Below are 286,481 nucleotides of genomic sequence, written 5' to 3'. Positions count from 1 at the left end.
ACATTCACTTGAGTGTCTCCTTTGTGTGTAGGGGGATTGGGATAGGGAGCCTTCCCTTCTCTTCCACTTCTGTTTCTTCCAGCCTAGAGTCCTTTCTTCTTTTGGCATTAATGGCAAGATCTAATGTTTAATAAGGGCCATCAGTGATGTCCAGAGATCAAGTGGCCAGGTCATTCAATAGTGATCTGCCGTTTAGTCCTCCAAAAGTGAATTCAGGGCTTGAGTTCAAGCACGTGCTCCTATCCCCACCCACAGAGTACTGAGCTGTCACGTGGCCAAAGTTCTCTGAATGCTTTTATTTGGATATTTTTTTCCAGAAGAAACATGTTTCTTGTGCAGCAGTCTTAATAAATGCAACTGGGCTCTATTTCTTGGCTTTGAGGTAATGAAAAATTAATTACCATACTTTACAAGTAATAGTTTCCACTCACAGTACTCCCTTAGAAGTAAATATATCATAAATAGTTACTATTATACAATGGCTGGTGGATTGGGCAGCCTGTCGTCCATAATCGTTTTTCAACAGACATGTTATTTCTTCTGGGGAACAAACAGATTTGTTTTAGATCAGAGAGTCAACTGACAGATGGCCTTGGTGAAAACACACCATTTGTATAAATAAATTATAGTTTTACTATGGTATTCTGCTTTTGTAGATTTGGAAAATCAATACCCCTATTCTCTGGAATTGATCTAAATTGTAAAGAGCAATTTTGTTTAGGTGTGAGGCTACACTGCACAGATCCCCCAACACAGATGCTAGGTCCGAACTCCTAGACGCATGCTGCCACTTCCCATCACAGTTGTTGCAAACAGCTCTGCCTAGGGGTTGATCTCCCAGAGAGCTCTGGCACCAAACAGACCAAGACACCAACTGGCACACTCCCCTCAGCTCTGGGTTCTGCTTCCATTAAATTTAATGACACCATGTGCCTTATTTTCCTAACCACAACTTTGTATAATTGGGGCTGACAATATATTTCTCTTAAAAATCTGAAACATTTCATTTTCCTTTACACAACAGTTATCGGTTAAACACTAAACATTTGGTAGATTCCTTTAAAATCCAAATCAGCCTTAACTCTGAGCCTACTAAAGTCTGAATCACTACCCATCTTATAATGTACACACATGTAACACACACCAAATATTTATTTATCCATATACAAATGCATATACACAGATATGCATCTATACACACACATTCCCACTCATTTAAATTCCTTTTTCCAGAGCCAAAAGGTCTGGACTTAGTATCCAAAGGGACATATTTTGTTGTTGTTGTTGTTGTTGTTTTTAAGAACCAAGACTAGTAAAGAGTTTCTTTTGTTAGAGATGTTTATTTTAGCCAGAGATACTAAGAATGGGCTTTCTTAGCATAATGGCTGCCTATGTGTCCTTTCTTTAAGGGCATTATTCCTTTCCACTAATGATTCAGATCCTAAAGCCACCAGTTCTGATCAAGGAAATAAATGTTTAACATTGATCATGCTCACTATTTAAAATATAACAGCAGGAGCCCTGGCCTGTGCGGCTCAGCTGGTTAGAGCATTGCCCGGTGCACCAAAGGGCTACAGGCTCCATTCCTGGTCAGACGTTCAGGGCACATACCCAGGTTTCCAGTTCAGTTCCTGGGTGGGGCCTGTGTGGGAAGCATGTGGGATCGATGTTTCACTCTCTATGTCCCTCTCCCTCTCCCTCTAAAATCATTAAAAAAGCATATCCTAGGGTTAATATAATATATACGTATATAAACAACAGGAAAGACTTTGCATATTTCTAGCTAATAAAAAATTTTAAAGTAAGATTGCCTAGTACTTGGTACATTTGAAGCTGTATTTCTTTATAGAATAAAGGGCACCATTTAGCTTAGTGCTTTGTTTGCATTCATAACCTCAGGTCCCCAACTCGCTGTTTAGAGTTAAGCCAGTTGGTGCCTTGATGGAATTAATACAGCATCTAGAATGGCCTAACGTACATTCAAAGAAGAGCTTAAACCAATGATTTCCATCTGCTTTTATAATACTTCAGGGAATCTCCGGTTACTTCAAAGAAGATCAGAAATCTCAAATAAAATTAATCTGGATATATAAATCTTATATACATATGTCATATATAAATACATACCTACATGACACAGTCTTTCCGGAAGAGCAAAGGGTCAGGAAATTAATAGGGTAATTGCATACCAAGATTTCAAAAGGATAAAATGATCACAAATTATAATAGGTGTCATAAACTAGATTAGAACTAATGGAAAATAAAAACCCACTCAATTCACGCATCATCATAAATTTGGATCATGAGAAAGTAAAATTAAGCTATTTTTAAAATAGATGATTTGGGGGATGAATTACTAGTAGACTTAATAGAATATGAATCTAGTTGCATGGTTAATTACTTTTTTTCATATCTAAATCATGCTACATGTCTGTCTCTAAGTGGAGAAGCAGTTAATCCTGCATCCCAATGAAATGTTTACCAGACATCCTTGTCACTAACGGAGTCAACACACGATCAATACATTTATTCATAATATTATGCACACATACAGGTCAAAGGTTAAGAAAATATTTCCAGTGCAATGGTAATCAACCAAACCTCCTGTAATTAGGCTTTTCACTGACTCCTTGAGGATATGTATCGGGAATGGTCCAAGGGACTTTCAATAATGTGACTAATCACAAAGTTCCTTTGTTTCAATAGAACAGACACATCCATCCCACCAGACTAAGGCAGGGATTAAGAGCATGAACCTGCTACTCCTAACTTTGTAACTCTGAACAAGTTTCTCATCCATTCTCTGCCTGTTTCTCCATCCGTAAAAGGAAGAAAACGTGCCCACCTCACAGAGTTGTTTTAAGGATTAAATGAGTTAGTAAAGGGAAAGCTTAGTGCACAAGTAAGTATTCGATATGTGCAAATTCCTATCATCATTATTCTTCACCTTGTCAGAGGTTCCCTGAGCTGGAAGCCACTACAGAACTCAAGGTTACTGATAAACTGATAGTCATGTTGACTATTTTTAATGTGTTTTAACTACATAATATTATCTGTGTTAAATGTTGTTCATGTGTTAAATGTTCAATATTAAAAAGCTATAATTTAACTACAACTGCATCTTAGGTTGCATATTTGCCCCCATACATCCTGGGAAGTTTGGAGCTGGTGGAAACTACATTAGGCTGCGTATAAGGAAATTCACCAGCGTCTCTGCCACTAATTACCCACGTGGCCTTGGGTGAGTCACGTCACCCACCTGAACACCAGATTTCTTTCTATAACATAAAGTGTTTGAACTCTGTGATCCCTTCAAAGAACAAGAGTATCATGAAGCTGACATTCTCCTTGATTCTCTGAGCTGCGACTATATCATCGATTTGAAGAAACCGGCCTGTAGGACATAGGAGAATCCTAACAGGTTACTTAGATCCAGCTTTTCTCAGAATAGTACGTAACTAAATGCTAGGATGAAACAATATACAAAACATGCACATAAAAATGACCACACCTACCATTTTTATTGAGAAGTTACAGGGAGAGTGTGAATCTGATATATATTAATAAATTACTAAACTATATCTCAGTCACTGGATCACAAGATGGGAATATTTTTCAGGCACTCCCAGGAGGCTTCTGAACCCCGCTGAATGTTGGCCTGGAGGCTAACGCCGATCAAGAATGGACACCAGAAATCTCTATAAGAAGGGAGATAGGCACTTCCTATAGGAAGAGGAAACTGAAGCCATTATGAGACGCCACAGGGGATCATTTGAAACCCTTTAAATATGTGTCTTGGGAAAAGAGGACTTTATCCTGACTAGATTTCTGGCCTGGAGAGTACATTCAAAGACAAAGAACAGTGAGGTCATAAGTGTAGGAAGAAGAGTGAAGGAAGCCTCAACAAACTGAGGCCATGGAGTCCAGGAGAGTTTGAGAAACCATATGATTTAAACAGAAAGGTTTATTTATACCTCTGTGATACAACCATGATCTTTTGGGAAGTCGGCTGACTTCCCAAACACTTGTTTAAAATGCACATGGTCTAAAGCATTATCTACTAAATACATCAACAGCCCTGATTAAGTATAAATCCAGAAGGCAGTGGGCACTTGGGTTCTTCCCATTCAAGCAACTGGAGGCTCTTGGTCACCCCAAGATTCCCATTGCCTAAACATTTATAAATGTATAGGAGCAAATATACACAATACTACCAAATGGGAGAAGCTTTGAAACACACACATTTGGCCAACACAGGAGAATTGTGGGTTTCTCTTTTGTGGAAACATCAAAATTTTGCCTCTCACAATCCTTTGGGTCATCAGGAAGAAATCAGAGGAAGCATGGTTAGCCCATAGCAAGGTAGCACTTTCCACTGAAATTTAAACAAATTCCTTTGACTCACCCCCCAGCCATAGAGCCCTGGCCAGCATCTCTGGTTACAAAGAACAGATCCAGTAGGAACACACCAACTACTAACCCCATTGTCACACCTGATATTGTCCACCACACTGCTGTAAAAATATTTTTTCTAGAAACTAATAAAATTGATCCTGAGGACAATAGCCTCGTGTTAATCTTAGTAAGAGCTGAGATATTACAAATTAGCATACCTAAAGCAACTGAATTAAAAATTATGTCCAGGCACAGTCTTAACCACCTTAAAACATACATCTGCTACTCCAAATATTACGCAACGCTGGATTCTAAGTCGGTCTTATTTGATAAAAAGCCCACAGGCATGGATGTAAACGCTCAGTTCTTGTGGCTGTGGCCATCCTATGCTATGGTCCCAGTGGTGGACAAAAACGTGAATGTATTTATTATTATTTAAGGACACGAGAGCATCGAAAGGGCCATTTTTCGCTTTCGCCTGCTAAGGCTTTCCCCAGGACTGCCCCGTGATCGCCCACGCCTTCTGCCACCCAAGGTGGATCCTGCAGCCTCTGGATCACGACCACAGTCCCTCGGTGCCCAGCTCTGGGGAACGCCTGATCCTAGCAAGTGGCCCTCAGAGCATCCAGCAGATCCGCCAGCGACGCGGAGGCCGCGCGGTTTCATCATTAATGCTCCTGAAGGACAATAGCTCATCAAGCCCCACGCAAAGCCCTGGACCCGCGGCGGAGCCTGGGCTGGCGGGGGATGAGGCTGAGCAACTCCTCCTAGAGGTGGTTATGTGGAGAAGGAGCAATCCCTTCCCTCCTCCTCCTCCCCCCGCTACTATCCGCGGCCCGGAGAACTGCTGCTTGCCGCCATTGACACGCACAGATAGAACCTAAAGAAAGGCGAAGAGTCCTGCCCCGCACCGGCGCCGCGCCGGCCGAAGCTGCGCGCGGGGAGCGGCGCGCACAGGGCACCGGCGCCCGGAGCAGGCGGCGCAGCACCAGGTGAGCCCGCCATGGCGGTGGCATTATTGTTCGGGGGTCTCCGGGGTCCGGGAACAAAACCGGCCGCGGGAACAGCGCAGGGGCCGGAGGGAACCCCCTGCCTCTCCCCGCCGCCCAGCCCCTGCGGGTGCACCCGCAAAAAGCAAAAAGCGAAATTAATCAATCAAGCTGCCCAACTTGCTTCCTCGGGAAATCGAAAAGGGGGGCTGGTAAAGAAGCGGTAAAATTCCTGCGGCCGGTGAGGAGCCGGGGGCATCTTGGCGAAGAGGGAGGGAGGAGAAGGGATGCGGGGTCCGGCGGTGGGCCCCGGGCGAGGCTCGACTCGGAGGGAGCGGAGGGCTCCTGGGGATGCGGAGTTTGGGGCGCAGGAGGAGGAGGGAGGCGCCCCGCCGCCGAGGGGACCGGCACGGGGGCAGCGGGCTGCGCAGGGGCCGGGGGCGCCCGGCAGGGCCGCTCGGGGGCCTCCGAGGGCGCCTGGGCTGGGCGCCGGCCGCTCCGGCTGACAATGGAAGGGGCGCGGGGGCGGAGGGAAGGGCGCGGGGCCCCGGCGCGAGGACGCGGGAGCCGGGAGCCCGGGCGGGCGCGGAGGAGGGCTCGGGGCCGGGCACTCCCCTCCGGTTCCCTTTCCGGGGCGCCCGGTGCCGACGCGCGACGCGCTTTCCCCGGGAAATGGCGGCCCCTGCGCCGCTCGCTTGGGCAGCCCCGGGTTCCGGCTTTGCGCGGGAAAAAATAATAATAATAAGGAAAGGCGGGTTCAAAGTGAAGCGGCTGCGGCGCGGGGAAGGGCTGCGCCGGGCGCCGGCGGCGGGGCGCGTCGCGTGCGGGGCGCGGCGGGCGGGACCGGCCCTGCCTCCCCGGGCTCCCGGCCGCTCCCCAGGAGCACCCTAGTTACCGCCTCGCCCGCCTCCGAAATCGCGCCCCTGGGTGTCTTTTCCCGCCTTTCCTCGTGGGGGCGCCCTCCGCTCCTGCCCTCTTTTGTTCCACACAACAATGGCCAAAAGGGCACTGAGCCCCCCAAAAGCCGAATGCACCTCCTCCGGGAGTTTCCAGTCGCCGACATGGGCCACCACGTGCTTGGCTTGGGCCCCTTCCCTGCTGGGATTTATGGAGAGAGCTGGTGAAAAGTGCGAGAAGAAACGGGCCGAGGAACCAGAGCGCGGGCCCCTGCGTTTGAGGGGTGCAGCGCAGCCCCCGTGCCCCAGCCGCCCGGGGACCGAGGCACCTGGCGCCCAGCCCGCGCCGGGCCCGGGGCGTTGCGAGCGGGGCCAGGCGCAGGCGCCCCGACCCCGGGAGCCCGGCCCCTGGGGCAGCGACGCCCCCCGGCGCAAGGTGTCCTCGCTCCTCAGCTGCGTTATATCAAAATGTAGTTGGACCCTCACGGGGCTGCACAGTTGGTGAGAGAAAAAGAAACATTCTTAAGAGCGGAAATGCGTCTTCACTTCGGTTGTTTCTTATCTAGAACCAGGTCCTTTGTGAAACACAAACTGAGCTACTCATAATTCTCAGTTCGTTCAGATTTCACTGAAAGTTAAACCTCTTAGCCTTCTGGAAAACTCTTACTTTCAAATAATGTTCAGAGTGCCGTGATTTGGAACCACGCTCTTGAATTTTTAGAAATACTTTAACCCAAGATTCTCATATAAATAAATAAATAAATAAATAAATAAAGGCACTTCCTGGAGGAAAATTATCTTGAATCCTGTAATTCACATCTTTAAAGACCTCTCTCTAAACTTCCTTTAAAAATATGCTCAATTCTCCACTCCAGTTTTTCCTACCGTCACAGTTCCGCCTCACCTGCATCCATTTGTTACCATGCTTTAAACATTATTAATAGTTTCCTCTATTTCAAAACCCTATAACAGAATTTATTTCCTTGGATCTAGAATGTTTCAGAGATTCTGGCCTTGCTCCCTCATTCTATCTTCTGTCTGATTCCCAGGAATTCTAAGGCGCCTTTAGTCTGCTCTTTCCCAACGGGTGGCACACCCTGCCAGCTATTGTCTGAGCCAACCAAGTCTGTTTTCACTGCCCCCCGCCAGCAAAGCAGGAGGGAATCCTGTCTCAGGCAACTTTAACTGAGAGAGATCCGTAACTTGTTCAGGGGAGGGATGTGCAAAAATCCAACCAACTTTCTTAAGAATGTTTTTCATTCTTAAGAAACCTCAAAGTTAGATGCAATCTTGGTAAATGCTTTTGGAAAAGTGTGTATTGTGCAGAGATGATCAGAAAACTTACGGTCAGAGATCCTTTGACAATCATTTATTGAACACCAATTTTTAAACACCCCTGAATGAGGGAAGATATGCAGATCTGAGGTAGTAGTCATGGATCTGCTCTCAGAGAGCTTTCAACTCCAAGCCTAGGAGATAAAATATATATGCAGGTAAAACAAAGTAAAAAGTTACTAATATTGGCAAGCTAGTGGGAAAACGGATTCTTTCATGTACTGCTAACAGGTGTGTGAATTGATGTAGCTAATTTGGAGGGCAGTTTGGCACTATGAAAATTAATGTGCACATTCTGTGACCCAGCAATTCCATTTCTTGTTATGTATCCTAGAGAAGCAGGCACACACATGCAAAGATTATGTAATTCCCTTCCATTGCAGAGTTTTGGTAATTCTGAAATTGAAAACATCTAAGGGCTAAGTAAACTGGTACATCTATCTTCTGGAAAGTTAGGCAGCAGTTAAAAAGAATGCAGTAAGCCTATTTATATTAAGACAGAAAGGTCACCAAGACATGCAGTATTAATGAAAAAAGCACATTGCAGAACCATACATACTATATGGTACCATTTTAAAAACAAAACTATGCATTTCTATAAGTAAAACTGCATATATAAATGGATAAGGGAGTGTGGAAAACAGACACCCACTAAGAGACAAAAATTGGAGGAATTGTGAAGGAGGCGTTTAGTCATATCATTATTCATATCCATCCATAACCATGGTTATAATATTTGAAATTTGCATTAATTTATAAGTTGATTGGATAGCAAAATGCAATTAAAAAGTTAAGAGTGATTAATAACGTGTAATAAAAGTCACAAGTAAAATGCTTCAACAATTTTTGAAGGGAGAAGACAATTCTGGGCTGCTCTAGCTTCATAGAGAATGCAGTGGGTTTGAGGGAGAAGGGGAAGGGGGCAAGGCAGGTAAAAGGGAGCCTGATGCAGACTCAGAGCTCTCGCTTGTTCCTCCACTTTCTCCAGTGGGTTTATGTAAATTCCCTTGCAAGGCTGATTGCTGCCCTGCCAAGGTTCAGATTGAGGAGTGAACTAAATGAACAGTTCACAATTTCTTTCATTGCTATGAATCTATGAATATCTTAAATTAGCTTTAGAAGAAACAACGAGCCCATAGAGAATGTGAATTCTAACAATGGTATTGGAAGGTGATGATTTTTAAAAGGAATATAGTGAAAACTTGAGGATGGGGAATTGTTTTTCTCCAGGATGCACACTGGGATGTGTATCAGAAATTAGGCTGGAGAGAAAGATAAGTGTTGAGAAGATAATTCCATTTTCCTAAACAAAAAAATCTCAAAAGGAACCCAAAACTGCTTTGAAACAAAACTTAAAGCTGGTTTCATTTATTCATTCACTCGCTTAAGGGATAGTTATTGAATGTTGATTGTGTACGGAACACTGCTAGGTGCCACGGGGGAGTGACACCTGCATCAGGGTCCAGGAAAAACAGCCCCAGACGGAGTGTGCTGGCTCTAGATCTGATCTCACACAGACTGTGTGGCCACTGGCAAGTCCTTTAATGACCACTGCCCCTCCCTTGCCTCACCTTCTATTGTGGCCAAAATTAGGATGGAGAACCAACTGATCACTCAAGTCCCTTTCATTATTAGATTATGATTTTATGAAATCCTAGGATTCTAACATTGCAATGATGGTGAAGTCTCAGGCAGATGGAATTTGGGGAACATAGGATTAAATGAGGAAGGGCCCAAAAGTGCCCAGCCTTGGGAAGAACCAAAATACTCGCTGTCATGAAGGTTCTCAGTGGATTATGTGTCTCTCGGAGTTTATCCAGGGTTCAAGCTTCATTATCACCCCTTCACACCAGTTCCTAAGATCAATGAAGTAGAAAGATGTTGCTGAGTTTTAAATCTCATGTTGTCATAATACACACAACGTCAGGCACTATAGTATTATAGTACAGTTGACATTTGAACAACACTGGTTTGAACTGCGGGGATCCACTTATACATGGATTTGTTTTCAATAAATACTGTAAATGTATTTTCTCTTCTGTTGACATAAGAACATCCAAAGCTGCAGAGAGTTTTTATAAGAGTTTATTCGAGCCAAACAGAGGACATGCCTGGAAGCAAGATCTTAACAGACTGAGAAAATGCTCTGATTACACTTCCTTATGATTTTCTTAATAACATTATCTTTTCTCTAGCTTTCTTTATTATAAGAATATAGTGTGTATTACATATGACATACAAAACGTGTTAATCAACTTCTTAGGTTATCAGTAAGACTTTCGGTCAACGGTCAGCTATTAGTAGTTAAGTTTTGGGGGAGTAAAAGTTATACTCGATTTTCTACTGTGCTGAGGAGGTCAGCAACCCTAACCCTGGAATTCAAGGGTCTACTGTAGTGGCTTTTGAAATGGAGGGACAATGTTAGCATTCCATTAAAATAATTCTCTAAAACTTTCTTTTGTGGGAATAAGTCATAATAGCCAATGTTTATTAAAGGCCTGCTACCTGCCAGGTACTGTTCCAAGCACTTTATATGTATTAACCTATTTAATTCTTATTAAATATATTAAATAAGATACTTATTAAATAATACCTAGTCCAATAAGCATATACTGTTATACCCATTTTACAGAAAAAAGGTTAAGAACGTGCCCAAGGTCACCCACCACACACCTGGTGGGTGGTAGAGTTGGGACTCCAGCCCAGGCACCCTTACTTCTCAGCCCTGTACCCTTATGTCCACATGGTGAGGACAAGCTGCCAGCATTCCAGTGACTCTCAAATTCTCTTCATGTTAATATTATGCAGACTTCTGGTTTAAAATTCCTTACTTGCGTCACTGTCTTACCTATGTCAAATGAAAGACAAAGAGCATCAGACTGAGCCACATCGCGCTTACTTTAAGCGGTCTTGTCACAAAGTATTAAATAAGATAAATTTGGTGGTTTCTCTGAAGCCTTTAATGTTCACTTATCCATTTCACCATCCGTCATTCTTTGCCCTATTTATTTGACTGACATTGCCAATTTGGACTTGGAACAGAGAAAGTAATTCAAGTCAGAATTCTCACGCTTTGACAGAAGTGTGTGCGCAGATACGGGTAGGGCCACCAGGCTCAGTACAGGGGCGTTTGCTTGAGCTGGTTCTGTGATGTCAGAAGAATTAGCTACAGCGACCATATTGTTTAGCCCAAAATCGCAACACATGGCCTGACCAAAGACTTCGGGGTTGTTTCTGGATGAGAGGCAGTCCTGATGGTATAGTTTAGATGCCTAGATTTGGGGTGTTTCCATGACTACAGGACAAAAATATAACAAAGTAAAATCAAATGTACCCTGAAAACCCAGGCCCTATGTTTACTGGCCTGGCACGGCAAATGGTATATACACAGAATTATGTAACTGGGATTTTGTGCTGCCTTCGTTGTTCAATAAAACCATTAAAGTTAAATAGTGGTGGTAGACTACAAAAAGGTGAATTCCAGCAGCTTATAAAATACACACGTAAACTTTTAGATCAGATGATAATTCACTGGGTTCCCCACCAGAGTGCTAACCTTCCAAATTGATCAATCTTCCAGAAACTCATTGAACTCAAGCATTGTCCACAGCAGTGGGTTTTCACCCCAGTGGTTCTGTAGTAAACAATGAAGATTATTGTCTCAGGTGGTGAAGAGGCAGTCCCGTAAACAAAATAAAGCAGAGTTTTCAGGCCCAATTTTTCCTTTCTGGGGTTATCATGGGTGATGAAATAGTGACTTCAAAGGAAAGCTCACCTGGATGTGACTTAATTCACCTGTGTGTTCCATCTCTATGAATGTAAGTAACAGATAGGGGGTCAGAAGGAGTCACATTTTGAGCGTCTTTGTAGAAAAGCATCATTTTCAGGTTGGAAAGGCTCTCAGAGGTCAGCTGGTGCAGTAGCTGTCAGGTGCAGCTCCACAGAGCTCAGTTCCTCAGAGGCCCAAGGCAGGAAAGGGGGGGGGTAAGCCACTGAGGTTCCCAGGCACCTCCTGACTCCAACCAGCACAGCTCCCCTTTCTTCCATCTGTTTTATATATTAAAGCTCCTAAAAGATTTGGTCTGAGCAAAAAGGAAGTTCTAAAAAATCAGCTGATTTGCTGGTCAATGCCCAACTGGACCCCTTCCCGTTCCCCCCCACGCGCACACCCTCTGGTCCAGGGCACCTTCCATTCTACCACCATGATGCCCCCAGATGTCTAAGCAGTTCCACCCGCAGGTGACATGACGTGGTGTAGCTACTGCTTGCTTGGTGCCGCTGATACAGTGCGCCAGGGCCCAGGGCCGACGGGACACCCACACAGCCACTGGCAGGGAGCAACACTGCCTGTCACTAGCATAAAACAGTGCACCCGAAGCCACAGTCCCCCAGCCACTTGTCTCCACAGGGCAGCCACTGCCTGAGGACTGAAGGTGGGGAACCGGGAGGAAGGAGAGGCAGGGGGAGGGCGGAGAAAGGGGCAGCTGCCTCTGCTTAGAGCGCAGTGTGTTCTAGCGTTGAGAGCCCACAACTGGTCCCCGCTGTGTCCTCGCTGCCCAGCAGTCATGGGTGTCTGGACTGCAGCCCACCTGCTCCTGACACTGTTGCTCTCACTCCCATCCCCAAAGGGAGCTCGCGGATCCGCTCACTCCCACCTGAGATGCTCCTCTTGGCTCAGACAAAGCCGGCCCCCGGCTCAGAGAAGCAAGACAGGCCACCGTTTATAACAATAAACCACACTGCTCATGTGAAAGTCTGATTTTTGAAGAAACAAGATAGTTCGCTCACTGTTCCTATTTGCCAATTCCCAAAAAGCAAAAAGACAAGGATTTTGTTTGTTTGTTTGTTTGTTTTCCATGAATAAAAGGATTCAGGAAGGCAAACCAGTTCCTTTTCTTCTGGGATGCATTACTATAACTCAGATTCAAGGACTAAAGTTAATCATTCATTTATATTCATTTCCCATCCAGCCAGTACCACAAGTGGCCAAATATATTTATATTAGAAAATACTATATAAGGCTAATAAAAAGGAAACACAGTATATATCAACAACTTGTACTTTTTAAAAAAAAAACACACTTTAGCTCGGGTTCAAGGAAGACAAAACGTGTTAAAGACACTGCGTGCCGCAGGAGCCCAGGGGGCCTGCATCCGGCCCACATCTGCTGCCCTCCAGAATGCCCATCCCCGAGACAGCCACACATTCTCTGCCTCCATATTAGAAAAAGTGTGCTGGCAGTTGAGCTTCCTGCTAGATTATTCCAAGACATGACTTGAAATACTTTTTAAAAAGGGAATGATTTGTAATCCAATGGTATAATTTAAATAAATTGGGTTAATGCTTGGTTCTAACGTTCATGGATGGTTAATTTGGTTCATTTGATCCGCATGTCATTTTGATGAAGTTGCATTTGATAGAGCTCTTTACATTATAAATTGTTAATGTGCTTTAACAGATATGACGATAAAATTATTGACTGTTCTCATTCACTTAAAGGTGGCCTTGGAAGAAAATGGTTTGGAAAGTATTACTTGTGCAATAATGATTTGCCCTTGGAGTTCATAAATGGAAGTGTAATAGAGCAAGTGATTTAGCTGGTATTACTGAAAGTGGTTTTTACAGCTACAAAATAATACTAACAAACTGTTATTTTAATACAGCACTTAGGGTAACACACCAAAATATACTAGAATTCTATTAGGTGTGAGGCTAAGAGATTTTTCGTACCCTATATTTCTACATATAGTCAATGTATTTATATTGAATTCCCTTATGTCCTACCTAGTTTTATTTCATCTCATTTTACTCTCCCCAAGGATAATTTTCAACTGACAGAGTAAAGATGCTTCGTTGCAGTGTCTACTTCATTTTTTCATAAATATTTACAATATAAAATATTCCGAAACACAGTACTGTACAGATTAGGGAAATGTCATGGGGACTAAAAATAAATAAATTGAATAAATTTCAACAATTTTAAAACAGTACACGAATCCACTAGGGGATGACACTACGAATTTCGTGTTCATATACATTTCAGAAAGCAGTATAGTTCTTTTTAAATTCATTACATTATTAAAAAGCTATAAGACCTGTTATTTCTAGATTTAAGATAATGTATACCTGTAGATGAAAGCCTTTTGATTCATATCCTTCTAAAGAAAATGATCCCAAAGAGTGCTTTAAAATAAGCCATCCTGTAATTCCAGATCCTTTGTCAAGGTGCACCATCAGCCCAACTAAACCTCACCGGTGACTCCCTGGCCTATAATCATGACTCCCAGTCTCAAATCACTGGCTGCTCTCTCGTTTTTTTAAAGCCACTTTTCAGAAGCTTGACAGCAGAAAAATGGTCATTTAAATCGAGATTGCTGGTAGCCCCGGCTGGTGTGGCTCAGTGGTTGGAGCGTCGGCCTGAGCGCCAAGGGGTCGTGTATTCGATTCCCAGTCAAGGGCACAAACCTGAGTTGCAGTTTTGATCCCCAGCCCAAGTGGGGGCACTTTTGGGAGGCAACTAATCTATGTGTCTCTCTCACATCAGTGTTCCTCTCTCTTCTCCTTCCACCTTTCTAAAAATCAATGGAAAATATATCCTCGGGTGAAGCTTAACAGCAACAAAATCAAGTTTGCTAGTGGCTTCTAACAAACCATCTTGCTGATTGGCTAGAGTTTGTCAAGTTTCTTATCAGTTAACATAGAATAAAAATTTCCAGAAGTTGTTTGAGGCATAAAAAATGGTTTATTTACTCTTTATCAGCTCTTTATGCTTGAGAAAGAATTTATTTAAATTAAAAGAAAATATTGGTCTAAAGAAACTATTCTGTCTTTTCATGCTGTTTCCCACAAACAGCAATTCATTCAATCATGGCAAATGCTTAAGTTTTTTTTTCTTTCTTTTCTCTCCTCCCTTCTGGGATTACAGTATAATTTTAAATATTGTTTACAGGAATACCATCCGCTATAATCATATAAATACAAAGACACTGAATTTGATTCTATTATATTAATGAGTCTTATACAATGTCTTGATACAAAATTTTATATTCCTCAATTATCTCAAGACCAATTAGTTTCCAATGACTCACCTGGTAATGAAAGTGATCTAAATTTTTTAATATGACATTATTACTCAATTATAAAACAGTTGAGCATTTTCTCTTTGCCAGCATACTCATTTCCAGGCTAATTCCCAAATGATGTTTGTTAAGATGTTAAATTAAAATGACACTTTCCGTTTCCAGTTCAAAATGATGGACTGAACACGTGTGCTTTCCATCTCTACAGCCCCCTCAAAAAAAGAGTAACGGTGAAGAAGCCCAAGAAAAGAAATGCTTACAAAAGAGTTAGGTGCTGGGGTTGGTCAGCAGCAGATGGGAGATTTTTACAAATTTCTGGAAGACTGAAAGTGCACAGAACCATGGAGACACTGTCACAGGGAAGCCATAACTAAGAATAAAGGCAAGAGGGAGCTGCACTGAGGGTGGGCAGGGTGGGAAATGGGGAGTCACTGAAGGTCTGCCTGCAGGACAGCTCAGTAAATTGGCTTCTCTCCCCCCCTACTCCTAGCAGAGTTTCTGACAATCTGGCATGTCTGGCATTTATTCCCCAAACTAACAATCTGAGGTTTCCTCTCTAAAGAAATCGAACAACTATAGAATTTCTATGGTGGATAAGGGCTCACAAAGTAAAGCTCCCCCATTCTGGCATTTGGGGGCTCTTGGTTCCTAATGGGGCACTCTAAGGCGACAACCTTATTCGCATGTCCTACACAAGCACCCAGGCGTCCCAGACAGGAACCGTGCCTGCCCAACAACAGCTGAGGGAATGACCTTGTCATTCATTCTTAAATATGCGTGCATGACCAGGGATCACCAGACATTTAAGGAAAGCCAACATGAAAGAGAAAGATGAGAATAAATACATAGGACAATTGACTCGATAAAATCATTGCAAGAACAGAAGATAGCATAAACATCTTAACTAGTTTGAGAGATTGGAAGATACAGTACATTCATAGAACAGAGTGCTATGAAAATGGAACAAAGAACAACAGAGTTCTTGGAAATTAATAATATGATTACCAGAATTAGATATTCAAAGGACTGAAAAAATAGATGGAAAAGTATGAGACTTCGAGGAACAATCCAGAAGATCTAACACGTGGTTTACAGGCATCCCAGTAAGAGACAAGTAAAGGGAGAAGCGAGAGAAATAAAGAGATGAGGGGAAATAAATACAAAAACACAGTCCCTGGAGTTATGAAAGAAGTGAATCTTCAGATTGAACAGGCTTGTTGCCAAGTGCTGAGCAGGATGGATGGGGTGGGGAGGACCCACCCCTAGACATATCCTTGTGAAATTATAAACATAAAGAGAAAATCTGAAAGCTTGGGGGGTGGGGGCACCAAACTTGTCTGTAAATCAGGCTGCTGAAAATAATGGATCAATGGCTTAATAATGTTGAAGCAATATGATTTTGGTGCTAAAAATTATATAGCCCACCAAATTATAATCCAAAGATCATTCAATAAAGACAGTTCCATTTTGTAAAAAAAAAAACACAAAGTTTCCTTCTCTGGACTGTCTCATGAAGTGGATACCAAGAAAACAATGGAGAAAACCAAGAAAGAGGAAGTCGTGGGGTCAGGGATGAGCAGGGAAGACAGTCCCAGGATGACCGCAGGGTAGAGGAGCCATCCCACAGCCCAGCCGGAGGTCAGAGGGCACACGCCCGGGTCTCGGGCTCCGTACCCAGCAGGGGACATGCAGGAGGCAGCCGATCATTGACTCTCTGATCATTGATGTTCTCTCTCTCCCTCTTCCTTCCTCTCTCTGAAATCAATAAAAATATATTTGAAAAAAAACCCAAAAACATATGATCCTCATGATTCACAGATTCCATATTCGTGAATTCACCTACTCGCTAAAATTTATTCGTAAACCCCCAAATCAATACATCACCCAGGTGCTTTTACTGTCGTTCAGTGATATGCACAGAAGCAAAAAACCTGAGCAGTCCATCGCACACCTTCCCAGCGGAGGCTGAACAAGGCCTCTCTCTCTGCCTTGTTTCATCTCTCACACTGTAAACTAGTGTCCTGTTCATGGTTTACTTAGTGTCACATTTTTCACATTTTTGTGCTTTCTGTTGGTGATCTCACTGTTTAAAATGGCCCCCAAGTGTAGTGCTGAAGTGCTGTCTCGTGTCCTGAGCACACGAAGGCAGTGATGTGCCTTCTGGAGAAAATACAACTGTTAGCTAAGGTTTGCTCAGGCCTAAGTGATAGTGCTATTTTCCGTGAGTTCAGTGTTAATAAGTCAATAATACATATTAAATAAGGTGTCTTTAAAGAGAAACACACATAAAACAAGTTTATGTATTGATCCATTGATGAAAAAGTTGTGACCAGAGACTTACAGCGACCTAACCCCGTCTCCCCCAGGAGCAGTAGTTCACTGTTCACTGATCCAGTGTTTCTGGATAATTTGTAAACAGAACTACAGCCATCCTCACTTATCAACAGGAGATAGATTTTAAGGCCTGGTGGATGCATGAAACCACAGATAGTACTGACCCCTGTATATACAATAAATCCCACGTAACGCTGTCGATAGGTTCTTGAAAACTGCAACTTTAAGGGCACTGACGTATAATGCAACCGGTTTCACCACAGGCTACTTGATACAAACAAGAGTGAAGTTCCTACAGCATCTTTCTGGTCACAAAAACATCACCAGACTTCTAAATAAAGACCAGAACACTTGAAATAATGTGAGCTCTAGATACATTTCAGAAAAAATAATGAAAAGAAGTGAGATAATTTACCACCTCGCTTATTCCAGTTCAAGGTCACAGGTGGCAGAGCCTGTCCCAGCAGCTCAGGGACACAAGGCAGGCAGGCACCTTCTGTCACACCCACCCACACTCATACTGGGACAACGTAGACACGCCAGTTCACCCCATGTGCACACCTCTGGGATGTGGGAAGAGACCAGAGCCCCCTGAGAAAATCCGCACAGATAGTGGCCTGGGGCTGGGAATTTTTTCTCATCAACTTGAACAACGAAACGCTGTCGAATGAAACACCATATTCAAGGGCTGCTGTGTTTTTCCTCCCCGTGAACACCCTTGCCGAGGTCTTCGTATAAGCTCAGTGCTTTCTCACGCAACATGTTGTCAGTTGGGACCTGTTTTCTGTTCACGTCTTCCCCCCACAGATTTAATGCCTTTTCCATCTTAACTAAGCGCTTGCCACGCACTGTGGCCATAACTTTTGCAGTTTGAGGTGCAACAGCAAAATTGGCACGAATTTCTTTTTCCTTCACGATTTCACAGATGTGAGATTCATTCTTACCAAAGATGTTAGCAACCTTAACATACGATTTTTTTTTTCTTTCCTTAAATTGAGAACTTTCACCTTTTCATTTAAAAGAAGCACTTCAGCCCTGGCCAGTGTGGCTCAGTTGGTTAAGTGTCATCCCAGGCCCCAAGAGGTCACTGGTTTGATTCCAGGTCCGGACACATGCCCAGATTGTGGGCTCTGTCCCCAGTAGGGTGTCGTGGGAGGCAGCCGATCAATGTTTCTCTCTCCCTCTTCCTTCCTCTCTCTCTAAAATCAATAAAAACTTAAAAAAAAAAAAAAAAGCACCTTACAGCTTCTCTCTGGTGTATCTGACTTGCCAGTAACAGTATCTCTACTCTTGCACGTAGATTTACTTATTAAGTAAAATAAGCGGTGCTTGACCACAAGCACTGTGGCAGTGGACCTGATAACCCAGGTGGCGGCCACTAGGAAGCTAACAGACGGGGAGCCGTGTGTCGCCGTGGAGACGCTGACAGAAGGGTCGTTGGCGTCCCAGGCAGGAAGGCAGGACGCCACACGAGACTTCACCACACTGCTCGCAACAGCGCACAATTTAAAACCTGTGAATTGTGGTTTTTTAAATCTTCACCCGAGGATATTTTTCCCATTGAGTTTTAGAGAGAGTGGGAGGGAGGGAGAGAAACATCCACATAGAGAGACACGTCAGTTGGTTGCCTCCCGCATGAGCCTAGACCAGGCCCGGGAGTGAGCCTGCCGCCGAGGGGCATGCCCTTGACCGGGAATCGAACCCGAGACCCTTCGTGCTGCAGGCGTAGGCTCTAGCCACTGAGCCAAACCGGCCAGGGCCCTGTGAAGTGTTTATTTCTGGAATTTTCCATTTAATATTTTTGGACTGAAGCTGACCATGGGTAACTGAAACTGCAGAAAGAGAAACGGAAGGAGGAGGGCTACTGTATCACACATAACGTGAGTCAGCTGCAATTAGTAACTCGGAGGTGGAGTGCTATACAAGGAAGACATGAAGCCAAGTAAAATGTGGATTGACTTTAAGCAATATGTTTTCAGAACAAGCTTCTTGATACTAAGACACAGAGATCCTGGCGTTGGACCACAGAGGAAGAAATGTGAGGCTAGCACCCCACTCAGTTCTGAAGAGACCAGTATTTACAAAGTCCTAATCATCTAAGTGCTGCTTATGGGCATTTAACTTCCAAAATAAACCTAGAGACAGAAATGAAGATTTCATTGTGATTACAGGACAAAATATAAATGTTATGAATTGGGACAATCTAAAGTATAGAAGACAGAGGTAGAAGTAAGGAGATAGAGAGGAGTGGGCCAGGGAAAGATGACACACACATCCACATCTCATGTAACAGTGGCTGGAGACAATACCTAAAGTTGGTAGAGTGAGAAATAGAGATTGAAGTGTATTAACAAGGTAATCAATGGAGGAAATAAAAATGAAAACACACAGTCAACAGTTGAAAAAGGGAGGAGAAAAGTGAGTTAAGTTCTCATCTTTGATAGACACTCAAAAAAGTGAAACTAAATCAAGAAGAAGAGGTATAAACATTAGAGTTTGGGAGGTAACCACCAGAACTAAAATTAAAAATTGTTACATGAAATGGCCTCTGGAAGTAAAGTTGGAGGAAGAAAGAGTGAAGTGAGAAACTTGCTTTTCATTTTATGCATTTCTTTACCTTTTTGATTCACTTTGTTATATGCAAGTATTACTTACATTTAAAAATAAAATATACTCAAGTTTTTAAATAACTTCTTAACTTGTTTTCCTTGCTTCACGGTGACCTTAAGCAAGTCATAATTATATGTTTTAGTTTGATGGTGGTGGACACTAACAAAGAAGTTTCCCAGCTTTCTCAGTCCACAGAGAACTAAGTGTCTGAGTCATTTTTTCTGGGAGCTCCTAGGCCAGAAGAAATGCCTATTAGTTTTGTTTATTAAGTGATTAGGTCCAAACAAGTTAATAAGTTTATATGTCCTAACAATTTAGTAGCTGTTCAAAAAAATATTAACACATCAATTAGAAAAAAAAGAATATTTATAGCCCATTCTTAAATAACCACAATGAATTACAGTAGGATATGCACACCTGTTGGACACTGCACAGCTTCTCAAACCTGCGGCTCAGATTGGACACTGCCACTCTCATGTTCTGTTCCTCATTGATTTTCACCTGACACTTGCCTTTAATCAGAGCGACAGCCAAAACCTCAGCATTGCCAAGACATGGCATCATCCAAAGGAAGGTCGTGCAAACTACCATGAACCACTGATAAAACCACTAGGAGCTGGTAGTTGTGAGGTCCAGCAGAGGCAAAGTATCACTGTGTTTTATTTGAAAGCTTCAACACTTGCCGACGTGTCCCAGGGTGCCTTGGCACACACTTTAGGAACCATGTCTCTCGCATCAATTTGAAATTGTATTATGTTCTGTCATGAAACTTTATTGGAAAACATTTGTGGACAAGGGTCATGTATATTCTACAATACCTAATGTAGTTACTTGTTCAATAATAAATGCTCCATAAATACTTTCATGGAATCTATGATGTCATAGATTACAAGATGCACACTGATTTCTAGAAATAGTAAAATGTAAAAAAAAAAAGAGCATCATAAAATCAATAAAATACAGTAGTTATTTGAATAGACTGGTGTGAGTTTATTGACCATGTCTGAGTCAGTGCTGTAGTTTAACATTTACCCTTGTGATAGCTGTAAAATCAAATTCATCGGTGTCTTTATGGGCTTAAAACCAGATCATAGAAATAAATCCTAAAAGAACGGAGTTCGAGTATGTCTTCTGCCCCAGCACACACAAACCGGCCTTCCCACTGCTCCACTCCTGGAGGTGGGAGGGAATGAGCAGTCAGCACTGCCTTCTCCCCCTTTCTTCCCTGAATTTTGAGTTTTATTTTCCTTTCCCCCACTGTTAACAGCTTAAAACTCTCCCACTCGCTTTGCAAGTAATTATGAGACTTTATACCTTAGTATTCTCGGTCTCTCAGATATGAAAGGACAGCTAGGTTGCAGATCTAGGTTGTATTTTTCTGGTCTTGTTCCCTATTCCTCCTAAGAACCCCAAAGCAGCCTGGAGAATGGGGCCACCCAAGCATGGCCACTCGGCCTCGGGGGGGCGCCCATATAGTGCCTATAACCACTCTCAAACACCCTGTTTTTCAAATATGTAAACCAACATAATGAACTAGAGTCCTTAAGCTTTGCTTAATTAGAGTAAAATCTGTCTCAGAGCAGAAGGTAAATAAATGCAAACATTTAAATATCACTGTTTGGAATGAAAGAAACGTCTGATGGAAAGAAATTTCACATTGCAGTAGTCTTCTCTTTAGATGAGTGGCCCTACACAGATTCAAATTCACAGGAAGTAAATAAATACCCATTCAAGTTTTTATCACATGGCTCCTCAAGAACAGATAGAGTCAAGGGGAAGGGTGGCCTGGAAAAGAAGTCAGAGGTTCTAATTTCTTCAACGCCAGGCAGAGTCCAGCACAGGCTGGGGGGCTGGGGGGCTGGGGGGCTGGGGGGCTGGGGTGGTCTTTAGAAAGCAGGGTCTTCTCTCGAGGGGCTCCAGGAGGTAAGGAGGCACAGCACTTCCTTCCATCTGTGGGTTCCAGTGGGTGGCGGGACATGTAAGCTCCCCCCAGCCTCCTCCCCGCTTCCCTAGGGAAGCCTTGATAGGTCCAGCTCTTAGTGTCCAGGGACCTCGCAGCCCTTGGAGCCCAGGAGTTAAGCTCCTGGCTCCTTAAACTCAGCGCAATGTCTGAATAGGTGGGATCCCCAGGTATTAAAGCACATACAAGTTAGTGCCACACTTGGACTTCAAATGGAGCTGCATCTTCAGCTCTGTCTTAAGGCCCTAACATAGAGGGAAGTCCGGGAGCCAAAAAAAGTCTTGTTACAAATGCTGTGTTTGGGGTGATCCTTACATTTTGCAATATTCAGCTGATACGTTTGTTTGATCTAAGCCTGGTTTTCCTTACTTGACTATTTAATCTTCAGAGTGTTTTAGGCATAACCCCCTGAAGCCACCTATTTTTCTTCTACTGCTGGTCCTAACTTCCAGTTTTTTGGGAAATTTGTGACACCTCCTGACCGGCATTGGGAAGCCCCTAGGTAGCTTCATCCTGCACACCTACTCATTCTCTGGCTATTTTCATTTGAGAAAAATGGAGGGGAAAGGAAGGGTCCTGCCCTTGCGGCCTTTGTTCTCTGTGCATGGTTCTCTCTGTTGGTAGGAGAGACGTGACCATGCAGCCTGCATGTATCCACAGGGCATGTCCACCCTGAGATGGGCTTTTTAGGTGGTTTCCTTGGCAACCAAGCCTACTAATCCTCCCCCTCCCTCCACTTCCCAGTAACTGAAAAGAGCACATAATTGGCTTAGTGGAGTCACCAATACTAATACATTTTTTATGAACATGCACAGGCTCTTTGCACTCCAGAACTCATTTCTTAAAAGGACTAAGCTTCTTTTCCAGGACCATTTGAAAGTTGAAAAAAAAATAGCAATGTTTAAGACCAGAAGGACCTTCAAGATCTTCACTGTCCAGTTTTACAGATGAGGCCCCCACCAGCGACACCCAGAGCTCACACATAGCTGGCTATAGAGAAGTGGGACCATGCCCTGGGGTTCCTGTTCCCAGTCCGGGGCTGTTTCCACTATACCAGGAGCCACTTCCAACTGGAACAGCGCCGCCGGCTAGCAAACATGTGCCGTGTAGCTCTCTCTGCGCACAAGGACCATTTCACATTGCTTTATGTGTCCCTGGCCCCTGGGACAATGATGACCAGCAACAGGTACTCGGAACATTTACTGATGCCTGATCTGAATTTCCTTAACATAAATCAGTGGTTATAATCCTAATATGCAGGTGCTTGCTTCCTCTGAGATGGAACATCTGTAAGTCTATGAGAGTTAGCAGCCTTGGGCATCAGAAGCACGGGAAATATAGAAGTTCTGAAAACAGTGATATTGTTTTATCCCTGCGCCTTACTGTGAAAGAGATAATATTCTAAGGCCATTTGCTTGTCTTTGTTTCTACTTAACTTTGATGAATACCTACATCTTTTGGTGACAGAATGACACATAAAATGGGAGCATAGTAAGTGCGTATAAGCATTTAAAATTAATGTATCTGAGGTATATAATAAAATGCCTCAAACTCGCATCCTTCACCTCGGGGGTAGAAGGCTGTTGAAAATGGGGTTTGCTGCTAATTCCATAGTTTTGTATAAAACTCCTCAGTCATAATAGAGTAATCAGATACTTTAGAAAATTGAACTCTCTGTTCATTCTTCCACCCGGATTAAATAAATCCCACTTTTGTGTCTTTCCCAGTAGCCGTGCATTCATTTAGCACTTTCTTCCATCCTATTTTTAGCCACTTTCTGAGGCCTTTTCATTGCCGTCTTGGCTGTTGGTAAGCTGACCTCGCCAAAATTTGAAATGGCTGCCTCAACAGGTAGAACCAGTTTCAGATTATTTTTTACTTTTTCATTTCTATCCCCCCAAAAATGGCCACTGAGAATGACATTGCCTTTGGGGCAGAGAACTTTGATTCATTAACACATTTCCTAGAAGTTTTCTGGTTCCTTTTCTTTGGTCCTGCTTGCTTGTCCTTTGCAATTTGCTCTTATTTATTCTGAATTATATTCCATTTTTTGGTCACAGTACTCCCCCAACCAACAAGTTAAGCTCTGTTACAATTCTCTGAATTAGTTTTAGCCTTACAGAGACTCTTTCAGAAGCACAGAATTATTTTATCTTCACACAAAAGATAGCTTCCTGAAATACACGTCTCTCGGTCATTGTATCGAAGCCGCCTCTTCGTGCTGATTCTGGAGTTTCTCCCCCAGATTACCCTGGATTCCCCATCCCAAGGAGCATTCTGACTTTTAATTTGCTGTTTAGTTACTGTGCATTAGCATACTCAACAAAACTGCCTCTTCTGGCATGTTTCTGTGTTTAAGAATTATTGGAAGTTTAGAAGAGTGTTTCCGTCTGAGAAATTAACTGTAGGTCAAAGCCAATAATGAAGCACCATGGATTACAACAGGCAGAAGCAAATCAGAGAAAAGCAGAATCGTGGTAGTTTTCTTATTGCTGCTGTAACAAATTACCCCCAAATTTAGTGGCTTAAAACAAGACAGACTTACACTCACAGTCTGGAGGTCAGAAGTCCAAAATCAGTGACACTGGGCTAAAATGAAGGCCTCGGCAGGCCTGGTTCTCTCTGGAGGCTCTGAGGGGAGAGTTCATGTCCTTCGGTCACATGGCTACTCACGCTGATCTCCTGCCTCCCTCTTGAAGGCCTTTGGCAATGACATTAGACCTGCCCAGATAATCCAGGATAACCTCCCCATCTCAGGATCCTCGGTTTAATCACATCTGCAAAGTCCCTTTTGCCATATAAGGTTACACACTCACAGTGGTTCTGGGGGTGATGGAGCGGACCCCTTGGGAAGCCATTCTCCAGCTGGCTAAAGACCGCGGCTTCTCTCTCTATGGCAGTTTCTTTGGCCTGGCCTGTTGAGGTAGGGCTGGGGGAGGCTTGTGGGTGGGCCTGCTGATGGCCTGCAAAGACTCCGTGCCCAGCTTCCTGCCTGCAGCACCCCGCGCTGGCTGCCAGGCCTCAGCCGTCCCCCCGGGACTCTCAGGCATGTCACAGCGCTGTTCCCAAGATGCTCGCCAGCCGCCCCTCCTCACCCTGTTTCTTTCCTTTTCAGCATTGTGCTAGGGCCGGGAGACAGACCACTGTGACTGCAAGCTGAGAGGGAAACTGAGGCAAGATGTCGGGCCGGAGCGGGAAGAAGAAAATGTCCAAGCTGTCCCGTTCGGCCAGGGCCGGTGTCATCTTCCCCGTGGGGAGACTGATGCGTTACCTGAAGAAAGGGACGTTCAAGTACCGGATCAGCGTGGGGGCTCCCGTGTACATGGCAGCAGTCATCGAGTACCTGGCAGGTAATGTGACCCCGAGGCGCAGGTCACCCCCCCAGATTGCAGCCTCCGCTGGGCCCCCTCTCGCAGGCCGGGAGGGGTGCTGTCTCCAGGCCGCTGTGGGTGGTACCGGGTCGCCACTTGCCTGCTTGGCCAAAACCAGGTTCTGCAGGCTTTAGGGGAGAGAAGAGGGCTTAAGACGGACAGATGATCAGCACGGAGGAAGAGAGCCCGCGATGAAGTGGCTTTTCCGTTTCCAGACCAGCCTGAAAAATGTGTGCCTTGTTTAAGCAAAGCAATGTGTAAAAATCTAGGTTCCCCAAACGGAACTACCAAGCAAAACAGAGACAGACTCATAGACAGGGAGCAGGCAGGCAGCTGGGGGGGGGGGGTATTGGGGGGATTGACAGAAAAAAAGAGAGAACTCATGGCCGTGGACAACAGTGTGGTGACTGCAGGCTGGAGGGCGGGGTGGAGGTGGTAGAGTGCAGAGAGGGGATAAAAGGTGATGGAAAAAATAAAATTAATTTTTAAAAAAATCTAGGTTCCCAAAGAAGAGAAACTACAGGGAGAATGGGGGGTTGCTGTTCATTTTGTGAAATACGTAAAGTCCTCATTAAACATCGGTTCTCCTGGTGTATGAAACTAGGACTCAGTGTCCATAAATAACATTGACCAGAGCGTCAAAAGCATCTTCAGCTGGTTCCGTGAAGCCAATAATGTTCTGGTTTTGCTCCTTTACAGAGGTGGCTCTCTGTCTACACTGGGTACATAGGAAATAGTTCCCTATGTTGGTTGATGTGAGTTTTGCTGTGTGTGTTCTTTACATAGTTGAGTAACTTTCTGTTTCGTTTTTTTTGTTGTTGTACTCTTACGTTGTAGTTAAACAGAAACCACGCTTCACGATTTCAAGGATGCTTTAAAAATATATAAGTATATAAAATATATAAAAATAAAAATACTTTCAATAATAAAGATAAAAATAAATTAATAATAAAACCAAAATAAAAATAAAAATCTATATAAATAAGTGTGATTAGTTCATTGAAGGGGTCCTTTTAGCCATTGGCAACAATGTCTCTCTGACTCTGCCCATGGTTAACAAATTCCCCAGGAACCTCCCCAAACCGTCTACCCAGAAGCTGAGCCCCTTGCAGACACAACGTGAAAACCCCCAGGCGGGCAGGGCTGGACCCAGTTTCTGTCCCAGGTCCCTCTTCCCCTCCTGTTTCTCCCTCAAGATCAATCTCTTCCTCTTTAAATACACGGTCCTATTCTTGGTCCCCATCACTCACCGAACAGTGTTACTAACAAAAAGTTTGCCTTGATCCACCCGTGGGAACCTCCCCCTGGGCCTTCATTCAGGCAGACAGACCTCGGCATCATGAGCTTGTTCCTTATCGTGAAATGAAAGGCTTATTTCTGGGGTAAAAGATTTTCAGGAGGATCCTTAGGAGATTGGAGAGGGGCTGGAGGGCTCTGAAGTTCGACCACATCAAGTGTGATAGAGCAGTGCTTTTCAAAGTGGGATCACCCCCCAGGATCTTGTTGACAAGGTCTGGGGAAGGGCCTGAGACTCTGCATTTCTAAGGAGCTCCAGGTGATACTGATGCTACTGCATCCACGACTACTCAGAGGAGCAGAATGGTAGCCAGTCTTTCAGCAGCAGGCCTAAAGGCCTGGAGAATGCTTGTTTAAAATGCAAGTTCCTGGCTGTACTGCTCCCCAGTGGTATTTACTGGGTCTGGGGTAAAACCCAGAAATCTGATTGAAAAATCTGCTGGTTCCGGGATGGAGAGGAGAGACTTTGAGAAAGATGAATGAAACTTAGAAACAACCTATTAGGCCTGTATCACCCACTAAGACGAAACCACTTGGGTAACCCAGAGATCCTCATCCTCCAAGCCAGGAGCTGGGGTTCCCTGTGTCCCTTCGACCCCCAAGCTGTGCACTTTCCAATATACTAACTGCCCCATTATATTATAATGTTTGTATAATCAAGGCAATTAAGAAGTACTTCCTGTGTCTCCACTTGGCAAAAGTCTAAACTTCGTGCATAATAAAACAAAATTTGGCCTTTTGAATCACTGGCACCTCTGTTAGTTTTTAGTTCGGATAAAAGATTACATTTTCCTATTTATTCAACAAATATCTGTTAAGCATCTACATGTCAGTCCACACACTAAGTCTTCAGACTTCTCTCTGGTAATAGAATTGGACATTTGATATGATTTTTAATTTGGCTTGGATGAGAGCCCCCAGCCTCCCTAGCAATCACACTCTGACTTTGAGCCAGCAGGTCTTTAAGGATTTATAGTATCTCCCAAAGTAGAGAGTTCTCCTATTTCTCAGTGGAATTCTCAGAATCCTCCGTTCACTCAACAGACAGTTACTGAACACCTACCACATGCCAAGTGTTCTAGATGCTGAGGATAGAGCGCAGGCCAAGACAGACAGGAATCCCTGCCCTCGGGCAGAATGCATTCTGGAGGGTGTGTGCTGCGTCAGGTGGTGCTGAGTGCCGGGGCCATTAAAGCCCATAGGATGATCCCCAAAGGGGAGGGGGGAGAGTTGTAAATAGAGCTGGTCCAGGAAGGCCCTACTGAGGGGGTGGCATCTGTAGGAGGCCAGGGAGTGGGACTGCAGATATGGGGGGGCACCCCAGCCTGAGGGAAGGCAGGTGCTGGGAGTGTTGGGGGAACAGCAGTGGAGCCAGAGGGCTGGAGCTGACTGAGGGGCTTGGACTGTAAATGAGGCCCAAGGGAGAAGGGGCTGGGGGGGGGGGGGGCAGGAGCCAGCAGTGGGGGCTCTGCAGGGTTCTGAGCAGAGGCGGAAGTGATCTGATCCTGGGGGGGTATACAAGGGTGGTGGCAGGGAAAGCAGCTGAAGGCTATTGCAGAGATCCAGTGAGTGGGCAGTGAGTGGGCAGTGAAGGCACCGAGAAGTGATCAGAGCACTGATACGTTTTGAAGGCAAAGCCAAGAGGATTTGCTAATGGGCTACACAGAAATAGAAGAGAGGATGAGCACCGGGAAGGATGCTGTAGCCATTAATATCCCCACCCTCCTCCCCAGCCAGTCCCAGCGTCCAGCACCTTCCTCAGTCAAGTGGAGAAGGTGAAGTTGGTTCTTCTCAGGCCCAGGCCCGTTTTCTCTGTGCCCCTTCCCTTTCTTTTGTGCATTTCCCCCTCTGAACTGGAGTTGAGAGAGCACAGGCTTAGTTAGATGTCAGTTTAAGTCTGGTTCATCAGGTTACCAGCTTTGTTACTTTGGGCTAATTCCTGAATCTCTCTGAGCTTCAGGGATGTGGAAATGCCTGGTGCACAGGATGCACTCAGTAAATGGTAATTCTCTCCCTTCCATTAAGAGCTGATGAAATCATTCAGGACAAAATATAACAACTAATTCTATTAAGGTGTTGTATTTTGGGGCTCTGTTTGCATTTTAATTAGACAAGGAGTTTTAAGCCAAAGAAATGAATCATTAGTGGAATTGTAGGCTGTTGTTGAATAAGAAAAAGGGGGGGGTTTGTTAGCTGGGTTTGTTGTTGTTGTTTTGGAGGAGGTGTCAATCGATTTTGTTTAGGAAAAGACATTCACAACGTGAAAACCTCCTGTCCTTGAAATGACCTTCAACATTCATGACACAAATATTGACTGAGATTCTCCTTTGGATTAGGCTTTGAAGATACAACAGAAAACAGACAGACTTGGTCTTGCCTTCGCTGGGCTTTCATTCTAGCGGGGCAGGTAGGCATTGAACACAGCACGAGACACCATGCATGTTAGGCAGAGAAGTTAGAGCTTTGGGAAGGAAGGCTGGCACAGGGGAGGCTTCCTAATGTAAAGCAAGGGTTTTAAGACCTAAATCTTGATTTTTCTCAGATTGATTGATTTAAAATCCTGATGCCTGGGTCTCACCCCCAGAGATTCTGTGGTATGTTCCAGGCATCAGTGTTTTTCAAACCTCCCCCAAATGATTCTGATGGGCAGCAGAGTGGGGAATTACTAGGAATTACCAGATTCAGATGGGGGGTTGAGCTACAGGAGAGGAGGAACAAGGGTGAAGACCCAAAGTTTAGAGGGAGTATGTAGCCCTTCCAGAAACCAGAGGAAGTTCTGTGTACCTGGAAAGAGCTGGGAAGTGGCAGGGCCAGGGTTGGAGGTGGGAATGCGATGGGGTGAAGCCCTTGAGGACCACAGTGAGAATGTGCATGTTTTGAACACACACCAGGGGAAGGCTTCGAAGAGAGGAGGTGGCATTCTAGGGACATCATTGGGGCTTTAGGTGGAGAAGGGTTGGCAGGGAGAACGGTAAGATCCGTGTCCAGGAAAACCAGTGGGGCTGTTTTAGTGTCATTTTTGAGAATTGACAATGGCCAGGACTAGGGGTGCATAGTGGGGACGATGGGAAGAAATGGACAAACTTGGGAGATACCTGGAGGGTAGAGTGAGCTCCCCTCAGCAATGGATTCGATAAGGGGGAAGGGGCGTCAAGGTCGGCACAGGTCTTTCAGCCTTGTGTGGCTGCTTCCCTTCAAGCCAAGCTGGGTGCATTGAGATGTGGCCTGGGGGACAAGAGGATGGAGAATTTGTATAAGGAGCCTGGCCAAGAGGAATGGAAGAAAGGCAAGTAGCTGGTGCGTGGAGAATGCTGCCTGTAGCCGAAGTAGGAAACAGTGGAGGAGCAGCAGGAGGCAGGGTAAGGGGCTCAGTGTGGGAGCCGTAGGGTTTTGGTGTCTACAAGATGCCCAGGAAGACAGAGTGGTTAGGGACGCTGGATTCTGGCTCTGTCCCTTAACAGCCAAGAACCGTTAGGCATGTCACTTTTACTCTCAGTGTCGTTGTGAGGATTATGTAAGATCATATATGAAAAGTGCTTAGCACCTCTCCAGGCGCATGGTAGCAACTTAGCCTATGCAGCTGCAATTGAGTGAAGACCTACTAAGCGTATGCGGGACTCAGGAGGGAGCTGTAGGCTGGAGCTGTAGATGGGGCATCTTGGGCAGACTGCAGTAAAGGCCGTGGGAGTGAGTGAGGTCACCCAGAATGCGCAACAAGAAGACTGGAGAGCCCAGGATCAACTGAGTGGCACCAGCGTGCCTGGGCGTATGGGCCAGGTGGAGGGGAATGGGTGTCGAAGGAGCTGAGAGGGCAACCAGGGGTTAGGGTGAGAGGCAGTGCCCTACAGATCAAGGGAAGGAGAAGGAGTCGGTAACCCTCAGGGGTCACGCCGATGAAACCAGGCAAGGACAAGAGATCTAGCCACCTCAAGGTCATGGCTACCATGGCAAGGACAGTGTGGATGGTGAAATCCAAATCGCATTGGATTGAGAAGTGGGAGGTGTGGGAGGGAGAGTAAAGGGGTGGGGAGTCTTCTAGGGAGGTTGGCCCAGAAGAAGGGAAATGAGAGGGGACAACAGCTGGTGGGCTGGAGGTGGGAGGGGATATGACACAAGAGAGGCTTGAGCCTGGTGTCCTCAGATTCTATCTTTAGTTTCACTAACCGGACCTGAAATTTAGCATTTCCCTCCTTTATGAGCGTGCACAGCAAACCATAGTAGCATCAGCAACACCTGGGGCTTCCTCGCCAATTGAAACCACTGACGTTTTCTTATTTCCATTGTTACAGCTATGCAGAATATCATTTACACTCCTCATGACTTCAGAAGCACAGTTTATTAGACCTCCCGCTAGATCTTATTACTTAATGTTAATAAAGAAGCATGTAGCCTGCTGTAGCCCAGACATTTGAATACTTTGAAAACTATGTTTCAGTGTAATCAGTTTTTTTGTCATCCTGTGTATTTTAGAACCTTACTCTGTGGCCGTGGCCGGTGTTGCTCAGTGGTTAGAGCATCGCCCCACGCCCTGGAGGGTTGCAGGTTCAGTTTTGATCATGGACACATACCTGAGTGGCAGGTTCGATCCCCGGCCCCAGTTGGGGCGCGTGCAGGCTGCAACCAATTGATGAGTCTCTTTCACATTGATGGTTCTCCCTCTTCCTCCTTCCCTTCCTTCCACTTGCTCTAAAAATCAATGAAAAAAATATCCTCAGGTGAGAATTAACAAAAAACAAAAAACCTTGCTCTGTGTTGGTGAGGATGTAAAGAAGTTGGAACCCTGTGCGTTGCTGGTAGGAATGAAAAATGGTATAATGGCTGCAGAAAACAGTTGGACGGTTCCTCGGAAAGTTATAAAAATTGTCATATGACCCTGCAATTCCACTCCTAAGTACATTCCCCAAAAGAATTTAAATCAGAGACTGAAACAGATACTTACACACAAATGTTCATACAGCATTATACATAATAGCCAGAAAATGGGGACAGCCCAAATGTTTAACCCAGTTCACATCGCCAACATAAGTGAAGGAAAATGGACTGAAAATCAAGCCCCAAATTTTGGAAAGGAATTTTGTATTCATCAGCAATAGATTTAGCGTAAATTTGAGATGTTGAGAATGAATACTTTACCCTTTTTATGGTGAGAGAATGTCTTGTAATATGTTTGTTTTGTTTTTTTGGTTTTTTTAATAAACATATTTATTTACTTTTTTAATATATCTTTATTGATTTCAGAGAGGAAGGGAGAGGGGGAGAGAGAGAGAGAGAGAGAAACATCAATGATGAGAGAGTTATTGATCGAGCCCACAACCTGGGCATGTGCCCTGACAGGGAATCGAACCCCGATCGCCTGGATCCTAGGTCGATGCTCAACCGCTGAGCCACACTCGGCCGGGCTTGTAATATGTTTTTAATTGAAAGGACAAATGGGTCTTAAAACAGGGTTGAATTTCAAGGTACCTCATGAAATCATTATGTAACTTAGAAACCCATCATTTACGCATCATTTCCAGACAATTGGATCTATCCATTTAACACCAAGTGTTTTTTTATCTAATGATTTTCATTTATTACATTTGTGTTTTGAAAATATCACTTTGGCATCCAGGGCCACATGTGTGATTGTGCGGGTTACACACTACACAAGGACACACATTCAGGAGAGTACCATTCACACAGTGGACCTTGAAGAACTGTAGATTTATTATGAGCATTTCCAGCAGATGGCAGTAAAGAGTCTTGTCCTAATGAAATCAGGATATTAAAGTGCCTTGAGGAAGGGGCATCTTTTTCTAATTTGCACAAAGGCACGTAGGGTCTAGCGGTGGCCTTGTTGGCATGGATCTGGAGAACAAAGCAGGGGACAGGGAAGCCATTCAGGCAGCCATTACAATTTTCTGGGCTAGAAGAGGAGAGCCTTAAGTCAGACAATGGCAACAAGCACGGAGAAGACGGTGATGAGGCTGAGAGGAGGGAGGGAGGGCGAGGAGGGAACGACTCCTAGGTCTGTGTGGGTGGAGCTGCCAGTCCCAAGGGTGCTGGGAGGAGCAGGTTTGGGAGGGGAGTGATTTGGATTTGGGGGGTTTGATTTACCTGTGGAACGCCCAGGTGAGGAGTCCCAGGTGACATCACAGCAGAGCTGGAGGTGCAGATCTCACCACGTGGGCAGGCAGGTGGAAGCTGGAGCCACGAATGGATGGGGTTCCCCCAAAAGGGCCTGAGCAGAGTAAAGGGCCCAGACAGAGCCCCGGGGGCACCGTCACCTAGTGAGCAAGGGTACAGGCAAGAAGGTGCAAGAGAAGGAGACAGTCTTGAAGGGGTGGCCACTCCTTGCCCTCTGTTCCAACCCTCCCTTTAATGTGGTATTTTCCATCTCTTGCGGGCTGGGATATCCCGTGTTGGTTCGCTTTGTATACGAAATAAGAGGATACAGGCTCTTCCAAAATAATGTGCATGGTGAGCTTTCCAACATCCCTTTGGCTACAGAAATCTTTTTTTTTAAATATACCTTTATTGATCTCAGAGAGAGGAAGGGAGAGGGAGAGAGAGAGAGATAGAAGCATCAGTGATGAGAGAGTCATTGGTGGGCCGCCTCCTCACCCTCGACTGGGGATCGAGCCCACAACCCGGGCATGTGCAGTGACCAGGAATCGAACCGAGATCTCCTGGATCCTAGGTCGATGCTCAACTACTGAGCCACGTCCGGCTGGGCCAGAAATCATTTTTTTTACTACCAGATACTCAGCTGCATTCCAGATGGTTACCATTGCTGGAAGTGAGACTTGCAAGAAGTGAGAGGTTTGCTATGGAAGTCTATAAACTGCTATAGGCGTCTCCACCACTTAACGGAATAATGATCTCCCCACAGAATTTCCAGTGAAACAAATGAGTGCTATATAAACCCAGTTTTCCTACTGATTGCCAATGGAAAGGTACTTATGTTCCCAAGATCAATAAAATCACTCAAGAATGTAGCAACTATAACGTGGAAAAGATGTGAGAATGAATTTGCAGTGACGTAGCCCTTTTCATTATGGAAATGCCATATAAATATTTAATTCTAATGTTTATTTTATAGTTCACATGAATGCATTTGTCGGAACGGCATTTGAAAATATTAAGAATGATTAATGTTATTTCACACACTTAAATGGTGAAGTCCCTGTCCCAAGGCATGTTCAGATGAAACAGTCACAGGGGAAAGAACTCCTTGGTCTAGATTTTCTTCTGTGTATCATTAAGAAGTTTCCCTCTTTAAAGAAAAAGAAAGCTCCACCTCTGCTTTTGCACTAGAGCACATGATCGAGGTTTTCTTTCTTATAACTGATTTTGGAAGGGCTAGTCCGGGAGCTCAGTCGCACGCAAGCCTCACCTTGTGCCCTGCTTTGTGCCATCTGCCGAATCGCTGCCTTTACTCCCCTTCTGTGCTGCATTAGATTCCGGCAGATTTCCCATCTGTGAGTCTCATGTCTGCGCATCTGTCTCTCAAGCTGAAAATAACCTGACCTTCAGGGGCTTTTTGAAGGCTCCAAGCATGTAGGTCTTCCCATTAGCCCTGCTTCTCATGCTGACGGCTAAGTTAATGAATTTGGGAGGATGCTTAACTTTTTCCTCTAAATGCAGGTGACAGAGGCAGGAGAGTGATGGTCCAAGATGCTAAATTAAATTTGATTGCTCAGAAGCTTAAAATTGGGAGGCCCCTTGGCCTTTACACCCATCTAGAAAAAAAAGGGTGAGTGAAGCTCGCCTTCCTTCCAGGCATGGGGCCCCTGAGATGACCAAGTGCAGGAAACTCCCTTTTATTGCAAACCGTGGGGAGCTGCACATTTTAACCAAGAACCTATTCGTGAAAGCTTTATGACTACATTTATTTTGGATGGGTACACTTTTTAAGATAAAGGGTTGGGGAGCAGTCTGAATGCAGCAAATCAGATGACCTAATATGGCATTAATTTCAAATACTCTGTCCCATTGTCCCAACAAATATACTTCTCAAACTATAGTGCCCCCCCAATCTTTGATTCAGAAAACATGACCACTGTATAAATGGATTGTTGGTAAACACAATATTCATTGCTTAATAACCTGGAAAGGATGTTGCAAGATGAATTTGCAGTGATTTAGTACTTTTCATTATGGAAATGCCATATGAATATTTAACTCTAATGCTTATTTTATTCTAATTTTTTGTTAATTACATTTGCTTAGTTAATATGGCATACTTATGCCAAGTTTTTATTTTATTGCCATAGATTTTATAAATGATGGCAATTTCATGTGCTATTTTATTTGAAATTAGGTTGATTGCAAAGATGTACAGAAACACCTATTAATTTCAGAGTTTAGTATTTATGCCATTGTGCCAGCAAATCCCCACCACACACACGCCTGTACAAACACATCACACAACAAAAGTACGCACATTTGCACATACATACACTCCCCCCCACACACACACATTAGTGAAACAACTCATTGGCACATTGCCTTTAGCTTTCAAGGGAAGGAATTTTTCTTCATAGGCTCATTCATACTTTTGCAGGCAGACAAGTTTGATTTAGCAGAACGGCCTTCTAAAATTGAGGAAGAAAGAAAAATAATAAAAGGAGGAAGGAGAAAGCATACAGATGGTATAAAACAATTCTGTAGATGTCAAAATCTTGACTCAGAAAGTCTGATAGCATGTGAAGCAGTTTTAGGAAAATTCCTTTCTATCAATTCTTCCTCATTTACCAAACTCAGAGCCGTGCTTAGGTTCTGGGGGTATGTGGGAAACCCCTGGACCCCAGCACACCCCCTTTGCAGATCTCAGGCATCTCATAGGAATTCACTTCTTGGGTTAAGCATTGCCTCATCCCGCAGTGTAAGTCAGTCCTTCCCACCCACATTCCTTTAGGACAGAAGGGACTTGAGGCACCAAGTGGAGAGGGAAAGGAGCTTCTGAAAGGGGTCCCAGTGGGTACCAAAGGCAGGCATCACCTACATCACTATTCCCTTCAGTGATGTCCTGTTGTCTGTAGGCTGAAAGAAGCTCAGGTCCTATGTTAGGGTTTTGTTTTGGTCAGAATTAACTTCTGCCAACAGTGATTTAAACAAGAGTTTATTTCTCTCATACAAAGATCTATAGAACACATCCCTTGGTCAAAGATGGTTGCTAAACTCCAGCCATAGGTCCTTGGTCCACCTGCAGAAAAGGAAGGCGTAACATACAACACGACTGCTTGCTTCTCATTGGCAAGAGCTTCGTCACACGACCACACTTATCGACAAGGGAGGTTGGGAAAAACTTTCTTCATTCCTTCCTATGGATATGGGCTCAGCAAAAAAAAAAATCAGAGGTGAATATACTAAAAAGGATAGGGAAGAATGAATGTCAAGGGAAGACTAGAAGACGTTGTTCCAGGATCTTATATCAGGTCTTGCTAAAATATCTTGTCTGACCTGAATTCTCTTCAGCTTCCTAGATTTCTTTCCAGGCCCAGATATAAAAATCACGAATTAATGTGATCAAACTCAAAGACCATTCCCAAAGAAAAGCTTTAGAAAGCTCAGAGCCCGTTCTGTGACGGCCTATTAACTCCCCCTTGTAATTTCAGCGGAAATTCTAGAATTGGCTGGGAATGCCGCGAGGGACAACAAGAAGGCCCGGATAGCCCCAAGACACATCCTGCTGGCCGTGGCCAATGATGAGGAGCTCAATCAGGTACCTCCGCCGCCCAGGCACCTGCCGTCGAATGGTTTGCCAAGCAAGCTACTGCACGTGAACGCGGCTGCTGCAAATCATTCCTCTACACCGCCCAGGCACATTCATGCCAAAAAACTTAGATCATACCATTGAAGAACCAATTCGGCTAGCCACATCATTCAGCTTCAGAATCAAATTGCATCTGGACTAGATCCTGTTATATATTCTGACCAGAGCTTTTCCTCAAAGGAATGTGGAGACCGCTGGTCTGCTCTTTACTGGGTCTCGCCCCAGCCTTGACCTTTGAACTTCACTTTGTCAAGCTGCTCTCTGCTGGCCTGAGGCTCTTTATCTTCTGGAATTCCAGAGCCCTGGGCAGCATTGCTGGTTTCAACCTCTACGCCCTTTCATTTCACTTTGCTTGTTTTGTTTTCTGCGCAAGATCACGGGAGGCCTTGATACCTGCAGAGACACACTCTGCAAGCGAGACAGGGACAGCCAGTCAGACTGTGTATTCAGTTTTGAGGGGAAAGCGAAGGCCAGAGTTAGCCCTTGTTTTGACAGCAGTTAGAACTGTATTAAATCCAGGATCAGCAAGCTCAGAACTGATGCATTTCTCTCCTCAGCTGTTAAAAGGAGTGACCATTGCGAGCGGAGGCGTCCTGCCCAGAATCCACCCTGAACTGCTGGCCAAAAAGCGAGGGACCAAAGGCAAATCGGAAACTATCCTCTCCCCTCCTCCAGAGAAGAGAGGAAGGAAGGCCACGTCGGGCAAGAAAGGGGGCAAGAAATCCAAGGCTGCCAAACCACGGGCGTCCAAAAAGGTGAGCCAGGTTGCATCTGTGAGCCGGGGACTCTCAAAACAGGAGGAAGGTTGAACGACCAAAAGTTGAAGGTGTAGCTGCATCTCCAAATAACTGAGGACTCTCCACAGCTTGGTGCTGGGAGAAAATGACAAGAATGAACTCAGATCGTCAGGCAGGGTCTACTAGACCTTTCCAAACCCAAAGCGTAGGTGTTTTTCATGCTTCCTAATCCCTTCCATTGCCCCCACTGAAATCTTACATGACAGCTAATAGCCTGGAACTCTGGGTTTCATTTCCCCGGCGCTCCATGGTGCCCACTAAAATATCTCCAGTCTCCCCTAGATAATCACGTAAGCCCAACCACCAGGATTTCAGGTATTTCAGATAACCCGATACGCTAAGCAGCTACAGCTCAGAGATGCCATTTACTGAGTAAAACTTTCATAGGCTGCCCAGCACAGTAACCGCTCGCCACATGCGGCTATTTCCATTTGAATTTAATTTAATTAAAACTAAGTCAAATTTTAAAAATTCTTCCTCCGTTGCACCAGCTGAGTGCTCAGTCGCACTGAGCAGCACATTGCCATGATCACAGGGAGTTCTGTTGGGCAGCGAAGTGCAGCTTCAGAGGGTGTCAGCTCCACTCCACGACCCCGTGACAGCACATAAGAGCTCGCTGCGCTGCCTCGGGGCCCCCGGAAATCCCGGGGAGCGTGGGGGGCGAGCAGTGTGCCAGAGTCACCCCACTTGGCTCTGATGCTTGTCATCATAAGCTGCAGGCGTTGAAAAGAGCAAGGATAACGTGTCCGCATCCAGGCTTGAGTGAGGGCCGCAGGTGCCCGCGAAGGCTTTAACGGTGTTCCTAGGAGCGCCCTCTCCTTTCCCTGGTATTGTCCTTTGCTTCCCTCCGTGGAGACGAGCAGAACACAGCGCATAGCCACTGCCTTTCACATCCGCGGCGGCGGCAGCCGCGGGAAGAGCTTTATCGAGCCACTTTCGCCTTTTTCTAGATGATTTCCCACCTGTCCCTCTGATTTCTCTCCACAGTCCAAACCAAAAGACAGTGATAAAGAAGGAACTTCAAATTCCACCTCTGAGGATGGGCCGGGGGACGGATTCACCATCTTGTCTTCCAAGAGCCTTGTTCTAGGGCAGAAGGTAATACAGAAAATTAACTGCACTGTGCTGTAGGAAAGCATGATTGCATTGTTTTAGTCCTTCCCTGAAGATATGTTTATTGACTTTTCGAGAGAGGAAGGGAGGGAGAGAGAGAGAGAGAGACAAACATCGATGTGAGAGAGAAACATCTCTCGGTTGCCTCCTGTACGTGCTCCAACCGGGGCTCGAACCTGCAACCACGGTGTGCGCCCTGACGCGGAATCGAACACGAAACCTGCTGGTGTGTGGGGTGATGCTCCAAGCAACTGAGCCACCAGGCCAAGGCCGTGGTTACATTTTTATAACCCGCTGTTTACAAGCAGCGAGGCCTCCTTCATCCCTGACTCCCCTAATCTGACTTTTACTCAGGTCTTGAATTAGTCAGTTTTAAACTAAAGCCTAAACAAGCTCTTCAGTGCTAGGAATTCTTCATGCTGATGTTAGTCAGCCAGAGGTAAGCATGGAGAATCCCTCTGGGCAGTAGACAGAGTGGCATTACTGGTTTCGCTGGAAATGCCCATGCCCCAGTTATTTCTGTGCTCCCGAACTTATAGCCAACTTCCTCAGACAGGCTCTGGGAGGCCCACCCTCCGTGGCTCAGTGTAATTTATCAAAGAAAGGAAATAGAGATATGTTTCCTGAAAACCCCTGGTGTAAGATGAATTATTTGCCAGTAATTTAGTCTGCCTGCCTTTCTCGACTGCAGGAAGAAATAAACAGGGCTAGACATTTGAACGGTCTCCAGCAGCACAAGGGCGGCCCAGGCAGACATGCAACTAATTCATTCCCACAGCATCAGAGTTTACCAAGCAGGTGATTTATCTGTCAACTCAACTGGGGCTGAGATAAGATCCACAAGGAAACAGCTAATCGTATCTCCGGTGGAGGAATGTTTGCAGCCTGACAGTATAGTGTGGACCTCTATGAAGCAGTGGGGACGAGCGTGTCACAGGAAGAGTGTGAATTGGCAGGTTCCCAATTCACCACTGATGGAAGCCGGGAAGCAAAGAGGCGGGCTGGGGACCATCCGTACTTCCATGGTGATGAGCTTCCTCTCACTTCCTGAGGGGACCGCCAAGTTCTTGCTCACATGGGGAGACAATGGATTATGCCTCCATCCCACTAAGTGTGAGCATAATAGGGCAGCATTTCACAAGTGTAGCCCCAGGAATGGGGTTCCCTAAAGGCAAGGGGGCCCGACAGAGGCAGGTCAGAGTCCTGGAGCCCGTCCCTGCTCTCAGGCAAGGTCATCAGCTTTGCATCCTTGCCCCAGAGGCCTGTGCTGCTCTGGGGAGAAGGCAGAGGAGAGAGCAAGCCCTGGGTTTCCCTTGCAAGAGCTACTCAGAAAATAAGTCACCGAACAGCAAGGCTGCCAGGATTGGGAAATGCAGGCATAGGGTGTAGGAAAAGGGAAAAGGGAGGTCCCGTTTCTGCTTCTGGAGGAAGAGATTTGTTGCTTGCTGCTAACAGAGCGAAAATCAAATCCACTGAGCACAAAAGAGCCTGTTGAAAACCAAACACCTGGGAAACGTGGGACGGTGGCTCCGTGTACAGCCCTTTGTATTGACATTCAGTATTAATAATTGAATTAACAGACATGCTGTAAAATATGGAGATGTTTAATAGGATTTCATCTTTTCCACACTCTCGATCTTTCTTCCTAATGCAGCTGTCCCTGACCCAGAGTGACATCAGCCATATTGGCTCCATGAGAGTGGAGGGCATTGTCCACCCAACCACAGCCGAAATTGACCTCAAAGAAGATATAGGTAAGGTCCTGAGACTTTGGCAGAGGTGCCATAGAATAGCCCACTATTTGGGCAAGTTCTCATGAGGTGGGTCATTGTCAACTGGATATCCCCTGCTTGGGGTGCTGTGCCAGACTCTGCCTTTGTGCGTAGCTGAGCAGTATTACTAGAGAGTAGCTAATTTTGTTTTAAATCTGCATATATTTTTGAAGCTTTTATTGAAGTGTTATGTAAAAACAGATCATTAGTGCAAAGCTCAGGGAATTTTTCTCAAAGTGAGTACATCTCTGTAACCAGCACCTTGACTATGCAGCAGAACCTTCCAGCAGCTCAGAAACCCCCTCCTCCCTGGTCCCGGTCACCATTCCCTCTGCGGGTGAACACCGTCTTGTCTCCTAACAGCAGAAATGCTGTCATCTGTCTTGGAGCTTATAAAAATGAAACCATGCAGTATGTCTTTTGTGTCTGGCTCCTTTTGTTCAACTTTATGTTTGTGAAATCCATTCATATTGTTGAGTGTGTTTGTAGTCTGTCCATTTTTATCTGCTGGATAGTATTCCGCTGTAGGAATATACCACAATTGGTTGATCCGCTCTACCTTGGTGGCATTTGGGTAGTTTCCAGTTTAGATGGTAATGAGTAAGACTGCTATAAACATTGCTGTTCATGTGTGGGGTAAAACTCTACATATATTTCAAGCTTAAGTATTGAGAACACCATTGGTAAAAAGGAAATGGACATCTAGGAAAAGTTAATTGTCGTTAAGGCGGGAGATGTTACCAGGCTAGGCAGAAGGTAAGCTGTCAAGGGCACAAGAAGTAATAGCATACTAAATGGTCACCATCTTAGCCCTGGCCGGTGTGGTTCAGTTGTTGGACATTGTCCTGTGCACCAAAGGTTGCCAGTTTGATTCCCAGTCAGGGCACATGTCCAGGTTGCGGGCTCAATCCCCAGTAGGCGGCAGTGTCCTATTTTACCATTTCTATAGTTTGCATTTTTGTATTAGGAAAACAATAAAGATATTCCAATTTTTTAAGTGGCAGGGTTGGTGGTAGAATAGAAAGAGCACTGGTATTGGAAGAAATACCAGCATCATAAGTCGATGCTCAACTGCTGAGCCATACCGGCTGAGCCAGGTTTCTTAACACTCTGAACCCTCAGTTCCCTCACCTGTCAGTGAGGGTAACAGTAGTTTGTGGCTCATGGGGGTGCTGTGAAGATCAGATAACATAACACATGGATGGGGCTTAGCACAGTACGGGGCTTAAAAGCATTTGATGAATGAGTCTTCTTATTGTTGCTGTGTCGTTGGAAGGGGTCCCTCTCATCGTGTTCCATTCTCCATTAGCATCACCCAAACCAATAACCCAGTGCAAATAAAACCCTGATTTATCCTTTTTAAAACAGTGTCTGCTATTGCAGAAAAGTCAAGCATACACAAAAATAGCAGAACGTAGAGTCCTGCCATCTCCCGGGGGTTCCACTTGGCTTGTCATAGAAGCACAACCCTGAAATATTGAGTAGGGAATTGTCCTAACATCAAAGACTTGAAGGATCTCCCAGCAGAAACCTGCATTTTTCCATTGAAAATCAAGGCCCACATTGGGGAGTAACATTCCAGGCTGTCTGGGCCTGTCTGTCCTTTGATGCCAAGGACTTACAGCACACTGATGGAGGTGAGAGGGGAACAAGACCCCAGTACTCCACCCAGAGGTTTCTGCTGCACCATCGGTCACTTCAGGCCTGGGCTGGCCATTGTGACTATATCCCCAAGGGTGGCTCTGGGACCAGGCTTAGAAGCTGGTGACAAGAGGGTCAGTGAGATGCCCCCGGTACAGGGTGCTGCCATCAAATCAAGGCATCAAATTAAATCAACACAACAGGTACTGAGCCCAAAGAACAGAACACTGGAACCTCAATTTAAAAAAACCCAAAAGCACCACCTTCAGGATTCATGTCATGAGACACTTTATGGCCACATCACCTCCTCAGAAAAGGTCCTTTAAGTGTTTGTTAGAATCTAAGTCCTGATGGACAGAAGCCAGAGACGCCTGTCATGGGTGACCACTGGCAAACCAGGATTTCAGTTGCAGAGTTTTATTCTGACTTTCTGGGTATGGTTCGTTTGTTTGTTTTTTCTGGCCTAGTAAAAGTATGTCAAGCAGTGTAATTAATGACATTGAAAAGAGCAACTGTGGTGGCTTCCGCTTGTTCTCCTTCACAGGTAAAGCCTTGGAAAAGGCTGGGGGGAAAGAGTTCTTGGAAACGGTAAAGGAGCTCCGCAAATCCCAAGGCCCTTTGGAAGTCGCTGAAGGTAAGTGTGGAACTGGGCCCATATTCCCAGTACAGCCTCGCCACCCCCCTCTCCAGCATTACATGCTTCCCACATACTCTGTGCAAAGCAAAAGATGCCATGCCTGATTAGAAAGCTAGTTTTTAGTTTGAGCGGCCCAGATCCTAAACTAGGTAGATCATTTCATGTGCTTTGGGGGCTATAAAGTATCTGGATAGTTCAAGTGAATTTGCATCAGATCACCCAAAAATGGCCTGGAGCTACTGGGTAACTTTAAGTCATTCTCTTCCCTCAGTCCCTGGTAACCACTGTGCCTATGGATTTGCCTCTTCTGGACTTGTCATATAAATGGAGTCCTACAATATGTGACCTTTTGCGTCTGACTTCTTTCACATAATAGTTTCTTCATGGTTCATCATGTAGCATATATCAGAACTTCATTCCTTTTGATGGCTGAATAATATTCCATTTTGTTTATCCATTCATCACTGGGTTGTTTCCACCTTTAGCTATTGTGGACAGAGCTGCTAGAAACATTTGTGCACAAGTTTTTGTTTGAACACCTGTTTTTGAGACTACTGGGTAATTTTTTTGATGGGTGTGTCCAACTTCAGATCTGTGTCCCCACCCACGCCACCGCAGTGATCATCTGTCTAGTCAGTGCCAGGTGCTGCCCCGATGCTCAGGCTCTAAAGACAATAAATCCCACTCCTGCCCTCAAGCACTGGACAGCCTAGGAGGAAAGACAGCCACAAGAGTGGGGCACAGAGAGATGGGAACAGGACTGCAGCGCTCGCCCTCTGCTTGAGGGAGAAGGGGAGGCCCCGTGAGGGTATAAGACCCACTTGAGGGCAGGTCATCATGGCCTTAAGGGCGTTGTGCGTAGGAAGGCTTGGTCATGAGCCAACAGGGAGCAGCAGGTAGAAGGAGACCCTGGTAGATGAGAGGGGCTCCTTTGAAAGTTAAAGCCGGGGACTGTCACGATCAGATTAGATCGCTGGAAAAGTAATGGAGGTTTCAAGTCAAGAAAGAACATGAATCCACACTGTACAGTCTGCACATACCATTCCCCATACATATAGCAATGATAGAATTTCTTTTTTTAAATTTTAAGACAGAACCGCACTGAAATATAAGACAAATATTCATGTGGGCAGGGATAGGAGAGTTTGCAGAAATTAAACTGGTGACCTCTTGGTTCATGGGTTGATGCTCAACCACTGGGCAAGAAGCAGGATTTTTAAAGATCATGGCTGAGACATTTCCAGAATGAAACCCATGAGTCCTCAGGTTGAAAACGTTGAGTATAATCAATGAAAATCGTGGTGACACTTCAGAAGTTCAAAACTGAAGAGAAACCTGAAAAGCAACCCAAGAGGAAAGGCAGATGGTTTGTAGACAGTTCTCCTGAGAGCGGATTTTTCTCGGAAACAAAGGATGCTGGAGATGGGAAAGAAATATCTTCCAAGCCCTGAGGGGGAAATCTGTTGATGGAGAATTCCACAGGTTACTTTGTTATTATTCAAAAGGGAAGGCGAAGGATGCACAATGTCAGACATTCAGGAGTTGTTAGAAATCCGCAGCTGCTCCCTGAAAGAACTGCTGGAGGCCTCACTGTGAGAAACGAGTGAACCCAGGAGAGGGCTGCAGAGCACAGTCCTGAGCTCAGAAACCAGTACAGATCTGTTAGGTCCAAGTCTCTATGGCCTGGGATGGGATTTCCCTGAGAAGAAGGGACTGGCGAGGGTGAGTCTGGAATGGGGAGGCAGTTCATCAAGTTCTAACATCGTATTTCATTTAGTTTAAAAACACCACCACTTGTAATATATGCCCTGTTCTATATTCCACTAAGAAAGAATAGATTTCCAAGATGGGTATCTAGTAGGAGACCCCATGTAAAGCCAGGACACCTTCAGTTTAAGGGCAAGCAAGGCATGGACCCACTGAGCACCGAGGGCAGTAGGTGTGTGCCTTGACCTTGGCATTGTGTTGACCAAGAGGGAAAAGCCTCACTAGAGAATCTGAACCATAAGCCGGTACTGCCGCAGACTTGCAGCCAAGTCCAGGGTGGCCCAATCACCTCAGGCCGGGAAGTTAGTGGGACATGACCTTGGTTTGGTAGTGTCCCCAGGTGACACAGAAGCAAATGCACCTTCTCTCTGAAAGCTCAGCTCAGTCCGGGCTGACAGTGATTGTGAGTCCTAATCAGCCTGAAGGCTGGATGGGATGAGTGGGAGGTGGCGGTGGAGATGAGGAAGATGGTCCTGGAATGAGACAAGTCTCAGAAAACTGACCGGTGTTCCAAGGACAGAGGGAGAAAGGAATCTGGTTTCCAGGATGAGTGATTTTGTTGAGCACATGTTGGGCCTGGGGCACATGTCACAAACAGTGTGAACGCCTGCTCCCTGCGCCCTGCAGGCTCCTCAGCGATGATCAGAAAGACAGTCACTATCTGGGGGAGTGTATGGCCAAGTGCAGTGGCTCTCACAGCAGACCTGCTGAGTCAGGATCTCGGGGTGGGGGGTAGGCACATCTGCTTGTTAAAAGTCTAAAAGCCATTGTATTAGCTTCCTATCACTGCTGTAACAAAGTACCACAAATTTTGTGACTTCAAACAACACAGATTTATTCTCATGAGTTCGGGAGGTCAGAAGTTCACAAGCAGTGTTTAAAAAACTAAACTTAAGATGATGGCAGGGCTGGTTCCTTCCCAGGGGGGCTGTTCCTTGCCTCTGCCAATCCTCGGCTGCAATGTTCCTTGGCTCCGGGACGCCTCTCTCCCATCTCTGCTTTGTCACATCATCATCTCCCACCTTGACCTTCTTGCCTCCCTCTTAAAAGGACTATGTCCCCATCTCAAAATCGCTCACTGAATCACATCTGCAGAGCCCCTTATGCCATGCAAGGCAATACTCACAGGGTCCAGGAGTTAGGGCGTGGACACGTGGGGAGGCCATTCCTCAGCCTCCTACAGCCTCCCAGATGATTCTGGTGTGTACCTCCGATCAGGAACCATGGTAAGTAGGCAGCCTCACCTCGTGACTAGTTGGCAGACCACATGAAAGTCACATGCTGTCACATCAGCCTTGAAAAAAGCTTGTGCCGACTATCCAGAGCAATTCCAGCACAGCGCCTGCTCTGTAAATGTAGTCCCCATCAAAAGCATGGAATGAATGCTTTCTGGCCAACTTCTCTGTCACCTCCTTGTCCCCCACACATCTCATAGGGACATGTGGGGTTCAGCCTAACGCCCTGGTTAAAGGTAGAGACTAGGACATAACCTGCAGCGTTTCTCTCCCATGTCCCAGCCGCTGTCAGCCAAACCAGCGGACTTGCAGCCAAATTTGTCATCCACTGTCACATCCCTCAGTGGGGATCCGACAAATGTGAAGAGCAGCTTGAAGAGACCATCAAAAACTGCCTGTCGGCGGCAGAGGACAAGAAGCTAAAGTCTGTGGCCTTCCCACCCTTCCCCAGTGGCAGGTGAGAGGCGCTCTCCAGGCGGGCGGGCAGGGGAGGTTGGAGGCCAGCCTTCTCCCTGGGACCCAGTGCTCCTCCACTCTGGCAGTTCCAGATGACATGACCAAAGGCTGCCAGCACAGCCAAGCATGCTGACTGGGCAATAGGGCAAGAAACCCAGTTTCCATCCAGAACACTCGGAGGGGGCAGCGGGGAGTATCGAGAGGCAGACTTCTTTTTTGAGAGTTCGAAGGCCAGGTTCCCACCAGCTGTCCCTGTCTAGGACACGTGATCAGAAAACACCAGGCTTTGAAGGCCCTGCTACTCATAGTGTGGTCCACAGCTCAGCAGCAGCAACCCCACTGTGTTAGAATTCAGAACCTCAGACCCGCTCCAGGCCTACTGCCTCAGAATCCCCAGGGGACTCCTGGGCTCTGGGAAGCAGGAGGCCCAGAAGGCTGAGGCTCTGACATGCACACCCAGAGAACTGAGAGGCTGTCACCTAGGGTTTGCTTTTGGTGGGTTGGAGAACAGACTGTTCTAATTGTCAGAGACCCCAGCTGGGGGGGAGAACAGTATTTTGGGTAAATAACAAGGATATCTGTCCTCACATGCAGCATGTCCCCTCTCTTCACGCTTAGAGCCAAAGCAAGTTATTGCCTTAATTTTGAACTCGTCTCTTGGGAGATGCCCTGATGACACAGATATGACTTACACTCTAAAGACATTCTGTTAATCTGGGTTCTGGGAAGGCTAAGAGGGAAATAAGAGGCCTAGCTTCCTGCTGCTGTAATCCTATCCCAACCTAAGCAAGAGGCGCTGGTCTCCAAAGCCCAGCCCAGCCCAGAGGCTGCAGGCTGAATTCTTTGCATAGCGGACCACATGCCATGATGTTCTGGACAGACACTACATATAAGTCAGAATTCATTAGACAGGCCTATCCTGGGATCACCCAGGGGGGCTTGGTGACCCACATGCCCACAATGGCTTAGGCCCTAGAGGCTGGTGCCATGGCTCGCCCTGGCAGACAGTGCTGTCTCAGCTTCCTGGTGCTTGGGGCCCAGCCCAGAGTCACTGCTGCTGAAATGACACAGCACATCTATATGGGCTGATGAGAGGAACATTAAGTGCATGAAAAGGAATCATGAAGACAAGCTTTTAAGCATGTATTTTCCCTTTAATAAACAATTTACCATGTAAACCAGTTTTGAGGCAGCTAAAAAAAGAAAACTAGATGTGCTTTTCTAAAGACCAGGTATTTGAAATGCTGAATTGGTAGTTTTTAAAGCCAAGTTTGGCTTAAGTCAGGCTACATATTCAAGCACAGGGCGCCACCCGCTGGCCAGCCCTATGACCCTGGCTAAAACCACTGTGCCTCTGAGCCAGTGTGGCACCTGTAATGTGAGGATGCCAGTCCCCTGCTTGTTGCCCCCCATCCCCCAGGCTGTCCCTCTGACTAGCATCAAAGGAGATCCTATGTGGGCCAGCCTGCACATGGTGAGACCCCATGCCATAGAAACCAGGGCCCAGCGCCAAGATAAGAAGGGCCCGCATTGCCCTCACCCCGGGCTGTTATTCCATGGTCCTGGGGACCAAAGTGACATGAGTTTTTTTCCCTTTGGCACAGAAACTGCTTCCCCAAACAGACGGCCGCTCAGGTGACCCTCAAAGCCATCTCGGCCCACTTCGACGACTCGAGCGCGTCCTCACTGAAGAACGTCTACTTCCTGCTGTTCGACAGCGAGAGCATCGGCATCTACGTGCAGGAGATGGCCAAGCTCGACACCAAGTAGCCGCCGCTGCCGGCCTGGAGTTGCGGGAGGATCGTCCCAGGAGCGGGTTTTATTTTTCAAAAGGAGAGAGGAAGGGGGACCAGGGGAGTGTTGGGCGGCCTCGGGAGCAGGTCCCGCCCGTGGAAGGAGCCCTCTGCATTTTATATTCTCCTTAAAAAGAGCCTCAGTCCCAAAAACCAGGTCTCCGCGAGGGGTTCTTTCCTTGTGTTTTCTTCCTGTTGTTTTAGAACTTTTTAAAAAAAACAGACTTCATTTTAGATTTATAGCATTGACTTTTACACACACAAAGAAAATCCTTTCAAAATTCTTAAGTCTTCTGTTTCTCCTTTTGCAAGGAAGGATGGCAACCGAATGACCCGGGCTTTGCTGGCTGGCTGTGTTCAGTGCCGGAGAGGAGAAACTTAGGCATCTCACCGGTGCTTTCTCTTGTTTTAGTGCCCCCGCCGCACCCCTATATCTCTACTCCTAAAAAGGTTTTGCTTCAGGCTTTTTTCTGTTTTGTTTTGTTTTTTAAAGAAAAAGAAAATGAAAGAAAAAAATAAAAGATCCAGTGTCTTTCTTACAACATATTCTTTTATTGCAACATTTTCCTGTTTGGAAAACCGTCCCCGTGGGTGTGGTGGACACGTCTAGAATGTTATAAATGGAACAAGTCCTGTCTCTAATGGGCTTTGACTCCTGCCATGCTAGGCCCAGGTCAGATAGCACAACTGGCCTGTGTTTCTCAGGCATCAGGTCCTGCTTCCAGAAGGGGGACCTAGTTGGCCTTGGTCCCCAAGAACGCAGCCTGGGGCAAAGCTCCAGTGGGGAGGCCATGCTTTGGGAGAGAGGCATATTTCATTAGGCCCAGGCCACAACCCAGACATGATGGAGTGACAGCCCCAGGGAGGCTGGTGTCCAGGGATTCTGGCCAAGTATCCAGAAGCCACCATCCAAAGTAAGCAGGGAGGGACAGGGTGGGCAGGGGCAGAACCTGAGTTTATTCAGATGAATTCATCAACCACTTCTGCTGTAGAGAGTTAACTTACATGGTCCAATATTGGCTCCTCCAGATTGAAGTTCTCTCCCAAGTAGGGGAGTCATGTATGTACCTTAATCCAGCTGCTTGCAGGCATTATTGCCACATGGCTGGGTCTCCAGGTAAGTGACATTAGGATTGGCCAAGAAACCAGAAGCACAAAACCTCAAAGGGTCCCCTAGCATCAGTTTTGTCACTTAAAAATTTGCCCCTGACAGCAACCTGGAAGCACACGGGTTCGCCTGCTGACCCCCGTCTGCTCCTTGAATGTTCACCAGCCAGTGACCCATCCAAAGGTCACATAGCTCGGCTGCCTGTCCTTAAACTCCTCCAGCGGCTGGCAGCCCTGGTTTCGGTCTTCACTTCTGTTAGCTTTGTAAAAACTCACTGTTAGAATGGACTAACCAACAGGGATATTTTTATCTTTTCTTAAATGTAACCTATGATATATAATCAGGGTCTAAAAATGGAAATATAGAAAGTTTCATTAAGATTAAAGGCTGTAGGGACTAACAGTTTAAAATCAGGCTCCTATTAACAACCACAGTATTACAGGATGCGTGTGCTTCCCCCTCTCTGAACGACGGGTAAGACGGGTACAGATCCCCTTCCTTTGCTGGTCTCACTTTGCAGGCCCTCCTTCCTGCCCTTACAGACAGGGTACCAGCCATCAGGAGACCCAGCTCCCCGCCGCCATTCCGAGAGCTCTGAATGCCACACCCCAGGTGCTCATGGTCACACATCCAAGAGGAGTCTACGGCAGAGAAGGCCACTTTGCCTTCCCCAGGACCAAGCGAAGCATTTGGCCAGCACATGGCAAGCAGGCCTTGCCAAACCCAGAAGGAACCCTCTGGGGAGGTGTCTTTTTAATGTATATCTCTCTCTCTTTTTCTCTCTCTCTAACTTCCTCTCCTCTCACTCTCCCTCTCTCCTCTCCTCTCTCACTCTCCCTCTCCTCTCACTCTCCCTTTGTCCTCTCTCACTTTCCCTCTCTCCTCTCCTCTCCATTTTTGATTTTCTGTAAGTTGTGTCTCTGGTGAGTACATCACTGGCATCTTACTCCAGAAAGAATGCCCTTTGGCATTTGTCAGGCAGGTACCACTTGTCAAGCAATCCATTCACCAGGCGATGGTGGTACCTCGTCTCCCGCCCAGTCTCCTCATCAGGGTGGAGACTGCCGCATGGTTTTCCAGCTTGTGGAGACAAAGAGGTCCCGGCTCTTGGCCAGCCGGACCATGAACCGCCCCACGTAGAAGCCACTGATCTGGCCCACACCATCATTTCTCCCCATGGCCAAGAGGAACGTCAGTGCACCTGTGGAGCAGAGGCACAAACTAGAATCCTGCTCGCCATCTGTGGGCCTGCAATTCTCAGATTTATTTATTAATTCCCAATTATTAAAGCAATCTAGGGAGTGTGTCTATAGCCAGCTTTGAAAGCTTGTCCTGGCCCTGGCTGCTACAGCTCAGTTGGCTGGGCATCGTCCTGTGCACCGAAAGGTTGCTGGTTCGATTTCCAGTCAGGGCGCATGCCCAGATTACAGGCTAAATTCCCAGTAGGGGGATTGCAGAGGCAGCTGATTGATGTTTTGCTCTCACATCAATGTTTCTCTCCCTCTCCCAAAATCAATAAAAATACGTGTTTTTTAAAAAAAGAAAATTTGTGCTAATGGATCAGTCACCTCAAAGGCTTCACCATGTCTAACCCCAATTCTTAAAACTGTGAAGCATGTGAGGCTCCCTTACCTGGTTTATAGGCTTTGAGGGGTCTTTGTTTCATAGAGTTGATGATGTTGGCCACAGCAATGTTGGCATGGAGGCCGGCGTGATAGGCCATCTTGGGCTCCTTCACATCAGCACAGTCGCCGATGGCATAGATGTGGCTGCAGCCCTCCACCTGGAGGTACTCGTTCACCCTCAGGGCACCATTGCTGGCCAGTCGACTATCTGCCAGGCAAAACCAAGATGCTAAGCTGACATGTTAAGTGGCCTCCAGAACAGTGCTGGGTGGCTCTGGTGCTGATCAAGCCACCCTGCAAAGGCACATCCTCCAGAGGCAAGCCTCCCACCTAATTTCTGCTTGAAGTCCCTGCTTTAGAATTCTTCCTGCAAAGGCAAGGTTACTATTCCAGGGTGGAAAGTGGTTAGAAAGACAGCAAGTGTCATGGTATGTAATGTGCATAACTCGATACGTTACCATGACTGACTGACAGTGCTTAAGTTCACAACTTGCGAAGTCTTGGATCTTCTTTTGACTGTGGATCAGATTTTTAAAATAAATGCAGGGCTTTAATAAATGATAATTTTTTCACTTTAAGGGACTTAAAAGAGTTTATCTTTGAAATATAACATTAGAACAATTAGGTGTTAAATTTTTGGGATCTCTGTCCATTGTATGCCCTTGATTCCACCCCCATGCCTGGCCTGGACTAGCCTCCTTCCTCTGGGATCAGATAAGTCTTTCCTGCAGGGCACAAAGTAGGAGCTCCCTATGCAGGAATGGTACTCAAGAATAAATGATGGGGACCTGGGGACACAGCAACCACAGGGATGACAAGGAGCCACTGAGTCTCCAGTTCACACATGGAGGTCATCAGTCCACCTGCTCCACGTTTCAGTTAGCTAGACAGTTCAATATTGAGCTTTAAGAACATGAAGCCACAATACTGCTCCCACTCCCCAAATGGTCATTCCAAGCTCCAGTGGCTAAACATCTGGATCATGGTTTGGGGAGCAGCACACCTGTGAATAGAGAAAGGCTTGACCCCAGAATTTCCTCTGCATCTGTGACCCAAGGAAAGGAACAGAAAATAGATCTTTTTTGGCTCTCTGAAAACTGTTCTCATCTCTCACCCCTTGGGGGCAGCCCCAATTTTGGAAGATTCTCGTCATTTTGGACATCTTGGGCTAAGTCGTCATCATCACAGCTGAGGAAAGGACAGCAAAAGTGAGCCTGAACCTGAATTTAAAGTTTGAAGTCATCATTCAGAAGACACAAATGAGCTGCTGGGATGGAGGAAAAAGGTAGGGTGGTGCTGATTCCTGGGGAAAAGGCCTGAGGGGCCTTTTGGACACAATCTGGGGAAAGGACAATGGCTCCACCTCCTGCTTACCAAATGCACTGTGGTAGGCAAAGCTGTTGATCTTGATACCGTTGCAGACAATCACCAGGTTGGTGGCCACCTCGGTGCCTTTGTCAGTCTGTACACTGATGCACTCTCGATACTGGTTGAAAGGCAACTCCGCCAGGTTGCTCACCCGCTCACCTGTCAAGGGAGGTCTGTGACCAGGAGGCTGGCAGAGGGTCATCAAGGCCAAGGTCTGGGCCAAGGCTGAACTGGGGAAATCTGGAAATCTATAAAGGCCCCAGGAAAGGCCTGGACACTGTGGCTCAAGTAGGCAATGACTCCACTCCCCACTTACCTCCCTGCTCTTCTCCCAGTCCATTCGCTGCCCCAAGAAGTATAACCTGGATATCGGGCCCCAAGGGATACAATGGAAGGGAAGTTCCAAGATGCAGTTTGGAGCTGAGTTTTTCAAGTTGTGGGGAAAGCTATTTGAGGAGGACCTCCAACATGCCTCCCTGACTGTCAGCTATGCCAACCTGACCAGGCAGGATGAGCCCTCCAGACACACCAACAAAGGTGAAGCAAGAACAGTCAAGGAGCCAGCCTACTGTCCCCTCTGCCTAAAAGTAAAGATGACCACAGTACTGGAAGGCAGGTACAAGAAGACCAAGAGCCAAGGTGGGCTTTCACAGAGCAGATGCCTCATGCCTCCCTGAAAAAAACAAAGAGGCTGAGCCCTGTGTAGTATGTAGGACACCACTGGGGTTAGAGCCCCACTGTCTAGCTGGGGGGTTCTCTTCTCTCTTGCTCTGGACAAAACTCACACTCCTCACCACCCTCAAAACAGAAACCAAACAACCCTATTCTCTCCACCACAGAGACATCATAATTCAGGTCAAATCCTTTAGGTGATTTTTTTAAATCATTCAACAAATAAGTACCATGTGCACTTTATCCAAACCCATAGCCAGGACAGTGCCACCTCTGTCACATGGAAATCCCGTAAGTACTAGGGCCTCTGCCCTGCCCGAGGACAGACACAACCTCCAACTGGACAGCAGGCCTCAAATGGGCTTTGATGCTCAACCCAAGCCTCAGAGCATGGCCACCCTAGAGCTGGGGGCAGTGACCAAGTCTCTGAGCCCAATCTCACCAGGCCAGGGAGAGGGGCAGGGCAGAGGGGAACTGGCACATACTCAGAAGCAGCTGCACCCCTTTCTGGAGCAGGATCTCCTTCGCTTCCTGCCGGACGCAGGGCAGGAGCTCCTTGTCAGCCAGGGCCATTTGTGAGTGAATAAGAGTGACCTGGGGACAAACAACCATAGGACATAGAAGGAGCCACTGAGGCTTCTGCTCACAAGAAGAGGCTTAAGACACACCAGTCTGTCTCCCCCACCTCCTCCCCTACCTCCAGTTTACAGGTTTGGGAACTGAGGCCCAAGTAAAGCAATTTGCCCAACACTGGAACCAGTTAACAGCAAGCTGGGCTGGAATGCACGTCTCCTAATCTAGGACGCTCAGGATGTGCCAGCGCGCCATCACCACACGGAGCACCACGTGGAAAATTATTTTCAAGCATCCTCAGGCACTTATGGTTGTACAGTCTATATATGTAACTCATTGACATTCTAACTGTAAATCAACCTCACATTTACATTAAAGCTGGTTCTAAAATTGGAGCTTCCAGGCATGTCTACTTGCTGCCTGGGTCAGCACAGGAAAGTGGGAGGCAGCCTGGAGTGATGTTTAAAGCTTGGACTTTGAAATCAGACAGCCTGGGTTGAAATCCCATCTCGGATACTCACTCGGACACTGCCTGACAACTCAGTAAGATGGGATACAGTCCCACTCAGAGAAATGTTGTAATGATGAAGTGAGCACATGTGTATAAAGCACATGACTCAGCACGGTGGCTACTATTACTCTTATTTGTCTATTAATCATAAACATACGGAAGTTATACTGAGTCATTTCCTACTTCAGACTGGTCTTTACCCCATAAATCAAAATTAATGAACTTTTACGTCAGTTACTCATAATAATTTCCAACAATTTGTCAGAGAACAACCGTATAATTAAATTAGCCCATATCGATCTCACTTTTCAAAACCTACGTGCCTTTCCCAAGGGAAAAAGAACCAGCCACAGGCTCCATGTGGCTCTCAGAGGCTGATCTGGCATCAGCTGCAAACATGCTCTTGCCTCCGTAATTACCAATCATCACTCAGCCCTCAGCTGAGCCCTCGCAGCTGCCAGGATGTGTTTGTTCTCTCCAGGGTGCCAGGCAGATGCTCTATCCCTCCATCATTAAAAGGGAACAGGGACACCCTCCCGTGGGCAGAAGGCAGTGCCAGCCAGTCCTTAATGAGAGGCTGCACTGCCGGCTCCCCATGGGGCTGTCCAGGGCAAGGGCTACCTCTCTTAAAGACCAAAAAAGCCACAGCTTGCCCCAGACAGAAAACCAACCAAGGGTGCCTTTGACCAAGTTAGGTGTCAGCAAAAAGAGGCAATCAAAGTCTCGGCTTAGATCACAAAGCTGGGACGCTTTGTGTTAGGACACAGTAGTTCATCTTTTGTAAGGTGTCTCCCCTAGGCTTAATCTTCCTGGTTGGACCAGAAGACAGGACCCCTCACTGAACTAGGACACACCCTGGTTCTCCAGAAAAATTCCCAGCAGAAAGGGACTTTAGGGGACCCCTCAGTGCAGAGAGCCCCCAGGCTCCCACTTTATGTTAAGGGAGCTCTGCCACCCAGGACCTGAACAGATTCCTGATTATCCTTAGACAACACAGAAAGAAGCCAGCCACTGAGAGCTCAAAGCCAAGGCCGTTTGCCCACCTCCTTCTCGGGGTATTCTGTTTTAATCTCCGCTGCCATCTCCACTCCTGCAGAGCCTCCGCCCACCACCACGATGGACTGGGAGCGCTGGACCTAGAGCAGAAGCAAATGTGAAAGCGCGCCCTCAAATTCACCCTGCCTCATTGGGCAGCACTGGGGGGAGGGCTTGCCAAAAAAGTAGAGAACTCTCCAAATTTGGGGTCCAAATGTGCTTCCTTGGGGCATGGCACTTGCTGGGTGTCTTCCTGCCTTTTCTCATTTGATTCTCACAACAGCCCCAAAAGGCAGGTATCATACCTGCCCACCCTTCAGATGACTAAAGCCCAGATCTGTCTGAGTTCAAAGCCGGGCTCCTAACCTATACACTAATGTCTGTTCTCCCTGGCTTCTCAGAAGCTTTGCAGAGAAGGAAAGGACTGGCTGAACCATGGAGCAGCACTCACCTAACAATCTTCCTCTGATCTCCACTCCTCATCAGTTCAAAGTGGACTGACCCAATCCCACCCATCTCTCAGGGTCTCTGGGAAAGCTGGCTGAGGTCATGGATCCAAGCCTGCTCTATAAATCACAAGGCCCTGTGCAGCCAGGAGCCCTGAGAGAGGAGCTGGGTACTCACCAACCACTACATGAGCAGGTCTGGGTGCTCATGTCCAGACTTTGATGACAGATCCAAAGGTCCCCTCCCAAAAGTCTCTCTAATAACTCTCCATCTTTGTAGCCACTGTCACAGCCAAGCACCTCCTAGGATCTCCTTACTGCAGCCCCAACTGTCCCCACAGCTGTTCCGCTCTCCCGGGGCCACCCAGTCTGCTCTCATTGCCCGGCCCCTGGCCAGGGGGTGGCTCACCTGCTTCACCATGTCCTCATAGGCCTGAATGGCATCCTGCTGGCTGGAAATCTGGTTCAACTTGCCGGGGAAGAACCCAGTGCTACCCGTGGCCAGGATAAGATGTGAGAAGGACAGTGCCTGTGAGGGGCAAGGAAAAGAAGGGTGAGGACAGGCTTGGGTTCTTCATCCAACTCTAGGCCCACAGGGCAAGGAGCACCTGGTAGTGAGGCCCTCTGGTCTTTCTGAGGGAGCCCTCCTTGGAGGGGAGCAAAACCATCACATGGTTAGGCCAAGGGGCAGCACTAGAATCCAGCACTAGAATACCTAAGGAAGCAGATTTACTTCCTCCCAGAGCCACCCAACATGGAAATGAGAGGGGTGAGCTCCCTGCAGTGGGAGGCAGGTAAGCAGGAAACAGGAAACTACTTGTGGGAAATAAGCAGGATTCCAGCTTCTGACATGGAACTAGCTCAGGCTCTCCTAGGCATTTTAGACAAAACTACCCCCTGTGCCCACAAAGACAGAAAGGAAAGAAGGGAGAGGACAGGTCCTGTTTGCAGCCTACATATATCAAGTTGACAAAATCAGTGCTGCTCTGATGGGAGGAAGACCGGGAGCGGGAGGTCTGTGTCCCACTCAGTCCCCACTTCCTGTGGAGGCCTGAGATGCCCACATGGACCCTTCCAGGGCTCTGAAAAGTTTGGCCCAAAACCACAGAACAAGGAGACTCTCAGCAATCTTTCCAACTGAGAGATTCCCAGCCTTAAAATCAATTCAAGGAGGACTGATCCACACTAAATCACATACTCATTGAGAACAGAAAATTATGTCCCCTTTTTCTAATCCCCCTTTAACTTTGAATACAGCAGAGGGGAAGGCTGGAGGTAACTCTCAACATGACGAGTGGGCTAGTGGCTGCTCATGGGTGGAGCTCGTGTCACTGCAGGTGTGTACCAGGTACCGCGCTACACACCGGGCTGAGGAACTCGAGGAATGAAGAAAACCTCTGCCCCCATGACCTCCCAATCCAGAGACATGGGTCCTGGACGTGCCTAAGCCTTTCATTCTAGCAGGTGAGGAGGCCCTCTTGGCTGGCCAGGCCTGGGGCTGGTCCAGGACAGTGGCTTTCAGAGCATGGGCTCTGGGGTGAAACTGCCTGAGGTCAAGTCCCAGCTGAATCTCTTCCCAGCTGTGGGATCCTGGGCAAGCCACTTATCCTCTGTAAAATGAGGCTACACCACCTCCCTCAGAGTCATGGTGGGAGTTAAATGAGACTATGGAGGGCTGAAGACAATGCCCGGCATACAGGGAAGGCTCATGAAATGTCTGCCACCACTCTTGTGGCTGCTGTAGTCAGGCCTCTGCTTATGAGAAAGCTGCTATCAGCACCAGGCAGGGCTTGGGGGCCAGAGGCGGTGCTCCACTCTTGAGGCAACCTGCCCAGGTCTCCCCCCAAGGGCATCCTGGCAGCCCTTGCTCACCTCACCATGCTCCAGCAGCACCTTCTGATGCTTTAGATCGATCTCAACCACCCGACCCTGCCGGAAGCTATCCTTGAAGCTCTTCGAGTAGGAAATGAATGTCTTTTTGGCAAACCCTGGGGAACGGACACAGAGATCACAGTGTAAAACTGGGTGCCCCACAGGAAGCCAGAATAATTCAGAACCTCTCCTGAGCTACATACCAACAGGGGTACCTCTGCCCAAACAGCTGGGCCAGTGGTATACCCGAGGTACCCACTACCCCCTAAGGTGCCAGTCTGGGCCTCGGGTGTTCAAGGAAGCTCAGGCTCTTCTGGGGCCTTGATATGGTAGCTGCTTAAGGCCAGTAACCTTAAGATTCTCCAGAATTTGTCTAGTGGTAGAATTTAGGCACCTCACCCTAAGCTGAGAAGACCACCCCCACCCCCACAGCATGAAAAGCCCACTCCCACCAAGAAAGTCCCAGAAAGGAGCCTGTTACCACTCTCCACGGAGGCCCGGAGGGCTGCCACGTTGTGATGGAAGGAGTCCTTCATGTCCACCAGCGTGAAGGAGACATTCAGTGCCTGCAACTGGCTGGCGGCTGCAATCCCACCAAAGCCCCCACCTACGATCACCACATGCACACCTCTCACTTCCATGGAGACCTGGGACCCCATCTCAAACCAGGCACTGCAGGAATAGAGGAGAGACCATATCAGAGTTAGAGGCGGCTCAAGGCTGGGAGGACAGAGATGAGCCCACAGCAAGAAAGGTCTCAAATGCCAAGACTTGATCTTTTACATTAATGTCATCATTATTAAGATTTTAATTGTAAAACCTGAATTCCAAAGAACAGGGGTATCATGATTCCAACCCATCGCCCAACCACCCAGTTCCATTCTCCACCGCATCACTGTTACCAAGCTTATATGAATCCTTCAGAGATATTCTGTGCACCTACGATCGTAACTGTTTTTGCGCACATTAAACTGTTCTGCACTTTTTTCCCACTCAGTGTATTTGCTTACTCATCAACATAACTTAAATGAACACTTGCTCTTCAGAGCGCCCTGTGCCATGGATCCTGGGGTCAAAGACAGACAGACAGACAGACAGACAGATACAGCCCCTGCCCTTGTAAAGGAGAGGCTGACAAACTGAAAGGGCCAGCCGGAGGACACGGGCATGTACATGGGAAGCTGGTCAGATGCATAGTAACAGGAATGGTGGGCACACCTGCGGGGAACTGTGAACATCAGAGGAACTAAAGAAAATTCTTTAAGCCCCACACTAAGCAAACACTATGACCAGATTCTGCCCACTCACAGGTCATCAGCTTGAGCCCCAAGTCTAAGGAGATAAATGGACAGGTTATCACGATCAACCTGCAAAACAGGAGGCAGTGTGACCGAGGCCATGACAGTGGGGTGGGGAGGAGAGGCCTGCAGTGGGCAGGTCATTCCCCTGAGCATTCCTGGGCCAGTGGATATACACTGGAACTGCTGGGCGACATCCTCCAGGAGGCATGGGGCAAGAAGAAACGTCTGCTGTGCGGAGAAAGAGTGCTGGTTAAAGATGGAGAAGGAATGCTCGCTGGTAAGAAAGACGGTGGGGAGCAGTGCTGATCATGCAGGCTCCGGGGGGGCGGGGAGCAAGGTCTCGCTTGACCCCACGGACAGGGGAGCTGCCACCGATGACAGTGTCTGCAGAGAGTGGAGGGCCAGGACTGCAGGCCAAGTGTGCCCCAGGCTCAGGCTCACACATGGACTGGTACAGCTGGACAGGTGCCCAGCAAACTGAACAAACTTTGGTTGAGTTCCTGAGGAGCTGAAATTCAAAACCCTTGGCCCTGAGCTGGACACTGGCGGACATCTGAGGCAGAGGACAGCATTGGGCTGGGTCACTAGAGTGGGACTGCCGAGCACAGAGGGAAAAGGAAGACGAGGCAGCTTCCTGGGCTCCTCCAGCCAGCCTGGGAAGCTACCTGCCAGGCTAGCCCTCCAAGGAGCCCAGGTCATCTGGTGCATCCCAGTCTGTCCCTTTCGAGGGCTGAGAGGCTGGCCCGGGCCTGCAGTCAGAGGCCTGCCCCAGCCCAGCTTAACCCCAGAGGATGCTCACGGTGCAGGGCCTCAGGGTCTCCAGCGTGGAGCCCAGCTATGTGAGGAGCAATCTCGACTACTGCTGAGACCCTGGGAGCAGGGAGGGGTTGTTGGGAACGTGGGCTAGAGGCAACTGGTGACTGAACTTCTTCCTTGCCTGTGCCCGGCTCTGAGAGGCAGAAATAAACCAGGCTGCCAAGGAGAGACGCTGAAGGACGACACAAAGCTTACACTGCACAGAAAACAGCAAGAGAGGCCCAGCAGCGGCTGTGGGCTTCAGGGACGGGCAGTTCACGGGGGGGACAGGGGGTGGTGAGGAAGGAGGAAGTGGGCTCAGGTCAACCTTGAAGGACGGACAGCAAGCTGCCCAAAGGCTTGAGGAGGAAGCGTGTTCCAGCCCATCGGGGACCCTCTCAGGCAGCGGCACCGCAGCAGCTAGAAGACCACCACTCTGTCCTGCACCCTGTGTGGCCTACTGCACAACCCCTCTCCTCTTTAGGCCTCCACTTATCCCCTATAATGGGTACCCTAAGATGTCCTTGCACACAAAGGTTTCCAAGACATGGTGGCCCCCAAGATGGTCCCCATACGTATGGGGGCAGCTTATGGTTGGACCTTCAAGCACCGTTCTCATTGGTATTCAGATGCCCACTGCCTAATTTCTCCCCTGGAGGAGGGAAAATGTAGTGAGGGAGGGAGGATCTGCTGAGGGAGGGAGAACATGGTGGGGGTGGGAGAACACGGTGGGGGAGGAAGATCTGGCAGAGAAGGTTGGAGGGGGTTTAACTTTGTTTCTCAGTGGCTAAATGGTCCCCACCTCCTTGAGGCTTGTGCATTCTACCCATTTACAGATGAGGAAACAGCCCTCAGCAGGGCTGGAACAAGGACGAGTCCCCAGCAGGCAGTGCCACCTTCACGGCTCCAGGCGCTCAGAAAGGTTGTCCAGAGGCGCTCCCCGCCCCCGCCCCCCAGTGTCAGGCTGAATCTGCCAACTGGGCCAGAAGGAGAATGTCTCCTGGGGGCTAAAACCTGAGAGGGCACAGGGGCCCAGCCAGAGGTCAGGAGTAAACACCAGGAGCTCAACAGAGGCTGGGAATGTGTCAGGCAGTGAGGCAGGCTATGGAAGGGGTATGTTTCACCTGCTGCTCTCAGCAGGGCTCCCTCTGTGCCAACCTGCTTTTGGGTCCAGCAGCCAGCAAGGAGGTCAGGGAAAAACCCAGAGCTCCACTTCCAAGCTGGCTGGGCACACGCCCAGAGAAGCTACACAGCTTGTTGGAGAGAGGGAGTCCACATGGGTCAGGTCACACTGGACCACCCAAGGAAGCTTAAGGAGGAGCCTTAGGAAATACCTGGGGCCAAGGACCTTCTCCACAGAGGACCTAGCTTGGGCCAAGAAGTCCAGTGGCAGAAAGGAGGGCTTAAGACATGTTCAGGGAACAAGGTGGGTTGGCTAGGAGGGCAGGTGACAGGGGCCAGCACACACAGGGTAGAGTGCCTGTCACACCAGGGCAGTGTTCTGGTCCACATGCTCATCAGTTCTAACCACTAGGGAAGGAAAGTTAGCCCAGTAAGGCCTGGGGGCAGTGAACTGACCCAGGATCAGCGGGCTTCCCCAAAGGGCAAACCCTGGCCTACTCAACCAGGCACACCCTCAATGAAGGCAAAGTCCTTCTCTGGAGTTCCAGTGGGGGACCTGGGGCCTGAGGGCACACCCAGGCCAATGAGGGGCTGACTGAGGGGAGGGCCTGAAGCCTCTCCTAGAATCTGTTCTTCTCTCTCCTCTACTGACCTCTAACACTCCCACTTGGGGAATGGTGGGCAGGCGGCTCTCCAGCCAATTCCACCCTTCCTCCTCAGCAGCCTCCCTTACCCAATACTCTTGCACATGCCTACTCTTCCTTGGCTTTTCCAGTGCCAATTCTTTATTTTTTCTTTATCCTCTCCTGAGGGTATGTTTACTGATTTTAGAGAGAGAGGAAGGGGGAGAGACACATCAATGTGAGAGAGAAATATTGATCTCTTGCCTCCCATACTCGCCCCAACCGAGGATCGAATCCGCAACCTAGGTATGTGCCCTGACCAGAAATCAAACCCACAACCTTTTGGTGTACAGCGTAACGCTCCAACGAACCGACCCACCCGGCCAGGGCCCAGTGCCAATTCTTGCTTGACCCGTGAGGACAGCTGAACTCCCCTCTGCTCGGCGGTTACCCACTTTGCCAGTTACCTAAACCACGGACTTAAGCCATAGACCTGCTTCCCAGCCACATACCCTGCAGGTGCTCAAAAAGCACATGCGCAATTGACGATGTTGAATTATATGTTCTAATGCAGCCTCATCAATGGAAGACTCCATCAGTGGAAGACTACAGGATACACTGTTATACACCCATACAATGCGTGATATTCTGGAGCCATTCATTTTTGGAGTGGATAATTTTTACATGAAAAGTCTGTCCATGATTTGTCCCCACCCATAGAATGTACAAGACCAAGAGTGAATCTTAATGTAAATTATGGTCTTTGGGTGATTGTGTCAATGCATGTTCATCATCTGTAGCAGGTTCACCACTCTGGTGGGGACTGTTGATAATGGGGGAGGCCACGTGCGTGTGAGGACAAGGGGTATATGAAAAACCTCTGACCCTTCCCCTCAATTTTGCTGTGAACTAAAACTATTCTAAAAAATAAAGCCCTTAAAAAAGAAACTTTATCCATGAAAAAGGTAATAGAACAGCCTAATCCTACTTACAGGCAATCAGACAAGCGTACCTAGCTACATATATACACATACATGTAATGATCACAACAGCTAGCATTCATTGCACTCTTACCTATATCTGTGCATTGAACAGGTGGGAGTTGTTCTTCCCATTTTGGAAAGAAAGTCACTAACTTCCCCAAGTTCAATCCTCACAGTCTGATAGATCGGCACTCTAAAAAAAATGCTCACAGTGGTCCCAGATGATGTTTTCACTTTCTTCTTTGAGCTTTTTTTAGGTGTTGTCTGAATATTTTTAAAAGTGTGTCATTTTTACAGAAATAATAAAATCTTTAAAACAGGGCAGACCTCCTACCGTCTAATTTTTTAAAATGAAATATTATTCATATAAAATTCACTACTTTAAAGTGTACAATTCAGGGGTTCCTAGTACACTCATAAAGTTGTACAACCATCCCCACGGTTTAATACCAGAACATGTTCATTACCCTAAAGGAAAAAAACGAAACAAACCCATACCCATAGCAGTCACTCCCTAGTCCCTCGCCGCTGTGGCCCTGGCAACCACTAATCTTCTGTCTGTCTCTACAGATCTGCCCATTCCATGCCTTTTGTCTGGTTTCTTTCACTTAACATAATGTTTTCAAGATTCACCCAAGCTGTAGCATGTATCAGTATTTCATTCCTTTTTATGATTAATATTCCACTGTATGGAGACACCATTTTGTTTATCCATCTATCAGCCGATGCGCATTTGGGTTGTTTCCACCTTTTGGCTGTTGTGAATAGAGCTGCTATGAGCACTCATGCACGAGTTTTTCTGTGAACATATATGGGGTTTTTTGTGGGGTTTTTTAAAAATATATCTTTATTGATTTCAGAGAGAGGAAAGGAGAGGGAGAGAGAGATAGAAACATCAATGATGAGAGAGTCGTTGATCGGCTGCCTCCTGCAAGCCCCCAACTGGGGATCGAGCCCAAAACGCAGGCATGTGCCCTGACCAGGAATCAAACCCTGATCGCCTGGATCCTAGGTCAAACACTCAACCACTGAGCCACGCCCGGCTGGGCTGAACATATGTTTTTAATTCTCTTGAGTATGTACCTAGGAGCGGAATTGCTGGGTCCTGTGGTAACTCTGGATTTAACTTTTTGAGGAACTGCCAAACCCACCATCTGATTCTGAACTGAACATCAAGCCAAAGGAGAGAGCACAGAAAATCTTAACTAAATCTGCCTAGATTCAGGAAGATTAGTATAAGAGAAGGTCCAAGAGAACAAATTCTAATTGTCCAGCAACTCCCAAGGAAATTTACCTCTGCCCTTCCCCCAAAACACACGCACACACACAAATATGCATTCATACACACATACACAAATCTGGTTTACACTGGATTTTTCTCAGTAAATCTTGTTTTCTCTACCAAAGATACCCAGCGTGACCCCAGGGGGATTCTTCTCTAATAATACCGAGGCTTTCAGGAATCTACTGAAAAACAAGCAAGTTACATTTATGCCAACGTTGTAGAGAGGTCGTGCCTCAGAAAACATACCGCAGGAACCACATGGGTTCTGATCAATGCAAGAACACTGTCCAGGATTGCTTCACAGAGATTACAAATAAAACACGCAGCTTTCCGAGTCCTCACTGGTTATGCCCAGGATAGATTTCTACAGCCATGTTTCCACAGGCGCCATCCTGGATGAGAGGGCCACTAGGGTGTGACTCCAAGCACCATGAATGTCCCTTATCCACCTGGGGGAGGGAGGAGGGGCCATCAGCCTCACTCACTGGACACTGGGGGCAGGTTAAGAGTAGGCACTCCTCGCCCCGGCGTGGCTCAGAGATTGAGCATCGACCTAGGATCCAGGAGATTTGAGGTTCGATTCCCAGTCAGGGCACATGCCCAGGCTGCAGGCTCGATCCCTGGTGGGGGGTGTGTAGGAAGCAGCTGATCAATGACTCTCTCTCATCATTGATGTTCCTATCTCTTTCTCCCTCTCCCTTCCTCTCTCTGAAATCAATACAACTTTTTTTTTTTTTTTAAAGTAGGCATTCCATGGCCCATTCCCCATGGAACACATGCTGAATATAACCCAAAAAAAGACCAATTTCTGAAAAGGACTCAAAAATCTTATAAAGGGGCTATCCTTTCATGTCACAGGAGAGGACAGCTCTGGGCAGACAGGCTCATTCCAGTGTCATACACACTCCTGTACCCAAAACGGAGGCCACAAAACTTGTACCTCCTCTTGGGAGCCAGTCACTTTGTGATTCCCAGAACACTCTCAGTCTGCTAGCTGCCCCTGTCTGGATCCTGGCTTTCTTTTTTTTTTTAATCCTCACCAGTGGATATTTTTTCCATTGCTTTTTAGAGAGTGGAAAGGAGAGAGAGAGAGAAAGAGAGAAACATCAATGTGGTAGAGACGTATCACTTGGTTGCCTCCCGCAGGCCCTCTGATGGGGGTATGGAACCAGCCTGCAATGGAGGTGCGTCCCCTTGACCACCCGAACCTAAGACCCTACAGTCCAGAGGCTGACACTCCAACCACTGAGCCAAACTCGCTGGGGCCTGGCTTTCTTATTTGACCACCAGCCAAAGACCAGTCTGGCCCTGGAGCACACCAGCCCTGGTGAGCTCTACTGCTTAACTGCTGGGTGTCCTGAGCAAGGCCAGGCCCAAATGGGCGGCAGTCTTCCCCCTGAAATAGAGGCCCTCCAGATCTGCAGTTACACACAGTGCCCTTACAGGGCTTTTCTCTAGGTTCTGGGGTGAGGGGGGTTGAGGGTGCGTGGGTCTGAGAGCTTGGGGCTTGCACAGGGGCATACTCCAGTACACACACACACCCCCCAATCTGAGCAGGCCTCCTTGATAGTTTACACATTTACATATTTTACAAACGGCCTCTGAACACAAGACACACTACCCCCAAACTATGTCTGCCCCCTGTCCTGGGCCGGCCTCCTGTGAGAGCGTCAGCTCCCCAGCGCCTCTCCCTTCCCCGCCCTCACCATCCGGGGGTCAAAGGGGCTCTTGCTGAGGGGACAGGCGGCTGTGTCTAGTGGGTGGCGTTGGAAGGAAGGCGCCCACGATCACCCGCTAGAAGCAGCTCCCGGTGGATCAGGCTCCTGGGCTTCCCCAGACCCATCAGTTAGTTCGGCGCCCGCTGGCCTCGGGCCCCGCGGAAACGGGGGCTTCGTGGAGGGGAGAAGTGGACCTCCTCGGGCAACCCAGAGCCCGTGGGCACTGAGAAACCCACGGTTTCCCTCCCGGGGACAGAGGCTTTCTTCCCGCCCGGTGACGCCAGCTTCCAACCAGCAGCGACCCTCTGGGCCGGTGGGTGAGGGGGGGGCGGGGTGAGTGGGGGGGCGAGGTGAGTGAGGGAACCCGTCTTACCAGCGAAGACTTTGCCGTGATTTCGGGGGCGGACGGGAAGGGGGTGACTTTGCCTTGCCCTCGCCGGGGGTAAACCTCCCCGTTGTGTTTTGGGGCAAGTGGGATGGTGCGGGACCCCGTGTCCCAGACGATCGTCCCCTCCGCCCACGGTCACAAACTTGAGCGCACCGACCTCCGTCGCAGTCCGTCGCGTTTTCCAGGCGCCCGCGGTCCCGGTTCGGGGCGTCCGTGGGGCTCTGCAGGCGCGGGGGACCTGGGAGGGCACGGCCGGCGCTCCGCTCGCGCCGCGTTAGCCTCCCGCCGCCGCCCCGCTCGGGCCGGCGCCGCGTCGCATCCGGGCCCCTCCGGCCCCTCCTGGCCCACGTGACTCGGCGGGACCTGTGGCCTCGCCCCCGCCACGCCCCCGGCGGCGAGGGGAGACCGCGGGGCCGGCGCGCCCCGCCCGCCCCCGCACCGTGGAGCAGACCGCCCCGGGATCGGTGTCGCCAGGGCCCTTCGCTGGCCCCTCGGACCCTGTTAAAAGTTTGGCGCGACTTCCGCCGGAAGCGCCGGGGCTCCGGGACGCGGGCTCTCGGGCCCTGGCTGTGCCGCCTCGAGCGCATCACCAGCCTCTTGCTTCGTGCACATAAGTAACAATCCCGCAAACCCGGGAGAGCACGGCTGTGTGCCTGGCCCCGTGCTGGGAGCTGGGGGATAAAATGGGCAACAACACTGGCACGAATTCTGCTTTCCGTCCGATTGGATGATAGTCTGGGGAGAGACAATATATTAAACGTGTATCGCTCATGGAAGTAAGAAAAACTGGGGGCAAAGGAAGGGTGCTAAGGCCTTTCTCCAAGGATGAGAAGGAGAGAGCCCTGAGCAGAGAGGAGGCACGTGTGCTCTGCGTGTGCAGAGACCCGGAGGCAGGACTTGTTGCTGAGCGCGGGGCGCTGCAGAGGCCAGGGCGGGCAGGGCGTACAGGCTGCAGGCCCTGGTGAAGACCGTCATCCCCAGGGCAGTGGGATTCGCCGCTGCAGGATTTTAAGCAGAAGAGTGACAGGTCTGAGTTATGTTCTGTGGTCAAAGGATGGGAGAGTGGGAGGGCTGCCTGAAATTGGGGGAACTAGTTAGGAAGCAAAACACACCAAAAAAAGGAGCTTGGACCAAGTAGGAAATGTAAAGAAACGAACTGACGCAAACTACAACCTGGCAGTAGGATCAAGCTAATTAGGTGACAGATAACTCACCTTCTATTGAATGCAGATAAGTAACACCTACCCTAAGAGTTTTGTAAAAGATTCAATGAAATCATGTATGTGAAGTGTTTTAGTGTGGTGTCTGGCACATAGCAGCAAGGAATGAACAGCAGTCAGCTAGCCCGAGGCTACACACTGCATTGGCAGCTTCCTGGCTCCCACCCTAATGTTCTTTTGAATACTGCCCTTCACCTTTTCAAGTTTTCACAAATGTTTATACTAGAAGTGGCTCTTTCTGTACCTCTTCCAAAAGCTGTGGTCAAAGACCTTGGCATAGGGAGCATTGCAATCAATTCCATCTAGAAGGTGGTGCCCAGAATTATCTCGAGCTGGGAGACAAGCTGGCGTACTGTGAGCACCACAGTATTAACCTACGAAGCCCAGACTGCATCTTCCACTTCTCTGGAATCTTTGCCTCTCCTCCTATCCCAGCTGACACTCTGCCCCATGAATGCAGACTGACAGAGGGAGTACAGTGATAGGTGCGGGAGTCTCCACCTCCTTCTCTCAGCCCTATGGGGATCCAGAAGAGCAATGGCCAGAGTGTGGGTGCGGAGAGCCTGTGGGCCCTTATCATCCTAAACCATCTCCTAGGGAAGCATCAGAGAGCCAGAGATTGGATTTGATGCTTCAGGCACAGCAAGTCTTGCATTTTCCCTGGACTTTGCAAACTTCCAGATAGTTTTTATCTTTTTTTTCCTCCTGAAACTCCTACAGGAAAGTAGGGTGGGGATTAAACTCTGACACCGAGGACAGCCAACAACCTCCCTTGACTAGCTCTTTGGGGCAAAGACCTCTCACTCTGCTGGACTTTGGTCTCTAGCATCTGGCCCTCACCCAGCACCTGGGGCCCTAGGAGGTCACTAATGTTTACTTATCAGAAAATTCACTCTTCTAAATTGTGCAGCTCAGTAATGTGAAGGTGGTGCACCCATCACCAATTTCTAACTCCAGGACATCACTCCCCGGGGATTCGTCCCTACATTTCTGATGAAACAATCCTACCAGTAGTCTAGAAAAATAATAGCTAATATTTATTGAAAACAAAGTGTTTTGGATAGCTTCTGAAATTTATTTTCCCACGGGTCCTCCAAGGTAAGTTTTATTCTTCTGCATTTCACAGATGAGCAAACTGAGGCTCACAGGCTAAGAACTTAAGCAAATTCACACAGCTGGTAAAGCTGAGGAGCTGGGCTTTGACCCTAAAGCCAGAAAATCCCTCAGCAGGGCATCATTCCCAAGGGAGCCAGAGGTTACTGAGCAGGCAAAGGAGAGTCTCAACTGTGAGTCAAGCAAGCATTGGAAATTTAACTGGACAGATGCCCTGGCCCTGTGGGAGACAGAGCTACACAGAGGGCTACAGCCTGCCCTGGGGCTTGGGAAAGTCAAGGAAGATTTCTTGGAAGCTCTGGGCTTCAACAGATGAAAAGGATTCCAATGGGCAGGATGCAAAGGCAGGACTAAAAATCACAGCACAAACCTGAAGCCAGGAGAGAGCAGAGGTATGCAGTGGCCCCATGGCAGGCTTGGGGCACAGCATGTCAGAGCTGCTGGCCATCTCCAAAGACCTACCCCAAGCCATGAAGATCAGGGGAGATATCTGTCTCTCAACACCTTGGCCACCAGAGGACACCTTGATCCAAGAGAGGGAAGAGGGGCTTGGTGCACCCCTCTTGTGCCCTTTCTGAGGCAGGTCACTCCACATCACTCCTCTCCTTGCACTCAACGGTGCCCATGGCTTTGGAACTTAACTTCAGGGCTCCTTGCCTAACAAAGGACTTTTTCTTTTTATTCCTCACCCGAGGATATTTTTTCCTTTGCTTTTCAGAGTGGAAGGGGGGAGAGAGAGAGAAACATCGATGTGAGAGACACATCGACTGGTTGCCTCTGCACGCACCCCAACCAGGGCCCGGGATCGAGCCTACAACCAAGGTAAGTGCCCTTGGCCGGAATTAAACCTGGGACCCTTTGGTCCGCGGGCTGACACTTGAACCACTGGGCCAAACCGACTAGGGCCAAAGGACTTTTGTCTGAATCTCCAGGAGCCAGACGTCGTGGAAGGACCAGTTTGGTGTGAGAACATCCTGTGAGATCAAACTGCACTGAGAAAGCAGGACAGAAAAGGTGTTTCTGTGCCTGGTGCCTGTTTAGTCTGGATTCAAGTCTCAAAAAAAAAAGGGAAAAAAAGACTGATTTACACGAGTTCCTGCCATAGGTCCCGTTTATTCCCAAACCCCAAACAGACACATGCTAACCCCACCCCCACCCCTGCCAAGATCCCCGAGACCCACTGTCTGAGCTGGAAAATTAAGGCACTGTGTCAGAGTGCCCCTGTGGGTCAGCGACACCTGACATATGCAGACCCGGGAGCCCTGCCTCTCAGGACTCTGCGCCCCGTAGGTCTGGCAGGGCAGGGAGGTGTTCCTTCCCTTCTCTCTGGTCTTCAGAGCGGGGCCTCTCTGCCGAGGTTTCCTGAGGAGGCGCCAGTGCTGTCACCTGCTAATCCTGACGGAGAGTGGAGGAGCCAGAGCCCAGTGAAGCAGCTGCTCCAGGTGGCCAGTGGCCATCGGGAGAAAGGGCACACACTAGAACCCAGGGCTGAGCCTGCCTTCCAGCCAACATGTCTGTCAGGACCAGGGCTGTTGTGCAGTTGTGCTGGGCTCCCCAGATGGGGAATAACAGAGCTGAGTCTACTGCCAGGGGCAGAGGGAGGTGGGGGCTGAAGAAAGCACCCCCAAAGGGGCTACCGGCTTAGAGGCCCCTGAGGCTGAAGACATATCTGATCTGGACTCCAGAGCCAAACAAGGCAGGTGGTGACGAGGAGACTGCCCGGCTGGGGCGCACCGCTGGGGCGGGATCCTGAGGCTGCCATCGCCTTAGCACTTCCCATGGCATAAAATGGTCGCTCTTCTCTCCAGAGGGTGACACAGACTCAGAGCTTGCTCCGAGGGGCCTTCGCCAGGGGCCGCTGCAGCCGCCATACCACCCTCACTGGCTCAGCAGCATGGTCCAGCTCTCGGAGGCCGCCAAGGTCGCCCATCTGGCTGTACCGCTGCAGGGCCGGCTGGAGCACCGTGATCGGAATGCTGAAGTTCAGGTGCGGGTAGGTGGCCCCTGTGTTATTGTCCCGGGTGTTGCTGGCGACAATCCCTGTTGAGTCAGAGAGGAAAAGAGGGTGTGAGCCAGGACAGAGACAGATGGGTGGGAAGCAAGGCCCATCTCTACCTTGGAAACCCTAGGCCTACTGGGGGCTTGAAGCCCCCTCATAGTGACAGATGCAAAACTTTCTTTCATGGACACCAGCTCCCCAAACCCTGGTCCCCCTTCCTGCCTTAACTTTCTCCTTAACACTATCAGTATCTCACTTGCTGTATATTTCACTTATTTTGTTCTCTCTCTCTCCAACTAGTGTCAGGTCTACAAGAGCAAAACTTTCCTGTTTTGTTCACGCAGCCTCCCAGACCTAGACTAGTGCCCAGCACAGAGGTGGCACTCACAAAAATCTTGCTGAGTGGATGAATCAATGATCAAACCCAAACACACTGTTTGGCCTGCTTAGTGCACATATGTGTGTGCATGTATTTTTCAAACAACTTTAGACTTACAGAAGCCTTGCCAAAATAGTAGAGTTCCTGTATATCCTTCCTCCAGCTTTCCCTTCTGTTAATATCTTACATCACCATAAAATATAGATCAAAACCAACAAATTAACCAATGCTATTAACTGAAGCACAGAACTCATTTGGATTGTACCAATGTTTTCATTAATGCTTTTTCTGTTCTAGGATGTAACTGAGTATCCCACACAGCATCTAGTTGTCACCTCTCCTAAGTCTCCTCCAATCTGAGCCAGTTCCACAGTCTTTCCTTATCTTTCCTGGCCTTGGCACTTTGAAGAGCGCAGGTCATTTATTTTGTAGAATGTTCCTCAATTTGGGTTTACCTGATGTTTTCTCAGGATAAGACTGAGGTTATACATTATTGAAAATACCAGAGAATCAACATGTCCTCAGTGCTTCCTATCAGGAGGTGTATGATGTCTGTAAGAATGACTTGTGATGTTAACCTTGATCACTTGGCTAAGGGTTATCTCCCAGGTTCCTCCACTGTAGACTCACTATATTCCCCTGTGTAAAGTACTAAATATTTTAGGGTTAGGCAGATATCCTGTTTCTATTTAAACCATTGCCCACTGATTTTTAGCATCCATCAGTAGATCCTGTCTGCAGCAATTCCTACTGTGGTGATCCAAGTGATTTCCTATTTCCCTCATTTCTTCTGCATTTGTTAATTGCAGATCTGTTGCTTGTCTCCATTTTATTTGGTTATTTATTTATAGCAGTGTGGACACATGGGTATTCATTCTTTTCTTTGGGTTATAATCCAATACTACTGCTATTTGTTTTGTTGCTCCAGTTGTTCCCTAGGAGCTCCTTCAAGTCGGCTCTTGGTTCCTTCAACATTTGACATTCCCCATCATATAATTTTGTTAGCATTTCCTTCCTTTCCAGCACCATAAGGCACACAAGGCTCATCTTAGATTTTCCTTGTCCCAGTCCTGGTATCAGCCAGCTCCCAGTTCCTCTTATTAGAGAATGGCTCTTAGAAACCAAGATCTGGGCTCTTGGTGTGCTCATTGCAACTGGGGTGTCATAGTGAGTGAGCAGAGCTGGGATATATATATTTATATTAACCCATGCATACATACACATATATGTCTATTTCTGTATGCACTTATCTGTATATATTTTTTAAAAGTCATGGTTGCTTGACTTTTATTTGTATACTACGGCTGAAGAAATAAGTAAATCTGTTGTAGCTAGCAAGAGCAAGGTCCCTCACTTTGGCAGAAAGCAGCCAGGAAGAAGAGAGGGGGAAGCATGCATGAACCCTGTGTTGGGCAGTTGGGAGTATCTATATGGATTCATATTGGTTGGTTTTTTTAAATAAACAGACCTTTTCTTAAAAACCTGAATTAGTTACCAAAAGCTTAAAATTTATTTAACAACCATATATTTTTAAAAAGGTTCACAGCTTCTTGTGAAAACTTGGAGGTCAGCCAGTGTTAGCTCCCATTCCTTCATAATGTGAAAACAATGTGTTGGAGCTGAGTGGTGTTTACCCCGATTCACCCTTGACCTTCCACTCCATATTGTCTTCACTCACTTATTCATTCTCTTTACCTGCCCAGCCTCTGTAAGCTTTGGAGTTTGTCACCCTGGGACTAATCCAACTCCTGAGTCTCACAGATTGAATGAGATTAGGTGATTTACCCAAAGTCACACTGTGGCTTAGTGGCAGAGAAGGAACCAGAACCCAGATGTCTTCCCTCGCAGCTCAGCATCTGTCCCTTTCTACCCTCAGGAGCAGAATCGCCTGAAAACCTTGGCTAACTACTTCCCAGGCATAATGACACCATCTTCCCAGACATGGGGTGACACCAAGCACTCACTAAATGGGACTGAGGCTCTGGCAAGGGGAAGACTGGGAGAAGGCCAAGGAGCTGCTTACCCAGGAGGTCCCCTGAGCAGGTAGAGAAGAGGGGTCCCCCACTAGAGCCGCCATGAACAGCACATGTGGTCTGCAGCATCACTGGTGTGTCATCCACCTGCACCACAGCTGACAGGATGCCTGAGGTCACCGAGGGCCCGCAAACCTGGCCAAAAACACCGAAGCCCACCACGCTGACAGCCTCGCCTGCCGGAGAGGGAAGGAGGGTGAAGCTGCAAAGCCTCCTCCTGTCTGGAAGGACTCACCCTCCCCAACCCCATCCCTGCCCTCCCCAAAGTTCCCAACACTCGGCCCTGGAGTCTCTGCTCAGATACTGCCATCAGAGAGCCTTCCCTAGGTCCCCACAGGAAGAGGCTGGGACCTCCACTGAGCTCCCAGCACTGCACCCACTCAACTATTTCTCAGCGTCAGGCTGTTCCCCAGCCCTCCATCCCCTGCTAGACTGGGTAGTCGCTTCTTGGAGTTTCTAGCACCTACTGGGTGCTCAATAAATGTTTGTAGAATTAACATCCACCTCCTCCTGGGACTAAGAAGTCTCTTGGTGAAAAAAATGGTGATGATGACTACGAAACCTTCCTTTACCAACTGTCTGAGCACACAGGGCATGGGGCCGAGTGTTCTACAGGCAACATCTCACTCAAGCCTCACAATGTCCAGGAATAGAAAGCTATCCCCATTTACAGATGTGGAAACTGAGGCAGAGAACATTAGATTGCCTGTCCAAGGACACAGGGCTAGTAAGTGGCAAGAGATGCCAGCTCAGAGAGCTTGTGCTTTGTAGTTATATCACACTGCATACACAAAGTGAGACCTCTGGTACCTATATGGCAGCATCACAAAGCCTTTTATTCATATCACGCCACTGCAGCCTTGAAAGAGCACACCTCTCTGGCCAGCCTGCAGTTATAAGGAAGCTCCAAGGCTCAGCACCCCCATGCTACACAGCTTCAAAGTACAGGATGGAGGCACACCTTATGCTTCACTGGGAATTCCACCTGCCTCCCAGCACCTTGGGCATGCAGGGCACAAGGGAAGCCTCCAAGAACATCCCTGCTCAAAGCACTCTACCAGGATTTCATGCCAACTTGATGCCACCCTGACTTATCAGTCTAGCAGGAGTGGGAAGTTGGCCTGGGGGACTGGCTCCCTCATCTGCAGGGTTTGAGTGTCCAACACTGACTTTCCTTCCTAAGGTCCACCCCAGATCAGCAGGCCCTCTGTCCTTTACCTTCATGGAAATGTTTAGTGGGCACAGGCATGTGGACACCTTCTAGTTCTTCCTCCAGGCTCACCACAGCTATGTCATATGGAGATGTCTCCTGAGTGGCAAACACCACATGTCCCCAGATCTTGGCACTCCTAGGAGCAATGGAAACAAAATTTCAGGCTAGCTTTCTGACCCTGCAGTGCTGGGAAGAAGCTAGGGGATGAGTGACAGTAAAAGCCATGGATTTAGGAGTCAAAAGATCTGGTGTCAGCCCTGAAACCTACCAGGCCAGCAACTCTGGGCACGCCATTTATCTATTCTGCAGGTTTCCAAACATACTTTACCAACTGCAAAGCTTCCTGCATGTCACCATGATCACAGACACCTGATACCTAGCAAGCATGGTGGGCCAGGCCTAGTGTTAACACTCTATAGACATCATTCATTCAGTCTTCACAGCATCCCTATGAACTAGGCACTGATATTATCTCCATTTTAGATGGTGCATTTAAGACCCAGAGAGGCTGAATAACGTTCCCAAGATCACATAAGTGGTAGAAGTCAGAGCAAAATGTCCAGCAATTTCCTTCAGACTCATTTGATATGGACAATCCTGTCAATTGGTGGGGCAGGCATGATATGATTTCAACCCTCTGGGTCCTTGTTTACATAAATGCAGCACTTCAACAGCACTTACTATGTGCCAGGCTCTGTTCCAAGACTATACATGTCAACTCAAGGTGAGGCAGCTTAGACAGATTAAGTGACTTGCCCAAGATCACACAGGGGCTTCCAGCAGACCTGGTGTTTTCTTAGGAGCAAGAGTGGGGTGGGGGTTGAGGTAACTGGGACCACACAGACAGGGAATTTCTCATCAGTCATGGCTGTCCTGTTGGCTGCCAGTGGGTACCTCTATGGCAAAGCCAGGCTGGGTTAACCTCGGAAACTGAGTAGAAGGATTTTGAAAGGCCTGGGCTGCCAGGCTGCATTGAGCCAGATACAGGAGAACATCAGGCATTAACACCAAGGTGCTATCCTGCTTTGTTTTGGCCTAAGTTAAGCACCTGAAACTACAGAGGAAATAGAAAGAACATGTAGTAGAAAATCAAGCCAGGAAGCCAAGGCCACTGTCTCCACTGCCAGAGCAGGTGGGAGGGCAAGGGTAGTTTTCCCTGCAGAGAGGAAACAAATGACTGTCTAAAGTCCCAACCTGGCTGGATCACCCAAAGATTGTTCAGAATCTATCTGCCTGGGCCCCACTCCCGCATTCTAATTAGGTGGAACTCCACACCTATAATTTTGATCCAGAGGGAAGCTCTGGTTAAGGTCTACAAGATAAATAAGGTGAACAGGCCCAACTCATTACCCCGGGGGGAGCAGCATCCTGGGGCGCTGGGGCTTCAATACCACTATGAGGGGAATGGGAGCAGGGTCAGGACGTCTCCATTCAAAGGGCCTAATGGTGCGTGAGTGCAGAGAGTTGCCCAGAACTAAATCATACCGGGAGAGGAAGATCAAAGATGCCCAGGCAGGGATGCAGGGGCGCCCCATAGTTCCCAAATCTAGAATTGCTTGGCATCTTGCTCAAGCCCTATTCAGTCCGTGCCAGGAGGCCCAGAAACCCCTACACTGGAGTTTTGGATGCCAAGGATGAGGGGAGGGTCCCAAATCATCAGCGTGATGCTAAGAGGCCTCCATGATCCTGAGGATTAAGACCTGAGACGTAAGATCCTGACCTTAGACCTGGTGAGGGGGTAGAGTGGGAGCATCCTTGCGGGTCTTACTTGGGAGTAGTGGGGCGCACCAGGACTCTAGCCGTCTCTCGGGGGGCCACATGCCGGCACGTCACCACGAGGCGAGGCGCCACGACCACTCCGGAGCCCCAAACCGTGCCACACTCCACCAGCACGGCCGCGGCTGCCCACGGGGGCCCAGGGTCTCGGAGGGGCAGGCCCCACGGGGAGCCCACCTCAGGCGGCAGGAGGGCGGCCAGGGAAGCCGCGCTGGGGCACAGGCGGCCGAGCCCCGCACGGGCGGCGCGGAGGAGCGGGGCGGCGGCGCAGAGCAGCGTGAGGCCCACCCACTCCCGGGCCTTCCAGCAGAGGGGCGCCGCCACCAGCGCCACCAGCGCCCCCGCGGGTCGCACGGCGAACACGCCGCCGCCCTCGGTGCCGGGCAGGCAGCGCGCATCGGTGAGCAGCAGCGGGCCCGCGGTGTTGCTGAGCACGCCGCGGCTGAGCGTGTTGAGAAAGATGTCCGGGCAGAAGGAGCCGAACGGGGAGCCGCAGGCCAGCAGCGGCGCACCCTTGGGCACGGCCCCGAGAGGCGCCACGGCCACGGCCGGCCCCAGCTCGTCCGCCTGCTCCTCCGGGTCGAGTCTCACACGCAGCAGCGCGAACCAGCCCAGCGCTCTCAGCTGATCCTCCTCCTCGTCCTCAGACAGCTCGTCGTCCGGCGCCGCGCTCGCGAAGCGCCACTGCTCGGCCGGCTCGCTCCCGAAGAGGCGCGCGAAGTGGGCCCGGAAGGCCGGGCAGCTCAGCAGCAGCAGCAGCTCCGCGGGGCACGGGGGCTGCAGGGGCCGCCCGCGGGGCCGGGCGGGCGGGCCGGGCTCCAGGCCGGCGCACTGGGGCGTGCACAGCCCGGGGCGGCCCCGCTCCGCGCGGCCTGAGGGACTCGGGGCCGTTGGGCTCCACTGCACGTGCAGGCGCAGGTCGTCGTTGCAACTGTCGCCCGGCAGGAAGGCGACGCCGGCCGCGGTCAGCGTCCCACTGCCGGCCCGCAGAAAGGGGGTGAAGATGCCCCCGTGGCACAGCACAAGACCCGGGCTGCGGCTCAGGATCACCCCGCTGCAGCTCCACGAGCCCGCCTCGGGCTGCCCGGCCCGGGAGGCACTCACCACGCAGCCCGCCTGCTCGGCTACCTTCATGGCGGGCCCCCACTGTCGCCCCATGCCTCCAGGACGGTACGCCCGGGGTCCCGGAGAACTGGGGAGCTAGCGAGAACCCCAACCACCGCCTGCGGACCCCGCACAACGCCACCCACAGCCGGAGCGAGAGGCGCAGTCACTCCTCGGGTCTTCCTCGTCCGGCGCGATTGGCTAAGCCCGACTGGCCCGGCGGGATTGGCTGGACCTGCCACGCCCTGATTGGCTGCTGAGGCTGACCCCTCCTTTCTCCTCCTCTGTTGGTCATGCCACCTGTGCGGCGTAGGGGGCGCAACAGTCCCCGAAGGTGAGCCAAAAGGACAGTGGCCGGCCAGCAGCTTGACCGGGAGATTTGGGGAGGAGCAGGACGAGGTTTCTTAGGAGCCTTCGTCTCCTCTCTGTTCTTTGGGCTGCAGAAAAAGGAATAGAAACGAGCGCTGACGTGGCTAGGCTTACCTAGGGCATGACAGCACCTGTCAGCGCCTGCCTAGGTCCGGGCGACGTTCGACCTCTGACGGGATAAGGCAAAGAAATCCTTGGCCATTTAAATGTTTTTAAATTTTGTTAAGTAAACCCTACAGCAATCCACTAGGGGGCATGGCTCACAAGATTACACCTCGGGTCTTTTGATGCCAAAGCCCAACACTACAAATCCCATGAAAACTGAATTTGCTAAGAATAAAATTGCCATTTAAAATGGGCTATGAACAGTAGTTGAAGTTAATATTTTGCAGTATGCACATTTCACATAATAACCACCCCCCACCCCCCACCCCGGATTTATCTAGGTCAGGGGCCAAATGCTTTTTCTGTAAAGAGCCAGGGTATAGTTGTTTTTATAGGCCATACATTGCCTCAAATACTCAGCTCTGCAGTTGTTGCATGCAAAAGCCAAAGGAATAGGGTGGCAGTTTCAACAAAACTTTACGGACACTAAAATTTGAATTCCATGTGATTGTCATGTCATAAAATAACTTTTTCCCCCTCATAGGCCATAAACAGGCAGCAAGCCAGGTTTAGTTCAGGAGCTATAGTTTGCCATCCTTGATCTAAGCAAACACAAAATATCCCTGCTTTTCCAAAATTAGTATCCTTGAGGATAGAAGAACATGAATAAGTGTTTTGGGGGTGGTTCAGAACACACCCAAAGCAGTCACCACAAACTAGACATTTATCACTGTATCACTAAAATACACATTTTTAATAAGATTATTTTAGTACATATTTGTCAGCATTGATGAAAAATATTCAACTACTAAAATACTACTACTGTGCCTCAAATTTTTGAATAAAATTAATGCTGGTTGACTTATCCCCAGTACAACACAGGGTAATGCTCACAGTGTTCCCAGTAACAAAGCTGTTTGAGTAAGGGAAACAGTGATCCAGTTTAGTACGAGGCAGGACTGAAATTAGCAGTCTTCCCATAGCAAGCACTAGTTTTGTTTTGGTTCTGTGACACACATAGCTTGAGCACAGTAGAATCTTTCAACTATCCCAACTTCCTAGCAATTAAAGACTCTAGTCCTGTGATTCTCCCTTAATGATGCTTAAGCCTCCAGCATGTTACATGTCAGGTTTTCCTATGTTTATGGCACATCACAGTACAGAGTCCCCAGTCACAGCCAACAGCCAAGATGAGACCCCCTCAAATATTTGGGCTCAATGACTCAGCCTTTAATTCTCACGTTCTACTCCAACTCTAACACAAACGCATGTGAACATAGAACCCATGGCCTCCTGTCATAGTAACATGGATATTAGTTTCAATCACAGGATGCCTCCAGGAATTTTAATATTCAGTAAAAAAGAACCTGTTGCATTTCGCTTCCCATTCTATTCATCCAGGTACTTTGGTTTTAGAATCTCCTTTGGGACTTTCTAAAAGCAGGTCTTCCTACAAGTGTAGTAAATGCACGAGCACAGGTTTCATTCCTTCTATTTTACCAAATGTAGCATTCAACTGGATCTCTCCCATTTTGTATAAAATTATGAAACACAGCTAAAGATGGATCCAGTCCTTCCTAGCATATTAATATAAGATTTTGTTCAAGTCTGCCCTATCCTGTCACAGTAACGACCGCCAATCCTCGGACCGAGGCTCTCAAACAGTACTAAAGTTACTGTTTATAGTGGATGTGTAATTGGCTTAGCCTTTTTTCCCCGGTAGCAAAATTTAAGTCTCTCACATCCATTGGATGTATTTCTTCCCATAAGTAGGAAAGAATTTTTGCCTTCCCCAGCACAACAAATGCCATGATATGTTCAAACTCAGAACCAATGCCAAAAAATAGCAAGATGACAAGTTTGTTTTAACTTTTTATTAAAATGCTTAGGTTACAGATTGAGTTTCTTTTGTAAATGACTGTTTTACTTTTCCTGAAATAGGACATATATGCACTCTGATAAAACAGAATGAAAAGTCTCAATTGATGGGAGTTCCTGTAATAGCTCTGATCCTCACTATTAGCAGCCAAGCTCCTCACAGCTGCTTCTTTCTGCTGTTATTACAGGAACAGTGTTTTATGTGGGGCAAGAAATAAGACTGGTGCCGCTTGACTTTTCAATCCCCTCTTTCTCCAGTGGCGAAAATAAGCCACTTTCACAAAGAGCTGCCCTGCGCAGAATCCGTAGTTTTCCAGCTTGCTACAAAGTGACTGGGGAGACAGGGAAGAGAAAAACAAGAAAACTAACACTGAAGCAGTCACACTTCTCATGTCTCTGGACAGAGAGTGTGGATTACCTTTAGCCAAAGGAAATTAAAAGTATGAAGTTAACTAATTCACCATTGGATCTGTTCACTTAAGGCTTTAACCCCTTTCCAAACCAACAACTACCTAATCCGGCTATGCCTGCTCATAAACGAAAAGTCATGCTCATCCCAGACTTACACTCCACCGAGCCTCTGCATTTGGTACCTGGCAGTGAAAAAGTATGCTTTCCTAATAGTACTGAAGACATTCCTAACAATGAGAAATCCAACTAAAGAATAAGAGACTCTCACCCCAAATATGTGCTATCCACATTTTCCCTACCCTCACATTAGAAGCAAGAATCCACTGAATTCAATCCTCTGCATATTGGCATCCATCATCATCACAATTGTTTTCAATTTTGAGGAAACTACCCCTAATTTTTCATTAAAGGAAAAATGAATGAAGATATTCTCCCATCTTAAGACCACCTCCCATCTCATCATCTTTCACTGCAAGGGTAGAAAATTGGTTAAGATGATGAAAATCGAATTTCACACATGGCATTAAGAAAATGGAAAGCTATAAAAATAATCCTCATCACACTGCTGGGGATGTGGTGGCTTTTATACTCAGTGCTTACTGACACGTGACACTGGCAAAACAGATAGCTCTATACAAAAAGTTCTTGGATTAGAGTTTCCCCAACTTACTTCTGGAATGGAGAAAGGCAATTCCATACCAAAAAACACACAAAAACTCTGGAAAAGATACAGATGTTAACCTTTAAACACCAAAAAAATTGATAACTGATTTTTAAAAAAGCTTACGAACAGTCCAATCAGAGACCAAATTCTGCAAGTGGAAAATTTAAAGTCCACTGAGTAAATCTTTTCCAGATTCAACCAGTTGCTACAATACTAGATTTTTAAATTCTTAAACCACAGAATTAAGAGCCCTTAAGCTGTTAACTTTGTCCTGTGTGACTCTCCTATTCAGAAAAATCCCCCTTAAAATCTGTACAAAAGCAACTGACACACAGGCAGTATATGACAGCATGAGAGATGTTCTCAACTCTTTTATGAGGCAAAAGTTGCTTTTTGTAACTGAAAATGAAAAAGGTGCTACAAAGAGAAATGAAATTTCACAATAGTTAAAAGCAAAGACTGGCTGAAATTTGTAACTTTTAAAATAACAACAATAACCCATTCTATAATGAACTCCTCTGCAGTGAGCAATCTGCTATACACTCTGTGATGAGGAACGGCAGCTTGCCACAGTGGAAACCTGCTGCAACTGTGAGGCCAGGTTCTGCCCTTTCCTAGTCCTCTGTGCACAAGGTGATGCCACCTACTACAAACAAGGCAGTCAGACAGGCAGGGTAGCTTCTCTCACCAACCTGCTAATTCAACAGGGGTAAGTTCACTTGATTGAGCTCTGGCCTCCAACATGTATCTGTGCATAATTTTATGAAGTATCTAAATGCCACTCACTAGATTAAAAAAAAAAAAAAAAGGAATAGAAAACTCTGGACCAAGTAAATTGTAAACTCAAAAAGTTAGAAGGGAAACCAATTACATAAACAACACTTTCTTTAAAAAATAGAATCACTTTCTTTTGAAATCAACCACAGTGGTGAGACGTGTTTTTCTGTTCAGGTGCCCCATGATGGCACACAGCTTTACCCGGCAAATCCTGCCAGCTTCCAAGTCCTAGGATGCTGACCTGCACCAGCACATGGGGCAGCGTGACCTCCTGACAGTGTGGAGAAGAGCACATGTCACCACTGGGCAAAGAGAGCTGACAGAGACTCTTGGCTTCTCAGCGCCAGACATGGTTGTGGAGAGCTTTCCTGGTTCTATTAGAAAAGTTCATGAGGAAGCTGTGAATAGGATCAGTCCAGAGAAGTAAAACTCTTTTATTTTCACTGTCCAAACATCAGTCAATATACTGGGACAGCCAGCGGAAGCCCTCGCCGTAGCCTTGTCTCTTGAGCACGCTGCACATGAACACTTCCATGGGGCGGGCATTCAGCTCCTTCAGGGTCACATTCCCCTAAGGGAGACAAAATCCAGAAAGCCCTATTAGCACCTTCATGGTAGAAAAGTTTGAAAGGGTGATCACAAAAACCACTTTCTCCATTCCTCAAAAGCAAATCTAAGGAGGGATTAATTATAAAAATGTGGTCAAGGCCATACAGATGACTTCCCCAGGGCTTCATACATTCAGGATAGAGTAAGCAGCAAAGTCCTCCTATTCCCAGCCTCTCTCTGTGAAGAGCATTTGCTTTGAACACACCAACATTCATTGGCCAGCTATGGCAGCAAACCAAGAAGAAGGCCACTGGGACCCACAGAACCAGCATGCTCACTGATGGACAAGAGAAGTCTGAGACTTTTTAGAAATAACGATATTTTAGTTAATGCAAACATTCAGAAATATACATTAATAACAGGTTACACTGAAGAAATTAAGAATTCATGTGTGTATGACACTCATGCAAGAGAGGGGAAACTAAAATTAAAGGAAGTATTTCTGGAAAGAAATAGATAACCAAGAGGCAAGACTAAGGAACCATGTAAAAAAGTAATTATAGATCCCAGAAAAGGAAAATTTCAAAAATTAAATATGCCAAAGCCCTGAGCTGAAAAGACCAGGATTCCTGCTTAATGATAGCTGATTTAAATGTTCTCTCACAAGCATACTTTTCTCCTTTGAACTGGAGACAGCATAACCTACTGATCCAGACAACTTGGGTTTTACTCCTGTTTTGTACTGGCTTGCTGTGTAGAGCTGAACACATCACTGTCAGAATTTCATCTTCAAAATGGGGATAAGAATACAAGCTCCCTCAGCAAGGAGCACTGAGGATAACCCAGTACTGTGACTTCAATGCTTGGAAAGTGATTTATATAAATGACCACTCTTCTTCATAACCTGAAATCTCCAGTAAAAAAAAAACAAACTGATTTCTGGCTAAAAAAGGCTCTTTCAAAAGAGATTTCTCAGAGTTGAATTTGAAAGATAGTCAAAAAATTTCTTAAAATGCTGTTTGCCTTTTGTACCATTTCCTTCACTCTCATGTATAACATTAAAAAACAGTTAAAAGATACCCAGCCGGGGGTGGCTCAGCGGTTGAGCACTGACCTAGGATCCAGGCGATCGGGGTTCGATTCCCAGTCAGGGCACATGCCCGGGTTGCGGGCTCGATCCCCAGTCAGGGGTGTGCAAGAGGCAGCCGATCAATGACTCTCTCATCATTGATGTTTCTATCTCTCCCTCTCCTTTCCTCTCTCTGAAATCAATAAAGATGGAAGGGAGGACGGAAGGATGGAAGGAAGGAAGAAGCGAGCTCCGGCTTTCAGAGAGTCTACAAATTACCTGTAATGAAACAAATCCTAAGCCCAGTTAAACTTTAGAAAGACAAATAAAATTTAGATAGCAAAGTATGGAAGTTTGTTTTTTGTTTTTTTTAAATATATCTTTATTGACTTCAGAGAGAGGAAAGGAGAGGGAGAGAGAGAGAGAGAGAGAAACATCAATGATGAGAGAGTCATTGATCAAGCCTGCAACCCAGGCATGTGCCCTGACCGGGAATCGAACCCTGATCGCCTGGATCCCAGGTCGACACTCAACCGCTGAGCCACGCCCAGCCGGGCAGCATGGAAGTTTTAAAAGCTGTGAGTTTCCTTTATAATGTACCCTGAAGATTTTTCTCTTACCTTCCCTGTGGTCTGTCCATAAAGTCCAAATATCTCACGGAGTTTTTCTTCACTGATTGCATCTGCTCTGTCAATTTTGTTACCCAAGATAAGGATTGGCACATTGGATATTGTTTCATCAGTCATTAAAGCCTGAAAACAAGATAAAAAAAAGTGAGGAATCTATGAAAGCCCACCAGATAATGAAAATCTCTTTGACTTCCACTTGTCTATAAGGTATCAAATGTAAAATGGAAATCTAACCATCTTTACACCTGCATGATTAACTCAAAAGTTAATTCTGGACATTACATAGAACGCTCTTAATATTAGATACAAAGCCCCTAAAAATACTTTGACATTAGGCAAAAATCCCCAAATGCCTTCAAAACAATGGCAACTTAAGGCTCTCTATTTATGAGGCAGCTGACCTGCCCCCAACCTTAACTCTGAGCTAAGCCACTCACTCACAGACCATCCTCAGGCTATCCACTGAGCAGTCCTGGAAGCATGAATGCTCTGGCTAGAGAGCCTCAAAAATGACTACAGAAACTCCCCAAGTATTCACTGGGTGCCGATGAGTGCAAAATGCTATCTTGGGTACTGACAGGGATACAAAAGGAGGGGTAAGACACGTCCCTAGCCTCAAGAAATCCTCACTCTATGTTCACACATCTGTCAACAAAGCAAGTGCATGATTGTCACAAGGAATGAGGACAGAATATAAATATTAAAAGACAATCAGGCAAATAAAATGCCGATGTGGGTTCAAGGAAAAGTCTGAGCAAAAATGTACAACCTAAACTGGGCTCTGAAATAGGGAACAGATCTGGAAAGGTAGAAAAGAGGAAGAATATAAGCAATGGCTTTATAGTAGGGAAAGAATTCAGGAAGCTGCATGGAATAACATCTGTCTGAATTAACGCATTTATGGTGACATGCAGTGACAGAGTAAATGGGATAGCAAGGGATAACCAGCATTATGGTTCCAGTCTGAGAGGTTAGCTACAATAGACCCTAAAGACCCCAAATCTAGAAGTTTCAGGACAGAATCTATATACTTTTTAGTACAATGAATTCACAAACAGTATCTATCTATAGTGCTCAGGTAAGAGATGATGATCCAGCCTAAGATGGCAGCATATGATGAATAGTGCTGCAGGCATTTTGGAGTAAAGAGGTAAAGAGACTGAAGTTTAAATAATAACAGACAAAAGAGGAGCCAAAGCTGGCATAGATTTCAAGACTGGGTGAGCTGGTTCTGGTACCAATTCCAATGTGAAGGGTGGTTCCCCAGCCAACAAGCAATTCTCAGGACTCCAGCTGGGTGTCCTACAATTCAACTCAATTCTGATACTATCTATCTGAAGATAAACATCAGATTCTACAGGTTAAGGGTTTAGTCCTACAAGACTCCTGCCCCTCTTCAGACACCAGTACCAAGTCCAGGTTATCACTTGTACTTCTGACCAACTGGGTAAAAATCAGAGGTTCCCATAACCCCCTCCTTGGGTTTAATTGTTAGAATGACTCACAGAACTCAGAGAACCATTTTACTTACTAGATTACTGGTTTACTATAAAAGGCTACAACTCCGGCAACAGCCAGATAAAAGAGATGCATAGGGAAGGTATGGGGAAAAGGCATGGAGCATCCATGCCCTCTCCAGGCATACCATTCTCCCCAAACCTCCCAACCCAGAAGCTCTCTGAATGCTGTTTTTTTGGTTTTTATAGAAGCTTTATTACATAGTCATGATTGATTAAATCCTTGGCCACTGGCAATTAATTCAACCTCCAGCCCCTCTCCTCCCTGGGGGTCAGGGGATGGGGTTGAAAGTTCCAATCTCTACTAGCTGGGTCTCCTGGCAACCTCACCCTTAGAAGAGGTCTAAAAGCTACCTCATTAACATAACAAAAGACAACTATGTGGCTCCCCACGCTTAGGAAATTCCAGGAACTGTGTGCCAGGAACTATGGATGAAGACCAAATATATATTTCTCATAAATTACAATGCTGCACTGGGAATCTAGTTCTCACTAACAGGAAAAGCAGGAAAGCCTAGAGTTGGATGGATAAAGGGGAACATACTTTAACCATCTTAAGTTCTAGGAAATGACAAAATAGAGTAAGGAAGTCATTCATGCTAACAAAGTGCCTAAGGTCCGATGTTTTGCTAGGTACAGAAGTTTCGTTTCGCAAAGAAGACAGACAATGTCCCTACCATTTAAGATCGTAGTCTGGTGGGAGAGACCTATTAAAAAAAAACAGTAAAGACAAAAGACACTGATGAGGTGGAGAGTCCAACAATCTGAGAAGAGGAGGATTCCTAGAAGTGGTCATGCCTGAACTCTAAATTCTCTTAAAGGACATTTTCAAATTTACCAGCAAAAGGGGGTAGGGGGTCAGGTGAGAAAGCCAGGCAGGGATAGCCACTTCTGCATACTCAAAGAAGGGCAAATTGTTCTCTATGTTTGAAATGTAATTTAAAGTAAGCAATAGAAAAGGTGGAGAAATATACAGAGGCATGCTCTTGAGAGAGTTTATGTGCTAAGCAGAGCTGTGGATTTTACCCTGAAGATGACAGAGACCTATTAATGGGTGACAGAGACCTAAGTAAGGCAATGACAAGTCTGAGAAAGTTCCTTCTAGCATTATTACAGTGTATGGCAGGGTGGTGGTGAAATCTACAGTAATTCACATGGTGGGGAAGATAAAAAGTTCCATTTTGGGAGAACAGAATTGGTGGGTGGAGTTGTCCAGTAGGCAGCATTATGTATGAGGCTGGAGCTGAACAGAGGTATGGACAAGAGAAGTCCATTTGGGAGTCACTGTGGCAGAAGAAGGAATGGAATAGCCTGGACCAGCCTAGGAGAAAGTATAGACCCTGAGGAAATAACAAGATTAAAGGGTGATGCAGAGGAGTAAGTATTTGGGGAAGAGTCTGAGAAGTATCAACCAGAGAGAGAACACCAAAGCCAAGAATGTAAAGAGGAGTTTAAAAAGAGAGAATGGCCAGTGCCAAGGGGTCAAGTAAGAGGACTGCCCTATAGGTGATTCTACATGAGCCAAGAATACAGATTTGAGAAACATACTTACAAATAAACTTGAGACACATTCAAATTGCCAGGAACAAGAATGCAAAGAGACAATTATAAATCCAAGAGAAAGAAGAGGCACAGAGCGAAGCAGTGAAGGTAACAAAGCAACACTATAGAAATTGTCAAGCCAAGAAAATGCACTGTTGAGAAAGGAGAAAATCTGAAGTGAGTCCTTGATAGTGCTGCACCCTGCACGTGACCAAAACTGAAGACTGAGAACAGATTCTTAAGGTCTGGCAAGTAATTCAGTGCAAGGGTGTGTAGGCACAACCTGAGAAGGCAGATTCAAAATGTAAAGGACTCTAATCTCTTTAAAGGTGTCACTATGCCAACACTTCATAAAGAGTGACCATACATGATATGTGAAAGGGAAAGAAGTTAATTATGCTGAGACAACAGGTATAAACTGGGGAGCGTCTTGTGCAAACTGGACACAGAGTCACCCTATAATAGACATAAACAAAGTTAATTTACTCAAGTTCAAGCTGAGTTTCCTTAAGACACTGAAAAGCAACGTTGTAGGTTTCAAAACACTTTCTTCTCCTAACTAGGACCTTTATTAAATGTAAACTGGAATGATCACGTATTGGCACTACTGAGCTGTATTCCTTAAAAGAAATATAGGCCAAGGAAAAAAATATAAACATACATTAAGTTCAACTTTGGATTCCATGAGGCGAGGATGATCCGCACAATCCACCAAAAAGACAATCCCATTAATTGCTGGGAGATAATTTTTCCAAACCCGACGTGCTAAAAGACAAAGTTCATAGTTGCATCAATAAAAAAAAAAAATCCATTTTGAATAATGGTCATATCTTGGCCAGATTTCAATAGCATTAAACTCCGTATGATTTTTCAACTCCTAGCCATTATTAAAAGTCAGAACAGAAGGTATGAACTGGTGGTCCATGAAACTGAATGATTTTTTAAAACTCAAAAACCAGGGGTTTTTGCCTGATTTTCTCCAAAACTGCAACACTTGTCAATCCCATGCCTACCTACCCACATGCCCCTTTGGATGAGATCTGGGCTGTTCAGTCTATCAAAGTTCCTACCACTCCCTACTGTCTTATACCCAGTCAATTTGACTCACTTAAATCACATACCTTGCCCTTGGAGCCATGTTAGTTTGCAACCATTCAGTTAAAATATCATGATGCCAATTACTTGTCCATATTAACTTGAGTCCTAAGTTAGTTCCTAACCAACTGATGTGTAAGCGTACTGACACACTCATCCACTCAGCCGTCAGGGAGGCTGGGCTGACAGGTGGTTCACATACCCAGGCCAATCACCTGTTTCCCATATTCAACCAAGTGTGCCCTATAATTTTTCTTTGTCTATGATATGAAGTGATAATGGTTTAGGAAGCAATGCTTTGCTTGTATTATAATTTCTAAGTCATTCATTTCTAATTCTTTCAATGAGATAACTAAGGAAGCATATCTACATTAAACAGTTAATAAGGTCACCTCTAAAGTGGGACTGGGAAGAAGAGTTTGGGGAAACTTTCACTTTTACCTCCTACCATATTTGTATACTGACTGTATACTGAATTTGTTACACTGAGTCTAGATTTTTATAATAGTTAGATATATATATTAAAAAATATACACACACACACACACACATATATATAAAGGAAACTTCCAAACGTACAGTATTTTAGTAACTTCTGTGTAACAGTGGCTAGGCTATTATGAAAAACTGTTTCTTTTAAGTAAATTTTCCTCAAACTAACCTATATACATGAACACATTTCCCTTCTTACTCTATCAAAATCTGAAGGCTAAATTATTACACCAAATAATACATAATTCCCAGTTCAGATGTCTAAAAACACCTATTGCTCTGCATTCTCCAAATGGCCTCAGTTCAGCTTATAACTGTATTACCTCGGAATTTAAATTTGTAAGCAGTTACAAATCTTTTTGAAAGAAGAAAAGAAATTATATACCCTTTCCTACCCAAATGAAAATACTGTAAGATTATAGAAAAACAAGAAAAAAGATAATCTAGAATCCTCCATCAAAACACACACACTGCTAATGTTCTTGTCTATTGTCTTTCAATATTTTTTTCTGTACAGATATTTTATATAATTGTGATCTTACTACACATATGATTTGGAAGCATATAAATATTAAGTACATAAAATAAATGTAATTATATGCTACTGAAATCACTTACTATAAAATTATTTGGATCACTTCCCAGTCTTTTGGCTAAAATTTTTTTGGCCGAATGATTAATTACCAATATTCTTTTTTTTTTTCCTCAATGTTTTGTTAATCCTCACCCAAGAATATTTTTCCATTTATTTTTAGAGAGACTAAAAGGGGTATGAGGGGTGGGGGGATTGATGTGAGAGAGACACATTGATTGACTGCCTCCAACACACGACCCAACCGGGACTGAGGATAGAACCTGCAACCCAGATACATGCCCTTGACTGGGGATGGAACTCAAGACCTTTCGGTGCTTGGGCCAATGCTCTAACCACTGAGAACACCAGCCAGGGTCCAATATTCTATTTTTTAACTAAACTTTAAAAACCTGTTATCAGAGTCTACCTAACATAATGCTCCAAAAGGAAAACTTCTCAACTCAATTTAATAACAAGTGAATAAATCTGAAAGAATCCCAGTAGGTTCTTTCTACCTTCCCAGAATATTTATTCCCACATCTTAAATGTTTTACTCCTAAGACCTGAGTTTTACCAAATGTAAAGCGAGTGTGCATCAGATAAAAATGGCCCATTCTGTATATCTCTAAAACACATATAAGACACCTGATAGGAATCTGGGAACCAGAGAGACACAGCCTGAGTAAGGCAAAATGCACTGAGAACAAGTAGAACAAAATGTTCCACAAACTGACCCAAATGGGGTAGAGTAAGTTTGTGGAACAAAATATCAATTTAGATCAGCATGATCCCAAGTAGTCATTGTATTATTTTTACAATTTTGACAAGCTTGAAATTACTTACAAAGAATAATTTAATTTCCTATATACTAACACTCCACTGAAAAAAGGATAAAAAGAGACACGATTAAATTTGATGTGATACTGCATTGGATCATGTTTTAAAAGGAAAAATGCTATAAAGGAGATTATGGGGACAACTGACCAAAAAAAAAAAAATGAATACACACTACAGAGTAGATAAAAATAAAACTTCCTGGGTTTGATAACTATTAAGATCATATACGGGAATATTCTTGTTCTTAGAAAATATACATTAAATATTAAGGAATAAAAGACCATGATGGACTCACAAACGATTCAAGAAAAATAAATATTAATATGTATTATATAAAGAGGGAGACTAATAAATGTGGACAAAAGGTATGAAGAAGTGGACTTCTCTATTATTTATGAAACTTTTCACAATTTGGAAATTACTTCAAAATAGTAAGTGAATAAACCAACTTCATTAAAATAAGATCAATCCTAAATGCAAGCAATTTAAAAGGTAAAAATGACAAACTGCTTTAAAAAAAAGAGGGGTACAAAATAAACCACAAGTCAATACCATCCTTCCAATGAACCTTTTCTTACCTTGCTCATGCCCACCAAGATCAAAAGTTGTAAAAGTCATTCCAGCAATCGTCAGCTCCTCTGATGCTGAAAAATTGTCAAAAAAGAGGAAAGAAATAAACTTCTCCATCCAAGCACCCCAGCCACATGAGTATTGTAAGCCAATATAAATGCAAAACTTAATAAAGCTTTCACCTTGTAAAGAAAAGAATATAATTGTGAAAATATTCTTAAATTATTTTTAAAAGCCAAGTTTATTTTTTTCCAATGTGTCTGCTGCTTCTTGGAAGTAGATATGAGAGATGTGTCCTGTTACAGGGCCAGTGAGAACAGAGAGTGACAAAGTTCCAGAGGTTCAGACTTACGAGTATGTGACCTATTTGTCCTATACGGAATTTTTTCAAGAGAGCTGTCTTTTGGGACCTCAGTTAAGAAAAGAACTACATCAATTGGGGATTCATCCTCCAGCCCTGACACTGACCTTTAAATACCAAAAGGTCACCTGGTATTTTCAAACCTACTTGGATGTAATGTTGGAACATGTTGGCCCAATCTGTCATCTTTTAGCATGTGTAGAAGAGTGGTTTTGCCTGCATTGTCCAAACCCAAGAATACAAGTTTCCCAGATTTCTTGTACAGTCCTAAAAGAGAAAAAAATTTTAACATAATTTTGCTCTCTGCATACCAAAGGCTGCTTGTATTTAAATCGTTGGAGGAAATGTAGAAAGTTTGAAACCTATGATATATTTCAAGGAAATTTGCTTTACCTAGGAACTGGAGCACACTGCTGAAGCCATTGTAGATCCACTCAAAGATGAAAGACATTATTAATGCTTACTACCTGTATAAAATAAGAAAACAGCAAACATTAGCTTTCTGAATGCTATATAGTTCTGGAGAAGTTAACTTTTATTCCCTGGCCCTGATGCATGTTTACAGTCCCATGTTTTGGGGCATAAGAAAACAAAGGATTTTGCACCCTGTAGGGAAGTCTCTGGGATCTTTTGATCTGCACAAACTCCTGACTTTTAACAGTTTTCAACCTACAACACTCAGAAGACTAGGAACTGAAGATATACCTTCCTCTTTTACTATTACTTACTCCTCCAGGAAGCTGCTCATTCACATTCTCTAGATATACCGCCGCTGTCTACCAGTTAACAAATTCTCTAGGAAATCAGTCCCATCAATCATCTGTAGCAAAATTTCACATCAATTCATTAAGTAGAAAATAATGGGGGGGAAAGGCATATTAACCAGAATGAAAAGCTGCTTGTAAACTGCTCTTAAAAAACAGTCACAATTTGTCCTGCTGCATTTATCAATGCTATCTCTTCTTGTTTGTTTGCTTTTTTTTCTATCTCATTTTCATTTTCTTTTTGCTATCTCTTCTTAAACAATACTTGTTTAGCCCCTCTCAACTTATAGAAGAGGTGATACCACTATTTTGGAGAGAGCCATGAAGCAGTAAGAAGATAATCCTTTCATAATGTGAATAATCAAGACCTAACCACTGTACAAATACAGATTTTCTTAAAATAAGAATACTCATTCAGGATACTGTGGAAGGTTCCCAGCCAAGCACATACCTTAATTAGTATTGATATTAACATCACTTTTTCTACTGTTTCCCAAAGGCCTAGACAAAACAAAAGATGATCCAAAGCTACAAAAAGGTCTACACACATTGGTAATAAGCAAGAGGAACTGTGAAAGAAGTTAAGAAAGGAAGATCTAAAGCCAATGGCAGGTGGTAAGGTTTCTCATTGAGTCAGCATTTCCTGGTCACACTGAACTTTGCCTCATTATTGCAGATTCGGTGATGAGAAAGATCCCACATTTTCAATCCTGTCCATCATCAAGAGCATCTGAACACAATAGTTTATACTACTAGATGTGACCAACTGCTTTCAAATAAAACTTTCATGAAGCTTTGTTGTTTCAAAAAAGTAAAAGTTTAGTGGTGTTACTTTTACTAGTAACTTGGTAAAAAGGTTATCCATAAAAACCTACCTATATTCTTCAAAGAATGCTAGATGAAGAAGAAATTGGAAAATGGAGACAATGTATGTTATTTTCTTTTTCATTCAATTACTGGTTTTTGTGTTTGTTTTTTATCAGGCCTGTGACCTCAACTATAAACTTTAGGGGCTGCTTAATGCTTATTTTCTCTGGCTCTTACATGGAAGGCCAAATGAAGGGCAGGAGTTTGAGAGTGAGACTAAAGGCAAAAACTTTTATAAAAAGATACTAAATAAAGGGTTTTTTCCTTTCAGTAACATCAAAATATATTTTGGCAGAAAGAATAAATTTAGCATGTTAAATAACAATTCTGGCTGGAAACCTGTCTTGCGCTTTAAGAAGTCCAGAGACTTAGTACACTTACAAAGTTCCTGTGCTTAACTTCCCACGATAGGTAAGGAAGAGAACAATGGCCACGTCTGTGCAACCCCACAAACCAGCCATCCAACCTTCCCTACTTTCCTCAGTCTACCACGTGGAGAAGTGCAGATCACCTTTAGAAAGCGCCTGTCATTTAGGTCACTTCCACCCTGATCCCTCCCTTAAAACCCAACACATGCATTCATTTGCACTACAATGGTTTGCAGTCAGTACTTTACAGACTCTTTGTAAAGTTTTATCACATCGTTTTTTTAGAAGTACTCCAGCTAGGCAAATTCTCGGAAGGTGACAAGGGGAAAACCCCATTTTAAGGAAGTTTTCATTTTAAATGAACTACTTTGATTTTCCAATTTATTTTCCCTTGACATAATCTGAGTTAAGCATCCTATAATCCTTCCCATCAGAATGATCTATGAAGAGTGAAGAAACTCTTCAGGCGATGTTAAAAAAATTTAAAAAACCCTTATTGGACACAAAGAGTTGTGCTGCATTACTACCCTAATTTCATGGCACCGCCATTCCTGAGGTCTTAGGATCTGTATCCCTTTCTAAGTAGTTATACAGTTAATGCAGTGCCTGCACATACATCTCATTTCAATCTCACACCAACCTTACTGGGAAGGAATCCTTGGCCTCCCTTAACATAATGAAGATGCCGACACTCCTAGGTTAGCCAGCTTAACAAAGACTGCTCAGCTGGAAAAGTAACAGTGCAAGAAAAATAACAGTGCCTTCCTCCTTCAATACCAAAGTCACAGCTCTTCCTGTTAATATTACACAAAATTCAAATCAAAATTGCAAAACTGCTTTTAAAAAAACATCAAACTTCCTTAACCCATCAGCTACACTCAGGATAATCTTCTAAAGCTTTCTTCCTTACAATGCATCACACCTTTTGAATGGTATGTTAACTAGCATTGATCTATCCCTGATTCACTCTACCACCTTCTGGCATCTTATGGCAATTAGAGTAGTCTACAATTTAAGGGCTCTGAACTATCAACAAAAGCACTGCCAAAGTACACCGAACTAAAATGTGCAAATTTCAAGACTGATTGATCAAATCAATAAAAAGGAAAAGCACTAGGGTGCGCATTAGCCAATAAAGAGTCAATGCATCACTTCCTATACATACTCATTACTTCTACACATACTCAGAGCAACTTTGAGACACCATTCCAAACAGATCAGGGGTACCAGGCAAGCCGGCTTTTAGCTAAGAAACCTGCTTAGCTACAGGGTGTATGTGTCAAAGGCCGGACCCATTGCAAAGCTCCACAAGCCCCTGTTACAATCTAAGCAGATGGATCAAGGTGAAGGTGAAAAGACAAGAGCAAGAGAGAATACTAACGAGACAACTTGGTGTCCACGCTCACTTGAGTGCTCCTGACCGCTCGGCTACAATCATGAGCTAAACATTCATCTATATACCAAACGAACATGAAGAAAGTTTGCCATGAAATGAAGACAGAGGAGATAAAAGAAGGAGACAGAAGGGGAAAATATGGGTTCGACCAAGGACATCAGATGATAGCAGAGCTTAAGTGTGAGGGGGGTGGGGAGCCCGGGACTAGGAGGCAGGAGAACTGGTTCCAACGCTTACACTTGCTATCTCTGGGGCCTTGGCCAATTCACTGTGCCTCGGCGAGCCTTAGTCCCCGAGTCTGTAAAACAAGGGTAATCGTCAAGGTCTCTCACCCGCCTCACCGAGGGCTCTAATGGAAGCCTCATCTGAGACAGGGGATGTGAAGCTGTTTCGTAAACCAGAGCGCACAGTACAGACAAGAAAACTGTTATCCGGCCCAGCAGCTACAAGACCCCCGATACCCCGGAGGCAGGCGCGGGACCGTGCGGACCCGGCCGGGTCGGCCCATCCCCGCCCAGAACCAGTCCCGCGGCTCCACAGAACCGCCTGCGTGTCACTTCCCCCCCCACACCCCGCCTGCGCCGGCCTCCGCCCCGACCCTTCTGCCGCCCACCCCAGCCGGTACGGCCCCGGCTCCCTCCCTCAAGGCGGCAGCCAGACATACGGCCCAACGGGCTCCTCCGGCGGCGGCGGGCGGCTTCGACCCTCCTCTGAGCGCACAGCCCAGCAGCACCCGGGACCGCCAGCAACTCGCCGGATATACGTAACACCTCTCCCCCGGGACTTCCGGGCGCGTGCTTGCCCCGCCCCTTCGCGCGTCACGGAGCTCTGCAACCGCGGGGCGCCCTACAAGCGACTCCAGCGGCGGAGGGGCGGGCCTGGGGCGGGGCGAGAGCGCTCGGGGGCGGGCCCGACCTGGCCACGGCTCCTCCCTTACGGATCGCAGGACGCGCGAGACGTGGCAGCGCCGCGGCCCGGATCTGCAAGCTGGTCACCAGCTGGGAAGCCCTGGGCGAGCTGACAAGCGCCGCAGGCCCCGGTGTGCCCGCCTCTAAGGTGGGTGAAGGGGGCATTGTTGGGCATGTTGCCAGTTTTTCTAGAGTGTGTTTTCAATAAATGTTTTGACTATGTCCTTAATAAGTAAATAATAGGACTGGGACAATTGGGTAGTCAAAAAACCTAAAAGGTGAATTTATAAATCACATACTATACCAAGTAAGTTGCAAGTGATTCAAAGATTTGTATGTTTTCAAATGACACCATAAAAGTATTAAACAAATGGAAGGAAACATGAATGAATTCCTTATAATATTGGAATGCAGAAACCTTTCTGGTTCTGATTGAAAATCCAGAAGCCATAAAAGATTGATAAATGTAACTACAGAAAAATAGAAAACTTTTATATTAAAACAACAACAGTGATGCCACCATAATACTCAACAGATAACAAGTTGAGAAAAAATATATGTAATCACATCCAAGGCAAGTGAAGAATTAATGTGAAAAAGACTAATTGTTGTTAGAAAAATAAGCAAAGGTTAGGACCAGACAATTCACAGGAAAGGAAATGTAAATGGCTCTTAAACACAATAAACTAATAATAGAAATATAGTAGGTATTATAGATTACAGAATGGGGCAAACGTAAATTTATAGCTATGAGTACTCGAAACACAGTTTGTTTGTTTTTTAAGTGTTCCTTTTTTTTTTTTTAATATATCTTTATTGATTTCAGAGAGAGCAAATGAGAGGGAGAGAGGGAGAGAGAAACATCAGTGAGAGAGAGTCATTGATCGGCTGCAGCCCGCAACCCGGGCATGTGCCCTGACTGGGAATCGAACCCTGATCGCTTGGATCCTAGGTCCATGCTCAACCACTGAGCCACACCCGGCCGGGCCACAGTTTGTTCTTTATTATTATTTATTAATCATTGTATTCTCCATATGAACAGCTGTAAGCCTACTTTTGCCCCACCCTGTATATAGATATAGAAAATAATAAAAGATAAATAAACTCACTGAGATACCATTTTCATTCATCAGGTTGGCAAAGTCCACCTGTTTATTGGTGACAAGGCTCTTTTAAATGTAATAGTCAAGGAAGACCCCACAAAGGTGTCATTTGGACCAGACCTGAAGGACATCTGGGGGTAAAATGTTTCAGGCTGACAGCAGAGCACATGCAAAGGCCCTGAGGCAGAAGTGTGCTTAAGAGGTCCTGGGAACAGCTGGGAGGCCAGTGTAGCTGGGTAGGATAGTAAGGGGAAGAGTAACAGATGAGGTGAGAGAGGTGAGGGGGTAAGCAGTTAAGAACTGGGAAGGCTCTGAGATTTTACCTCACTTGCAAGCTAACAACTTAGTCTAATATACTTCCATGGATACTGACAGAGATGCAAGACTCCTGGGGCAGAGAAAGAATTTCATTACCTTAAGCATGGCAAGTAACATGAGCTTCTTGTTTGTGTCTTTTCCATTTACCTCCCTCTCCACCCAAGTACTTCGGGGTGACACAGAGCAGCCCAGGTAAATGCTACCCATATAGTGGGTTTGCATCACAGCTGAGGAACCCAGAGCTTAGGAAACTCAAATCTTTCATAATGGACTGTAAGCAAAGCTGCCCAACCTTTGACCCAGAAGTAGACATCATTTCACCGGAAGGTAAACAAACCTGTCCCCAAGCCCCAGACAAAGAGTCTGTCTTCCAAGGCTGTTCCTAATATATATAAACATCCTTGGAAAGATAGTCCAAACAAAGGCAGTCTGTACTTCTGCTCGAAGAAAAGCAGAAATGGAAGAGATTGTGGAGAATTGTCGCTCAACAGGGGTAAAGCTTTAGAGCCTTGTAGGCCACTGTGAGGATTTTAGCTTTTTTATTGTGGGTGATCTGGAGAGCCACTAGAGGGTCTGAGCACAGGAATTTTATGTAATTCTTCTCCCCACTCTATTCTTATACCCTACACATGCTCAACATTAGCTAGACATGCACTCAGAAATTAAAATAGAGCCTGAAAAGTAACTGTGTTGGTCAGCGTTCTCCAGAGAAACAGAACCAATAGGATCTTTACAGATACATACAAAAGGAAGTTTGCCCTAGCTGGTTTGGCTCAGTGGTTAGAATGTTGGCCTGAGGACTGAAGGGTCCTGGGTTCGATTCCAGCCAAGGGCATGTGTCTTGGTTGCAGGCTTGATCCCCAGCCCTAGTTAGTGAGTGAGTGGGAGGTGGCCAATTGATGTGCTTCTCTCTCTCTCTCTCCCCCTCCTCCCTTTCACTCTCTCTGAAAAGCAATAGAAAAAATATCCTTGGTGAAGATTAAAGAAAAAAAATTTTTTTAAGTATATAAGAGGAAATTTATTAAAGGGACTGGCTCACACAGTTATGGAGGCCAACAGGTCCCATGATCTGCTGTCTACAGGCTGGAGAACCAGGAAAGTCAGTGGTATAATTTAGTCCAAGTCCCAAGTCGAGAACTAGGAGGCTGCTGGTGTAAGTCCTGGAGTCAGAATGCCTGAGAATCAGAAGCTTTGATGTCCAAGGGCAGGAAAGATGGCTGTCTCAGCTCAAGAGAGAGAGAATTAGCCCTTCTTTTGTGTTTTTGTTCCATTTGGGCCCTCAACAGATTGGGTGATGCCCACCCACATTGATGAAGGTTGATGTCTTTACTCAGTCTCCTGAATCAAATGCTAATCTCTTCCAGAAACACCCTCACAAACACACCCAGAAATAATGTTTTACCAGTATCTTTTCTATAAGTGTGTTTGTAGTAGACATCTTTGCTGCAAGCATTTTTGCCACATTTTCACTGCATAATGGCTGTAAGGCAATTTTGCGGTAAGAAAGATAAAAATCACAGAAATAAAAGAAGAACATTAAAAAGGAGAGCAAAATTTAAGAGTCTTTCTTATAAAATACAAAATATTTGAATTCATTTAAAATGTGTATAGATTCATGTCAGTACTACACAAATAGCTGACTTTATTTTGTGGATTGTACCTAAGCACTTGTCTTATGGGAAATATGAATTCAACTCTGCATTCTCAGAAAAGGCCCTCAGGCTTTCTACTCCAAAGGTAGTGTTTCAAAATAAGACAACTCTTGGGGCAAATCATCATCATCTGGAAGAGTTGCTAACAATTTAAAACCACTACCACATCTACTTGTCACTGTGTAGACCATTATGAGGTACTAGCTAAGATTTATATGTAATATAAAAATGGGAGTAACTGTGAGAAGTTCTTCAATAGAGAAATGAAACTAACTTGACAACTAGGTCAAATATGCTAAATCTGTTGGAGGTTGTTGATTCAGCAACCTAACGGAAATGAAACCTAACTGAAAACTGGCTTAATTAAATACATTAAATCTGCTGAAGTCAACTAATAAGTTAATGGAGAAATTAAACTAAACAAACAAAAAAACAAGCTGTCAATCATTTATTTTATCTTTTTGACAGCCAAATTGCCTCATGGCCAATTAGTTACATGGCTAAAATGTCTGTAGCGAAGATGCTATGGTGAAAGTACTGTAATGCTGTTGTAATAACCTCGTTATTATTTAACAAGAAAGGAGGAAAGGGAAGACTAAATAATATAGGCATGCCATTTATACAGCTTTGCTAACTTAATACTCTCCAAGTCTGTTCCCCGATGGGGGAAGGGACTGGACAAAGGCTGTTTAGACACGTGCCTGGTAAAGTCTGAGTGACATGGGAAGATGCTTACCTGTCTGTCACTCACACCTGGGAACAAATTAGTGGCCAGGATGGGCTTGGCCGCTGCAAGCACATGAAACCTGAATATTTAAACTTCCAGACAAAGAAGCACTCTCTCTTCTCTCTCTGGCACACCCAGTTCCTGGCTCTCCTGTTGCAGGGGCATTCTCCCCTGCACCCAGGTGGCCATGGCCATGTGGGACTCCACATACTGGGTTAATGGGCTTTAATTGGATGCTGAACTACACCCGCTGCAACATGGAACGGATCTACCTAATACATAGAAACAAACCCAAACAGGCAGCCAAAATGGGGGACAAAAAAGCCCTAAATGAAAGAACAAAAGAAGTCTCCAGGAAAAGAGCTAAATGAAATGGAGATAAGCAATCTGTCAGATATAGAGTTTAGAATACTGATTGTAAGGATGATGAAAAGAGATAGGGATACTATGAAGGAGATTAAGAATGACAGCAGAAATAAAGAATACATTGGAAAGAATATAGAGCAGATTAGAGGAAGCTGAGGATCAGATTAGTGAATTAGAAGACAGGGTAGAAAAAAATCACTCAATCAGAAATCCAAAAAGAAAAAACAGAGATCCAAAAATTAAAAAACAGGAGGACAGTTTCAGAGAGCTGTGGGACAGCATGAAATGTAACAATATTTGCGTTATAGGAATGCCAGAAGGGGAAGAGAAAAAGCAAGGCATAGACAATTTGTTTGGAGAAATAATGGCAGAAAACTTCCCTAACCTGGTCAAAGAAAAAGTCACACAAGTTCAGGAGGCACAGACAGTTCCAAGCAAGAAGAACCCAAAGAGGTCCACACCCAAACACATTATAATTAAAATGCCAAAAATTCAAGACAAAGAGAGAATATTAAAGGCAGCTAGAGAAAAGCAATCTGTTACCTACAAAGGAACTCCCATAAGGCTGTCAGCTGATTTTTCATCAAAAACTCTACAGGCATGAAGTATTCAAGGTAATGCAAAACAAAGATCTGAATCCAAGACTATTCTATCCAGCAAGACTATCTTTCAAGATAGATGGTGAAATAAAGAGCATCCCAGACCAAAAAAAAAGGCTAAAGGAGTTTATCACCACCAAACCAGCATAGCAGGAAATGTTAAAGGAACTGCTGAAATTAGAAGTAGAAATATATAGAGAGAGAGAAACATAGGCATAAAGAATTAAAATGGCAATAGATATCTATCAATAACAACCTTAAATGTAAAACAAGTCGCTACAAGTTCAAGAAGATTGAAATCATATCAAGTATCTCAGATCACAATGGCATGAAATTAGAAATCAACTATAGTAAAAACACTCAAAAGCATTCAAACACATGGAGGCTAAATAGCATGTTATTAAACAATGAATGAGTTATCAATAAGATTAAGAAAAAAATCAAAAACTTCCCGGAAACAAATGAAAAGAAACACACAACAACCCAAAGTCCATGGGACACAGCAAAAGCAGTCCTAAGAGGGAAGTTCATAGCACTACAGGCCTACCTCAAAAAGCAAGAAAATTTTTTAGTAAGCTCTCTAATCCTACAACCTATAGAATTAGAAAGCTCCCCCATGAAGCTGTCCGGACCAGGGCTTTCGTTTGCTGGGAGTTTTTTTATTGCTGCTTCGATTTCATCAGTTGTTAGCCTATTCAGATTTTGATTCTTCCTGATGCAGTTTTACATGATCTCACTCATATGTGGAATCTAATAAACAAAATAGGCGGAGGAAGAAAATAGATCCAGAGACATAGAAGCATGGAACAGACTGATGGATCTAAGTGGGAAGGGAGGGGTAGGGAGAGATTAATCAAGAACTTATATGCATATATGCATAACCCGTGGACACAGACAATAGTGTGGTGAAGGCCTGGGGGGGGGGTGGATGAAGGGTGGAGGGGATCAATGGGGGGAAAAAGGGGCTATCTGTAATACTTTCAACAATAAAGATAAATTTTTAAAAAATAAAATAAATACAAAATAAAAGTACCTAGAACCTTCAGCCTAGAACCTACATCACGTTGATAGTACATGCCATGCATACTGTATGATGACAATGGCACTTTACCTTTGTGATCTTCCTCCCTAAAACACATTACCCTAGTCTAATCATGAGAAAAACATCAGACAAGTCCCAAGTGAGAGACATTCTACAAAATTCCTGACCAGTACCCCTCAAAACTGTGAAGGTCATCAAAAACAAGAAAAGTTTAAGAAATTGTCACAGCCAAGAGGACCTGAAGGAGATATGACAACTAAATGTAATGTAGGATTCCAAAAATATATCAGGCAAGAAGGAAATCTAAATAAAGTGTGGGCTTTAGTTAATAATGTATCAATATTGATTCATCAATTGTAACAAGTGTACCATAGTAATGTAAGATGTTAATAATATGGAAATTGACTATAGTTTATATGGGAACTTTCTGTACTATTTTGCAACTTTTCTGTAAACCTAAAAGCATTCTTAAACTAAATATATTTTTTTAATAAATAAAACTACTTCAGTCTCACTCCTCCCCCACAGAGAATCTGAGTTGGGGGTGGAGAGGATTGTCAAGGGGGAAGGAAAGAGTCAAAGAAAATGATTGAAATCAACGTAGTGCCTCCAGCTGTGTTCTTCGTTCTTAGGAATGCTATGGCTATTCAGGGTCTTTTATGGTCCCATACAAGTTTTAGGATTGTTTTTTCTATTTCTGTGAAAAATGCCACTGGAATATTGATAGGGATTGCACTGAATATATAGATGGCTTTGGATAATACAGACACTGTGATAATACTTTCTTCTGATCCACAAACATGAAATATTTGATTGTGTCTTTTCCCATTTCTTTTCATCAAAGTCCTGTCGTTTTTCAGTGTGCAGATCTTTCACCTCCTTAGTTAAATGTATCCCTAAGTATTTTATGGCTTTCGAATGGGATTGTTTTCCTTCTTTCTTTTTCACATGTTTTGTTGTTAATGTACAGAAATGCTACTGTTTTCTAGTTATCGATTTTATATTCTGCAACTTTGTTGAGTTTGTTGAGTAGTCCTAATGGTTTTTTGGTGGACTCTTTAAAATTTTCTCCATGTAAGCTCATATCACCTGAAAAGAAAGACAATTTTACTACTTCCTTTCCATTTAGGTGCCTTTTACTTCTTTTTCTTTCCTGGTTGCCCTGGCCAGGATTCCCAGGGCTATGTTGAATAGGCATGTGGTGAGAATAGGCATCCTTGTCTTGTTCCTGACCTTAGAGGAAAAGTTTTTCAACCTTTCACCATTTAGTATAATGTTGGCTGTGGGTTTTTCATATATGATCTTTATTGTGTTGAGGTACATTCCTCAACCAATTTGTTGAGCATTTTTATCATGAAAGGATGCTGTATTTTGTCAAATGCTTTTTTTGCATCTATTCAGATGGTCATATTGTTTCAAATTGTACTACAAAGATATAGTAATCAAAACAGTATGAGACTGACATAAAAATAGACACATAGAACCAAGGGGACAGAATCAGGAGCCCAGTAAGAAATACTCACGTATATGGTTAACTATATGTGGCAAGGGAACCAAGAATACTCAATGGAGAAAGCATAGTATCTTCAATAAATGGTGCTGGGAAAACTGGATAACCACATGCAGAAGAATGAAACTGGACTCCTATCTTACACCACTCACAAAAATTAACTAGAAATGCATTAAAGACTTAACCATAAGAACTGAAGCTGTAAAACTCATAGAAGAAAACATGAAAAAAAAGCTCTTCAACATTGATGGGCAATTTTTTTGGATATGACACCAAAAGCACAAGAACCAAAAGCAAAAATAATTGGGACTACATCAAACTAAAAAGCTTCTGCACAGCAAAAGAAACAATAAAATTAAAGGGCAACCTATGGAATGGGAAAAAATATTCGTGAATTATGTATCTGATAAGGGGTTAACATCCAAAACATAAAAAGAACTCATACAACTCTACAGAAAAAAGAATGGGCAGAGGAACTGAATAGACATTTTTCCAAAGAAATGAAAAGGTGCTCAAAAGGCGGCCTTTGTAATACTTTCAACAACAAAGATAAATTTTTTTAAAAAGATCTTTAGCCCAGCCGGGCATGGCTAAGCGGTTGAGCATCAACCTAGGACCCAGGAGATCAGGGTTTGATTCCCGGTCAGGGCACATGCCTGGGTTACGGACTCGGTCCCCAGGAGGGGCTTGCAGGAGGCAGCCGATCAATTACTCTCTCATCATTGATGTTTCTATCTCTCTCTCCCTTCCTCTCTGTGAAATCAATAAAGATATATTTAAAAATATATATAACTTTAGTCATCAGGGAAATGCAAATCAAAACCACAATGAGATATTACCTCCCCCCTATTAGAATGGCTGTCATAAAAAAGAAAAGAGGTAACAAGTGTTGGCATGGATGTGGAGAATAGGAAACACTTCTGCACTGTTGGTAGGAATGTAAATTGGTACAGCCACTATGAAAACCAGTATGAAAGTGTCTTAAAAAATAAAAAATAGAGCTACCAAGTGATCCAGCAATCCAACTTCTGGGTATATATCCAAAGAAAATGAAACAGGACATTGAAGAAATATCTGCACTCCCATATTCACTGCAGCATTATTTACAATAGTCAAAATACGGAAACAACCTAAATGTCTGTCAACGGGTGAATGGATAAAGATGAGGTATGTACAATGAAATATTTACCCCTGAGAAAGAAGGAAATCCTGCCATTTGCAACAACATGGATGAACATGGAGGACATTATGCTAAGTGAAAAAAGCCAGACAGAGAAAGACAAATACTACTGCAAGACATCATTTATACAGTAGTGCCTTTCTTATCCTCAGTTTTGCTTTCTGCAGTTTCGGTTACCTGTGGTCAATTGTGGTCTGAAAAAATTAAGTGGAAAATTCCAAAAGCAAACAATTCTTTTAAAATTTTTATTTTTCAATTACAGTTTACATTCAGTATTATTTTCTATTAGCAGAAGTAAGCAAATCCCACACCGTCCTGGTCTGTCCCACCCGGGGCGTGAATCATCCCTTTGTCCAGTGCCCCTTAGACACTTAGCAGCTGACTCTGTCATCTCATCGTCTGCGGTGGTATTGCCATGCTTGTGTTCAAGTAACTGTTACTTTACTTAATAATGGCTCCGAAGTGCAAGAGTAGAGATGCGGCAGTTTGGATATGCCTAACGTGCTACTTTTAAGTGAAAACCTGAAAGTTCTCAGCTTAAGGAAAAAAAAAAAATCATTTGCTGAGGTTGCTAAGATCTAGGGTAAGAATAAATCTAGCTGTGAAATTGTGAAGAAGGGAAAAGAAGTTTGTGCTAGTTTTGCTATTGCACCTTAAACTGCAAATGTTACAGCCATAGTTTGTGAAAAGTGCTTAGTTAAGTTGGAAAAGGCATTAATTTGTGGGTAGAAAATGAGTTCCCATCGACGGCTACGTGTTAACATCAGAAAGCATACGAAGACTTCAGCGAGAGTCCCTGAAGTAAGTGACACCAAGCCCTTTTGTGCAAGTAAGGGATGGTTACCCAGATTCAGGAATAGGTTTGGCATTGTATCATCTCACAGCGTCACGGGAAGGGTGAGTACAGTACACTTTTACATATAGAGAGAGCACATTCACATAACTTTTATTACAGTATATTATTATAATTGTTCTATTTTATTATTAGTGGTTATTCTCTTATGGTGCTTAACTAACATAAACTAAACTTCATCGTAGGTATGTATGTATAGGAAAAAACAGTATACATAGGGTTCGCTGCTACCCGCAGTTTCAGGCATCCACAGGGGGACTTGGGATGAATCCCCCATGGATAAGGGGGGGCTACTGTTTGTGGAATGTAAAAAGCCAGACTCAGAAACAGAGAGTGGTGGTTACCACCAGCTGAGGGGTGGGGAAAATGGGGAGATACTGGCCAAAGGGAACAAGCTCCCTGTTGTAAGATAAGTTCTGGGGATCTAATGCACAGCATGGCTGTTATAGTTAATAAAACTGTATTATATACTTGAAAGTTGCTGAGAGAGTAGATCTTAAATATTCTCACCACAAAAAAAGAAATGGTGACATGTGACATGACATTGATGGAGGTGTTAGCTAATGCTGTCGTTTCAGAATATGTAAGTGTATCACGTCAGCATGTTGTGTACCTTAAAGTTACACCATGTTATATTTCAGTGCTGTCTCAAAGCTGGAAAAGAAAAAGATTGAAAGAAAGTGAGAGAGAGTAAGAAAGAGAGAGAGGGAGGGAAAGGGAAAAGTGTGATGGTATATATGCATTTATGTTAAATTATGACTTTATGGGTATGTATAAATTATAGCATGTTTTGGAAATAGGCTGTATAGTCAGACCGCCTGGATTTGAATCCCAGTTCTGCCACTTAATTGCTCTGTAACTTTGGGTAATTTACTTAACCCTAATGTGCAGAAAATGGGTAATAGTGTCTGCCTTCCTCATTCTAGTTCCTACAGTGGCTATAACACAGGTTCCTGGCGTAGAGTAGACGCCCCCGTGACATTTATTCAGTAACTGACTGAGCGAATAAAGAAATGGTTTTTATGAAGATTAAATAAGATCATTGACTTATGGTTTGCTAGCATAATCCAAACATTCAATAAACCTTGAGTATTATCATCAACATCCTCTTTAGCCTTGGGAGCCTGCCTGTCTCTGTGCCTTTGCATGGGCTATTCCCTCTGTCTGGAACACCCTTCTGTCTCTTCAGCACCATGTACCTCAAGGTCCAGGTCAAGCAAACTCCCTGCTCAGCCTTTCCCTTGTGGGCTCCCCACCCATATGGCCCCTCTGCTTCATTTCTACCATTATAGCATCTCTGGTGTTGGTTTACAATGATTTGGGGGGGGGTGTTGGTAATGGCTTTAATGAGGTATAATTATATAGCATAAAATTCATCCATTTAATGTGTATAATTTAGTGGTTTTTAGTATGTTTACAGAATTGGGCAATCATCACCCCAGTTTTAGAAAATTTTCACTGTCACAAAAAGAAACCCCATCCCCATTAGCTTCACTGTCCATCCTTTCCTCCTCTCCCCAGCCCCTGGCAACCACTAATCTACTTTCTGTCTCTGTGGATTTGCCTATTCTAGACTTTCATGTAAACGGAATCATACAATATTTGGCATTTTGTGCCTGGCTTCTTTCACTTAGCATAATGTTTTCTAGGTGCATCCATGCTGGTGCATGTGCCAGTACTCCATTCCTTTTCTTGGCTGAGTAACGTTCCACTTTACGGCTGTACCACATTTTGTTTATCCCTTCATCAGTTGTTGGGCATTTGGAGTACTTACATTTTTTGACTAGGAATAATGCTGCTATGAACATTTTTGTACAAATGTTTGAGTAGACCCACATTCTCGTAGATATATACTTAAGAGTTGAATTTCTGGGTGATTTGATAACTCCATGTTTTTAGCTTTTTAAGGAACTGCCCAACTATTTTCCAAAGTGGCTGCACCATTTTATAATCCCACCAGCAGTGTTTGAGGGGTCCAATATCTCCACATCTTTAATAATTTTTAGTTGATATTAGAAAGGAAGGGAGAAAGAGAGAGAGAAGCATCGATTTGTTGTTCCACTTATTTATGCATTCACTGGTTGATTCTTGTATGTGCCCTGACCAGGGATTGAACTCACAATCTTCTAGAATCAGGATCATACTCTAACCAACTGAGCTACCCAGTCAGGGCCTAAAATAATTTTTTAATGTGTCTTCTTGCCAGTGAACTTCTTGAAGGCAAAGTGTGAAATTGTGGTATTCTGTCAGCCTGGCTCTTAGCCCAGCAGCCCCTCCCAGTGCCACCGTAGGGTCGGCTTGCAATACATGCTTTTTAGATATTAGCAAGCCTATAAAGTCCACATTCCGCTGAGGATGGCGCAGGAGGCAATGTGCAGAGTGCAGAGTAAGACAGGCACTTACACAGTGCACAGTCAGAATAAGGCAGGTTCCATAGGGAAAGTGTCGTTTCACCATGAATCAAGCAAGTCCCCCTGGTGCAGCGCTCTCCAAGCACAGTCTCAGACCAGCATCACCTGCGAATTTGCTAGAAACACATATTTTCAGGTTCCACCGCAGATCTAAGAAAGCAGGCTCTCTGGGGCTTGGGGCCTGCAGTGGGTTTTAACAAGTCCTCCTGGTGATTGTGAGGCACACTGAAGTTTGAGAAACACAAGGTTAGAGCTTTCTTTTGAGGGTTAATTAGACATTACTAGGAGGAAAGAGAATGTATGTTTAATAAACTAAGAGATTTTTTAAAAAATAAATCTTTATTGATTTCTGAGAGAAGAAGGGAGAGGGAGAGAGAGCTAGAAACATCAATAATGAGGGAGTCCTCCTGCTGGGGATCCAGCCCACAACCTGGGCATGTGCCCTGACCGGGAATTGAACCCCAATCTCCTGGATCCTAGGTTGATGCTCAACCGCTGAGCCATGCCCACTGGGCGAGATATTTTTCATTATGTTCAAAACCCCGAGGTTTGAGGCACTTTCATAAGTAGCTGGCAAGAAGGCAAACTGATAAGATCTTTCTGGAGGGCAATTGAGCACACATTAAAAATCTTTGTAAATCTGCAAATTTATTGAGCCTGTAGTTCCACTTCTAGGAATTTATCCTCAGGGGGAAAATCAGATATTTTCTGAGATTTACTTATGAAAATGTTCATTCATTGTGGCAATTATTTAAAATTGGAAGAAATTGGAAATAACCAAAAAGCAAATCATAGGTGATTGGTTAAGTGAACTATTATATATCTGCATTATGTAATTGAGTCATTTTATATAGTTTCGAATGTTTTTATAAATGGAGAAAATTTACATTACATTAGGCTGAAGTAGGTCACAAAGGTGTCAAGTCCCCAATTTTGTTTTATAAATATACATATACATGTATCTCTACTCAGCGCTTCTCACTTTTCACAACAGTTATGTTCTGTGAGGTCACCCCAGACGCTGAATTAGTGGAAACTGAACCATTGCCCTTGGGGCAGAGGGGGATACAGAGCCAGGTTCTTGCAATCCTCTCTTCACAACAGTTTCAATACATCAACTGATCAATACATAACCTTGTTTTATGTGTGTTTCTGCTTAAAGACAACTTATTTAATATATTTTGTTGATTCATTAACATTGAACTCATGGCCAACAGCAGTGTAATTCATGCGTGAGCAAAGCTTACCTAACACATGTATTTTCTCCCTAAGACACATCACAGCCTTTGCTTAGGAACACCAGAGAGCACTGAGCACTGCACTACCCGTGGGGGCTATTTAAACAGCAAAATCACCAACAAAAAGCTCACAAAGGGGAAAAAGCATGGCACTAAATCGACCACAAAAGGATTCTTGTTTACAATATGAGAGCTGGAACAAGAAGGCAGTGTCCCCATGTCTGACCTCAGCTGGGAATATGCACATCAGGTGACAAATTTGTCACCACTCTGCGTGTCTGTAAATGACCATGAAAGCACTGCAAGGGTGGAGTTTGGGGTTACAGGTAAATGTTAGAGAGCAGGCAAATTCATGAATTTGAAATCTGCAAGAAATGAGAAATAATGAGGATGAGCTATCAGTATGTATATATGTAATATGTGTATATGTATGTATGTATGTATATGTATCTACATACATGTGTAGATGTATGCATGTATATAGTATATTCATGTCCTTTTGTCCCACTGTTGAGAAGCACATTAAACCGTCACTATATTTATTTGGGTTTTTTGTGTGTGTTTTCTAATTTTTCTAAAATACATAAGTACTATTTATGGACTCCTCTTTCCCTAATTACTGCACCACCATTATCACCACCCCCCAACAGAGAAGAAGAAAAGCTTATCATCTTTTTGAAGATCATCTTATGGTTTGAATGTGTTGCTTGCACACAAATACAGAAAATTGTGTCTAAGAAAAGCTCAGCATCTGCTTCCTGCCTGCATCCCTAGGGCCTCAGTGCCTGGCACACAGCACTCGTGTGAATTTTGAAATAAAAGGGAAACAGATCCATCCCTTCCTGTAGCCCCCTTACCTCCTGCTTCCCTCTGCTGTTCCTTAGGAAAGGGAATTTGTTTATAAAGAGGGGAGCTCAATTCTCCCAGTTACTACCCACTCAGATCCGTCCAGTAGATTCCTTTTCTATTCCTTTTTTCTTCCCCTTTTTAGGGTCCTATTCTGTATGATACTATAATGGCGGATGTGTTGGTCACCAGGTGTTAGACCGGTGGAGTCAGACCCAACCTTGGCTCAGCAACCTCGGTACTTGAGTTCTGGCTAAGAAAGGATTCAGAGCCAAGACTCAAACTATAACAGAAAGTTTATTTGGAAAGTCACAGAGGTAGAAGAAGTGAGCGGTAGAAGAAATGGGCTCAGGAAACAAGTTACAGAGGCAAAAGAAGGGCCCTTGGAGCTTAGGAGAAAGAGAGAGGCAGGGAAAATGGCCCCGGGGGAAGGGGTGGGGTGGGTGCGGGCGTGCTCCCCAGAGAGAACTTCCCCTCTGCTGTTCCTAAGAGAGACTGCACAGCTGGCAGCTAAGGACAGAGCCCAAGCAGACCGGGCCCCGGAGGTGCCATCCTCAACCCTCAGGGCTCAGTCTTGTGACTTAGAACCACAACCTTTAACTTTCTGTCACTGCTGTGGGAGGAACGCCAAAGCATAGCAACTTAAGGAGGCTGCACCCCAGGTTCCAACTTGCCCGCCACATCCTCCAAGAGAAGCTCTGAAATAGTCCTGACCATTCTTTGCGGTCTGCAGGTTCAAGTTCAGAATCATGCGAATGTGGCTTGAACCTTAGTATCAGTCCTCCAGTCACCCACCTGTTCCCTTCAGTCACAGAGATTTTTTTCTGCCTCATCCCTGCTCACCTGGACTATATCAGAATAGAGAGACAGGACATCTTCATTGTTAAAATATATGCTCAAGGTAGGGGCCCACCACCCTGTTATACAAAATGAGCAACTGGAGGCCCAGAAAGGTGAAAAAATCTGCTTATGTCACACAGAGCTGGAGGCACGACGCCCAGCACAGAGCTGTTTCCTACATACTTTGCCTCTGAATTTACTTTAAAACCACAGGATAATCAACTTTGACTCCAGGGACCTGGTGGCACAGCCCTACGAGGGAAGCCACAAATAGTGAATCACCCTGGTAGAGCATGTTTCTCTTTCAAATTCATGAAAAACTAGCATTCAAAACCATTAGCACACCTGTGATTTTAGCCCGTGTGTAACCTTGTGATTCTTTACTCTCTGGTAAAATGGAAGCCTCGGGGCTTTGCTCAGTGTCCACCCTGTGGCTCTTGCACCCCTTGGCCCAGGCTGTGCTCTGTGGGTGCTGGAGCCTCTGTGTGGAAAACCACTCACCACTCTACGCTCAGAGGCTCTTTGTAGAAGCAGGCAGTCACCAGATGCTGGCCCTGTCAACGTGGTTATGTTTCTGACTTTGGAAAGCCATTCGAGAAGCAACCAAAAGTTATTTACTGAACTCCTACTATGGACTCAGTGCTATGCTGGACAAGAGAGTATAAACATGACCATGGCATGGCGTCTGCCAGTGTGGAGCTGGCAGGTTGTTTAGGGATCCAAGGTCCCTGCTCACCATGTATTTTAATGAGCTGGGAGGAAGTGAGCCAAGGTGGGGCTGCCTTTAGCTCACTGGGAAGTAAAAGCCACAGTGACAGAAGTGAGCCGAGGTGGTGCTGCCTTTAGCTCACTGGGAAGTAAAGGTCACAGTGACAGAAGTGAGTCAATGCAGAGCTGCTTTTAGCTCACTGGAAAGTCAGAGGAGAAGGGGCCTTGGAGACAGGACCAGGGGTTAGCCTGGGATAAACTGCTGCTGCCCACTGCTCCCCTGGTTGCCAGTCTCATGGGGTGCCTTCGAGTTTAGGAGGCAGTAAATAGTTCATGCTTGAGAAGGAACATGGGCATGCTAGCAAGCCCACGCTGATATCCTTTGTCTTGAGGCTTTTCTCTCTCTTCTCAGGGTGAGAATCTTAGGGGAGGGTTTCAGCAGAACATTTATCAGCTTTCCAGGCGCATTTTTAATATGCTGACCCATCAAAATGAACGTATAGGGGAGTTTAGGATTATTCTTTGGTCTGCTTTACTGTTTTACTTTTTTTTTTTTTTTTAATATATCTTTATTGATTTCAGAGAGGAAAGGAGAGGGAGAGAGAGATAGAAACATCAATGATGAGAGTCATTGATCGGCTGCCTCGAGCCCGCAACCCATGCATGCGCCCCGACCAGGAAACGAACCCCGATCACCTGGATCCCAGGTCGATGCTCAACAGCTGAGCCACCCCGGCCGGGCTACTGTTTTACTTTTATCTTGGGTCTGTCTGGCTCTGATTGGGTTTTTGTCATCCATCCTTGGGTTTTGCTGGCACAAATGGCATTAATTGGGTCTCTGTTCTCTAACTGACCAGGGTGATTTAAGCTATGAGCTCTCTTTTTAGGGAGGAGAGATATGAACCATTTTTTCTCAAGTGTCCTTGGTTAGGGAAGATAAAGTCTTGCAACTCACTAGCTGTCTGTAAATTGTTCAAATTGTTTGGCCTTGTTTAATTATCTTGTCTCAGTTTCCCCATTCCACTTGCCCAGGAATTTTCCTAGCTTCTTACTATCATGCCTCAGAATCACCTGGGGAACTGGTTAAAAATTAGATTTCAGGGCCCAGCCCCTCCCAGTTCTAATTCAGGTCATATATATGCACATAATTTTATTTTTTTACAAAGATCTCAGGTGATTCAATGTTGGTGGTTCAGGGGCCACTGGGAGGGAGGCCGCCTTGAGGCAGGGAAGCCCTCTGTCACTCGCTGTGCTGAGCACCATTCATTGGTGTTCTCCTACTCACTTGTCTTTTAAAAACTTTGTAATTGGAAGGAAACTCCCTGGACCCCACTTCTCCCACACTTGACTCTATACTCCTGCCCCCTGTAATAATCATTGTTAACTGTGGTTTGTTTTTGTTTCCAGAAATTGTCAATGCTTACACAAACATGCCTATTAATGTATCTCTTTCTCCCACGCTCCCTTCCCGATAGAATTGAGGGTTTGGCAAACATTTTAAGTAAAGGATCAAGTAGTAAATATTTTTAAGCTTTGTGGACCATATAATCTTTGTCCCAACTACTAAACTCTCCATCACAGCTTGAAAGCAGCCACAGCAATTCGTAAATGGATGGGTGTGGCTGTGTCCAACTAAAATTGTGTTACCAAACAGGCAGCAGGCTGGGCTTGGCCCGAAGCCGTAGCTGCCTGCCGCGGGGCGCTCCCACCGCCTTTCACTCAGGCATGCCGAACCTCTTTTCCGCATCAGCCACGCACTGACTTCATTCTCTAACTGCTACACGGCACAGATACTATATTTAGCCTTTCCTCAGTTGGACAGTTAGATCTTTTTCCAGGTTTTGCTCTATTAAACAAAGCTGCCATACACTGTATGCTTGGTCCATTGACTATTCTTAGTCGACTGGAATGGATTCTTAGAGCAGAACTGCTGACTCCAAGGGTAAGTATGAATTTAACATTTTGAGAGAGATTGTCGAATTACTCTCAGACTTCTTTTTAAATCCAGTTTGCCATACCTTGTGATTTTCATTGCTTAATCTTACTCCTGGTGAACATTTTCTGTTAATTTAAAGGTTTTGTAATAACTAAGGAAAAGATCCCAAAGACCAACAGGAAACAATGAACTATGTGACAGCTGACTTGAGTTTATGACTCCTCAATAAATACTTGTCTACCATGAAGCAATTTGCACAGCGCTCGTGTCAATGTAAAAGCAAAGTCCCTCTGCCCAGGATGCCAGAAATCAGTAGAGGCAGCTTTTTCTAAGTGTAAAGAAAATCCTGTGCAAAAGCACAATTTAAGCCCTTGCAAAGCAATTACACTGATCATGTAGGACATAATTGCCATTGTAGCTGCGGCACATGCAGGACTGGGCTCAGTAATGGTGAAAATGAATTCTGAATTTCCAATCTGAGTTCTCATTCAGATCCTTTACACAGCTGGGCAGTGCTTCAGATTCCTGAAAAAATGCATTGATCACACTCAGTGTTGTTGAGACTACAATTATGAACAACCAGCTTTATTGAGCACCTACTATGTCCCCGGCACTGGGCTGAGTCCTTCACCTACATTCCTTCCACCCTGATGATGGTATCAGCACCATTTCACAGATGGGAAAATTAACACTCAAATAGGTTAATTAACCATGGTAATATAGTCAGCTCTGTATGACTTCCAAGACCATGGAGGGGGGGCGGGAATGCAATCATATGGTGCTTTGAAAACTGGCGAAAATTTTGCAGAAGAGGAACGACATGTCTATATTCCATGACCTTGCAATCTACCCCTGGACATTTCTCCTTCGAAAATAATCCCAAAGAAAAAAGTTATGCCCAAAGATAATAAAGAGCTAAACATGAGAAACAACACAGTTTAACAAAAGAGGTATGACTAAGTAATCAGTTTGATGGATTACTAAGTACCGATTCATAATGATTGTGAAGACTATGAAACAATGTAAATGAGTGGGAAAACCTGTTTTCAAAGCCAGATGACTGGGTTTAAGTCCTACCCCCCTCCCCTTGACTATCTTAGAGAGCTTGGGCAAGTTACTTAGGTTCTCTGAATCTCTCTTATCATTTAAAAAAACAAACAGAAACAGCTCACTCTTCTGTGTATTAAGTTAGACAATGCTTCAGAGTATTTGGCATTCTCATGATCGGGAAATGGTGAGACTTCATTCCAGGGTAAGGCATGGCCGTGGGACCTGCACTAGCCAATGAAGTGAGAACATCTATGATGTGTGTCACTTCTGGGCAGCAGTATTTAATCACTTCCGCAAGACTCAACGCTTTCTCAGGCGGTGCTCAACATGACAAAGCACGTGTTCATGACGGAGGCACCATGCTGAACTGCCACACCGAGGGCAGCTGCCAACTTTGTGTGAGTGACAAGTAAACTTTTTTAAGCCACTGAGATTTGGGCACCGCCAAACAAAGCAGTCCTATTGAGACTATTAGAGTAACCTCGTCTGTCTGTCTGAACACTGCACCCCCAGGATCTAAAACAGCGCCTGGCACAAAGTCAGACGTCATGAGCTGTGTGGAGAATGGCTGTTGTCCTCAGGGTTAGTTTCTGTTTTGGGCTCTAATATGCAGGTAACTTTAATCCAGCATTGATGATGATGAAGAGAGCTTTCCAAATACCCAAAGCTTCTCCTTGGGAATTGTTTCAGGTTGTGTCCCACAAAATTTCTATGTTGAGGTCTTAACCCCCAGTCTTCAGAGTGTGACCTTGTTTGGAAATAGGATCACTGTAGATGTAATTACTTCAGATGAGAGCATACTGGAGTAGGGTGGGCCCCTAATCCAATGACTGGTATCCTTATAAAAAGGGGTATTTGGACACAAACAAGCACACAAAGAGAATGCCCTGTGAAGATGAGGGTTATGCTGCCACAAGCCAGGATCTACCAGAAGCAGGGAGAGAGGCCTAACCCCTTCAGAGTGAGCATTGTTCTGGCCACCATGGCCAGAATATACCTAAGGAACTAACAGTAAAGGTAGAGCAAGATCCCTACTGTACAGGACAAGGCCCGACAAGCCAGCCCAATAATCACCCCCCCCCACCCCACCCCCACCCCACCCCCACCCCGAGTTCCCATAGAAAGAACAAACCAGTCACACTCCGGCCAAGCATAACTCCATTACTCCTTGTAAGACATTGTGTTTAAATCGTTCCTTTTGTGTTGCTAAAGGACCCTCCTTGTTTCCTGTACCAAAAGCTGACAGCCCGACAAATTCTTGGAAACCCCTTTACTGCAGCGCCTTTGTGGTTCCTGAGCATAAAGTGAGAGAACTGAGGGTTGGGGCTGCAGTTCGGCTCTTACGTGGGTGAGACGCCGCAACTGTACCGCTGGCCAGCTAACGAAGCTCCAAAATTCAAACACAAACTCTGCTGGTCGTCTGTCGCGGGTCACCCCAGAACAAGCATGGCCCTGCTGACACCTTCATTGTGAACTTCCAGGATCCAGGACTGAGAGACAATAAGTGCCTGTGGTTTAACCCATCCAATTTATGACACCGAGGACTGGCAGCTTTCTATGGAGCGTCTTGTACAGAACTATAGCTGACATTTCCTCCTACTAGTGCTCTATCCCCTTTTCTTTCCCCGAATATGAGTGGGCGATTCCTATCTTTTGGGCCACATGACATAATCTTTCATTAGAAAGCATTTCTTATCCTAACACATCACTTCGGAAATCACATATTCTCCGGGTCCAGCCACGCTGTCGCCAAGGGAGACTTCCTTCTTTGTAGCTGACAGTGTTCCACTGTGTAAACGCGCGTGGACATTACGCTGCGTGAAGTACGCCAGTCAGAGCAAGACAAACTCTATGACTGTACTCATACGTGAAGTCTAATGAACAAAATAAACTAACAGACAAAACAGACAAGCCCTCACGGACACAGACAAGTATGGTGAGTGCCAGAGGGAAAGGGGGGTGGGGGGAGGTAGAAGGGGGTCAAGGGGGGACAAATGGTGACGGAGGGACATTTGGTACAGAGTACAGATAATGTATAGTAGAACTGTACATATGAAACCTATGATTTTATTGGCCAATGTCACTCCAATAAATTCAATTTAAAAAAATCTCATATTACAATGACTAAGGCAACATTTAAAAACAGAAGGACTTACAAAAGGAATGAGAAATATTACTAACATTTGATTGCTCATGTTTCTGATTCTGTCCAAGATGGCACAGACCCTCTTCCCCTGCTCCTCCCTGCTAAACAGTTATAAACCCTGGAAATGGTAGACAACCAAAGGAGAACTCGAAGGCGAGCTGGGACCTCAGGACCAGAGCACAGCACAGTGGCAGGGAACATGAGGAGGGGAGGCCTTCCAGACCCCTGACCTCGCAGCAGAAGGCAGCCCACAGAGGCTCATTCCTCTCCTATAGGGAATGCGGGTACCTCTGGTGAGCACGCCACCACCTGGGAAGGGGGATCCCTGGGAGCCCAGGTAGAAATAAGCCACCAGGAAAGGTACTCTCCTTCCCACAAAGCCTGAGACCCCCCTTTTCCAAGAGTTCTCTAGGTGGGGGATGGGCTGAGCCTGAAGGAGAAATCCAGCTATAGTGGGTGGATTCTGGAAGCCTCTTTATCCCTAAGGCCTAAGAGTTTCCTCCCCCATGCAGAGACACAAGGGTAGTGAGGTGGGTTGGGAGGACCAATTGGGGGACCTCCACATCCCTTTCCCACCTAGAGATACCCAGCCCTCTCGCGCAAAACCTGCGGGCATCAGCAGAAGCCCCAGGGGCACCAGATAAACCAAACAGCTCAAAACAACCCTGCAAAGCTGCTGAAAATGATACTGCCACTGAAACCACAAAAGTACACAAAACCTATGTGCTAACCCCAAGTAGGGTGATGCCTGCAAAAAATAAAAGATTTAAATAGGCCCTAGAGTCTCCTAACACAACAGAGAAAATGTCTAGAGCAATATTAACAATCAGTGACCACACCAAGAACCAAGAAAAGCACAGCTTGAATGAGAAAAGAATCAATGGACGACAAGAGATGAACACTGACAGGAATTTTTAAAAATGTATCCCACCCTTGACAGGAATTTTTAAGCAGCTGTGTTAAAACTGCAATTAGCCAATTAGAAATTCCCTTGCAATAAGCTGAAAAAGAGAAAATCTCTTAGCAAAGAAATAGTTTTTAAAAAGAACCAAATGGAAACAATAGAACTGAAACACACAGTAGCGGAAATGAAAAACGTGATGGGTAGTTTCAGTATTAGAGTGGAGATGACAGAGGATACACAGCGAATGAGGGCATAACAGAACTCACCCAGTCTCACAAAGAGAAAATAGACTTGGGGGGATGGGGGGACCACAGCCTACAGACCCAATATTCACATCATCAGAGTCTCAGAAGAGGGGAGTGGGGCTGGCTCTGAAATATGGCTGAAAAATCCTCAAACTTGGCAAAAGACACAAACTTACAGACCCAAGAAGCTGAGCAAACTCCAAACGGGATATAGTGCTAACCTAGCAATAATTATCTTGACCTAAACCTCACACCTTATACAAAAATAAACTCAAAATGCATAACAAACTTAACTGTAAAATATAAAACTATAAAGCATTTAGAGAAAAAATAGGAGAGAATCAGTATCTTGTAGGATACAGGAACTGACATAGGTGATTAACTTGTATAGAACAATATGTCATTCAAATGAGTACGAGTAAAACTGGAAAATCCAAACAAGATTGATGGATTATATAAAAGCCAATGTCCTGGCTGTGATATTATACAATAGTTTTACAAAATCTTACCTTTGGAAACTGGGCAAGGTATAGAGAGAATCTATTCTTTCTCACAGCTGCCTGTGATACAATGATCTCATTAAGAATTTCAAAAAAGAAAATTTGAATGCTTAATATATTGTGTCAATAACATCTCCTCACTTTTACAAATGAAGGAACTGCAGTTGGGTGGTAACTGACCTAAGATTACAGAGCTAGTAAGTAGATGGGCTAGGATTAAAAATTCAGGTCTGTATCAGTCCACAGGCCATGAACTTAATCACAGAGCTATTGTGACTGATAACTCATGAGAATACTGTAAATGACTTAAGGGTTCAATTAGTTGCTTAGAAAAGTTAAAAAAGTAACTTTATCATTTCAAAAGGTGAGAAAGATTGTGTTTTCTGCTAATACGATATAAATTAAAAAGCTTTTGCTTACACTGGAATGCTAGGAATTAGGCAAGAGCACAGTATCAAGACTACTATAAAAATAAGGAATTTCATTCTCAGATTCCTAAAAATAAAGTCAGTTTTAGTCTAATAATTATAAAATTGAATTGTAAGATCATTGATGGAAATCAAATAACAAATAGCACCCATGCCTGCCTGGTAATGTCTGGTTTCAGGTTAAAATAAAAATATAAGACAAGTTTCAGCAAAATAATTTTATTTCCTAACACATAGTAAACATATACACCCAATATCTTGCATGTTTATCCACAAATGATTTCCAAATTCCAATAACTGCTTTGATATTTAAGCATGTACTAAAAGTTATCTTAGCTAAGACATGAAAAATGCTTTTATATGGATAACACACTAAATCTATTGGATTGGTCACAGCAGAATTTGCTTTGTTAGTTAGATTCGTCCTATAAATTTAAAGCTTTGAAAAGCCACTACTTTTGCATCTAATACTTCCAGATGAGTAGGATGCAGCAATATCAACTTGTATTCCAGAGAAATTTCCTTAGTTTTTCTGGTGATGGAACCATTTATCTACTATATTCAGAGAAAAGAAAAACAAATTAGAACCCCCGTTAAGAATCAAAATATACCCAACATATAATAAAGAATAATATACTTGCTTTAATGTATTCTATTATGGATTACCTTAAAACAAACTTTCATACGTGCCAAGTTTCACTATGGCAAAAACAAGTACTTTATCAGTGTTTTTTTTTGGGCTTCCTTACTCTTTATACTAATCATATAAACATCAGATCCTCACCAGAAGAACCTTACAGCAAATTCTAAATCTATAGGGGGAGAGAACTGATTTCTGGGTGAAGCAGTCTATGGCCAGATGGGGACCCAGAGCCCAGCCTGCTCCAATGTCCACAAAGCATCTACCAGAACCCAGAGAACAGCAGGTCGTGGTTTGGAAATGGCTGTGACTGGGGTTGGCACCAAAGGGGGGTGTGGACAGCCATCTTTCCTCCCACTTACACTATGGAACTCTGCAACCATTTTCTCTCCCCTTCCTTCTCTTCCTCGGTATGGATGTGGTATGTAAGGTTTATCCCCACTCACACACATAATGTCTAATGTATTTTGACTAGAAGATTGATCTTACCATCTGCTGGTATTGTGCAGGCAGATTCACACGGCGGTGGTAACTAAAATAAAATATTAAAATGTATTAGTTTAATCCTATTTTTTTAAAAGCTAAAAAAGTATACTGACACAAAAGTTAAAAAGAATCTGAACAGATGACAACTATCCTAATTTTTAGGTTCTAAAAGTAGTAATTTATAGGAACAATGTAAGGTTTGTTCTAAGAAATGCTAACAAATTCAAGCCTCTTTTAATGACACACATGAGAATAAATAAATGTATTTTGAAATAAAGAATAAAACCTGATTTACACACATATGATTTTATATAAAATGTAGGGAGAGCCTGGCCAGCGTGGCCCAGCGGTTGAGCATTGACCTAGGATCCAGGGGATCTAGCTTCGATTCCCGGTCAGGGCATATGCCCGGGTTGCGGGCTGGATCCTCAGCAGGAGGACTCTCTCTCATCATTGATGTTTCTAGCTCTCTCTCCCTCTCCCTTCCTCTCTCTGAAATCAATAAAAAAAAAATGTGGGCAGAGTGTTCTCGTTGAAATCATGATTGCTAACCAATAGCTTCTCCCTTCCCATTTTCCTTATTCATTCAACTCTGTTGGGATTCGTAGATAAAGATAAACCTACATTAGTGGCTTTATTGCTAAATTGTTATTTTTTCTCTTAATTACAAAGCAGTAAAAAGTCAGACCTCATTTTCGTTTTCCTTATTTAATATTGTGAGAAGAAATTAAGATGATCTAGTTAAGCATTTCCACTAACCCAAATCAGGTGAGAAATAGTACAAAACCAAAATTATTTCTTTGGTAAATAGTTTACTACCTTACATGAAAGTCTATTCTAGGATTATGAACCACCACTGTGGCAGTACCTGAAATGTGGTAACTTTCTCAGTCCTTGCTACAACCAAGTCAAGTAAGTTCCCACTGATTCTTTTATGAAAAATGGCTTATAACAGGTACACAGGCATTTGGGTTAGTAGAACACCCTACTAACTACCTGCCCAACTGAGGGTGGACTAGGACCCTACTCAGCTTTTACGTGCAAATGTCTGCCTATATGTGTTCATGGTTTGTAATTTCAAGACCTCACACAGTAATATGCATACAGGAGGTACTCAAATATTTGTTGAAAGAAGTACTTTCCCTCCTCAGTACCATACTTTGTAGCCACCAGGTATGTTCTTTTTCAAGGAAATGTTTACGTACAGCATCCACAATGGCTTTGGCAGCATCAGGATCACACTTGAAAGGGCTCTCAGACACTGTGGTATTCATGCTATTAAATAAAAAAAGTAGACATGAGTTACAAGTTGAAGATGGTAGGCCAGATGAGATTCAAGTTCAGTTTACTTGAACCTCAAGTTTACTCAAGTTACAGGATACAAAATCAATATACATAAACAGCTGCATTTCTATACATTAATAACAAACTATCAGAAAGAGAAATTAAGAAAATAATCCCACTGCCCGGGCCAGGTGACTCAGTTTGTTGGGGTGTCATCCTGTCTACCAAAAAGGTTTTGGGCTCGATCCCTGGTTGGGGCCAGTATAGGGGGCAAGCCAATTAATGTTTTTCTCTCACACTGATGTTTCTCTCTCTCCCCCTTCCCCCCTCTCTAAAATCAATAAAAATGTATCCTTGGGTGAGGATTAAAAAAAAAAGAAAAGAATTCCATTTACTACATAAAAACAACAACTAGAAATAAATTTAACCAAGAAAGTAAAAAGATCTATAGAGTGAAAACTATAAGACAATGAAAAAAATTGAAAAAAACTATAATAATATCTTCTAAATAATATATATTATTTATAGGTATAAATGTATATTATAAAATAATATATGTCCACTAAAATAAATGGAAATATATTCCATGCTTATGAATTGGAAGAATTAATGTTGTTAAAATGTGCATACTGCCCAAAGCAACCTACAGATTCAATGCAATCTCTATCAAAATTCCAATGGCATTTTTCACAAAAATAGAACAAATAATCCTAAAATTTGTATGGAACCACAAATAGCCAAAACAATCTTGAGAAAGAAGAACAAAGCTGGAGGCATCACACTCTGATTTCAAACTATATTACAAAGCTATCGTAATCAGAACAGTATGGTAATGGCATAAAAACAGACATTGATCAATGGAACCAAATAGAGAGCTTATGAAATTAAACCCATGTCAATTAATTTATGACAAAGAAACCAAAAATATACAAGGGGGAAAGGACAGTCTCTTCAACAACAGTAGTGGGAAAACTGGACAGCCATCTGTCAAAGAATGAAACTGGACCACCATCTTACACAATACACAAAACTTAACTCAAAATGGATTAAAAACTTAAAATGTAAGACCTGAAACCATAAAATTCCTAGAAGAAAACATAGACAGTAAGCTCCTTGACATTAGTCTTGGTGATAAGTTTTTGGATTTGACACCAAAAGCAAAGGCAACAAAAGCAAAAATAAACAAGTGGGCACATCAGACTAAAAAGTTTCTGCACAGAAAAGGAAACAATAAAAAAAAAAAAAAGAAAAGGCAAACTACAGAATGGGAGAAAATACTTGCAAATCATAATCTAATATGGGGTTAATATCCAAAATATATGAAGAAATCATAGGATTGAATAGTAAAAACAAAACAAAACCCCAACAATCTGACTTAAAAACAGGCAGAGAACCAGGATAGACATTTTTCCAAAGAAGACATGGAGATGGGAAACAGGTACATGAAAAGGTGTTCAATATCAACAATCATTAGGGAAATGCAAATCAAAACCGCAATGAGAAATCATCTCACGCCTGTTAAAATTACTGTCATCAAAAGGACAAGAGATAACAGTGTCGGCAAGGACATGGAGAAAAGGGAGCCCTTGTGCCCTGTTGGTGGGAAATGTACACAGTCACTATGGAAAACAGCATAGGGATTCCTCAAAACACTGAAAATAGAACTACCATATGATCTAGAAGTCTACTTCTGGGTATTTACCAGACAAAAATGAAAACACTAATTCAAAAACATATATGCAACCCCCAGTTCACTGCAGCATTATTTATAATAGCCAAGACATGAAACAACCTAAATGTCCACTGATAAATGAATGGGTAAAGAAAACGTCATACAAATACCCAATGGCATATCATTCAGCTATAAAAAAATAATGAGATCTTGTTATTTACAACATGGATGGACCTTGAGGGCATTATGATAAGTCAGACAGAAAAAGATAAATACCGTATGATCTCACCCATACAGTTAACCCTTGAACAACATAGGACTTAAGGGCACTGACCCCCGCCCCACACAGTCAAACATTCTCATATAACTTTGACTCCCCCAAAACTTAACTAATGGCTTACTGTTGACCAGAAGCCTTACTGATAACATAAAGTTTATTAACACATATTTTGTATGTTATATTTTAATAAATATACTATATTCTTACAATAAAGTAAGCTAGAGAAAAGAAAATGCTATTAAGAAAACCATAAGGGAGAGAAAATAACATGTACAGTACTGTATAAATTTATTTTTAAAAATCCACATGTGAGCGGACCCATGTAGTTCAAACTCATGTTGTTCAAGGGTCAACTGTACATACATACTCATTTTGAAATCGGCTACCTTGCTGAATTCTTTATTTTTCTAGGGTTTTCTGGGTACACAATCATATCATCTGCCACAATATGTTCCCCCTTTTCCAATATTCCTGCATCAAACACACGATTTCTTCATTGGCTACTATTTCCAGAACAACGGTAGTTAAGAAATAATAGTGAGCATTCTCTGATAAGTCTTTATATACCTCAAAGGAAGTATTATTGTCGTGAACACTGGTTGGGGGCCAGACAGATTTGGATACGAGTCCTGACTCTGAAATGCTTATTGTGAGATGACTCTGGTTAAATTTAACCTGCCTACATCTCTGTTACATGTTTGGCAAACATTTACTGCTCAATAAACATCAGCGACTATTAGCAACAGTACAGTTCGTGTGCGCAGTAGACACTGGTTTAGTAGTGATGCCCCTTACACATTTACATAGGAGAACACTAACTCTGGGACTCAACCTGGTTTCACCCATTCCATTCTGACACCCTGTGCTAGGAGCCCTTCCCAGTTCCCTTCACAAAGCTCTGATCTCACTGTCCCATAAGTTTTAGTTTGTCCTTGTTCAGGTGTATCTTATGGGCACCTTTCGGGTGTTTACGTACCTTCCCACTCACTTGAGCACTGAATGACAAAACCAATTATCTCTTTTCTAAGTGAAAGTAACAGCACAGTGCGTTATGGTTGTGAAAACCTTCGGAGCAGGCCGGTCTGCTTTGTGGGTTAAACATGTAAAGAGCCAGTGCTTACCAACTGATTCCTTTTCCGTCGATTTTCTTTGTCACTAATGCTCTCCAATAGTCATGAGTGCTTTTAATAATATCGACTGCAAAGTCCTATAATTTGAAGAGATATGCATTACAATGATAGAAAGGCACTCGTTTCTTAGTATCATCATTTTCCCAAAGCCTGATAACTTTGTCTCCTTTGAATTGTTTCCTTGGGTCAAAAAAGGAAGAAAACATTTAAATGAATAAATTAACGTCAAGACTGTCATGTCTTTAGACATTTTTTAAATGATCATATAGTCTTAAATGGTAACAGAAGGTTAATTTAGAAGTCTCAATACAAACAGGCTTAAGCTACAGTTCTGAATGACACATTACCTTATCTTTAAATTCGGCATTGAAAGAAAACTGGTTCTCTGGTTTTCCATCAGGAACCTTGTACCTTCTAAACCAGTCCACAGTAGCTTCTAGGTAGCCAGGTTTCAGACGCTTGACATCATTAATACCTTAGAAGAGAAAAAGCAGATTGCGAGGTGCATATGTAATTATTTATGTGATTAAAAATATCAAGTATGTATTTACTTTGAAAGAGCTATGGATGGTTATATTAGAGCTCACCACCTTGCTGAGAAGGGAACACATATACACTTCAAAAGGAAATCATCTAGTGTAGCTCTGACATTTAGTAGTAAGAGAACAATCAGTACAACAGTAACTTCTAGTAGATAAGAAGAGGGAGAGATGATTGGGGCCACATAATGAATAAACAGTTTGGCAAGTGTAGATCATTTTTATGAGGATAGATGATACTAAAAAAGACAGGTTGCGACTATTCACAGAGATCACACCAAAATTACATACTAAAGACAAGAAAAACAGATTATACTGATATCCATTGATGTGCTACATATTAAATATGACTAGACCATTCTAACTATAGTACTGGCATTCTCTATCACAATGCTTTAGTTCTGGCCAACAGCAAAGTGTTCTGATCTTAAAAACTTTTTAAAGTTTCTGTATGGCCATCAACAATGCTTAGCCTCAATGACATCAAACTCAACTTTAAATGACCAAGCTGCCACTCAATGCAAGCAAAGAGAAGATACAAGTGCTAAAAATATCAATTGGTAAAAAATATTTTTGGAAGGAGGAATACATTCAACAACAGAAGCTTATTGATATTTGTACAAAATAACTTTGCCGAAGTCCAATTTAGAATATACATAGTTAAAGAATATCATGCATTTTGTTTCACAGTACTACTTAAAGTATGGAAAGTTTACAAAGTGAACTGGGAACTGTTTAAACACTGATAAGTTTCAAGGAAATTATAATAATAGTTCACATAAAATGTGTCACCTAATACAGAACTAATTGGAAAATCCAGAAATCCAAAATGCAGGTGTAGGAGGTATTTTCCAACAAATTTTCTGATCAGTTCTCCTATTCTTCAGGCACTAAGTGCGTGTCTAATAATTCAACTTAATAATGACACTACTGGAATTAGCATCAGATCCCACAAGTTAAAGGGCTCAGTCCCAAAAGACTCCATTGTACCTACATCTTTGTATATATTTATGAGGAATTCCATGGAATAGACACTTAGAAGTACAATTGCTGGGTCAAAGTGATACTGATCATAATACAAATTTTCTATAAATGTTCTAAAAAATAATCTTATTTGGGATATTTGAAAAATATTTCTTGTGTAGAAGGTGAAAGTGGCAGTTTAAACCTCCCTGCATATGGTGCTTGCTTTACAAAGCCTGTTCACTGATAACAGATGTTCTGTAGACTCCAAAGATTCAACTAGTGCAAAGCCACTGGTATGCTGGGGCCCTGATGAGCTTTGCGGCCACATTTACCCCTAACAACTTCAAGTTCAGTGTTATCAGATTTTAGAGAGGAAGAAAGAAAGAGAAACATCAATTTGTTGTTCCACTTATTTATGCATTCGTATGCATTCATTGGTTGATTCTTATATATGCCCTGACCAGGGACTGAACCCACAACCTTCATGTATCAGGAAGACCCTCTAACGAACTGAGCTACTCCTCCAGGGCTTGGGCTTTGACTTATATTTTTCTCAAGATTAGACTAGGGTTATGGGTTTGGGGGAGCAAGACCATGGAGGAAAAATAACATTAAAAAAATATCATTATAAGAGTACATGTTCTTAAGATGACTCATCACTATAGATATTGATCTTGATAACCTAGCTGAGCAATGTGTGTTAGGTTTTAGCTGCCAAGTTATTCTTTCCAGCTCCCTTTTCCATACTGGACTCCTTTTAAGGAAGTCACTGTGAACAGCTCATACTTCTGGAATGGGGAGTATGCTCTACCTCCTTGAGGGTGGAAGTATTTACATATATTATTTGGAATTCTTCTGTATGGGAGATTTGTCTATTTCTCCCCATTTGTTTATTTATGCAATCATTTATTTATGTCAGTATGGACTCATGAATATTCATTTTATACTCTGGGTTATAATCCAATACTACCTTCTTTTGTTGCTCAAATTGTTTCAGAGTGGCCACTAGAAACATGCTCAATTGTGTGTTCTTTGACCCCCCCCCCCATCGTTTGTTTGTTTTTTTAAAGCATTTCTTTATACTTTCTGGCACTATGAGATGCTCCTGACTCATTTTATATGTTCCCTGCCCCAGCCCTAGAACCAGCTATTTCTCCAAGGAGCCTTGGTTCCTTTTATTGAAGAATGGCCTAGCAACCAAGATCTGAGTACTAGGTGTGCTTGCTGCTTGTGAAGGGGTCTTTTAGGTCCTTTCAGCTAGTAGAGCAAAGAAAGAGAAGTGTGTATCCTAATCCAATATATACACATATCTAAAAATATTTTATATGTATCCACCTGTATCTCTATTAAGTTAAACAGTACTTACTGATGTCTCCAACTCTAATCAACTACCACATGGATCATTCTAATTCCCTTCCTTGCTTATCTATAACCTCCCACTCCAACAGTGAGAAACCTGGCTTCCACCATCTACCATCCATTACTTAATTCCTCAAACTCAGTATATATATACATATAGTAGTTTCAGAATTGTTAACCTATACTCCATTGAGAAATACCTTTACCAACTAGGGTACAGTGCTTATGAGCAGTTCTTTTTGCCTTTAGTCTTACCATCTCCACTCATTTCCAAAGTTACTTGGTCAGTCAGTACCTTTCCTCCTACCCTTCAGTGAGGTTATTTCACACATCACAGTCTGTACTTCATCAAGGAAATGACCCCATAAATGATTTTTTAAATTTGCATATATTCAGCTTCACTCCTTGTTTTGTGTGTAAGTTATCTATTGCTGCTGTGACAAATCACCACAAACTTAGTTGCTCAAAAGAAAGAAAACCATGAAATATTTTTATCTTATAGTTACGTGGGCCATAAGTTCCACACGATCTAATCAGCCTAAAATTAAGGTGTTGGCAGGGCTGTGCCTTGTCTTCTGAAGGCTCTAGGGGAGAATGTGTTTCCTTGCCTTTTCCTGTGTTTACAGCTACCCACATTCTTTGGCATGTGTGTCCCCCTTCCCCAATCCAACATCTTTAAAGCCAGCAATGTTGCCTCTCTCTGATCCTTCTTCTGCCATCACGTCTCCCTTTGACCATAGCTGGGAAAGGTTCTCTGTCTTCTTGGACTCACATGATTAGACTGGGCCCACCTGGTAATCCAGGATTCTCTCCCATCTGAAGGTGCTAACCTTAACTGAAAGTCCACCTGCCATGTAAAGAAAATATTCATAGGTTCTGGGGATTAGGAGTTGAACCTCTTTGAAAGGGGGAGGGGGCATTATTTTAAAATTCTATGGGTTTTGACAAATGCATAGTATCAAGCATCCATCATTACAGTGTCATATGGAATAGTTTCTCCACTTGTGGTGGCAGAATTTCCCCACCTCCAAGATGTCCACAGCCCAATTCCCAGAACCTGTGAATATATGTCACATGGCAAGTAGAAATGAAGGCTGCAGATGGGATTAAGGTTACTAATCAGCAGATTTTGAAATGGGGAGATTGTCCTGGGTTATCTGAGGAGGCCCAATGTAATCATAAAGGTCCTTATTAAAGTGGAAGGGGGAGGAAGAAAAGACAGAGTCAGAGATGTGACAAGGACTTGAGATACCATTGCTGGCTTTGGAGACTGATAGGTGACATGAAACAAGGGATACATGAAACAAGGCAGCCTTTACAAGCCAGAAAAGGATTTTCCCTTAGAGTCCCTAGAAGGAATGCAATCCTGCTGACACCTTCATTTTAACCCATGAGACCCACTTCAGACATGCAAGAGAATAACTATATAAATGGATTAGATAATTAACTAGAGGCAAGGTTAATATAAAAATAGTTGAAATAAGTTAGACAAAGAGTTACAGAGTATAAACATATTTTTCAAAAAGAATTTTAGACAATCAACTTATACCACTAACCCATACATTCATAGTCAACTGATTTTCAACAATAGTGCCAAGACAACTCAATGGGGCAAAGAACAAACAGTCTTTTCAAAAAAGAGTGCTGGGACAATTGAGTATCTACATGCAAAAGAATAACACTGAACTACTACTTCACATCACATACAAAAATTAACTCAAAACAGATCAAAGACTTAAATGTAAGGGCTAAATTTATAAAACTCTTAGAAGGAAACATAAGTATAAATACCTGTGACCTCGGATTTGGCAATGGTTTCTTAGATATGACACCAAAAAGCAACAAAAAATTCTTGATAAATTAGACTTCATCAAAATTAAAAGCTTGAGTGCTTTAAAGGACACCATTAAGAAAATGAAAGAACAATCCATAAAATGGAAGGACATACTGACAAATCATATATCTAATACAGGTCTAGTATCAAGAATGTCTAAAGAACTCTTATAATTCGACAATAAAATGTGGTATATATCCAGACAACGGAGTAGTATTTATCAATAAAAAAGGATGAGTACTGCCCGGCCAGCGTCGCTCAGTGGTTGAGCAACCATTATGATCCAAGAGATCGTGGTTCGATTCCTGGTGAGGGCACATGCCCAAGTTGTGGGCTCGATCCCCAGCAGGGCGCGTGCAGGGGGCAGCCGATCAATGACTCCCTCTCATTGATGTTTCTCTATCTCCCTCTCCTTTCCTCTCTCTGAAATCAATAAAAATACTTTTTTTTAGAAAAGAATGAGTACTAATACATGCTACAACTTGGGTGAACCTAGAAAACATTATGCTAAGAAATCAGATACAGAAGACCACATATTTTGTGATTCTACATGTCAAATATCCAGAAGAGGAAAATTTATAAAGACAGAAAGCAGATTAGTGGTTGTCAGGGCCTAGGAGAAGGGAAAAATAAGGAGTGATTGCTTAAAGGTACAAAATTTCCTTCAGCGGTGATGAAAATGTTCTGGAACTAGATAGTGGTGATGGTTGTACAATATGATGTTTGCGACTGAACTGTATACTTCAAAATAATTACAATAGTGAATTTTGTGTTATATTAGTTATACTGCCAAAAAGAGGGAATGAAGTACTGGACATGTTACAACATAGATGAACCCTGAAAACATTATGCTAAGTCAAAGAAGCCAGACTTATCATCATATGAACCCATTTATGTGAAATGGTCAGAATAGGCAAATCCATAGAGAATCCAGAATAGGCATAACAGATTAGCGCCTGCCAGGGACTAAGGGAAGTGGAAATAGGGTGTGACTGCTAATGGATATGGAGTTTCCTGTTGGAGTGGTGAAATGTCCTGGAATTAATGGTGTTGATGGTTGTACATCCTAGTGAATATTTTTATTAAAAACCATAGGATTGTACACTTTAAAATGGTGACTTTTGAGTCCCAGTCAAGATGGTTAATAAAGGGAATACTTGCATCCTCCCATGACCACATCAAAGTAATAACTAAACTACAGATCCACCATCACTGAGAACAGGCTAAAGTCTAGCTAAGCAGAACTCCTATAACTAAGGAGGGGTGGGGACGTGGAACAGGCTGGTCCCATACCCATGTGTGGTGGTTAAAAACCAGGAGGAATATCTCAGCTATGGGGGTCACCCCTGAAAAGCAAGGAGTTACAACCTCACGCTCAGGGTTTCAGTGCCTGGAAGAGAAGTCCCCATAACTTCTGGTTGTGAAAACCAGGGAGACGGAGGGCTACTGGAGCCGCAGTTGTTCATCTTAAAGGGCCAGGAGGGACTTACTCAGTGCTGAGTTCCAGCACTGAGGCAGCAGCTCAAAAGGCGCCAGTGACATACAGGGAGCAACTGAATTGTCTAGCTTTGGGGTGAGGGCTGGAGGGGCAGCTTTCTCCCAGACAGAAGTGCTGGCAGAAGCCATTGTTTCTATGCTGAGTCCTCCCCCTGAAGGCACAGGAAGGGGCCATATCTGAGACTATTTATCAACCTAACACTGCCCCACCCTGCTGATTCTGTTAGGCCACATGAGGCTTCACCCTACCTCACTCATGGGCCTACCCAAACCACTTCCTGTGACTTTTCCATACAAACATCCTATCTTGGTCATGCTGTGAACTTTGCTAAATTCTCTCCAAGGTTCACAAACCCTAAACAAGCAGCATCTGTCCTGGACATGTCTGTACCTCTTGCTAAGTGGCCTAATGCCCAGCAGTAGCAGCATCTAGACTGGGTTCGCAGCTTGAGACCTCTCTTGGGTACTTCTAAGCCCAGCACAAGTAGCAGCCATCTGCAGATCACATTGTAGCTCATGCTGGGTGGCCTCAGGCAAGACACAGTCTGAGGCTGACCTTGGCCTGCACCCCCCAAGAAGCCCCCGAGCCAACATACCTGGTGACCAGCTTTAGACCACACTGGAGCAGCACCCAGCAACGTATAAAAGTGATACACTCAAGGGATGGACTCAACAGGCACCAGTGCCCCATTGAAGCAAGTTCTGCTCTGTGGGGTCAGTCAGCCCCTATAGAGCAGCTACTCCACTGTAGCTGTGGTTGGCCTCATAGCCTATCAGCCTGGGGGGTCAATACCTCCCACTGATACGCCAAAAGCAATCAAGGTTCAACTACAACAGGAGGGTACACACAACCCACATGGGAGTGCACCAGAATCATTCAGCTCAGCTGATTTGGAGGCTGTGCCACTGAATCCTACAGGGTTCTTATTACATAAGGTCACCCTACCAAGACTGGGAAACATAGCAGATCACCTAATACATAGAAACAAAGACAGAGAAGCAGCCAAAATGGGGAGACAAAGAAACATGTCCTAAATAAAGGAACAGGAGAAATCTCCAGATACAGAGTTCAAAACACTAGTTATAAGGAGGTTCAAAGAACTTAGCAAGAACTTCAACAGCAGGAAAAAAAGATATAGAAACCATAAGAAAGAACCAGTCAGAAATGAAGAGTACATTATCTGAAATGAAGAACACGCTACAGGGAATCAACAGTAGACAGATGAAGCAAAGGATTATATCAGCGATTTGGAAGGCAAGGTAGCAGAAAACACCCAAATTAGAGCAACAAAAAGAAAAAAAGAATTTTAAAAAACATGAGGAAAGTTTAAGGGACCTCTGGGACAACATCAAGCATAAAAACATCCACATTGTATGCCACCAGAAGGAGAAGAGAGAGAGCAAGGGATTGAGAATTTATTTGAAGAAATAATTACTGAAAACTTCCCTAACCAGGTGAAGGAAAAAGACACACAAGTCCAGGAAGCACAGAGAGTCCCAAACAAGATGAACCCAAAAAGGCCCACACCAAGACACATCATAAATAAAATGCCAAAGGTTAAAGACAAAGAGAAAAATCTTAAAAGCAGCAAGAGAAAAGCAATTAGTTACCTACAAGGGAGCTCCCATACGACTGTCAGCTGATTTCTCAATGGAAACTTTCTAGGTCAGAAGGACTGGCAAGAAATATTCAAAGTGATGAAAAACAAGCATCTACAACCAAGATTACTCTACCCAGCAAAGGTGTCATTTAGAATCGAAGGACAGATAAAGAGCTCCTCAGACAAAAGGAAGCTAAAGGAGTTCATCACCACCAGACCAGTATCACAAGAAATATTAAAGGGTCAAGAAGAAGGAGAAAGAACAAAGAACAAAGGGGAAAGGGGAAAGGGGAAAGGGGAAAGGGGAAAGGGGAAAGGGGAAAGGAGAAAGGAGAAAGGAGAAAGGCGAAAGGAGAAAGGAGAAAGGAGAAAGGAGAAGGAAGGGGAAGAAGGAAGAAAAATATGAATAATAAAATGGCACTAACTACACATCTATCAACAATTACTTTAAATGCTCTAATCAAAAGACACACGGTGGCTGAATAGATAACAAAACCAGACCCTTATATATGCTGTCTACAAGAGACTCACTTCAGAGCGAAAGACAAAGATTGAAATGAAAGTGAAAGGATGGAAAAAAATATTTTGGAAACAAAAAAAAAAGGCTGGGGTAGCAATGCTTATACCAGACAAAACAGACTTTAAAATGAAGGCTAAACAAGAGACAAAGAAGGAACCAGTAATTCTACTTCTGGGTGTGTATCCAAAGAAACCCAAATCATTAATTCAAAATGACATATGTTCCAGGAGGTCGAGGTTCGATTCCGGGTCAGGGCACATGCCCGGGTGTGGGCTCGATCCCCAGTGGGGGGCGTGCAGGAGGCAGCCGATCAATGACTCTCTCATCATCGATGTTTCTATCTCTCTCTCCCTCTCCCTTCCTCTCTCTGAAATCAATAACGACATACTAAAAAGAAAAAGATATATGCATCCATGTTTATTGCAGCATTATTTACAGGAGCCAAAATATGGAAGTGACTTAAGTGTCCATCAATAGATGAACAGATAAAGAAGTGGTGCATATATACAATGGAATATGACTCAGCCGTAATAAAGAATGAAATCTTGCCACCTGCAACAACATGGATGGACCTAGAGGGTGTTGTGTTGAGGGAAATAAATCAGAGAAAGGCAAACGCTATATGATTTCACATATATGTGGAATCTGAAAAACAAAATAAACAAGCAAGCAGAATAGAAACAGACTCATAGATACAGGGAACATTTTGATGGTTGTCAGATGGGAGGGGGTTGAGAAGTGGTGCATATATACAATGGATGAATGAAAAAGGTGAAGGGATGAAGAAGTACAAATTGGTAGTTTCAAATAGACATGGGGATGTAAAGCACAGCATAGGGAATATAGCCAATAATATTGTAACAACTATGTATGGTACTAGTTTTATCGGGGTGATCATTTTATAAGTTTTATAAATTTCTAATCACTGGGTTGTATACCTGAAACTAATATAATATTGTACGCCAACTGTAATTGAAATATAAAGTTATTTAAAAAAAAAAAAAAAGTCCCTAGGAACTCACTACCATGCTGTCCATAAACCTTTCTGTGATTATATAAATGTTTTTAAAAATGATGACTTTTATGCTATGTGGATTACATTTCAATTAAAACAGATCCAGAGACACTGTAACGTGCAACAGATGGACGTATCTCAGAGGGAACGCAGGGAGGGCGGGAAAAGATTAATCAAAGAACTTACATGCATATATGTATAGCCCATGGGCTAACAATAGTGTGGGGAAGGCCTCGGGTTGGGGTGGGAGTGGGGTGGAGGAGGTCAATGTGGGGGGGAAATGGGGGACATCTGTAATACTTTCAATAATAAAGATTAAACCTATTAAAAAAATTTTTTTAATAAATTTTAAAAATAAATCAAAACAGCAAATGCGTGCAAGTATATGAGGAAGGAAAGGAGAAAACAGTAAACACAATCTATCAGATTTTTCCCTTTCCTGGAATGAAGGAGAAAGTTCATTAGTAAATTATAGAGGTTCAGTATTAGAAATAACAATGCTTTGCCAAATGTTTTGCTCCTCCACTCTTTAGCAGCTTGGAGGCGAGCTTATGACTGTGTCGTTAAGGTTAAATGGTGCATCAGCGGTAGACACAAAGACTTCAGACTCTTTACATTTTCTTACCATTATAATTGGCTGCATCAGGATCGTCCACATTGATGGCAATGACTTTCCAGTCGGTTTCCCCTTCATCAATCATGGCCAATATGCCCAGAACTTTCACCTTGATTATTTCACCTCTTGCACATACCTGAGAGTCAATAACCACAGTCAGGATCATACTATAGAATGAAACTTTGAAAGAGAAGCTTTACTTGGTAGATAGTAGGAAATAAGGAAGATGCCAAGTTTCTGCAAACTTACCTTAAGATTGTTCCTCTAAGCAGTTTTTTAAAAGCTAAACAAGTAAATGATTATCAGTCTTATCAAAGTAGAAAATATACTCTTATTACCTATAGGTCCTAAGAAAATCAGTAACATGGTTCAGGGCAATTAATGCTTTTTTAAACTGTCATTGATTGTGCCAAAAAATAAGCCCTCTATAATTTGTTTCAAATGTATATTTTAATGTGTTTTCTCTACATTTTATTTTATAGAAGCCACTGAGTTGTCTACCATACAATATGACTGAACTTTATGACTTGGAAGAAACTGAATGACAACTTTCTTTTCAGTTGCTTACCATTTCCCCGAGCCTGAGAAAGATCATAAAGACATATAACTACAGTCAGAATCTTAAAGCAACCCTATTTGATAGAGGAATCCCTATCACAAATCTCCAACTTGTGAAGCTACTTGGCTTGGGTCAATTCCAAGGTTTGCCTTGTATTGAGATGACATTTGCCTCCTAGTACCCTTCACCTATTAACCAGTCATCTGCCTTTTGAAGCAATGCAGAACATGTCCACTTCTTCCACATATATGCATAGTCATAGACCATATATGCACATTTTTTTCTAGTCTAGGTTTAAAAATACAAATTATAATTATACAAACTATAATATACAAATGCTTTAAATGAAATGGAAGCTTCTAACCACCCAAAGTGACATTATTCATAATATTTTTTAAAGTATGAACTTTATATATTTCATTAATATCCTCTTAGCACTAAAGAAATACAGTTCAGATTCCATTACCTTGCTTCCAATTTCACAGACATCAATTGGGTCATTGTCGCCACAACAGCCAGTGTGTTTGTCATTGTGTCCTGGGTCTTCCCAAGTCTGGGGGGGGAAAAAAGGCTTAGAGCGTATCGTTCCTATACATGCTACTGAGAGAATGGATCATATTGACATTAAGAGATAACATCGCATGAGTCTTTCTGTAAAAATATTAATTTTCAACTATTTTTTCTCATTTAAAAAAATTTTTATTCACATCTAAGAATGTTAACTATACATAATAATTTTGATTAAATGCCAGGGCTCCTATTAAGCATAGAATGCTAAACTAAATGTAAGCTTTAAAATAGGTAATGATCCTGTTTAAAACAAACAAAAATCAACCACCTGCGCTGGCCTATGGCTCAGCTGGTTAGAGTGTCGTCCTGTACACTAAAAGGTTGAGAGTTGATTCCCAGTCAGGGCGCATACCTAGGTTGTGGGTTCAATCCCCAGTCGGAGTGTGAATGGAAGGCAACTGGTTGATGTTTCTCTCTCACATCGATGTTTCTCTCTCTTTTTTTTAATTCTCCCTGAAGATATTTTTTCCATTGCTTTTTAGAGAGTAGAAGGAAGAGAGAGAGAAAACATCTAGAGAGAGAGGAAGAAACAATGTGAGAGGGACACATTGACTGGTTGTCTCCTGCACTGCGCCCTGACTGGGGCGGGGGATTGAGCCTGCAACTGAGGTTCGTGCCCTTGGTCGGAATCGAACCCTGGACCCTTCAGTCCGTAGGCCGACACTCTAACAACTGAGTCAAACTGGCTAGGGCTCTCTCTCTTTCCCTTCCTCTCTCTCTAAAAACATTAAATATATATACACACACACAGATTTATATGCCACTTATTCCGTAAAAAAAGAATTTGTATAGTTTATAACTAGTCCATAGAGAAAGATAAATACTTCAAAAAAGAACAAACTTTCAAATATGAACTTAAACATTATAAATATTTACCTTTCAGTTTATCTTAAAAAGTTATTCAAGGAAGTATTAAAATGAATTAATTACCACTATGTTTTAAAAATCTATTATAGCAAAAACTTTCTGAAGGTGTTTAAATCTTTTTTACTTAATAGTAGGTTAAATTTTTTGTAAGCTAAAAAGTACATTTCTAACAATTGCACAGAGACATACCTGAGGAATGGCACCATAGTTCCAGATATACCCTTTATAAGGGAACAAATTTGCAACGTAACGGAGTTTTCCTTTTTTCACATCTTGTTTAATTGGGTTTAAAGGGTCTTTTGTTGCAATCTGAAATAAAAAATTTCAAATAATTGCATACTTGGATGTGAAATATTATTCAAATAAAGATTTGAGGAAATTAATTATGGAATGCACATCCCCTAGTTCCACTGTCAGCCTTTATGTGGAAAACATCTGAGGTATATGGGAACTATTAAGAAGGGGAAAAAAGCATTTACTAACTCCTGAAAGCAAAACTCAACTTGCCTGGAATAAATCCTAACATTTGAGAAATAAAAGATTTTTATTAAAAGGGCAAAATAAATATTACCAAATTCAGCTTTCATTTAAAGCACTTAAAATTATTTAAATATTTGAGTGCCTATTACTTGCAAAGTGTGGTTACATTAAAAAAACTTAATTAAGTGATATAAAACATATAATAAATATCCTTAACAAAAAGCCAGATATCTTAGGTGTCATCAGAAGGAAATTAACAACAGAAATTCCAATAAGGTCATTTGTACTGGGGTGACAAAGCAAAGGTGTAAGAGAAGGGAAGTCTGTAGCATATTTGTAAATAGTAAATAGCTGAGTTTAGTTGGAGCACAGAGGAAAGACTGGCAGGCAATGGGAGATACAACTGGAAAATAGATCAGGACTAGAAAGGTGTAAACCTTGGGCTTTAGCTGTTTAACTCCTGAGCAAATCAGTGTGGCTAGATCAAAACTAATATCCTACATCCGACTATTAAAGGCAAAACATACCTCCATTTTTGCATTAGACCAGCGTGGTACTTCAACTACCATGTTGAACACATCCTGAAAAACAGAAGGTCAGATGGTCACAGGAGCTAATTTGTTCTCTTCAAAGACCTTGCCCTGGTTCCTCCAAAGTTAAATAGCTCATTGTATCTGATCTTTGAAGTCCATGGACTCTCAACAAAATGCATCAAAAAATAAGACAGAATGATGGGTGAAGAGACAAAGCAAACAGAGCAAAATATTATTTTCACAAGGCATTATTCTTGCAAAAACTATTCTGCTAAGGTATTGCAGAATCAAGGTGGTGGATATACGGCTGTTCACTGTATAATTTTTTAAATTTTTCCAGATGTTTAAAATTTTTCATAATAAAATAGTTGGGGTGTGTGTGGAATGTTTCTATAGAGAAAGGAAACAATTTCTACACATAAAGAACTTGTACCTCTGAGGAAGTCCATCTTGAAAGCAATCAAATCCAATGCCTATCATTTCCATTGTGACTGCAATTTCTGAAAATGTTTTTGGATCGCCTATTTCAGAGGTGGTTTATAAGACAAATCCCAAATCAGTTAAAATACTTTGTCATAGTTTAGTTTTAGTCTCAAAAAAAATTAATCAGCTCAATTACCCATATTATTCTCCCAATTTGGCTGTTTTTAAAAATCAAGTACTCCTCAAAAGGACCAGAAGTTTGACATTGAAATAAAATATGTTCCAAAAATATTTTAACCAATAGCATTTCTAGAGTAATTAGTTTACAGCCTTAAATTGACTACTTTCAAATGAACACTATATTTTAAAAATTCCCAAGTGCTTACTGTTTAAAATCAATGAAAGAAACTCACACTCATCTCATTGTGCACACCCAAGTCAAATACCGACTTGACATAGGGTCTCTAATTAAAACTGAGCCTTGAGGAGTCAGAAAATTATTTTTACCAAGGAATAAAACTTTAAATTCAGTTTTTCAGTTTATAGCCTCTGTACAAGGCACACATGAAGCCAAATCTTCAATTATACTATTATAAAATGTGTATTTTTAAAAGTTGACTTAAAATGAAAAATCACTTAATTACACAATTTCTTAGAATTACTACCTTTGCTACTTTGCATTAAAAAAAACAAAACAGGGACTTATAGACTTGTACACCTGAAACCTATATAATTTTATTAACCAGTGTCACCCCAATAAGTTCAATTTAAAAAATGCACACAAAAAACGGACTGATGAGCTACAAGGGAATAAGTCAGAGATGTCAAGCCAATAATGACCTTGCCGCTACTTTTAACCAAGCAGAAAAGCTACACGGATTCATATTCAAGCGTGTAAAGCTTGGTCAGACCAAGGGAGACAAATATTTCCTGGGCTTGTATTCTAAACCTACAGACATCTACTTGCTAACAACATAAAAACCACAAAGAATGGAGATATTTAAATCCAGGACTGAATAAATTGCTCTATCCTTACAAAGGAATAATGGATGGTTTTAGAAAAAGGAACACTAATTTTTCAGCATAGTTTTCAAGAACAGCATCTCTCTAGTAACACTACTCTGGTATTAAAATGTAAGATCTGTATGTCTATGATATGAGAACCAAATAAGGGCTTTGAAAGTTTTCAGCAGCAATATCCTAAAGGTTCACAAGATGGGGCTGTTACTACATGGAAGATTCAACTGAGGTGAGGCAATCAAGATTTGCTGCTGCCCAGGGCTTGTGAAACGGTATCTTGAGAAAGGAAGTTTTGTGTGGTCAAGCCGAATAAGCTTGGAATGAATCTAATTAAGTACATAAATTTAAATATCCAAAGTAAGCTGATGAAGATTTAGTCTTTCTCTTGATCTGGAAATGGCTTTGGGGTGTTCCAGAGGACCCCTAGAATACCTTAAAAGGTTTGGTTTTTTCTCTTTTTACAGAGAAATATTAATCAGGTGTTGTTTTTTTCAAATGTCATTATTGACTTCAGAGAAAGGAAAGGGGAGAGAGAAACATCAATGATGAGAGTCACTGATCGGCGGCCTCCTGCACGCCCCCTAGTGGGGATGGAGCCACAAACCGGGCATGTGCCCTGACGGGGATTCGAACCTCGATCTAGAACCTAGGTCGATGGTCAACTGCTGAGCCACGCCTAGTCGGGCATAAACTAATTAGGCTTATTTGGTGTTGAAATTATATGGAAACATTGCAAATAAGAAATATCACTGAGCGGTTGAGCGTCGACCTGGGATCCAGGCGATCGGGGTTCAATTCCCGGTCAGGGCACATGCCCGGGTTGCGGGCTGCAGCCGATCAATGACTCTCTCATCATTGATGTTTCTATATCTCTCTCTCCCTCTCCTTTCCTCTCTCTGAAATCAATAAAGATATATTTAAAAAAAAAAGAAATATCACTGAGCCTTATGTTGTATTTGTATATATTGTAGGTGTTCCAGAAATTATGTGAAATTCCTGGAAATCTGAAATGTCCTGGCATAATATGTCTGTCATCAAAACTGTGTACCAGTACAGCAGACAAAAATCAATACTAAAGGACACTAAGATAAGCCATTTAGCATGTTCTTTTGCTACCCTGCTCACATTACTTTTATACATGTAAAAATGTGTGTGTGTATATATATATATATATATATATATATATGAACATTTTTCTTATCCATTCATTCATCAAAGGGCACGGGTTGTTTCCACATCTTGGTGATTGTGCACAGTGCTGCAGTGCACATGGGAGTGCAGATGTATCTTCAATATCCTGTTTCCATTTCCTTTGGATTAGCTGGATAATATGGTATATACCCAGCAAGAAACCCATTTCTTGATTAGGCTGATAACTTCATTGATAAAACATGAATATTACAGCAGCACGGTGATCATAGGTCTCATCTCCAAACTGGTCAGTGTTCTTGTGGATCAAGTCAGTATCCTGATAAGCCACTTACCAATGAATAGACTATGGCTATTATTAGTAATGTAGTTAAGTATGCATATATACTCTTAATTTAATTACATCCCATCTCTGGGTCTTAGCAGTAAAGTTAAATGTATCTTTAATGAGAGACTTATGAGTGCCTCATGACGTATGGTCTGTTTCTAACACTAGTGAACGTGACATGCTGGCCTGCAAAATTACATAAGTGGCTTAAGTTAGCATTTACAAGATGACCCATCATGTTTCTCTAGCTAACTTCAGCAATCAAGTAAATATCAGATTTAGGGAGCAATACAAAAATTATAATTCTATTACCCTTTCTTTCATTTTTCTGTTTTGCAATAAATTTTGGAGAGCAGTGGTGGTAGAGAGAACTTTCTTCTAAATTTATCTAGAGATTAGATATAAAGCAAAAGGCTAATAAAAAACAAGGGCATCTTGTCTTTTTGTTTTTTAACTCCTAGGATAGTTTTGGGTATAAAATCCCTATCAGAAGAGCTTGTGTAGTTCATAAGGAAATGCTCTACTTCCATAAAGGTGCTTTTGAAAAGATGTCACACATTTCGTCATTTCCAATAATATTTTACCTGATTAAGTGCTCACCCAATGACAATGGCTCTTAACCTTTAGTTTTAAGGTTTGGCTTCAAAGTTGGTTTTGTGATTACAGGATATACTCTAAGTTGCTAATGCATTCCTCCTTGTGCACTGTTGGTGGGATTGTAAATTGGTATGGTATGGAAAACAGTATGGAGGTTCCTTCAAACACTAAAATAGAACTGCCATATGATCCAGCAATCCCACTGATGGGTAAATACAAAGAAAGTAAAATCAGGATCTCTAAGAGACACCTGCACTCCCCTGTTATTGTAGCAGTATTCAAAATAACAAGATATGGAAACAGAAATCTAAGTGTCTGTAAACAGTGAATGGATATATACACAATGGAGTATTACTCAGCCTTTAAAAAAAGGAAGCCCTGCCATTTATGAAACATGAATGAACCTGGAGGACATCATGCTAAGTGAAATAAGCCAGACACAGAAAGACAAACATGGTATAAGCTCATTAAGCTTGACTGAGAGATCATTTGATTGGGAGCATCATTTTACAACGTACAGATATATCAAAACATCACATTGTGCCCCTTAAATAAGTACAATGATTACTTGCCAATCATACCTCAATAAAGCTGAAAAAAATTTTAATTTAAAGGAAAAAGTAAATGGGTTCTCACATTATTTCACTGACAAGCGACAAAAGTCTATTTGAGAAGCTGACAAAAAAGAAATATGATGGAACACTGAACTTATTCTGGCTGCAAACTACTTACACATCAAAGGTTTACTTGATGTTACATGCAAGACGGTTGCTAATATGATCAAGGGGAAAACTGAAGAGATTCACAAGACCTTCAATATAAAAAATGACTTTACTGAAGAAGAGGAAGCCCAGGTAGGCAAAGAGAACCAGCAGTGTGAAGAGAAGTGAAAAGTTGTGCCTGACACTGTAACACTGTAAGGACTGTTCCAAATACTAGCTGCACTGCTGTTTATAATTGTTAATATTAAACAAACAATAGAAAAATGCAGCAGCAAGTCAACTGTATTAGCAGAATATCATCTTGATTGCATATATAGTATGGGCACAGATTCCAAACCTATGGCTGATCAAAAGTTTCATTTTTTCTCTGCTCTGAATAAAACTAAATCGTGGGTCCTCTATAAAAAGGGAATTTGGGGCTTTCTCTCTCCTTGTAAAGCATTTTCTGCCTAGTTTATTGTCGTTAACTTTAGTCCAGTGACTTTTTAAAAGCTGGCATTGTAAATAAAACAACTTGCAAAGGTTTTCTGAAGTAGGATTAACAATGTATTATTACCTTTATTCATGAGTTGGAAGCTGGAAAATGGCTGCATGAGGCAACTGTTCTGAGTGGGGTTATTAGGATGTCTTCAGCTTCCTGGCGTCAAGCAGCGCCACTGGTATTGATTAGCCCATAGGTAGCAGGGCTCCCTTAATTGGATCTGAGGACTTGTTTTTGCATTTTTAATCCTCTCAGCTTTGAATATGTTGGCTAGAGACTCAGTTACTACTCAGTTTGTGGGTTTGGGGGAAAATATAACTAGACAGTAGTTAGCTTTTCAATTAAAAAAGACAACCCTTATGGGATGTCATCTTTTATTTTTTTATATATTTTTTTAATGTATCTTTATTGATTTCAGAGAGAGGAAAGGAGAGGGAGAGACAGACAGACAGAAACATCAATGATGAAAGAGTCATTGATCGGCTGCAGCCCGCAACCCGGGCATGTGCCCTGACTGGGAATAGAACCCCGATCGCCTGGATCCTAGGTCGATGCTCAACCGCTAAGCCATGCCCGGCCGGGCGGGATATCATCTTTTAATAATCAGTGATCCCATATTGGGAAAACTATTCACACTACTTGCATGTAAAAAAAATGTTAAGCTTTAACATTAAAATGTGTGGCAAGACCTAAAGCAATTAAATTGAATTAGAAGAAGAAATATGATGACCAATGTTCACACTGTGTGCTCCATATTCATTATAATTGTAACTCTACAAAGCAAAACATGATTTATAGCAAACAGACATTTGCTCAGCCAGTTGTGGTGAGAGTCCAGGGAAGATAGTTACCCCATTAAAATTTAAAAACAAATACCTGTCAGTAATACTCATTTGTTTTCCAGTTACACAGATTTTCTACTCATAGCAGTTCCAACAAATTCTTATATTTGGTTAATACCTACTGCCATATATACCTATTGAAAGTAAGAAAACTTAAAAGCTCCTATTCTGTCCCTTCAGATGAGCTTTAAAAAGACTAAATTTTGAAAAGAGATATTTTAACCATAATCAGTCTACTTTCTTTTTTTTATAAAAATCAAGCAGAGTCTGCATTTCCAGTTGTCAAACTTTTCTATGATTTTCAACAACTAAAAATTCTGACCCTAGAACTTTCCCCAAGAAAAATGCATATTTATAGCAAATTGCAATTTCAGAGAATTCACAGGACCTCAGAAAGCCACCAATGGGCAGTCCAGGACCTCAGGGCCACCAAGAATCCCTGGACTACACTTTACAGCCTTCCCAAAGAAAGAACATTCTTATTTATTTCCTTTGAATTCTAAGCTAAAACAAAACAAAACAAAAAATCAAGCAAGTCTTTCTTTCCTACAGTATCAAAGAGACATTTACTGTAGAAAGTATGGAAAATACAAAAAGGCACCAAGTAAAATCCACCCCACATACATGCCTCATGGGAGGTAATATAGCTCAGTGGTAAAGACCACGGGTTCTGAGCCAGAATGCCTGGCTATTGCTCATGAGTTCTAGCTGGTGATCCCAGATAATGGGGTTAATGAAAGAACCTAGCTCAGAGAATGGCCTGGTGGTTAAATGGGATAATCCACATAAGGGCTTTAGCATAGTGCCTAAGGTATAGAAAGCATTCAATAAATATTAACAATATTATTTGACTTTTTAAATACAAATCTTTAATGAGACTTCATCAGTAAGTTTACAGAATATACAGAATCATGAACTGTCAGTGTAGAATGTAACATAAAATTCCACTAAGACCAACAGTGCTCAGAGGTAAAGTAACTTGCTCAATACCACAAAACCAGTCAGTTGGTAAAACCAGGACTGAAATCAAGATTTGCTATCCATAGAACAGAGAGCTCTCCAGGGCTTCAGGAATAGCCAGTCACTGAGGTCAACATAATCGCCTTATTTTTGTTTGGTTATTGTGTTTTGAGACTTTGCTATAAGCACATTATATGCATATTTAATAATCACAACTTAATTTTTTATAAAGTTGATAAATCACAGAACTTATGGTTAGAATAGCTGTTTTCAAATTTTAGTCATGTCAAAGCTCATCTGAGGAGAAAAAATAGGAGCTTGTTCTTAGTTATGACAAGTCAATTAAGTTTCACTGTTACCAGTTGTCATCGACGTTTCCAGTTCTAACTTTGGTTTGGAAAATGCAAAACCAAAAGATAAACAAAACAAAACAACCCAGAAAACCCAACCATTCTACATAAACAAGTTGGGAAAGACAAACTGTGTTTATATTATTAATTCTGTGATACTTTTTAAAACTTCAATTTATGGAACTGTCTATAAAAGAAAAAGAAAGTTCAAAAGAAAGCAAACTCTGTAAGAAAGTGAGAAATCTAAAAAGCATCCACTTGAGTACCATAGAAGAGTCTAAAAATTTTGGGTACTGTACAGTGAGAGTATCTTTAAAATGTTAAGAATGATAAACAATGCAAAAGAAATTTCTGTTATATTTCTCAAACCTTAACCTATTTGATTAGAAGCCTGACTTTTTTTTGGAAGGACAGAAAAGAAACATAGTTCCATATTTACATATGTTCCCCACAGTCACTGAAAAACAAACAGAAGCCTATATTGTTAGACTAGTATTCAACATCAAAGTTTAAGATGCATAGAAAAATACCAAACTTCTAAAACTAAACATGAAATCATAATATTTGAACATTTTCATATTTAGATAAAGCTTTAATTTACCCAATGTTTCACATTGTTTATGCTCTCTTTTGTATTTCTAAAATTTCTGGTATCTTAGAAATTTTATGCCAGAAGACACTCTGAACTATACAGGTGCTTTTATATTTGATTCCCAAATAGACCCAGAGCAAAGGACACTTTTACAAACCAAAAAACAACAATCCAATGAGTCCTTGCCTTTGTGTTCTTCTACCCAATGGATTTGGAAATAATCCAACCAGGGTACCTGAGTTATAAGGATTCTCAGGATTGGCTGGATTGATTACCTAATGGCATATATACCAAATCTAATGCTCTCCACACTGAAAGGTCCTGACCTGGAATAGGATAACCCTTTGGGCATTTTTCCTTAGTAGAGATGAATGAGTTGTGTTAAAAGTACCTTCTCTCATTATCATCTGTCAAATGGATGACCATATTAGGGATAAGGTCTATGGCCACACACACACACAAAAAAAGTATGGAAATATAATTATATTGGAATATTTTAAAAATCACCTCTTCTGGAACCAATTGAGTTAATCTGATCTTTTATTTAGGCTATAATCCAAAATAATTTCTGTGTACCACACCCTTACTTGTTTTGTATATACCGAACTTCCTTAAAAACAAAAGAACTCTTTCCTGTTTCTCAGGCAGAAATCTGAAGCGCTGAAGTTCACTGAGGTCTGGACCACTAGTGAAATACAGAGTTGTTGCAAGAGCTTGTGCTTTTGAGCCACCTTTGGGTGGTACAAAAGCAACGTTTTTTTATCTTTTTTAAAAGACGTGTTTATTGATTTTAGAGAGAGGAAAGGAGAGGGAGAGAGAAACATCAATCAGCTGTCTCCTGCATGCCCCCTACTGGGGATTGAGCCTGCAACCTGGGCATGTGTCTTGACCGGAAATGGAATCAGTGCCCTCTCGGTGCATGGGACGAAGCTCAACCAACTGAGCCACACCAACCAGAGCCAAAAGCAGAGTCTTCATTTGAGTAACCCCAGATTATAGACACAAGCAATCCTGTACAAGACTTCAAGCAGTCACAGAATAACTTGAGTGAAGACGTTTTACATGACACCAATGTAGTCTTCAGTTTCCTATTTTGAAGAAACTTGGAGCAGCAATAAGATTAGGTACCACAACTGCTATGACCATTCTGGTCCTTGGCTAGACTATTGCCTAGTCACTTACTGCTACGCTCTGAATGTTCGCGTCCCCCCAAAATTCTTATGTTGAAATCCTAATCTTCAAAGATGATGGTATATTAGGTGGGACCTTTGGGAAGTGGTTAATACATGAGGGTAGAACCCTCATGAATGGGATTAGTGCTTCATAAAAGAGGCTCTGCAGAGCTCCCTAGACTTTTCTGCCATGTGAGGATATACTGAGAAGTCTGCAACCAGAAGAGAGTTCTCACCTGACCAAACTGGCACCCTGATCTCAGACTTTCAGCCTCTAGAACTATGAGCAATACATCTCTGCTGTTTATAAGCTACCCAGTCTGTGGTATTTTGTTATAGCAGCCCAAGTGGACTAAGACAGGAACATTAAAAAAATACACACACACAATGCAGCTATGTGTCAAGAAAATGTTTTCCATCCTTAGTAGATCCGTATACCAAGGTAGCATCAATAAACTTAGGGTCATCATTTTTTATCTCTTCATTACTCAAAATGGTCTAAGATGTTACTGTAAAGTACTTTGCTATACATACTAATTATACAAAAAACATCCAAGCCAACCAAATGGTGCCAATTCAAGAGGAAGGAAAGATCCTGCAATTCACATCAACTCCCAGGAATCCAGATGTAATAGAGTCGAGTCTCTGAGTAAACACACTTTGAGAATCCCACAGGAGAATACATACAAATTAGAGGCCCCTCCTCTAACTGTGGCACATAATTGGCCTGGGGCTGTTTGCTCCACTGCCTCCAGTTGGAGCTCAGCTCAGGTAGGCTACTTGGAAGCAACACACAGGTTGGATTTTTCTGCCAATGTCCAAGTGTCAATATAAACCTACAGCAAACTTCCCCGTAGAAGTAAAATGAATTTGTCTATTTCTCTCCGATAGACAAGCACAGAAAAATAGTGAGACAACACACACAAGGATAAAATTTCATCTTTACTAGTATTCTAGATGTACACTGGAACATGATGTTCACATGTTTACGTGTAGACACCTAGCTAAAGATCAAAAATCGATGTAGCTTTTACAACTCCAGCAGATTTGTACTCACTGTGAATCAAGCTTCCTGGCTAAATGAAAAAAAAAGTTTTAAGGTAGAGAAAAGAATCAAACATTTGTCCTTTTGTCAGTTCCTAAATATAGTACACACTTCTCCTATTGGGAAGGAAGCTAAAAAAGCTGTGTTTTCTTTTTAAATGACTATTTGAATCTGTACAAATAATGCATACTCTTTATAAAAAGGTTAGAAAATATAAAAAGGCAAAAATGAAAGTAAAAATGAAAACAGTCACTAGCAATTAATTCTAGGATCATGAATATTTTGGAATACGTAGTTGTAGGCTTTTTTTTCCCTAGGAAAGTAAAGAGTCTTACCATTTTGTGGTAAACCTATCAATTTGTGCTAAAGTTAGATTTCTTTGGCTCACTGGTATATACAGAAACAGACATCTCTTTTTAGAAGTCTGTGGACTTACCTTTATTAACACTATTTGGAGATCTTAACTCAACCAGTCCATTAAAAGTACTGAATTTTTCTGTATTCACTGAATAATCTAGTTTATTTTTACTATTTAGTAAATATTCCACAGCCCAAATTTTGGGCTGGCTACTTAATTTTGAAACCACTAATGGAGTATTAAGATTTTAGTTCCAAATACTCATACAAAAAAGACCAATGTGATTTTTTTTGTTAACCGAGGCAGCTTTAAGACATTTGCTTCTATTCCTCTACTCCTTCCCCAAGTTATAGTTGCTTCTTTAACTAATAACCTGGATTTAAGACCGACTTCTTAGTCAACACCCTTTTAACTCACTGCACAACGAGGCATTTTAAGCGCTTGTTAAGACATAAGAAAATCCCAGACTGGGTTCAAAAGAAAAGAACATCTTACCTTATGTGCATAAATTGGAATATCGTGAAATGGAGATATATATTGCCCTTTTTCATTTTCTGCAAAATAAATTAGAAAATGTTATTACTTTTTTTGTTAATTATATTTCCAGATACATGAAGTATATTTTTAAAAAAAACACCTTAATTTTTTAAGAACAGTTTTAGGTTTATAATAAAATTGAGAAGGTACAGAGATTTCCCATATACCCCCTGCTCCCACAAACACATAGCCTCCCCTATTGTCAACACCACTCACCAGAATGATACAGTACACATTTTTATACCAAGATTTTATTCCCACAAAAAACTGGTTGTATACTCCACCTTTTCTGACTCTCCTCCAAGGCTGGATTAAGTTTTCATCGTCTGTGTTCCTTAGGCATCTAAGACGTATTAACCTCTATAATGAGGGCAGGGACTGCCTTATATGTACCTTTGTATCCCCAAAGCCTAGCAGTGTCTAGTATACAAAAGGTGATCAAATTGTTTTGGGTTGATCTTGCATCAGTTAACAGTTTACAAAACCAAAGAAATACTTGGGCTCAGAGAGAAGGGAGGAGATCAGTTTGCTGAATTATAAACCATTTTGCCTTAAATGATGTTCCAGGAAGACAGAGCCATCTTAGATTATGATTTTTTTTTTTTTTTAGGATAATCAAGTTGCAACAACACTTTCACAGGTAATTTCTATATTCTAGAGACCAAACTACCATATCCAAAAAGTAATTTTTAAATTTCCATATTATTCTTCAGGAAACCTAAGCATCAGTCCACATTGCATCCCATCAGCTTTAGAAACGGACAGTGACCACTCCCAATCAACTGACTTTTCCGTCTAGCCCACTCTCAGTTTTAGAGAGATTGGCACATGAAACACTACAGAGGTTTAAAAAAAAACAAACTTCCTATTAAAGAATGAGTCTAAGAAGTTTATGATTTTTAAAAAATTAAAATTATATAAGTATTTAAGTTCCAGGAAGTTCCATCTGATAAAAAGTTCCTTTAGCCAGTGCCAAAGTCAAGGAGTGGCTTTGATTCTTCCATAATGGCTATCAAATATTTGCTACCAATACATAATCTAAAAACTGCATTTGCTCTGCACATATAGCTTGAATATTACCCAAACCATTCCCCTCCCTTCAAACCAGTTACCCGTCTAGTCTAAATCCCTCCTAGTGAGGAATTCTGCTGCCAATCCTAACTCCGTTCAAATAGTTCAGTGACTTGTCAAAGGTTCCTGCACTGCCCTTACTGCTATTTCCAAAATTATATAAAATGGGGAGTCGCAGCCTTCCTGGGTTTCACATGGTAGTCTAATGTTCAACTAGATGTGTAAACCTGAGAGTTCAGCTACCTTTTCCTCCCACCCGGGCTACTTTTGGACAGGAGCTCCGTTCCCTCTCAGCGTCCCATTTGCTCCCCTGAAACCCACTCTTTCCTGCCCTCCGCACACTGCAGAACTCACAGAACTCAGCGCGCCTGCCCATCTCCCTCCAAATAAAACTGTAAAGTTAAAACAGAACAGTCTCTGGTGACACCTTTTCCAGCCCCTCCATGATCTCCAATAGCCTCTTCCTAACAGCCTGCGGAGGGGCTGGAGAGTAAAGGTAAACCCGAGGGAAAGGCGGGGAGCCGGGGAGAGCGAAGCGCCGCCAGCCGGCAGCCCCCGGCTCGGCGCGGACCGGGCAGGAGCCCCTGAGGCGCCGAGTCCCCGGACGGGGGCAACTCCGGCTTTCTCACTCCGCCTGTCAGTTGACGTCACCTGTGTGACTCGAAGGGAACAGTTTTCTGTTTCACAGGCCAGTTCCCAGCATCAGCGCTACGGAGAAAACACGCGGCGGAGGCAGGAGCGCTCCTGGGATACCCCCGGGAGGGATGGGTCCGGTCCTCCGAGCGCTCCCGATCCGGGCCTCAGTTTCCCCGTCTGCAGAACAAGGGGCTGCACTTAACCCGCTGAGTGTCCCAAGTCTGAGCACAGTGAAGGAATTAAGGTCTGAGGGAGTCCCTCCCCCCTCTCCCAACTCCTCCTCCTTTTCCTCCAAATGGGGTGACTTAGAGGTCTCCTTTCCCATCGCACACTGCCGAACACCTGCAAAACGAGCCTAGCCCAGGTTCGGGTCCAACCGAGCCCGTGCCGTCCCGCCCGCAGGCCGGACCTGTGAAATGGGACGATCGGGTCGGCCCAAGCTCCAGGGACCGGCCCGAGGAGCCGAGCCCGCGCCCGGGACAAGGGGCTGAGAGCGGGCCGCAGGCGCCCCGGCGGGACGCGAGGCGAGGCGAGGCGAGGCCCGGGAATGAATGGACGGGCGGGCGGGGAGGGCCCGCAGGACCACCAACACTCACTGAAGAAGACTCGGTACTCGAGGGTGAAGGGCGCGGCGCGCTCCTCGCTGCTGAAGCCGCTCATGATGCCGGAGAAAGGCGCCGCCGCCGCCGCCACGGAGCCAGCAGCCCGCACGCCGCGCCGACTGACTGGGAGAGCCCTCCGCGCCTGCGCACTCCTAGCCCCGGACTGCCGAGCGGCGCCGGGAGCGGCCTTTAACGCGGCCGCCCCGGGTGTCTCCCCCGCCCCCGCCCGGCCCACCTCGTGCGCAGGCGCACTCCGCCCGGCCCGCGCGTCCTTGAGCCCCAGCCCCGCCCCTCGGGCTCCACCTCCGCAGCCCCGCCCCTCGGGCTCCACCTCCGCAGCCCCGCCCCTCGGGCTCCACCTCCGCAGCCCCGCCCCTCGGGCTCCACCTCCGCAGCCCCGCCCCGGGCTCCCAGGCTGGGCCACGCGGCCGGCCGCCGGTTTTTGGCTGTTCTTTAGCCCGCGAACTTTGGGGGCTGTGGCCGAGGACAGTAAAAGCTCAGGTTCTCAGTTTGGACCAGCTAGGATCTGGCCACGGCCCTCTCCCCCACCACGCACTCTGGAAATTCACCTTTGGCTCTCACACACCCTTCCCTGCAGAGCGATTATCTCAAAAGTCGTTTATACGTAACCCACCCGCTTTCCCCGACCGGCCCTGCCTGCGGTTGGTGGTAATAGTGTGTATTTACGTTTCTCTAATCCGTTTAAGCAAAGCTGAAGCATATGACTGACACCTGCCGTGGCCACCAGCCAAGGACCAGTTCCACCGCTTTCTAAGGCTGTGACCTCGGTCAGAGCGCTGCGAACCTCTCTGACTCAGTTTCTCATCTGGAAATGGAGATGGTCATAGGAACTATTTCGTGAGTGTTGGGATGATTCACGGAGTGGGCACACCCCAGGAGCTGGAGGGAGAGCCTGGCTCCTAGTAGATGCTCGGGAAGCACAACCTGTCACCCACTGTCCCAGGAGCAGGGCTCACTCCCCCCGCCTTGCCCGGCCCACCCCAGGTCCTGGGGACTTAGATGGAAGCCTTGGAAAAGCTCAGGCTTGAACTCTGAGTCCCTTGAGGACATTTTTCTCAGGCAGAAGTTCTTGGGAGCTTATTTTTCTACTTCTGTTCCAATTTATCAGGCCAGACCTCAAAAGCTAAAGTCTGATTGAAGGTGGTGGGTAGATATTTGCATCCATTACATACCCAATCCTATATGTTTTAAAGAAAAAAAAGTATATTTCAAAATCCTAATTACAAATTAAGAAATGATTATTCACATTTCAAAGAATGCTAGATTTATTTAAATTTTTTGCTGGCCTGGGTTTCTCATAATGTGCCTTAAAAACATTTTGATTTAAACTTTGTTTTCTGCAAAACAATGCCTATTATGTAAAATGAGATGCTCCCTTTATTAAATAAAAACCTAGTAAGATAATTCTAATTAGTTAGAAAGTGCCCCTCCCTTGTCACCATCCAGACTCCCATTAATTTTCAGAAGGCCATGACTCGCTGACCTTTTGAACACTGCACCGCACTGTTTTACCAGTAGTTAGAACACAGGGTAGGAAAAAAAAGGAGCAGTAGTTTAGTCAGTAACACAACGTATTGTTGAAAATTAAGAGTCTCCGCAGAGGGAATACTAAACAGGATAACTTCTGAGACTTTTTGAGGGGACTTTCTTTTCATTGAACTGCTCTGTTCTCTGCCTTTGGGCAGATGAAACTAGTTTTCTTGGAAAAATCCCAATTCTCATCTGTGACTGACTTATGGACAGACAGAAATGATGCAATAGTGTGCCACATGTACTTTCCCTTTGCCTCCTGCCAGCTCAGAGCAAGAGAGTAAAGTTTTCCTGACCTCTGTACTTAGGCACTTACTTTTGTATCATTGAAAGTGTTCAGAGAGCCAATCGGTACCAACTCCAATGAAATGCCATGCCCTGGCTTTACTGGGGCACCAGTCAGTGCTTTGTAACTTTCCCTTGTGGAAAAGGGTGCTGACCTCCACCGGCCCAAGAGACCTTGTTCTGCTTCTCATGTCTCCCTGGGGCTTAGCACAGGACCCGGCCTAGAACAGATGTTCAATGAATCTTTGCTGGACCGATGGGTAGAGAAATTAATGAAGGGAGGGGGGGGGAATACCTTCTTAAGTATACTAGTTTAACAAAGGATATACTCAGCTGTTCTCAAACACTATCCCTCTTGCTCTGTAACCAAATCCAATGGCACTTTTCAGTCCACATCCTATCCTCTTGCTGGGCTGACTCTGCTGGATACCTCCAGTTTCCTGATGCTCTCTCCACTTTGGCTTGTGATTGCATTCTCTTCTGACATTCCTCCTGCTTCTCTGGCCACTCATTAATCATTCTCCCCCTTAGCCTGCCCTCCATCTCTTCATCTTAATCATCATTGTCTTTTATTTTATTATTTTATTATTTTTTAACCCCCACCTGAGGACATGCTTAGAGACAGAGGAAGGGGGAGGGAGAGAGAGAGACATTGATGTGAGAGAAACATCGATCTGTTGCCTTCTATATACATGCCCCAACCAGGGGTCCAACCCACAACCCAGGTGTGTGCCCTGACCAGGAATCAAACCCACAGCCTTTGGGTGTATGGGAAAATGCTCAACCAACTGAGCCACTCTGGCCAGGCCATCATTGTCTTTCTTACTTCTCACGTTCTCTCTTTCTAGAGATACTCTGTCCCTAAGTTATCCCACGTATATATTTGGTGTCAACTAAGACCTATAGGTCCTATATTATGAAAACTTTCAAACACTAAGTATTATTTAACACTTATTGTGACCATGCTCTGTGCTAGGTGATAGGGATCTGGAACTGAGAAAGACATAGTCCTGGCCTTCACAGAACTCATAATCTGAAGGGAAGACAGACTTCAACAAATAATTACAATCAACTTGGGTAAGTAGAGGAATAGAGGAAGTATAAGATATTGAATTATAGGAGCAGAGAACCTCTTCAAGGAAGCAACCTTTACCTGTGACCTGAAGGCTGAGAAGGGATTAACAAGGCAAAGAGGACAAGACAGAAGCCAGAAATGGACTATTAAGAGATGACACCGGAGATGTGGTCAGGGTTAAATAGTGGAGGACCTTGGAAGGCTTCATACGGGGTTTGAACTTTTTCATAAGAGCAACAGGAAACCTAAGAAGGGTTTTAGCAGGAATGTGCCATGATCAAAATTGCTTCAAAAAGCGACTCTGTTCGCAGCTTGGGGCCTGGACTGAGGTTTAGCAATACCAGAGGCAGGGAGAACAGGGAGCAGACTCCTGCAGTGGCCCCCGTGAGATGATGGTGGTGCCCTGGATTTGAGTGGCTAAAGAGAAGACTGTGTACAGAGCAATACTCAAGATAGAATTAATGGAACCGCTCATTGGTTGCACAAAGTAAAAGATGAAGGAGATGGATTTTCGGATGATTTCTAGGTTTCTGGCTGCAGCAACCTGTTGATGGTTTGTCATTTACTGAGGTAGTTTGGTTGGGACAGAGAGTGAAACAAATTATGACTTTTATCAGTCTACTTCCTTGATCATAAGTATTCATTTATCCCCCTTTGGCATGAAAAAATACACTCACTCTCCCTACAAAAAGTGATATCCCAAAATCTCAACCAATCATGACATCAGGGTCAAAGTTTAATTTCTCATGATAGTATCTGCATTATGTCACGATATGGCTTCTCTTGATACAGAGACTTAAAATCTTAAAGAGAAACTAATGTTGCCTCGGCCGGTGTTGCTCAGTGGTTAGAGCATTGGCCGCACACGGAAGGGTCGCAGGTTTGATTCCGGGTGAAGGGCATGTACCTGAGTTGCAGGTTTGATCCCCAGCCCTGGTTGGGGTGCCTGTGGGAGGTAACCAATCAATGTGTCTCTCTCACAGTGATGTGTCTCTTTCTCTCTCATCTCTCTCCCTCCCTCCCCCTTCCCTTCCACTCTCTCTAAAAATCAGTAGAAAGAGTATCCTTGGTGAGGAATAACAACAACCAGAAAAAGAAATCAATGCTATCTACTGCCCCCCACACATCTATACCTATCATCTAATATGAAATGGTTGGACAAGAACAGAATAAACACTGAAATAAACACTCTTATTAATAAGAAGAAAGAATGGGGGGGCACATACCATCACTGGTTCTTAGAATTCCAAAATCCTGTTGGACGTAAGAAACATTTCTCAAGTAAGTTCCCAGGAGTAACCAAGTTGCTGTTCTTTATAGTTTGTGACTTTACTCTCTGGAAGGTCCTATTCCATTATCCTTCTTGGTCACATCTGGAAAAAGACACTCCTTGGGGGCTAAGCTTCTTTCAGCTTCCTTTCTGTCCACAGCAATTTGGGAGCCCAAAAGTTGTCCTCTATCATGATCCTTCAACCCAAGCAGTTGTGTCTTGGCTCTACAACTCTCTAAAACTTGGTAAGCATTTTACCTGATTCTAGTCAGTTCCATGTGCCTATCAACACACCTATAATTCTTTCAAGACATGTCCTTCTAGCAAAATTGAACTATCAAGGTAACCTGAACTATCAAGGCTCCATAGGAGAGCATGCCCTTAGTCTATTTTCCCTGAACCATTCTATCCAACAAAGAATGTTCTGGGGAGCCACTGCTCATGCCCTTGATCTGGTCTCTGTCCCAAGGCTGTTTTAACATGAGACTTAATCAGCTTTGTGACTCAAAGCTTTTCTCAATTTTTATCCTTTATTGGTTAGAGATGAACAATAGTTGCATCTTTCGACCCTGTCAGTCCTAGAATTTCTGATTCTCTCTTCCCTTTCATTCCTCCTAACAAAACAGTCCATTCTTCTCTAAGCTTCTCTGTTTCTTGTAGTATTCTATCAAAAGCAGCCAAAAGCATCCCGGGCACACTAGTAACAATCTGTTTCCCAACCTCTTTGCCTAAAATCACAAACTACTTGGTATATTATTTGCTTTCCAAATGATCATATAATGGAGAAAATCTTATAGAAATTATAGGGGTGGGGAGAGACTAAACTTCAAATTGAGATGCCCAGTGTGTGGTTAGATAGGCCTGGAACTCAAAAGAGAAAAGAAATTTGACCGAAGTCATTGATTTGGACAATTTAAGTCATAGAAGAAATATACTAATAATTTTAAAAAGCAGAGAACCTAGAGCAGAACTCTGAGGACTTTCAATATTCCAGGGAAGGGTCACAGGAGAAGCACCCATGAAGGGGGTCTGAGAAGGAATCCACAGAGGCAGGAGATAAAACAGGACACTGCGGTGTCTTGGAAGCCAGGGGAAGAGGGAATTTTAAGAAGAAAGGCTGATCAACCCCCTGATAGGCAGCTACCTTCTGGACTTCTCTGCTTGGCTGGCATCTCATAGTTACCAGGCTAAAAAAAGAAAAATGAGCTCACCCTTTTTCCCCTTGAGTCCTCTATCTCAGCGGTGCCACCACTGCCCAGTCAGCCAAGCTGGAAGTTCCAGGCTCCTCCTGGTTAACCTCTGCAGCAGCCCCTGGTGGTTGCCCACCCCACAGCTGTTCACACTCCTTTTCTCCTTCCCAACAGGACTCCTGCCCCGATGCATCTACCCACCGCTGCACGGCCATGTGCTTCAGGGAATTTGGTGCTATCTCAGCCCCAGGGGAGGGTCCGATAAATCTAAGTTAATCATGGTGCTTCCATTCCCCTTTCCTATAACTGGTTTGGCTGTGGGTATGTGACACAATTCTGGCCAAGGTTATGTAAGGGAAAGTGTGAGAGAAGCTTCTGGGAAAGGTTCTCTTGCTTCTGTGAGACACACACTGGAAGAGGCCATGCTTTTTCCTTTTGTGGACATTGTCATAGTATTTGCCAACCCCAGCTGTCTTATAACCTGGAGGAGAGGTAGCCTGTAGGTAATAGTGATAAACCTACAATTAAGATGCCAAGTGGAAAATTATGTGAATTATTATCTCACATGACTTTGCTGTTATGTTTAAGCCAGTTTGATTCAGAATACTCTGTTTCTTGCAGCTGAAAAACATGGACTTAACTTCCCAGCAGTCTTTACTCCCCCCCGCCAGATTAATTTGATTAAAGATGGACTCTGATTCAAGGAATGGGTCTTGATTACTCTAAATCAATCGTTGAAATCCCAGCCCATTAACTGTTCTAGAACCTCATTGAAAAACATGGGATTTCTCTAGCCACAGGGTTTGGTTCAGAAATGAATACCTGACCTAATTTGAACCAATAAGTTTGCTAACTCCTGAGAAGTTACTTTGTTCTCTTAGGAGAAAGTCATGGGAAAAGATATTTCCTCTCTCTTTCTCTCTCTTTCTCTCTCTCTCTCAATGCAAACAAGAAAGCTCTGATTGCTGGTAGCTGCATTCTGCACCATGAAGGAAGCCAGCCTGAGGATGAAGTTCACATTGCTGATGGCAGAGCAGAGGAACAGAGACAACCTGGGCCCTTGATGACATTGTTGAGCCAGTGGATCAACCAATCCTTTGCACTTATTATTCTGTGAACCAATATATCCCTTTAATTTGGGCTGGTTTGGGTCAGCTTTCTGTTAATGGCAACTAAAAGCATCCTAGATGATGACCCATCCTCCCACAACCTACCAGTCACAAGGTAATATTGCATGGATCTCTCAAACATCTCTTGAACATGTCACCCCTCCTTCATCTCTACAGCCTTAGCCAATTCTGGGATTTCTCACCTGGATTCCCACGAATAACTCCTACCTCACTGACCTCCAGTTCCATTTCCCTCCAAGTCATTCCCTGCCTGCCACCAGTGTGAACTTCAACAGATGAAGAGCTGAGTGCATCAGGTCCCTGCTTCAAACCCTCCTCTTTACCTGGTTGTCCCTAGCTCAGTCTTTAAGACTTATTTCAAGGTTTTATGGCAACACTTTCCTGACACCCCTCTGGCTGTTCCATTGGTTATTGGGCCAACCATGATACCACGTCAAGAAAGTACATTATGATTTTTTTCTTTCTCTCTCTGCCCACTGGGCTGTGGGGAGTTCCCCCATGTTCTCAGACTCAACAGACACTAAGTTTGTTGAGCGTACACATGGCAGAATTAAGTTTTGTCTAACCTGTCACACTTAAAAGAGGGGAGCTAACCAACTAGGTACTTTGGTTTAGTGTCAAGAACACTGGACTGCAACCCACAAAGCCTGAAATTTTGTTTTAATTTCACCACTTACAAGCATTGGGGATGTCAAGGAAATGCCTGACTTCTCCACAACTCAGTTTCCCATCTGTGAAGTGGGAATACTGTAGTTACGTCGGTGGTAACACAGCCTACTGTCTACCTGTTTTGCCTGGAAACTTTTTATTCAGAGGGAAGATGCAAAAGGGGGAAAATTTTTAATGCGACAGAAAGTAGAAAGTAAACACCAAGTCTTTCACGAGGAATTTACTTTCCATAATTTATAGCATAGGTAACAGAATCATTTTCCAAAGGCATGGACTAGGGGAGAGTAAATGGGGTGGTTATGGTCATTGGAGGTGGCTTCAAAAGACCCCCAGATAGCACTCGGAATGAACAAAATACACTATGCAAAATGCTCTTCCTTGGGGCAGGAAAATAGAGCCGGAGGCATGGATCCGTGGAACAGACTGACGGATCCCAGAGGGGTGGGGGTGAGGAGGACTGGATAAAGGGGGGGGGAGAGATCAGCCAAGGAGCATATACGCATGACCCCTGGACGCAGGCAACAGCGCCGTGAAGGCCAGGGCCGGGGGGATGCTGGGCGGAGGTGGGCAAAGGGGGGGAAATGGGGGACATCTGGGATAGTGTCAACAATTTTAAAAAACAACATAAATGTAGATCGCTCAGTCACTGAAACAGCTTGGCTTTGGCTGTTCTAACCTCTCTGCCGAGAGGGAGACAGAGCAGGGTGGGGAAAGATTGCTCCTCAAACAGAGAGTGATTTAACACCACCGCTGGCTATGTGACAAACTAATTTGCCCAAATCACTAAGCTTGGGTTTTTCCACCCACATTAATTTGTTTGCTTGCACATGACAACAGCAGCATTTGTTGGTGACAGGATTCAAAGGCCTGGGCATTGCTACTAGCGAGAGAACACAACTCAAGGCAGGACACCACAGCCAGCGCGCAGCTTGCGCCCCATCGGTGACCACATGCAGAGGCATCGAAAGGATCTCTTTCAGCCTGCGGCTCGGTGCAGTGTTGGATCAAACTAAATTTACACTTTTTACTTAAACTTCTGGTATTCTTTCCATCTCAAATCTTTGGAAGGCACTGAATGTGATGGAAATGTGGTCTTGTGGCCAAAACAGCAGTCTGGAGCCTGTGGTCGTCTGGTTTTATTTTTAGGATTAAAGGGGGACCTCCATCAAGCCTCTTTCTTTTATTCTGAACTTCAGTTTCCCAAATATAAGAAGGAGGATCCATAGCAGCTGGGGCGGGGGGGGGGGGCAAAAACCTGGCTTCCTAGTCAGATGGACCAAGATTTGAATCTCAGCTTCAGCGCCTCCTGGTTATATGACCTCTGATAAGTTACTTAACTTCTCTGAGCCTTGGTTTTCCATCTATAATATGGGAATAATAATAAATACCTGCTTATTTCACTCATTCAACAGACATTTATTGAGTGCCTCCTGTGTAGCAGGCAGTGTCCTAGATCCGAGTCCACAGAAGTGAGTAAAATAGACATAGCCCCTGTCCTCATGGAGCTTATGATCTGTTGTGAGAAATAAAGCTCTTAGGACTGTGCCTGGCTTTCAACAAGAACTTTATAAATGTTTTGATTTGGCCAGAAACATAATTATTGAAATTCAGCACCATATTAATATGCATTAATTCCTTTTTCATTGATCTCCCTCGTTTCTTAGGGCCTTTGCACATGATGTTCTCTCGGGGTTGTTTTTTCCTCAGCAATTCACATGGCTCCCTCCTTCACTTCATCGCACCTGTACGCAGATGTCACCTCCTCAGAGGGGCCCTTTCTAACCACCTATGAAAATACCCTCCCATGCTCTAGCCGGTTTGGCTCAGTGGTTAGACAGTCGGCCCACGGACTGAAGAGTCCTGGGTTCAATTCCGGCCAAGGACACATACCTTGGTTGCAGGCTTGATCCCTGGGCCTGGTCTGGGCACATGCAGGAAGCAACCAATCCATGTGTCTCTCTCACATTGATCTCTCTCCCCCTTCCACTCACTCTGAAACAGCAATGGAAAAAATATCCTCAGATGAAGATTAAAAAAAGAAATCCTCCCAGTTCTATCACATTCTATCCTCTTATCTTACCTTAAATCCATTCTTGAAGGGTTTAAAAATCATCTATTAGTGCCAAGTTCCTCTTTGGTTTAGGGCAAAGTTTTGTACTAAAGTGTCTACAATATAATCATTTTATTTATTTATTTATTTTTATTTTTATTTTTATTTTTTAAAATATATATTTATAATCATAATTTTAAAAGATAGATTTGAAAGCACTTTACAACAAAAGATGGAGAATGACCAATAAGCATATGAAAATATGCCCCACATCACTAGTCATTGGGAAAATTTTTAAAAGATTGATACTACTAAGTGTTGGCAAGGACAACTAGAACCCTCATACACTGCTGATGGCAATGGAAAATGATAAAACAACTTTGGAAAACACTTTAGAAGTTTCTTGCAGTTAAACTATACACTACCGTATGGTCAGTAAACCCACTCTTAGGTATTTGCCCAAGAGAACTGAAATATACATATACTTGTATATGAATGCTCACAGCAGCATTATTTATAAATTCATAAATTTATAACAACTATTAAACATCCAAATGTCTACCAACTAATGAATGGACAAACATGCAGTATATCCACATGATGGACTATTACTCAGCAATGAAAGGAACCAACTACTGATACACTGTAACGTGGACGACTCTCCCAGACTCGAGCTCCGACTCCGGCTACACGCCGTGTGGCTCTATGTATACGACATTCCAAGGTCCGAGGGGTAGTTATCTGGGACCAGGAGTGGGGGGACAGGGTCGACTACAGATTAGCACAGGGAATTTGGGAGGCGGTGCTGGAAATATCTTGAGTGTGATGGTGGTTACACAATTGTATCCAATAACTAAAACTTATCAAAACATACACTAAGCCCAGTCGGCATGGCTTAGTGATTGAGCATCAACCTAGGATCCAGGAGGTCGAGGTTCGATTCCTGGTTGGGACACGTGGCCAGGTTGCAGGCTGGATCCCCGTGGTGGGGGAACAGGAGACAGTCAATCAATGACTCTCTCTCATAATTGATGTTTCTGTCTCTCTCTCCCTCTCTTTTCCTCTCTCTGAAATCAATGAAAAAAAAGACACTAAGATGAGTGAATTTTATTATATGCAAATTATCCCTTAATACAGTTGCTAAAACATTTTAAACATATAGATAGTTATGCATAAAGAATGACTGTATATTTATCTCTTGTGGTGGGATTGGGTGCTTTTTATTTTTGTTTCTTCGCTTATTTAAATTTTGTAAAATTTCCATAATGATTATTTTGTGCTTCTGTAAAGAGAGAAAAAACAACAATAAAATGCCATAAACATAAATAATTGGGTTAGTCAACAAGGAATCTATCATTGAGTCAACATTGTTTGCTTGTAATGAAGCCCATTTGGTTCACCCCCTTCTCATCTATCTTTCCTCAGTGGCACTTCTGAGGGGTGAGCTGAGGAAATGGATGCAAAAAGGTACAGAGCTTAATAGCAATGCTTTGTCCGTCCAGTTCTCGGTTTGGCTCTCGCCTTGACTTTTGGATGAATACACAGTAGGCTAATGATGGGGGGCTCCCATCCTACTTTGCCAACCCCGCCCTTTATTCCAACCCAAATCAACTCACGCGTCCTCCAGGCCCCAAGAGAAAGTCCTCAGCATAGGGCTGGGCAGATTGTGGTTTGTGGGGTCCAGGCCCAGCGCCCGTCTCCAGCTCGCGTTGGTCTGTTGAGTGTTGCATGGTCTTGGTGAAGTCAAGAGGCCATTCATCAGCGGAGACCCATGATTAGCACCACCTCTCAAGCTGCACATGGCAGGACAGGACATGGAGTCCCTCCAAGAGCCCCTCTGGGGAGGGGGTACTCAGTGTCAACAGGCCTCTGGTCCTGTTCCTCCATCCTCCATCCAATTCATCTTCTGACTTTCCACCCCTGAGAGGGCAGTCACCTTAGGAGACCTGACTAGCTGGTAGGCAGAGGATGGCATGCCTGGAGAAGTCCGCACTGCTTGTCCCTGCATGCCTGGGGTAGCCGGACAAGGCCTCTGACAGGGCCCAGGTATCAGGACACAGGAGCCTGGTGAAGGTAATAAAGCGACACTTATAAAAATAGCTTCATAAAATATCCAGTGGAGAGAACATAACAATTTTCCAGCCACTTTAGTTAAGAAGTAAAACCCAGTAGGAGCTCAGAGCAGCTGGGGTGGGCATGGGAGGGAGACAATCATAGCGTCCCTTCGACTCTGCTTTGTCACCCGTAAAGGCTAAGGTGGGAGAAATCCCGGTTCCCAACCTGGGGTCTCTGTCCTCAGGGTTCACACAGGCACCATTTTCAGGAACTTAAAACTCCAGCATCTTAAAACTCCACACATTATTCATAATAGTCAAAAGGTGGAATCCATCCAAATGTCCATTGACAGATGAACGTGTTAGTGGCGGAAAAAAATGGCGCCAGGCGTTAACCTCGGTGCAGCAACTTCAGTTCTTGAGTTCTCGCTAAGAGAAGACTTCAGAGCCAAAACTCAAATTATAAGAGAAAGTTTATTTATAAAGTCACAGAGGTAGAAGAAGTAAGTGGTAGAAATGGGCTCAGGAAAGAAGTTACAGCAAAAGAAGGTCCCCACGGATTGGTTGGCACCAGGCGAGAGGGTCATTAGCCACTGCAGCAGTTGATGTCAGCCGCGGCGTGGCTCCCGCTCTGGCTGGTTTTGCTGCTTTTCTGGGCCTGGAACCGAAACGCAGCTGAGGCCTCGATGTCATCTCCAGGGGTTAATACCTAAGGGAATGGCTGTGCAAGGGCTTGCAAGTTTTGCCTGTTGCTAGGCCCCTGAGGCTCTAGGCCCTGGCGACTCTCTGCCCCTGGCCCATTGTTCCTGCTCTGCTTGTGCCTGTCTAACTGCCTACAAGTGGATTAACAAAACGGGATCTATTCAGCCTTAAAAAGGAACAAAGGACTGATACCTGCTACAGTAGGCATGAACCTTGAAGACGTTATGCTGAGTGAAAGATCAGTCACAAAAGACAAGTACTGGATGACTCCTTTTGTATGAGGTGCCTGGAGTAGCCAAATTCACAGAGATGGAAAGTAGAGTGGTGGCTGCCAGGGGCTAGGAGGAATGGGGAGCTGTTGAATGGGTACAGAGTTGCAGCTGGGGATGTTAAAAAAAGTTCTGGAAACCGTGGTGATGGTTACACAATGATGTGAAGGCACTTAATGCCCTGAACTGTACCCTTCAAAATCACTAAAATAGCAAATTTTATGACGTGTATATTTTACAACATACACAAAAAAACAAACCCTCCACAGGTGCCCACAGGGCCTCATCCCCTTATAAAAGCATCGAGTCACGCCTGTTACCATTCAGATCAAATCTCTAAATGGGCAGACATAGCCTTTGATTGCTTTTTATAAAGACATAAAAGTAACAGCAAAATGTATCCATTATGACCTAGTACAGTTTTCTTGGCAGGCACTATCTTTCAAAGCATGGCATCTTTGGGGGGACATATAACAAAGGGGCATTGATGGAAAAGTTGGCTTGGGTGAGGGTCCTGATCCCCCCCCCCGCCCCCCCCCCGGAGAGGCTGTGAGTCTGTGGTTGGGGAAGCCATGCTAAAGGAGAGACACACAGTGACCAGACAGTGCCTCTGGACAGATTCCCCCCACAGGACAAGCACAGGTTTGAGATGGCCCTTTCTCGGGCCTATTTTTAGAGCCTGGAGTCAGTTATTTACAGTAACTAGCCTATGTGACACGTAAGTGGCCTATGTGACGCATAACATTGATACAGGACCAAAAATGGGGGCCCAAACACGCACTAGTTAATGAGGGACAGGATAGCACACCCTCTCCTGAGACCCTCATCCATCACCCCAGACATCTGGACTGGGTGGGGACATGAAGGACCTCAGTATCTTGGCTCCCTGCTCAACACATGGGTCTAGAGATACTGTACACTGAGCGGTTAAGGCCGGATATTAAAAGAGTCAACACAGTAGACTCATTTCTCAGGCCAAGAGCTTGAGGGTGGGATGCTGGATCCACAAGCATTCCGGTTCACCGTTAGGCAGAAAACCTTTGTGGGAATTTCCAGCTTTCCTCCCCGCTATCCCCAATCCACCCTCCTTGAGAGGCAGGATGCAGCATAGGAGGAAAACACCAGGAGAGAAATTCTAACCCAAACCCGGCCCCTCTGTGGCCTGCGCCCTTGGCCCCTTTGAGCGACAGTTACTTTGTTTATGAAATGGCAACAACAATATCTCCGCCTCCCTCATTTGTATGAATCAAAGGAGACAGTGTCTGGGGACTTGCTTGAGAAGGGATTACACAATTGTTTAGGAATTTTCTTCTGCCCCTATATATGGAATAAACAAGGTTAAGTCATTGTGTGTAAATTAAGGAAACAGTCAAAGCCTCAGAGTCCAATTCTCTGCCCTGGAAATGTTCTTTTTTTATTCATTAAAATTCTAGCCACACTGTGTTTTCTATAGAAATGAGGGGGAATGTCCAGTTAGCTGCAGGTTATTGGGGCCCTGCGGGGATCACCGAGGCAATCCCATTTCCTCCCATCTCCTAGAGAGAAGCCTTGTTTTTTCAAAGTGATGCAGGCGTGTGGGTGAGAGTCGGAGTATACAAGGGACCTCCTGGTCCCCAACCTTTTTTAGGGTCCCAGTTATCCATGTTGGGGAGGGATTTAGTGTTTGTCCTCTAGGAGGCCCCAAAGGGCACACCAGCTTCGGTTTGCCAAATTCTTCCGACCATTCCCAGGAGGGAACAGGGGAAAAGGGCCTTGGGAAGGCTTTGTGCTTGCAACTCCAGCAAGCAGATGTGTTTCCAAAGGCAGAAAGGGGGCACTGTGCTTTCCCTTCCTCCTGTCCATGAATAAATAAACCGACATCTCCATGTGGCCTTGCAGCTAGCTGCCTGTCACACTGTAAGTTCTTGCCTGTGGCTGGGTGATGGTGGTGGGCCCCCTATGAGGAGAGGAGGGAAGACAGAACCCCCACCCTACCCCTATTCCCCCACAGGGCTCAGACCCAGAGGACCTGCAGGTAGTGATGCAGGCTGTTCAGGGCACACTCTATGGCTGCTCAGGCGTGAAGTCCTGTTGTACTTTGGGGAGAAGTGAATGGCCTTGGACACCAGCAAGACACCAAACAGAGCTGGCAGGAGGGGCATACCATGTTTTCCCAGGAAGGAATCAAGGGGATTGGTTTCAGTAACACAGGAGGGACCCCAGGACATGGACACAAAGCATCCAAAGTACAGGCCAGCCTTGCTTTTGGCTTCTTTCCAGCAGCCTAATTAGCATTTATACATTTCACTATGCTCCACCTTCACAGGCCCTTGTGGAGACAGCTGGAGATGGTAAGATCATAGGGGCACTGGGTCAGCCATGCTCCTGAGAGATTTCCAGCTGAGAGACTGGGCTAGCCACGGCTCTCCAGGCCTCAGTTTCCCATCTGTAGAAGGGAGCTAGGAAAGCCTCTGCCCAAAGTGTTGTGAGACTTCAACGAGATGAAGTTCATGACGTCTACCATGCAGAAGGGTTTTGGGGAGACTTAGCTCCTCCTCCCCTCTCCTCCTGTGCCTGTAGAGGAGATATCACAGGAAGCTGCCCACTGCCTTGTATTTGAGAGGGAGGCACCTATTCAAAACCACACCAGGCTGCTATCACATCCAGGTCTCACATGTCCAGTCCCGGCCCTCAGAGTCAGGGTCTGCCCACTCTATACCACTCAAATATCCTAGGCTGGTTTGATGAGAGGCAGAGGGGAGCAGCCAGGGCCCTCCTCAGCCAAGCCATGGTGTGCCACCCAGCCAGTGAGCAGCCGGAGACAGCCAGGCCTGGGGGCTCCCGCTGCTGGGGCCCAACTCTGAGGGCAGGCTGGAGTCACTGGGCTGCCCCTCCACCAAGACCCGTGTATGCAGGAGCCCGCAGGGCCCTTCTGAGTAGGCTCCTTGTGGCTTCCCCCACTGCAGTGGGCAGAGCTGGGCATGGAAGGTGGCCTGGAAGCCAGGGCAGAAGTTCTGGTTGAAGTAGCCATAGATGATGGGGTTGGTACTGCGGTGAAGACCAGCCAGTGGGCTAAGGGAAAGGAGTGACAGTGACCAGGTGCAGCTGCGGATCCCTGAGCTGCCCATAGTCGATGCACCCGAGCGGGGGCCTGGAAGGTGTGAAGGGTGCCACCACGATCAGCATGTGCACCACCCTGGCCTGGCACTGGGGCCCCCGCCTGCCCTCAGCGGCTGCCTCCTCACCCACTTAACTGGGACCAGGGCTTGACAAGCATGTGGACGTTGTGGGCATACATGACCACAAGGAGGAGTGTCAGGATGCCGGTTAGATGTGCGAGACAGCAGGGTGGTGTGGACCTGGCCCATGACCTTCTCAGGCCAGGCCTCCCAGCACGAGTAGAGTGGGTAGGAGCAGCTGTGGGCATCCACCATGGAGCAGTGCCCCTCCCTCAGGACAGTCAGTGTGACAGCTGAGGGGCACAGGATGAGCAGGGCCAGGGCCCAGATGACTACGTTGGTGACCGGCACCTTCTGCAGGGTCAGCTTCTCACGGAAAGGGTGCTCGTCTCAAGGTACTGGAATCTGTGCAAGGGAGGAAGGAGAAGCAGGGGGCTAGGTGGGTCCCAGTCATTCCCAGGTGAGCGCTAACTCTGGCTAAGGACTGGCAGGTATGTGCACTTATTCATCATCACAGCTTAGTGTCAAAGAACAGCTCTGATGGCAATTAGGTGAGTTTGTAAGCAAACTGGTTTCTCACCTGTGAGGAGTCAGCTCCCAGTCTCAGTAGCCAAGGAACAAAAAGGGAAAAGAATTTTCAGGAGAGTGTGGGGGAGGGGAATGCAGGCTGCGTGGGAAACATGAATCCTGTTTGCACCCTTGGGGGGTGAACTGCTTGCTGGCCAGCAGCAGAGCCGTCAGTCTGTGCATTCTGTCCTTGAGTAGGCATGTCAAAGAAAACAATTTTTAGCTAGTTATGGATTCTCCAGGAAACCTTGGGAACCTACACTGCAGGCTGTCCCTATGTCATCTTGGCCAGTGTCCTTCCAACAGTGCCTTCAATATTAGAACAAGTCTGTGCCATTTCATCAATTGAACAGCTCAGCATCGATCATTGTCACACTCTTAATTGAGAGTTGAGGAAACTGGGATTCAGAGGTGTGCAGCAACTGGCTCAGGGTCACATAGCTAGCAGGCAGCTAGGCCCGGCCTGGAAACCAGACTTGTCTTGCTGCACTAAGCCGTGGAAACGAGCAGCTACAAACCCTCACTGTGCATTAAAACCTCCTGAAGCATTCTAAGAAACACCTGTGCCCAGTTTCCTGGCCAAAGATGTCAATCTAATTAGTCTGAGAAGGTCACATGGCTATTTAGGGACTGAACCTGCACCAGAACACAGGCCTAGAGCCGACTCCCAGCCAAGTGCTCTTTCTACTTCACCAAACTGTGGCAAGCCCTCTGCCTGGCCACCGCTCCCCTGCCTGACACCACTTCCTTCCTCTCCCATGGCCTGTCTCTAGCCTTGCTGTCTCGGTCTGTATGACTTTGACCTACCGGTTTTATAGCATCACACACTTAAGAAATTGCCAGAGAACAAATAATTCTTAAAGCATCTAGTACTAGCTATAGTAAAATATCAGTTAGTGGATGGTGGAGAATCCGGGGGCAGACCAGAAAGTCTTCCAGGAGGAGATAAGAAATTGAAGACTAGCCCGGCCCGGCGTGGCTCAGCAGTTGAGCGTCGACCTAGGATCCAGGCGATCGGGGTTCGATTCCCGGTCAGGGCACATGCCTGGGTTGCGGGCTAGGCAGCCAATGAATGACTCTATCATCATTGATGTCTCTCTCTCTCTCTCTCCCTTCCTCTCTCTGAAATCAATAAAGATATATTTATAAAAAATAATAATAATAATTGGTTTGTTTGAGGATCCAAATAAGATTTCTGTTTCTATTATCTATTATTATGTTGACAAACCACTCCAAAATGCAATGGTGCAGCACTGGGGCTTGGCGATCTGGGCGGTCCTTCCGCAGGTCTCTCTGGCGGTCACTCGTGCAGCTGTGGTTACCTGACGGCTCAAGATGAGCTGCTTCATGTGGCCGGTGTTTAGTGCTGGATAATGGCTGGGTCTCGGTTGTCCTCTGCATGGCCTCTCACCCTCCAGGAGGCTAGGCTGGACTTCAGCGCTTGGTGGTCCCAGGGTTCCAAGACAGCAAGAGGAGCTACAGGCTTCTCCAGACCTGGGCTCCAGAATTTTCACATCATCATTTAGGCCACATTCTGTGGGCCAAGGCAAGTCACGAAGTCAGCCTGATTCAAGCAAGGGGAGAAATAGTTTCCACATCTTGATAGGAGAAATAGAAACATTGCATTGCACAAGGTATGTGGACACAGGGAATGTGATGCATTGAGGTTCATTATTATAAAATCTACCACCATCTCCACATTGGATTTGGTCGATGTGGCTCTTAAGTCTCTTTCAGTGTCCAGGTTCTCCTTCTGTCTCCAGCCCACCTCCCCACTACAATTTATTTGTCATATAAATGACTGGGTCATTTGTAGTTTCTCCCAGACTGGATTTTGTTGATCGCTTCCTCATGATGTCATTTTACAAGTTCTATTCCCTGTCCCCCGTATTTCCTGTCATTGATAGTTAGATCTGGAGACTTGATCAAATTGTCTGGTGGTCTCTCATTTTTGATGCTAAGCTTGATCAGTGGGCTCAGGAGATGTCCGCCTGGTCCCTCCATTGGCGAGTTCCCCATCAGCTTTTCAGCAGCAGCCACTAAAGGTTATTGCCTAGACCCCTCACTGAATCTCAAATACAACCCAGACTCTTCACTGCATGGTCTAATTCCTGCTGGCACCTCTGTAGTGCCTCCAACACTCTCCCCATTAGGTTGTGGCTGCCTTGTGGTGGCTCCTACACACTCTCACTTTTTCAGCCCCAAGGTCTTCATCTCTTCCTATTCCTTCTGCCTCTTTCCCTCTTTCAGCTCCCAGCTTAAATGTGGTCTCCTCAGAGAAGACTGACCTGATCGTTTTATTTTATTTTATTTATTATTTATTTATTTTTAAATATATCTTTTATTGATTTCAGAGAGGAAGGGGAGAGAGGGAGAGAGAGAGAGAGAGAGAGAGAGAGAGAGAGAGAGACATTAATGATGAGAGAGTCATTGATCGGCTGCCTCCTGCACACCCCCTACTGTGGATCAAGACTGCAACCCGGGCATGTGCCCTGACCGGGAATCAAACCACAATCTCCTGGATCCCAGGTCGATGCTCAACTGCTGAGTCACAACCGGCCGGGCCTGATCGTTTTATTAAAGTAGGTGCCCACTATCATCTCTCATAGCATCCTATGTATTGTCTTCTATCTGTCAATATTTTATTTGTTTTCATGTCGTTTCCCCCGCCCTTGAAAGTCAACTCCTGGAGAGCAGGATCGTCCCTGTCTTGTTGGCAGCCATATATTCCCAGCATCTCATCAGTACCTGCCCACGGTAAATGGTTCAGCAGATGATTGCTGACTGAATAAATACTTGTTCAAAGGGGAAAAGGAAGAAAAGGTGAATCCTGACACCAGATGCCAGGATCCTGCTTGAAGCTGGCGCTGCTGGCGCTGGAAGGCCTTCTCCAGGGTCCTCCTGAAAGATCCCTCATCACAGTCTGTTGGGAGCCTGTCCCCAGGAAGCTCTGCCCTGCTGAACCTCAAAAAAATCAACTCTGGATCAGTCTCCATGACCCGGGGAAATCTGTGGGTGTGGATGGGTAGAGGAAATTGCCAGAAACTGCCTGGCTAGACTCCAGTCTGTCTGTTTCCTTGCTGCCTTTCCCTCGACCTGAGAACGGCTTGGTGAGCTCACATTCCAGTCTGTCTGGGAGTAACCTGCTCCACACGTAGGCCGGTTTCCAGCATTGTAGACTGACCCTTTCTTGAGGAGGAAAATCTTCCTACTCCTGGCAACTCCCCTGGGCTGGGGAGAGATGGAGTGGAGGTAGGAGGGCCTCCCGCCCCACCTGGGCTCCAAGCCAGAGGCCGGAGATCTCATTAGCACCCTTGACTTATCCATCTGGGATCTGCCTGGTGCCCTTGTGGACACATTACACCCGTGAAAACTTCATCTGCTGAACCCAATTAAGCCATCCCCCTACTGGGAGAGCTTCCTGGAGGTCTCAGGATATAATAGTGTTTGCCTTCAGGGCACACCGATGATCTCAGAGACCAAGCCCTGGACCACCGAAAACAAGCCAGACAGGAGGTCCAAAGGTGGGGGTGGGATGCACTGGTTCTCAGTGTGCGGTCCCTGACCAATATCACCTGGAATTTGTCACAAATGGAAATTCTTAGGCCTTGCCCCTGATCTGGGGAATCAGAAACCCAGTTATCTCTGTTTTAACGCATCTTCCGGGTGATTCTGATCCATGGTCCCAGCTTGAGAATCACAGAACTAAAGGACCTGGACCAGAGCCCTTGAGGCAGGGAATACACACAGCTGGGCAGTCCCAGGTCTCCTTTCTCCCTCCTCCTTGGCGACTTCAGGCAACAGACTGAATGTTTGTGTCTCCCCAAAACTCACGTGTTGAAAACTAATCCCCAGTGCGCTGATATTTGGAGGTGGGGCCTTTGGGAGGTGATTAGGTCAGGAGGGCAGAGCCCTCATGAATATGATTAGTGTCTTTACAAAGAGGCCCCAGCAAGCTCCCTCTTCCCTCCGCCAGGCCAGAGCAGAGCAAAGGCAGTGAGTGGCGTGTGTACCATGAGGATGGCCCTCACCAGGCACCAAACCTGCTGGCGCTTGAATCAGGACCTCCCAGCCTCCAGAACTGTGAGCAGTGGGTTTCTGTTCTTCATAAGCCACTGAGTCTGGGGTATTGTTACAGCAGCCTGAGCTAAGACACCACCTCGCCGCTGTGGGAACTCAGAGCCCTCATCTTTAAAATGGAAACACACATCCTGGCTACGACCTCAGGTAGCTCATGTCACCTCTCCGGGAACTAGAGTCCTCACTGGTAAAGGGGTTGTGCTGAGGGGTTGATGACACAATTGGATGAAAACTTGGAGAAGGCCAGGTACATGACCCTTAATAGGGTTAGCTCAGTAGCAGCAGTACTGACTATTAAACTACACAATGGGTGTGAGGATAATATTTTTATAATACTCTTGGCCTGGGCCTTTCTGAAATGCCTAATGTGTGAGAGAGAAAACACCACGAAAAGGAATGCCTTGAGCGCAGAGCCCGTCCGGTTATCTCCTGGAGGGCACAGCCCTCACACCAATAGCTTCATCGCTATCGCCACCTGCTGGCCGGTCTCCTGGTACCACGCGGGAGCTCAGCCCCACATTGGAGACCTGGGTTCACCACTGGACCCCCACTTCCTGAGCGCCTCCGAGGGGAACACAGCCCGGGCCCAGTGGCACTGGGGCCCCGCTGAAGAACACAATATAGGGCCTGCTGAGAGCACAAGGGGGAAAACAGTACAAATGGCTAAAGAGCACATGAAACAATGTTCATCCATAATCAATGAAATGCAATTTCAAAAGAACATTGGGGTAAACTTTTATCAATCAGGTGGTCAGAGATGAAAAGTGCTCAGTGAGGGCCAAGTGTGGCTGCGTACTGCTGGGGGTCAGTGACGTACAAGGCAGCTCAGCCTTCGAAACTGGGGTACATCCATCCAGTGTCCTGACAAGGGACCTGCTCTTACAGCTAGACGGTCCACTTCTAGGGATTTTCCTAAGGAGCAGATCTAATGGTGGGGGGAAATACTGACCACGGGTAGTAATGGCTATAAAATAGTAATGCATTACAAACCTACCTTCTGTGTAAAAGTGTGTGTGCCTGAATGACAAAAAAAGTGTCCACAGGAGGTGTTTCAAGTGACTTTCAGTTTCCTTTTCACTAGCTTGCATTTTGACCCTTCTCATCAGAAGGAAGTTCTGATGTGATTTAAAAGTTGACATTAGTGGTTCTAAACTCTGACTCACATCAAAATCACATGACTTTTAATAATACAGACACCCCCCATACACACACACACACGCGCACACACACACACTGAATCAGAATCTCTTGGGGTGGGGTCCAGGCACTGGTATTTCTCTTAAAAGCTCCCCAGGTAATTTCCAAATGTAGCCGGATTTGAGAACCACTCAATTACATAGGCCCTGACCACCAGGAACTTAAGTTGGTTTCGTGATGCTCAACATTTTGGAGGTCACCAAACTCTTTGAGACCTCAATGCATTTGAATTTATTTCACAGATGCTTACGGAGGCTTTGTCCTGATACCAAGAAATGGTCTCTTTCTACATGGAACCTACAGTCTTTGAAAGCCTCAGATCCTCTCCCAAAAAGTGCACTCAATGTCTTTCACACACTTCAGGGAGCAGTGGGAATTTATTTGAGGTGTGGCCCATCTTGCACCCATGGCCCCTCCTTCTAGCAGTGTGATGTTTCACTTGGGGAGTCAGCCCTCCTCCCTGCGTGAAACTTTCCAGGCTTTGTCAGTCAGGTCCGCACCCACCGCTGCCTGAAGGACGGTCAATCTGACCTCTTCTGCTTCGGATTTGACTGGGTCCTAGTAACACATCTCCTACCACTGGGTGACCTACCCATACTCTTCCAACAAATACCCATTGTTGATCAAGTTAGCCAGAGCCAGTTTCTGTTTCTTGTAACCCGGTGTCTTGACTGAAACAAGGGGACTAAAATAGATCTCTGTGTCCTGGGCTGGAAGGAGGCCAGCTGGCTTACTCCTCTCCGCTTTCTTTCCAGTGACTTCCTTCCCCTCCCTGGGACCCTCCCCACAGCACACCCACCTCCAGCCAGCGCAAGGGTGCATCTTCCCAGCCTATGGGCCTCCCTCAGCCACAGAGCTCTGAGGCCTGGCAGGCAGCTGTGGAGGCTGCCAGGGGCTCCGAGGAAGCCACTAGACTGGGGTCTGGGTGGGACTGGGGTGGGTAGTGGATCTGATTTGCTGTCCTCTGCTACTTATCACACAGCACAACACCGCAGCCAAGGCCGAGGGGGGAAGGCCTGATGGAGTTACTGCCTGGCTGGCCCCAGGAACCCTGCAGGAAGCTCTGCACATGGCAGTGTCTGTCCACAGGTATCGGGAGGAGGCTTCGGGGCCCTCAGAGACCCTCAGGCCAGACTTTTGATCCAGCCACCCAAGAATCCCCCCTTCTGCTCCTGGGGTCCCCCTGCTCAAGCTGGATGAGAAATGCTTCTAGGCTGGCCCTGAGTGACAGAAAGTTCTTCCCAACATCGAGTTTAATTGTCTTACTGTAACTTGCCCCCACCTGTCCCATTAATGCTCCCTGGAACCACCCAGAACAAGAATGAGCCCCTGTCCCCCCTCTGCCGCCTTCTTCCCACCCAAACCCTCTTTGGTAACAGGGTTTCTAGGCCCATCTCACTGCCAGCCCATTTTGATTCACCCTGTAATTTTCCTCAAGAACACAAGCCAGATCTCTCCCATTTGAAATGTATGCAGTTGATTTTTTGGACCTAAATCCAGGACTTCGCATTTCACTTACACTTGCATTTCGTTTTCTTGGTTTTGATCCAGCATTCCAGCACATTGAGATAACCCCACATCTTGAATCTCTTGCTCTGTGGGTGTTATGGCTTTTGCCACAGATTTGATAAGCATGCTTTTTTATTTTCCTTCGAAATTATTTAATGTCACATCAAGGTCAGGGCCTGAGGGACCTCTAGGCTTCATTCAAGCCTTTAATGAAAGCCTGTTGTCAGTCCTCCAGCCCCCCTTTCTACGTTTCTCCAGTTCACTGGGCTTTCGTGGAAGGTCTCTGTGGTGTTCTGCTGAAATTCCCTAATTCATCCTTCCACCTCTCAGAAACCCACTCTGAAAGAGGAAATTTGGTTGGTTTAGCATGATTTGTTGTTAGTGAGCACTAACATTAACTTTTATTGAGCAATACATTATTTCCTTTCTTTCTGAGAAACGTTTTTATAAAAAATGATGTGCTTATTATAAAACAATACCCGTGGCCAATGCTTCCTGCCACATCTCAGCCCAAAGGTTCTAGCCGGGGTGGACAGCTCCTTGTATTTCCAGCGTCCCATCACGCCTGCACCCAGGGCTCTCTCTGCTTGGCTTTCTTTGAAGCCATGAGCAGGAATCACCTAAAAGTGCAGGAGAGGAGCACCCTTCAACCAACGGTGAGGAACAGACAGCAGTCAGCTCCCCACCTCATGTGGGGCAGATCTCGGGTGTGTTCTGCATTTTCCTCAGAGACTCCCCAGAGGGGTAGAACCCCCAGTTGCCCACAGCTAAACCCAGCTCAATAATGCACCCATTTCTTTCCTTTCTCCCTCTCCCATCTCTCTCTCCTGATTTCCACCTCTATGCATCACCTCCCAAATCAACTCCTGTACCCAAGTCCTGGTCTTAGGGTATGCTTTCAGAAGCAGGAGAATTCAAACACAGATGTTAGTGACCATCTCTCTGCATATACTTTACATACATAAATAATAAGCCTGTGTAATTTTGCATAAAGGACAGCATGGGACACAGGTTCTAAAACCTGCTCTTTTTTATTACTCACAGTAGCCAGTGAACCTATTTTCATACCAGGAAATAAAATCCTAAACACAGTTCTTAATGTCTGCATAGTGTGCCATTGCAGGTGTGTCTGATCTTTAATTTACTTAATGTATGGGCATCTAGATGGTTTCCAGTCTGGCGCTGGGAAACAAATGCTCTTGTACTTATCTTTGCCAGTGTACAGGATGTCCTCTGAAAAGATACTGAGATGCATGATTGCTTTATTGTCTCCTATGTGTTTGATCATTTATTCTGGAACTTTAACAGAGGTCAAAATTAATCTTAGCAGTTCAGAGTTGTTTATTTAAAAGCTATCTTTCCCTCCTTTTCACGTCTTCAGTTTTCTGGCATCGGTAAAAGAAAAACTAGGGGACAATGGGTTCCTTCATCCTTTCCCAGGTATACACGTGTCCCCACATCCGACCTATAGCTGCTCCGCAGCAGCATAGCTTTAGGGCATGCGTCGCTTCCTCCTCGCTGGGACTCCACTCAGTACCACCTCGGTGTGGCCCCTCCTCTTTTCCCGTGGACAGGTCTGACACCCAAGCTACGGGGCCTGTGTGGTGAGAATGAATCAACTAGGCAGGTGAAACCAGCACATTCTTTATTGCAGACCGAAGCTAAGGGCTCACACTGTAGGCTCTGACCTGGCCCAAGCTCTCCCAGAGAAGCCAGGCAACCTCTCCAAGCTGAGTAGAAAACAGCTTCCAGAAACAACCCCCGTAAGGGCTTGAGATGAGGATCTGGGGAAGCAGAAGCTTGGCATTTGGGATGAACCCAACCCTCATCTCCTGGTGTCTCTAGGTCGCTCCCTTCATGGGAGTGCCACACAGACTAGGGAAAGATCTAAGAGGACTGGGGTGGGGGTGAAGGGCTGCTTTAGGGAGGGGGATGGGCACAGACTTGATGTTGAGGGAAAGCTGAGAAACTCCACCCTTCCCTCCCAGGGCCACCCCAGGCCCTTGCTTCTCAAACAGTAAAGTGCTTGTAGGAATCACCTGGGGATCTTTGGGGGAGCAGGTTCTGATTCCAGAGGTCTGGGATTGGGCCTGGGTCCTGCATTTCTAACAAGCTCCCACGGATGCTGCTGCTGCTGGCCCACAGACCATGCTGAGTTGCAAGGCTCTGGCCATGCAATGCCTTTTTGCATATCAGGAAAATGCGCCCTTTCTTCAACAAGGAGAAACCCCACTCCAGGACACAGGGTGAATGGGGACAGGCCAGGCTGGGCTAGACTGTAGCCCTCACTTGTCCCCAGCGGAACTCAGGAGCCCTAGAGATCTTATCTGGTCTCCTCACCCTGAAAATCCTCTTCCCAGAACCTGACCAACCAGGCCTGGGAGATGAGCATAGTGTACAGGGTATCTCTTGGGACACTGAGTTCTCCAGTGGTCAGTGACAGGCCTACAATCTACCAACCTGTCGGTAGATTGCCAAGACCCAGGAGGCCTCAGGGCTGGGGAAGGGGAAGGAAATGGGAGCATTCTGAGAAAGGATTAGTGCTCTGAGTGGTGGTCTAAGCTCTGAACAGCTTAACCCAGGCTGTGGAAGAGTGGCCACTGGTCCACAGATGTAGGATTTGGGTGGCCTGGTTTGCCCCAAGTCCTGGGGACTCCAGTATTTCCAAGAGACTCAGACAAAAGTCCAGACTAGGTGGGCTTTGGTCTGCTTGCTCCACAGATGAGAAGGTGGGAGGTAGATACCTGTAGGATCAAGAGGTCAGGGGTTTTCCAAACCACAGGTATTGTCACAGAAAACAAGAGCCCCAGGCCCTCACCTGGTAGAGCCACCAGTTGTCCCTATTCGCTGGTGCTATCCCCGTGTTAGCACTGAAAGTCCCATGTCCCTAGCAAACATGGATGGTAGGTCACCCTATTGCCTGGCCAGACCCTTGACTCCAGGTTGAGAGCCTAGAAATGACAAGGTTATCAGGGCTTTGGGTGGTGGCCTGGGAGCTGGCTGGCTACAAATCCAATGGTCCAGAGTGCCTTCTGCCTCCAGATGAACCAATGACAAGGCAGCCAGACTGCAGCCAGAGGGAAACTGTGCTGAGGGAGGCACAGGCGCAAATGGCCTTGTTCCTCTCTGGCCATTCTCCTGCAGCTCAAGGGGTGATGTCAGGCACAGCTGGTCACTCCAGAGGGAGAGAGGGAGCTTCCCACTCCAGAGATTTCTTAATTATGAGGAAAGACAGAGCCAACTTGATCTGCTCCCCAGTTTCCTGGCCTGATGGCCCTTGGGCTCCTATGTAAACATTGTCAGCCCTGCTGTAGTGTCCACACTCTCTCCACAGCTTTCCCACAACTCCTGGTTCAGGTTCCCGCCAATCCAGGGACCCACAGGGCTGAGGATGGGCACTGAGAAGGGCCTCAGCAGGTTGGTTCTCAGGAAGCAATAAATAGATGCAGGTTGTCCTCTATTCTTCTGAGGGCAGCGACTGGCTCTCAGCACTAGAAGCAAGGCCTCAACCCACAAGGGCCTGGAAAATGCTCAGCAATGCTCAGCTGTGAGCTCAGAAGGTACTGAGTATTTGAGGGTAACTTGGAGGCATGTTTTCCCCAAAAAGCCTCCAAGGAGCCCACTGCCACCACCCCTTTCCAGAAATTATAAGTCTCAGAGAGGGTGGGGATCTGCTCACGTTTGCACAGAGGCTATGAATGCCCAGAGTCCCAGCTCCAGTCCCCACCTTGCCTCCTTCCTCTGGGCATTACAGGACCCACTACTAAGCTATCTATCCTGGACCATATTAGCACTGCACCCCCTCCCACCACGCACTGTTCGGCCCACCCATCCCCAGCCCCACAAGCTTGGCCTCCCAAGGGCCCTTCGGACTCCCTCCCCTCAGGGTGCCAGGCCAAGTGGCCTCTGTCCCTTGCTGGGTGGGCAAGAGGATGGAGGCCTAAGGTGGGGGGGGCCGTGCGCCCTCTGGAGACATGAGCATGTCAAATTTGATGAGTGGCGGGGCGATGACGCGCACCTCGGCGTTCAGTGGGTTGAAGCGGAGGTTGATGCTGCGCAAGGCGGGCATGGCGGCCAGCTTCTCCACAGGTACATCTGTTGGGGAGAGAGGGATAGATTAGGGGGCTGGCGCCCAGAAGGATGTTGACACTTGGTGGGAGCAGCTCTCCATCACCCACTGCGCATGGGCTCAGCCCCTGGTGTCCGCACTGTGTGGACCATCAGGGTCCCCCAGGGCATTACAACCACATGCAGAAAAGCATCCTTAAAAATAAAGTTAAACATAGGGTTTCCATTTATCTCAGCAATTCCACTCCTGGGTAGAACTGAGAGAACTGCAAACAGGTCTTCAAATACTCAGTCACAAATGTACACAGCAGCACTACTCACAATAGCCAAGTGTCCCCAATGGATGGAGAAACAAAACATGGGGACAAGAGCATGCAAATATCCTGCTCCTTGCCAACATTTAGCATTCATTACCCCCAAGATTCAACATCCACTGATGATTCTTGCATGATCTGCTCTTCATGTTGGTTACAAAATGATGATTTTCTGACTCCCTTAGCATTACTCTAAGCAAGGACTTCCCTTCTCTCCCATCTATCCATTTATTATCAATATGGACGCCTAGGTTTCTTATAATTCATTATTGCGTTTAATTATCTTGGTGCTCAAATTGTCCCAGCCTTAGCCAGTAGGAGCCCCTTCAATCTGGCTCCTGTGACTTTAGAACACCCGGCAGTTTTTGGATACACTCCCTTACTTTCCAGTAAGACTCATCTCGAGCCTTCACAGCCCTGGTATCAGCCATCGGGAAGTCCCGGTTCCTTTCTGTGGGGAAGGGTACCAGTGCCCAGTACTAATGGTGCTGATGACTAAACTGTATTTTACAATCCACCCACAAGGCCCTGTATATGCCTGATCTGTCTGCTTTTGACTGCTGCCTAAAACACCATCCTGGGTCCCACCCACTCTGCCTCTCTACTCTGCCAGCGATGGACACCCGGGTGGCCTCCACCTGTCTTTAAGGGCTGGTGTGAACTGTCTTTGGATGTATGCCCGGGAGCAGGTTGACTGGTCTGCCAAAGGCTATGTGTGGATACTTGTCCAACAGCTCTCTAGAACTGTTCAGTCAACCAGGAGCTCTAGTCACCCTGCTGCCCCAGGGCTTTCAGAGGCTGCCTGGACCTGCCCACCCCAGCTCCACGATGATTGGACACCTAGCCCCTGACCTTAGTGAAGACTCTGCAGTATCCTTCCCTTTCCATGCCTCAGAGCTCTGCAGTAAGGAGTAGGTCATGCCTGGAAGGGGGTGAAGAAAGCCCACACTAGGCTGTGCTTTCTACCCTTTGGAAAGAGCCCCCTCAACTGAATCCCCTCAATATAGATACACTCCTCCCCACTGGCCTTGGTAACTGAGATGTACCTACCTCCCTAACTCTTCTGTCTGCCATTCCTTCCCTGGTCCGTGGCAGAGGGCCCGTATCTAACACTCGCACGGAGGACTAGAACTGCCTAATCTGCTGTACATGTGTCAGTGTCTAGAAGTGAAGGGTGACAGGACATGGCAGAGGGAAAAGAAATTGCCTCCCCTAAAGACTTCTGCTGCGTGCGGGCGGATGTGTGAATGGCTCCTTCGTAAATCTTCATGCTTGGAAGCTACGGCTGCTACCAACTTTGCCACTCTTTCTGCTCATGCTTAAGATCATTGTCTGAGAAATAAGACCTCCCTTACAATTGGAAAAGCGAGAAGAAAAGCTCCTAAAATAACCACCAGGTGGGAATGAGTTAGGTAGGACCCTGCCAGAGAAACCAGATTTGGGGAAACAAAATTAGTTAAAGGCAAGGTCTTTGAACTTGAGTGAATGCCTCCAGCATACCATTGATGAGCCAAACTGAGTCACCCCCAACCCCCCCAGGCAGGACCTCAGGCTCCCGAGTAAAAGGTGCTGGAGTGCAGGCCAGCTCCTCTCCACTTAACTAGGATTCTTTGGCAGAAACGTGTACTTTGGGGAACTGGCCCACTTACAATCTCTGTTTCCACTGCCTTTGACTTACTGATAAATTTCCTTCTGAAAATGCCAGGTGAGCAGGCTGTGCTATAGGAAAACCAAGAGAGGAGGTTTTGTGGGCCCTGGGGCAGCAGAGCATTGTGCCCAGGATGGAGGGGACAGTAGGGTCAGTGGAAAAAGGAACCCTGAGGGAGAGAGGCAAGTCTACATGTGGCAGGGTAGTAAGAAGCTAGGAAAATCCCTGGGCAAGGAAATGGGGAAACTGACATAAGAAAATTAAACAAGACCAAGCAGTTTGGGCAGCTTGCAGCTACCTTGTGAATCCCAAGACCTTATCTCCCCTGACCAAGGACACTTGAGAGCAAATGGTTTATACCCTCCTCCCTGACCAGAGAACACGTAGTTTAAATCACCCTGCCTGGGAAAATAGAGAACAAAGACCCAATTAATGCCATTTGTACCAGCTAAACCCAAAGACAGATGAAGCTGGGAACAAATAACAAAAACCCCATTAAAGCCAGACAGACCTAAGCTAAAAGTAAAACAATAAAACAGACCAAAGAAAAATCCAAAACTCCCCTACACACTCATTTTGATGCATCAGCATATTAAAAATGCACCTGGAAAGCTGATGAATATTCTACTAAAACCTTCCCCTAAGATTCTAGCCTGCAGGAAAAAAAGCATAAAAAGCCTTCAGGATTGCCCCAGCCAGTTTTGCTCATTGGTTAGAGCATGAGCGCTCGGACTGAAGGGTCCCGGGTTCCATTCCGGCCAGGGGCACGTATCTTGGTTGCAGGCTGGATCCCCAGCCCAGGTGGGAGTGCGTGCGGGAGTCAACCAATCGATGTGTCTCTCACACATCAATCTCTCCCTCTCGCTTCTACTCTCTAAAAGGCAATGGAAAAAACATCCTCAGGTGAGGATTTAAAAAAAAAGCCCTCCAGACAGGGACTTACGCAGGCTCACTCTAGAGCAGGGGTGGGGAGCCTTTTTTCTGCCAAGGGAAATTTGGATTTTTATAACATCATTTGTGGGCCATACAAAATTATCAACTTACAAATTAGCTATTTAAAAAAGCTCCTAGATTTATTGAATTTCGAGTCCTGCCTGAGGTTGCCTTGGCAGGGCAAGACCGAATGATTTATGGCCCATGGGCTGGACATTCCCCACCCCAGCTCTAGAGCATGCCCATGCCCCTTCCCAGGGTGAACATTTTATTTCTTTCTAAACTCTAAGGGTCCCCATGAGACTTGCAACCGGGGAGCAGTGGGCAGTGGCAGCTCGACTCAGGCTCACCCCCTGATCCTATCTTGAAGGGCCTCTTTTTTCTCTGACTTCCCAGCGAGCTAACAGCAGCCCTGCCTCGGCTCACTTCTTTTCTATAACATTTCTAGGGAGCCAAAGCAGATCACCTCCTAGGCTCTCCCCTAATTCCTTCGTTTCATTGTCCCCAGCCTTAATAAACACTCTCAAACACACCTGGACTCATCTTGTGAAATCTTTCCTACATGAAATCAAGAACCCACACACTGCAGGCTGGCCGGAGGCAGACCCACTCCAGGCCAGTCCCTGTCTGGTAACACACACCTCTGTCACCCTTCCGGCCAACTGTCAGCTCTCATGGACATGGACACACACACACACACACACACACACACACACACACATACCGACAGCCATTGGGAGCAGGAGGAAAAGGGAGGTTACAGCCTCTTCAGGGATGGAATATGGTTGTTGATAGGAGGCTCTGGTCTAACCCGGTGGTTCTATCTTATCTGTACATTGGAATCATCTGGGAGTTTTAAAAAATCAAGCCCCAAACCCAACATCAGAGATTCTAATTGACATGGGGTGTGGTCTGGGCACAGGGTTTTTGTAAAGGTGCCCAAACAATATGAATGTACATCTAGTTTGTGTACTCCGATCTTCAGCACTTCCATCCTGGGATGCTGCCCACCTGCTTCAGCGCCTGAGGTGGAGCTGTTAGGAACCAGGCTGATTGCCGATGTGGCCTAGGAGATCCTGTCTCATTACCACACACTGTTTCCTCCGCCCCCAAGAAAGTTTCCTTCCAATCAGTTATATGGCTTTCTATTTCCCTATGGCTATGTGCAAAAATCTTCTCTCCTTATGCAAAGCACTGTTGTGAATAGCTGGGGTTCTGGATCAAGACTGCTTGGGTTGGAACCCTGGTTCTTCCCAGGTCCCATGACCCTGACCAAGTTACTTAACTTCCCTGTGCCTCAGTTTTCTCACCTGGGGAGAATAAAAGTACCTGCCTCATATGGTTATCGTGAGGTTTAAACAAGAGCATAATTAAATGGTCATTGAATATCAGCCAGTGTGACTGACCATGCCATAAGCCCCATGAGAACGGGGGGAGGGGGGGATGCTTTGCCCATCTCTGTCTCAGTGCCTGGCACACAGCAAGCTGCTCAATCAAAAAATGACAACTGGTGAACAAAGCAACACTTCCCAAAAGCCTGAATCAGCGTCCATATCCGAGTCTGTGTCCTGCACGCCTCATTCCCTGAATAGGTCCTTGCAAGGCTGAGCTCCGAGTCATAGCATGGGGGCTGCTCTCCAGCACTCTGGACAGGGACAGGGACGGGCAGTATTGGAGACGGGGAAGCACATCTGCTCTGCAAGGCACAGAGGGTGTTCCAACATGTTTGCCTAGTGGTCCCTGCTTATTAATGGTGACAAGCTCACTGTGAAAACCAGGAAAGGAGAGCCCAGGGACTCAGGTAGGAGTAAATGTATAGAGGGTCCAAGCTGAAGGGTCTTAGAGGCAGCCTAGGCTGGCAGTGAGAGGGTTAGCTTGTGGCCCAAGAGTGGCCCAGCTAGTTCAGGCTTCGCCGTGGGGAATGCTGAGGCCTTTTACCTGCCAGGTGAAAGCCAGTGTCCAATCCAGGCCCTGGCAGGTGGCCTCATAATGGTTACCTTCAAGGGTTCAGTGCCCTGTGAGCAGCGATTGCAGACCAGGAAGCCCAGCCCTGCCCTCATGTCTGTGAAAGTGACTCCACAGCCTCCCCACGCCTTGAGCTTCACTGGGGAGAGCGCAGAGGAGGGCGGTGCCGACAGAGGCAGCGCAGGGCCCGAGGGCTGTGCCCACTCACCCACGATCTCATTCTCCTCCAGGTTGATGGTCTCCAGCGCAGGCAGCGTGGTGAGCTGCTCGGGGAAGTCGTGGAACTGGTTCCGAGACAGGTCGATGGCCTTGAGGTGCTGCAGGGCACTGACCTCGTTGGGGAGGCGGTGCAGGAAGTTCCCTTCCAGGCGCAGCTCTGCCATGTGGAGGGAGGAAGAGAAGGGAGGTTGAGGAGGAAAGCAACCTAGAGACTGCTGCCAGCTGCCCGGCCAGGGCGGCAGCAAGGAAGCCCCAGGCGCAGAGGAAGTCCTCCGGACCCAGGGTCTGATTCCACGTTTGTTTAGGCAAGAAGGAGGGGTGACTCCCACGCTGGCTGGGTGCTCGTTTCCAGCTGGGCTCCCTGCGTCTGGCTATGGAGTGGAAGGCTCTCCTGACCTTCCAAGCCTAGATGGTGGTCAAGGACATGTTGGCTCCTCCCTCAGAAGAGGTCTCGACTCCAGACCTTGATGGGATAGGTCAGAATGGGAAGCCCCAGGCTCTCCATGCCCACAGCCCATCTGAGGGACACCACTGAACACTGCCCTCCTGCCAAAGGAGCCAGAGGGCAGCAAGTTCTTTCTGTGTCACATGCCCCTGCTCCCGGACCTGGCCACAGCTGCCCCGATGAGTCCGGATGGGTTCCTGCTCCTGGAGCAGCTACTCCAAACACTGAGCAGCAACCTACACAGGAACCAGTGTGAGGAGGTGAGCTGGACTGGTGGGAGTCCCCTCTTGGGAACCTGGCCAAGGCAAGGCTGGGGGCGGGGGAGGCTGACGCGGAAATGCTGTGTCCTACGGAGAGAAGCTGGGGCGCCCAAGGGGCCCTGGGCAAGGAGAAGGGCTGAGGGGCAGAAAGCAGGAGTCAAGGCGGGAGGTAAGGGAGGCAGCACAAGGCCGGGCGTAACTGTGCGGCACCTGGGCCCCCACCACCCGAGTTCAACTGTACCACCTACAACTTGTTCGCTCAGTTATCTAACCCCATTAGGTCTCACTTGAAGACAGGGACTAACAGTGCCTGTCTCACAGGGTTGTCGGAGGGTTACATCTGTCAACACGGGAAGAGCACTTGGCTCGGTGCCTGGTACAGAGGAAGCCTTCATATGTGCTACTGTTATCACAGCTTAGGGCTGTTGTGAACACTACGTGTCTGCAAAGTGCTTTGCACAATGTCTGGCACACAGCAGGTGCTCAATAAACATCAGGGAGGAACCTAAGGAAGCAGAGGAAGCCAGCTGATGGCAGGAGGATGGGGGAGACAGGGAAGCAGAACCGCCATGAGAGCACTTACAGGGGCCTGGGGTTCTACAGGTTTCCCAGGCTCCGTCCCCATGTGACATTACAGAAGCCCTCCTCTGTTAAATGACAGGTAAGCCTCCCCACCTTGTCTGACAAAAAGGAAACAGGCTCAGAAATGCCAAGTGACCCAAAGAATGACCTCAGCTCTTCTCCCCAAGGCTGGCTTCATGGGCCTGTGACCAACACGGTCACACAGGGTCCCAGGTTCACAAGGGCTCGCACGTGGGGATGAATGTTCTGGGCTACCATCCTGAAAGTCTGTGGCAAGCTGGACCTGGGCCATAACAGCGGTTGCTTTCTGCAAACTCCCCCTGGAGATTGTCTGATTGTAACTGGTGTTCATTCTCACATAAATCAGCACTCCTCCCTTGCCTCCTGCTATGTGCAGGTTCCTGGGACAGGCCGTTGTCCTGACCTGGTCAAGCAAGTGAAGCAATTTCCCATACCTGGTAGTGTCATGAACTAGTACCTGTGACTCTTCCCCTGCTCTACTCCCTATAACTCTTTGACACCAACCAAGTGGCACAGGGATCGATTCAGTCTAAGCCACCCAAGACATGCCTCATATGTGTTTCCCTTAATAAACTCTATTACCAGACTGGAGTGGCCAGCCTCTTTCTTTGGTCTTTCCCTGCCCTCTGCTTACGAAGACAGATTTTCAGTCTCTGGGCTTTTCTCAGGGTCTCCATGTACTAACAAAGTCTTAATAATTTTATCTCTGAATCTGTTTTGTAAGTAGAGTGGGGGTCATGGAGTCTCAGCTCATACACTGGGTCCTGAATACCACCACCTCCCCAGGGTGGGTTCTCGGCAGCCTGCTCTCCTGTCCCCCAGGACATGCTGGGCTCCCCCTACTCACCCTTGCTCTGCAACTGTTGCAGCCCTCTATCCCTGAAAGGGACCTGGGCACAGGGAGGGTCAGTCAGCACTTGTGCCCATGGTGTCTTGGGGTAGAGCACGGTGACAGCTGTCCCCTGGTACTCCTTGTCCCTGGCCTGGCAGCCCCAAAGTGTCTCTGGTAGGCGGCAGCTGGAGGCTGAGTCTTCGCAGGAGGAAGCCTCTCGCTTACCCTGGCCTTGGGTACTGAGCACATCCTGAGGCAAGGGTTTAAAGATCCTTGGGGTACCTGGCTGGACCTCCCCAGATCCCACCCCTGGCCAGGGTGAAGTGTGGTAACGTAGCATGTGGTGTGAAGTGTCAGGCTTGAGGGTATGTGCACACGTGCCCTTCATCATGGGGGGCCGCAGGGGACCCAGGCACTTGTGAGAGTCGGCACTTCCTTCTTCCTCCTTCCAACCTTCCTGAGTCTGCCTGGAGTTTGTCCTTCTGGCCCACTTGACGCCCCTCTGGAAACGAGCCGCGAAATCCAAATGGCATAATTATAATTCCATATATGAGTCAAATGCTCTGATATTTGCATTTTAAACTGGCATTGTACAATATAAAGATGAATGGTAAAATTCATACTAATAATTTAAAATTTCAATATTTTCCTAACTTAGAAGGACATTAAATAACAAATGAAAATCACCGTGACACATTGAGAGACCATGGAGGAAAGGAAAAAGCTTTTCACGTACCTTTAACAGTACTTTTCTCCTTCTTTGTGAACAAGGGTCCTGCATTTTCATTTTGCACCGGACCCACCAGCTTTGTGGCCAGCCCATTCGCCTCCCTGCATCCTCCGCAAGGCACCCCAGGGTAGTGGGAGGTAAGCTGCTCTGAGGTCTCAACCACCCCTCCAGGGTTCCACAGTAAGAGCAGAGCCCTGCCCAAGGGCCCTCTGGACCCACACACTGGAGTGGGAGCCCACTGCAGGCCCCCTGGGGCTGTGGCCGATGGGGACCGTATCTGATTCATCCTTGCTCCTTACATCCAGCCCCAAGGGGCAGCTTGTAGTCACTCAGCAAATATTTCGTAAATGATGACTCTCCCCCCTCCCCAGGAGACAGATAATTCAGGAAGCCTGGCCTGCCTCTTGCGCCCATCTGAAGCACATCCTGAAGACAAGGCTCCATCAGCAGAACCCCTGCTCACCCCACACAAACCCAGGACCCCTCCAGCAGCCAGGTCCTTAGACAACAATGCCTTAAACCAGAAAACCTCCCGGTCAAGGTCACAGTTACAAGGTCAGTGTTGGAAGGGATGCTGGGGAACTTCTAGTCCAGTGCTTCCCAAATGTGCCTTTGCCAGGCAGCATTTCCTCGAACACTCCTAGCATGCTGCTGAGTTGGGGTCCTGGCACTTGCAGCTCCCTGTCTAGAATGTTCTTTACCAATGTATTTACAAGGCTTGCTATGTCACTTCATGTCTTTGCTCAAATGTCACCCTATCTAAAGTAGGATCCTCTCCCATTGTTTCTGTCCCCTTCCCCTGCAGTGTTTACTTTCACAGAATCCATTACTACCTAACACAGTGGGAAATGAGAGAGGAAAAGTGGTAGAAATGAGGCAGGAACGAAATTATGCAGGAGACCTTGGGAAGATAGTGGGTTTACTCTTAGTGAGATAGGAAGCCAAGAAAAGTATTCTGAGGATGAGCATGCATGACCTAGTCTAAGGTTTGCATTGATCTTATAGCCTAGGAACTTGCTGAGCTAGGAGGGTTGTTTTGTTTGTTTCTTTTTGTAGATTCCTTGGGGTTTTTTATGTAGACAATCATATCATATCTGCAAATAGAGACAGTTTTATTTCATTTTCTATCTATACGCCCTTAATTTCCGTATTTTATTGCAGTGGTTAGAACTTTCAAAATGAGGGCAGATATCTTTGCCTGTTTGCAATCTTACAAATAAAGCATTTTATCAAGTTCAATGTTTGCTGTGGGGTTTTTATAGATGATCTTTACCAAATTGAGGCACTTCCCCGGTATTCCTAGTTTGCTGAGAAGTGTTTTTTTATTTTTTAATCCTCACCAAGGATATTTTTTCCCTTGCGTTTCCAAGAGGGTGGAAGGCTGGGGGTGAGGGCATCAACATGAAACAGACACATTAATTGGTTGCCCCTGCACATGCCCCCGCTGGGCCAGGGATAGAGCCTGCAACCAAGGTACCTGCCCTTGGGCAGAACTGAACCCAGTACCCTTCAGTCCATGGGCCGATGCTCTAACCACTGAGCAAAACCAGCCAGGAGAGGTGTTTTTTTAAATCATAAATGGGTGTTGGGAGTTTGTCAAATGCTTTTTTTTTTTTTGTCAACAGATATGATAGATAATACTGGTTGATTTTAAAATGTTGAGCCAGCCTTGCATATCTGAAAAAATAGATAAATCCCCCTTGGTCATGTCATAGAATCCTTTTCACACATTGCTGGATTTGATTGCTGATATTTTGCTGCAAATTTTGTCTTAGTTCATGTGAGATATTGGTCTGTAGTTTTTTTTCTTTTTGTCTTGTTCATATCTGGATTTGAAATCCAAGTAATACTGGCTCTGTAGCATAGGTTGGAAAGTATACCCTTCTCTTTTATAGAATTTTCTGGAAGAGACTATGTAAAATTGACATTCTTGTTTAAGAGTTTTACAGAATTCTCCAATAAAATCATCTGGGCCTAAACATTTCTTTGTTTGGGGTCTTTGTATTCATGAATTCAATTTATTTTATGGTTATACTATTTCACCTTGCTTGAGTTTGCTGGTTTGTGATTTTTAAGGAACTGCTCCATTTCTTCTAAGTTGTCAAAAATTTATTAGTGCATAATAGACCTGGTAGGTTTTGAGTGGAAACCAAACCATGGAACTGCTTCCAGGCCCTCTCACCAGGGGAAGGCAAAAAAAGTAGGTTCCCTGATACATGCCCCCATAAGGACCTGTCAAAGTCCCAGTCTTACTGAACAGGATCCTGGGACTTTATATCACCCCAATCTAGGCACCTGAGGTTTTCTCTGATGTTTCCACTTCAGGAAAAGAACAAAAAAGTGGCCAACAGCCCAGCCACCTGATGGGCTGATGTGCTGAGCTTCCAGCTAAACACAGGTGCAGCCCCATCTAGCTTTGCGTCTCACCCCTAGGGGCACAGCACATTCTTCCTCATTTTTTAATCTTCACCCGAGAATATTTTTTCCCATTGTTTTCCAAGACAGTGGAGGGTTGGGGGTGGGGGGACCATCAATGTGAGACACATCGATTAGGCTGCCTCCCGCACAATGCCCAGGGTCTTGCCACATTCTCTCTTGGAAAGAGAAGGCTGAGGTACTCTGGTCCCAGGGGGCAGCATTAGGGGGCCTCCAGATGTTTCTTCCTGCTCTCTTACACCAGGGTTCAGAGTCGAACAATGTGGGCTCCACGGGATTGACAGGGGCTCTGGGAGAAGACCCTACTCCATCCTACTCCCAAGACTGTCCCCAACCTGAGAGCAGCCCATCATGATATTCCCTTATTTATTATCCCTTCTGAACTGTGGTTTCCAGTGTCTGTTAAATGGACCTCTCCTTCCCCAAGTTCTTCTTATTACTTCCGAATCATCCTTATCTTGGAAAACTGCCAAGGCTGACTCAGAGGCCTCTGACTGTACCCCAGAGGAGAAAGGAGGCCTGCTGACTCCACTAAGGAACTGATGAGGCTGGTCGGCCATAATTATGTAGCCAGGCAGCATGGGAACGCACCAACTCCAAAAATACCTGTCCACTGAGCATCCATCAGTGCCTTGGCTGCCACATCCACATCGATGAGCAATGATGTTCCTGCCTACAAGGAACCTCTGCAGGGCAGGGTCAGCCACACTTAGTGTGGTGTGACAGTAAGTGTCCTTCAAATGGCCCATGCTCCGCACAAAGACAGCTGCTGCCCACAGGGGACAAAGAAGCGAGGAGACAGGAATGAAATTTCCAAACGCCACACCCACTCCTTGGGTGGACAGAGGAAAGGGGTGCAAAAATTGTTCTAATTGGGTCCAGAAGAAACTAAAATCCAGTGCTAACCATTCTGACCTCATGAAAAGAATATAGCAGTTGTCACTGTCCCAACATGGATCAATTTCTAAAATGTATTGCTAAGTAAAAAAGGCAAGTTGCAAAAGAGTACATACCCTCTACTCCTATTAGTGGTTATAAAGGAGCTCTGTGGATCTGGACTCACAGTTCCAACCCCTTTTTTCTCACTATGTGACCTCGGGCAAGTTACTCTCTGCCTCAGTTTCCTCATCTAATAAAAGGAGACAATATCAGCAGAGCTGTGTACCTTCTGGAGGTTCTAATGGAGAATCCATTCCTTGACTTCTCTAGCCTCTGGAGCTTTGGAGCCACATAATTCCAGTCTCTGCTGGAGTTGTGACATCAGCTTCTCTGACTCTGGCCCTCCTACCTCCTCACAGGAACCCTGTGATGACACTGGACTCACCCACTCAATCGAGGATATCTCCTGGCTTCAAGGTCCTTAACTTAACCACATCTGCAAAGTCTCTCTTAACATGTAAGGTAACACAGTCACAGGTTCCAAGGACTAGGATGTGGACATCTTTGGGAAGGTCATTATTCTGCTCACCATGTGGTAGGAAGTCATTCATTCACCTGCTCAATAGGCAATGCCCACCACTATGTGCCAGGTACTGCGCTAGACAGCACTGGGGAATGTAGATGCTCTCAGAGCTGGGCACCGGTTAACAGATTCAATCTTCACAAGAGCCCTGTGGAGTAGACTATTAGCAGCATCATTCCGTTGTACCAAGGGGGAAACTAAGGCACAGAGCAGTTAAATAACCTGCTCATGGTTACTGGTTACTGAGCTAATAAGTTGCAGAGAGCATCAGCCAGGGCCCCAACCAGTAAGAGCTGGCACACTCAAATTAAACTCAAGGAGGGTTTATTTGCAACAAAGCATTGCCAAAGCTGTGGGAGGCAGTAGGGGAACTTTAGGGGAACATGCAGTAACCGATGGTTAAGAGGAGGGAGCTGTTACCACCCAGAAAGAGTCCTGTCAAAACTGCCTTGAGAAAAGTGACCTCTGGACACAGCCAGCCAAGGTGGACCTCACAGGGAGATGGTGAGAATAAATTCACTGACTTTTCTCTTCGCTCTCCCTCTGACCTCCTGCTGGGCTCCCCAATGGCTGCACCTAGCCACAGCCGAGGGTCAGAGAGTAAGATCAGTACAGAGCATGGATCTATGGGGTAAGTGGAGAATGTGACACTGGGCTTGAATTTGGTGTCTGTGCTTTAAACACCAAACGACCCAGCCTCTCATCTTGTGGGTCCTGGTTCAGTCTGATCACAGGAAAAATTGCTCTTTATCTCCTGGTGGGCCCCAGGCTCAGGGTGACATCAGTGCTTGATGACTTCATAGTCTATACTACCTGCTTGAAAATGCTCTTGCCCACTGGCCTTGGCAGTCCTATTGCTGGGATTCTATCCAAAGTATGCTGAAGGAGATGACACTTGGGTTCCTTTAATTCTCTGCTAGGGAGGGCTGACCCACTGTCTGCAAGCATACATGCAGGTGTCATGAACAGCTTGGCCTTTTCCTCACTGAGGTCAGCCAGGTTAACCCCAGGGGCCAGATGCCCTTGAGGACTAATGGCAAAAACTGATGCAGAAGGCCACAGCCTTATCACCTTGGCATCAGGTAGGAACTCTCGGTCACTGGCAACTGGGAGATGCCCTGTGTATACTCAGGTGAGATGGACCCTCCCAGGCCCACTATTTCAGTGGCAAGCTATGCTGAGGGAACCAGAAAATGCATCCCATCAGAGTAGATATGCCCAATCCAGACTAAAACCAAGATGTCAATGCCCAACTGACCGCTGCAAAGCTTCACTGTCGGCCCCACTTTCCCAGCACTGTATCCTCCTTTTCTCCCCCTTCTTCTACTAAGTGTTAGCAGCTAAAAAAAAAGCAACCTAGTGGGCTGAAGCAAAGTAGGAGGTGGGTGAAGAACATGGAACTTTGAGCAAATGTCTGCTGCGTCACCCTCACACTATAAGGTGGTTGTCTGCTTACACACCAGACTCCCCTGAGAAACCAGGAGCTCCTTGAGGACCATGTCTAGGTCTCAGTTTTCTTTTCTTTTTTGGACAGAGCCCCTCATTTATTTTGGATCCGAGGCCCCAAACCCAAGTACTATCCCCAATAAACTGCAGCGAAGCTCTCAGTCTCTGGATGTTCACCCCAGATAAGGCTTGGGGTCAGGTGAGGAGTCACCACAGCAGGAGGGACTAGCCAGAAAACATAGGGAACAGCTAGGGCAAATGCATGGCCATCGCCTCCAACACCCCAAATCCCTGAAGCATGAGGTGGGGGAGACTTCTGCTGGGGGCCCCTCAGGTCTCACGGACACACCCCAGGACGCCAGCGTTTTCCTGGCGAAGGGCCCAGTAGTCTTCCTGGATCTTCTCCAGGTTGCTGAGGGTCGTCTTGCCCATCTTCATCTCGATCTGCTCCCCAAGGTCTCGAACCTCCCACATGATGGTGCCTGTGTCCTCGATGGTCTGGATGAGCTGGATGCAGCTCTCATGCAAGGTAGCTAGATACTTGTAGGTCTTCCGAACTGCATCATCTTTCTTGGCATCCTTGAACACAAGCTCATCGGTAACTACAAATGCTCGTCCCAGCTTCTCAGACAGGGAGCTGATTTCCTTCTGAAGCTGCTTTGTGTCAGACAAGATCTTAGTGATCTCTTCCTTCTGCTTCCGGATGTTGCCCAAAATCTCCAGGATGCGCTGGGTACAGGCCAGCCGGGACACAGCTCTGGGCAGGGTCTCCAGCTCAGATGCCAGCTGCTTATAGATCTCCTCCTTCCTGCGGCTGCCTGAACACTCTGGTGCAGCTTCTGGATCTCTGCCAGCCGTCGAAAATATTCCAGCTCTCTGCAACCCTGGAGCTTTTGGAGGTGGCGGTACTCAGCAAGGAGTCGGACCCGGTGCTTTTCCCACTGGCCTGCCAAATGGATGACCCGCTGTACACCACTCTCTACCATGAGCTGGAGTTTGGCAACGTTGGCAGCGCCATCTGGCAGCAGCTCCACTGCCCAGCTCTTCAGGCGCAGGGCTTGCTCCCTCTCCACTGTGCTGAGCTCAGTCTGCTGACACTTGGTCTCCACCTGCACAAGGCTGATTCCCAGCGTCTTCATGCTGGCTTCAACCTCTTCAATGTTGTGGTTCACTTCCTCTAGCTGTTCCCAAAGGGCCTCCAGCTCCTGCTCTTGAGCTGTCCACGCGTCCTGTTCAGGCCACCTGGAGGTGACTGGCACATCAGACATCTGTGCTACCTGGGCCTCGGGGTCCAGATGGAAGGTGAACTTCTCTGAATGTGTGAAGAGGGAGCACTTGGAAGCACCAGTCCTGGTCCCAGCACCCCAGGCCTGCAGCAGCTCTCCCAAGTCTTGGGCTTGTTGGAGGGGCCCCGGATGGCCACAGGTCTGACGCAGATGCTCAGCCAGGTGCTTCTGCAGCTGCTGCTGCTGAGCCCAAATATCCTCCTGTGTGGGGAGGTGGGATGCCCGGTGGACCCAGTCCTTGTCCCCGGGGTGGTCCCAGCCTCTGTGCTGACACAGCTGGATGGCATGGCATTCAAGGAGTGAGGCCATCCTCCCAGCAAGCTGAGACACCTGGGTGGGGGCTGGTAGTAACAGGGAACTTGCCTGGAACTCCCGGGGCTCTCCTTTGGACCTCAATTCAGGCATGACCAGCTTACTGGCATGGAAAGGATTCTGGGGGGCCGAGCCCTGGAGTGCTGCAACTTAGGAGTGCGAAGGAGGGGTGGAACCCAGGGCAGGGCCAGCTGGTCCCGAATTTGGCTCCCAATGGCCTGGAGAAGGATAGCTGAGTCACCTGCAGACTCGTCTGCATCCTCAGCGACATTGGTAGGTAGACGCTCAGCCAAGAAGAGAAGTAGGTCCCGGAGGTCAGGCTCACTGGGGTAGAGGAAGTTCTGATAGCCAAGCTCCAAAGGATAGCCCAGGTCCATGCAGGCCTGAGCCAGGCTCATGGCCAGGCGGAAACGGGCAGACATGACCAGAGGCAGCAGGGGGCTGGAGCCCACTGCAGGGTTGATCACACGCAGACAGCGGACAACAGCTTCTACAGCCAGCTCAGTGGTGAAGGCTCGCAGGGTCTGTACTTCTGGAGGAACTGCTGTGCCGGCCTGGCGCAGGGAATGGATGAGGATCCGGTCTTCCTCCTCCATGGCGCGGCTGTGTCCGAGTCTGGGGCTGGGTATGGGGCGGGTCCAAGCAAGTGAACCTATGTCTCAGTTTTCTTATCCTTCTCAAATACCGGGTGCTATAAGGACTGAATGAGATAACATGTAAAACCCTCAGCATGCACCCAGTGAATCCGGGCTCTCCTGCTATTACTCACCTGTTCATGGCCATGGCCAGGCCCGGAACAGGTGCTCATGAGGAGCTGAGGTGCACTGAAAGACAGGCTGTGAGAAACTGAATATACACACGGACCATGGCCAGACCAACTCTGAAAACAGAACTAGGACCCACATCCTGCAGCAGCCTGCCCAGGAAACCAAGCTAGTCTGCTGTAAGTCAGACTCACAGGAAGTCAGACTGCTATCTCTACCAACAATCCAGGAAGCCAAATAATACCCTCTGTAACAATTGGCCCCAAATGGCCAGGACTTGATTACTGACAGTTTCCTTAATTTTTGATCCCACTTCCAACTTAGCACCAGCCAGAGAAAGCCAAATATGCACCTTAACCAATCACACAGGATGCCCCACTGCTAGCAGGCCTTCCCCCAGCTTCCCCAGGCCAATGGCCTCCAAACCAGGGCACACTGGAGTCTTCCCTTCCTCCACTATAAAACTTTCCCACTCTGCTGCCTGCCTTTGAGTCTCTGCCAAATGTAAGTACAGTGGCTGACTCCCTTGTTAGAGCAGCTCTAAATGAACAGCCCCTGGCAGTTCTCCTTTGGGTGGTCTTTGTTCACTTCTGCAGGTGTGCCTCACACACCTCTGGCCTGGCAAGCCCAGGACACACTCAGTAAGAAGAGCTGAATGAGCCTTAGCCAGTGTGGCTCACTTGATTGAAGCGCCGTTCAAAAGGTGGTGAGTTCGATTCCTGGTCAGGGCACCTAGGTTACGAGTTTGATCCCTGGTTGGGGCGTGTACCTGAGGCAACCAATCTATCTTTCTCTCTCACATTGATGTTTCTCTTTCTCTCTCTCTCCCTCTTCCTTTCTCTAAAAATTAATTTAAAAGATTTTTTTTAAAAAGAGCTGAATGATTTGCATGGAGAGAAAGTGGGGATATGGGAACACAGAAAAAGGGGACAAAAGAGCCACAGCCGGACATTACAATCCACTTGCCCTTTGGACTGATTCCATTTGTGCCACTGTCCTTCCCAGGTTTTGATTTTTCCAGCCATAAAATGGGTAAAGGACATCAAGGGGATGGAATCATTTAAAGATGACCCTGGTCTGAGGGGGCCATGAACCCAGCAGCACCCACAGAAGACAACTCGGCAGGCAGGGAGTCCACAGATGGCTCTCTCCCCAACACCAAAGCAACCCCCTCCTCTGTCAAGAACCCAGAAGAGGACCCTGGAAGGCTATGAATTGCCGAGCAAATCCTATTCAGTCCTCTTCTTCACACAGAAAAGGTGAGGGGTTTCTATTTGAAACAGAAATCACAAAGACCGGGGCCCAGAGCTATTTCTGTGGGAGCCCAGCCTCTCCCTGCTGGGCATACCAGAGCCTGCCCTTTGTAATCCAAACGCCACAGCAGCACAGGAGGGAGTTCAAACTATATCCTTCAACAGGCTTCTGGCCGAAAGGGTATCATGATGAATACATTTCCAGGGCCGAAGCACGACTGCACGGGGCTCTAAGCACATTTCTTTCACACCCTTCGTGGTCTCCCGGGGAAGAGGGCCTGCTTACCCATCCCTGGAGGTGCTGCCAAATGTCAAACCCTTTGAAAGCCCTTGATTCCATGCCCACCCCACTGCCCACACCACTCTCGGGAAGAATTCGTTCCTCTTCCCAGCAGCCCCAGTGTTTTCTCCACACTAGTATCACAGCACTCAGTGGTGTTGACGAGTCTGTTCCGCACCCTGGGCTCCTTCAGTGGGAGATCTGGTCTAATGGCCTTTGTTTCTGAGCCTCCGGCAGGTCTGGAACATAGCAGGTGCTCAAGGGGAGGGTGAAGGAAGGAAAGCACAAGTGAACTCCTCTCACCTAAAGGAAGCACCCCTGCCTGTGCCCTTCCCAGGGGTTCCGCCAACCCTCACCATTCATTTTCTATCACTCCATTCTCCTCTGAAAAGCAAACATCCAATTCCATCGGCTAGATACGGCTCTGGGGGACCCTGGCGCTAATGCAGGTATCATGGAGAGGCAGCCCTGGCCTGTGAGGTGGGCAACCAGGGTGTATTGCTCTGAGAACCGGACAAGTCCCTTCTCTCCCTGACCTTCCTTCTCCATCCCTAAAATGAGGAGACAGAGACAGCTCTAATATTTATGGGAGATTCTCCCAACTGGTGGGCCCTGGGGCTAAATCTAGTGTTTTATTGCTTTCATATTATGTAAAAATATAAGCCCTGTGAGCTTCACTCAGAAACGAGTACAGACCAATCCCCCTTCCTTGCCCTTGTGTTTGTATCTAGCTGGTGGTCTCTCCAGGTCCTGCCTGTACCTTCTTCCTGAGTCATTGTATAAGCTGCTTCCTGTCTCTCAACTGACCGGGTTTGCCAATTCATGCCTCCCTCTCCCCTCTGGGCTCTGCCCAATGCCCAAACCTCCTCTAGGCAGCCTAAAATCAGCTGTATGAGGTATGCTTGCTCAAGTTCCTCCTGTCCCATCAGCATTTTACATACTGGTTTCTCTAAACAGGCTCTTAGACCCTTTCCATGCCTCTACCAGATAGAGAATTCTAGAAGGCAGGAAGGCTTTGCCTCCTACGCTCTCCCCACCTCTCCTGCTCCACCATTTCACAAACATATGCCAAGTGCCCAGGTCACAGCTCCATCCCATGGTTGGCTGAGTAGCAATGGACTCTTGCAGAAGGATGGAGGGGCTGCTCTGTGGAAAGGGGAACAGGCACTTGTCCATCAGAGGAGCCATTTCAAAAGAATCTAAAATGCCCACCTGCTGACCTCCTGCCCATCTCTCTGACAAGCCCCCTTATCCACTTGCTCTGTGTGCGCCCAGCAGATGAAACACCAGCATTCTGGAATCTTTCACTCCTGAACTGAGACAGCAGCACAAGAGAATAAGGCCAGATTGGGGGGTCAGCAAGGGGCTTGTTCAGTCTACCAAGAGATACTTCTCCTGGACCTCAGGACCCCAAACACCCAGCTAGTCTGTTCAGAATAAGAGAACAACTCCAGGACCCACACCCTGGACCATTAGCCAATCGGATTCACAGCCAGCTAGGCAGAAGTAAGAGAGATTTCCAGGCTTCAGGAAGGACACAGGTCCATCCTCAAAGCCTCCCCATGGGAATGACGTCCCAGGTCCAGCTGATAGGACTGGCCCTAGTTACATTCCCAACAGGTCAGAGCCTGAGGACAAGGGTTGGCCATGCCCCCTGGCCTGAGCTGACATGGCCTACCTCGGAGCTGACAGAATGTGGTCATGAACTTGCTGGTGAGGGACTTAAGCTCGTTGTTGGCCAGAGTGATGAGGTGGATCTCGTCGGTGACATTCCGCAGGACCTTGTAGATGCCGATGGGGAAAGAAACCAGCTTGCACTCGGCCAGATCTACAGGCAAAGAACAAAGACAGACCAGAGTCAGCAGCCAAAACTGCCCAAGGACTTGCCCCAAACCACGTGGACCCGACCCGTTCTCCCCTCTGTGCCAGGCTTGAAACTCTGCCCTCCCTCTTCCAAGAGCCTTCATCACCCTTAATCACAGTTGTCCCTACCTTGTACTCTGAACCTCAGGGTTTATTCCAGCACCTTCTCTATTACCACAGCCTACTAGCCAGAATGTGGAAGGTGGAGCTCTGCTGGCACAGTGACAACCAGCATTCATGGCAATGCCCTTGCGGCCCTGCAAAGCCCGTGAGTCCTTATGGAATCAGCAGACTCAAGAGTGAAGCTATAGTCCTACGAGTATTTTATAACAGTCTACTTCTTTGAAAACAGGCAAGTAACATAGACTTTGTGCCTTGACCTTCTTCCCAGTGCTGCCATTCTGAAGGTAAGTAAGCCTTTACAGAGGCAGCAAGGAGGCTGTGTGGAGACTCATCTGGCAGTTCCTCGAGAATTACCATATGACTAGCAATTCTGCTCCTAGTGTATACCCGAGAGAAATGGAACAAGGTGTCCACACAAAAACGCATGACACGTGAATGCTCACAGCAGCATTACTCATAACAGCCAAAACATGGAAACAGCTCAAATGCCCATCAACTGCTAAATGGATAAGCAAAATGTATTATCTCCATAAAAAGGGAAATGTTTAATAATTAAAAGAAATGAAGTACCAAAACGTGCTGTGACACTGAAGGACCTTGAAAACAAGCTAAGTGAAATAAGCCAGTCACAAAAGACCATATGTTATATGAGGCGATTTATATGAAATGTCCAGAATAGGCAAATATACAGAAAGTAGATTAGTGGTTACCTAAGGCTTGAGGACATGGGAGGACTGTGGGATGGAAACTAAGGGGTGAAGGTTTCTTTGTGGGGGTAATGCAAATTTTCTAAAATTTGATCATGGTGATAGTTGCACAACTATGAATATACTAAAACCACTAAATTGTATACTTTAAATGGTTGAATTGTAGGGTATGTGAATTATATCTCAATAAAGCTGCTTTATACATATGGCAGCAGGGAGACATTGAAAGCACAAAGGCTAAGAAATTAAGCTCATCTAAGTCATGTAAGTTCCTTGAGCCTCAGTTTCTTCATCTGTAAAATGGAGGTATCATTATCCACCTAGCAGGGATGTCAGGAAAAGCATATGTAATATAAAGTACTAAATGAACTAACAAAGTATCTGGCAGGAATGTAGCAGGAATGCTATAGATGTTGTTTCTCTCTTCTCTAAGTGTCCCCATTACTGGTGATCGCCCCCCAACCCCTGAACCCCAGAAGCACTAACTCACCAACTCAGATAGCACTGTCCCATCTCTCAGCAAACTCTTGTCTTTTCCCCGAAGAGGCCAGGCCTCTAAGCCTTTGAAAACTGTTCCAAATTAAATATACAGATATCAATAATATTCCTTTATGCCAGTAAGAAAAGTTTATAAAAACCCTATTCTGAACAGCAACAATAATGCAGGGCCTACAGAAATAGTCAGAATAGAAGCTCTTCTCCCTCACTTGCCTCATAGAATTTCTACTCTTGCTCCAAGACCAGCTCAAATGTCACCTCCTCTAAGAAGTCTTCTCTCACTGCAGTAAGCGGTTAGTTGCTCCAGCCTCTTAGTCTCACATAGTGCAAATGAAACCTCTTCATCTTGTATAGTATTAATCCCTTTTTGTTTCTGCTTTCCCACTGGACTGGAAAGACGTCAGAGCACCGTGCCAGCAGAAGTCTAGCAGGCTCGGGGAAGGGCAGGGTATTTGTGACCTCCCTGAGCTGGTGAGGAAAGAAAGGGGACAAGTGGGGTAAATACAAAAGTCTAGATGACTGAGGGTCCACAGGGGTCCTCTGTAGGGCATCCTATGAAGAAGTGTCTTACTGTCTTCTCTGGTCCAGGGTTGTGCTAGGTGAGCCCAGTCCTGCTGCTTTAACCACCAGCTCTTATATCAGCAGGTGGGGCTGGCAAAAGAGAGCGCTAAGTCTGTAGGGAGCAACCAATCCCAAGAAGCCAGGCTTTCAGCAGAGATCAGGGCTGGAGCTTCACCAGCTCTGTGGGCTCAAAGACTGTAAAAGAGGATCTATAAGTAGGACACACAGTTATCCTTATTATTTAAAATGCTCAATGTTATTCAATTAAAAAAACAAAACACTAAGACTAGAGAGAGATGGAAAAAGGACGTAAGATATTCACAAGCAAGAAAATATAATCAGTAAACAAATATATGGCTCCTGATATATACTGCCAATCTGCTTTCTAGAATATTTATACCAATTTACATACATCCTGTCTAACAAGTAAGAGGATCATTCCTTTAAAATCTTTGTTAATACCATCAGGGGTATCCCTTACTTTAATTTGAAGTTCTTTCAATAATGAGATTACCTTTCATAGTTAATTAACCATTTTTATTTTCCCTGTTAAAATCCTGTTCATGTCTCTTGCTATCTTTCTATTTGGAGGTCTGGCATTGGTTTTCCCCCAAATGTTGGCAGAGCTCCTTAAACGGTATTATCAACCTAGTCTGTTGACTGTTTTTCTTGTTCAATAGTTCAGTTATAGCATTTAGATTTTTTAAAAGCAGAATATAAAAATTATATGCACCCTGTAATTCCAACTAGGTAAAAACTACGCATGCCTGGGAAAGAAGAAAGAAAGGAAAATAACCAGATTGTTAAATGGTTCTTACGAAAGATGTGAGCAATTTCTTACTACTCATAGTTATACTATTTGCTTATTTTATATAAAATAAGTATCACTACATACTTATAAAAATGTTTTTCAAGTATATATTGTGATACTTTACTTTCAAAATTTTACAAAAATTATTATAAAAGTAGCTTTTATTGGGAAAAAATAAACTGGCAAATTCAAGGACACACTGAGGATAGCCAGCTCTTCATCAGTTAGAGAAACAGAGCTAGGCAGACCCATGAAAGAAAGACAGCAATTCTCTAGATTGGACTGGAGCAGAAGCTATGAGATGGAACTCTAAGGATTCGGGTATCACTGAGGAATCATACAGTGACTGCAGATTCACAATGAAGATAGAAGAGATATAACTCCATAAGCTATTTTTAAAAAATATATCTTTATTGGTTTCAGAGAGAGGAAGGGAGAGGTAGAGAGAGGTAGAAACATCAATGATGAGAGAGAGTCACTGATCAGCTGGGCCTTCAAGCCCCCAACTGAGGATCAAGCCCGCAACCTGGGCATGTGCCCTGACCGAGAATCGAACCGTGATCTCCTAGATCCTAGGTTGACGCTCAGCCACTGAGCCACACCCAGCTAGGCACTCCATAACCTATTCAAGTTATTCCCAAGGGTCCTCAAAGCAGCTGTCTTCCCCAAGAAGATCAGCCCAGAAATGCCTAGCCCAGAGCCTCACTCCTCCCACGTGGGTCACCCACACACCACCCCAATCTTACAGCACCCCAATTCTTTCAGTCTCCAATCCAAGCAACACAAGCCCTCTGCAGCTTTCTGGCCAACTGCCTTATGTCACAGAGGCATACTGCCCCACACCAGGAGGGTGCTGAGGGCCCCAGATGTATCCACATCTGCTGCTTTCACTTACTCTACACAAATAGCTATTAAGGCCCTACTGTGTGCTGGGCACTGTTCCACATAGTGCCCTGTGACTTCTCTATGATTTCTTTTTGTTATTGGGGACTCCATCTGTTCCCTTCATCCTCTGACCTCAGAACTGCCTACCAGAGGCTGGTGTGCATGTGAGAGGGGTGCACTATAAAGCGCCCACTCAGAACAGTCTGACTACCATTGATGCAAAGGCCCCTAAGAATTCCTGCAAACGGCCCTGTTGGGATGTGATGCAAACACCACCCTGCACCTTATAGGCCACGGCACCAGCCACTGACACAGCACATGGACTCCAATCCCAGCTGAGAGGCTATTGGGAATGGTTTTCTACGATCCCAGGGACAAGAATATGGAGAGCCAAGTCTCTAGACATGCTGGAACAAACTTCAATCTTGCCCAGTCATCTTCCCATCTGTGCACAAGTTCATGTTCATTCCATGAGAGGTTGGAACAATAATAACCATAAACAGTAACACTATTTCATATGTGCTAGGTTGTAAAAATATCCCCTCTGAACACATGAGGAAAGTGAAATTAAGTGACTTGGCCAAGGTCATATAGCTAAAAACAAGGGACTAAGACTTGAATGCAGATTAGGCTGAGCCAGAGGTCCTAACCATGCTACTATCCTGCCCCTTGAGTCAAAAACTTGCCCACGTGCCTGTCTCTAGGTCAGGTGTGAGATGTCTTCAAGAAGCAGGTCCCATTCTCTATGGGTCTTCAGAGCTGACAGGACATAGAGTCCCTTGCTCAGAGTACTCAGACAGGAAGGCTCTGGTGCCAAAATCATTTCATGCTACTTAGTGATGAATGCATGCCCAAACCTAAAGAGGGGCCTGGGGGTACTAGTGACCGGGGGCAACACCAACATCTGGACAGCAGCTGGATTCAAGTGAACCTCCTCCCAGTTCTCCCAGCTGCTGATACCTGAGCTGCAGTAGAGAACAGAGATGCTTGGGAGAAAGTCACCATAATAAAAACAAGGCATAATTATCCTCATAATTATAATTATTATTGCAAGATGACCACACTGCATCTCCCCAAACCTCTAATTAAGACAGTATGCTGTGCTAATAAAGCTTTTGATTCAACACATGGGCCCTTCATTAAAGGTTATCTTGTTAATTCTAATGAATGCCTGATGAAAAGTAACTGGTGGGCAGAACCAGGGCAAGAAAAGAAAATCCACAAAGTAAAGAGAACATTCTGCCGGAAGTCAGGAGGGTTGATCAAGCTCGAGTTATTTCTTAGAAACACAGAACTCTGACCCCTGTTTTGTCCCTGCTGAGAGGTGGGCCTGGTGACAGGGCCTGGTAGGGGGAAGTAAAGAGGGTCATGGAGTCCCTGTCAACCAAGTTGTAGAAAGAAAGTGTCAGGGACTTGGGCTGGCAGGCGCTTTGGGCTCCATGGCCTGGCCAAGAAGCAGCAAGGCTCCCAAGGATGTGGGAGGAATCTGTGGCCAAGTGACCTGGTTTCTACCCAGAATGTCTTTTTTCACAAATGTCTTTTTTCATGAAATCTCAGGGTTAGGAGGAGACTGGAGGTCATTTAGCCCATATTTTCCAAATTTCCCAGTAACAATCACCTGGGGGTCCTTGTAGGGTGAGGATTCTGATGCCACAGGTCTGGGATGGGGCCTGAGATCCTGCATTTCTACGAGGCAGGCTCAAGTTCCACTCTTGGTAGCAAGGGCTAGTCCAACTCAGCGGTTCTCAAAGTGGGGTCCCTGGACCCACAGCATCAGCATCACTCCAGAATTGTTAGAAATGCACATTCTCAGGCCCCACTCAGACCTACAGAATCAGAAACTCTGGGTGGGGCACAACCATCTGTGTTTTAACAAGCCCTCCAATGCTGATGCCAGCTCCAGTTTGAGAATCACTGGCATAGAGGCACCACACCTCTCACCAACTGTGGTTACTTGTCACTGGTGGATAATAATGGTGACAGTAATGACGGTAACTCCCATTTACTGAGTGCCGGCTGGTCCATGCCTGTGTAGGGGCTTTAGGTTTACTCACTCATAGAAAGTTATTTTGCCCTGTGTGCCTCCCACTTCCCCTAAGACCAGGCTATTTCAAGAAAGAGCAACTGTCTCTTCATCTTTCTCTCTTGCCTTGTTCGTGCTCCTGTCAAAGACAAGCTGCAAGCTGCAGCCAAATACTTCTGAATTGTTGTGCCTTAGAACATGCTAGAACATGGACCATGACGGGCAGATCTGAGGCTCCGTGAAGTTGGCTCCCCATGCCCACGAGTAGAGAACTGGGATTTGAATCCAGGTAGTCCAATTCCAAAGCCATGGTCTTTCCATGGCGCTACATTAGTCTACGCTCACTCTTAGGGCCATGGGCAGAGGACAGTCCTAAAAAATAAAAGCAATATAATCATAGCTTACCCTTGTATGGCACTACTTACCTGCCTCAGACTTTTCTAAGCACTGACACATCTCATCTAATTTAACAACCTCATAAAGTAGGTACTATTAACGTTCATCCCGTTTTACATCCTGGAAACTAAGGCATAAGTGAGGAAATAGAAGAGTTGCAATCGGAACCTAGGCTGCTGGCTGCCCTACCCTGAGAGAGCTCCGTTTAACAGGAGCACCAGAACAGAGGAGCCAAGTGGGAAGGCATTCTCATTCAGGAGGCTGATACAGAGAAAACAGATTTTTCTAAAACATGAAAATGAAAACTTAGACCTGGGCCTGCTGGGAAGAGCCAGCACCTCTTCCAAAAGATCAAACTCCCAGCACCCCCAGGTACATTCAAGAGCTCAGTGCTAGTTGGCATCCTGGCGTGAGAAACAGAACTGCAAACAGCTGGACCTCTGTGACTTGGCCTGCCAGTCTCTGAAATGCCACTTGATCCTCAAAGAGCTAAAGGTGTGGGATACAGAGAGTGAGCAAAAGAAAACCACCAGTCATCAAGGACAGGCACCACCATTGGGCTATATTTTCACAATTATTTGTGCACAGTGTTTATAGAGCTAACGAGTTCTAGAAGGTTTAAGACAAATAGAAGCCCAGGCCCTACCCCCTCCTGACAAATCCTCTATCCCAAAGAACTGCTTTTGGGGATTTTGCTGGTGTTTAACTTGGATGTCTTTTGTCCCCACATCATGCCACCTGGAGAGAAAAGGTGGAGGAGGAGCACACCGAGGACCTCAGGAGTCCAGAGAGTTCCACCACAATAGCACTTATACTGGGCCCTGACAGGTAGTTAGAGAGAAGGGTAGAAAGGCACTCAGGATAAAGGGGAAATGGGCATGGCGTCTTCTGGGCACCTGGGGAAGCCACTTAACTTGACCGTGATTGTGGGTTTCAAGGGGTTGTTTCTTTTACTTCCTATTTTACAGACCTTTGTACTGTGTGATATTTTTACAACAAGCACTTATTACATTTTACAAACATCCTCAGATTAAAGAAAGTAACATCCCTAAATCCAGTTACCCGTGGGGAACACTTTCCCTCAAGTGCTGAGAAGGCTGGGTCAGTGGAGAGTGGTCTTGAGGGGGACGAAGGAAATGGGGCTGAAGTCCCAACAGGGTCATGCTCAGAGGGGCTACTGCCGAGCGCAGCCTACAGCCCAGTGACAAATGCTGCGCACCTGGGAATCAGAATCTCAAGGAGCTTTCCCACTGACCCACTGCAGAGGTCCCAACCACTCCAGTCAATCACGTGACTGCAGAGTGCCTGTCACAGAGAACAAAGCTGAGCTTCTGGCCCCACGGCTAGTGGGCATCACAGCCAACATCAGGACAGACCCTAACAACACAAGAGCCGGAGATCTAAAAAGCAAGTGGCCACAGCGTGGGCCTGAGAGCGCTCTCTTCCTTGAGATCCAAACAGGCTTTCCTCGAGCCGGGCCTTCCTGTGGGATTTCAGCAAGTTACTTAACCCCAGTCTCAGTGTCCCCTTCAATAAAATGAGAACAAAACTTCATGTGGAAACCTGTACGCACATGTTCACAGGAGCCTCATTCACAACAGCTGAAAAGCACAGAGCTCAAATGTCCATCGACTGAGGAATGGACAAGCAAAATGTATTATCACTTGGGACAGCACTTGGCCATAAAAAGGAATGAAATATTGATAAACATGGATGAACCTCCAAACATTATGCTACATGAAAGAAGCAGTCACAAAAGACCACATGCTGTATGACTCTATTTATCTAAAATGTCTAGGATTAGCAAATCCACAGGGACGGCAGAGTACACTGGTGGTTCTCAGGGGCTGGAGGGAGATGGGAGAAATGGGGAGACCACTTAGTGGTACAGGGTTTCTTTGGGGGTGGATGAAACATTCTAAAATTGATTGTGGTAACGGTTACATGACCTTGTTGTGAATATACTAAAAACCACAGACTGTTACACTTTAAAATGGTGAATCTGATGGTATGTGACTTACTCCTCAATTTAAGAAAAATGAGGACAAGATGATTCAAATAACAGACTGTTCTGAGCATGAGCTAAGATGTCAGACAGGGACAGCATACAATGAATTCACTTTGCTGAGATGAACCTGACAGAATAAGGAATCCTGGGAACAAATTGGTGCATGACAGAAGAAACATGAGTCTTAGCAAAACACAGCCAAGCAAGATGAGGCAGATGCCAATTAAAAGCCTCTTAAATTCAACTTCATCTCAAAGGTAATGAGCTTCTGCAGCACCTGTCTCTCAGAATAAACCATGATTTCCTAGCCTCTACATTACAGGAAAGCAGAGATCCCTCGTTTTGGTCTGTGCCACCACATTTACAGCTCGGGGCTTGTCCGGGGGTCCATTCAAGATGAATGGCTTTGCCAGGCCCCTGCATTATGTACCTGTGTCCCTGGCTACCTCATCAGCCACAGCCATGTTTGTGTTTCTGGAAGTATTTGATTTTAATTAATACCTCAGCCTTGCTAAGTCACCTCCCCAAGACTAACACTTTCATACTTGAGCAACACAAGCTTTTGATGCCACAAAAATATCTACCTGGTTATCTTCCAGAGGCAGAATGTTTTCTTTCTCCTGCCAACATACATTTTTTGAAGCTGCATAACTATCCAAATGATTTCAAAGAATATTTCTCTTTGCCTTCAAAAAATGCTGCCTCACTCTGGCTGGTGTTGCTCAGTGGTTAGAATCTCAGCCCTCACACTGAAGGGTCACAGATTTGATTCCCCGTGAAGGGCATGTACCTAGGTTGCGGGTTCGCTCCTTGGCCTGGTTGGGGTGTGCGTGAGAGGCAACCAATCGATGTGTCTCTCTCACATCAATATTTCTCTCTCCCTTCCTCTTATCTCTAAAATCAATAAAAACATATTTTTTAAAAATGCTGCCTCGCCCCAGCCGGGTAGCTCAGTTCATTGGAGCATCATCTTGTATACCAAAAACATTGCCAGTTAGATTCCCAGTCAGTGCACATACCTAGGTTGCAGGTTTGGTCCCTGGTAGGGGCACGTATAGGAAGCAACCGATTGATGTTTCTCTCTCACATTGATATTTCTCTCTCCCTCTCCCTTTCTCTCTAGATGATTTTCCCTTTTTAGGCTCTCTTTAGAACCTAACCCCTGTGTAAAATAGGGCTTCAATGTAAAAACTACTTAAGGTGACACCTAAGGCCCCTTGAGATCTGAAGCCGACCTCTGCCTCCCTCCCGCCTCGGCTCCCTTTACTCTTCCCCATGTCACAGTCTCCTTAGGGCCATCACAAGGCTGGTCAAGTCCCAGTCTCAATTTCTGTCACCTGCTTGGCTGGTGACAGGGCGCCATCTGCTGGTGAGTACAAAAGGAGAACAGCACTTGGCCAAAGTGCAGGTGAGCCTGCGAGGGAGAAGGAGCAAAGGAGGCACCGCATCCCTTCTCTCACGAGCCCGGACTCCCACTTGATTTTCTCACAGCCCCAGCCTCTTGCTCAGTTCCCTAGGGATAGATCATACCCATGTTCATATTCATTCTCTCCCTCTCATACATGCACACACACGCACACACACATCCAGCTACCTGCCCGGGCAATGCCCCTCCCTGCCCAGCCCCCCAGAAGCCATCAAGAGAAGGAAGTTCCAAATTAAAAATAGTAGTAAGCCACTGATTCTCAAAATTCAAGGCAGGGAACAACCATACAGATTTTGTGTTAACATGTAGTTCACCAGGCTCATCCTCTGAGATTCTGCTTTTAAAGCTCTAGAGTGGGGTCCATGGATCTGTATGATTAACCAACACTCAGATGATTCTGATAGAAGAAAATTTTTGTGATCTCAGTTTAGGGAAAGATTTCTTCAATACTACACCAAAAGTACCATCCATAAAAGAAAAATGATAAACTGGACTCCATCAAAATTTTAAATGTCCGTTCCTCAAAAGTCACTATTAAGAGAATAAAAAAACAAGTCACAAGCTGGGAAAAATACTAGCAAAGCACATATCTGATCAAGGACAAGCATCCAAAATAAAGAACCATCAAAACTTAATAAGAAAATAACCCATTTTATTTAATGTGCAAACGATGTGAACAGACATTTCATCATGGAAAAATGTGTGGATGGCAAATAAGCACATAAGATGCTTAGCATCATTAATCAACATAGAACTGTAAAATAAAACCATAATGAGACACAATTACACACCTATAAGAATGCATAAAATTAAAAACCATATGGAGCGTCAACAAGGATGTGGAGGAATGGGAATTCTCAACCACTTTGGAAGAGTGTGGCAGTTTCTTACTCAGTTAAACGTACACTTAATATACACAACCCAGAAATCCCACTCGTGGGTATTTACCCAAGAAAAATGAAAACTTTCATTCATGTAAACACCTGTATGTGGATATTTATAATCTTAAAAAACTGGAAACAATCCAAGGGTCCTCCAACAGAAAAATGGATAAACAAGTCATGGTACATCCATACAATGTAATACTATTTAGTAATAGAAAGGAACAAACTACTGATTCACACAAACATGGATGAATCTCAGATACATTAAGCTAAGATGAAAGAAGCCAGACTCAAGAGGTTACATACTGTATGATTCCACTTGCGTGGTAATCTAGAAAAGGCAAAGCCTAGGAATGAAAAAGAGATCCATGGCTCCCAGGTAGTGGGGAAGAGGGAAAGGCAAAAGGCAATTTTTGGGTGATGGGAAAGGTTCTGAATCCTGTGGTGGTCATGATGACCAAGTTGTATGTATTTATCAAAGCTCATAGAATTGTCCACAAAAAAGGGTAAATTTCATTTGTGTAAACTATGCCTTCATAATATAAATAACATAACCCAGTTGAGGGACATTCTACAAAATACCTGACCAGTACATCTCAAAATTGTCAAGACAAGTAATCAAAAACAAGGAGTGTCTGAGAAACTATCACAGTAAAAAGAAGTATAAGAAGACATGACAACTAAGTGTAATTTGATAATCCTTAAACCAAAAAAGGCCATTAGTTCAATACTAAGGAAACTTGAATAAAATATGGACTTCAGCTAATGATAACAATAATATATCATTATTGGTTCATTAATCATAAAAGATGTGCCAAAATAACGTAAAACGTTAACAACAAGGGAAACCCACATGGGGTATATGGGAACTCTCTGCACTACACAATTTTTCTATAAATCTAATAGTGTTCTGAAAATAAAAGCATTATTTAAAAACCAAAATAAATAAATGAGTTCAAGGCATGGATCATCTGGGGGGCTTATTAAAATGCAGATCACCATGCCACACCCCTAGAGATCCTATTTTCACAGCTCTTTAGTGGAGCCCGTGAGTGTGCATTTACAACCAATATCCCATGACCTTGATGCAGGTTACACAGGACCCACCCTTTAGGAAGCCCAGAAGAACTGAGAGGGGATATCTGCCTTAGGGAAAGCTGTCCCCACCCTCTCATTAGCACATAAAATATCTTAAATGACCAGGCAGTATTAGCCTCTGATTATTTTCCTCCTTTCCCAGGAACACAGTAGACAGTCCCTGGTTCCAAGAAGACCCCCAGTTCCAAGACATGAGAGCAGAGGCAAGTGTAAGGGTGGGAGTTTCAAGGTGCTCAGATCTCCTTCCCTCACCCCTTAAAGGGGGCAGCAGGGTGCTTGGGGAAAGGCAGGGCTAGGTGCCACACACCTGTGATGAACCCTGGCTCCGCCTCTAAACAGCTGTGTCACCAGCAAATCACTCACACCCTCAGCCTTAGTTCCAGCATCTATAAAAAGGCCAACTCCTACTCCAAAGGCAACACGGCCTAGGAGATAAGCTGAATACTCTCATGCTACAAAACACTTAGAAACAGTGGAGAAAAAAATGTTCCATGCTTCAGCTTCTCCATCTGTGAAATAGGGATATTAATATTACCTAAGTCACAGGGTTGCTGTGAAGTCTGAGTGAGTCCAAACTGGTAAACTGCTTCCAATGTTCTGAGGAAATTCAGTATATAGCACAGAGAGAGAGAGAGAGAAAGAAAGCACACAAGTGATGAAGGAACCGAATGGGAAAGCCCAAGAGGAATTCTAGGCAAAAGAGACTTGAGGGATGGGAGAGCAACATGCCAAGAGCTAATGGCTCAGAATTTTCTAGAAATGAGGATTCAGACATGAATCCTCAGAGTCAGAAAGTACAAAAGACTATAGAAAAGATGGAACGAGATATCAAACATCTGAGCCCATCATGACACCTGACACGCAGCAGGCCCCAGATAAATGCTGGCTCCTTTCCTTCCCAGTCCACAGCCGTCTTTCCTTCCTCCCATCTCTGCAGCTGCCTCTATCCCAGCCAGCTCCATCCAGCCTGCCTGCACTCTCCCAGGCCTTTCCAAATCCCACTCCTCTGCAGGAATGATCATTTTTTAAGTCATCCCCAAAGCACACAGAAGACCTGGGAGCCTCTGTCCCGGACACATGAGTGGGGCAGTCCATCGGCCAGACATGCTGTTATCAGAGGCCAGGGAGTGAAGGGGAAGATACAGAGCCCCTCTCTGCCAGCTGGTTGAAAGAGCCGACAAGATGATGCTGAGGAGGGGTGAGGGGCTGGAGGAAAGCAGCTTCAATTCGAGCTGAGGGCCATACCAGGAGCCAGGTGGAAAAGAGCCCACTTCTCAGGGGATGAAGAGGCCTGAAGCTGTGACAAGGGCTGGGATCCAAAGCTCAGGTTACAGGATGAGCAAGCCTGGCTGGGGAGGCACACCCACAAGTGCCTGGGGGAGCGCGAGTGATGAGTACCAGGGTGACCAGCCTGAGTAAGGTGAGAGCCCGCCTGTAACTGAGCTCTTCCCAGCCCAGTCTCTACAGGGTCCCCCACTGTGCAGTGAGACACCTGTGGCTGCTCCTCAGTCACCCCACCGGGCCTGTGCCCCGGGCCAGTGCACAGGGAGGCAGAGAGGGGAACCCATTCCATTCCTAGGGCCAGGCGCTTAGAGAAGTTGCTACTCCTGTCACTCTTATCTGTGCCACATTCTGTCATGGCAGGCAGTTCTTCCCCTAAAACTTATTCTTCTTTACTAATAAGGGTAATATGTTCATCACAGAATATTCAGGAAATGTAGAATGGTATTTTCTAACATACATTTGTGGCTTGTTTTATTTCCTTCCACTTTTTTTCTATGTACACATATACATTTAACATAGTATCTTAATATATATATACAGTTTGGGATCCTTGATTTTTTGTTTTCTTCCCAATTCACGTTATACATGAAAATTTGCTAGTCTTCATTCAAGCATATGATGAAATTTTACGCACCACGGTTAATGACAACATAAATTGTATTGTATAGCTGTCACAAAATTTATTTAAGCAATTTTGCGGTGCTGGTTGTTTAGGCTGCTTCAGATTGTTTGCTCTTTTACATGAGAACTATATCATGCACTACAACACCCAGCAACATTTCCCACCCTGAATTATGACCACCTATGGTCTGTCCGACATGTCTAGGCACGCAGCCATGTGTCACTGCTCTCTGTCACAGAGGCAGTCTAGTCTCAGGTTCAGGGCTCTACTGCACATATGCCTGCAGAGCCCCCAGCACCCTGCACACAGCAAGTACTCAATATGTGCTGACTGTTTAAGACCCAGACCCCTCAGACTGTACGGACCCGATGAGTTTCATTTGCCAAGGGTCAGGACTGCAGGTGCCCACAGTGGCCTCGTCTGGTATTCTGCGTCTTCTCTGGGCACTGAAGAGGTAAAAAAAGCCACTACCATCCAGCCCTAACTTTAAAGACCCCATCACCTCCATGACACATGAAGTCTCGAGCTCCGGCCTCTCCCAAGTTGACCAGAGCTTCACTGTGCTCACGACCCTGGTAATCCTCAACCCCAGGACAGCATGGTGGGGACAGGGCCCTGGCTCTGGTGCCAGACAGGGTTCCAATCCCAGGTACCGCAATGGTCTGGCAGGGAGGCCAGAGGCCTGCTTGGGTTGCTGCATGGCCCCAGGGCAGAGGAGCTCTCCACTACCCTGGTCATGCTGCACACTTCACCCCAGGCAGAGCGTCCAGCCTTCAGTTCACAGAAGCCCCCACTTGGCCTGCAGAGGCAACTGAGTTTACAATCTCTGGTCCATAGACATTGAAATCTAGACTCCTAGACTCAACGTTGCCTCCTAGGCTCTCCATCTGCGGGTGCCATCCATTATCAGCTCCCCATGCCACAGGGGCAGCTCTGTAGTAGCCTCTCCCTGCCTGGGACACCTGCCTCCTTACTGCTGCCTAAGGAAATCTTCTCTCAAACAGCGCCTCCCCAGGAGGTCAGAATTCTGCTCCCCCTCCTCTGCTGCCATTCCACCTTGCCCCCTTCACACATCTGGATGAGACTGAGCTGCATATGTGTCCCTCTCCCCCTCAACACTTCAAAGTAGAGGTAGGTTACTCACTCCAGAGATTTGTTGATTTGCACTGAGCTCCCCATTTGAAGGTAATGCAGACACCCAGACAAGACCTGGCAGCTGACACCCAGAGGAGGTGTATTTGTGGTCAGGGGAGGGGTGGGGGGGTACTTAGGCCTCCACCTTCAGCCCTTGGGGATGAAAAATAATAGCTGCCAATTATGGAGCTACCTACATGCCAAGCACCTTACAGACATTATAATTACTCCTAATCACCTTGATGAGGGAGACACATTATACCCCCATTTTATAGATGAAGAAACTGAGGTTCAGAGAGGTTAAGTAACCTGCTAAGGTAGCAGGCTAGTAGATTCAAATCCAGGTCTGCGTGACCCAAAGCCTGGCTCTCAACCGCCACATTAGTGGTGAAGAGCCTTAAGCACAGGGTGAGTACAACCACATCAGTGACCAGCACCAGGTTCCAGAATTCCTTTACTCCCCCCAGAGCCTTCCCTCCAAAATCAGTGACAGTCTTCAAGTTTGTTTGCTGATAAGAGATGCTCCTCTTACCTTAGCTCAATTCAGCAAACACCTCCATATGCTTATAAAGTGCCTGACATTGTACTGGCTCTTGGGGGTGGGGGACACTGAATTCACTCTCTAGGGACACTGAATGGGTGTTACAGAGGTGGAAGGGAGCAAGGGGTGGACAGGGTAGGGCTGAGGGCTTCCTGGTGGAGGCGGTGACGCTCATCTTGAAGGCTGAGTGTCCCTCCACTTCCTGGGACACCACCCCCTGACCCAGAAGCCTACATTCCAGATACACCCTGACCAACAGCTACTTAAAGAAACACTCTACCTCTTCAGTCTTTGGGTCTTTGCTCAGGCAGCAGCCTCCATGGAAATGTTCCTCTTTGAGACAGACACAGATACACAGGCACATACACCCCTAGCTACCTGTGAAATTCCTCCTTGTGTATCAAAGACCCAACTCAAATCCCAACCTGTCCACCTGCACAGTCACCCACAAGGCAGGACAGTGCTCCCCTCCCCTAAGTTCCCACAGCACACCTATGGCTCTAAGGTGCCATTTACATTCAGTGAATGAGACACACACACAGTTGCACTGTATCCCCTGCCAATCCTTGCACATAGCAAGATAGTCAGTTCAGCAGATATTTGTTTATGCTATGACCAGTTCAAAGCAAAAAATATATGATACAATTCAAGAAAAACAGCGGAGTGAAAAGGGGCCTCCCAGCTAGATGACCTGGAAAAATCCCCCTTTGCCTTCAACTCTTCATCTCCTCCTCATGGCCAGTCATGCCTGGCAGGGATCATCCATCACAGGGAGGTTGTTGAAAACTCAGTAAGACAACACTCCTGCACCAACACAGGGCCTGGGACATGGGACGACTCAGTAGTGCCAGCTCTGGCCACCTGGTCCACACTCAGAATCATCTGCAGTCCAAGCATAGACAGACAGGCTCCCAGCAGGTGGAACCCCTCAGTGTTTTTCAAACCTCCCTATGACCCATAGCAAGTCATACACTGCGACCCCGTATACAGGCAAACTAAAGAGAACTGCAATAAAAGTCCAAGAAACACTGCTCCTCATGGTGAGGGGCACACACTGATACTGTCTCTTTCATCTTCTCTATTTCATTTCCAAACTGATTTCACAAACCGCTTCCAGGGCACCCTGTGGTTGGAAAGCCAGGCCCTCACTCACCCAGGGTGTCAGAGCCGCTCTCCACCGTTTCGTTGACCTTCCTCGCAACTCTGGCCACCGCCTCACCCATCTTCCTCAGCATGCAGACTCGGGTGTCCTGTTGCCAGCCACCAGGCTGGTCTGCTGCTCACAAGGGGGCCTGCACCTGGGGAAGACACAGGGGCATGAATCCCCTGCCCACCGGCCAGGGACCCCGGCTGCTGGAAGCCTGCACGGACAGCTCCAGGCCACTCACCTCCTCCTGAGGGGCCCAGAGCCCAGGCCACATCCAGCTTGGCCTTTGAAGCAGTCGATCTGCCCATCAGAGGGTGGGGGCAGCCTGGCCCTACCAGTTTCCTGGGAGGATCGACACGTGTGACCACACCAGACACGGGGCCAGGGCCTGAAACAGTGGCCAGGCGGGAGTGAAGACTCAGGTGCTCGCTGGCCTGTGACTCACTTAACAGGCGGGGCAGTAAGGAGGAGGCGGGGCACAACCAACTGCAAGGAAGAGACACTCATTCCTCCATCTCACAGCCTGTGAACTGGTGCCCTGTCCATGACCCTCTAGGACAACTCCTCCAGCTCCCTGTTTGCCCCACCCACTTCCGCCAGGCTCCCCCTGTGTGCTGGGAAGTGGGCACAAAGGGAAATGAAACACAGGCCTGCCTGGTCAGAGCTCGCAGTCTGGCAGGTGGGTGGGTCTCTAAGAATTCCCTCTCCAAGTACCAGTATGGAGGAAGTTGCCTGTTTGGCCTGCAGACCTGATTATCAGCCTGATGCTGAATTTATCTGCAAGACCCCAAGGGAAAAGGGGGTAGAGTAGGAAAATGAGAGAAAGGAAACTGGATCACTAGAGAGAACAGACTTAAACAAGGGTCAGGAACACAATAAAAATTATAAAGTATTAAAAACATAAAGGACACTAGAAATGTTGCCAACTCCCTTTTTGTTACAGAGAAGGAAACTGAGGCAAAAAGAGGGACTAAATGACCTGACCAAGGTCCAAGTGAGTAAGTGGCAACAATAAGCTCAGCCCAACTCCACATTCAGTGCTTACTTCTTTACAAGTCACCTATGTCACCAGTGACAGCACCCCACAGAGAGACTAAACTTGAGGTCAAAGTCAATGCCTTCCTTTGCCCCGAGTCCCACCTTTGCACACAGCTCAAGGTGCTCTAATGAACTCAATCTGAGGGTCAAAGGCAGAAGAATGTAAAGGGCAGGAAAAAAGGGGGTGAGGGTAGAGCTCAGAGCTGCTAGCAAACACCAAGAAAAAGTCCCCATGTGCTCAGCTGGACAGGGCCGAGCTGGAGGTTGGCCAAGCCCAACCACGTGCTTAGGGGAGAGAGTGGTGAGTTCAGTGTGTATGTGCATCTCACCAAGGAGGCCAACACTGAAGGTGTGAAACACATGGTGCAGTGGGAAAAGACTGTTTTTTGAAGACAGGCCTAATACCTAAATCTGTTATTTATTACTTGAGAAGTCTTGGAAAAGTGCCTTAACTACTCTGAGCCCGTTTCTTCATCTGAAGAGATCTAGTAGTAACCTCACTGGATTCAAACAAAGATTGAACAAAATACATATATCTTTCTAGCCCAGAGACCAGGACACAGTTACTTAATAAATTCTAATTGAGAGGATAAGACAATACACATGCAAACATGATGCCAGCTTCTAATCCCAGTTTTATAACCATGTGACTTTGAACAAACAACTTAGTGGAACTCATCTTTAAGGAATGAGTAGAATTTTCATCCCTCCACCTCCAGGAAGTTTTCCCTGATTGCCCCAGCCCTTAGTGTTCTCTCCTTCTGAGTTTCAGAAGCACTTAATGTCCTAGCACAAGACACTCTGGTTGTTTATAAGCTTCTTAAATTATACACATTTGTCTCCCCAATTGGCCTGCAGGCAGCTTAGGGCAGAAAGCAGATCTATACTGTGTTTTCTGCCTGCACTTTACACCACACACTGAAAACAGATGCCCAGTTAGTATCCCCAATGGTGATGAATGATGATCAACAACTATCATTGAGTTTCAAATCTAAATACAAATCAACTGACTTTTACAATAAATCTGAGACACTGTCTAATTGAGAAGGGTCAGAAATTCAAATGCCTAACAGTGCCAGGTGGGCAAGTTGCACCAGGTGAGCCATGATAGGACAGGAGGGGATAGTGAGGACTACTGCAAAAGGGACCCAACACCTTCACCATGCTCCCTTTAAGACCATCCCCCTAAGCCTGAGTCACAGCAGTGCTGTTGGAATCTTCATGACTTAGTCTAACCCCTTTACAAATTAAATAAACAACTGAAGACCCAAGAGGGTTGGCAAATCAGATAGATGAAATTAAAAAACCTGAGTCTTCTAATTCCTAAACCAGGTATTCCTACTATACCCCTCCTTTCCCCATCTCTAATATTTATCATCAGTAATCATAAACATATATTGAGCATCTACTAGGTATAGGGTGTAAATGAAGAGGAAATACAGGAAAAAGCTCTGACTTGTGATTCTGATGAGGAAGCGCTTTCTAAGAAACATCACAGAGGCAATCCTGGCCTCTCAGTAGAGGGGAAAGAGAAGGTAAATCTCCAACCTACCCAGGGTCTGTGCTAACCCTAGTGGGATTGTATCTAGGCTAATTACTTTCAGACACTATGCCTGCAATTCTTCTAGCTGCCACCAAGTGGGGCAGTGGTGCTAAAGGCCTTAGAACCCCTTGATGAAAACTAGTCTGATTAGAAACTTCACCCCTGCCCGGTGGGGCGTGGCTCAGCGGTTAAGGGCGGACCTAGGATCCAGGCGATGAGGGTTCAATTCCCGGTCAGGGCACATACCCGGGTTGCGGGTTGCAGCTGATCAATGACTCTGTCATCACTGATGTTTCTATCTCTCTCTCTCTCTCCTTTCCTCTCTCTGAAATCAATAAAGATATATTTTTTTTAAAAAAAAAAGAAACTTCACCCCTGCCAGCAGGCTCAGACACCATACAGTATGGGACAGCAAAGCAAGAACAGTAGCAACCTGTAAAGTCTGTAAGTCAGAGCAAGTCACTAGAGGGAGGGACCCTTTATGTTCCAAAGGATGCTCTAGGTACAGCACAGATACGCCCTAGCCCCCATGAGGTTCCTGTTGCCTAAAATCATCAAAATTGCTTACTGGCTAGGGAACCACCCTCCCTTCCTTCACCTAAAACTATCCCTCCCTCCAAGGGAGAATTCCTTCATAAAGTTCAGCTTACAATCTCTCTCCCTGGTCTGATGACAAAGATCTGTCACTCTTTGGCACAGGCAGGGCTGTGAGATGGAAGAGTGGCAGGGCCACATGAGGTATAAGAACCAAGATGGGGTAAGAGGGATCCAAAAATGAGGGAAGAACAAACTTGGAATGATAGGAGTCTAAAGTGTGTCCCCAAAAGGGCTCCTACAAGGTTGTCCAACTTCATTGACTGCTCCTTTCCGCCCCAACCCAATGCAGGGCTCTTTGACCCCAAAAAAGCAAGAATTTATTTAGCATGTAACAGGAGTCCAGAGAGAAAGGAGATTTAGGGAGGGAGGAAAAAATAAAGAAAGCTGCTCCTCTTTTCTTTTGCTTTAAACTGTTTTTGAGAAAAATGGAAAATTGTCCGAGTCACATATAAGTGATGGAGTGTAAACCCCCATAGGCAGGGCCACCTCTAGGAATGTGGGACATCTGTCTATATAAACAATTTGGGTGAATCAAAATCAGCATGTCAGCACAATTCTGGCTGTCCAATCTCATGTAGTCCCATGAAAAAAATATCACACTGGCCAATGGGAGCAATCAGTATTCAAGGAAGTCCTTCTGGGACCAACTCCATAGGCCCAAGTGCTGGACTCCTTGAGGCATCTGGTCAACCCCACAAGCAAGTGCAGTGGTAGCAGAAAGATTGTCCCAAATGGGAGAAACAGGAACCATCAGCCCATATAGGTCTGGTCTGGACCTGAGTACCCAAATCTGATGTCTCTGCTGGCCCCAGCTGTTCCCAGGCACTAAAGAACAGCCTTAGAAAATTTTAAGGAAAGCACTCCAAATCCTGGAGACCCTTAGGCACAAGGTCCCAACTCACACTGCTGATGTCCTAGCAACACAACCCTCTCCACACAGTCCCAACTCGCCTTTCCTCAGAGTGTGCATCATAGTCCCAGGAAATGTTTAAATCCAACAGACATCTCCTGGGCACCTCCTACAAGGACTACAGCTACACTCGGGGAGTAAAGGTACAGAGACAGGGCATAGGCCAGAATGAGCTTCCCATCAGGTAAGACTCAATGACAAGAGGCAAAATGAGCCAGCCTCTAGTAGCTCAATGACACTGGGCCCAAGGAATATGTGTGCCCTCTACCACGAAGACACATGGCATGGCTGGGAGGAGGGAACAGAGACAGGGGCTGAGAAGAGTTACCCAAAATGATGAGAGAAAGAGGGAGACAGGCAGCCAGTCTGTCCCCAGATTACTGGCGGAGGGGGTTGGAGGCCCTTCTGGAAGTCTGTCCTTTGTTTCTCTGCAGGGAGCTGTGGAGAGTTTTTTGAGGTTAAACCAAAGTTTTGGAAAGTTCTCAGTGTTGGAGCAGTCCTGTTTGTAAAACAGACATATCACCTTTCCCCCTGGGTTGTTTTGAGCAGTAAATGACACAGAACTTTTGAGAAAGGTCTTTGCAAACTTAAGCATTTCCTACACAAGGCATTACCAAGAGGTGATTAAACAGGTACAGTAAGTTAAGATATAATAAACTGAATGACAGAAAAAAAACAAGGTGCCCTGCTTTATGAGAATTGGCAACACAGCCCTCCTGTACCTAAAACTTCATTTCATCTGGATAGGAGACTGGGAAAGGGGTGACTTTTGCTCAAACCCTGACAGTAGCCCCCTTCTCGCTCCCGCCCTCACCAGTGAGAATTCTACCTTATCTGGAGCCCCAAGATCTGTGCAAAGGAGCTGCTTCGACACCCCGTCCACACCAGCTGCTCCTATATTTAGTTACTGGTGTGGTCACTTGGGAACTTTAGAGGCTGGCAGCCGCTCGGAAGGGCAACCGGAGCCTCCTCAGCCATGTGTGCAAGCTCCCCCCACCGTCGATTCCAGCGGGTCTCCAGGACCACACCAATGGGGGAGCCGATGGGGAGGTAAGAGCTGGCGGGCTGGGTCAGACCCAAGTAGCCCAGAAGGCCCGCTCGAGGCCAGAACAGAGTTGACCCAGTTTTTCACCCAAGGGAAAGGAGCCCGCTGGGGCGCGAACAGGACCGGCTGGCGCCTTGTTTTTGAGCCATGGGATCCGCAGCGTCCTCCAGCGCTTCCCCAAAGGCATCTAAGCATCCTCGGGCTGTGCCTCCCAGGACTGAGCTAGGTGACCTGGCCAGGGTCCCCTTGCCTGGCGCAAGGGGCCCGCCTCACCCGTCTACCCCACCCCCCGGTGCCCGCAGCCAATGGCTCCTCGTCGCCGGCCCTCAGCTCTCCCGGCAGGCGGAGACTGGGGAGAAGAAAGAAGAAAGGCAGAGGAAAGGACGCGGCGAACGAAGAGGGCCGAGAGGTGCGCTGTGGGGCACGCGTCTGCAGCTCCCCTGGGCGGAAGCAAACCCCGAAAGTGTCACGTCAGGGACGAAGTACACAACAGCTTCTCCCAGCAGGGGCGCCTCCAGCGGGGAACCGAGACCGGCTCCGGACCGCTTCCCCGAGCTCCCTATTCCCTGGCACCGCTGCGCCCTCTCTCCCGAGCCAGCCCCGGTCCAGCCGCAGTCTGCGAGCACCGGCCGGCGTGGCGCCGGGCCCTTGGACACTGCAGAAGCCGCAGCTGGCGGACCGCTGCTCTTTGCATCGGGAGACCTGAGGGGGGAGGGTACGCTGCAGAAACGGGGACACTTCTCTCCCTCTCTCCCCCATCCCCTCCAGAGCTTAGCCTCAGACTACGTTTACTTTGCGGGGCACGAAGCGTGGGGCTCGGTTCCGGGCCGCTTTCTGCTCCACTTACGGCGACAATGCCTCCTAGCGCCCTGCGCAGCGCAGTCACGCTCCCTCGGCCGCCGGCGGCGCCCCTTGCAACAGCGGCGCGCCGGAGCCGGCGGGGCGGGGCGGGGCGGGGCGGGGCGGGGAGGGCGGGGCCTGGGCTCTGAGCGCTCGGCCGCACGGCCAATCGCTGCGCCAGGACAGGCTCCGGGGCGGGAGCAGACGGAGGGCCCGGGCCGCGCGCTAGCCGGTAACGCGGGTCCTCACGCCCCGCCGGGAGCGGCGCGCGCGCGGAAGGGTGGCCGGCGCGCTCTCGTGGGTGGATCCGCTTTGTGTGCAGCTTCTGGAGGGAAAACGCACGGAGGGCTAGGTGTACACAGGAATGTAGGACCGAGGCTCCAGATTTGTTTTTCTCAAGGGAATGGCGCTGAGTTGGCCAGATCGGCATAGTTTGAGAAACGTGAAGCTAGGGAACAGGAAACTTTTCACGTGGTGCCTTCAGGCGCCCTTTAGGTTTTTACGTACAATAATTCTGGCTACACTAAGTTACTTCACTTCTCTAAATCCCAATGTAAATCCCTTTAAATCCCTCTATGAAATAGGAATTAAAACCTATAAACACCTACTTCATAAGGTCATTGTGAGGGTTAGTAAGTGAAATGTTGAGGTTTCAGTGCCCAACAGGATAACGGCCCAGGGAAGGGTCGCTGCTTCACAGGTCTGCATTTATGGAGGACTCACCATATACCCTCTTCCAGGCTCTATTGGGAAGATGGAAGAAATACGGCCCCTAACTCAACCAGTGAGGATGACCAACAAGTCAGATGCTCTAATAAAGCAGAAGCACATATTAAATGTGTGGGAGTCCTAAAGAAAGAACATTTAATTCTGCCTCTGGAGACTGGGGCAGTCAGATAAGGGACACATACTCCCCTGGGTCTTGATGGATGTTATGGGTTAAACTGTGTCTCCTCCAAAAGGACAGGTTGCAGTCTTAACTCCCAGTACCTCAGAATGTGACCTTATTTGGAAATAGGGTCATTGCAGATGTAAGATAAGGTCATACTGGAGTAGGCTGTGACTGGTGCTCTTATGAGAAGACACACATTAGAGACATAGATGCGCCACATGACAATGGAGGCAGAGAAGGGAGCAATGCTTCTACAAACCAAGGAACCCCAAGGATTGTAGGCAAGGACCAGATTCTGTCCCAAGAGTGTCCAAAAAGGAACAAACTGCCAACACCTTGATTTCAGACTGCTAGCCTCCAGAACTGTGAGGGAATGCATTTCTCTTGTTTTAAGCCTGCCAGCTTGTGGCAACTGACTACAACAGCCCTAGAAAACTAATACAATTGGGCAAGTAGGAATAAAGGGAAGGGAATTAGAAACATCTCCAAAGCAAGTCTTTCAAAACTGAATGCCCAGTGTAGGCAAGGCCCTGTATCTTGGGGTATACCAAGATGAATCAGACACAGACCCTGCCCTCAGGGGGTACCACTCATGAGGATGCCTGGGCAACATGTTTGCTGACTCCTTCCCAGGAAGACTCTGGAAGTCTTTCCCCGACCTCATCATCACTATATCTCCAGCCCCTCCAACTCCACATGGACAAGACTCTTCTCCAGCTCAAATGCCACTTCTATTCCTAGTGTGTTTACTTCTACAGAGCACTTACTGCATCATGCCTATTCTTATGCCGTCTCTGCACAAGTCTTCTTGCCCAAGGCTCTGCCTGATTTCAAATAGACCAGAGCTTGGCACATGGTTAGTGCTTACGTCAGTCAGCACTTTTTCTCCTGCATAATAAAACACCCCAAAACTTAGAAGTGGCTTAAAACAATAACTAGTTCATGATTTTATGGGTCAGCATTTTAGTTTGGGTTCAGCTGGGCAGTTGTTCTGGCCTCAGCTGGACTCACACATGTACCTGGGTGAGTGGCTAGGCAGCCAGAGGCCTCTGCATCTAGGAGTGGCTGTCGACTGAGGTAACTGGGCCACATGTCTCTCATTCACCAGCAGGCTAGCCCAATGTGGCTCACATGGAGCTTCAGGGTTCTAAGAGCAAGAGTGGAATCAGGCAAGGTCTCTCAAGGGCTAGGCTCAAAACTGGCACTACATCACTTCTGACTTTTTTTAACCTTAATAAAAGGCCACATCTTCACATACGACTACATTGGTGGTTAGGGTTTCAACATATGAATTTGGGGGGATATGATTCAGTACATAGCACCCATGTACTCACCTTTCCTTTACTGAGGCAGCTATTTGGTATTTTGTAGGCCTTATTGAAACTGCCAGGCTGGAGCTCCCTCCACCCAACCACACCCTTCCCTTCTCCCCCTGCATTTTCCTTCCTCTGACTAGGAAGGTAGAAACTCATAGGAAGGATATTGTTAAGAGAGTTGCCTGGTGATCAAAATACAAGAAATTCTTCTGGAAGGAGGGAGTCTGGAGTTTCCAAGAGAAACACACTCATGCCAAGTCCTGGGGTGGTTCAGTGTGACAATTGTATGGACACATACAATTCCCATCAAAGATGCCCCAAAATACACTTTTAGCTTCAGTTGTTCAGATATGTCACAATAAAAGTGAGTTTTTAGGTCTACAATATGCACTCTCCCCCAAGTCATTTTAGCCTCTAACCATTGACCAATCCAGCTCTGCACTCCTCCTGACCCTGAATGTGCTACCAATCATTTATTTATTCAACAGGCACTTACTGAGCACCTACATATGCCAGGCACCTGTGCTAGTCCCTGGAGAAGCAGAGGACACAATAGCTGCTTTCATGGTACTTATGGTGCAGTGGAGAGGCAGATACTAATTAAACAATCACATTTATAACAGTGCAGGCTGTGTGGAGATGAGCGCCTATGGAAGTCAAGCCTGGCAGAGGGTAGGGAAGGCTTCCCTGAGAAAATCCTTCTAAGTGGGATGGGACGAGTAAGAGTCAACTATGTGGATATTAGGAAGTACAGCAGTTTTCTAACGCTATACATAGAAAATAGTGACAAACTGACACAGCTTTTTTTTTCTAACCACAAACTTAGCAACTTAAAACAATACACTTATTATCTACAGTTCCTGTGGGTCAGGAGTCCAGGCACAGCTTAGCTGGTGCTGGCAAGGCTGTGATGAAGGTGGGAGGAAGGGCTGCATTTTCACGTGGAAGCCTGACTGGGGAACTGGGGAAGGATCTACGTCCAGGCTCACTCAGGTTGTTGACCGAATTCATTTCCTTGTGAATGTAGGACCCAGGGCACCTGGCTTGTTCAAAGCCAGCAACGGAAGGGGGATTAGAATGAGTCTGTTAGCAACATGGAGTCTTACAAAACTTGATGTAATCACAGGAGTGACATTCCATCACCTCTGCCATATTCTACTGGTTAGAAGCAAGTCACAGGTCCCACCCCCACTCAAGGACGTGAACACCCGGAAGTGAAGAACACAGGGGTCACCTTAATGTCTGGTCACCACAGAGAACAACCAAGCAAAGGGACTAGCATGTGCAAAGGCCCTGTGACAGTAAGGAACACGGTCCATCTGAGGAACAGGAGCACAGAAAGCGAGAGGGAGAAAGGTAGATGAGCCAGAACAGGGAGGGCGTCATTCAAGATTCCAAGAATAATGGGAAGCCATGGAAGAAAGGAAGATGACACAATCCAGTACACACCGCCAACCATTGTTACTCCAGGGCTTCTGAGCCTAATTCAGTGCAGGTGGATGAATAACCCCATCCAAATCCAGCCAAAGAACTGGATGCAGGAGCTGTCGCCAAGGCAGGTGAATTCCAGGGCTAGGTGGAAGCTGCACATTGTTCACCCCTTAATCTAGAGCCAGGGCCATACCAGGGGCTGAGTAAATATTTCTGAAAGAGTTAGTTGGAGAGATGAAAGCCAGGCAGCTAGTCCAGGGCCTACATGGAGAATCAGATCTCTAGCAATCGATTCCAAATTTTCTACTCTGAATTGACAGGGCCCACCCAGTCATCATAAAGAATTCCCATTGAAAACCCTCAGCTCCACCAAGAGAGGGCAGAAACTCCTGGGGGCAGAGCACCTCTGTCTCAACTTGGTGAGCACCCACTCTTGGCTCCCAGGCTCTGTATACTGTGCGCCTTGCCCCTGGGCTGTGGCTGGCACCATTCATTGTTTGGAATGACAATGTATTTGCATTTCATAAGTGCTCTTTCTGGTTGGAGCTCAACCTATCAAAACCAGGCACATGCCACTGGGACTTAGTGTAGCCTTAAGCATACTGCCCACTTTCACCTTGCAGGCCAGGGGTAATAGAGGGAGGGTTGTACCCATGAAGAATCTTCTCTTCTAAATATGGACATGAAGAGAGAGAGACAGGAACTAAAGTGTTGAATTGTAGCAAACAGGCAAATAATAAACTGGCTTCAATGGAGGACTTCATTATGCCTAAGTAACTTTGAAGAAACCATACCTCATTTTCTGAACTCTACAACCACAGACTTCTGTTGGCATCACCTGACAAGTCTTCCAAATGAGGAAATACTGAAACTGAAGCATGGTGCCCTCTGGCATACCATGTCACTTTCCTACCTGCCCCTCTTCTCCCAGCCTTGTGGCTCCTGGCATCTTTTTGGATCTCACTGGTGCTTAACCACCATTCCCATCAGCAAGACCTTGGCTGGGCCTGACATTTAGTCCTCAGGAGAGCACTTTGTGAATGAGAGGTTCCTCCTCTTTATTTTTCAGATGTGAGAACATGGTCATACAGCAGGCAGGTGGAGGAACCAGCATTTGAACCAAGGCATGTCTGATATCAAAGCCTGTGCACAGTGGACTGTTTCCAACCACAGTGAGAGGCCAGAGAATTTCTAGAGACACAGCAGGTGACCTTTGGCAAGCTACCTTCTCTGAAGCTATTTCCTCACCTGTAAATAGGCATAATAACATCTACCCTTTTATGGCAGTTAGGATACTAGAGATAAAATCTCTAGAAGGCCTAGTACAGCACCTGACTCAGCCTAAATGTCTACATGTTATCTATAACTATCATCACCTTTTGAACATATTGTGTCTCTTATGTTCCAGCTCAGGAAATGGATGCTGCTCATCCCCCAATGAGTTCGGCAGATGTGAAGATAAAGAGTGGGCACCCAGGGGCATCTTACCCTCTTTATAATGCAGGAGGTCAGCAGGTGCAGGAGAAAGTGCATAGGATGGCCAGCCAGAAGCTTGAGCACTAGTCCCAGCTCCATGGGTCCTGGATGTATGACCTCAGAGAAGTCATGACCTCTTTGAGCCTCAGTTTCTTTCTCTGTAGAATATAGATAAGAATAATAAGCAGCTTGCCTCCATCACAGGGCTGTGGCTCAGTTTAAGTGAAATAATGGTCTGAATATGCTTTGTAAAGTGGAAAAGTGTTATCCAAAGATAAGAGGCTATTATCCTTATGAAGATACAGATCTAGGGGCTATTATCCTTATGATGATACAGATCTAGGGGCTATTATCCCTATGATAATAGAGATCTAGTGTGGGTGGCCACATTATAGAGGGTGGGGAACAACCAATCTTCTTCTGCCCCTGGGAAAGACAGAAGCAGAGGAATAGAGTATGAGGTGGCTATAGTGGAGTTAGAAGGAATGAGCTTTGAGAAGCCACAGTAGCTAACTAGTAGAATAACAGACTACAGGAAGCGCACACTTGGCTTAAAGATACTCAGGCCACTTCCATTTAAAAAAAATCAAGTTATACTAATAAATACTAAAAGTTCCAAGAAAGGGCTGCCCTAAAGTGGTATAATTTACATGTTCAGTCCTAGCAGAACATCAGTTATGGATCTAGGGGTACTGTACCTGTGAGGTTACAATTGCATCAGCAGCTTCCAAGTCCCCAAAGACCTAGATGACATTCAGAGATAAGAGTCTTCTCCCAGTTCCAATGTGCGGGTCTTTTCCTCACCACCAAGCAAGTCTCCAACACCGGATGGGTATCCTACAATTTAGGTCAATTCTGACACTAACTACCTGGAGATAGCGTCAGATCCCACAGGTTATAGACTCAGTCCTACAATCCTACAAGACTGCGTCACTCCCCCCCACACACACACTTCAGATACCAATTGCAAGCCCAAGTTGTCACCTGTGCTTCTGATCAACTGGCTATAGATTTGAGATTCTAACTACTCCATCCTTGGGTTTGATTAATTTGCTAGAGCAACTCACAGAACTCAGAAAACATTCTACTTACTAGATTACCAGTTTATTATAAAAAGATACAACTCAGGAACCACCAGATGGAAGAGATACATAGGGCAAGATACCGGGTAAGGGTGCAGAGTTTTCACGCTCTCTCTATGTGTGCCGCTCTCCCCAAATCTCCAAGTGTTCCTCAATCAGGAAGCTCTCCAAACTCCTCCCCATCCCAGTCCTTTTTAGTTTTTATGGAGGCTTCATGACAAAGGCATGATTGATTAAATAATTAGCCATTGGTGACTGATCTCAATCTCCAGCCCCTCTGTCATCCCCAGAGATCAGGAGTGTGTGGGACTGAAGGTTCCAACCCTCCAATCACATGGTTGGTTTCGTTCTCTGAGTAGTGAAGTTGTAGCTGTTTTACTTGGGCTAAACACTTATATCTCAGCCTCAATTTCCTCATTCACAAAACAAGAAAATACTGACGTTCATAGTATCCATGATTACCTTTTCAATTCCATCTTGGGCAAATTGTGGGCAGAGGCAATGCTGCCTAGAGCAGCAGTTCTCAAAGTGCGATTTGGAGATCCCTGGGAGGGGTGGCCCCTGAGACCCTGTCTAGGAACCTGTGAGGGTACCTCTTTTCAACTGCATACCTGTATGAATCTGGGTTTTCTTCAGATGCTTGAATCAAAACATCACAACGAACTGAATGCAGAGACAGATGTGAGACTCCAGCTGTCTTCTACTAAGCAGACATTAAAATGTTTGCAAAAATGTAAAACAATACAACTTTTCTCACTAATTTGGGGGGGAAATATAAATTTAAAAATACAAATACATTAACATGTAATGACATTTTATGTACTAAAGAACATTTTTAAATTGTTTTCATTTTAATGCAGTAATTATCAATAGATATAATCCACACAAACAAAAGGTCTTTGGGATCCTTAATAATTTTTAAGAATGTAAATTTTGAGAATTAGCCCATGCACCAGGGGTCACCAGTTCGACTCCCAGTCAGGGCACATGCTGGGTTATGGCTCAGTCCCCAGAAGGGGGTGTGCAAGAGGCAGCAGATTGAAGTTTCTCTCTCATCGATGTTTCTATCTCTCTCCCTCCCTTCTTCTCTCTAAAATCAATAAAAACATGTTATATTTTTTTAAAAAGAATGTAAATTTTGAGACCATACTGTATTCTTTCTTGGAGGAAAAAACAGGTTTCAGATCTAGATTTTTCAGGTACCTTGTGGTCCTAACCCTCCCCTGTGCTTCTGTGTTTTGTTTTTATTGATTTTAGAGAGAGAGGAGGGGAGAGAAACATCGATTTGTTGTTCCACTTATTTGTGTATTCATTGGTTGATTCTTGAATGTGCCCTGACTGGGGATGGAACCCACAACCTTGGTTATCAGGAAGATGCTCTAACCAACTGAGCTACACAGCCAGGGCTTCTGGGCCTCAGTTTCTTTATCTCTAACTCAATACTCATCCTTATGACACGGGTAGTTATTAATCTCTTTTCTTCATGTTTATATGTTGTATTATATGTGTATATAGAGCCTTTCTCTAGAAGGACACACAACAAAATGGCACCAGTGGTTCCCCTGGAAAGGGGAACTGGGAAACTGGGAGACCGTGACACCGTAAACATTTCTGCTCTGATTTGTTCTTTAAAACATCAAGCATGCATTGCCTACATTTATTACTGAGCAATTAAAAGTAAAACTACACTTTTGCTTAGAGGGTTAGGAATCAAAAGTCCGCTCAAGTAGTGCTGACAATTAAAAGAAAAAAGCCAGTAAAGTTTTCCGTGCCTACCTTCGCGGGGCTCGCAAACACTTCGCGCAGGTCCCTTCCCGCTCACGTCCGGCCCTGGTAGGCGTGGAGCCGTCCACGGCCCCGCCCCTTTTGGCCGCGGTCCCGCCCACGCGACGTCACTTCCGGCAAACCCGTTTCCTCGAACTCCTGCTGGCTCCCGCCTTCGCCCGCTTCCGGTTGTCGTCGTCGCCGCTGCTGCCGCTGCTGCTTCTGCTGAGGCTGCTGGCGGAGGCCGGAGGATCAGGCGGCGGCGGCGGCGGCGGCTGAGAGGGCGGCGGCAGCAGAGCGGGACAAGGGAGCGAGAGGAAGCCTGAGAGGAGCAAGCTGAGAGCGCTCAGCCCCGCCCGCCCTTCCGCGCGCCCGAGCTGCCGGAGTAGCCCGAGCCCCCAGCCGCCGCCGCCGCCGCCCGCCTGTCCTTCCGCGGGACAAAGCCCGAGATCCCGCGCCTAGAGCCATGTCCTCGTCCGCCAGCAGCGGCCACCAGCCAAGCCAGAGCCGTGCCATCCCCACCCGCACCGTGCCCATCAGCGACGCCGCGCAGCTACCTCATGACTATTGCACCACGCCCGGGGGAACGCTCTTCTCCACCACTCCGGGAGGTGAGCACCCGCCGCGGCTCCCCGGGCACCGTGCGGCCCACAACCCCCGAGCCTGCAATCAGCTACGTCCACCGTGTCCCGCTGGTCTCCCGCCGTGGCCCTTTAACTCAGGGCGTGTCCACGCTTGGGCCGCTCGCTTGGGCCAACTTCCCCGACCCAACCTGCCCAGCTCCACCAAAGCCCCCTGGGGCTGCCCTCGGGAACCTTAACTTCGAATTCTCTGTTGCCCGCAGCTCGATTGAGCGCGCGCCCACTCTGGAAACGTGGCTCTCCTGTCGCGGAAGGAAAAAAAAAAAAAAGCCCTTGTTCCCGCTTCGTGGCAGGTTTATGCACTCGACCTAGTTTTCTTCCCCTTCTCCGCCTCCTCCCCCTCCCGGGCAAATTTGTCTACACTTGGCCTTGCACTCATTCTGCATTACCTCTGCCTCTTGCATATTGTGCATTTTTGCACATTAATACTTGATTTTTGGAGTTGTCTCCTAGGTTTTTTTAGAAAGAAGTTGGGGAGAGGAATTCGCTCTTGGGACTCTGCGATGACTTGTTTTGCTGCTTTTAGAACACTAGGAGTAGGCTGGAATGCGGAGTTTGGAAGCCTCGCCCAGCGTTATCCTGCTTTGACAGTATTGTTTACTTTGCAGACGAGGCCCCACGGGTGGGGAGAGTCCCCAGGCTGGAGGACAGAGTGATGATAAAGTAATGCTCAAGTAATAGTCAAGGGAAAGGAGGTGGGAATGGTAGAGCGCTGGCAGCCTTAAGGGAGTAGGGTTTTGGCAGCGACAAGTTTGGAGATAGATTGAAGAGGCCATTATCAAGGAGGGCACCCTGGTCGGTGGGATTGCTTGATTTTGAGGAAGGGGCAGTGCAGAGGGAGGTTCCTGGGCATTGCTTTTCAAATTACCACCAGGAACTGTTTACAAGGAAGGTTGTACCAGTTGTACCACAACCAAACGCGCTCAATAGAGGTGGGGTAGAGGTGAAGCGCTAAATTGGTCACGGGAAAAGGGAGCTCAAAGGTTGTGTGTCCCCCTGACTGGGCTGTTCTCCAAAGGGAGGAAACTAGAAAGCGATATTAAGGGGCCTTATTGAAGGGAATGGTGGTTCATTTTTAACTTCGGAACTTTACCTTCTTTTGGTGATGGGGTGCCCTGTCACTAGAGGTTTGGGACTGTGCTGGCAGCCCCTGCAGTCTCCAAGACTGCTAGATTGTTCCTGTAGCCTGGGCTCACCAGTTGTACTACAACCAAACGGGCCCAGTTAGGCGTTGGCTGTCCTTGAATCCGTTCCACAGTACAAGGGACCTTAGAGTAGTAAGACCTTGCCAATAAGGGATGAAAATCTGGGAGACAGCTCTACAGAGGAATCCAGCCAGGCCACTCTAGAGGGAAGGGGTGGCTGGCTTGGAAGACTTTAAAATAGCCTAGGCCTGAGAAGTTCATAATATGTATGGAGAGCTGGGTTTAAGGAAGGTTTAACTGCAAAACAGTGAGGTTTCTTAGTGAGGTTGCTTACTTCATTGGAGAAACCTCCCTCCGGATCTGATCTGTTTAAGGCCAGCCCCTGAGCATATTGAGACCTTGCTTTTTAGTTGTGAAAGATTTTGGCAGACCAGAATCTGTTCCAGGTAGTGTTGTCTTGAACTTGAACTGACAGCTTTTAAGGAACGGATATTGTTTTCTGAGGTGATGGAAAGGAATTTATAACATAGAATTCTTTGTGATCAGTAAATTCCTCTGCTTCCAGCAGTTCAGAAGGTAATGTCATAGTAACAATTGCAACTCAGCTATTATTTGGTTGGGGAAGGAATTAAATGTTTAGCTTGTATAGCAGTGATTTTTAACCATTTTCATCTCATGGTACACATAAGCTAATTACTAAAATTCTGTGGCACACCAAAAAATACATTTTTTGCTCATCTGACAAAAAATAGATATAATTTTGATTCATTCACACCAGACGGCTATTGTATTGGCTGTTGTCATTTTTTTATTTGACAACCTAAGGGAAAAGGGGTCAGTGCCCCTGACTACATAGTCAGGTGTTGCATGTTTTAAAAATTCTTGTGGCAAACCAGTTGAAAATCACTGCTACAGAGTAATCATTATTCCCCTGAGAGAAGAGACACAGAGGGGCACCCCTTTGGCATATTTCAAAGAGACAAGCTACCATGCTTTTAAAATAAGGGCATATTCTTTAAGCTTTGCTTTAAAGATAGAATCCAGTCTAGTAGTTTGGATTAGTTCCTAAAATGCTTGGAAAGATTCTGCCAGGAATACTGATCATTTACCCAACACACAGTTACTACTGCTTTCTCAAATATCATTTAACCTGCCTCCAGATAGTTTCTGCACACACAGTTGTTGTTTTCAGATTTAAATACTTGTCATGTTAGCTCATCTATTACATTAAGCCTGTATTTATTGGGAGAACACATTGTGATCGTTGGATTTTTAACACAAAGACTTACATAATGTGTTTCTGAATATACCACTGTTGCAATTGGATTTAATCACTATTTTATAGCAGTTAACTTGGTGCTGTTGTGATGTTTAATACTTACTGATTTAATTTCCCCCAGCTCTCCATACATATTATGCCCTCATGGTTTGTTCATTTCTCTTGTTACATTCCTCTCTCTCTCCCCCATGTAATTTTATTTCCCAGAACCAGGATAAGATAGTTTGTTGTTATTTGGTCTCCTCCAGACCCCTGAATTAATGTGGTTAGGTATCTTGAGTGAGTTTTGTGGGCCCAGTGCAGTGCTTTGCACAAAAGAGGACTACAGACAAAAGTAGGAAATGCAATCCTTGCTCTTAATGGTCTTAAAATCTTTTTTTAAAATCCTCACCCAAGGATATGTTTTTATTGATTTTAGAGAGAGGAAGGGGGAGAAAGAGAGAGAGGGAGAAACATCAATGTTTTACATTGATCGGCTGCCTCCCTTACGTACCCTGACTGGGGTTGAACCTACCACCTGGTTATGTGCCCTGACCAGAATCGAACCCACAACCTTTCAGTGCATGGATGCCACTTTAACCAACTGAACCACACTGTCCAGGGCTGAATGGTCTTAAAATCTTGATGGGTGTTGAGGATGGATAAGATTTTTAGTTCTAGAACAAAATGCTTGTATAGATGTTAAGTGCTAACATTTAGAAAAATTACAGTCACTCAGCTTGTATTAGAAATCTATTTACTGTGGTTTGAGAAAAGATGGGTGAAAACACACTTGCTGTAACCTTAGATTTCTCATATTACTTTCCTCGTTATTAGGGAAGAGAAAAAATTTTGGTAAATAAATTCAAGGGGGAAAATGCCCTTGGATTTTATTCAATTTTGGTTCTTTGAGAAACTACTTCTAGCCTCAATGGAAGGTAAAATTATTAGTTGGCTTCACTCTCAAAATACTCTGATTATCTAAGAGAAAATGAAGCCCTGAGAAATTAAGTAACTTGTTAGTGAGTATCATACTGCTAATTAATGGCAATGGGTAGCCTCAAATTTAGTGTCCTATCCCTATTCCAGTTTTCTCCTTCACTATCATAAGATGCATATTTTACTGAAAAAGAAAGTTTTCAGACATTTAAAGAGACTTTTCTGCCTCTGGAATGCTAGCTAATGTGATTCTTTCTGCTACCTTTCTCCTTTTGTAAATTCTGAACTGTCTCCTTCAAGGAGACTTGTGCTCTGGGGAATGAGCAGAAATATAGACACACCTCTTTCAGCGTTTCTTTCTGCCTCCCCGCCCCTGCATAACAGCCTCCTCAGCTGTGGAAAAGTATGCTGTTGCCATAACAAGAGCACCAGAGGGGAACTAACTATGATGGTCTGAAATCTTGTTCATGCCTTTACTCCTTTCTGCCAGAGTTGCTGTGATTGGTTCACTGGGCCAGCATTACCTGAAGACCATTAGAAGGGTTTGTAAATAAAGAAGGCAGGAAGAAGGGGAAAGAATCTGCTTGGATTATTAATCAAATAAGAGTACTTTGGGGTAGTCCTGAGTTTTAATGTGGTTTCTTAGGAGAAATGAATAGAGCTCTGTGTATAGATATGGGGAAGGAAGGTCAGTTTCTGACTGTCAAAATTTCTAATTCAGTGACCTTGGGCTGAGTTTATTCTAGGCCAAAAACTTCTGAACAAACAAATGTACTAGCTCTCTAACTTTAGTTAACCAAAAGGCTTTGTTATTACATGTGAGAAGTGCATGAAAAACATAGTGAAAGGTGTTCAATCATTTTGCCTTGTGTTCAAAGAAGTGTCATTTACTTATCTCAGAGTAACAGAACTTAACATGTGTTGTCACCCCATGGAAGAGTCAGCTTTAGTCTCATATTCATCAGTGGCCAAAAGATATATTAAAGAAGATGTACGTCATTTTTTATGTTGGGTGCATTTTTGCTGATGAGAAACTGAATTCTGAGCCCGGGGAAGGCAGCAAGTCCTCATCCTCGAGGTACACGGCAGTGCGTTGTCAGGTGCATTCTGACAAGGGAAGACAGAGCTCTTACAAGTCTGTAGTGCAACATGCATGACAGACCTGTACACAGCTCCCTTCAGCTCTCCTGAGGCTGAAGTGTCTAACAGGAAGGATGAAAAGTGACGAATTTGTAAACTAACACTCTCAAGGGTTATTTAGCAAAGACTTTGAGGACTGCAGTCTTAGAGCCAATTTTATAGGAGGGGTCTTGCATGGTTTACACACACTGTTGGCTTGATTCCTGCTAAAGGTCTGCAGATCATTCAGGGTAAAGTTAATGTGGGAAAAGTTAGTTCATCTGGTTGGAGAGGAAGAGAGTCTGAGCAGGAGAATAGTTTCTTGGTGAATGGCAGAACTTTTTCTTGACTCCCAAGACTTCAGATGAACAAATTAATATTTAAAATATTTTTTGTGGCTCCATTTATACTAGGACAAAAGTCAGTTGAGACTTTCAGTTATTCAACTTATTGAATAGGTGAAGCCTAGGTTACCATTTTCAAATTTTTTCATCATGGAACTTTGTTTTGTTAAGGTCCCTTAAAATCTGTGTGCTCCTTATGACCCAGCAGCTATCCATTTGGTGTGAGGCTAGTTTTTAAAGGCCCCCTTCACTTGGTTCTCAGGCCATAGCTTGAAGCCAAAAGCTCAGAAATCTATGAATGTTTACATCTAAATAAATTATCCTTCACATCTCTAGGACAAATGCCCTGACAAACAGAAGCTGTTTATTTCATTGAGTAGTTTAAAAAGTAAAAACCTTAATAAGCAAGGGTGTTAACTGGAAAATACAATTTAATTGTTGGGATTTTCTATATACAAGATCACATACTGTAAATAGACAGTTTTACATCTTCCTTATCAATCTGGGTACTTTTAATTTCTTTTTCTGGGGTAATTTCCCTGGCTAGAGCCTTGTCTTGACTTGTTCTCAATAATAGGGGGGGAAAAAATAAGTCTCGTCATCAGGTAAGATGTTAGCTGTAGGTTTTTCATAGTTGCCCTTTGTCAGGTTGAGGAAGTTCTCTTTTATTTCTTGTCTGTTGAATGTTTTTATTATGAAAGAGTATTGGGTTTTGTCAGATGCTTTTTTCTTTTCTTTTTGCATCTTGAGATGATTGTGTGATATTTTCACTTTTATCCTATTAATATGACAGTGTTACATTAATTGATTTTTGGATGTTGAACCAGCCTTGCATTCCTGGGATAAATCCCACTTGGTTATGGTGTGTAATCTTTTTTATATGTTGCTGTATTTGGTTGAGGATTTTTGCATCTGTATTCATGAGGGATATTAGTTTGTATTTTTCTTGTGCTATTTTCGTCTAGTTTTAGTTTCAAAGTAATACCTCATTTAATGTTAATTTTTATAGAACTAGCCTGCTGTTTATAACAGGAGTGCTTGTTATGTACTGGTGAAGAGAGACCATTGCTCTCCAGGTCCTAAGAGATAATTCTCAGAAAGTATGAGAAGCTTGTGATTCTTCATTTTAAGATGTCAATTAATTATTTGGGCCTCAGAGAGGAGTTCATCTCATCACCAGAGACTGTTTCTGTTAGAGTTGGGCTGCTTTTACGTTGAAATGAAACCACTCTCTGGTCTGGTCTGAGAAGTTCTTTGAACTATTAGGAATAGGCAGCAGATAAGAACAGTGACCTAGACCAGTGATTTTCCAGTAGGCTTTTGCTTTTTACAGACTTTATTGATAGAGTTCAAGTTCCTTACTGCAAATAAAAGTTGAAGGTGTTGATAGATATGCATTGTTTTTTATTTTTAATAAGTGCCTAAGAGGAGTAAACTTGGGAGGAAAACAAATCGATAGAGTGAAAGCCAGATTTGAATCTGAGTGCTTTCCCCATACCAATAAGCAGTGATCTTTCATTAATTATTAGCATTACAAACAGAGGCTGAGCCACAACATCTGTGAAATCTAGTTTGAAGAATGGATCCCAGGATGCAGTCAGATCCAACCAGCATTTCATGGAGTTAGGGTCTGGCATTTCTTGTGGAGAAAATTTATTTCAAGATGAATGTTCAAGCCTAAACAGAAGTGGACATATTTGATATACTTTATTTTGACCCAGATTTTCTGATGGTCAAGGCTAGACAAACTTAAAATCAAATGGCATTTACGATTAATTTTTGGTTCATACACCACTTTGGACTTGGTACTAGCTTAAAAGATCATTTGCTTCAACTCATTTTTTGCAGCCAAGACTCAAGAGAACCATATTTGCTTAGAGAACCTCACTTACTCGTGTTGATTTCCAAATCCCTGTGTCACTATATGTTCTCCACAAACACTTTTAACTTTTCTGGGTATTAGTGTCTTCATCTGTAAAATAACTGGCTTCCTGCATGCAGATACTCTCTGAGGCTTCTTTTAACACTGGGCCTTCTGAAGAGGAGCACTCTCATTGTCAACTTCCCTTTCACCATAGGTGTGTGTTCTATTATAATGGCAGTATCCTAAGTGATTGGGCAGGAAGCCATCCTTTGACCTTAATATCTTGGAAATTTTTGCTCCTGGAAGTTATTGAGACTTGGAATTAGTCAAAGGACAATAGGATTGGCTTAACACAAACTTTGGATGTCTTTCTTTTGCCACAATAATCTGGTCATAAACTAAGTTATTAGATCCTGAGTCTCCCATCATGCATTTTGTTGATGTAAAAATTGTCCCTTTCTTGGTTTTATTAGCACATTAGGAATTTAATGGTTACACACACTGAATGTGCGTTGGCCACCATCAACCTCTCTGGAGGATACTGAGTTAGGCAGCTTTTAGTTTCCTTTGGGTTATCTGGTGTAGAGCTTTTAAGAGTCTGTCTTTTCATCCAGAGCCTCCATGAAGAACAGATGTTTGAAACTGAAGTTTCTTCAGGAATGTTCTTTAATCAGTCAGTCAAACACAGGCTTTTATCGCCTTCCCAAGCTGGAGAAATAAAAAGCAGAGAAAACAACTTACTTTATAAGTACTTTCTGTATTTTCCCTTATTGGGGGGAAGAGGGGACAGGAAGAGGCTGACTTCCTTTCATTAGAAGCACTTTGCTGCTCGTTCATCTTATATTTATTTCTTATCTCTTGGCGGGCCCTTACGTGAGGCACAGATGGAGAATTGTCAAGAATTTGTAATAGGATACTGGGGTTACTTGCCAAGTGCTTAGTTTCTTTTTAATTCAATTCCTAGTTTTGAAGGATACCTTCCTTCCTCATGGCCTTTGCTGCCTTAGCAGTGTCAGTCTCTTATGTATATATTTATGAGTACTTTGGAGTCACCTTTTTTTTTTTCAATTCCTTGTCTTTTTTTTTTTTTACTCTGTCTCTTGAACTTAAAATTTTTTGTAGGGGAGGGGTCTAGGCTTTAAACAATGGGAATTTATTCCCACATTTTTGGAAGCTAGAAGTCTGAAATCAAGTCTGTTTTTTACAGTGTTAAACTATACATAACATAAAATTTACCATTTTAACCATTTTTAAGTGTACAGTTTCATGGCATTGAGTACATTCACATTATTTTGCAATCATCTCCACCATTCATCTACAGGACTTTCATCTTCCCAAACGGAAACATGCTACCCATTAAACAATAACTCCCCATTACCCACCCATTCTCAGCCCCTGGCAACCACCTTTCTACTCTGTCTCTCCGAATTTGACTACTCTAGGTACCTTATGTAAATTAAATCATTCAATAATTGTCCTTTTGTGACTGACTTGTTTGACTTAGCATAATGTCTTCAAAATTCATGCAGTCATGCTTTTATTTTTCTTTTACATTCGTTTTCTATACCTATGAAAGTAAGCTCTGCAAGTGATAGTATTAGTAGGCCAATAACAAAAAGCAACATCATGCCCCATCTCCTCTAATCTCCATTTCCACTCCCCAAAGAAACCATTTTAAACTCTTAGCTGCCTCTTCCTGTTTTACCTCTGGATTTCTGAATAACATGATTTAATGCTATTTCTCAGTTTTTTTATATTAACAGTTCCCTATATAGAAGATGAGGATACACCCTTTTCCCAGTATATATACTTCTACCTCCCAGCCTCCTAATTTAAATTTTAACCCACTTTGGTTAAATTAATAGTTATTAAATTTAGCTAAATATTAAACACAGATGTGGTTGACACTGTTGGTTTCCAGCCCAGTAGCCATTCCATCTTTGCTATCCCAGATATCCTCATTTTTTTAAGTGGCAGCATGCAGGCCCCAGGATATACACCATGATTCTTCTATGGCTTCCCCAGTGTCCATTCTGGGGAATGGACACATTCCCCAGTGTCTGACTCAGTTCTGGCCAAATGAGATGTGGGGAGAAGTTGGCTAGGGTTTTCTGAGAAAGACTTTCCTCTTGGATGGAGACAGTCCCCTGAGGAAAGCCTAGGTTGACTCCTCACTCCCTTTCTGCCTGGTACACTGTTGTGTGAGGGTGTAGGTCCATCTCAGCTTTCTTGGAGGGGTTTGTCACCACCTTATTTAAGCTATGCAATTTGGGCAAGTTATGTTTCTGTTGTGAGCTGTCTGTTTGCATGAGTGTATGCTTAATTCTGATTCTGGAAACAGCCTTAAACAGAATTTTATGATGGAGGACACTAAAGGTAGAGTTAACTCCTACCTTGTCAGTTAACCATGTTACAGTGGACATTCGTGGTTTTATTTAAAGTTACACAGTTACATAGCTTAATTCGTGGATTAATTATCATTTAAACTAAGCTACTTGGCTTTGGAGGAGGCCCTTAGACTGGAATGACCTTGTTTCTGTACTAACCATCTTGGCAAGCATAATTTTGGGACTCATTCATTGGCCTTCTTGTTCTCTGTCATTTGAAAAATAGTATTTAGATCTACAGGTAGAAACTTTTTTCTTCCTCTCTACTCTCCATCAAAAGGACTTGGTTTTCCTCTTGTGTTTGCTAGTAATGTCAGCATCAGGAACATGCTGGCTCGAGGTATTAGATTTATCCTAATATCTGGTCATCAAGGGATAAAGAAAATTTATAAATATCTAATGCTAACCCTAGATATAAAAGTTTCTATTCTGAAATCCAGACATGAAGACTAAAGTAATACAGGCACATTTTAAAAAACAAAATAGAAAAATCTAACAGAAGAGAAGTGCATAAAATGCAAAGTAAACCGTCAGTAGACAACTGCTTTTAATAGTTTCTATTTATAGTCCTTTTATTGATTACTGCTGTTGCTGTAAGTAATTTATGTATACCACAGTTTCTCTGTTTCTTAACATTAGATAATACCATTGACTCCCTGTTATGAAAGATGAGGAATCTAGGACACTTTCATTATTTTCTACCTCATTTCCCCTACCCTCTCAATTTACCACTTTCTGTAAATTGTGTTATCATTTTTGGTTCTTCTGGGTAGTTACCTTTAAAACTCTAAATAATGTAGTTAAACCTCTGTGTCTTGATCTGTCACCTATAGCTCTCCTCTGCATAAGATTATACTACCCACGTGTCCTACCTGTCCTTTGCTGATAGGATCAACCTTCCATTAATTTTGCAATGTCAAGGTCTATAACATTTACATACTCTTCCTTTACTATAATAACTTTTATTATGGTTTGATTATAAACATTGAAAACTAGTTAATAGCATCCCTAATGATGTGATCTTTATAACTTTTCAATGTAAAACCAAGGGGTATGATTATTTTTATAGAAAGGGAAATGGAAAACTCACTAGAAGGAAAAAGTTTCCATTGTTAAGGTCAAATAGATTTTTTTTTTTAACATTCCATCAATTGATCAAAATCATGCCCTATTTTAATACTGTGTTATATGCAAGCTGTGGATTTCTTGTATGGTCTTTTGTTTTCCTTCAGGAATTTAGGTTAACTTGTTTCTAATTAGTTGTAGATGTATTGGTTGACATTAAATTGGGCTGACATAAATGTGACAGGCAGTTTGGAAGAAAAGTGAATTACTAGGAAGTTCTTGTTTCAGGAAGTATATGTCTCTGCATGAATGTGTATAAGAGGCTTTGGGTATTTTTAGGTTTTTTAATTGGCTGTCTTGGAATTCATGTAATTTCACAGTAAACACAATATCTGACAAAGGAAATAAAGGGTTTTTTCCTGGCATTTTATTCATAGTCAAGTCTTTATGTTTTTCTTTGAGTAGGTTTGGTTGTTTGAATGTCTTACGCTGCTGAATTACACCATAGGCTCTTTAGTCACTAACAGGCTGAGTCCCCCTTTTTGCTATATATCTGCTACAATGGATTGTTTTTAGTTTGCAGTAATCTAAAATTCAAACTTAAAATACCGTGCTTTTGTATTCATATTTTCCCTGACTATATTTGAGAACATTAACAGCATCAGTTAGGACCCTACTTTTTCAGGGTGTCTTCTCTTCTAAATTACTTGCTTTTTTGCATTCAAAACCATGTATTGTAGGAATCCACTAAAAAAATTATTAGAACTATTAAATGAATTTAACAAAGTTACAGTATAAAATATTGGTGTACAAAAATCAATTGTATTTCTACACACTTGCAATGAGCAATTCAAAAATTAAATCAGGAAAACAATTCCATCTGTAAAGCATAAAAATAATAAAATGGATAAGAATATATTTAACCAAAAAAGCTCAAAACTTATACTGTGGAAACTGTAAAACATTGTTGAAAGAAACTAAAAAGACCTAAACAAATAGAAACACATTCAGGGCCTTAATATTGTTAGGGAAGTAAAACTTTCCAAATTAATTTATACATTTAGCACAATCCCCATCAAAATCCCAGCTGACTTCTTTGCAGAAATTCACAAGCTGACCCTAAAATTCATATGGAACTTCAAGAGACCTAAAATAGCCCAAAAAATCTTGAAATACAAAAACAAAGTTGGAAGATTTACACTTTCTTACTTCAAGTTATTACAAATTAAGACAGTGTGGTACCAGGTACTGCCATAAGGGTAGACACAGATAAATGGAAGTCCAAAAATTAACCCTCACAATTATGGCCAATTGATCTCTGACAAGGATGCCAAGACAATTAAATGGGGAAAAATAGTCTTTTCAACAAATGATGCTGGTGCAACTGCAAAAACTGAAGCTGGACCCCTTGACTGAAAGACTTAAATGTAAAAGCTAAAACTATAAAACTTTTAGAAGAAAATAGGCACATATCTTGATAATCTTGGTTAGGCAATAGTTTCTTAGATATGACACCAAAAGCTCAAGCAACAAAGTAAAAGACATAAATTGAACTTAAACAGAATTAAAAACTTTTGCTCTTCAAAGAACACTGTCACTGAAAAGTGAAAAGGCAACCCTTAGGATAGGAGAAAACACTTGCAAATCATATATGAATACGTGACTTGTATTCATCATATATAAAGAGCTCATAACTCTGTGGTAAAGAGACAAACCATTAAAAATGGGCAAAGGATCTTAATAGACATTTCTCCAAAGAAGACACATGTTAGAATGGCCAACAGGCATATGAAAAGATGCTCAACACTATTAGCCATTAGGGAAATGCAAATTAACATTAAACCACTGAGAGAGACCACTTCACACCCACTAGGATGGCTATAATAAAGAAGATAAGTGTTGGCTACAATGTGTATAAATTGGAACCCTCACACACTGCTGTTAGGATGTAAAATGTGTAGCCACTTTAGAAAACACTCTGGTGGTTTCTCAAAAGATTAAAAACAGTTACCATATTATCCAGCAATCCTACTCTTACTATATACCCAAGAGAAATGAAAACATACAGGGTGGGACTAAAGTAGGTTTAGCCCTGGTTGGTTTGGCTCAATGGTTAGAGTGCTGGCCTGAGGACTGAAGGCTCTCGGATTCAATTCCTGGTCAAGGGCACGACCTGGGTTGCAGGTTCCATTCCCAGCCCCTGTTGGGGCATGTGTGGGAGGCAACCAATCAGTGTATCTCACATAGGTGTTTCTCTATCTCCCTCCCTTCCATTGTCTCTCTGAAAAGCAATGGAAAAATATTCTCAGGTGAGGATTAACAAAATAAATTAATAAAATAATAAAAAGTAGGTTTACAGTTCATATAAAGATAATACAAGGATAAACTCTGTGTTTCACATACTCAAACTGTAAACCTACTTTTGTCCCACTCTATATGCCCACACAAAGCTTGTACATGAATGTTTATTGCAGCATTATTCAAAATGGAAACAACCCAGATGTCCATCAACTGATTAATTGATAAAATGGTGTATACCTACAATAGAATATTATTTGGCAATAAAAAAGAAAGTACTGATGAATACCAAACATGGATGAGCCTTGAAAACATTATACAAGTGAAAGAGGCAGTCATAAAAGACCACATATGATTCCATTTATATGAAATTTCCAGAATAAGCAAATGTATAGAGACAGAAAACAGGTGAGTGGTTCCTGGGGCTGGAAGAGGTTAGAGGAAAATGGGAAGGGACTGCTAAATGTATGCGGGTTACCTTTTGAGGATGATGACAGTGTTCTAAAATAGATTGAGGTGATGGCTGCACAATTCTGTGGATATCCTAAAAACTATTGAATTACACACTTTGAATGAATGAATTATATGCGACTTGTATCTCAATAAAGCGTAAAAAATGTATCTTGCCACCTCTGCAATCATAGAAGTTCTTCCAAGTTTCTCGTACCTCACACATATAGGTAGAATATTATTTCCTAGTTTCAATTACAGTTCTTTAATGCATATGTTATTGCTAATATGTAATTTAGAAATAGAAAGCTTACTTTATCCTATGCTTTTTTTCTAACACTTCATCTCCAATTTCCAAGCTTGGGGTATTGCAGAAGTGAGAATAATCTTGGCTCTAGCCAGTTTGGCTCAGTAGCTAGAGCGTATGCCCATGGACTGAAGTGTCCTGGGTTCGATTCTAGCCAAGGGCACGTACCTTGGTTGCAGGCTCCATCACCAGTCTGGGTATGTGCGGGAGGCAACCAATCGATGTCTCTCACATCGATTTCTCTCTCTTTCTCTCCCTCTCTCTCTCTCTCTCTCTCTCTCTCTGTTTCTCTTTCTCTCTTTCCCACTCTCTCTGAAAAGCAATGGAAGAAATATCCTGTGTGAGGATTAAAAAAAAAGAATAAGCTTTTTCTGACTTGCAGGTTTAATGTTGGTAAGAACATTTCACAGTAAAACCTCACCCTTCTGAAATCTAGTGGTGACAACAAAAGTGGGGGTGACACACAGATATGCAAAGTCCATCCACTCAAGTTCCTTCCCTTTGTTCATTGGAAAGCCATCAGGCCCCCTCTCGGTGTATTTGTTCTTATTTTACATAGCATTCAAATGAGCAGATCACAGATTTCCAAACCAAACAGATAAGAAGCTTCAAGTTTGAATGGGTGAAGGGTGAACTATAGGCAGAATCTTGCCACACCCTCCCACACCCCCTCCCCACACCCCTGTCCAGAAGTTGAAGCCCTACCCCCAATGTGATGATATTTGGAGCTGGGGTTTTTGAGAGGTAATTAGGTTTAGAATAGGTCATAAGGGTGGGGCCCTCACGATGAGATTAATGCCCCTATAAGATGAGACACTGGAGAGTTTGCTCCCCCCTTCTCCATATGCAAACACAGTGAAAAGGTAGCTATCTACATGCCCAAAAGAGATCTCTCAGCAGAAACAGTTCATGCTGGCACCTTGATCTTGGATTGCCCAAGAACTGTGAGAGAGTAAAGTTTTTGTTTAAGCTATGCTGCCTATGGTATTTTGTTGTGGCAGCCCACGCTAAGACATGGGGAACTTAGCCTAAGAGTGAGGGAGGAGACAAACTATGGAGGGAGGGATACAAGTACAACCTTGGCAATCTGAATTCTACACAGTGTAAGGAAAATAAAGAGCATCAGTTGAACTGGCCCTGAGACTTCCTAGGTTACAACATAGTGTAAAAGATGATTTTCAGGTGGATGCAGGGTAGAAGGGGTCAATGGTCAATGAGGGGAAAAGGGGACATCTGTAATACTTTCAACAATAAAGATTTTAAAAGTTTAAATGGGGAAAAAAAGATTTTAATAATGAGCCTGATTCATCAAGATGAATTTTCTGTTTAAGGTAGTAAAGTGTTTTAAACCCATATGAGAAAAATTTTCACCCAAAATAATTCAAATTATTCACTTTTTGAAAGGTGAACTGTTTTCTGCTGTCCAAAAGACTCATAATTTCCAGATGCCTTTTTGAGTTGTTATAAATAAAAATAATATAATAAAAATAACATAATAATAAAATAAAATATATAATTCTTATTTTTTTTAACAGTCTTTATTGATTTTTAGAGAGAGAGGAAGGGAGGGAGAGAGAAAGAGAGAGAAACAGTGATGTGAGAGAGAAACATTGATTGGCTGTCTCCCGTATGGTCAGGGACTGAACCCACAACCTGGGCAAGTGCCCTGACGGGGATTCCATCTGGCGTCCTCTCAGTGCACGAGGTGACGCTCCACCAACTGAGCTACACCAGCCAGGGCTATAATTCTTATTTTTCAAATCAAAGAGGGTAAAGGTAAATTTCTACTTTTCTTGTCTTAAAATTATATTTGAAAGGATATAAGACTTGTCTCTTCTTTAGAAACAGGATATAAGACTTGTGTCTCTTTTTAACAAGGAATGATTTCCAGCTTTTCTAAATGTTCTAATAAATGGGTTGGAGGGAAGCATGTAAAACTATTCTGCTAAGTTTAGGATCATGGTCCCATCACAAATGGACTGTGGGCCTTTGCGCCTAAATATTTCTTACAGTAAAAAAAGGAAGCTAATTCTAGCCCACTCTCAGAGGACTAAGAGGCTTCCTTTGTGAAGTCTTGGCCTTTGCCTACTTCCTCTGGCCTTATAGGTGGAAGAAGCACCATTAACACAATTATAGCTGTTAACCTGGTTTTTGCCATGCTGTCCTTTAGAGATCATCATCTCTACCCTTTTATTATCAAATAGTTTGTAATGCTCTTAGTATTCTGAGATGAATTTCTTAAATTATAGAACCTACCTATTCATATAATTTTAAAAATTGTACATTTCTCTGTCACGTTAGAAGAAGTACAAAGATTAAGTCTTGAAAAGCTTGAGAAGTGGTGCTTTTAGGGCAAATGATTGGTGGTCTGTATTATTTATATAAATTGCTTGCCATACAATGTGCTGTTTACCCTGTTATTTATATTAATATAGCCTTCCATCCCTTTCACTTTAGGCAACTCACTCCCACTTTTGGAGATCATAGTGACTGTGAGGTAGACTGGAAAGAGGATTGGACTGGGAGTCTACGGGATCAGTCCAGATTGTGCTTCTGGTTAGCTCTGTGACTTTGATTAAGTCACTTTTCTGAGTCTCAGCATCATCCATCAAAATGCTCTCTATTGCCCCTTCCCTCCCTTTCTTACTAATTCTTTGATATTTCATCTCTTAAAGCACTGTTACTAGGGTTTCAGAAGAAGGATAATGTTGGATTCTTTAATGAACACAGGAATGACTAGGGAACTTGGAAAAAAATACTGATTTCCAGGTTCTAATCCCAAGGATTCTAATTCAGTTGAAATGTTTTTTAACAAGCATCTTCAAAGATTCTGATGCAGATATCTGCAAAAATGCAGTCTTAGTAGGTTCCAAGTATGACACAGTATTTTTCTTAGTAGTTTATTATGGAGAAGCTGAGAGCCAGATATTTTGTCACAGTTTATAAACTATAAATATGATTGTGTGTGCATTATAGTTGCAACAGAACTAGATAGTTTAAAAAAACGTTGATATCCTTTGGGGTTGGTTGAAAGCCTTAAAGGCTTTGTTTTGAAAAGCCTTCATGTGCCAATAGCTCCCCATTGGAGAACATTCTTCCATTCTGAAACGCTGTCATTCTTTTCAGTGAATATTATTGAGAAGAGAGTATGTTTAGTACTTAATTTTGATTGTTAAAGCAAGGATGGTGGGGGTGGAGGGTAGAGTCTCTATTGGCCACTTCCTCACGTAGTTTGACTTTTCCATCTAGTCAAAAGGAAATTATTTACTAGCATTTGCATAAAAGTGTCATGGTACCATCACAGCTATTAATCAATCCCAAGGGAATTACTGAGTTTGTAATTCATTTCCCAACTATTTAATTTTGGTATTATTTATTTAGATTAAATATTTATTTCCTTCCTTTGCTGGGAAGACTCCGGCCTTTCAGTTCCTCTTGCAGTAAATGCCTTGCTTTTTTTCCACTTGCTTCCTCACATTTCAAGTAGATTAGTTAGCTGTTGTAGTTGTTCTTCCGTTTCCCGGGACATAGCTTGTCACATGTTATTTGAGGAAATCTACCTGAACCAGATTCCTTATTATAATATGACAGTATTCTTTCTTTTTACTTGGACTCTAAAAACATTGACCAGCAGGTAGTATTTACATTCTGCCTCTTTAAGCTGAGTAACTTTGCACAAAATTTTATTTTCATATAATATTGCCTTAAACTGGATGTCTAAACCTTTAAAGCAGGTTTTTCTTTCCTGGGTTTAAGCCTAGTATGAGCAAGATACTGCCACATGACTACATCCTTTTGTTACTTGGGCAGGGATGGCTAGTATGCTGGGCTGCCACTCCCCTTTCCACCTTACTCGTTCAACAGACATCATCTCATGGTTACCACATTCTTTCTTCCTCAGCTTGCTGTAGTCTTAGAATTAGCAGCAGGGCTCCAGGCATCCAACATCAGGCACCTCTAAATTGTTACTTAGTTTTATGTCTCATTTGTAGTCATTAGTACCTTGGGAAGCCCAAGAAGAAGAAATGGACAGCAGCAGGTTTTCTTAACTGTTTATCAGGTAAAGTGCACTCTTCAGAACTATTATAAAATATTCTGGTAGCACTTACCGGTTAGCAGACTTGTTTGTAAAACAGGAGGGCTGCTGGTTTCAGCGTCTGTACTATAGCTCTGTCTGGAAAGAATGTCTGTCTCAGTGCCTTTAACCTAAAGGTGGCTATCGGTCTATTGGCTGTTTTTTCACATACTTGTTTATAACTTTACTTAAAACTTTTTTGAAGATCTACTTAATGATTAGGACATGGGTCAGATATAAATAAGCTATGGCCCTGGCATAAGGAACTCAGTCTTTCGAGGCACAAATAGGTAAAGAGTTCTGTAATAGGTCATGTGTATTGAGTAAGATGGGGGGAAGTAATTTTTTTTTTTAAGGCCCTGGCCTGGTAGCTCAGTTGGATAGAGCGTTGTCCTGATACACCAAGGTTGTGGGTTCTGTCTCCAGTTAGGGCACATACAAGAAGCAACCAATGAAATGAATGAATGAATAAGTGGAACGACAAAATTGATATAAGCTTTGTAAAGGAAGCGATGTTGGAACTGAGGCTTAAGCACGGAATTTCCCCAGCAGGAGAAAAGGAAAAGGCATTCCAGATAGCAGAGGGACCAGGCAAGTTAGAGCCAACCCTTTTTGCTTGAATTGTAAAATCCTTAGGGGTTAGAATTAGATAGGATTTAAAATAAATTCCTGGGTAGTATTATATGTTGATAACCCCTTAATTTGTTAAGTTCTGCCCAATGATGTTTTCTAGGAACCCGAATCATTTATGATCGAAAGTTTCTGTTGGATCGTCGCAATTCTCCCATGGCTCAGACCCCACCCTGCCATCTGCCCAATATCCCAGGAGTCACCAGCCCTGGCACCTTAATCGAAGACTCCAAAGTAGAAGTAAACAATTTGAACAACTTGAACAATCATGACAGGAAACATGCAGTTGGTAAGAGAATGCTGGTATTGGGGACCAAGGGGGTGGCCCTGGAAATTTGAATATCAGTCAGCTGTGGGTTGAAAAATGCTTTAATTATAACTAATGTTCAGTTAGTTATGTGTCTCTAAGGTTTCCTTCCTGACACATTCCCCTCACCAAAGTTAATTGAAATGTTCTGGAAACCCTAAGTTCTGAAGCATAATCAAATTTCATCTAGTTGGTGCAGAAGAAAAACCCAAAATCAGGGAATGGTAAATTCCAAAGATGACTTCTTGAACTTGGGCTTTTTGGGACTAGGGAAAACACACCAAAAAAAACTCCAAAACAATTTAATATCCCCCATTTCCATTGTTTTTATGGTGTGGGGAAAAACAGTATGTTGTTTTCTCCTATTTTCTAGGATTGCCTATAATATTTAAATAAACAGCCCCTACACACACATTTAGTAATGACTCTTTGCTGTCTCTGGGAGCAGAAGAGGGAGGTAGAAACAGCCAGCTCCTGAAGTTCACCTCAGGTTGCACTTCGTGACCCCCATACATGAGCCAACATTCTGCCTCCTCAAATTCCAAATGAGTTTTTAATGGACAAAATGCCAATTCAAAGCAGAGCCAAAGTTCAAAGCCTCCAGAAGAGTGTGCTGATATGATAGATGGCAAGAAGCACCCCAAGAATTTCTGTTTGGTCAACCTGTGGACAAAGGGAAAGTTTTCACTTGCATCTCTTTCTCAGATGCTCATTCCAATCGGTAATTTCATTGCCATTCTTTTCCCCCTTATTAAAAAAAACAGCCAAAGCAAAGCAGAGTAATTGTTTTAAAGCAGCAGAGGATGGACCGTTTGAATTAATTTTTACCCTTGTGCAGAGGAAATGACAAAGATGTTTTGCTTTTCCTTTTTGTGTAAAACTTTTCATCTCTTTCATTCTAACTAGGGGATGATGCTCAGTTTGAGATGGACATCTAACCGTCCTGCAAGTATCAGAGGAAGAGCAGCAACACTGATGCCTGTGTGTACTTGATTGGGCCAATAGAATCAACAGTGAAAACACAGAAGAGGCAGTGCCAGCCGTCCCCATTGCAGTCTCCCCCTCCTCCTCTTCCTCTGGGTGCCAAATGATGCAAAGATGATGAGCTTCATCTGACCATGTTCTTTCCCTGTTTCCTATTTCCCTTCCCAGTTAGATTAGATTGAAGATCAAAGGCCCATGGCATATTTCTATAGAACTAAGCAGCCCACAAAGGAAACCAGTTGAAGTCTGGCTTCCCTAGTCATTTTTGTATTGAGAAACACACCCCCGCCCCCAAAATGTGTTGTTGTTTTTAATCTCAAATCAAATGCCAACCTACCAACAAATGGCAGCTGGGAAATCTGGAAAGTGTTACAGAGGTTTGGTGGGTTCAGCATTGTTCACGTTCTTACTGTGTCTTTCCTCCTTGTCTCCCGCCCATGATTCAGTGCTACAAGAGCCTGGTTTGGTTCTTCAAAACCAGAGGGAAATAAACAAGGAAAGAGCTGCTTTCTCTTGTCCCTTGAGGTGTTTGTCCTTGGGGCCAACACAGGTTGTACAGCTCTGATAGCACTGCCCTGTGACACTGTTCTGAGGTCTACTTCCTCTCCATCCTCTGGGAAGAATGTCTACTGTCTTTGGTGTTATAGTTCACCTTCCCGTTTCTTAACTTAGCACATGTGTGCAAAAAATTTTAAACTGTATGAGGGGGTTGTCGGTCACCAGCTGTTCTTTCCTCTTCTTCCATTCCTCCCTACTTGCATCATGTTGCTTGCCGTCCTGTTGTACTCTGAGCATCCAGGTGATTTCACTGCTCCCAGAGCAGGTCCATACCAAGTGATAGAGCACTTTTGATAAGGCCTGATCATAGTATCCTGTAGATAATACTTAAGAATGATTTTGGAAGCGCGTTGGCCCATTTGAGTAACTAGTCTCAGTGGTCATTGTTGTTCAGTCCATGAACATTGTAATATCTGTTATCTCAGATTGCAGTCTTTTATATTTTGAGTTTAAAGATGACTTCCAGAATGTTCTTAGAAAAACTATTTTCCTTTGTGGACCTGCTTTATTTGGCTGCTGAGATAGATAAGCATGGGCTTCAAAATGTGTTCCTTCCCATGTTCTTGCCTTTTCCTTTGTACTCTGAATTTTCCCTTTCTTTCCCTTCCTCCCCCCTCCTTTCCTCCCTCTATCTCTCCCTTTTCTCTGCCAGGCCATTTTTCAAATACACATCAAAGATACCTCAAGTGTTGGTATCTGATAATATCTGTCACTGCTCTTATCTGAGGAGTGACCTTTTATTTTTTAAGATGACTACAGACCTATTTTTAGATATGTTTTCAGTAAAATTTGAACAGCAACTTTTTAATCACATCTTCCAGTGTTAGGAAGGTGAGAAATGTCTGTAGGCGAGTCTGCTGTTCCATGTCACCATCCTTTGTCCCCTGTGGTCCCTTATGAGCTCTTTCCTCCTCCTCTAGTTTTGGGTGTGCATGCTTGGCGTTTGTAACGGGTGGTTGGTAAAGCTGGACCATTCTGCCTTGTCGTGGGTTGTTCATGAAAGCTTCCTTCTTTTCCCTTACCCTTTGCTCTGTCATTCGCCCTCCTCCCCAGCCACCCCCATGACTATTGACTGGCACAGTAATCCCAGGAGTGTGACTCCCCTCTTAGAAAGACTAATGCCTCTGTCTCCTCATAGAAAGACAAGTAGCCCCTGGTGTCCTGGGAATTTCTGGCTGGATTTGGTGCCCTGAGTCCTCTATTGAAAGATCACAACCCAGGGTGAGAGTAATATGCCAGTTGGCTAAGAAAGAAAGCTGTTTTTCTTTTGAACTATGAAAAGACCCTATTTGCAAATACATCTTAGACAAAAGAGGGAGGATGTTTGAGAAACTTTGTTCTGTTTTCTGCTATAAAATGTGACTAGTTCAAAGAGTGAAACCCTTTGTGATGGTTGATGTCTCAGGAGTAAGCTGGACCTCCAGAGTTTTGGAGATGCTTTCAGTCTCAGAAATTGATGATCAGAAACGTATGTTATGTTTGTTTGTTTACTGTATGTATCCCTGTACTGATTTTAATTAAACTCCAAATTTCACTTTACATTCTCTTGGAAAATTTCAGGTTGCATTGTAATTTGCATGAGAAGCTTGCTTGGGACCTCTTTGTCCCCTGGGAGCATGATTCATTAGGAATGAAGCTTTCATTCTTCATACCCTGACCGTGGCCCCCTGTGGAATCTGACTCCAACTACAGCTATTCGGCCTGTCAGTGAGCAGAGGAGCGTCCTCTTCTTATCTTTATTGTTGCACATGAAAAGTCAGCTTTCTCACAAAACAGTGGGGAATGGAACTAAAACATCCCAGCTTGAATAGTATCAAGATACTATTTTTCCCCTTGTTTGCCATCTTGGAGAATCTGCACGTGGCCCCCTAATCAGAAGCCATGTTTCTAGCATTCTTGGGAGTGTCAGCAGTATAGTACAACAGCAGTGAGATCCCCTAGCCTTCTCTGCAAGGACTTCCTTACTCCGTGGCCCACTTCTTTCTTGGAGGCCACTGCTACTAGAAATACTGCAGCTTCATAAATTGGTGTTTTAAAGATAACTTCACAAGGCAACAGATAAACTTCCAGCAGATGACAGCTTTGTGCCATGCCTCATAGAATCATTTTCAGGGCAAGCCAGAATCCAGTTAGGTGGTTTACTTCTGGACGTTTGGAAGGAAATTCACAGATAAAGCCCTAAATGAACTCTCTCTCCTGGCTTTTTCTTTGGGAGGGAACATCCTTAGGGTACTATTTGAATGAGATGTTTCTTAAAATCTTAGTGATTGTTTATATTTTTCTTTTAAGAGGAAACCATGTTTTTGTACTTCTGGAGACAGTCCATCTTAGTGACAATGCCCTCTCCCTCCAAATTCCAGCAGGAGACATCATTGTCATGGTTCTCCGTTCTTTATAGTGTGGTTTCTTGAGCTCACCACGTCCTCATTCTGTTTAAATAGCTGTTACATTCTCAAGAGCACAGAGTAGAGAAACTGGCTTCTAGGTATTAGGCTTCCAAACCAAGAGTTTTGTCCTTCCACCTGTATTATCAAACTGCCCCCAAACTTAAAATCTTAAAAGAGCAAACATCATCTGTCAGTTTCTATTTGCCTTGATTGGTGTGGCTCAGTTGGTTGAGCACCTAGAGGTTGCTGGTTTGATTCCCCGTCAGGGCACGTGCCCGGGTTGCGGATTCAATCTCCAGTGGGGCATGCAGGAAGCAAGTCATCGATGGTTCTCTTTCATCCATGTTTCTCTCCCTCTCTCCCTTCCCCTCTCTCTCTTTTTTTTTCTCTCTCTCTCTCAAATCAATAAAAACATTTTTTAAAAGAGGAATTTGGAAACAGCTTAGCATCTTGGTTCTGGCACAGGGGTCTCAGAAAGCTGCAGTCAGGATGTTGGCAGGGTCTTCAGTCATCTGGGGCTGGAGAATCCGCTTTTAGGCTCTTTGTGGTTGTTGGCAGGATGCCTCAGTTTCTCCCCATGTGGGTCTCTGTAGGGCATTTTGAGTGTCCATATACTCTGGCAACTGCCTTCCCCCTGAGTGAGTGACCCTGGGGAAGGGGAGCTAGGAATCTGCAGTGCCTTTTATGACAGTCTTTGAAAGCACACACCTCGCTTCTTCCTTATTCTGCTCCTTAGAAGCAGCCACTACGCCCAGGCTTCACTCCAGGGGAGAGTTAGACCCCACCTACTGAACAGAGCTGTATCGAAGAATTTGTGGATATACCTTAAAGCCACCTCACCCCTAACAGGATGAAACCAGGCGCATGGGAGTGGGGGTTAGGTTTAAACTAGATGATATATTGATAGACATGCTACTGAAAACAGTTCTCTGAGATATGTGTCACTAAACAGGGATAGAGGACAGACTTTCTTTGTTGAAAGCTACCTGAAGGTTTTAGAAGGGTGGGAGGAAATGGCAGTTCCCAGGAGAATTTAATCTCTATGCACTTGCCTGGCTACCAGCAGTCCAAAGATGCTGCTGCTTTGCAAGTCCTGTGCTTGGGTTTCCCTAGACTCAGTGCCACTTACTTGCTATTCCCCCTAACGAGGATTTGACAAAGGGAACTGGATCCTCATAAATGGTCCACTGAAGCTGACTTAACCCAAGTCAGAGTTGTCTGCAAAGAGAGCAAACATGAATTGGATGTTGGGTTACTGAGCTGAAGAAAAGCCCCACAAGAACTCATCCTGTATAGATTTACACTCTGCGTCTCACCAGCATTTTCTTATCTGTAGCCCTGCTTGTTTTAGCGTAGACTTGAATAAAAAGCATTGCTACTGAGGCAGCTGTAAGAAAAAGGTATTTCTTCCAGAAGTAAGGAACTCATCTTTAAAGCACCTTTAAGTAAATTTTACTTTTCCTTCTGATTTTAAGGTGGAGTCAATATAGATGGTGTTTTTTGCTGTTTGGGTTACCAGCTCTTCGGGATTCTCAGAACTTACCTTCCCAGTTCAAACACTTCCACTGGAATGCAGCCTGCTAGATTTGTGTGGGTTTCACCCTAGAGTCCATCATTCAGCCAGTATGTATTGAGCACTTGCTTTGAATCAGGGCCACTGGTGTAAGGGGCTCATCATGTTGGCAGCAATATCCCAGAAACAGAACCTTTTTCTAGTCTCCCCATCTTGGGTCCTCAATGGGGTATCAGGCATCTCGGCTGATAACAAGCCAGGGCCCTCAGCCCTTCGCATTTCCCTTTAAAGGTGAGGCCCAATGCCTTTATTTGGGTCAAGACTTTCCCTTCTTGGCATGTTTCTGGACTACATGCAGCTATTTATTAATCTGCGAAACCCAATCACCCACCCGTGACCTCTGGGAGGGGTCAGTATTTGTTTTTAAAAAGCATAGTTTCTTTGGGAGGGCAGTTTCTGTCTGGACTTGAAGGGAGGTGTAGTTACCACACTTACTACCCCCCACCCCACCCAAGTTCTTGACCTCTCAGCCTTTAGTAAAAGATGAAATCAGATTTTGAGGCGCTGGGTCTCAATTCTTTAGAATGTTTATACCCCAGGGTCATTTCCTGTTCTCATAATGACTTTCCAGTTGAGTATTGGAGTTTCCTTGAGGCTAGCTCACAGAAATTTTTTACTGAAGACTAAGGATGATTGATACCTATTTTTTCAAACAGTCATTCAGGTCACCCTTTTCACCTTCTACAATTTACATTTCTTTGTTCTGGTCCTGGAGGTTGATACCTTTTGGCAAAGCTTAGACTTAGAAGTCTTTCAAGGCCTTGTTCAGACGGTCTGTGGTTACTCTTTGCTTAACCTCTGCCTGCAGCCCTGGCAGACCATACTGTATGGATGCCCGATGGAAAATATCGAGACGAAAACACATTTTCAGGGGTATCTAAACTCTAACTCTGCCATCTTCCTATGAGTGGAAGGCTGGCTGAGAGATGCTGCAATGCTTGATAATCATTTAGCCACGCTGAAATTTGCAAAGGGAACTCTTGCTAGTGCTTAAAACCAGAATTCCTGGACACTTCAAACTTAGAGAATTCCATGAATCTAGCACAGAATATCCATACTTGCCCCATTGTAATCCCTTCCTCTCCATCTTAAATCTTTTTTTAAAAAGGCAAAAACCCCAGCCCCAGCCAAGGGTAATTTTTACTTGAAACCAGGAGAGTGGGGGAGGAACACTGTAGGGATAAGGGGCGAAGTGTATGGGTGAGCCATCCTGTTATGTGTCCAAATCACTGAGTACTGTGAGCCAGTGCCTTTCCCTCACCTGAAGATGGAGCCCATCTCCCTCCACCTAGGTAAGGAGCCCCTCTGCTACCCAGGGTTAAACCTTAAAGAAGGTGGCTTAGAGAGCCTGTGGACACTCACATAGTCAGGTGTCCATTTTAAGCATCTTTAAAATATTTTATATATTAAAAAATGCCCGTCCCTCCAGTGGCCCGGTTCCATCCATTCTGAATGGAAAAAGCAGAGACTGCCAGTTCTTTCTTTGATCTTTCCTTCATCCCCCTTGATATGGTTGTCCCTTGACCCCTCCCATCCATTTCACTGTCTTGGATGGATAGCAGAGGGCACCATGTAGTCCTGAGGCAGTCCTGCGTGTTTCTGTGATTAGTTGTTTTGGGTTTGTTTTTTATTTAACTGTCCTTCCAAACCAGCAGGCGTTTGGAAATTTAGGGGGGGGAAATTAATTCTCACCAATGGTTGCTGTTGTTAAATCAATAAATATCTTGAATATCAACTTGGTGTTCTATTTAATTTTTTAAATTTTTAGATGAAATCCTGTTGGTTTCACATTCTGGAAGTGTTGTCTGGTGAGGGAGATGAGTAAAGGCAGTTGGCCACTTCATGTGTACTTTGTCCGTCTGGCCCTGTGTATGCAAGGAGGTGATGTGTCCCTTCCTTCAGGAACTTGGGGGTGAAGGTATACCTGCTGGGGCTGGATGAACAAGAAAACTCTAGGTGCCAGCCTCAAGGAAGCCCAAACAGCTCTTCCTGAAGAGGGCTGCCTCTGCCTCTCAGGAGCACTTGTTAGAAATCCATCATATCTGATGTCTTAAAATAAACCAGGCTGTGCTGCATGAGCGTCAGATTCCTTGCTATTATTAATCCAGAGAGGCTCACATATTAGTATTAAGAGCAAGAATTCTATCCTTTCATGCTTTAGATGCAGTAAACAAGTCCACAGAATAAAACTGTGGACTTGAGATGTGTTCCCATCGGTACAGCCTAGAGGTTTAGCACAGGCTTTGGAGTAACAGCTGGGATTCCAGCTCTGCTGTTTAGTAGCCCCGTTCCTGCCAACAGGAATCTCAGCCTCAGTTTCCTTCTCTAAAATACGGTGAAGATAAACGTCTTTCCTAGGTGGTTGTGAGGCTCGGGTAAGATGGGAAGCACTAGCCTAGTGTCCTGTACACTGTTCAGTAAAGGACTCAGGCACAGCTCAGTTGTGACACCAGAGCTCAGTCGTCTGGGTCTCCTCCCAGTACACAAGTATGAGAGTGGAGCAGGCTTGCGGGCTACAGCCACCACGTGGTGGTGGCACCTCCAGAAGGACTGAAGAATCTCTAAGGGAAGATGGGGCCAAAATCTTTTGGTTTTTTAAAAATATATCTTTATTGATTTCAGAGAGAGGAAGAGGGGGGAGGGAGAGAGAGAGAGAGAGAAACATCATTGATGAGAGTTGTCATTGATGGGCTGCCTCCTGCACGCCTCCGACTGGGGATCGAGCCTGCAACCCGGGCATGTGCGGGGCCAAAATCTTTTGTAGGCACTTTCATGCATCCTTTACTCTGCCCCCAGCAAGTAAGATATTAGCCTCGAAGGCAACTCAGGATAGAGGGGTAAGGGTTTCACTGCTAATAGGGGAGGCTTTGCAAGACAGAGATAAACCCCTCACTGTGGAGCTGTGAGTCGCATTGCTTCCCAACTCGTGTATCCTGTGTTTCTGCTTCTCTTACTTAGTCTTTCCTTTTCTCCGCTCCTATCTCCTGCCAGGCTTGCCCACTTCCCCAGGCAAGGAGAGGAGCGCATCCAATTTTTCCCACTCACCTACTGACTTGGCCCTGCTATAGAAACAATAGATCTTTGCCTTCAGAGCTAGTTAAAATACCTCTGATTGTTCTATAAAAGCCCCTTCCTGGCCCCCAGGTTAGGACAGGACTCAGTTCTCAGAGGCAGTATTTCTGCTGACTTACAAAGCATTCACAAGCATACGGGCAACCATGGAGTTGTGTTGCTAGGCTCAGCCCCAAATACCTCCCGCCAGGCGGCAGAATGCCCCTGTTGCTGACACCAAACAGCTTTCAGCAGGGGCCAGCAAAATGTAGTTTCACTCCTTTGTGCCTTCATCTTCTGCCTGATGTGAGGCAATGCCTTGTCCTCAGTGAGGTTTATTCTCTGAGCCAGAGCTGCTAACTGGACACTCCCACAAGCTGTAGCCACAAATAGCTTGACCTTTGCTTTCCTGGCCCCAGCCCTAGAAGAACTACTTGTCACCTACTTAGTAAAGATGCTTTAAAGCACTAGGATGGGACTTTCCCTCCTGAGAAATTCAGCTTGGGAGTGGAGTTGGGATTCATGTCTGGTTCCAAAACTAGCCGAGCAAAGACCACTAAACACTATTAAGGACCGTGCCCCTGGGGCTTGAGACCAGAACTCAGTTCTGGGTTCTGCCACTCCTAGCTGTGTGGTCAGGCCACTAGGCCTCTCTGGGATCTCATTTAGGAAAGAAGACGGGACAAAAGCTGACCTCACAAGGTCCCCCCAGCTCTACTGTTTCCTAAGTAGAGTCAGATGCAGAATCCTATTGTGATCCTGATGTGTGGTTAGGGCAGGTCTGTTTCCACTCCAGGAAATGAGCAGCTGGAGCACCTTTGTTGCTGAGTCAGGACGCTGAGGTTTCTCAGGCCCAGGCCTGGCTCTAGCCCAGCCAACCCTGCCTGGACCAGAGTTACTACCTTGACTCAAGCAAGGCTGCAGTTGAATCATGTCTAAACTCAGCAAGGGCTCTCACACAATTGGGATCATTTTCCAAAGGCTGGAGCACAGGTCAACTGGGCTTCTTGGGAAAGCAGGGACAGATTGACCATGGACTCACATTCCCAACAAAATGGCCCCTCACCCTGCCATACAGAAATATATATATAGCCCCTGTTTTGGCAATTCTGATAAAAGAAATGCAGAATTGCTACCTTTGGGGTCTTTTCTTCCAGGAGGCAGACTTGTATGTTTACAAGGAGAGCTCCCTATAAGAAAATGTGTGTTCCTTTGGCTGTGCTGCTATGAGGAACCTGAAATTAAGGTGATCTTACAACCCTGGACAGCAAAAGCTGATAAAGGATAGATAATGGGGATGGCAGGGCCTGAGCTTAGCAGGTTTTGTGAGGAGATGGGATAATGCACAGAGGACAGCCTGGCTTAAAGCTCACGGCTCTTCTGAACCTGCCAATGGACATTTCACAGGAATGCATTAGGATCCACCTGCTTTCATGTCACAGGATGAGGCTGAGCAGTGAATTACTGACTTGAGGGACACAGCTTCTCAGTGGCTGAGCTGTGACCATAACCCAAATCTGCTAACACCCAGGGCAGAGCCTTCACCCCTACTGGATAGGAAGCTCAGGGTCCTCATTAATAGCGTGCAATAGGAGATGGAGGTGAACTGTCACCAACTTTAATAGACTCGGATTGTGTCTGCCAAAGCAGACTGCCTCGGAGGGTGTCTGAGGGCTCCAGCTTCTGTAGTCCAAAGTGGCCAGCTCTCTTGGATGAGTCCCTGCCTCTCCCTTCAAAGGCACCAGAAGGACCGTACAATGGCTTTATTGACTGTACAGCTCATTAGCACAGACCCACTTCAGAGAGCCTGCACAAGGCCAACAGAGTGCTGCTGGCCAGCTGGAAAGATGTGGAGGCCCCCAACCCAGCCGGAGGCAACGAGAGCCAACTCACTTATTATTTTATTTTTATTTATTTTATATTTTAACATTTATTTTTATTTATTTATTTTTCACTTTAAAATGTTTAATTTTATTTATTTAATTTATTTTTATTGTTGAAAGTATTATAGATGTCCCCTTTTTCCCCCCCTTGATCCCTTCTATCCTGCACCTACCCCTGCCCCAGGCCTTCACCATACTTCGTTAAAAAATTGATTTCAGAGAGAGGAAGGGAGAGGGAAAGGGAGAGAGAGAAAGAGGAGAGAGAGAGAGAGAGAGAGAGAGAGAGAGAGAGAGAGAGAGAGAGAGAAACATCAATTGGTTGCCTTCTGCACACGCTTCAACCGGGGATTGAACCCGCAACCTGAGTATGTGCCCTGACCAGAATCAAACTGCCACCTCTTAGTGTATAGGACAACACTCCAACCAACGGAGCCACACTGGCCAGGGCCTGACTGACTTTTTAATTTAACATATGATGCTTAATCTTTGAGGGTGGGGGTGTCACAGACCACTTTCGAGAATACATAAAAGTTATAGACAACCTTGTCCCACCTCAAAATTGCATATATGCTCCAACTTTTGCATATGATTTCCAGGGGTGCACAGGTTTTAAAAAGGCAGGTAAGATCTCTTGCATTAGTGCTTTCACTCGCCACTGTCTGTCCAGTAAAGAGAAAACCCAGCAGGACTGCTTCACGTTTCCTCCTCCCTCCCCTGACAGCCTCTGTGTTTAGCCAGACTCGAAGGCCTTCATTTACAGGGTGGGCAGCCTTCCTCCTCAGGTCTGGTGGACAGAGCAGCCTTCCCCCTTTATTTCCCCTCATTGGCTGGGATGGTTATTGTGTCTTCCAGGAGCCTCCCAGCCTTCCAGGGTACAGGCAAATCCAGCACCCCTCCAGATCTCCTCAAAGGCACCCACATTCTTCCACAATCATGTCTTTATGATGGTCTAGAAGGACTCTGCCGTTGTCCACGTACAGCATGCTCAATGGCCTGGTCTTCACAGGGGCACAACAGGTGGAAGGGACTCGGTGGGGCTGGTACCGTTTCAGCAGACTCTGTGAAAGGGAGGAGAGGAGTCAATTCATAGCCCAATGGTCAGGTCAGAATAGTGTGATTTCTGGGTAAAGGGTGAAAAAGGTATAGAGAGTCTAGGTCTGGGTGCAAATATAGAAGAAAGTTGTTTTCATAACAGAATCAGCATGCCAATACATCATCGACTCTAACTTCTAAAATCACTTTCTCTTTTTTAAAGCATCTCTTAAACAGATTTTAAACAGAAGATTCTAAAAGCTGTATCTGGGTACAACAGTAGCTAACTTATCTGTTTTCCTATTATTATAGTCTAGAGTGAATACCAGTTTATAAAATATTCCAAGAAACTCCTGCTTAGTTCCAAAAATATGGGGCAGAAGAGAGTCATGTGGAAATTCTTGTGGGATTTGCTTTGTTGCCCAGAGAAGGGCAAACAGAGTCAATGGGAGAAAAGGTAACCCATTGGCATTCTGGAACTGGGCCCTGTCCCTGTGGTTCAACTACATCTTTTCAGGTCAGAGTGGGAAACTGGGACTATCTGGGTCCCTATGGTTCCCTCTGATCATGCTGCAGGTGGGTTAATGGAGTACTGTGGGGCCTGGGAGAAGCTCATGAGGGCCTTTGCCCAGGAAAGGTCCCCTAGGGAGCTGGCCCCTGCCAGTGCCTCCCTTGCATAAGCTCAGCTCACATGCTCCCCAGAGCCTCTGAACCTCGCCTGAGGCTTGGCATGGAGGATGCACTCTAGGTCGAAGAGATTCTCAGTCTAGGCTTCTTGGAGTAAATAAAAACACATCGGTCCCATATGACCTTTGAGAGCAGGGCAGGACTACCTATAATACCAGGACCACTACATTAGCCTCTATTCTCTTTTTTTCTTTTATTTTTTTAATCCTCACCCAAGGATATGTTTTTACTGATTTTTAGAGAGAGATGAAGGAAGAGAGAGAGAGAGAAACATCAATGGGTTGCCTCCCATACATGCCTGGATAAGGGATGGAACCTGCAACTTGGGTATGTGTCTGACCGGGAATTGAACCAGCAAACTTTTGGTGTAGAGGACAATGCTCCAACCAGTCAAGCCACCCGGCCAGGGCTGCCCTCTATTCTCTACTTTCTCCGTCTCACTCTCCTTCCATTCCTTTCCCTGCACCACCTTTTAGAACTCAGGCTGATTAGTGACACCTGGTGGTAGCCCATGGCCTTATCTAACTTCTGCAAAATGGGTGCCCAATTCCCATTTTAGGCAGCAAAAGTACAGTGGCTGGGATCGTATTATCTCAACCATGGCCCCATAAATGTGGCCCCCATTTCATCAGTGAATCACAGACTTCTAGTAATGATAACACAACATCAAACATGCCTATATCTGCCAACTACCATACATGCAGTATACATGTTGTCTCATTTAACCCTATAACATCCCTATGAAATATGGCACTGCTATCCCCATTTTACAGGTGGGAAAACTGAGGCTCAGAGAGAGTAAGTAACTTGATCAATATTACACAGCTAATAAGTAAGAATCAAACTCAGGCCTCTCTATCCCAAAGCCTCAGGTTCCTAGAATGTCAGGGTTGGGGAGGAGTTGAGACCCAGTGTATATACACTCCACCCCTAATTTTGTGACAGACAAGGAAAAAGTCCCAGGAAAGCAACGTGTCCAAGACTGCACAAGGGGGCATGACTCTATCCATGTAGGCTTTCTGAGGCTGTTGTCATTGGCCTTCTCCATATCATTAGGAGCTGGCACTTGGTCGGTGCTTGAATAACTGCAGGAATGAATGAACAGTCATTTAATAGCAAAGCTGGAGTCTCGTGCCTCTGATCTGGCAGTAGAGCCACTTCTCCCCCACAGACTGCCTGCCCTCCCCCACGCCTGGGCATCATACCTGGATGTAAGCGTGGTTGGTTGGATGGAACTCCTCCCCCACAGGGTTAGGGCACTCGCCCTCGCATCGATAGGCATTGTATTGCTTGGGGTAGATGATCCAGGCGCCCCATCCAATCAGGTTGAAGTCCACCTGGAACTTGACCTTCCGACACAGTTGGCTTCTGTCTGGCAAGTGATGTCGAGGGTGCCTCCTGCCCCTCTCCCTGACGAGCTGTCCCTCCTGGGCCCGCCAGGAGCTCTCAGCTTCCCACAGCAAGGTGGAGCCACCGAGCCTCCTCTGCTCAGGAGACAGGTTGGAGTAGAGCAGGAGGAGCACATTGGTGACAGCTGGTGTGGGAGGCCGCTGCCAACACTCTCTAGCCAAACTGGACATCTGCTCCTCCAACTTCCCAGGGTGCTTCAGCCACTTGGAGAGTGGCCTGGTCACCTCCAGGACCATGATGCCTGAAGAGAAGGTAACCTGGGACAGAGTGACAGTAAACAGTTCCATCTGAAGACGTTCCAGGCATTTGGTTGGGTCCTGATCTGTCTCCAGCTTTGGCTGATGGAAAATCTCAATGGAGATCGGGACATCAGGGGAAAGGTCCACAGGGCTGGACAGCTGCAGCCGGAGCTCAGCCCACTCCAGATCCTCTTTTTGGCTCAGGAAGGAGAAGTCAAAAGCAAAGGTCCAGTTCTGCCCATTCACCTCCACATCTGAATGTGGGCGGAAAACAGGAAGAAAGCAGGATGAGTGGGGACCTCCCACTATTGAACCCATTTTAGAGATGAGGAAAACTGAAACTGAGAGAAGTTAAATTACCTGCCCAAGGTGTCATTCTTGGGAGGTGGCAGAGCCAAGAATAAACCTGGGTTTACCTAACTGCAAAACCCAAACTTCTGCCTCTCCCCCTAAGCCACAGAACAATTGGTAAAAATTGGATGAGTTCGTCTCTCTTCCCCTCCACACACACACACACACACACACACACACACACACACACACTCTCTCTCTCTAAGGCCATGCCCTAAGTTTTTTTACCTAAACCCTGGGCTTCCAACTCACCCTCTGACCCTGGAGCAAGTCACCATGAAGTTGGTATGCACATCATGGAAAGGCTCGGAGCTCTCAGGGAGGCACAGGCAACCGAAACCAGACTGGCTACCCTCTTCCTGGCCAGTTCCTCAGGATGGAGGCAGAAACTTCAGGTTTTGGCAACCTTACAAATAGGCTTCTAAAGGCATTCTAACCTTGACTTTGCACTGACCTCACACTTTCCACCCAGCAGTGTCTCCTCTCTACCTGCAGGGCACTCATCCTCTCCTGTCCCAGGTCATCCACACACCCAGGGCAGACAGGGCAAGCACACACAGCCCGTTCCACCCACCCAAGACGACTAAGCCCAAAATAGATGAAAAGGAACGGGAAACACATTCCATTTATTTTAGTCCTGGACTAATTTGGTCTGATGTCTGGGAATGGCATGGATTTATAAATTTTCAGGTCCCTAGAAGTGATCTTTAACTTTTTCCAGCCCAGTTTCTTCTTCTTTGCAATGGGAATGCCTTGCCCACCCCTGTACTATCAGGGCACCCAAGGAAATTAAGAGGTTTGAGGGCTTGTTGCTAAATAAAAGTCAAGGGTTATTTGTTAGAAATAAAAAGTTACCCTTCCATGCATAGATCCTGGAGGTAGTGATGATCTCAGATTTAGGTCCTCTGGGCAGACCACATGACAGTTTATTTTTTTTTTTTAATTGTCTTGCAGGGCATGTTGGGTCAGACAGTAAGTGGATTTCTCTGGGAAATCCAGCCTGCATTAGAAGGGCAATTCCCAGGCTCGGCTTCTGGCAGCTTCTCCCAGCCCACCCCTAGCTGCTCCTTTTCACTTTATTTCCACTTCCCTCCTCATTAGCACCTGCAGGGGGCAATAACCGGCCCCTGACTAGCAACTCTGCTCTGAGGTGTGGGAGGAGGCTGACTTTACCTGCTGCCCATTGGAGCACCACCTGGCCACCTGGGGATCAAGTGGGACATGTAGCAGCTCTGGCCACAAGCACCAGCAGTTAACATATTATCTCAAGTATCTACAAATGGCCTTTTACAGGAAGGCATTCCAGCTCAGTGGTTAAGAGCAGGGACCCTGTTGTCTCCAGCGATGGTTCAAACTCTGCCATTTGCTGTTTAACACTGGGCAGGTTACTATTTGACGCCTTCTCTGGGCCTCAGTTTCCCTCTTTGTAAAAGGGAAGTAGTGACACTATCCACCTCATAGGGATGTTGTGATTTACTGAGATAAATAAAGTCTTTACCTAGCACAGCCACCAAAGTGCAATAAACACTGGCCATCATTAACCGCCTTTGCCAGGCCCACAGTTAGAAATGAAGGTGGGGAGGGACCTGGACAGGGGAGTGAAGTCCCCTGTTACCAGGCAGAGTGTATGGAGGGAGCGCAGGGAAACTCCTCCTTCCTGCTGGAAGTCAGACTCCACAACCCCAGCCCAGCCAAGGGCTCCCTGGGACACAGCGCTGATAGATCTCGCTCTGGTTCATCTTAGAATAGGGGTGTCTAATCTTTTGGGGATCACCGATGCCTGACGAAAGCTAAGAATGCTCTCCCCAGGAAAAACTATATCTCCCACTTAGGCAGTAAATGCGATTTTGGCTGCCCTCAAGCCAAGTGTTTCATAAACATTGTCTCTTTTAAATCCTCTCCCCCTTTATCACCATTCTGCAGATGAGGAAACAGAAAGTCCAGCGTGAAAGTGGTTAAACAGTGACACACACAGATGCAAAGCCTGTGTGGTAAGGCTCCAACCAATCCCCATTTCGCGCCATCCTAGCGCAGCTTACGAATAAACCCAGGAAAGAAAAGAGCCGGTTTAGGACACCCCTTCTCATCAGTCTCCCTCCAGGCAGGCTCTTCTCACAGCCTTTAAAAAAACGAAGCAATTCACAACAATGTGAATGCACTTAATGCCGCTGCCCACTTAAAAATGGGTGAAATGGTCAATTTTTGTTATGCATATTTTACCATACACACACAAATGAGGCAGAAAGAAAGCCAGCACCCCGTTTTACAAAAGAAACTAGAGAAATCAGCTGAAGTGCCAGGGACACTTGGGAACTGGGAAGCAGGGTTTGGGGGACCAACACCCAGTTGTCCAGACTCCCAGGCTGCCACCGACCGACGGGAACTCTCGGAAAAAGGGAACTGGAAGGGCTCCCGTCTTGCCCAGCGCCGCCCCTCCCCCTCCCTCTCCCCCTCCCCCTCCCCCTCCCCTTCCCCCCACCCTGCAGTTTTCCTGCAGAAGAGCCGGGCACTCCAGTAACTTCCAAATTGTCCTGCTCCCCGGGTGTCCCTAGTCTGGCTGGTCCCCAAATGACCCTTCTGGAGAGGGTCACCAGCTGTCTGACTCGAGACTGGGCAGGCCAGAGACCTAGGAGCCCCCACCCCACAGCCCACACGGGGCCAGCGGGGGGCCAGTCGGATCAGATAATCGGATGTGGATTTGCCCCGGCCGCGGGGAGGGCCGTCTAGCCCCGGCAGGCGGGGGAGGCGCGGGGCGGCGGGAGCCCCGCACACTCCCGGCGCCAGGATGTGGATTGCGCGGGTAAGGGGACCCCGTGGGAAGGGTTCCCTCTGCTCAGCACCCACCAGCCCGCCCAGCCTGGTGCCGGGGACACGCTGCACTGTCCTCGAGGGGGAAACTCCCAGGTTACCATGGTCACTGACTCCCCCTACCCCCTCCAAAACTATACCCTGAACCCGGCGTGACCAGGGACACTGACACCCACACCTGCCTCAGGTCTCAACTTTGGGGTGGCCCATCTCTGATCCCAGATCTCTGAACCCTAATGCCTGATTGACGTGCTTGAGACCCGGTTTCGAAGGCCGCTCTCATCCAGAGACGCTCACTCAGCGCCGGGCCGGGTACCGACTCGCGCTCACTCGCGAAACGAAAAAATCATTGTAGCAAAACTAACGCCCGTTGATTGCTATGCCTGGTTCTGCGCTAAGCGTTTTCGTTGTTTTTTGTTTCTGTGCTTTGTCACCTAGCCCTCACTGCAGACTTTAAGGGGGGCACCATCATTCCTATTGCACAGGTGCGCTAACCGGGGCGCCCGAGATGACCTTAGCAAAACCTCACAGACGAGAAGGGGCACAGGCAGGCCCCCCCTTACAGAACCGCGCCGTACCCACACCAAACAAGACCCGCAACCCAAAGGGCTCAGCCCGGACGGACACCCCCCGAGAGCCACAACCCCGCCGGCACCCGCCCCGCGCCCTAGCCCGTGCGGACGCCGAGACACTCCCAGGCGCAGACCCCCGACGTGCCCCGGGAGCTCGCGGGTCCTCAACGGCGGCGCCCCCGGCACCGAGCCGCAGCCCCCGCCGGCTCCAACGCCCCGCCGGAGGCCGGAGGTGGGACGGACCCGGGCGCCCGGGGTGCTCCGCGGGGAGGGGCAGCCTACCTTGCGCCTGCAGGCTGCGGGTGATGTCCGCCCGGGGCGGGTCGCCGTAGAGGCTCAGCATATACGCGAGAGGGGACGGCGACGAGGGCTGCCCCCTGGTGCGTGGGGGCACAGAGGCTACGGTGGCGGCGCCCGCCTGGAGCAGGGCCCACCAGACGTGCAGGAGGAGGAAGGGGAGCCGGTGGGCGTGCATGGTGGGCTGGCCGGGCCTGAAAGAGGCGCCTCCGCCCTTATATCCTGGGTCTTCGTGGCCGCCCAGCCCCGCCCTACCTCCTTGGGGAAAGCTTTAAGATCTTACACACGCCCCCCACACACACATACCCTGGGGGGTGTCCCCCAAAGAGACCCCCTACTCGGGAGGGCAGGGCCTGAGCCTGGTGGGGAGGAGACCCACAAAGCTCCTGGAGGAGCCTAAAGGTCCATTTGCCAGGTCTGGACACCCTGGCACTCTAGGTCTTATTTCTTTTCTTTCTTTCTTTTTTTTTTAAATATATCTTTATTGATTCCAGAGAGAGGAAATGAAAGGGAGAGAGATAGAAACATCAATGATGAGAGAGTCATTGATTAGCTGCAGCCCGCAACTGGGGCATGTGCCCTGACCGGGAATCGAACCCTGTTCGCCTGGATCCTAGGTTGACGCTTAACCGCTGAGCCACGCCTGGCCGGGCCCTAGGTCTTATTTCTAAGTTTGTCGCCTGCAAACTCCCAGGTCAAAATTGTGGCTTCCCTACTCTAACTCACCTGGAATCCCTGCCTTTCCTGTCCCTCCAGCCTCCAAATGTATGTCTGGCTCTACAAGGAGCAGGTAGGGAATGGCGGTGGATCCTGGTATCTACCAGGGAAGTTGTGGACCCACACTAGCCTGTGATGTTTCAGCCTAGCCTGGCTGTGCAGCCTTCCCCACACTGTCCACATAGCCTCTGGGAGCACCCCTGGCCTTATCTGTCAGGGCCCATCTGGAGGTCTAGCCTCCAGGAAACTACTTGGGTACTCAGAGTTTCTGGAACAGAGAAGGTAAGCTCTAGACCAAGGCCCACCGGGTTCTACTTCAAATATGTAAATGCTCTCCTGGGAAAGACACAGGGAGGGAGCGACCAGGATGAAGGCTAGCCTTCTCCATCGAAAAAAAGAAGCGTTCAGCTGAAGCTGGAACCCAGAGCATAGCTAATAGGTGATCCTGGCCCCCACAAGTGGAGCGCCTGTGGTGGCATAGCCTCTTTCCTTCACAGGCACACATCAGTGATTTCAGGAAAAAGGTGTTGCCGGTGATATCCCTGTCTGCTCAGGACCTCTCACTTCTGGTTCTCTGGGCTCTGCTTTCCTCATCAGCTCAAGAGGGACCCTTGCCTGGCCTCTCTTCTAGGAGCAAAGTCAGATCTGTGCTGGAATTACCTTTAAAGAAATGTAAATCCCTGCCCCTATCAGACCTGAACTGCTTTTCTCCACACCAAAGGGTCCCCCTCCCCCATGTCCTTTTCTAGCCAGGAAGCACATTAGCAGTTGGTTAGCATTTACTGAAACACTATGTGCCATGCACACCTTGGTTTCTTTCACAGGATGCCTCCAGCTCCAAAGAACCACAGGCTCAGCCCTGAGCAAGTGTTAGACAGTGGAAGGAGGCCCAGCAGGCTCCAACCCTGTGTTGGGCCGGAAGCCAGTCCCACCCAGCAGGAAGGGACCTTGCCTAGGAGGGACCTGGACTGCAGACCTGTGCAGACCATGGGACCTGGACAATCTGCTCAGCCAGCTGACTGTTAGTTCCTTAAGGCTGGGGACTGTCACGTTCATCGTGTTCTCCTCACAGTTCAGATCATAGCTGGGACCCAATAAATCTTAGCTAAGTAAATAAATCAATGAATGGCACTATGTGCGGACTTGCCCAAAGATAAGTATCACCAGGAATGTTTGTTAAACCTATTGATTCCTGAGTCCCAGACCAGACCTTCAGAACTAGAACCTGAAAAGAGGGCTTTTTCCTCTTATTTAACAAGCACCCCTGTGATTCTTTTCAGACTACTTTGAGAACCTAGATGGGCTGGGGTTCTAGTTGTGGTTTGGAACTCACCTCTCCCCATTCAGTTTCCTCATGTGTAAAGCATTATTGGAGATACCTCCTTCCATGCAGATTAAATGAAATGAATCCTAAAATGCTTTGCAACCTCCAAAACCTGGTGTATTTGTAAAGCCTTATGCATTTGGATATTAGTATGGCTGTCACCCAACTTCCTCAGCCTGGGGGCTTGCTGACTGGGTGTTGTCAGCCCCAGCCCTCTGCATCAGACCCCTTCTAAGAGGCAGAGGGCACCCTAACCCAGGTTATGAATATATACATAAAAAACAATGATGGATTGTGGTTAGTGCTCTGGGAATCCCTGACAAGGACATGGGAACCAAGAATGACAACACAGGGGAGGTGAATATAGCTAGAGAGAGGTATTGGAGTCAGCCTCCCAAAAACCCAGATCTCCCAAATCCCCTCATGTCCTAGAATCCAGGTGATCCTTGTTTAAACAGGGACATTCAGCACAGAGCAGTTTATCAACCAAGACTGGGGAAGGAATGAAAAAGGTGATATATCTACTTCCCAGAAGCGTTTTGAAATTAAGGATAAAGCTTTATTCATCCTGTGTCCCTCCCACTATGTGGCACATGGTAGGTGCTCAATAAGTGTTTCAGTTAAAATAAATGCTAATAACAATAGTTAAATTTTTTTAAAATCTGTTTTTGTTTGTTTGTTAATCCTCACCCAAGGGTATTTTTTCCATTGCTTTTCAGAAAGAGAGGGAGGGAGGGAGGGAGGGAGGGAGGGAGGGAGGGAGGGAGGGAGGGAGGGAGGGAGGGAGGGAAATCAATGTGAGAGAGACACATCAATTGGTTGCCTCCTACATGAGCCCTGACCAGGGGGCCGGGGATCGAACCTGCAACCCAGGTATATGCCCTTGACCAGGAATTGAATCCACGACCCTTTGGTGCGAAGGCTGACGCTCTAACCACTTAGCCACTCTGGCCAGGGCAGTAGTTAATATTTTTGAGAAAAAAATTTTAATGTACAAAATAAATAAAGCAAACATATTAGAATACATATAGAATCCCTAAACACATATTGGACTTCCATTTCTAACTCTGACAAGTAAAGAGCTTGTAAATTATCACTCTTATCCTTACAAGAAAGAAACTGAACAATCTGACAATCAACAGCTTTTCTTTGACCCATCAGAGGACAAAAGTTAATATTTATTGAGCACTTAATGCAATAGACACTCTGCTAATCATTGCATTAATTTTATCATTGTCCCCACTTCAGAGATGAGAAAACGGAGGTTCAGAGGGAACAAGGTAACTTGTTCAAGGCCACAAATTTACAACAGGAAACAGCCCAGTATGAGAAGGGCAGGGCCACTTGTTAACCAAACCTGTGCTTTTAGTCCTATAGCTTCCCAACGGATGAGAGGGTGAACATGTGCCTTGTACTAAGACTTTAAAAAAACTCTCAAATAACAGTCTTGCCTTTCTCAGGGTCCAGGAGCTGCAGACAGTGCTCATTTCTGATGTGTATTGGCCCAGAGCCGTGTGGAGGCCTGGAATTACTCTCTGACCTGCAAGAGTGACTGTCCAAGCCCATCCATCTCTGAACTTTCTCCAGCTCTGGCACCCTGGAAGAACCCCGAGTCTCTGTCACCTCCCCAGGACAGAGGCTAACAGTCATCCTTCTAATTTTTTAAAGGCATTTGTTTATCCAGGAGCTGTTTCCTACAAGGACAAGAAGTGCCTTCTTCCCTGGAAGGGAATGACACCTTCTCACTTCCCCTGCCCCAGACGGACTGACCCACAGATTCCCTGACCTGGGAGATAACCCTTGAGGGCCATCCCAGCTGGCTAGAGGGTGGGGAACAAAGTCCCTCAAAGTTCTCAAAGGCTTTTCATCAGGCCATCCAGACTCTCTCTCAACGTGAGCAACAATGTGTGGCATGTTTAAGTGCTGGGGCTCTGAGGTCAGGCTGCCAGGAGGCAGAATCTGGAGCCCTCTCTGTTACTACCTGGGCATATTAGACCAGTCTCTTCGCATCTCAAAGCCTCTGCTTCCCCCTCTATGAAATGCAGATAAAGGATAGTATCCGCTTGACAGGAGGCTGTAATAAGGGTGCGTAAAGCACGTAGTGCATGCAGCGCTTGGCCATTTGTGTTTCATCCATTGACTGACCCTGCTCATCTAGTGAGTCTATGACAGGTTAACTCCAAGAGCTAGATTATCAGGGAGTCAAGGCAAGAAGACATTTCAGTTCTGCAAATATTAATGAGCATTTCCTACATGCCAGTGTGACACCATGTTGCAAATATGTTAGCCACATGCTCCTGCTCACAAATATGTTAGCCACATGCTCCTACTCACAAATATGTTAGCCACATGCTCCTACTCACCCCTCAGTAAAGCTCTGCGAGGCATGTGAGGCATTTCAGAGATGGGGAAACTGAGGTAAAGAGAAAGGAAATAGCATAAACTTTGGGGAGGTGGACGGCATCTGCTTTATCACGCCCTCCGGTGCCCAGCACAGCCTCTGGCACACAGGAACTCAAGTGTTCGTCCAGTGACTGAGTGCACTCCATGTCCCCGAAGCAGGCTCCCAACACACCTGCGCATTTCAGGTGCCGCTGCTTCTGCATGCAGCCTCCTGCCGGGCCCACTTTATGCCCTGGGAAACTCCTCCTCACCTGTCAAGACACAGCTTAAAAGTTGTCTCCTCTACAAACCTATCACTAGCTCCCCAGCAATTTGGCAGAGCCCTCTTCTAAGTAAAGCATCGTAGAGCAGTTGTCCAAACTCTCTTCGGTGGCCACCATCAGACTGTGAGCTCCCTGACTTGTTCCACTCCAAAGCCCAAGCCCCTGGCGATGGTTCATAGCTGAGCATCGCTTGCTGTAGGTCACGGAGGCTGACACTCAGAGCTGAGAGGTACGGGTTAGGCGCACTCCAGCCCCATGGAAACACCCATCTCCGAAGTTCAAAGCTGTTCTTCCCTTGCCCAGAATGATTTCGCCCCCTCTTCATTCACACAATCCAGCTCAAAGGTCTCCTCTTCCATGAAGTCTTCGTGTGGTCTCCCTCTCCCCTCTCCCTTATCCCCTGTCCCCTGTCCCCTGTCCCCTCTCCTCTCTCCATTCAGGCTCTGATCCCAGCCATTCTTTGTTGACCAGTAGAGGTCCTTGAGTTCCTAGGAGTTTTCCACCAGCAAGCCTGCTGCAGGCTCACTCTGTATTCTGCAGAGCACTGGCCTCGGTAAATAGAGGTTGCAAACCATGCCTGTAGCCAGCCTTGACTAATTCAGTGTTTTGTCTCTCCAAGTAGTACTTTGAAAAGTTTTTATTTAAGCTGCCAATAGCTTTCCCCCCAACCATTTGAGAAATGGAGAGGTCTAGGTCCTCATTTCAGCATGGCAAACATTCCCCAGAGCTGAGTAGCAGCTGCTTCCTTTAGGCAAGGTCTGTTCTCTAAAATGTGCTGCAGTCCCCACCACTCCTTAACTTATTGTACCCATTTGCCTGGCCCTAAAGACAAATGAGTTTGAGACCCTGCTATATGTGAGAGAAAGATACTCTGGAGTCAGTTTGGAAACACAGACTGGGGAGTGTTTGGGTTGGGCCCACCCTTCTCCACAGGGACTAACTCATGGATTGTGGGTACCTAGCCCAGGCTGGGTGAGATAGAAATAATCTATTATTAAAAGTGCTTACTATAATATGCTTGCATTATCTTATGTACCTTTCCCATCAGTCCTATGAAGCAGATTGTACATTTACCCCCATTTTACAGGTGAAGAAACTGAGGCTCAGTGGGGTTCATCAGCTTGCCCAAGATGGAACCCCTAGCAATAGGCAAAGCTATGATGGACCCTAAGTCACTCTGACTTTGGAATCCCTACTGGATACTACCATGTCCCAGCATAGTCATTTATTGCCTCCTTACACAAAGAGGCCTGTCCCCACTTACCCCACCTACATTGATCTCCTACCTTGTCACATCGCCCTGTTCATTTCTTCCACAGCACTTTCACAGTCGGGTATTAACTTGTTTTGTTTGGTACTGTTTGTTTATTTTGTTGGGGGGCACAGAGGTAAGAAGGCAAGGATAGGGGACATGCTTCTTACTCCAGTGGCCACCAAAAGGACATAAACCCTGCAGGTCACCAGCTTCCTGTGGTTTCAGGTTCTTCCACATCACTCTCCTGAGCACATGGGTACATAGTAGGTGCTTAATAAATGTTTTGGCATGCTGATGCCTTCCTAGTGCTCCTGGCTCCTTATGAACACGATTCATGTTATTGAGCCTTCTATGTACTTTGCTTATGCCACCCTGTCGCCTCCATTCTCTCTCCTGATCCTTGTAGGAGCTGTGACCTGAGCAGGGCTGGTATCACCTTGGAGAGAGCGACTGGGTGAGATGATACAGCCGGTAGGGCCCTGTCTGACTCTGAATCTCATGTTCTCTCCAGCTCCCATGGTCAGACTGACCCTCCTTGTCTCCTCCTGGGTGGGGCCCAGGCCCGACTTGTGCTTCCCACAGGGTCAGGAGGTGAAGGCTCAGCTTAGCCTGGGAAACAAACAAAAAGACCACCAGGAGGATGCCCTCTCCTCCCACCCCAGAAGCTTCTCAGAAATTCCCACAGCCCAGCCAGCCACCCCTGTCCCCCACCTCTCACCTCCCCACTTCTTTCCACTGAGAGTCACCAGTGCTGAAGTTGAGCTGGAGTCTGATGACCCAGCTGAGCCTGGGCAGTTGTTGTGTGTCAACTGTACCTTACTCAAGTTGTAAAAATGAATGTAAATATAAACTTAATAAATTATAAAAATTACTCAAAATTCATAAAACTAATAAGCATTAAAGAAATTTAGATAATTAAAATTTGATGTTCTTTGTAAGTTTGTAGCATTTGTCCTTGTGAAACAGAAGTAAACTTAATAGAATATACTTCGACTTAAGCTTAAAAGTATACTAAGACCTTTGGGACACCAGTGGGCTTAGAATGGGACCCAAAAGTCCCTGCCCTTCCAGGGAGCCTGTTCTCTTTTTTGCTCTCTCTCTGGCTTTCCACAGACCAATGGGGTAGGTGCTTCTGTTGGCTTCTGTTGATGAGATGTCTGAGACTCAGAGAAGCTGGGTGACTTGCTCAGGGCCATGCAACCAGTTAACAGCAGTGCCAAGATTTGAGCCCAGGCAGTCTGACTCCAAAGCCTGCACTTGGGGTAACTCAGGCAGGGTGGGTGGATGGGTCTTATCTCCAAACTCCTTAAGGCCTGTGCCCTGTTAGACCACACAGGGTTGGCAGGACCCAGGCTGGTGCACCCCCCACTCACATCAAAGGGCCCCAGTCTTCAAAGGCAGCTGGAGGGGAGATGCACATACCTGGCTGGGTATTTGGGAAGCCCCAGGGAGCTAATATGATTAACCAGAGACCCAATGGGGCAGGAAGAGTCTTCAGGGAGCAGATAACTCAATGGAAGTGGCTTGAATACATTCCCACCCAACACCTACCCTGAGAGCCTTTCATTCTATGGCTACTAAGAGAACCTCTGACATATGGGACTTAGGGGTGTGGGCTGTGCTAAATGTGTGTTCATTTCATAGATGGAAAAACATCTTGGAAGCCAGCTGTTACCAGTTTTATACCAGACATAATGCTGAGTGCTTTGGACACATGAGTCATGCACAACTCCTAGGAGCTCCTTTCACATTGTATTGTATAGGTATAATTGTTCCCATTTTACTGATGAGAAAACTGAGGCTCGAACTGCACAAATACTTGCTCAGGGCCAAGTTGGAACTAAGCAGCTGAGCTGGAACTGGAACCCAGGTCTGTTCTCATTCTCCACCCCATCATTCAGGAGGAGACAAACAGCTAAGAAGACCCCAGGGCACGCTGGTCTTCCCTTCACTCTGGTGTGAAAGCAGTAAGTTCAGGAGGTAGCACTGTGTCTGTTTGCCTGTTTATGTGTGCATCCTTCTGGAACAGGGACTGGGTAATCCAATGCTGAGATACTGTTCTTATCATTCGAGATGTTATAAAATCACAAAGCCCCCTACCCGCCCACCTCATCCTATGGCTCTCACATCCATCCCTCATACAGCAATCATTCTTTTTTAAAAAAGTATTTTATTTAAAAAAAAAAGTTTGTATTGATTTGAGAGAGAAAGGGAGCGGGAGAGAGAGAAACATGGATGAGAGATATACATCAATTGGCTGCCTCTTGCGCGCCCCCCACTGGGGATCAAGCCTGAAACCTGGGCATGTGCCCTGACCTCTCAGAGCATGGGATGACGCTCAGCCAAGTGAGCCACACTGACCAGGGCACCCATCAATCATTCTTCCACCAACTTTTGCCCCAATCACCTCCCCCTGACAGCTGACACCACCTCTGCTATTTTAGAGCCAGAGGACCAGGGTTATGAGGTCCGAAGGAGGTTATGCACCCCAGCTGGAGTCTTGGCCACACTAACTTCCTTCCCAGGGGAGACCCCAGCCCAACCCCCTTCCCAGCCTACTCCTGGCTCTCAGCACCCCTGTTCTCCCCACTTCCACCCCCTCCTTCAGCTCCCCCTTTCTGTCCTCCCTGCGGACTGCACCCCTCAGAACCCTGGTCCTGTCCCACTGGTAAGGTCTAAGATCACGTGACCCTTTTTCTGCCTGTACCTGCCTCGGGTCCAGAGCTGGGCTGGAGGAGCTGGTAACGTTTAGAGGGGGAGAGCCCTGTTGGGGAGTGCAGCCGAGGAAACTCCCTGAGGGCAGAGGGGGGCTGCGGTGTTGGTTTAAGTTAGGACTGTAGTGGGGGGGGGGGGCAGGAAGCCAGCCTGAGTTTCTCCAGCCCAATGAGCCCAATCCGCCACTCTCTCTGGGCCCTGACATCATGCCCCATATCACCCATCTCCTCTTAGACTATGAGATTCCAGAGGCAGAAGTCTCCTCTGGACGCTGTGCTCAGTGCCCTGGTACAACAGATGCTAACAAATGAGGCTGAAAGGATACTTTTCTGATTACAGAGCTTGCTTTCCTCAGGAAGGCCGGTCGTTGTCATCTGCAGGTGGCTGAGGCAAAAGAAAGGAGCACTGGACTGGGAGTCAACGTCGTGCCCTCCGGCGGGCGAGCCTGCGTCTGGCTGTGCGTTCTCGTTTGTGGAGAAGGCTTTTAAGCGGATGTGTGGGGGCCGGTGCCCAGTCCCGCCCGCCACCCCTGGCACGGCGCGGGGACAGCCCGACGCTGGGGGCGGCTTGCAGCACCGCAGGGCGTCTGCGGGGAGCTGGGCTCGCCGGGCTGTTGCGCAGGACGCTGGCGAGGCCCCGGCGCCCGCGCCCGCCCCGTGGGAAAGCGCCGGCCCGGCCCAGGCGCCTCCGCCAGCGAGCAGGGCGGCCGGCGGCGCGAGAACGGCGCGCGGGAGAAGCGGTGAGTGCGCCCAGCCGGGCGGGCGGGGGGCGCGGGCCCGCACCCGCGCCGCCGCGGGGCTGCCCCTCCCAGGCCCCGGCCCGAGCGCGCTGCGGGTGGCGCCCGACGTGCCGGCTCCGAACCGCACTCGGCGCCGCCCCGCAGGCAGCTCCCTGGCCCCCGGTCCCGCCACTGGGCCCCGGACGCGAACCCCTGTGCAACGAGGGGTGAGCCCCTGCCAGGGTCGGGTGGTCAGGGCCCTGGGGCCAGCTGGTGTGTCCCCCCTCCTTCCTATCCGGTCCCCACTCTGGGTCTCTGTCCAATAGCCTAATTCTGTTGTTGGTGGGGAGGGATGGCGCGTGCGGACTGGGTAACCTGGGGCGGCCTTTTTGTCCTCAACGGTGCTTTGTATACCCCGGGCCCCTGGGCTCAGGGAGAGCAGAGGTTCTTCTCCCTGCACCCCACCCACCCCAGGGGAGCCCCATCTACAGTAGCCGCTGCCACAGTTTGGAGCTGGCGGGGAGACAGACTGCTGCACACCCTTTGCACAGTCATCTCACATAATGCTGGCAGCTCTACAGGTGGGCACTGAGAGGTGATGTCATTTGCTAGGGGTCACGGCAACCGCAGCTGGAGTTACCCGAGGCTAATGGAGCCTAAGTTTCTGACACTTCCAAGGCCCCGGCCCTAACTGGTCTTTGTATTTTTGTATTCCTTCCTCTCAAAGTCCCCTCCCCAATGGTATGAGGCTCAGGCCCCGTCACAAGTGATCTCTCCTGAGGACCTGGTCTGCCTGCTGTGCCCTGCCACTCTGCTAGGGTGGTGGGGGTAGGGGAGTGCAGGGGGCCTGGCTGTTTAGGCCTGGCAGGGAGGGAGGGCATCCAGACCAGGTCAAGGGGCCCACATGACCTCAGCAGGATTCTTGGCTTCCCAAGACTCCAAACAGCCTGGCACACACCCTCGCCCTTTGCCTGCTGTGGAAGGGGACAGCTTGGGCAGAGCTCTTGTGTGACCTCCGCTCCTCTCTGGGGCTCAGTTTCCCTCATGAGAGGAAGGAGTGGTTAGTACTGGGCTGACTGTGGAAACCTGGGTGAAAGAGGAGGGAACAGAAGAGGCTCTGGAGGGCTGCTGGGCCCTACAGCCCTGCCTGTGTTTTCCATTCCTCCCCCATGTCCTCTGTCCCCATCAAGGCGCACCACTGCGCCCTGATACCCGTTTAAACAACAACCCAACCCCAGTCCCTTCCAGCCGCAGCATCTTCTCACAGCCAAGTTGCCCCAGCGCTGCCTCCCCACACTCCCGGACTCCCAGTCACTCACTCTTCAGTGCCAAGAGTCCTTCAGCCCCAACCCACTGTGGGCCTGCCCCAGCTTGGATTGTGGGACGCTCCATGTTGCCAAATTGGTTCTAGCCCTAACTGACCTCGCAGCAGCCTTTGACATGGTTTAAACGCTCCCCTGCCCCTTGGCTTTTGAACCCCGGAGCTTCCCTCCTACCTCCCTGTCAGCTCCTGCTCAGTTCTCTGTTCTCTTAGCCTCCTCCCCCTTCTCTAGTGCCCCACCCCTGCTCTGACGGCTCTCCTCCCCTCCCACTAAATGCTTCTCCTGGGGGGGTCTCACCATCCTGAGGCTTTAAAATGGTGCCCTGCGCCTGCCGGTGTGGCTTAGCGATGGAGCATTGACCTATATGACCCAGGAGGTCTCAGTTCCATTCCCAGTCAGGGCACATGCCCGGGTTGCAGGCTCCATCCCTGGCAGGGGGCGTGCAGGAGGCAGCCGAGCAATGACTCTCTCTCATCATTGATGTTTCTATCTCTCCCTCTCCCTTCTTCTCTCTCAAATCAGTAAAAATATTTTAAAAATAAAAATAAAATGTTGCCTTGCCTTTCTCTATCCCAAACCATTCCTCTGAGTCGGACTCCTAATCAACTGCCCCCCTGTGCATCTCCCTTGTGCTCCCTCGTGGGCATCTTGAGCTCCCCAGACGGAGCCCTTTATGTGTTCCGTGTCCAGTGCTCCCACTTCACTCAAGCCCCTCCCTCTACCCAGTCACTCAACCTGACATCCTGATTTCTTCTTCGCCTCAACACGCCACCATCCAATCCAGAACTCTCCTTGTTGATTCCGCTTCCAAAGTCCTTCTCTGGAACTCATCTGCTCCTCTCCACCTCCTCGGTTCCCAGCCATCATCTTGCCATCATTGTGGTCTCTCACCTGGACAATTAAAATGGTCTCCCTGCTGGTCTTCCTGCCTCCACCCAGCTTCCCCCCCCATCCACTCCCACAGAAGCTGCTGCCTTAGATGGGCCTGCTGCGCTTCCCCCAGTAAAACCCTTCAGAGCCTCCCATTGCCTTTAGGATCGAGTACAAGCTCCTGAAGACCTGGCCTGGGTGTCTTATTGCTCTCCAGGTACAGCAGCCTTGTTTCCGGTCCTGAGATTTGCTGAGCCTGTTCCCACCTCACGGCCTTTGTCCTTGCCATCCCCTCTGCCTGGAATGCCCTTTTCCCCACTCTGCCTGGCAAACCCCTGCTCAGCCTTTAATTCTTCACTTAAATATGACCTCCTTGGAGAGCCCCCCCCATCTAAAGATGACCTGCTTTCACACACCCTCGGAGCACCCTGTATTTTTCCTTCAGAGCACTGACCATCAGCTGCAGTTACATCTTTACTTGTGGACTATTGGTTCATGCCCGCCTCCTCCTCCGCCGGACTGTACGTGCTGTGGGGTTTACTGTCTGTGTCTGTATCCTTGCCCTTAGCACAGGGTCTGCGCCCAGGAAATACCTGCTGTGAGGAAGGGTTGTCCTCCTACATCTGTCCAGCAGGTGGCGCCACAGGGCAAAACTTCATCAGTCCTCAGATCCCAGGACAGCTCCCACCCTCATCCCAGGGCCCCAGTTGGAGATCCAGAGGGCAGGTGTGGAGCCAGGCTGCCCTCTTTCTCTCCCTGTCCCACAGAGCCCCCGACACTTCTCTTGGTTCCTTGAAACTTGTGGCTTGGCATTGTGGTTATTTTACCAGAGTTGTCTGCAGGGCCTAGTGGCAACTTGAAACCAGAGACCGGATCTAACCCATTTTTTTTTTCCTTGGTGCCTGTTGAGAGCTCAGAAAACTGAATAACGGGTGGGAAAACTAAATGACTGTTCTGGGGAGAGGCTCCCCTTCGGGTGGTTAACATTGAGGCTTTGGAGCCCCACTGCCCCTGGCTCTAATCCTGGCTCTATTGCTTACTAGTTGTGAGACTTTGGGCAAGTTGCTTAACCAACTGTGCCTCATTTCCCCCCGTAGATGTGAGAGCAGTGCCTGCCTCAGAGGGTTGTTATGAAACTGGAATGAGGAAATACATGGAAAGTATTTGGAATGCTAGGAGGCTACCTGGTGTGTGCAAATGGTCAGTGAATGACAGCTTTTATTACCGAACAATTCTTTACCCTCTACTGGAACCCTCAATCCCAGATGTGGCAGACACTGCCCACTGTTGCACTGACTTAAGCATGGCACACACATGCACACACAGAGAAAAAACTAGAACAACACACAACTCTCAGCTGCAGCTCAGGAAGGCCAAGGTACCTCCCTTGCCAGGACAGGAGAGTCTGGCAGATGCCCTGTCACCTTCCTGGCACTGCGTTTCCTGCACTCAGTGCCATTGGTTTGGCAGGACAGGTTTCCATGGCAGCAGGTGACCGGGCCTGCAGGCAGGAACAGTGGCTGGTCTTGGCTGAGCTCTCTGGCTTTTTAGAAGGGGGTGGCTTCCTGCTGCCCAGACATCAGCTGCCTTGGGCAGTCGTGGCCACACCCAGAGCCCAATGCAGTCTCCCTGCCCTGGGAACTGGGAGGCTGAGCCGGCCACTCACTTCTGGGTGTTCCCCTAGTCCTGAGCACATGCCCCTTTTGCCCATTCCTCACACTCTACTAGAAAAATCTGGCATGAGGTTTTCTCCTCTGCCCCACGATGAACCCCTCAAGGTTGTGCTCAGCACATAGTAGGTCTCTCTTGCATATTTATGGGGTGAATGAATAAATAAAAGATGAGTTCCCTCTCACCACCTTCAAGGGAGTAAAGTTGTGAGGCATAATCCAATCTGTTGTAGAGATGGCCTGTTCATCCATGAATATTTATTTGGTACCTACTGTATGCCAGCCATTGCTCTAGGTGGAGCCAAGATCTCAACCCAGGTAGACATGTTCCTGCTCTCACGGAGCTGACATCCTAGCAGGGGGAGAAAGACAATAAACAAACATGCAAACAGCAAAAAAAAAATCAGATGACGAATGCTGTGCTGAGAATTATAACAGGGTGATGTAATAGCAAGAATGAGTGGCTGCTTCAGATGGAGGTGGCCAGGAAGGCCTCTCCAAAGAGGTGACATCTGAGCAAAGACCTCAAAGGAAGGAAGATGTGGAAGAAGAGCATTTGAGGACGAGGGACCAGCAAGTGCAAAGGTCTTGAGGGACCGCAGTTGGCCAGTTTGAAGAACTGAAAGGAGTTACGCTGGGACGTAGTAGCTGAAGGGATGGTGATACATACAGTAAAGTGCAATGACCTTAAAGCACAACCTGGTGAATTTTCACAGATGTATATGTCTGAGTAACCCCTACCCAGATCAAGGTGCAGACCATCCCCAGAACCCCAGGGGGTTCCCTCACCAGGGGTGACCACTCCTCTGACCTTGACCGTCACAGGCTAAGTTGGCGTGTCATAGGACCTCATCCAAATGGTAGAACCTTAGCCTATGTCCTGATTTGTGGCTGGCTTTGTTCACTCATCAGTCTGTGATATTTATCCGTGGTGTTGTGTGTATCGGTAGTTCACTCATTTTAGTTGCTGGGGTGTGTTCCATTATGGGACCATACCACAGTCTCTCTGTCCATCTCTTGATGGACATTTGAGTTGTCTCCAAGTTTCTGGCTGTTCTGAATCATGCAACTAAGAACATCCTTGTTCATGGCCTATATACTGCCTCAAAAGTATATAGGGTGTCCCCTCAAATGTATACATACACTTTGTATAATTATACAGGCAGTGCTTATTAAAATAAATTTCATTTTCGAAGTTGAGCTGTCAGTTGTTAAAGTGTATATGTTTTGGGGGGACACCTGTATATGTACTTCTATGTTATATATGCTGGGGAAGGGTCAGCTAGCTCTACGCTTCCATTTTACGTTGGGAAAACAGGCCCAGAGAAGGGAACAGACTTAACCCCTGGTTACCCAGGCCATCAGTGACTGGGGGGGAGGGGGGGGCACACAATGTGCCAGGCAGAGGGAAGAGCAGAGAAAGAATATTTTTTGAGCACCTACTGCATTTCAGGACCTCCATGGGTATTAAGTCATTTGCTATAATCCTCAAAAGAACCCCATAAGTTAGATATTATTATGGCTGTTTCCTAGATGAGGGGCCTAGTCTAAGAAGCACATTTACAGAGGTGGAGTCAGGACACAGACAGGCGTGTCTGATTCTAAAGCTTGACCCCAGGGAGGGGTGAAGGCTCCCTGTGCCAGGGCTGCAAAGTGCAGAACCTGTGGGGAGTGAGACACTGGAGGGGTGCCCAGGCAGGAAGGGATGCAGCAGGAGACATGTCCCCAGTTGGCCTGTGTTGCTCTTCTGAGGGCAGTTCAGGGTTGGGTCAGCTCACTGCGCCTGAAGTCCCAGCTTTGTGGTTAACGGGCTATGTGACCAGGGGCCAGATGCTGCGTCTCTGTGCCTCTGGTACCGTCTAGCTCTGACCTCAGTTGCGGTTGGAACTGGGGGAGTTTCCTGGCCTCCTTTGGCCTGACAGGTACCTCTTGCTCCGGGGCTGCTGCCAGAGAAGGCTGGAGGGAAGGAGGTGGCTTTGGGACTTCCAGGAATGCCTCAGGGGCTGTACAGGGTCTCTGCCTCCCACACACTGGTCTCGCTACTCAGAGCTGGACCTCGGCCTACTTGGGACTTCTTGGGGAGGTTTATTGTGTATGTGGGAGGGCAATTATTTTCTCTATTCTGTGGGTTGTCTTATTTTAAAAACTGTGGTAAAATATACATAACATAAAATTGACCATTTTAACCACTTTTAAGTATACAGTCAGCAGCATTAAGTACATTCACATTGTTGGGCAACCCTCGCCACCATCCATCTCCAGAACTTCTTGGCTTTTTGAATCGTGGTTTGGGGAGGGCCTGAGTGACCCGGGGGAAGCTGTGGGAGGAAGTGAGAGAATGTGGAAAGAACCGGTTAGAAAAGGCCGGGATTTACAGGAAAAACCAGGGTCTCTGAGCAGGAGACTTAGCGCGCTCACTTCCAACACCCTCCGGGGCCTTCCTGATCCCCTTACCCAGGGCACTTTATTTCCTTCCTGCCACCCTGCCTCCCACCCTGGCCTCTCCCTGGGCATTTTCACCACTTCACTGCCTCCTGCCAGCAGCAACTCGCTGCACACCCTTCAGAGATTTGAAGTGTGTGTGGGGGGTGACAGGCTGGGAGGTGAGAAAGGGCCCCAGATCCTAGGAGACTTTACAGCTTCCTAAACGTCAAATGTCAGCTAGGTGTGAAGTCAGAGCCAAGGGGCCAGCTTCCTGGGGGGTAGGAGGGTGCCCAGTGATGAGAGAAAGAAGGGCTTCATTCTCTTCTTGACCCCCTTGGGAAAGGCCCCCCCAGGGGTCTGCTGGCAGAATAACAGTTAAGGCCTCTTTTGGTCCTGGAGGTTCCCACAGGCCTCTGAAAGCCCTGAGGATAGTGAGTCGGAGAAGAAGTCTGGGGGTGGGGTATGAGATGGCATTTCTCAAATATCTGAAAGGAAGAGGTGCATACATAGTGTACCCTGGTGGTCCCATGGTGGGGGGGACAGGACCAACTGGGGACTGAGGAGTCGCTGGGAAGCGACTGTCAGGCTCATGTTAGGAGAAATAAGGAAGTCCTAACACCCAGCACAGTTCTACAGGGAAGTCTCCTTAGGGAATGAGCTCCCTGTCCCTGGGAGGATTCAAGTCAGACAGCAGTTTAGTGGCTGATCACAAGGGCTCTAGTCAGAGAGGGCTGGGAGATGCTGAGCAACTTCTACAACGTATCTATGCCTGAGTCTCTTCATTCATAAAATGAGGATAGTAATGAAATACGCTTTTTAAACGTGAGGAATGAGAGCGTGGATATGAAGCCTAACACAGTACCTAGCATTTAGAACAGGAGTACTGTGGGGAGTGTTCTTGGGTGAGGTAGGGAGTTGGTTAAATCCCGATCAAGAGCCCTTCAGCTCTGATGTCCCATGGAAGGAGAACCATGAGACTCATTCTCACAGTGCCCCAGAATTGCTGAAGTTTGTCACCTGCCACCAAATGGGTACTTTGTCTACCTACCCATCAGATGAGGTTTAGGAAGAGTACCTTGTGTTTATGTGCAAGGCAGAAATGACTTATCCATTTCACAGATGGTGAGGCTGAGGGCCAGGGCCCAGTGTAGACATAGTAAGGCAGGAACTGGATTAGGTCTTGGGGCTCTGGAAACGTGGCCAGAAGCCCTGTCCACCCAACCTGTCTGCTCATGGCCCTTACCAAGGCTGACCCCTTGGCTGCCCGCTCAGTTAGAGAGATTGCCTGACTGTCTTGCCAGGAAGAAGGTGGGGTGAGGGGCACCAGGCAAGGTTTTTAAGGAAGCTTCCTTTCTCCAGGGCCAGGTGTGGAGCCCCCTTCCCTGCCTTTGCCCCAGAAGGAGCCCCTGCCTGGGCTTCCTGTGGACCTTCAGTAGTGGACAGAGTACAGCAGGATTTGCGTCAGGAGAGGCATCTGGGATGAGTGGCATCACCACTCTGAGCCTCAGTGCACTGGGAGGTGGGGGTGGCATCTACTTCTCAGGCTGGCTGAGAATAGCCAACATGATAATTTTGAGAAAGCCCTTTGTCATCCAAAAAGCACTTTACAGACCTTGGCTTCAAGCTTCCCATATAGCAGGCTCTCAGGACTTGAATTCCTCCCCTGTTCCTCGGCCCCAAACCGCCTCTTATAGTGGAAGCTGCTGCCCTGCAGTGTTTGGAGGGCTGGTCTAGCAAATTATACAAGCATTTATTAAGATCTCTGTCTTCGATGGCCTGGATGGGGGGTGTGGGGCGCCTCGAGGGGCCTTCCAAGCCAGCAGAGCTTCAGTGGCCTCCAGTTTCTGTGAATGTGCGTGGTGTGCCACTACACTGCTAAGCTGGTTTTGGAGAGGAACGGACTCTAATAAGCTGGGCTCTTTCCCTGTGGCTCTGAGCCACCTCTGCCCACTGCTGGGTGCCTCCAAGGCAGCAAAGAGAGAGTGGGGTGGTGTCTAGGGGTGGGAAGCTTAGCTCTAGGCCATTGGGCAAAAAAGGAGATAGGTCAGGTAGTGGGTTCCTCATCTCTAGAAACAGTCAAGCAGAGGCAGGGAATACCACCCCTTGGGGATTTTGTGTAGGGAATCCCTCCAGGCCTGGCAGGGTGCACTGACTAGCTTCTCAGACTCTGTTTCTTTAAACTGCATTTATTATGGAGCTTGGCTCCAGCTCTTACGATTTGCCCAGGCTGCTGATGGAAGGCCACGTGTTCATCTTGGTCCAATCTGCACCATCAGGAGGGTGTGGGTGGGACTGTTGCAACTAGAAGGTACATGGTCCTGGAAGGCGCTCTGAGTGACCTGGTGGGGCATGGGAACTTTGTGCAAGGCTTCCTGGAAGAAGGCAGTAGGGGCTGCATCTTGGAGAGGCAGGGCTTCAAAGAGTGGTGCAAGTTCTGTTCATGGCTCAGGGGAGGCTAGAGAGGCAGGCTGGGGAGGGGGCCACCTATAGCATGAGTCAGAGTGAGTGCAGGGGGAGAAGGGGAGACTGACGGTGCAAATCTGTGGGAGGGCTGCACTGAAGGAGTGGAAGGGGAGCCAGAGCAGCCAAGTGGGACAAGAGTTGCTTGGGAGTTAGAGGAGGACTGGAATAGGCTCCCCAAAGCCAAGAGGCATGGCCAGCAACACCAGCTGCCATAAAGGGCCCAGGGTTACAATTGGGAGGCTGGTCTATGGTGTGGGTGGGCGTGACACAATCACAGGAGTGAGGAGTGAGAGGAAAGTGAGGTGAGGAGTCAGCAGGCAGAGACTCCTTTGGGGGTTCATGGGTGAGAAGGGCCCTGACCCCTCCCTGCATGCTTTGCACATCTGAGGTGGATGCAGGTGGGGCTGCTCAGCACCTGGCTTGCCCGGGGGTGGACACCATCAGACAAGCTTCTTTGGGATTTGCCCAGTGTCCCAGGACATTGTGTTTTCGTGCTCCTGCCACGTTTCTCTGTGCGCCTTTCAACTGTTGGATGTAACTGGACAGAATTCCATGACTAATCCATCCCGTCAGAGACCAGTGGATGACTCTGCCCTGACAGTCCTTGTCCCTGTCCAGCTCTCCAGATCATTTTCCATCAGCCCACATACATCTGCCTTGTGTTTTAAAATAGCTGCATGGTATTTCTAGTTTCTGGGTGTTCCATAGCTTATCTGGCCAATCATCTCTCTGTTGACAGACCTTTCAGTTGTTTCCAACTGAAAACGGGTTCCTGCCCTCATGCACTGTTGGTGGGAATGCAGATTGGTGCAGCCACTATGGAACAGTATGGAGGGTCCTCAAAAAATTAAAAATGGAACTGGCTTATGACACAGCGATCTCACTTCTGGGAATTTATCCAAAGAAACCCAAAACACTTATTCAAAAGAGTATATGCACCCCTATGTCCACTGCAGTATTATTTACAATACCCAAGATATGGAAATGACCAACTCCTATTCCATGTATACAATGGAATATTACTTAGCCATAAAAAAGAATGAAATCTTACAGTTTGTAACAGCATGGATGAACCTAGAGGGAATTAAGCTCAGTGAAATAAATCAGTCAGAGAAAGACAAGTACAATATGATTTCACTTATATGTGGAATCTAAAGAACAAAATAAATGAACGAACAAAATTGAAACAGAATCATAGACATAGAGCGAATTGGTGGTTGCCAGAGGGGGAGGTAGGTTGGGGGGCTGGGTGAAAAAGGTGAAGGGATTGAGAAGTACAGATTGGTAGTTACAAAATAGTCATGGAAATGTAAAGTGCAGCTTAGGGAATACAGTCAATAATGTAATAACTACGTATGGTAGCAGGTGAGTACTGGAAATATTGGGGGAACACTTTGTAAAGTATATGACTGTCTAACCACTATGCTGTTCACCTGAAACTAATACAAAATAATGAAAGTTAACTGTAATTAAAACAAAAAATGGATACCCAGCCCCAATTTCAGCCTGTGTGTGAAGACTTCAATAAGCAACTCTCAACACCAGGAGGGCGTATGAGAATTCAACTCCATCTTGACACTACTACTACCTACCCAGAGTCAGAATCAAATTCCACAGGTAAAGGGCTCAGTCCCTTAAGACTGTCCTCCACTTTATGCCAGTCGCAAGCCCAGGTTGTTACCTGCCCATCTTACTGGTCAGTTACAAATCAGAAGTCCCCATGATCATCCCGCGCCCTCAGCTTAGATGAATTTGCTAGAACTGCTCACAGGAGTCAGGAAAACCCATTTACTCTAGATTACCGATTTATATAGGAACCAACAGCCAGATGGAGACACAGGGCGAGGTCCAGAGTGAAGGAGCTTCTGTTTTCGTGGAGCTTGGGGACTGGCTTGGTGGAAGTTTTCTGGGTCCCCAACAGAGAAGCTCTGAAAAACAGCTGTTCTTTTTTTTTTTAATGGAAGCTTCATTACCTACTCAAGATTAACTAAATCAATCATTGGCTATTGATTCAACCTCCAGCCCCTCCCAGTTCCCTGGAAATCAGGGGGTGGGCCTGAAAGTTCCAATCCTCTAACCACTGAGTTGGCTCCTCTCAGCAACCAGCCCCCACTCAGAAGTCACTTATTAACATAACAAAAGACACCACTGTAGCTCTCACCACTTAGGAAATTCCTAGGGGTTTGGGAGCCCTGAGCTCGGAACTGGGGATGAAGCCCAAATATATCTGATAAATCATACTACAGAACTTATCTTTCACCATTGAAAACTATGAATCTTGTGCAGTTGTGAATTTGTGTCTGTGCAAGCACACATCTAGGCTTAATTCCTAGAAATGGAATCACTGAGGCCAGTAGTCTATGCATTTGTCATTTGGATGGATCCTGCCAAAGAGTGCCACCCCTCATTGAAGCTGTCTTCTAGCACCAAGGTTCTTTGAGATTCAGAGAGGGTGGGTGACTTGGCTGGGATACCATGGCCAGTGAGTGTTGACATCCAGGCTAGAACTCAGGAGGCTGAGCCTGGGCCAGCGATCTTTCATTTCCAAGGCACTTGGCTGGCTCCTGTGTGTTCCAAACTTTATGGAGTCTGGGACCTTCTCGGTAAGTCTGGGGGGTCTCAGCCTTTCTTGGAATGTTTCTGGTAATCAAGCACTCTCCCCTGGCCGCTGGTTTGGTGCAGGGTCAGCCCAGAGTTCTGTTCCTGGGGATGAGGAGCTTGCCACATGAAGGCCCTGGGGAGCTGCTGTGTCAGGCCTCTGTGGCTCCCTCGACCCCCGCCCAGCCCCCACCTCCCCTACAGCATCTTCATAAATGGCTCTGTCAGAGTGAGACATCCTTGGGAGCCTGAGTGGTGTTGCTTGGAGACAACTGGGCAACAGATCTAGGTTATTTAAAGGAGAGAGGGTGGGAGGGAAAGGGGTGACAGTCTGTTTATTCAGGGATGGATGGTCTCCCTGCTGCAGGGTTTGGCAGACCCCCCCCTCAACCCCTCCCTCCCCACGCCTCATTATTCCCAATGTCCAGGGCCTGGGATTCTGCTGTGAGACCCATCAGAGGCTACTTGGAGCTCCTTTCTGATAGCAGTGGGGGCAGGGGATTCTCTGCCTATTCTAAGGAGGCACCATACAAGTGCTGGCTAAGGGTGGAGGGGGGAGAGGAGGGGAAGGCAGAGGGACAAAGCCTCAGAGGGATCTCCCGATGAGGACAGTAGCCGCAGTTACTAATAGTATTAAGCTTCCTACCCAACAGCTATTTGTTAAGGGCTTGAAATTTATTAGTTCACTTAACCTCAAAACCCTGTCAAGGTAGGTATGATTATCCCCATTTTATAGATGTGGAAACAGAGGCTCAGAGACTTGCCTGAGGTCACAGAATTATAAGTGGCAGAACTGGATTAAAACTCTTTGTCTGATGCCAAAGATGCAATAAATCACTGTCCATTGCTAGAGTTGGCAGGGCTCCCGCAGGACATCCACTTTCACCTGGAGCTGACCTGGAAGGTGGTGTTGAGTGCCCCCTTCCCCCAGTACCCTGGTCCCCCCCCCCAAGAAAAAACATCACTCTGAAACAGTTTACTTGTCTGCCTCTCCCACAAGTCTGTGAGCACCTAGGGCAAGGTGGGGTCCTGCTCATCTCTGTGCCCTGAGCCCAGGGTCAGGCACACAGTAGGTGCTTAAAGAAGGTCCCATGGAGCGCAGATGCTCAAGCAGCTCTCCCTGAAACAGGGGTACTCACTCTCTCCCTGACAGCCCTGCAGGGATGGGAAGATAGTGTCTTGCCCTGAGACTTCTCGGCTCCAGCTGGACAGACCCAGACCTCGCAGCATTTCCCCAGGGCTGGGCTTCAGAGCTCTAGCCTCTTGCTGTCTGGCTGGAATTCAGCACCTATGTTCCTGGGCAGGCAAGGTCTTGTCAGCAGGGAGTCCACCGAGGCATGGGCCGGGGTGGTGAAGGCTGCTGGGTACGGGGGCATTTGTCCCTGGGTGGTCTGGGACACCCCACTAGAAAGAGGGGAACTCTTCAGTGCCCTAGCTTTTAAAGAGAGGACAGCTGAAACGGGGCTGGGCTGAATTGTGGGCTGGGGTGGGAGTAGGGAGCTGGGGCAGAACTGGGCGGGACAGGCCAGGAGAACGGCACCGAGACAAGTCAACACATGTGTGGTCCCTGGGCTTGTGCTGTTGTCAGCATTGTCCCCTCACCTGTCTTCAATCATAGTTATTTATCTAATAACAATGACAATAAAAGGTGGAGCTACCTTTTTAATTCATCTCCCCATGTAAGCCCCAGAACCACCTGCTCCTGTGAATGTCACTGTTGCCCTTTTATAGCCGAGTTAGCTGTGGCTCCGAGGCCTCCATCATTTCTAACGTAGCCCCAGCAGCACATTACCCTATGCCACTCTGTTGCATTATCTCCTTCGTAGCACGAATCACTCAGAAATGATCTGTTTTTGTTTACTTGTTTATTGCATCCCTCACCTCCACCCTACTAGGATGTCAGCCCCATGGAAGCAGTACCTCATCTGTCTCATTTACTGCTCAGGGCCTAGAACAGAACTTGAAATATAGAAGGGGCTCTGTTTGTTGACTGGCTGAGTGAATGAATGAATGAACTATTTGTTGAATGAGTGAGTCAGGATTCCTTCTCCCTTTTTTCTCTTCTTCCAATGGTACGTTCCCCCTGTAGTACTTGAGGAATGTTCTGGAGACAGAATCATCCTTCTCTCACATCTCCTGGGCACTCTGCAGTCAGGGACTGAGTGGTGCTGGGGATGGGAGAGGAGGTCCCCCGCCCTTGGGGACTGATCATTCTGTGCAGCATTTTCAAATTGTAGGTCACAGGGAAATCAGGTTTGTACAACGCAATAAGCAAAAACAGAAAGAAATAGGATAGGACAAGTTAGAAAGTATCAGGATGCATCACACACAGTAAGGCTAAGCATTTGTGTGTGTGTAACACACACACATATTCATTTCTCTGTGGAGCTGGTGGTCCAATGTAAAATGTATCGTTTACTTTGAGTCTTGGTCAAAAATGTTTGAACTTAGTGTGTGAATTTGGGAGGTGGGAGATAGCATCCTTGGGCCCAGGTCTAAGACCCCTTCACAGAGGTGATGGGGAAGGAGTCCCCAAGAGCAGACAGAGATCCTGTGAGTCAGGAAGACTGCCTGGAGGAAGTGGAACCTGAGCTCAGCCTCAAAGAACCCCTCTGCCCTGGCAGGTTCAGGGCTGGGTCAGAGTGTGAGCTCATGTGGCAACAATCGTAGCAATAATAAGAGCTGCTGTGCCAGTGAGCTCTGGGTGAGTGCCAGGCACCCTTTTAGTCCTCCAGACATTCTCAGGAGGCAGGAATTGCTCTTCACATAATTTTACAAATGATAAAAATGAGACTTGGAGAAACACAGTGACATTTAGGATAGGGGGTCACGTAATGGTCAAGTTGTTGAGACTAGATCCAGGGCAGGTCTGCCCTGTTCCAAGCCCATGTCTTTAAGCACTGGGCTGCACACAGAAGGGGCCTGAATAAATGAGGGGTGCTGGATCCTGAGACTGGGCAGTGGGCCTGGAAGGGCAGACAGCCACAGCAGGACCTCAAGGCAGCCAGGGTAGATGGAGATGGGTCTGTGTTGGGACTTGGGCAGCAGGCGTGTATAACTGAGGCTCAGAGATCATCTGCCTCAGGGGAAGACTGCAGGCTCCAAGACACCCACCCTGGAGGGCCTAGATGGGCCCCAGTTCTTGGCAATAACGTGGCCATGGGCAGCAAGGCCAGGTTGGCTCCCTGCCCTGACACTGTCCATTCCTCAGACCCAGTGTTCCCAGCTGGGACAGGCTTGTTGGGGAACAAGTAACAGAACAGAGCAGTAGGGCCTGTTTCTCATCTTTTGTCACGTCTCATCTTTGCTGGTTTGAACCCTGCTTCTCTGCCTTCCAGCGAGTCATTTGTACCTGTCAGGAAATAATTCTTGCCACAAGGGACTGGGGGGTTCCCACAGCTCATTTTTCTGTGCAGGGACTAAACTTGGGAGCTCTCTCCCAAGAGCACCATCACCTTGCTTGCTTGGGCAGAGAGGGCTGTGGACGGCCATGGGCAATTCTTCTGGAAGCACAAGTAATGGGTAATTCACTATTCTTTGCTGCAGCAGCTTGGTTTGGGACTATTGTAGGTTGGTTTGTGTGTGCACTACACATACTCACATATACACACATGCTCATTTGTACATCCAATGGACACTTGCACAACATGCACTCCCCTATCACACCTTTGCAAACATGAGTTCACACATGAGCAACACAAACACATATGTGTCCATACACAAGCACACTTTTGTACATGGGGCCCTGGCATTCTTTAGATAATAAAATGGTATGTTGGGTGCTTGTGCATGTGGGATGCGGGGTGGGGGTTGATCTGGTAGGGTACTGGTTGAGGGGGTGGAGGTCCTGTTCTGGGACCACTGTTTCTTTCTCAGGGACTTTTGGGCTTCTGCTCTGAGCTTCCAGACCTCAGGGCGCTTCTGTGACAGTTTGGGCAGAGAGAGTTGGCCCAGCTGATTGTTCTCTCTGCCTGGGGCTAGGGAGAGTGCCTTTTTTTGGGTATACCAAGGGCTGCTCTGTGTCCCTTATTTCTTCTCTCCCTCAGGAAATAATTTCTTATTTCTTGTCTCTCTCAGACATCTCCCTCCTAGGCCCATGGTGGGGCAAATGTGGTCCTGAAGGCTTTCTTATTGTTGGGGGCACCCCCCAGTCCCATGGCCAGCAGGCAGCCAGGGACATAGGGTTTGCTCCTCTGAGCAGGACTTGGCAGAGCCTCAGGGGCTAGGGGTGGGCTGATGAAGCTGGATACTGTGGTCTGGATGCAGTCTGTGGCTTGTCCCTGAGACACCTCCAAGACCCCAGTCCCCTACTTTTTCTTCCTCTTTATTCTTTTTCAGATTCACAAGAAGAGTTTTACTGAAAACAAGGTGGAGGGAAAGGAGAAAGGGAGGGAGCTCGATACCTCATGGCAGCACACACTAATGACAAGTGTGGCTCCTTGAACTGCTGCTGGGGTCTGACTTATATAAGGTTCTTCACACAGGCACAGAGTAGATTTCTTTTGCTTTCCAGGTTCCACCATGGCCCAGCCCTTGACTTCTGGGCCTACCAGCTGAGCCCCAACGTTGCCTGTTGGAGCCAGAAGGGCTGTGATTGTTGGCTCTCCTGGGGACATCTCTGCCCTGGGCTTTTCTGCTTGGTTCAACAGGAACACCTACTGTTGCATGGTGGATACAAATGAATGAATGATGATATGCTAGGTAATGTGCTGCGAACCAGAGATGGAATTTTGTCTTCTAGGAGCTCAGTGTAGAGAGATAGACAGCCATGTACTCCACCATCTGCTGGACAGTGAGGGCGGGGGAATAGTGTGCATGTGTGTGCATGCATGTACCTGTGGGTGCACGTGCTAGTGCATATGTGCACCCCTACCTTAGTGCTCGCTGCCAGGGGGAATTATCCTGGAACACAGCATCCTCATGATGGCTGGTCATCATTGGGGAATCCGACAGCAGGAGGGGTAAGTTATGGGGTTGTACTGAGAGGAGGGAGGAAGGGAATGGTACCCAAGGATGGAGCCTACAGTGTGACACACACTATGCCAGCGCATCACACACCCCTGCTTCTTGGCTCCTCAACATCTCTTTGAAGGAGGACAGGCCCTCTTGTGGATGAGGAACTTGGAGATCAAAGAGCTCATGTCACTTTTCCCAGACCATGCAGCCTGTAAACCATGAGCCAACTTGAGCCTAGCTTAAAGGCTGACTCTGAAGGTCAGGGCTGCTTCCCAAGACCGCTCCCGGACTTTCCCTGCTCTTCTCCTCCTGGCACACCTTAGGTGGGGCAGGAGGAGGCCTGGAGCTGAGGACAAGTATTCCTGGGACCCCGGTTCCTCATCCACTAAAATAGGGGTAATAAAAGTACTTACCTCATAAAATCATCCAGGTGAAGCACTTGAGACCTGGGTGCTGGAGACCTGGTGAGCACCACAAATAACAGCCATTTCTCTCGTCTGTATGTTCTTAGGGCTCGGGAAGGTTGCGGGGCCGAGTGTCCCTCTCCCAGCCCAGCGCTTTCTGGTCTCACTTTGGATGGAGTGAACCTGAGCTGCCCTCATTATGGGAGACCCGGGTCCCATTCCCTCCCGCTCTAGCGCTGACTGGGGGCGAGGCAGGTAGTGACAGGTGAGGAAGAAGGATTTCCAGGGTGAAGTGTGGAGCGGAAAGAGGAAGTGACTCACCAACCACAACAAAGCCCGTCGCCGGAGAGGAAGGCAAGGTAGAGAGTGAGCGCACGTGGATGCCCACGGAGAGGGCGCGCCCAGGGCTGCTGCGCGCCGGGTGGGCTGCGCCGCGGCGCAGTGAGAACCCCGCGCGGCGCGGGAGGCCCTGGCCAGCTCCCCTGGGGGGCGGGGATTGTGAGTGTCAACCGTAGCCAAGGGGTGGGGACAGAGGGACCCCTTTCCCTTCCAAGTTTCTTGCCCGATCTTCCCTTTTCGCCTGGGGGGG

General features: G+C 45.8%; 9 protein-coding genes and 1 pseudogene across 31 annotated transcripts; 2 read left to right on the top strand and 8 right to left on the bottom strand.

Moving 5' to 3' along the window:
- Window positions 1–4,737: 4,737 nt before the first annotated feature.
- Window positions 4,738–47,775, top strand: MACROH2A2 (macroH2A.2 histone). The gene is made up of 9 exons (XM_081158222.1): window positions 4,738–5,387; window positions 24,714–24,948; window positions 35,865–35,971; window positions 36,580–36,777; window positions 37,807–37,917; window positions 39,587–39,686; window positions 41,890–41,979; window positions 45,267–45,441; window positions 47,045–47,775. Exons 2-9 carry the CDS (start codon window positions 24,777–24,779, stop codon window positions 47,208–47,210), a joined length of 1,119 nt encoding a protein of 372 aa, XP_081014348.1. The 5' UTR covers window positions 4,738–5,387; window positions 24,714–24,776; the 3' UTR covers window positions 47,211–47,775.
- On the bottom strand, window positions 47,764–64,980 carry AIFM2 (AIF family member 2). 6 transcript variants are annotated; one of them, XM_081158227.1, is made up of 9 exons: window positions 64,644–64,980; window positions 56,925–57,115; window positions 56,444–56,559; window positions 54,981–55,100; window positions 54,134–54,226; window positions 52,492–52,600; window positions 51,341–51,493; window positions 49,974–50,174; window positions 47,764–49,542 (listed from the first exon to the last, which is right to left on the bottom strand). In XM_081158227.1, exons 2-9 carry the CDS (start codon window positions 57,100–57,102, stop codon window positions 49,391–49,393), a joined length of 1,122 nt encoding a protein of 373 aa, XP_081014353.1. In that variant the 5' UTR covers window positions 57,103–57,115; window positions 64,644–64,980; the 3' UTR covers window positions 47,764–49,390. The 6 variants fall into 6 exon arrangements, with proteins under 6 accessions (XP_081014353.1, XP_081014355.1, XP_081014354.1 ...); XM_081158229.1 differs by having other exon boundaries at window positions 64,816–64,980; XM_081158228.1 differs by having other exon boundaries at window positions 64,697–64,932.
- A 3,092-nt stretch (window positions 64,981–68,072) lies between these two features.
- On the bottom strand, window positions 68,073–75,680 carry TYSND1 (trypsin like peroxisomal matrix peptidase 1). 2 transcript variants are annotated; one of them, XM_081158557.1, is made up of 4 exons: window positions 74,384–75,680; window positions 72,621–72,751; window positions 71,393–71,578; window positions 68,073–69,031 (listed from the first exon to the last, which is right to left on the bottom strand). In XM_081158557.1, the coding sequence occupies exons 1-4, from the start codon at window positions 75,547–75,549 to the stop codon at window positions 68,814–68,816; spliced, it is 1,701 nt and encodes a 566-aa protein (XP_081014683.1). In that variant the 5' UTR covers window positions 75,550–75,680; the 3' UTR covers window positions 68,073–68,813. The 2 variants fall into 2 exon arrangements, with proteins under 2 accessions (XP_081014683.1, XP_081014684.1); XM_081158558.1 differs by lacking the exon at window positions 71,393–71,578 and having other exon boundaries at window positions 68,093–69,031.
- A 2,148-nt stretch (window positions 75,681–77,828) lies between these two features.
- On the bottom strand, window positions 77,829–93,123 carry SAR1A (secretion associated Ras related GTPase 1A). Of its 2 annotated transcripts, XM_081158770.1 has the most exons (8): window positions 92,994–93,105; window positions 92,567–92,627; window positions 89,328–89,401; window positions 89,082–89,201; window positions 88,582–88,647; window positions 85,667–85,770; window positions 81,938–82,069; window positions 77,829–80,270 (listed from the first exon to the last, which is right to left on the bottom strand). In XM_081158770.1, the coding sequence occupies exons 3-8, from the start codon at window positions 89,383–89,385 to the stop codon at window positions 80,154–80,156; spliced, it is 597 nt and encodes a 198-aa protein (XP_081014896.1). In that variant the 5' UTR covers window positions 89,386–89,401; window positions 92,567–92,627; window positions 92,994–93,105; the 3' UTR covers window positions 77,829–80,153. The 2 variants fall into 2 exon arrangements, with proteins under 2 accessions (XP_081014896.1, XP_081014895.1); XM_081158769.1 differs by lacking the exon at window positions 92,567–92,627 and having other exon boundaries at window positions 92,994–93,123.
- Window positions 93,124–116,042: 22,919 nt separating this feature from the next.
- PPA1 (inorganic pyrophosphatase 1) lies at window positions 116,043–147,410 on the bottom strand. 2 transcript variants are annotated; one of them, XM_081158454.1, is made up of 11 exons: window positions 147,167–147,410; window positions 144,822–144,880; window positions 134,282–134,335; window positions 133,464–133,583; window positions 132,304–132,390; window positions 131,288–131,414; window positions 121,679–121,806; window positions 121,323–121,408; window positions 118,171–118,240; window positions 116,969–117,011; window positions 116,043–116,394 (listed from the first exon to the last, which is right to left on the bottom strand). In XM_081158454.1, exons 1-11 carry the CDS (start codon window positions 147,228–147,230, stop codon window positions 116,363–116,365), a joined length of 870 nt encoding a protein of 289 aa, XP_081014580.1. In that variant the 5' UTR covers window positions 147,231–147,410; the 3' UTR covers window positions 116,043–116,362. The 2 variants fall into 2 exon arrangements, with proteins under 2 accessions (XP_081014580.1, XP_081014581.1); XM_081158455.1 differs by having other exon boundaries at window positions 116,043–116,391.
- A 14,717-nt stretch (window positions 147,411–162,127) lies between these two features.
- NPFFR1 (neuropeptide FF receptor 1) lies at window positions 162,128–164,491 on the bottom strand (the record flags this gene model as incomplete). Its single annotated transcript, XM_081158683.1, is given in 6 exon segments — window positions 162,128–162,238; window positions 162,240–162,451; window positions 162,454–162,483; window positions 162,486–162,603; window positions 162,693–162,964; window positions 164,371–164,491. Coding segments are annotated over 6 exon segments (864 nt in total).
- Window positions 164,492–171,173: 6,682 nt separating this feature from the next.
- On the bottom strand, window positions 171,174–223,226 carry LRRC20 (leucine rich repeat containing 20). 14 transcript variants are annotated; one of them, XM_081157563.1, is made up of 9 exons: window positions 223,142–223,226; window positions 221,977–222,065; window positions 220,982–221,120; window positions 220,296–220,441; window positions 209,202–209,346; window positions 192,863–193,012; window positions 179,065–179,232; window positions 173,947–174,023; window positions 171,174–171,525 (listed from the first exon to the last, which is right to left on the bottom strand). In XM_081157563.1, the coding sequence occupies exons 5-9, from the start codon at window positions 209,281–209,283 to the stop codon at window positions 171,517–171,519; spliced, it is 486 nt and encodes a 161-aa protein (XP_081013689.1). In that variant the 5' UTR covers window positions 209,284–209,346; window positions 220,296–220,441; window positions 220,982–221,120; window positions 221,977–222,065; window positions 223,142–223,226; the 3' UTR covers window positions 171,174–171,516. The 14 variants fall into 14 exon arrangements, with proteins under 14 accessions (XP_081013689.1, XP_081013690.1, XP_081013691.1 ...); XM_081157574.1 differs by lacking the exon at window positions 171,174–171,525 and adding an exon at window positions 171,557–172,672; XM_081157564.1 differs by lacking the exon at window positions 221,977–222,065 and having other exon boundaries at window positions 223,142–223,191.
- LOC308566793 (coiled-coil domain-containing protein 22 pseudogene) lies at window positions 185,589–189,555 on the bottom strand (annotated as a pseudogene). Its single transcript has one exon. The product of its transcript is annotated as a coiled-coil domain-containing protein 22 pseudogene (transcript).
- Window positions 223,227–223,282: 56 nt separating the features above from the next.
- On the top strand, window positions 223,283–245,039 carry EIF4EBP2 (eukaryotic translation initiation factor 4E binding protein 2). The gene is made up of 3 exons (XM_081158913.1): window positions 223,283–223,740; window positions 241,755–241,940; window positions 242,865–245,039. The coding sequence occupies exons 1-3, from the start codon at window positions 223,596–223,598 to the stop codon at window positions 242,894–242,896; spliced, it is 363 nt and encodes a 120-aa protein (XP_081015039.1). The 5' UTR covers window positions 223,283–223,595; the 3' UTR covers window positions 242,897–245,039.
- An 8,260-nt stretch (window positions 245,040–253,299) lies between these two features.
- On the bottom strand, window positions 253,300–259,968 carry NODAL (nodal growth differentiation factor; the record flags this gene model as incomplete). The annotated part of the gene is made up of 3 exons (XM_081158042.1): window positions 253,300–253,452; window positions 255,319–256,016; window positions 259,776–259,968. 3 exons carry the CDS (start codon window positions 259,966–259,968, stop codon window positions 253,300–253,302), a joined length of 1,044 nt encoding a protein of 347 aa, XP_081014168.1.
- Window positions 259,969–286,481: the final 26,513 nt, after the last annotated feature.

This window comes from Miniopterus schreibersii (genome assembly GCF_964146895.1).
Source record: "Miniopterus schreibersii genome assembly, chromosome: 14".
NCBI classification, from domain to species: domain Eukaryota; kingdom Metazoa; phylum Chordata; class Mammalia; order Chiroptera; family Miniopteridae; genus Miniopterus; species Miniopterus schreibersii.
The sequence above is the reverse complement of the archived record's forward strand: the minus strand, read 5'-3'. Positions and strand labels throughout refer to the sequence as shown.

Excerpts from the sequence above, each read along its gene's own strand:
- PPA1 (XM_081158454.1), bottom strand. The coding sequence starts at position 147,230 with ATGAGCGGCTTCAGCAGCGAGGAGCGCGCCGCGCCCTTCACCCTCGAG. Across the intron at positions 132,391-133,463 it reads ACTATGGTGCCATTCCTCAG|ACTTGGGAAGACCCAGGACA; the intron begins GTATGTCTCTGT and ends TTCCCCCCCCAG. Across the intron at positions 121,409-121,678 it reads ATGCCGAATTTAAAGATAAG|GACTTTGCAGTCGATATTAT; the intron begins GTAATGTGTCAT and ends TTCAAATTATAG.
- MACROH2A2 (XM_081158222.1), top strand. The coding sequence starts at position 24,777 with ATGTCGGGCCGGAGCGGGAAGAAGAAAATGTCCAAGCTGTCCCGTTCG. Across the intron at positions 35,972-36,579 it reads ATGATGAGGAGCTCAATCAG|CTGTTAAAAGGAGTGACCAT; the intron begins GTACCTCCGCCG and ends TTCTCTCCTCAG. Across the intron at positions 39,687-41,889 it reads TGACCTCAAAGAAGATATAG|GTAAAGCCTTGGAAAAGGCT; the intron begins GTAAGGTCCTGA and ends TCTCCTTCACAG.
- EIF4EBP2 (XM_081158913.1), top strand. The coding sequence starts at position 223,596 with ATGTCCTCGTCCGCCAGCAGCGGCCACCAGCCAAGCCAGAGCCGTGCC. Across the intron at positions 223,741-241,754 it reads CTTCTCCACCACTCCGGGAG|GAACCCGAATCATTTATGAT; the intron begins GTGAGCACCCGC and ends GATGTTTTCTAG. Across the intron at positions 241,941-242,864 it reads TGACAGGAAACATGCAGTTG|GGGATGATGCTCAGTTTGAG; the intron begins GTAAGAGAATGC and ends CATTCTAACTAG.
- SAR1A (XM_081158769.1), bottom strand. The coding sequence starts at position 89,385 with ATGTCTTTCATCTTTGAGTGGATCTACAATGGCTTCAGCAGTGTGCTC. Across the intron at positions 85,771-88,581 it reads TCTTGGTGGGCATGAGCAAG|CACGTCGGGTTTGGAAAAAT; the intron begins GTAAGAAAAGGT and ends TTTGTCTTTTAG. Across the intron at positions 82,070-85,666 it reads AATCCAAAGTTGAACTTAAT|GCTTTAATGACTGATGAAAC; the intron begins GTATGTTTATAT and ends TCTTGTTTTCAG.
- AIFM2 (XM_081158227.1), bottom strand. The coding sequence starts at position 57,102 with ATGGGGTCCCAGGTCTCCATGGAAGTGAGAGGTGTGCATGTGGTGATC. Across the intron at positions 56,560-56,924 it reads CCGGGCCTCCGTGGAGAGTG|GGTTTGCCAAAAAGACATTC; the intron begins GTAACAGGCTCC and ends TCCGTTCCCCAG. Across the intron at positions 49,543-49,973 it reads CCTCAAAGCCTATAAACCAG|GTGCACTGACGTTCCTCTTG; the intron begins GTAAGGGAGCCT and ends TCTGCTCCACAG.
- TYSND1 (XM_081158557.1), bottom strand. The coding sequence starts at position 75,549 with ATGGGGCGACAGTGGGGGCCCGCCATGAAGGTAGCCGAGCAGGCGGGC. Across the intron at positions 71,579-72,620 it reads CACTAAACATTTCCATGAAG|GCGAGGCTGTCAGCGTGGTG; the intron begins GTAAAGGACAGA and ends CCTCTCCGGCAG. Across the intron at positions 69,032-71,392 it reads CTGCTCAGGGGACCTCCTGG|GGATTGTCGCCAGCAACACC; the intron begins GTAAGCAGCTCC and ends CTGACTCAACAG.
- LRRC20 (XM_081157569.1), bottom strand. The coding sequence starts at position 209,283 with ATGCTGAGGAAGATGGGTGAGGCGGTGGCCAGAGTTGCGAGGAAGGTC. Across the intron at positions 193,013-209,201 it reads GAGCGGCTCTGACACCCTGG|ATCTGGCCGAGTGCAAGCTG; the intron begins GTGAGTGAGGGC and ends CTTTGCCTGTAG. Across the intron at positions 179,233-192,862 it reads CACATTCTGTCAGCTCCGAG|AGCTGCGCCTGGAAGGGAAC; the intron begins GTAGGCCATGTC and ends TCCACATGGCAG.